The 252,117-nt window shown below is 38.1% G+C and overlaps 2 protein-coding genes across 8 annotated transcripts; both read left to right on the plus strand.

The window, feature by feature from the left end:
* The first annotated feature begins 36,777 nt into the window (after positions 1-36,777).
* On the plus strand, positions 36,778-51,623 carry YIPF4 (Yip1 domain family member 4). Its single transcript, XM_082302555.1, has 6 exons — positions 36,778-37,066; positions 40,520-40,673; positions 43,319-43,490; positions 45,620-45,697; positions 47,364-47,477; positions 48,663-51,623. The coding sequence occupies exons 1-6, from the start codon at positions 36,982-36,984 to the stop codon at positions 48,798-48,800; spliced, it is 741 nt and encodes a 246-aa protein (XP_082158681.1). The 5' UTR covers positions 36,778-36,981; the 3' UTR covers positions 48,801-51,623.
* Positions 51,624-52,762: 1,139 nt separating this feature from the next.
* On the plus strand, positions 52,763-226,375 carry BIRC6 (baculoviral IAP repeat containing 6). 7 transcript variants are annotated; one of them, XM_082302472.1, is made up of 74 exons: positions 52,763-53,080; positions 68,373-68,554; positions 70,959-71,096; positions 71,474-71,667; positions 73,323-73,434; positions 74,691-74,773; positions 75,941-76,163; positions 76,264-76,424; positions 78,295-78,353; positions 79,051-80,445; positions 88,271-88,420; positions 91,715-91,940; positions 96,262-96,422; positions 99,238-99,369; positions 100,572-100,703; positions 100,955-101,133; positions 101,712-101,842; positions 102,690-102,851; positions 102,959-103,090; positions 103,258-103,355; positions 104,556-104,703; positions 108,920-109,053; positions 110,153-110,299; positions 110,876-111,063; positions 111,691-112,005; positions 112,392-112,491; positions 112,985-113,199; positions 113,369-113,577; positions 113,878-114,224; positions 115,283-115,502; positions 116,428-116,561; positions 119,053-119,190; positions 120,006-120,133; positions 120,554-120,685; positions 122,582-122,797; positions 123,187-123,370; positions 123,754-123,909; positions 124,258-124,391; positions 126,005-126,158; positions 126,939-127,055; positions 127,977-128,131; positions 129,290-129,416; positions 130,254-130,364; positions 132,913-133,046; positions 133,979-134,106; positions 136,217-136,779; positions 137,331-137,506; positions 138,038-138,134; positions 138,312-138,506; positions 140,426-140,626; positions 141,262-141,541; positions 143,645-143,901; positions 145,055-145,163; positions 145,663-145,884; positions 148,870-149,650; positions 150,549-150,692; positions 152,389-152,518; positions 155,931-156,062; positions 158,372-158,539; positions 161,075-161,248; positions 164,670-164,866; positions 167,006-167,306; positions 170,012-170,229; positions 172,541-172,705; positions 174,636-174,804; positions 203,829-204,039; positions 211,920-212,065; positions 212,897-213,007; positions 214,200-214,417; positions 215,081-215,242; positions 216,455-216,532; positions 220,650-220,838; positions 223,794-223,928; positions 224,997-226,375. In XM_082302472.1, exons 1-74 carry the CDS (start codon positions 52,843-52,845, stop codon positions 225,174-225,176), a joined length of 14,568 nt encoding a protein of 4,855 aa, XP_082158598.1. In that variant the 5' UTR covers positions 52,763-52,842; the 3' UTR covers positions 225,177-226,375. The 7 variants fall into 7 exon arrangements, with proteins under 7 accessions (XP_082158598.1, XP_082158601.1, XP_082158602.1 ...); XM_082302475.1 differs by having other exon boundaries at positions 223,794-223,889; XM_082302476.1 differs by having other exon boundaries at positions 145,115-145,163.
* Positions 226,376-252,117: the final 25,742 nt, after the last annotated feature.

Here is a 252,117-nt window from a genome sequence, read left to right on the forward strand (position 1 = left end):
ATCCTACAGGCACACAAACTTCCCAGCAATTGTCCTTCATAAGGTTCATTGTAAGTCAGAACTGTTGCATGTTATGTGTTCAATAGGTTTAGAAATAAGTACTCTTTTATTATATATTCCATATTTTCTTGTATTTTGCCAGTGCACATGTGATGGACACAGCCTATCAGCATGAGCATTTCAGAGACTGGCAGAAGTTCACTGTAGATGTGCTTAAAATGTCTACGGCTTTTGTGGAAGGAAAGCATCCACTTTGCAAGCAAGTACATGATAAGAGAATTGAAAGCAAGTACCAAGCTTGCTGCTGTGGTCCCAGCTGCATTCACAGGTAAATCAGTATCAGCTTTTGTAGAAAGTGCTCTGCAAACACCGAGGTGGAGCATATTTCGAAAGCAGTGTATAGAGGACCTACAGATCTGTCAAAATGTCCTTTCCAATGCTAGAGATATGTGTGAATGAGGGCTTCTTAATACGAAAGTGGTGAGAGAAGTATCTTATTTTCACATTTTGGGGGGTGGGAAGTATGGTAGTGGCAAATGAAGCAACTTCTTTTGGAATAAAAGTAATTCTGATGACAACAAGAAGCATTCATGTACATGTGGAGGCAAGCGTGGCTGTCAGTAGGTGGAAGTTAGCTGTGCACATCTGGGCAGCATGCACTGACAATCACCAGGGATCGGAGAGGTCATTATAATAGGAATTCCACCTCAGATTAATTTGCTGAGTGTAACTGATGCACAAATATGAGGAAGGAATGGAATTTTAATGCAAAAATTATCCATTAAAATCACAGTGTAAATTTGTGAACATTTGCAGTATGTTATTTGTTATCTTTACTTTTAAGTAAACTTGCACTTCAGCTCAACACATAAACCTCCAAAAGATCTCAGAATTTTTTTAATAATAATCCTGTATTTTAAATGGCAGTAGGAAAGTTAAACAAAACATAAGCAGAGGAGATACTGCATGACTCCTATTATATGAATTCTAACATCAATTAAATCAAGCTCAACTACCACATTTGGGGTTTGCAATAAAGAGGAAAGAAAATATCCATTTGGACAAATCTAGTTATTACCCCATTCTCAAAAAAAAGCAAACCAAAACCAAAGCAAATAGAACCACATCCCACAGCTGCCATGATTTTGTGACAAAAACCTGCTTCAAAGCTACTCTAATAATAGAATGAATTGTCATAAAACACTTTTACTCAGCAAAGAATTCCCACCTTTCTGAAGCATGCAAATGCCAGCTAACTTCAAATGTCCCCAAGTCTCCTAATACAATATTGTATAAAAATCTCCCTTCCCCTGGCACACCGCTGCTCCTCCCTGCCTGGGTTCTGCACATAAGTTGAGAATGGGTCTGATGGAGGCCCTGGTTTAGATTATTTGCATCTTTTCATCAGGCTTCTAGAAAGAGTCTTGTTTCTATGACCATACCCAGGGTTGCAGTAGTAGACAAAAAGAGAAAAAAACCCAGTACACAAGTCAGGAAAAGCTAGGGTCGACAAAAGTCTTTCTTCTTCCTTACTCACCTTTTCCATACTGAGTTTTATTATACCCCAAGATTGGCTTCCTTTCCAAATATAAAAATACAGGACAAACACTAGGATGCCTTGCGTGACTGAGGCTCAAAAAAAACTGTCAAACCAACAGTCTGGGAAATAGCCAAACAAATGTCAGTTCTCCCAGTTTTGTTTCTTATAATTGAACCCAAACTATAAAAAGCTTGTACTAGTAACAAAATTCAATCTGCTAGAATAAAACCCTTCCTTGGAGCAAAAAACCTATCTTTTCTCCATCTCTCAAATTAATCTTTGCCAAGAAAGTATACATAGCCCAAAAGTTAAACAAGATATTTTTGTTCCTAGCTACCCACAAAAGAACATCCTTCAATATTGTTTTGGAAATACTGCAGCACAATTAAGATAGAGTGTAAATCATAGAAAGAATATTTCCTGTAGCCTTTAAAACATTCTAAAGCAGCCTGAGAGAAAGCAAAGCCCTTTACTGTTGCTTAATGCCAAGTGAGTATTCCTGTCCAAGAAACCAATTTATGATAAAGATCTCACAAAAAAAAAAAAAAGTTCTCTTGTGTTTCAAAGACAGAAAATATTACAATGCTTGCATATATTCTGTTTAAAACAAAACACCTAATAACTGCTAACAGGACTTCATGATCCACTGGGAAAGTAACAGCTTTGGGCCATGTTCAGATTCCAATTGCCCAAGTGACTTTAAAGTGGAAAAGAAATTTTGGGGCAAAGGAAGGAGAGACATGAGAGAACAGTGAGCAGGGTACAACGGCTTTTAATAACTAAGGGCCTCAAAAAGAAGATCCTTTATTTTAGTCTACTATGAGAAAAATGTGGGAAATGAAGAGAGCTTGCATTTTCTCCCCTCTTCACCCAGCCAGGTTGTCTGAAGGAGCTCTTGAAGACAGAGGAAATGGTTCAAAAGTCCTTTTGTGGAGGACCTTGATCTCCTGACATGTATCAGATTGCACACTGCCTCAGCTTATTAACACACAAGCAAACCCATGTTTGCGCTGAAGTCAGTAGTCAATTTCCCACTTAATTCCCTGACATTATCAAAGGTACTTCAGGAGTTTATCTCAAGATACTTGGTAGACACAGAAGGTTTCCATTCAGACTCTGTAAATTCTTGCTTCTTGTCTGAGCATTTGTTCTCAGAACTGGCTTAGTAGATACACATATCTCCCCTTTGATAATGAAGACTTATGAAATGCCACTGGCACATTCTCATTTCTGGCCTTTGCTTATGTGGAAGTCTGAATCATCATCAGTCTGAGGCAAGGAAATACCATGTGAGTAAATAGCTGCACTGGATCCATAGAAAGAATGAGGTCAAAGGGTTGACATACCTTTTCATAGTTTAGAAAGTGCATGTACATTATTATGCCATTGTTTTTCAGCTGAGTTAGTTAGAGAGACAAAAGCAAAAAAACCCAAAACACAAACACAGAAGAAAAACCCCAACAACCTCTGGATAAAAGAAGTTATTGCTGGAATTACATTATTTTTTCAATTTATGGAAGCTGATCAAGAGTGGATAGACCTTCATTTGTTACAAGTGGAGAAATAAGAAAATGAAGATAGACAGAGTGTCTCCTTTACTTTATGTAATAGCCACTTGATATTTTTAATAGTGTCATCTAAACAAGCAATAAAGTGATCAAAGTTCCAGTCTTTAAAAGTGATCAGTATAGAAACAACATTAATGACACAGGGATTCTTCAAATAAATGTCCAGAAATTACAAGTTTAGTAAACACAGATGCTCTAAGTTAAGTGCTCTGGTGCTGGTACACTTGGAAGCTGGACAGCTGAGACATCATTTAGAAAAGTATTCATAGCTAGATTCCAGACATTTTGAAATGCTATCTGTCCTGTACTTACATTTGTATCCAAACATTGCTAACAGTGATTTTAAAAAGATGTATAAACTATGTAAGATTAAGTAGATTCAAATGGAAATTGCTCAAAACCCCATAAAGAAATTACCGCGTTAGAGACTCTCTTTCATTGTCTTGTAGTGAACTACATTTTATGTAAAATAGCACATTTCTTTTCCTGATTCTTGAAGTGGGGTGTTAGGAAAGGCACAACTTATGCAGGCAATGCAAATATTGATAATCTTGTATTTTAAAGGAAACAAAAATTTTTCCCTTAGGAGGAGAGAAAGCAGGAAACCGTGACATAAAGTGGAAAGCATTTAACATGGGTTAGATGAACTAATCTGATCAAAATAAAGTTCCCAGAAGCTCTAACTAACATAATTTTCAAGAGTATTATGCTGATTTCTTTGGGTTAGCAATGCTTATTCATTTTGGGCCTGAGATTATCAATTAACTTTGAGGGACTGACTCCTGATTAACTCAGCTGTGAGACTACAATCCATCTCTCTATACTTCTAGTTATGCCTCTGAGTACTGATGGCATTTAAATGTGAAGAGAAATAGGAAGCTACTATTAAATTAGTTTGACAAATGATAGTATAATAGAGTCCATAACTATTCAAAAAACCCTACCGATATTCCTATGAAGAATAATACTTTTTTCAGATGACATATGTGTCGTGACATCTAGTGTCAGGAGACTTTGAAACATAACCACAGCTGAACACATCTGAAATAAGTATCATGTCAGTTATGTCTTCTGAAGAGAAATATACCGGTGAGACAGCTCTGAAATTGTTTCTGCAAAATATCAAACATTGTCAGCCTAATCCAGCAAAATCTTCAGGGATGGAATTAAAAATAAATAATAAATAGTAAATTATTAAGGTCACTGGAATCAACGGGGCTGGTCTAATAATGGGCAGCAAGGTCAGCACCTTGCAGTTTGATGTCCCCAATGAGAACAATAAATGCCAAAGTCAATGTTCACTTTCTAATCCAACCACTCTTTCCTTTGTTTTCTGCTATAGTAGAGCTGAAGGAGGCTATAGGTGTCCATGATACTTGTAAGCAACACAGCTTTTCTTTGTCACTGCTTTCAACTCCAAGAAACCTGAGAAATTACATTTGCTGCCCTAGAAATTCTCTGCAATCACAGCCACTTTCCAATACCAGCCCATTTTTCTGAATGTAATGTATTAAAGTATCCAGTGTGAGTAGCTGCCTGTATACCTTCATGTGCCTTGCAGCATGAAAAATACGGGGAAGCTGTGCAATCTGAGGATGGAAAATAGCTTGCTCGAATAACTCAATGCCACTTTACTTGTTGTATGTGCTATAACTCAGCTTATATATGTTCTTACCTTTTCTTAATCAACACCTTCACCAACTTCAGCTTGAAATTGAGCCCCAATTGGAAAAAAAGAAAAACAAAAGAATAAACAGATCAGTGACCCGAAACCTGCATGGAAGTGTTATTTTTAGCAGTAAGGCATACTCAGTCTTCAACCTCAAGACCCAAAAGCCTCTTTTCCCTTGCTGTTCTTCAGGCTCTTCACTGCTTGGTTTCTTGTCCCATCTTGCTCCCTGGACAGATGCCTGGGGAACTGATGAAGACATCATGATGCTTTTCAGCCAGTCCTTTGAACTTGTGTCATAGCTGAGTCATTAGGCTTACAATATCAAGAGCTTGTTTTCATCCATAGAGAAAAGGGCTGAATTTATCCTAAAAGCCTTCTCATAAACACTGCTTGGTAGATTATTTTTCTATTTATCAGGAAAGCAGCATTACAGGACATGATCCCACCACCCTTGAAACTGTAATTTCTTACTACTGTTTATCATAGTACGGTATTTTCATAACCAGTTAGTTCAACACTAGCCATTTAAAAATAGCTGCTCTTCTATTTTCCAGGGGCACAGCTGTCTCACATCAGAAAGGCTATTTTGTGAGAGGTTTCAGTTGCTCTGGCAACAGCCTTTGACAAGTTCTGTCTGTGAGGCTGCAGAGAAGGGAAATTCCTCAGAGGAGAGGTCCATCCCTTCCCACTGATGCTCTGACTTGGCCATACAAACAGTACCATGTCTCTGAGAGACATGTAAATGGATATTAAAGAGGACATTCCCCTGACTGTTACTGAGTACTTCAGGGAAAGGAACTTATGGAATAAATACACTGCCTAAGAGTTAATTGGTTCTGATTCAACCACATGCAATACATGCAGAAACAGAACTGGGTTGTTATGCATGCTCTTGTCTGAAAATGCCACTTTAGAAATGGTGGTAATACAGCTGCCAGGCTCACTATTGTCTTCGTATGAATACCATCAGAGCTGAAGGGTACACAGAATGTCAATAATAATCAGATTTTGAAGAGGTAATATCATGCCTATTTATTGTTTACAGTTTATGCTATCAGAAAAGTTCATGTTTCTTGACATTTTCTTTCAATTTTTTTTAGGCAAAATGATAATTATGCATATGTATTACAGTGTGTCAGTACAATGTAATTTATTTGCAATTGAGGCAGAAAAATATTTTTTTCTACTAATTACTCTTAGCTTTGGACAGTATCTCTGTAAATTTGCTTCTTCTATCATGATCATGCCACATTAGAGCCCTCCAGACCACTTTTTTTTCTTTGGCTTTTGGGTTATCAAAATTGTTTATTTATGCAGCCTCTTGCTACTGAAGTCCAGGGAGCTTCTGAAAAGAGGGCCTTGAGTTAGCCCCTTCAGGTGTATGGGTGCAGTCCCTATGCTTCTAAAAGTATTGCCCAAAGATTAGGTGTAACAATCCTTAAAGATTATACAAAAGCCAGTTTGGGCTAGGTGACTGTACAAACAAGAGAATTGAGATTCTCTCAATTTTTCATTGTATTTCAGCTGTTGACACAGTCAGGAAGCAGCTATCTTAAGAATATTCGAGCTCTCAGGGCTTAGAACGTATCCACAGGATTTTGGTGTCACCTACTAAAGTAAGTGACGAGATTAAAGAACATGAGGTTATCCTTATGCTCTTGTCTAACAGCACTAAGCTGCAAAATTAGTTCTTGGCTGGATGGCAAATTTGGGATCAGGAAAAAAATCAGATAATTTAGTAAGGAATCTATGGCTGTCTAATATCTGTCAAGGTGACTCTACTTAAACTGTCAATAGCTTTATGACTGAAAGTTAAATGTAGAATGTAAGTAGCTATCATTTATCACTTTGTTTGATGTTGAATAGAATGAAAATATGATAAATTCGACAGCAATGAGCAAAAATCTGCTTGCCATTTTCAAATCTGCTGCCTACCAGACTGTAGCTCCTGTCCTATATAGTTGCACAGAAGAGTTCATTTGGGATTGATAGCAGTGTGAGCCCACACCAGATGTTACAGCAATCCAGATCTTGCTTCTTAAGTAACGTGATAAAAGGGTTTTTTTCGCTGTTCTATGATTGTTTTCTTAACTTGCAGTAACATTTTCAAGTTCTTTTTGCTGCTGTCTTTCAATGAATTTTTCTCTTCTGTTTTACTGTGCTTTATGTTTCACAATAAAAATCATGTATCAAACATTCTTAAAAATGGAGGCAGATCCCCCAAAACTGAGACTGGCTTTCAAATAAAATTACAATCTAACAGTATTAATGGATTTATGGTTCTCTTTAAGTGTTTCTTGCTATCAGCATTTTAACTCTGCATTTTAAAATTTTAATCCTCAAGACTGGAATGCTTGAAATTTTTGTCACATTTTTTCAGTATGAAAACACCTGCAGTCTTTAGGTATCCTTATTGTAGCATTTGAGAATCTCAGGGAACAGCAGCTATTGCAGGTCTGTTGAAAAATTAAGAATTGAAAGCACTGATAATTGTCTTAATTTTATTAGTGCTGAATCCTTACAATTAGATTTCCAACAAGGAGCAAGAGTAGAAGAAGTATAATACGGACATTGTCTCTAAATTTGCATATAAATGAGTGGCACATTTACTTTATGGTACACATGACTATAAAATCCTAATATAAATAATTCTAGCACTGCTGCTGTATAATCAAAGAAGTAAAGTAAGGAGCAGAAAGGAGGCCCTAACCCTGGGAAAAGATTAGTGCTGACAATGTCTTAGAGCACAGAAGCTATAATCAGTGCTGAAAACTGCTATATCCATTCTACCAGTAGATACCAGGGAGTTTGTTTTATTGATGTTCATAGCTCATCACTGCTTTCAACAGTGAATATGTGACAATTAAAAATCTCAAAGAACATAGCATTTATGGCAGGCGAAAAGTGAAGTTTGCTTATTCATTGACTTAATTAGATGTAAATTGTAGGCTCCAACAAAGATTTTGACCCCACCCTGGGCTTCAGAAGCCCAGCTCACAAAGGGTTTTGCAGACTGCTGCTGTGAAAAATCAGGGAAAATGAGCTTCTTTTCAATAGGTTAAGGTCTTGCAAGGCCAGCAAGGATCTAATGAGTTTTTTAGAGAAGTCACTGACAATTGTAATGATACACCATGCTGAATGAAATTGAAGTCCTTCTGAATAAAATCATATGTGAGCTTCTAATTATTGGTACTATATGGATATGAAGGGATGAAATGAAGGATTTATAGAAAACATTGTTATTCCTTTTGTCTAAGGCCATCACAATAAAATCTGAATGTTCTTTTATGTAATTTTCATATATTTCTTACAGATCTGTTTAGTATCTTTAGCCTGATAACTGTTCCAGCAATGTAGAAATGAAACTAGGAGTTACACAATAGCAGAAGGTTTGTCTGTCTTTCATTGTTAGATTGCATATGCTCATAATGATTCTTTAATTATTCTCATCTTATTCTTACATGTGTACAGGCAGATTAAAACTGTAGAAATTATTATAACACCGACTGAAATATGAAAACAAACCTATGTATGTTGTTTGAATAAATCTTAATGATTATTTAAGTATCATAGCACTGGCTTGAAGTTTTAAGATCATTAGTACTAACTCTTTATACATAGTCTTACAGAAATTCATAGTGACCGGATATATACAGAGAATTCAGGTTTGTCAGTAATCCCAGTGAAAAAATAACAAATTCAACTCAAGGCTGTCATTCAGCTCCATTGCTGGTCTCTTTCTCATAGACTACACATTATCGTCTTCCCAAGGTATTCTTTCTGGACTTTTGCAGCCTTGTTCACCCAGTGTAAGTGGGTGCTATATGTCTGCTCTATCATGTTCCCAGAAAACAGAAACTTCCTCCAACATTATGAACAAACAAAGAAGTGAGTGATGCAGGGAAGGTGAGCAGACCACCTAGGCTCCTTTAAAACCCTCTGGGTCTCACATATTTTGCATTACTTCATTTTTTAGGAATGTTTTTTCATCATGACTGGTGGGCCTGATAACCGATAAAGATAAGAAATTCAAGAACACATATGAATTTACTTACTGTCAGCACTTCCAGGGATGCAAGTTTGAATACAGCTGCATCAGGCTTGTTACTTTTCCTACCCACATCTATATCTTTTTCCTACCAAAGAAGTGGACAACGAGAAACCTATTGGCAGTTTATCAAATGAAACATCTGACTACATGCTTTGTACCTCTAGTGTATTAAAGCACACGGACATTTAAGTTGTGAAAACTTTGCAGCTCTCTGTTACAACAGAAGAACACAGTAAGGTCTCCTATTACCCAGCAAGTTGGAACTTGGTAGTCCATATCTTTCCATGACATTGGTTCTTGACAATAATTTTTTGTATCCCTGTGCTGAAGGTAGTAAGAAGTTACGATCAAATCAGCCAAAATATTCTAAATGCAGTTTTTCTGAACAGGAATTCAGTCATGCTGAAAGAATTTTGAGCTTATTTCTCCTCTGATTAAATACTGCAGTTTCCACCATTTTGAAGGAACAGACTACATGAACCTTTGCCACAAACAGATTTGTGGCATAAATTAGCTATTCCATTTTCAGTCTTAAACAAGGAAGCATACTGAGGCATTTTGTGTTCTTTTCCAAAATGCTTTAAGCTTATATTTCAGCTGTATTCTAGTGTGGTTTCAGTCTCCTGCTGCTAATTAGAACAATCTTGGATGCCATCTTAAAAAAAAAAAAAAAAAAAGGAAAAAATGGAAGAAATGGAAGAAAGGGTATTTTATGGTTTCCTTTCTGGGTGTAGAATCAAGAGCGTTAAGAGGGAGTGCATTTTTCCATGTGGCTGATAAGACTTCATGATAAGTTGCAGTGAGAAGTAACTAAGTTCAATTCTTTAAAAATCCTAGGTTTGATCCTAAGTTTCTTCATTTAACATTTCATTCTTCTCTCTTTTCTATTACTGTTGCATCTAGTAATGATTCTAGAAATGTGAAACACATTGGTATCATCTATCCTAACAAATATAAATACCAATTCTGTTGTAGAATTGATCCTAGAGATCCCGTGTAGTGCATGTAGAATCAAAGAATCACAGAATGTGCTGAGTTGGAAGGGACTCACTAGAATCAAGTCCAGCTCCTGGCCCTGCACAGGACACCCCCAAGGATCATACCTTGTGCCTGACTGTATTGTCCAGATGCTTTTTGAACTCTGTCAGGCTGTGCTGTGACCACTTCCCTGGAGAGCCTGTTCAAGGGCCCAACCACCCTCTGGGTGAAGAACCTTTTCCTAATATTCAACCTAAACCTGCCCTGACACAGCTTCAGGCCATTCCCTCACATCCTGTCACTGGTCACCACAGAGAAGAGATCAGTGCCTGCCCCTCCTCTTCCCCTCATGAGGAACTTGTAACTGCAATGAGATCTCACCTCAATGAGATCTCCTCCAGGCTGAACAGACCAAGTGCCCTCAGCCATTCCTCATACAGCTTCCCCTCAAGGCCCTTCACCATCTTCGTTGCCCTCTTTTGGAAACTCTCCAATCACTTTATCTCTTTCTTACTTCTTGGCACCCAACACTGCCCCAGCACTTGAGGTGAGGCTGCCCCAGTGCAGAGCAGAGCAGGACAATCCCCTCCCTTGCCTGGCTGGCGATGCTGTGCCTGAGGCACCCCAGGACAGGGTTGGTCCTCCTGGCTGCCAGGGCACTGCTGGCTCCTGGTCAGCTTTCTGTTGACCAGGACCCCCATGTCCCTTTCCACACACTGCTTTCAAGCCTCTTTTTCCCCAGTCTGCACAAAGGTCTGGATGACATGTTTACACTATTTCAGAGCTGCTGATAAATCATTCTGTTAGTCACATAAAGCTACAAATGTTCAATATAAACATGGCATTGGTAAGATATTAATCTTCTGACAGAATCAATGCTCTCACACATGGGAGAATGTATTTTGGAAAATACCACGTTATCTGTAAATGGATTAACTCCCCAGTTCCCTAAAAGAAAAAGTATTCCATTAACAGAGTTTAAGTGTTTTTCTTTTACTTAATTTTACTGTTTTCTCAAATATTCTAATTTTATCTCTTATTGTTCATTTCCTTCTGCATGTGGAAGTTTTTTCTTCTTTGTAAATATACCATGTCTGCACCACTTCACAAAAAGTTTCCAAACAAGGTTTGTGATTTAGATTTAAGCTACATGAGCCTGCAAATAAGTGTGGATGCATTTAATAGAAAATTTGCTTTCTTTCCTGGAGTATTTAGTGAGTCCTTTGTACTTCACCTTATTCCCTTTAAATGGTTGACTCTGATGTGTTTGCTTTCTCCCAGACAGGCCTACATATGTAGAGAACAGCCAAGCTTCAGTAGCCCTCTTGGGCAGCTGTACATCCTGTTTCTTGTCTCAGGAGCTTGGGGAGAAGCTGGTAGAGGGGCTTACAAAAAGAAGATGTTGCTTGATCTAAAAATATTGCTCATTTTAATTTCCTGAGGCTTCTAGCATCTCATTGAAATGTTAGAGAATCCAAATAAACAGAGACCTAATGGAGTGCTCAGTTCAGCCAAGTAAAACATAACCCTGTAACACTGTTCTTCGGAAGTCTTTTCTGGTGGATAATAGACAAATGACCACCACCAAAACTTCCACTCTGTCTTTCCTCTCTCTTGCCTCTTTCTCCACTTCCAAACACTAGTTAGGACCTTGCTCAAAGCCCCCACCAGTGTCAGTGCCTCTTTTTGTCAGGTTGTTTGGAAATGAGAGCAGATTCCTTCCCAAGCAGACTAATGGCACACACAACACAGAGCTTTTGGCACTGGGTTTTCACTTGTGCCCAATCCCACATCCCAGTTTTGCTTTAGAAGGTATTAAGGAGCTGCTGGGAACACACTAACGTTCAGCACTGTGGCTGGCCAGCAAATCAAACCAAATGGAGTCATTTATTCAATACTGCAGATATGCTGACCAAAAATAGGCTTAGTGGTCACTTGCATTGTCTTCCCCAAATGCCTCTTGTTACCACTGTGTGGTAATTACTCACTAAAGTGAGTAATAAGCCACATTCATTGTTCTTCTTTGTGTTTGGGAATAAAAATTTTTATGTTGTAAGGCATTATATGTAGATGATTAAAACTGTTCACACCAGCCTGCAGGGAGAATTTCAGTCAGGATGAGTAACTAATTAACTCTGCAGTACTCAGAATCTTCAGGAAGTTTCAGGGTATTTTTCCACATTAGAATACACATTTCACATGTGGAAACCTCAGACAGATTGTTGGTTTGCTGATATGAAATACTCTTTCTCAAGTATAATTTTATCTGTATTTGAAGGCAATTTTACACCTCTAAAATGGCACCTCAGGAAGACATGGTGAATGGGGTGGAGAACAGGGTTCTCCCCTCCATCACCAGCAAGCAGTCTACTCTGGCACAGTCTGAATGTGGGACACTGGGTTATCCCTGGTGCTGCATGACCGTGCTGACCAGCTGTAGTCACAAGGCTAACCTCTTCTCCTCTTTTCTTCCATTATTTCTTATCAGCCATTCCTGCTATGGCTGTTCTGATACAACATTTTTCCCTGTCTTCTTTCAGACTTCTCAGAGGTACCACCAATATACTGTTCTGGGAACACAAAAGGTGGGGGAGCTGTGGTAGGAGAACAAAGAATGAAAACTAACAAGAAGACAAAAACCCCTCCATACGTTCTCTCTTGCCCAACAAATTTATGCCTCCTAAGTGTGAGGCAGCCATGGCTTTAATGTAATAAGGTCCACCAGAAACTGCAAGTTTAGTGCAGTTTTAGGGTTTTTTCCAGTTTAGTTAGGTTGTCTATTTTTTCTGTCTCCCCAGTTAACTCTAATTTAAACAAACCTGTGTGTAGTGTTGTCTCTGGAAACAGCATCAGTTCTGGTGAGTTCCACTAGTAGAAAATAAGAAACAGGGGTATATGGAAACTTTGATGGTAGAAATGACAAAGGAGAAGACAAGAATTCATGTTTTTAACAATGTTCCTTTTCCCAAGAACTTGTCAGTAAAGGAGATGTTTGAGAAAAAGTTTCATGCCTTGTTTGTTTTAACAAAGGTATACTGTACCAGTAGAAGTTCATGCAGTGTTTACAGTGGAGAGAAACTGAAAACGGTCTTGCTCTTCAAACCTAAATTCTCTTTAGCATCTTTGCTTATTAAAATTATCCAAGAGTAAGAGCCTATTAGAGTTACGCTCCTGTGGCTCACAGTTTCTGGTACCGATGCTAATTCATTTGCAAGGGAAAAAATGAGGATTAATATCACTGAGGTGAACAGCTCTATTTTGACTAAAAAGGAATATCAGAACCGAAGGCATCGTACAAACTTTCTAAAATTTAGCTAGGCTATATAAAGGCAGGAATTTCAAGAAAGAGGTCCAGAAAACCTACTGCCTCAAAATATTTAATCTTGAAAGTACTTAGAGATCAGAAGTTAGTTTGATACCTAAAAGCAGATACCATGCATGTTCAGAAACAACCTAATCTGGGGGTGTAGGTGTTGTTACCTAGCTCTTCATGCCTCTTTACCTATGACCCCTCACAGACCTGCTCTGAAAAATATGCTCAAAGGATGTCTACTATGGCACATGTTCAGTTTCTAAGGAGAGGGCTGTGCTGCTGGGCCATGACAAGAACTTGGGGAGAAATAGTGCCTTGTCACTTGGAGCAAGAAAGGAAAGGTGTTGTTTCTTCCCCCTTGTTCAAAGCACTCAAATGAAAAAGAGACAAATCCTTTTCTGCACACCAGAAAGGGTGCAATGAACAGTACACTTTTGTTGGATGAGAGAAAAATAATTCAAGAGAACTGGCACTAGAACCCATATCTGTCCACTTTAAGGGCTGAGGATGCCTATTATTAGAGTCTCTGGAGCAAGGCTGGAATTTTCCCACTCTTTTCCAGCCCTGGGACTCTTGCATTCTCAGATACTCAACACAAAATAAAGGCAAGACAAAGCTGCTCAGGAATTTGAATGCTCTGAGCAGAGATACTTTGACTGCATGAGGTTCTAGGAAAAGTATGTGTGAGTGCATGTGAGTGGATGTGCGTGCCTGCATGTGTGATATGGCTCCAGGATACAAGGAGTGAGACCACACACTGGAAGACAGAGAAAAAGCAGCCTCAACAGTCTGAACAGAGATGCTGTGTAGGCTTGTGGAAAGCCTGGAGAACCTTGGATTAAGGTTCTGGCAGAAAGAGCCTTGAAGGGGTAAGTGAAGAAGCTGTCATAGGTTGTTTAATTTTTTTCTGTGGTCAAAGTGGGATTAGTACATTCCTGTAAATCAAGTTGTGTGGAAGATATGTGATTGAATCCATTACTAATTTTTCTTCCCAACTGGCAGATCTAAAGAGATCCTGATCTAGCAGCTGCTTAGATGAAAACATGCTGCTAGTAGCAGTAGCAAGTTTTCTTCTCGTCTCATGGGGAATGGGAAGATACTTTTAAGAATTTTCATATTTTTATGTTTCAGTGCTATGCCTACTATCTCACTACTGCTGGCCCTTTTTCATGGTATTCAAAGATACTATTATTTCACAAAACCAGACTTCAGTTGGAGTCTCCATTTCAACCCTTTTGTTTTGAAATGACTCAGAAAACTCAGAGTTCTCCCAAGAAGGAGATAGGCTGGCTTCCCATGTTAGCTGTACTCCTGTAAAGCTTCATCAGTTGACTCTAAGTTTGAAATCCTGCAACTCATATCATTTAAGTTACTTCAAGTTTATATAAGAAACGGGATCTGAGACTCAGCTGACAAGTATGGATCTTAGTGGTGTATATTACCTGTCTTTTCTCACAGTCAGTGCATAGCATATCACCCACAGAGAGGAAGAGATGCTGACAGGGAGATGCACAACTGAAAGTCCAAAATAGTCTGAGAGGGGCTAAGGCTTGCTTTTGTTAAAGGGAGAAAAGATGCTGGGGAAGTCAGTCAGCTTACTTTTGAAAGGAGCTAGGAGGCTTCTTTCCACCCTCTAAGGAAACCCTCTGACTTTTGGAAGGAATAACCTATCTACAGAAACCAAGATGGCTCAAGCTTAAGAGAAGTGAATAAACTGCAGGCTGGCTGCTCTGCTGAAAGTGATCAGTGCTGGCTTCTGCAGGGACCAGGGAAGTAAGTAAATAAGTACCTTCCCTCTGACCTCAACAACCCAGTAGTGCTGACATCTTTTAAGATGTAAATTTAATTTGTATACAAATGATGCACACACAAATCCTGCTAGAAGTGGGACAGTGCTCATGATTCACATTTCCTACTGCATGAGCATCCTGGTGACATTTCTCCCTGCTCACTTTCAGCAGTGGCCTGGGTCTGGCTTAGGCTTGGGCTCAGGCTGAAGCTCAGATTCCACCACAGTTCTTGGGGCTCATCCCATTAGCTTCCAGCAATGTGAACTGCTCTGCAAGGCTGTAAAAAGCCAACATGGAATTTAGCTGAATAAATAGTTTAGCAATGAATATTACAAAGTAACCTTTTACTTGGTCTTAAAAAAACCCCAAAAAAACCCAACCAAACTAAACCAGGGGATAGATGTTTTGCTGGCAGTTTGTGTGTTTATTTTCCAGTTGCCATAGAAAATAATTGACCTATTTTCTTCCAAGAATAAATATCTTTATTCAAGTTCCCTAAAAAAACAGGCAGCCAAGACTTGCACTGAGGCCCCACCCATGCTGTCTGCTGCTCCAGTCCACAGTGGACAGATTAAGCTTTACCATTTTTAATGAGGCTTTTGAACTGTTGGATGAAAATGTGTTTCTTACAGTACATTTATCCTGCTGACTCCTACTGTTTCAGACCAGTGATTTGGTTCGAATGAGAAGTCTGTGTAAAAAAGACAAGACATTCAACGGTATCATTGCCCTAGGCTCATTCCTGTTCCCTCTCCATTTCTTTAAATCCTCTGAACAGACAACTAAGCCACATTTCAGAATCTTTCTCCTGATCATTCCTTTTTATTTGCCCTGCTCTGGATATGCCAGGGCTTCATCAAAAGGCCACTGAATTTATGGAAAGAGTTAATGGCTCAGGAGTTGAGAATTTCAGTGTTAAGTAGATTATCCTTGGTTTCTGGATCATTTTCTTACTTTTGCTCATGGATATAGAATGGAGTCCCTTTAGAAGTCCTCATGCATCTCAGGCCATTTGCTCTGTTACCTTCTCTTTAACCCCAGAAAATGTACTCAGACACTACTCCAGATGCTTTTTCTCCTTACACTAGTCCCTGAGTATTCATCTCTTTGCATATTGTTCATGTTTGCATACTTCTGTCCACTTCAAATAATTCTAAAATTATTTCTGTCAGATTACAGGCAGTGTTTCTATTTATATACTGTGAATTTGTTTTTTCATTGCTGCTAAGCACTTAACTGAATCTTTGAGAATTTTATCTATGGCTTTGTCCGCAACATTTCTGGTCAATGTTCAGTGGTGTACATGGCAAATGAGGTAGCCTTGTCATGACTGAGAATGTCTGGAGCACTCCTACCTTATTTGCTGAAAATGTGGAAGCGTGTGGTAAAGGCAGCACAATGATACACAAAATAAAAGAACAGGCATGTAATTCTGGTTTGATTTTATGTACCTGAATAAGTAGCTGTTAGGAACAGCAAGTTGTTAGGCTGCTTCTTCTGTTCTTCTTGTGCAGAAGAGTCCTTGTATGAATGCAAGGCCTGATTTGGCAATGGGATTAGGCACATACTAAGGGAAAAAGTCAGGGAATATCCTGCACCTGAGTGCCAGTTCAAGCCCCCTTGCCCACGGGCTCTTTGCTCTGCCTGGCGGGTACTGCTCTTCCATCAGGCCAACAGGGCCAGCCCTCGGCTGCCCTCTGAGCTGCAGGGATGCAGCTGGTGTGCGGCACTGCAGGAGTCCTCTGTCCTCCAAACCTCCATACGGAATGTACCAGGAGGACAGTTGTATCTGCTTCCCAAGCCTATTTATCACATCTGCAAAGGGAAATCATTGTAATCCACAAATCCTGTCTCCCAGCTACCCTTGAAGACCATCATGTATGCTTTAAAATGCAGTTGTTTAAAACAATCCATATTATTTGTAAACTCCTTTTAAAAATAAGCAAATAACTAAAAAATGCTTTCTTAGTACATATTACAAGATTTTATTTCAGATACTAAATTAAAATTGAGAATAGCTGGAATTTCTGAGATAAGTAAGACTGATGACTGCTGGGAAGGGGAAAGGGAAATTATTATTTACTTAGTGTTGACTGTATCATTAAGTTCAAGAAGGGATGGTTTTGATCTTGTGTCTTTCCACGTAGTTTTCATGTATGTAAGTGAAATGATCCCAAAGATGCTCATGAGTATCACCATTCCAGTATGACAAGTTGTTTCATGTTCTCCATGGTATGATAGCCAAATAAATAGAGGCAGTGTTTATTTTGCCACTCAGCAGATCTTTCAAATATTATCACTGTGGCATATTTTCTTTGTTTTATTTTATTTCAAGTCGAATGCTATCTAAGACTTTAGGTCACTGCTTTATGCCCTTGGGCCGGGTACAGGTCTATAACCAAGGCACTGTAAATAAATGGTAGTGATTTCCATGATTGCAGATCATGACAACATTGGCGGGAACATTTTCTTTAAATGTCATGTCACTTTCACCTACTGCCTTCAGGCCAGTGCACAACACGCAGTAAGTGTCAGGCGAAATGTCACAGCTGGGAGGAAGAGCTTGTGTGAATATTGAACTGGAATGTGGAAAAATGGTGTCACATACCCTGTAATCTAATACTGTTCTCTCTTAAAAGGGATGTTTTCTCTATGGAGATACGTGTTTACCAAAAAGACTTCTGCTTGAAGTTCAACAAAAACTAAACTTAGCTACTTATCCCCAGTTTTCTTGGGAAGCTCTTGCTACAGTGGTTCATTTCCAGGTCCTTGTATATTTTGCTGACATGATAAGAGTCTTCAGCAAATAAACTCAGAAAATGGAAAGGAGAGGAATGAAATTAATTTGTGCTATGAATGAAAATAACCTTCTCCTAGGATGTGAGAACAGCATCCTACCCCTAAGACTTCAAGTCTTACAAGAGTCCCTATTCTTATATTTGGAAGGATCCAAGTATAAGAATAGGGAAGGTATCTAATAATGCATCACTGGTCTATACTCAGTTCAGGAATTTTGAGGACTTGGGATGCATTGTGTGAAGTGCCTCTTTCTGTTTGTTTTGAATCTGTCACCTGCTAGGTCTATTTGATATCCATAGATCTTATATTAGAAAAGGCAGTGGACCTATTCCTATTCCTATTCATTTTTTCTTTGCTATTCTGGTTGCAGAACTCTACCACAGCATTTCTCCATTGCTTTCTGGTCTGCGTTCCATTCCCCTCATGGAAGCCATTGTCTGGTTTCGAGAGTCCTTCTTGTCCTTGTCTTTATATTTTCTGGTTTTACTATAAGCTTTCTGAGATGATGGCACTGGAAGTTCAAGTTCTGGGTCCACTGTGGATTCATGCCCTATTCTTTTGCAAAGAATTCCCAGCATTTTAGCAGCTTAATAGTTCATTAGTAAGGATATCTTTCAAAATCTCTCTCCTCAGTGACAAACTATTTCTGAATCTAACATGTATATAGGATTGTTTCTCCCACAGGCATTACTTTACATTTCTGCATTCAGTTTCATTTGTTGTTCTATTACTGTTGTGATTACCTTGAACAATAGAGTAGCACTGGCAAATTTTGCCACTTTGCTGTTAACCTCTTTTCCAGCTCAGTGATTACATTCTCTATCACTGCTTTTACTTGTTTAGGTAGTGTTTTCAATGATTTTGAATTCTTATTTCTGACAAATATAAGAAATTCCTTTCAGCTGGTATTGAGGTAGTTATAAACAAGATGTTATACGTAACAGCTGAAAGTTCAGTTATTTCAGGCTTGAGATCCTTTATAACTCTGCTCTGAACTATATCTGGGTGCAGTGATTTGTCACTATTCACTTTGTTGATAGTTCCACTTCCACTGACAATTCAGTTTGTGACACAGCCTCAGATTCATCCACTAGGAAGAAGGAGTCTGATAGAAAAATATACCCAAAGTCGCCAAAGAAAGCACAACTACAAATTTTTTTTTTACAGTTTCTGCTGTGACCTTATGTTCTCTGAATGTTCTCTTTTATGTTTGGCCATCAATTACCCTGCTAAATTTCTGTCTGGCTTTTTATTCTTCATCTATTTGAAAAAGAACCTATATGACATTTCTTGTCTTTTGTAAGTTGTTCCTCAAACTCTTTTCCAACCTGCCTTCATATGCATTTATATTTAACCTGCCAGTTTTTATATTATTTTCCATTTTCCTCTTCTCAGTGTAGCCTCAGATATTTGAAAGCCCGTCTTCTTATTTCAAATACCTTCCGTTAACCTGATATTAAATCATGTCAATTGACTGCTTTGGGCTCAGGGTGGAATGTGATATATCTGATATATCTGTGTGGTAGAAGTCCTGCCATCCTTCTGAGCCTCTGATGTACTGCTTATAAATAGTCTTCATGTTAACAGCAAACATTTACTCTTTAGTTGCCCCTTTTAGTTGTTTTTTTTTTTTCCAGAGTTCTCATTTTTATATATGTGCTTGCTTTTTTTTATTTGGTTCTTTTTTTCCCCCTGCTTTTATTTTTGCTTTTTTAAAATCAACTACTACCGAAATAAACAGATTTTGGAGACTTGCTGCTCCCCAGAACTACCATTGCCTTTGTTACCTTGCTTCTGCCTTCTCTCTTGTCTGAATACCTAGCTGTAACAGATTGTCTTTATGTGCCCCTTTCAAAAATGATGAGAGATTTTGCCCATGTCCAATTTTCAACTAAGAGGTCATGCACCCAGTAATGCATTGCCTCATTCAAATGGGATCCTCTGCATTGCAACTGCCCTTTCTTCCAGTTAGATATTCCCTTCCTGGAACCATATAACTGGATCAACATTCAACCTGTCCTTTTATTTCTAGGCAGGAGGATAGTTATGTAGTGTCATCACAGACTCTGCAATGAAACTGGCAGTGGTGCAGTGGTGCCATCACACTGCATTTGACAAATCAGTCACAGAACTGTTCGTACATGCCATCATGTCAGCATCACTGCCTCTGCCCTCAGACCGATCATCTTCTTCATGCACCCTCTTCATTTCACCTCAGAAGCAAGTCTCCCAAACTCACATTTTTGGTGGGTTGGTACAGAGCAGGGCATGCTGACCTCACTGAATACTTTATTAGTGAAGAAGTAAATTATTAAAATGCATACAGATGGAAGGAGAAAAAATGGGAACTATGCTATAAATAGAGCAAACTTGCTGCTTGAGAGTTAAGCAGACATTCATACTCATCTTCTAAATTATTTAACTCACTGCTTTAATTCACTAGTTTCTTCCAAAATGAAAACTAGACACTCATGTCTATGGCAATCCTCTGAATTTACATTGAGCTGAAGATCTAGATAGACCCTGATATTTTACAGGGGTTTTTATCTGTTTAACCAAAACTTATAAACTCAAGTTTACCTTTATTTTTCAAAGATATCCTTGAGGTTAGCTCTGGGTCTATACACTGATGACAGCTATAACACAGTAGAAAAATGAATAAGGGAGGCTTAAATTGGTTTCATCAGGATGTTGCAGCCACTGTAACCTTGACATAAACCAGCTGCAAGCTTCTCGGGCTAAAACGGTCCTGAGATGAATCAGTTTTAATAATGCTTCTGGCTTGTGAGCCATTTTAATTGTATCTAAAAGTCCTCCAGGTTTACTGAGTTCAAGAGATATTGTTATTATTCAGTTTTATTTGCATGAGTCACATGAAACTTAAGCAATAAGCTCCCCACATGCTATGTACTTTAGAGGGTCTTAAGTGACCTGTAAAGAAGTTTGTGGTAAATCCTTCTACCATAGAGCTTGGCAGACAGAACCAAGTGTAACCATGAAGCTCAGAAAAAAACTTATGTCTGTGTACAAAAGACCAGAGAAAGAGAAATCTCATTCTTAGCTGCTTTCTTCAGTTATGATTGAGGGGTGGGCCTGGCAGTGCCTGATCCACCAGCAGCCATTTCATTATTGTACCTTACAAATGGTGCAGGGTAACCCCATCTGTCCATAGTTCAGTGAAGTTCACTGTGAAATCAGTAAATGTAAGGATTTTCAAATTGACCCACCCAAAGGCCCAAGTCTAGGTGCTTGCTCCTTGCTTATTTTTTTGTCTCAGTGATGAAAAGTATGCATGTTTTAGCAAGTGTCCTTGGCACATAGTGGACTTATACAGCTGTCACTGTGTTTAGTTGCTTAAAAGTGGACTGAAAGGTTTTGGGACTGCATCTGCATTATGACTAGTTTGCACTGGGTCTCACTGTGAAGACAAATCTAAGCAATAACCAGGTGAAGTTTAATGGTACCAAATTCCTGTTTAATAGTTCCAGAATGCTTTGTCTCTCCCCCTCTGGTCAGCTTCTTATTTTCTCAACAAGGAGGTAAATCAGAAATAGCCTTGAGAAGCAAGTCCCATTACATTTTGCTTTGTCTTGAACTAAGCACTTCTGAGGCCAATTTGGATCATGATCTTTGAATCTGATTTCATCAGTCACTTGAAATGTAAAGGATTGAAATATTATAGATGAATCTTGCTGACTCAACAATATTACCCATAGACCTTTTCAAAACAGGGAACACTTCAGTATAATTCTGACACAGCTTGGTGCAAACCAATGTAATCTGAGAACCTCTGCATGCATGCTCTTGGTGGTGACCTTAACACTAAGGACTGCAGCGTTAAAATCATAGGATCTGTCTGGTACCACAATTCAGAATGGTTACATAAAAAAAATAAAATGGGATGACACTCTAGCATTAATTTATGAAATAACGGATCTAGGGGTAAGAAACTGGATATAGTCTGTGCCACATTGTTAAGAGTTGCAATAGTGGGATAGAAAAGAAACATAGTTGATAAAAGCATGTGTAAGATGGCAAACCAAGTAAGATCTCAGAGGTAAACCTGCACAAAGGGATTCTAAATATTTGAAGAGAGATGCTCCTGGTGAAGATCCCTCTTAGCTCTGTTACAAGTGTCTCTAACTGCTGGGTATTTGGGCATATGTCAGGTTAATCACAGCATGTGAGTTAAATGTCAGCAAATTCCTATAAGATCTGTAATTTTCTGCCTTACAGCCCCTATTTGCCTTCAACCAAGAGACATACATCCACAGAAGTTGCTTCTGTATTTGCAGAATGGAGGAAGTCAATGTGTAAACACCGTGATTTCTTCTTGTTTGGCTTAAAGTAGTCACTTTAACCATCCTTTCCAAAAATGTCATCAACACTTGCAGTTGTTTGCATTTGAATGGATGATCTCATTATAAACATATGCCTTTGGTGTTCCTCTTTCTCAGCATCCTGTGATTTTCACTTCAAGAAAAGGAAACTTGAAATGCAAACTGCACTTCAAAATAGTGACAAGACCCTTCACAAAGTAGAAACTCACAGCTTGAGAAAGGAACTTCAACAAAGCTGGGTTTGCTGTCCAGCAAGACTGGATGATGATCTCAGTGCTGTCACTGAACCAGAACAAAGACCTCATGGGACCTGTTCAGGAATTTGAGAACAAAATGTGATGACACTGGAAAATCCTGACCTGTCAAAACCAACATATTCTTTGGAAATAGTTTGGTTTCAACAAACTTCTTCCAAATCACCGTTGTATTTCCTTTTAAAACTTGCCTAGTTTTCTGAAAATTCATGTAGAGAGGGCAGTTCAGGAGTTTGTGTTTCAAAGGTCTAGAACTCCTGCCAGCTCTGGCAAAGCTTAAAATGAGTTGAGTTGGAAAGAGTTGAAGACACAAAGTTTACCGTTTGTGAACAGAAAGGTGGTTTCAGGAGAGAGCACTTAACAATATTCTGAAGAAATCCCTCTAATTGCTTGCTGTCTTCACAGCCCTGCATCTGGGCTACAGCAGCTGATGACAGCTTCTGCAGAGAACAAGGTCCATTGCTCAGCCCTCCTGACAGAAGAAGACCAGGCAGAAATGATCCAGTATCACAGTTTCCGTCCTGGTTAGCAACAGGACTGCTCCTCTCATTTCCATCTCTGCAAAACCTTTATGGGAAAGGGGAAGGACCAAACAGCACCTGGCTCTGCCTGGTGTCAGGAAAGAGGATGTCTTTGCCGTTACGAACTTGGCAGGAACTGCCTCAGAGAACAGTTCTTCATAAATCTTGCTTCCACAGTTATAGACCTGCTTTGGGTTTTGAGAGATCAAATTAAATTTTGACAGGAGTTGGGCCACTCTCAGACAGGCTGGTGACCCCCACATAGATTTACCCTGTGGTTATAGAACATGCAAGGCACGGTGTACTTGCTCTTCAGACTAGCTGATGGTTAGAGGTCCCCAAATTTCAAGTCACCTGCCCGTGCATCTGGCATATTCCCTTCTTGCTGACCTCCCAGGCTGTAAGACAGAGCACAGCAGCTCTGGGAGCCTCAGCTCCCACTGGGTGTCACAAGACCTCCCCCCTCTTCAGCAGGGGACTGGGGGCCACATGTAGATACTAGAGTTTTTTGGCTCCCTGAGCTGGGGCTAGGAGCTGGGAAGCCAGGATACAGGTGGGGGCTTTTGAGTGTCCTGGGCTCTCTGCCACAGAGCAGAGTGCTGTGCCAGGCTGCAGGGCAGCAGCAGCAAACCTGCTGGGGAGCCCCCCAGGAGGTAAGTCAGCTTCCTCGCCTTTTGAAGACAACAGAAACAGAAACAAAGCAAGAAGACAGAAGAAATCTGGCAAGGGAATGACAATGCCTGTAGTTTTCAATCCAGATCAGAGGGGAAATATTCCACGTTTAGGAGTACAAAAGCCTAAGTTTTAGGCAATTCTAATTGCAACCACAAAGCCCCGGTCCTTGCAACTGCTTAGGCATTAGCAGACTCACAGAGGCAGAGCTAGCCACGTAGTTGCTTCAGCTCTTCACCAGAGAATGTTTCTAGTGCATTTTCAGAATTCAGAAGACAAAGTATGTATGATTTACTCTAAGTCAGTACTTGTCTCTCCTGTTTTCATCAGGACACTGACCTTTCTGCCTCCCTTGCTGAGACTGATGAATCAGAGACAGCTGCCTGTCTCTTGCATGAATACTTCAGATAGCTAAATATATATCACATTAATTTGACCCTAAAGAAAAAAACAAAAAACTACTTCACCAGCATTTTTTGTCCATGCTCTGTGATAACTATAACAGCAAGACCAAAGCAATGTTGGATTTGAGATGCAGTCATCTGCCAGTCTCAATACTTTCTGCTTATGCTGGTGTTAAGTCCACAGATGCCAAGAGAGGATCACCACATATTTCTTCTGAGTTCGCATATGCACTGGTCATGACAATTATTTGTGGCAGTATTTTATGGAAAAGGACTCTAAGAGGCCACTCACATGCTTGGATTTTAAAGTGAGGACTTTAAGGTATCCTGGTGAGTAGCATGCAGGTTCCTTCCTTTGACAGCAGCACCTCTTTCTGTCTCTGCTCTTCCCACTGTCAGTCCTGCAATGACCCACGAGGCCCTGCTGGCAGGAGCTCAGCACAGCTCAGCTCCAGGCTGGGATGCTGCTGGTGAGGTTCTCTCTGCAGTCCCTGCGAGCAGCACACGGTAACCTTCACTGGCAACGATACTCTCTTGTGAAACCTAAATAGCTGGAGAACTATTCAGGGGGAGTAATATGTACAATGGTCTGTCCAAAGCCTGAAAGTCATCCTGGGCTTTGCCTTCTCTGTCAGAATGAAAGCTGTTGGTGAAACAGAGAGTTCGAAAACCAGAGTTTTGAGCTGTTGTGTGCCATAATCAATCTTTTTTAAAATATTCACTGAAGAAAGAGCTTCCTTCTGGAGAAGAGTTGTTTACAGGATGAATTCCATGCTGAGGTTAATATTTATAGCCACTATGAATCTTTTAAAGGAGAACAGCTTCTAACTGCAATAAGGTATGAGGCTTTAATAATACGGTATTTGCAGAGCTTGGGCAAAACGTGTGGTAGGTTTTCTTCGGAGCCAATGCATTGCAGAGAAAGAAATATAAAATGAACTCTGCCCGTGCTGATGCCAGCAGTCACAGTTACAGATTGTAAAAAGAGCAGAGAGAGTATCTTCTTCCTATGGCAATCTCCTAGGTGACTGCTTGTTTTCTTATCGTTACCTGTTCATCACTTTGGTCTTAAGAGTTTCATATACACTGGAGAATAAGCAACCTGACAGTTCCATGAAAAGCCACAATAATGATAGGCATTATATGCAACTGATTTATTTTCTTAATACAGTATCAAGGCCGTTTTTAGCTGTATTTGTAGAGATACAGTGACACCCAGTGGTTGCTAATAAATATAACAGACTGACCTATAATTTATTTGGGGCACTGGATCTGATCATTATCTAAACTAGCTCATATGCCTTCAGAAAAGTTCCAGTGTGTGCTGTTTATTGAAAAAAAACGTGAATCAGTACCTTTTTTTGCTTCATATATTTTATTGAATCTCTAAAACGAAAATAAAATAGAAATATACAAAGCTAGTCATACAAGTAGTGTTTTTTTATAGCCCTTGCTAAATAAAATTGTGTTGGTTCAAGCACAGTTCAAATAATTAGCTGTTTTCATTTGTCACAAAACTTTTGCCAACCAAGTCTGTAGAGGAAATATTCTGTGTTGTCTTTAAGGTAGAAGATAGGATGGTTTACATTCAATTTATTCTTCCATTTTTATTTTAGCATTTTGGGTAGCAGATCTGCTCTTACAGTTGACAGTGTGTGAAGACCATTTTGTATTTTAAAGAACAAATCTGGTTTTCCTCTGTGTACAAAGTGTAGATTGGAATTTTATTGTGATTTTTTTTCAGGAGCCAAATGAGACTTAAAAATGGAAACTCAGTGCAGGGTTTAATGAAAAGAATACATTGCTCTTGCATCAACTTGACATAAATAAGAAGTTTCCTGCTTGAAATTAAGTGAATGGTGAGGAGTGATTGCTGATTTCCAATCTAGCAGCAATAGAGTCATTGATTTTTCACATTATGTAGAGCAGATGCTCAGTAATTCAATTCCCTTCACTCTGCATTTTTTATTGAATCTTTGCTGGAGATTCACAGAGGTTATTCTTACATTCTTGTGGTCAGCAGAAGGAGTACAACAGTTTAAGGGTGGTTCTGTGCCAGGCACAAATGAGCATTAGTATACTGCAAAAGATGAGGCTGTGCGTATTCAAGAGTCAGGGGAGGTGAAGGAGCAGCGAAGCCCAGGCTCCACTGAAGATCCCAGAGAAACTCCCACTGACATCAGCAGAGCACAACTGTGTGTAACTGGCCACGAGTGCTGGCCCAGGTGATTCCTGCTGTTGACAATCTGCCTCAGGGTTGGGGCAGATCTATACCTGTGAATTGGCTGTTGCCACCCTGGCTGTTGGGGGATATTGGCATACTCACTTGTCTTCCAGGCTGTGGCTTTAATGAAATACCGGTTTTGTCCTAGAGCCTGAGGAAGAAATCTCCTAGTCACCCTTGCTTCTTTTCCTGTCATACCGGAAAAGGTTTGCTTCCACCAGTCATGCAATCTCACACTCATCTTCTAATACATAGTTCAGAATAGGCGTTGTTTAGGCCTTTTTTAGGATTATGTGTCAGCTGACATACCCTCTTACCTTCAGTGCATGAGCTTCTAGAATTTCCCAGTAAGGCACTATTGCTACTGGCTGCGGGGAGTCAGGTGTGCTCCACATTCCTACCTTCAAACCTTCAATTGGAAGTGGTCTGGGGTACTATTGAGTAGAGAACTTAAGGGAATGTGAGTAAAGCTTCTGAGACCTCTGTGTGCCTTGAAGAAGGACTAGGAGTAGCTAAGTTTCTGCAAATGTCTCCAGATCACTGCAATTTCTCTCTGGACACTGGGATATTCAGTTCAGAATTGAGTTTTAATACTAACAAACCTATTACTGTTGCTATGTTTTTGCCTTGTGGCAGGTAGTACCAGTTGGTCCAGATCTCAAGCTAATTTTTGAGGCCCCAGTCTTGAAAGAATTTGAGCAGTTGCAGCTCCCACAAAAGCAGTCTGACCATTTCAATATCCTCATGAAAATCTAGTTGAATACATTTTGTTAAAAATCTCTTTGTTTTTAAAAGAAGGATGTCAGGGAAGATTCACAGAAAAAAAAAAAAAAAGGAGAGGGAGGAGAAAGGAGTAAAGTTAAAAAAGAAAAGGAAAATGAGTGCAGACGAACAAATTTAAATGCCAGATGTGAAGGTTAGAAATAGTCCCAACCTTATTTCCCTCCTATTGGTTCCCAGTAGGTTTTCACACAGGAGAACTAACACAGTAAGGACACTAATACACTTCTTGCGTGCTAGCTAGTTCTTAGAGCCTCACAACAAGGAAGGTGATCAGAGAATACTTGTCACATGCCCAAACTACCCTAAGTCAAGGAACCTGCCACCTCAGTGTGTCATATGAGGCAGGTCAAGCCTAGGGTGAAGCAAGCTTTCCGTGTAAGAATTTTAATTAGCAATGAGCACAGTAAACTACATAAGCTGCTGAAAGTTAACAAGTGCTACTGTTTGAGATTTATGTTCAAATCCATGCTGTGCACTTCCCTTTCCTCACTGCTAATGGATTAGCAGTATACTGGATAGTAATCAACAAATATTACAATCATCCTTCTAATCTCATTAACAAACTTGTAAGAAGCATTAAGGACACATTTATACCACTTGTGGGAAAGAGTCCAAATACAACGAACCAAAAGCTGCTTATCTACAAGCAAAACCAGCATTATATGACTGAAGGGGGCCAAGTTAATCAGAGCTATCAAGAGGCTAATTCAGGTCCAGAGGGCTGAGAAGGCAGATTAAATGATCGTTCATAAATCATTGAAAGCATACCGTATTGTAGCACACTATACCATATTGTAGCAACAAACAATGTTCTTTTGTAGGGTGCAGTTTCCTGCTTTCTATATGTCTGTGTTTTGATATTTTAAGTATCTCATCAGCATCTTTTTATCCTTAAGCTGTGAATATGTTATAACTCAGCTTGTTAATCATCAGATCTTTAGGAAGGAAGGGGATAGACTGTAAAAACAAACCTAAAATTGTTCATGTTTGCAGGCAGCACTACTGTGCTTACTACAAGCATATACAAAATAGAAAAGAATGTGGTTGCAAGATACTGTGGAGGAAAACTGGGGACAGCAACTGAAAAAATCTGAAAAATCAGCTGTGTATGTCTCAGGCACCTTTGCTTTATGGAGGATGGAGGGGAGGACACTGATGGTTAATTTTTCACTTTAAAATATTTTAGAGAAGCACTGAAATGTGCTGGTTTATGTAATGTAAGCTTATTCACTGATTCCACCATGGAAAAACTAGGATCTGGTCTTACACTTTTTTTCTTATAGGATTGAGACTATCCACAGGCTACAATTGACTCCTCTTTAGAACTGTCTTCCAAAGGCTCACTTACCCATTTTTGAAAGTGTTTAAAACACTGTTCTTCATCTGCTTTTTTCCCTCCTCTCAACAGTTCTAAGAAAGACTTTTCCACTATTTATCATAAGTAAAGGATTCCTCCAAGGACTGGAGTTAATGGCACTTGTTTCTGATTTTACAAGACGTGGAACACACTCCAGTTCTCTATACAACATAATATTCCACATTTCCAGTGCCTGGTATTCTACTGCTATGCACTATAGTATTTACCTGCATCAGCACAAAGGAAGGGCAAAAGGCTGTCATTGCAATGTGCTCCCTCTGGAAACATGACACTCTGGGAAGAGAGACAACATAACATGTTAGGAAGAAGAGAATAGTCCTTTAATTACAATGATTAAATCATGGTTTTGTCAATTTTTCCATAGAACACAGAAGATCTTCAGACTGGGACAATATGGCTGAACAGCACAAAAGGCTAAAAACAAGTGAAGTCACCAGTTCTATTTGATAACACTGTCAAATCAAAATTGTATAGATTTGTCCCCAGCTATCTGAACAGCATTATTTGCTCATTTTTGTGACTTCAAGGACATGTTTTTCAGTTCTCTTCTTTCCTTTTCTCTACCAAAAAACTGTACATACCCATTTTTAGCTCTAGGATGTAGATTGCCTCAGTGCTCACACAGTTCTTTGGCTTTTGGCATAGCATGAGACATAAGCCCTCATCTGGCTCTTATTTTCTTTCTCCATCTCACCAAAATTTGACTGCTCTGTAGCTCACATTTCCAGCTTGGTCCTATTATGTCTGAGATGCCAACTGGCAACAAACCTGCACAGGTACCTGGATTAAAAGGAAATACTTTTTAATTCTCATTTCTCTGCAGCATGTCAGAGCCACTGGTTTGCTCCTTGACTTTCTCCCCAGGGTCCCTTAATTGCAATCATCCTCAAAAAAAAACAAACCCCAAACCCAACAAAAACAACAAAACAAAAGAAAACAAACAAAAAAGAAAGAAAAGGATAATCCATCTCCATTCAAGCTTCAGGACTGAATTTTACCACTGTCTGTCCAGGATTTTGCTCTTACAAGGCTCCCTGCCTGGATTGTGCACACTTTCTTCTTCAGGTTCACCTATAGTCATTAACTATTCTGTCAGCAGCTTTCTAGATATGAGTTTTTGCCACTGCCTTTAAATGGAAAATGAAGTCCTTTGAAGATATGTTGATTGTTTCAAACATCTGTCCACATCCTTGTGCATTAATTAGGAGGCCTAATAGAGCTTTTTGGTTTTGTATCATATGTCTTAACTGTCAGAGTGGATTTATACATCTCAAGACAAAACCACTCGGTATGCTGCAACTCAATATCCACCAGAAAACACAGAGTGTGCTTTTCTGCTTGTATTTTCTTGCAGAATAAAGCTCTGGAGGGCAAGGGATTTGCATCGATCTGCAGGATCAGGTGACAGTGGTAAAGAGTAAACAAAAGAATACACAGAATAAAGATGGTCTTTCTAACTTTTCATTGTTTCTGCTGTAAACAACATTAACTACAGTCTTGGGTGAAAAGTACAGTCTGCGGAGGAAGTAGGAGGGAAAGAAACCAAATACAGCTGTGAGAAGAGAGATGCAAGGGTTACCAAGAGCTTGGTTACTCTTCACATTTTGACCAATCTGAAAGAGAGCTTTGAAGCACAAAGTTGCTCTGCTAAGCAACTAAGAAATTGAAAAGATTGAAATTCTTAAATGTTGATGAGAATGTCTTCTTTACCATATTATGTTGAAATCTCTGTTCTATGTCAAAATTAAAAGTAAGTATTTACTACAAAAATCCATGTGTCTATTTTCACAAATGCACCCTAGCAATTTTAAATCAATTTTTCTATTTTATTCAGCTTTATTCAGTTTTGGGTTTATATACTTGATACAGGATTTTTCTGCTTGGGGAAAAAAAAAATTATACTATGTCAGATTTTGTCAATACAGATAACTTACACATTTTCACTGAATTCAGCTCTTTGCTGAATTGGGATCATGCCTTTGAAGGAACCTAACTACAGGGAAAGCTAATAAAAATGAGCTCATAAAAAGCACACAGTTAAAGTGAACAGTCTTTGAAATCAATTAAAGACCTTGGGGTTGTTACAGGTTGCCAGATCTGAGGCTAATGCAAGGTCAGCTCTCCCTTAATTTCTTTTGACTTGTTTCTTCCAGAAGAGGACGTGATACTATTTTCACTCCGGTCTTACTTGCCAACAAGGAGATCCAAATAATCCTCAAGCTGCTGAGTCAATTTGTGGTTATGGAGAAAAGCATTTCTCAAATATGAGAGATTCGATGTCCACTGGGAAAGCTCTTTTTCAGACTTCTCTCTCAAGCAAAACAAAACTAAACTATTTTTCTTAGGTCACATTTTATTATCTTCTAGCTCTCCTTGATGCTCTCTCTCAACTTCTCTATACCTTTCTCAATAGTCCTGCTGAGGCTGAACACAGACTTGTTTTTCAGTACTCACCACCACATGTTTTTTGCCATAGTACAGTTTTTTCAGTCTTTCACAGAAGAGCCTCAATTCTTAATCTGTTACACAGGTAAATCTCCATTTATATTAATGAAAATGACGACTCATCCCCAGCTACAGCTCTTTATATCTGTCTGTAATGAATTGCCTATTGCTGTTTTTGAATCACCTCTTAAATACATCCAATTTGATTTGTGGTTTTCTGTTACACAATTATGTATTCATTTTCAAAACACACATATTCCACTTGTGAACTTACTATTATTATTTTTACCTAGAATTTCCACAGCATCTCTGGAGATACAGCAGTTGCCTAGTGGGATTTCTTCAAGGTCGCTTAGTTCATCAGGGATTTATTTCACAATGTAGGTGATGGCATCCTCAATAGCTGTCAAATGGTTCATGTATAATAAGTGTAGCCTTCTCATATTTCTAATACCTTCAACCATCAATGGGATGAGGAAAAAAAGTAACAGGTCACATTGTTAGCTGACCTGTTTTGGTATGTTTCTAATGCCGTGATCACAGGCAACTGCTAGACAATTAGATTTTTACTGACTCACATACAACAACTATCTGTATTTTGATGCCATCAAATGTATGATAAGTTTTGTTTGCATAGAAAGATAAACACAGCCTACTGATCAGGTACTGTATCATGTAATCAATATGAACTACCCCTCAGCCCAGAGAAAGTAACTCATAGAAGATCAAATGGGATCTTCCTGTGGAACAAATACAGGAGAAGCATTTTTTTAGTAAGTCATCAAAAGCAGACATATGAATTGCCATATCCATTTCAGTTACTGGATTGTGTGGCCCTAGCAAACACTCAGACTTTTCAACCTTGGTATCCAGTGACTGACCTCACAGAAAGTCAGCAATAGGTCAGAGATGGGAACTGTGTCACCTTTGCAATCTGAATGGCAGTTCATGCAGATTAGCCAGTTCTGGGGTCAGTCTGTCAGATCGGCTTGACTGTGGTATGCATTACTAACTTGAAAGGAGCACTCTGATACTTTGTGGCATTTAGGATACAGAACATATCACGACTTCAGTGCAAATGTATAATAAAGTACTTTTCTAAATTAGATAGTAGGACTTCCAAGTTGTAGTAGTGTACAAACTTCAGAGGTTGTTAAAGCATTCACATTCTCAGCACAATATACTTTATTATGGTGTAAAATAAGAGTAAGCAGCAAAGTGTAACAGTGCTTGTCTCCATGTTATCTGAAGGTTCTTTCTTTGCAAGTTTCCTTCTTGTAAAATTACTTAATATCTTGCTTGCTTACAGAGTAGGTTGTGCAATGCCCTTCTGTTGCCAGAAAAATAGAGAACTGTTTCTTGATGTAAGGCAAGTTCCAGTTCATAAGTACTTGAAAATTTATGATACAGCAGTTATCAAAAACTTCTCTCTCTGTCCAGAGTTAATGGTCCAGTTAGTAAATATTTCTGCTACCAGTAGAAATGAGTGTATCTGCAATGCATTTAATTAATTCATTCTTCAATGGTTTCATTAAAAGATGGTAACTTTAATTCACAAGCGAGATGTTTATTGTGGGACTTTGATATCTAGACTAAACCAAAGTCATACTGTTCCAAGAAGCCGGGGCTCAGGGTTTTCCTCACTAATTTGAGCAGCACTGACTCAAGCAACTAGATATAGTGAGGCAGGCCCAAAGAGAAGCTCTAACAACCCTAGATGTAAATGCAAAAGCCATTTCAAAGTGGATGATTTGTAAGGATTAACCTAATCTGATATTATTTTGACACATTAGGAATAAAACTCCACAGCAATCTGCCTACTTGCCTTATCATGGCAGTTGGCTCCAAACTTCCCCAAGAAATCAGAAGTTGGCTCTTCACATCAGTGATTCTGACTTCCTTTTTACACAGTAATTATATACATTCTGGTAAATTCACATAATGCATGATTCTTGAATGTCTAAAATTAAAATTAAACAGGAGCCTTTCCTACTGGCAGACAGGTTGCATTTGTGACTACCCAACAATGCATTTTTATGCAGCACAGCTTATCACAGCCTGTTAAAATGCTTCCTTTCCCTTTCCCTTTCCCTTTCCCTTTCCCTTTCCCTTTCCCTTTCCCTTTCCCTTTCCCTTTCCCTTTCCCTTTCCCTTTCCCTTTCCCCTTCCCTTTCCCTTTCCCCTATACAGTAAGCCAGAGGGAAAGCAAATTTGTCCCACTGGTGTAGGCTTTGCCAATAGTTAAGATACATGGAAGGGTGGCTATGTGCAGAGACCTATAAGGCACCTTAAACTTCAGCAGACCATCCAGAACACTTCATGATTGCTCACATATTTACCTGTGGTGTGGGCCTTAATCACTGAAAGCAATTTCTGAAGTGTGCAGAAAGGCAAAATGCAGAAATTGCTGAGAAATCTGGCAGCAGCGTCTGCGTAAAACAGTGTTACTCAGCTGGTTTCAAGCACTTTGTTCCCCCACCCCCCCCAGGAAAAAACCCTGAACTGGAACTTCGGAGAAGGTCTGATCTGGCAAAAGCAGTGCTAGACTGCCCTCCGCTGGCACAGCCCAGGCAGGGGACAGAGGGTTGCTCACCTATGGTCTGAAGGGAAGGAGGCTGAAAGGAGGAGACCAAAATCTTAGTATTTGAGCAAATGCTGAGAAAAATCCAGAGTGTTTGGATCAGGTGGATTTCTTTATCCTTCACTACCCATGTACGATAGAGCATCTGGAGGAGCAACTCTTGAAAACCTACTCACTGTTATTTTAGATAGGCATGGGCAGAACATCTATCCTTTGTCTCCTTCAGTGTCTCTTTGATGTGAAATTCCATCTGCATCTCAGCTGGTCAGAAAATCCCTAGAAAAGGAAATAATTAATGCAAGTTTTCTTGTATTATCAAAATTATTTTTAAAAGTAGATAATGAATGATAATGTCTTTATAAATAGTCTGTTGAAAGCAGAGAAATCTAATTACTTAACTGCTTGTGTTCATACAGAGATCACTGTCAGAATCAGACAATGAGAAAATGCAGAAAATATTTCCAAATAGCAAACAATATCTCATCTTTGCTAGGTACCAGCAGTGTCACAAAATTGTCTTCTGCATCATATCAACCTATGTGTATTTCACTTATACTTAGAAAATGTTACAGCACATGCATAGCACAGGGTCCAGTGCATGAAACCATGAAACAAGGAGAGACAGAACTAGTCACCCAGCCTAATGTGGAGTCTCATTTGTCACTGCTCCTTTTCGGCACACTAATTAAAATCTGCATTTGTGACTCACTCCATAATATTCTGTAATTTATTATCATTGTCCCAAGTTTCCTCCTCAAAGCTGATTCAGTGTAATATTTCATCTCCTCTTTTTTCTCCTCCCATCCTTTTACAGTGCTCTGAGGACTACTCCTTGTGTTTATCAAGAGGTACACTACTTTTGTGCCCCAAATCACCAAGTTTTGTTCTAGCAGTGTATGCTGTTGGTCTTGTTAGGAGACAAGTACAAAACAGCTTAAAATCCTATTTATTTCAATAAATAAGAATTGCAATGAAGCAAGTGAAAGGTTTGCCTTAAGTGCAAGCAATTCCTTGACATGGCATTCTTTGTTGCCATCCCTCTATGTAGTTATATAAAGACAAGAAATAAAATCAAGCAAACAAACAAATAAAACCCACAAACTAAGAAAGGAGTCTAAGCTCCACAGAGGGATCTGGACAGGCTGGATCAATGGGCCAAGGGCAATGGTATGCAGTTCAACAAGGTCAAGTGCTGGGTACTGCACTTGGGTCACTACAACTGCTTGCAGCATTACACATTTGGGGAAGAGTGCTTGGAAAGATGCCTGGGGGAAAAGGACCTGGGGATGCTGGTTGACAGCAGCTAAGCATGATCCAGTGTATGCTCAGGTGGCCAAGAAGGCAGGCCAGTGGCATCCTGGTGTGTATCAGCAGTAGTGTGGCCAGTAGGACTGGGGCAGTGATTGTCCCCCTGTACAGTGGCATCCTGGTGTGTTATCAGCAGTAGTGTGGCCAGCAGGACTGGGGCAGTGATTGTCCCCCTGTACTCAGCACTGGTGAGGCCTCACCTCGAGTGCTGTGTCCAGTTCTGGGCCCCTCACGACAAGAAGTGAGGGGTGGAAAAAGTTGAGGTGCTGGAAAAAGTCCAGAGAAGGGCAGCAGAGGTGGTGAAGGGTCTGGAGCACAAGTCCTGTGAGGAGCAGCTGAGGGAGCTGGGGGTGTTTAGCCTGTAGAAGAGGAGGCTCAGGGGAGACCTTGTCACTCTCTACAGCTGCCTGAAAGGAGGATGTGTAGCAAGGTAGGGGTCTGCCTCTTCTCCCAGGTAACAAGCGACAGGATGAGAGGAAATGGCCTCAAGCACCAGGGGAGATTTAGACTGGATAAAGGAAGAATTCCCTAACTGAAGGAGTGATCAGGCATTGGAACAGGCTGTCCAGGGAAGCAGTGGAGTCACCATCCCTGGAAGCATTCAAAAAAGTGTAATTGTGGTATGTAGGGACATGGTTTATCGGTGGACTTAGTAGAGTTAAGGTAATGGTTAGACTTGATCTGAAGTGTCTTTTTCCAGCTTAAATGGTTCCATGATCCTATGATTTCACGATTTGCAATTTGTCCAATAACAGACCTGTCTGGCATCCTCTGGAGGGCACAGTTTCCAGAAGCATCCGAGACATTTCAACATCAACAGGGAACAGCACACTCACAGCAGTGTAGTTAAATGTAATAGTAGAATCATGGAATGTCTCAAATTGGAAAGGATCCATAAGGATGAACAAGTCCAACTCCCTCCTCCTTGCACCATTACCTAGGAGTAAACCATATGTAAAAGTATCATCCAAAAGCTCCTTGAACTCTGACAAGGCTGGCTGTAACTAAGTAAAGAGAAAGAGACATCAGGAACTGAAGGAAGCCTATTACAAAGGTCTTGTAGCAAAGAAGTTCCACATAACAGTTAAGAAAATGAGCTGCTCTTAACAGATGTCTTGACTGCTCACCTTTTTAAAGGGAAAATCTGATTATACAAGTATCTGTAGGGGCGTTTTGTAGTATCAAGACAATTTTTGATTTAAAAATAGGTTATGTGCAGTTATAGGTGATTTTTTTTCTGGTGCCGCAAGGAAACTGATAATCATTGTAAAATATCTACAGAGAACCTAAATCCAAGTCATATTTGATATAAATGCAAATTTGAGTGATCCTTGGATATGGTAAAGTAGGAACTTCCAGTCATGTTCTCTCCATAAAAAACAGATTGGGTTTTACTTGTTAAAAATTATTTGAAACGGACATCCCAGCGATTTCCTTTAATGGGATATATATGAAAAGAAAAGGTTCCTTCTACAAATCAAACCACTGCTCTAATGCTATTTCTGGACCTGTAACTTTTCCAATTTATATTTCTATTTACAGCCCATGGCACTTAATGAGATCTATGTATGAAATAAATTAAATATATGTGGCACGAATGCCACATTTAAGCCTGTTTCAAGATGTCAGGAAAAAAATGTGTCCTCTCACAATAAATGCTGGTATTCAGTAGGGAGCAAAGGGGTGGATTTACGTGCTAACCCTAAGCGGAGTTATCTGGGAGCTTTTTTGTTAAGTCGTTAAACACAGAAAAAGTGAGATCCCACTTTCTGATTCCTCAAAGCACAGACCGCAACCAGAGCCAGTGTTTGTCTTATTATATATTGTATTATTATAATAGGGATTGGCAGCAACATGTCATTTCTATTATTTTACAACTTCTTTACTGCTACATAGGTCTCTCTGCAGTCAGTCAAAAACATAGTCACAGCATTATTAGCCACTAGGGAGGGAGGGAGGGAGGGAGGGAGGAAGGGAGGAAGGGAGGGAGGAAGGGAGGAAGGGAGGGAGGAAGGAAGAAAGGGAGGAAGGAAGAAAGGAAGGAAGGAAGGGAGGGAGGGACGGAGGGTGGATGGTTCGTCCCATCAGGAGGAGCTTAGCAGCGGAGTGGAAGTGACCTCACTCCCGGGACAGCGCCGGGATCCAGTCAGCGCTGGAGCACCGGCGGCCAGCCTGGGCGCGCCTCGCGAGCAGCCAATGGCAGGGGCGGCGCCGCTTGTTGTCGCCCCGTGAGGCGGCTGCGCCCTGGGCTCGGTGCCGCCGCCGCCGCCGCAGGAGGGACCCGGGAGGCCCCAGGCCCCGGTGCCCGTTCGCCCCTCGCCGCCCTCACCGGCCCCGCAGCCCCCGCGGAGGGCGGGGAGATGCAGCCCCCGGGCGCTCAGCAGCCGCCGCTCTACGCGCCCAGCAGCGGGGACTTCACCTTCGTCTCCTCGGCGGACGCCGAAGGTGAGCGCGGGGCCGCGGGTAAGGCCGCGCTCGCTGTCCCGAGACGAGGGCTGTTCCCGGGCCGCAGAGACAGGAGGGGCCTTCCTTGCCCTCCTTCACGCCGCCCCCGCGGTTGGTGTCGTGGCTGGAGGCGGAGCGGGGTGGCCGAGGTGGCCGCTGCCCGGGGGCCGCTGCCGCGGGTGCGCCCCGCTGCCGTGTCCGCGTCACGGGAGCACCAGCGTGGCAGAGGAGGCCGTGCCGCTCCGCTTCCCGGCTTCTCTGGAAGCCGGAGCCGAGCTTGTCCCGGCGGCGTGACATAACCGTGACCCCTCTGTCACTGCCGCTCCTCTGGCTCCCGCGTTGCTGCAAGCCCACTTTGGTGTCTTACCGAAGATTGTGTCGTGTGTTCACGTGTGCTGTAATGTTGAGCCAAAGCGTCTGCGCCGTGTCTCATTGCAGCACAGTCATGAAGGAGAAAAAGAAGCTGTGTATGTAATTTAGGGGGTGAAGTGGGCCCCCTGCCAAACTGCTGCACAAATAGCGGTGGTGTACCAGCATGCTGTGAAGATGTGCCTTAAAGCTTCAAAACTGAACATACGGGAGTCAACATCGTGCAAACTTATTTCGGTGGAGAATGATCTTTAGGGCTCTACCCATTTAAATAACAAGGATTATACTTTCATGTATGTATTTAGTTACTCTTGTAATTGTGACTAAGGGATCATATAAATCCTTGCTCATGCGTCCCACCCTGGAAAGGAATTGCTGAAGTGGAGAAGTTACTGTAGAATACCTGTTCTTTATTCACAGTCTTTCTGAAAAGAAACACAAGTCAACAGTATAGTCATGGTTCTGGGGTCTTTTGTTGCTGGGGGGTTTTGCTTGTTTTCCTTTGGTTTGTTTTTCTTCTTCACCTTGGCCTGAAAAAGGATCCATGTACCTCTGAGCGGAAGCTCTCTGCTTTTTCCTCTGGAAGTATTTGTTGGGCAATGCTGAACCCAATCCAATACAGCCACCTTTCTGGTAGGTTGTGTTGAATCGCGCTTAGCTCTGTGTTTTTTACGAACACAAGAAGGTGTGATCTGCCTGTTCAAGTGTAGTCCTGTCCTCAAAGTACCCTAGCAAAGAAAAACATAAGCAAAGTTAAACATCTTGATATTTTAAAGTTAAAATTCTACGCATTGCACTCTAATGTTTACATGTTTCCCAAATCTCCATCCATATGAAAAAAAAAAAAAAAAAAGCTGTTCTGTTTCCCCATCTTATTTCTGTGGGAGGTAGGAACTGTATGAAAGAAAGCTGGAGAGATGTTCACAATTAGGTCACCAGACATGGTAGAAAGAGCAGACTGGGGTTTTGCTTCTTGTACTGCTTTTTCAAAATTAAGAGTCAAGACTGTTTTGAAAGCTGGTTTTCTACAATGCTTGGTTGAAATGAGGTATCTGAGAGACCTTGGTTTTGCTTCTTTGGTGTTCAGCCTGAGACAGTAGCAGTGAAGGCACCCAGGCTCTCCCTAGGAACCATCAGTGTCATCAGTTCTTGGCAGATTTTCCAGCACCCTGTTGCCCCGCTGTTAAAAATCTCATTCAAAGCAGCGTGCAGAAGAGGTGGTGACCAGTCCCTTTTCCCCTAGGTTTCTGCAGCTTCGTCTTGCAAAAGAGACTTAAGATCATGTTAACAGGTTTTATAATTCAAAAATGTGGCTGCAGGTATTCATTGACTTGCTTACGAGTTTCCATGCCTTAGGATGGATTGTTAGCAGTCCCTGAGAAAGGAGAAATACTTGGCTGGTTGGACTGCTGTGTTTGCTTCTTTTGTCAGCTGTATTTATGCACAGAGTAGCAAGAACCTCTCCTTGCAAAAAAAGTGTTATGTTGTAGCAGAAACAAATATTTCTTAATGACATAAGGGTCCCAGAGTCAAGAGAAAACTTCTGAGGCTTCAACTTGATGCCCAGGCATTAAGATTTTCCTTTTTTCCTCCCTCTGTAAACAGCAGAGGAAGGCTTTGCTAGAGTCTGGTGAGAACAGTGTATGCATGCTGGGACTGAGAAGAGCAACAAGAAATTCCTGCCTTAGGTTACGATGATCTTTACAAGGGTCCTGTGCAGATGGTGTTCCAAGAATCAAAGGAATGGATCAGTAATTCTCATGATTATGAAATAGTTGAAAGGCATTTATGGAGAAGCTTGAATCTGAGTGGCCTAGCAAGCTGCTCTGGGAAGGAGAATTCTGTTGAACTAATTGCAATACTGAGTGATCAGTGAACGCTTAAGACACGTTGGCTGAAGACATTGAGATTCTGTAACTGTACAAATTTTGTTCCTGTAAAATTATGTAATATTTTCCAAGAGGATGTTGCAAATGTAATCTACAAATATGGCCTGATGTGCCTCTGTGAGTATGTGTTTCAGAAGTATTTGCTGTAGTTAGGTGTTTTGGGAAATTTGTGCTGAGGAGCTTTAATGTGTGAAAAACACACCACAATGAAAAGGCAAAAATATTTTCTTTGGTGAGGTGAAAAGTTGTTGGATGAGAAGAGAGTTTTTATTTCTCAATATATTTATAGTAAGCTTGTACAAAATATTTACACATTTCTGTTTGGATTTTTCCTTCTTAGCAGATAATGGAAATCCGTTATTTCCAAAAGGAATAATTATTCACTTCGTATGTATCTTTTTCTTTCTTCAAGTTGCTTCATTTATTTTCCAATACTATTTTTTATTCTCCATCTGTATATAACTGAATAAAATGAGAAAAAAAAGATGTTTATTGGTGATTTTGACACAACCAACCAGAACATAGAGAAATTACTCTTTTTTTTTTTTTGCTTAGTAATGTGGCAGAGCAAGATCGTAGTATATCAAAGAGAACTTGTATTACTTATTATTGTCCAGAGCCTCAGGATCTCTGGTAGCATTCCTTCTCTAATATTTTCAGCTGTATTAAAGGCAGGCTACAAATTAAAACATCTTCAAATGTTTTCCTTTTATGAAAAATTTGGCATAAAAGCAGAGAGTGGTTTTGGCTGAAACAATGCCTCTATAAAAAAATGAGCTCCAAAAGAGGTAGAGTATGGTCAGAAAAAAATGATGAATAATCCACAATTTATAGCATGTTGAGGCTCTCCTTAGTTCTCTCTTTTTGTGCCTTTAAACACTTAATGATAAGGCACAAATGGAAGCCTTTCTGTCATACCACAACACTGTGTCATAAAACAAGAGTCCCATCTAAAAGCTAAAACCTGGTCATTTGAGACCTAACCCAACATTGTTACTATTGCAATAAAACCACAAGTACACTTTCAAATTATGTATCTGTTAAAGTATAATTTTATTTGATAACTTTGAATGTTTTATGGTGATGACCAACACATGTAGCTTCATATGTTTGTTGTTTATCTTCCAGTACTTTTAATATCAAATGGTTTTAGCAAGACTTAAAAAGGTCTATATTTTTCTCCCTTTTTCTTTAGATCTTAGTGGCTCCATAACAACTCCAGATGTTAAGCTAAATCTTGGAGGAGAATTCATCAAAGAATCTACTGCGACTACATTCCTAAGACAGAGAGGATATGGCTGGCTTCTGGAAGTGGAAGATGATGACCCAGAAGATAACAAGCCACTCCTGTATGTTGCAATTATTTTTGGGTATCTATCTTTATTAGCTGTGTAGGGAAAACAAACAACTTGTAGTCTTGCATTGTCCCCCAGCCTTGTGCTGTGACTAGAATTCTGTTTGACAAATTATTTGACCAATGAGTGTTTTCTGGTGCAAGAATGGAAACATTGTTTCTCATTATGGGTGTTAATCTCTATAAGTATAAAGCTTATATGGTTTTTCTGCTTTTATCTGTTGATCTTGGTTTAAAAAAATGAGACTGTATTCTTTGTATCTTTTGCATTCACGTTTCTTGATATTGTGAAATAATCAAAGGCTAAGACAATCCTGTGGGAAGATTCCTCTTAAGTGAATCTCAGTCATTTCTGTCAGTTATTCTGAAACAAAAGCATTATGAATCATGATTATTACAGTAGGGATGTTAGAACCAAGGTAGCACAAACTTTGTAATCTTTGATGCTGCCTTTTACTATAAAGCTAGATTAAAAGGGTGCTAGTGCTGAAAGACAATGATCTCCTTAAAACTGAAAGTCTTGCGTCCATTGTTCTGTTCATAGAAACATGGTTGGCTGAAGAAAGTTTGTATCTTGAGGTTACTACACTGTGAGTCAGGGAGCCTGGTCCTTGTTCTGCATCTAAGCAATTTCATTTTCAGTGTCTCAGTGTTTTTCTGTGAATTAAACATAATGATGCTTTTAAAAATTGGAGTGAGACAGAGAGTACTCTGGAGAACTCAGATGAGAGTGTTGGGAGACAACAGGTGTCTGGAGAGCTTAATAATGACAGTGCTACTTGAGAAGTGGTTTAAGTTAAAGTGTGCAGAAGTAGCTCCTTCTGTGCCTAAGTCTGTTTTGTAAACCCCTGACTTTTAATTAAGAAACAGACTGGTGTGGTGAGGTGACAACATAGGAATTCTGACTTTCGTGTAATTTTGTTGTTTTGATTATTCCCAGAAACACGTGCCATAATGAATTCTTGCTATCTGAATCCTATTAAGGATTGAAAGAACAGCAGCCTGTTAAGGGCAGTTCACCAATGCAGTGCTACTGTGCGAATGTTTTGTTCAATAAAGTGAGACTATTTTTTTAACTTTCTCATTGGGCAGCCTTACTCCAGACACTTGTTTCCTGATACAGCTGCCATCACTTTCAGGTGAGGTAGCTGTCAGCTTCATACAAAAGATTTATTCCCATGAGGAACTGTCAGAAGCCCTAGACAATGCCAAAGAATTCTTTCTATACAGCCAATATTTGTGTTACACAGTCTTCAGAGTAAGGTATAGGGATGCTACATCCTTTTTAGAGAAGTGGTGAAAGATAGATGCTTCTAGTCTATTCCTTAGATTCAGGGTTGGTTAAAGAACAATTTTTGTTACTTAGTCACCACTTAGTAATACCACTTTTGAAGTAGCTTCAGTAATAGTAATCATTAGCAGTATTTAATTTTTTTTTTTTTAAGAGAAATTGTGGTGAATCATGTCTTTGCATTTATTTCTCACTTCAGCTTTTCTGAAGAAAAAGCCAAAAAACCAAAGCCTTGGATAAAACCTTAATGAATGGACTTAGGATATTAAATATTCTACATTTTTCTTCACTGTGTACTTAAATATACAGCAGTATATCTCCTGGAAGTCTCTTGCAACTCTTCAGAGCTCCTCAGTCATGGCTGAGGTTCTGCACATAAAGAAATGGAATTGCCCATTACTTGGGAAGTCTGATTCCTTCCTATTATGCTAGGACAGTCAGGGCAACATGGACCAGTTGGGAGTCTCCTGGGCAGACGAGTCTTCCTGCCAATTTGTATCTGCTTTCAGAGAGTTTGTAACAGGAAGCGGGAATGCAATGAGAGAAGGGCAATATCTGTTGATACATACTGCTGCTAGTTCAAGTGACCTCTATTTATTTTACCCATATTGGAAACAAGCTAGAAATTAAACAATTGGCATAAGCTGATCTGTTGAAAACTACTGTTGTTGAAGGAAATTAAGCTCCATTTTCTTTAAAAAAAATTGGTTTTATGTGATGTATTTGGAACGGTTTAATATTAGTGAATGTAATGGTATTCTTGCAGAATTTAAAATAAAATGTTTTCATAGTAAGTGTGCTTGTGGCAAACTGCTTGGCATAGGAATACACGGACATTATGTGTGTACATCTTTGAATTTTAAGTAGTTACAGTGATAGAAACATGTCACCTGTCCTCGTGTGTCAGAAAAATAGACCTCCTGTCTTAATGCAGACTCTCAGGGTATCACAGAATCATAGAATTGTTTGGGTTGGAATGGTTGACCTTAAAGATCATCCCGTTCCAACCCTGCTGCCTTGGGCAGGGACACCTTTCACCACTCCAAGTCACTCAGAGCCCCATGCAGCCTGGTCTGGGTATGCTGTATATGTTTTCTGTTCTCAGTCATGTAGTTTGTTTTTGAGTGATTAAATAAATCTAACTGTGTCCCACCAGTTACTGAATGTGCATGAAGGTATGGCCTTGCTTTACTGTGCACAAACTGTTCCTCTGTAGTCATGGCCTCAGAAAGCCTTGTGGGTGACAAGAGACTTGCTCTATAAACTTACTGTTTGCCCCTGTACTTACTTTTTTGGGTCTGTTTCATTACTGTGGTGTATAGTAATGCTCACTTGCTTTACAATTTCAGGGAAGAACTCGACATTGATCTGAAGGATATTTACTACAAAATTCGATGTGTGTTGATGCCTATGCCATCTCTTGGGTTCAATAGGCAGGTAGTGAGAGACAATCCAGACTTTTGGGGTCCTCTGGCAGTTGTCCTCTTCTTCTCAATGATTTCATTATATGGACAATTTAAGGTAGGTATAAATCTTCTGACTAAAATGAAATCTGAACTAAATTTGGGGATGTGATTGCTAAGCAATTTGCATTCTTACGTAGGTAGAAAGTCTTTTTTTCACATACTAATGTGGGGCATTTCAAGTGCTGTTTCTCAAGTTAATATGTAGAAAGACAGCATTTAGGAATGTATTAAATAGCCCACGGATAAGTTAATCATGATGAAATGTCAGGTTTGTTTTTATACAGTAAAACAAAGGAAATACGTGGTTTCTAGAGGAACCAGATTGATACTGATGGGTTTATAGTCATATTAGTGAATCTTTCCATTTTAATTGTAACCTTTTGTTAACTTGCTTTTTATTACTAAAAAATGTTACCAAAAAGCATTTGTTTGGATGCCATGAATTCTAATTTCCTGACAAATAAAGCTGCTTTTTAAATTCATACTATATGACTGCTGTTATCTGGTATATTTAATCTTCATTAGTGACATTTGCTACTTTGTCCTCCCTGCTCAGTTACAATCAAATAACTTTCCTCTGGTCAAAAATTCCATAATTCCTTTTGAACTCCAGGGTGAATAGCTACTCAGAGGCATTGTGCATATTTAATTGATTTCCATAAACTCTGTTAGATTTTTTCTTTATGTTCTGGTTAAAATAAAGTGTTATCATTTATAGTAACAATTTGAATGTAAGCCTAGGTGCTCCTGCACTGGAAGTCTTTATGACTAAATGTGTGGTTGCAGTTGTTTTAAATGTGACCAAGTATGGCAATAAGCCATATGTAAACTAGCAGAATGTGCTTATGCAAGGATTTGTGTGAATGGTGGAATAAAATCATTCCCTTTGGACCTCTGGCTTCAATATGGTGTACCAAATGCTGACTAAGAATTCACTCTCAGTATCCTGTCTCCATGAGGCTTGAAGTGAGTAGACTAAACCACTTTATTGTTCAAGTCTTCTGGTTGAACCGCTCGCCTGCCTCCTTAGCAAAGCAAGGACCATTCCTTGACCTGTGACAGATGAACCACCTCCTGCAGTTTGTGTATCTCCTGTACAGGAACACTGGGTCTAATGTTTCTTAGGAACAGTGGGTTTACCATATGGATGCAAGAGTGCTCTTATATGTATGAGGAGGGAAAGCTAGCAGCTAGCAACAGGATGACTGACAGCAGCTGGACACATGAACCCAAAGGTGGGCTCTAAGCTGGGGAGAGATGAGCACTCCTGCTCTAAGAGTTTAATCTGGTCCTCTTCTTTTAGACAGTGGAGGAAAGCAGGAAGTAAAACGAGGCCGTGTGCTATTTTCACAAATAGCATAAAGCCACTATATTTTTTTTTCGTTTTTATCTGGTTTTCCCTAGTTCATTCTTCTGGAAATTTGGAACTTTTAATTAAGCAAAGTATTGAACTGAGTACTGACTTAATTTTTTAAGTTCAGTCATTGTATGTTCGGAAATACAGAGACTGGACTTAGACTGTTTCCTTCTAAAAAGGCATTTCAAAAAGGAGAGCTTTACTTCTAGTCCTTGCAGTGGCTCAACACCAAAACCAGTTAAGTTAATTTGAAAGTTCTGTTAAGCTAGAGAATGATTTTAGGATTTCTTCTGTAGTTTAAGAGCATAACTATGAAAGAAGCAAGAAAAAATAACAACAGACTTGGTCCCAGGAATCTGAGGCTCTTTAGTAAGTTGTCATCACCATCAGGTTCCACTGAGAATTAAAGTCCTGTGTCTTCTGAGTGTTCTCAGTTTGAGTAAAGAATGAAGTGGCATCTTTATAGGTGAAAGAAGAATTCCAACTCCTTATATTGGTGGGGCTGACTTAAAAACTGTCTGAGTCCATATTTTGTAATAGATGAGACGTGAAGGCATTTAGGGTAGTTTTAACTTCCTATTCCTGCTACAGTAGTTACAAAATACATTGCATGTACACCAAATTTACCATTAATGTGATTCTGTAAATGTAACCTCTGAACTTTATTTGCAAATTGCATTGTGTTACTAAACACTATTCTTGCCACAATTCAGAATTCAGTTTTCATAATAAAATCCTTGACTGCAGTGAAAACGATTATGGAAATGGATTTTCCTATTTCACAATGACAATTACTCATACAAATGAATTGTTTTTTATCTCTTAAGGTTGTTTCTTGGATTATAACTATTTGGATATTTGGATCCTTGACAATTTTTTTACTGGCCAGAGTTCTTGGAGGAGAAGTAAGTACCTGTATGTGAAAAGGATGTAAAGGGAGGTAACGTAAAGTCTCTTGACTATGTTTTTCAGCAGTAGTTGGGTTTTCATAGTGCTTGGCTTTGGATGTTGTAGTCAGCTAAGAATGGATGCAGTTGCTAAGTCAACATTTCGGGTTCTCAGTCTCCAAAATAAAATCTGAAATGCAGATATCATCAGCTAATCTCTCTGTGCAAGGGATTGTGCACTTGGAAGTGATAAACAATCTGGAAATTTGTACTGTGAGTCCCAGAAATTCTACCAGCTTCCTGTGATCCAGAACTGAAGTCAATTTTTGAGGGAGAAATGCTTTCAAGTTTTTGGTCACTGGGCTAAATGGGACCTTTTTTTTTCAAATGGGGAGCTAACAGCAGTTAGATGTCCTTGTGTGTAAGGCACCTGCCAGTGTTTGTTTTCGACCCTGGCCTGATGCAGTTCAAACCCATTAAAGTATGAAATCCAGTGCATGTTTCTCAACTGCAGAGCCAACTGGAGTTGTGGCCTGCATCCCTTCCTCCAGCTGCTTGCACCAGCAGGGTTGGAATAGCTGCTTGAGCTGTTTCCAAATTGAGTCATTAAGTGATTCAGGTGTAAACAACAAAAAATTACTTAGAGCAAGGCCCACAGACAGCTACAGTGGAACAGTCAGGAGGATAGAACTTCTTAAAATGGATCTGCAGCATAAAATGCATTGAACTGTGTCGTGAAGAACTAAATATTCAGTGATGCTTGATTTCTATACTTTTACTATGGATATTGCATTAATGATGCACCAGTGTTGCAGAGGTCCTATGTTATTTACTTTAAACTTTTTAGATTTTCCTTTTAATCATAATTGTTAGTCTTCTTGTGTGAACGCTGCTTTGAAGGAGAAATGTTTTATAAATGTGATTGCATGGCATTTCTGCATATCAACACAATCCAGATGCCCTTAAATCAATCTGGTTTGCAGCTTAAAATGTGGAATTACCAGAATGTATAAACTGGAGAAAAAGTATAGGTTAGCGGAGCTGATTGTGAAGGATTATCATCCACAAGAAAATGCTTAAAAGATGCCACTATTTCTCCTGTTAAATCCAAGAAGCCTAGCTGTGCACAGGAACATTTCAGACCATAGTAGGGGAAAATCAGACATTTCCTTCTGAAGCTAAAAGTAGTTATGGAAGTACTTGGAACAACTCTGTTCGAGGTAGTGACAATAAATTGAGGCTGGAAATCAGAAGAATTCTGTGCCTTACAGGGATCAAGTTTCAGGTGACACCAAAAGCATTCATGTACTTTATGTATTTATTTATGTATAATGGATATGAGTATGTTAATGCAGAAATTATGTCTTTACTGCTTGGGACAACTAGGACTGCAGCTGGTCCTTGAGAGGTCTGTTACAGTTCTATGCTCCTGGGTATCATATGTAAATGTTTCCTTTGAAAGTGATCATTTACAGTGTTTCAGTAAAGAAAAAAAAAAAGACAATGTATTTCTAAGGTTCAGCATACAACACCAGTTTTTATACTACCAAGCCTCCGTTAGCGGAAACTTCATGAGTATAACACATTATAATTGTCATTCATAGTGTTATAACAAGAACTAATTGTATTTGGTGACAGAGATTGAGTACTGCACAGCTTATTTTTGTGTGCTTGAAAATTTCAGGTTGCTTATGGCCAAGTTCTTGGTGTAATAGGATATTCCCTACTTCCCCTCATTGTCATAGCACCTGTACTTTTGGTGGTTGGATCATTTGAAGTTGTTTCTACCCTAATAAAAGTAAGTTCATAGCATCTATTGAGAATTGTTTAGTTATTTTTACGTCACTTTCTTAACACTTCAAGTAATCTGTTCAGGAAAACATAACGATGTGTCAAAATTTTCATAACTACAAAGTGAGCTCTGTGATCCTTTTGGTTAGTGTGGTGGAAAGTGAATGTCGTTTTAAATGCTCCTTTTGAGTGCTTGGGCATATACAGTGCTGTTGCTATAACAACACCTGTTGTTACTAGGCTAGCTTGTATTTAAGTATTTTGCTGTGCTCTAATAGTTGCACTACAAAAAAAATAGGATTCTCATTTTGAGAAGAGAATGCATAATAAAACCTCAGAATGAAGAATCTGAAAATAAGCTGTTCTCTCCCTTCCCCCATCGTCCAGTTTATTTTTAGTCGCTGCAGCATGAATATGACGTTAGTCATTGTTCTGAGACCTCCCTGTAGTGGTAGCAGTACAAAGCTCTTGATACCCTTTGCAGACAAGGTAAAGATTGTTCTGATTTAGAGATGGGGAAGGTATGGCACAAAGAATAACCTGCCTGATACCACCTGCTGCTGGACACCTTCTATGGAACCAGCAACATTCCCTAAAAGATCCCAGAATGACATAACACTCTTCAACACTTCCAGTACTTCTTAAAACCCTTTTAATAGTCTTTGAAGTTACTGCTGAGTCTGGGAAGGTTAACTGACAAAATTCTGTTATGAGATAAGCTGTTCACTTTCTGGGGGTTTTGTTGATTTCATTGTTTCTGTCCTTTTAGCTTGCTGGTAAACAGTATAATTGAAATACAACTAGAGTGTATGATAAATAACAAAATTGCTGTATTTGTGATTTGATAATTTGCAATTACTGATAAACGATAGTCAGAGGGTAAATCATTAACTTGCCAGTTAACTAATATATAACTTCAAAATAAATATATGTTCATGAAACCTCTGTTATTTGACTACTACTAACAGCCTTACGTTAACTTCAGGGTGAATCTCTGCAAGGTTCTTATCTTTGCACCACTAGTATGAAAATGCATTACAAGCCCCAAATGGCCAAAACTACTTGGGCTGTGACAAGTACTACTTCTTAATGGCTGGCTCTGTATTGTATTGAGAGAAGAAGTGATTTTTACTGTGGTATTTGGAGAGACTTTCTTGTGGTGTCAGCTAAGACTCTTCATCTTCTTTTTCAGTTGTTTGGAGTCTTTTGGGCTGCATACAGTGCTGCATCATTACTAGTTGGAGAAGAATTCAAGACCAAGAAACCCCTTCTAATTTATCCAATCTTTTTATTATACATTTATTTTCTGTCCTTGTATACTGGGGTGTGATCTAGTGTAAGATGTGGCCAGAAACCGTATTTCAGTCACTTGCAGACTGATAATGTGTAAGATTAAGAAGGCTGGAGATAATACAAGTGACTGTTTTGAATCCAGTTGTCAAGATGTTTTAAGATCGAAGAGCATATTTGTGTATATTATTTAATGAAGCAATTGTAGCTATATAGATTTGTATCAAAGTTCTAGGTTTGTTTAAGACTCTTCAGATTTTAATGAACAAAATAAAAGGACCTTGTGTTTTATAACAAAGCGTAGCAAAACTGCAACTCAATACCTGTGCCAAAAGCACTGGGACCAGATTACTATATTCAAGAATTAAAAATGAGGAGTTAACTGTTAACAATCTCAAAGTGCAATTTTTCTTTTGAGCTTAAACACAGCTGTCTTTTTCTGGCACAGCAAATTCTGTAGATAATATATATTTATGAAACAGTCCTGATTGTTCACAGAATAGTCTGTATAATCAAGACAAGAAGATACTACTTTTAATTTAGTGCCTCAATTACTGTGATTTGGCTGTTGAGTTTTTATAAATTCCAATTTGTTTTCAAAACATGTATATACTGTGTATTTTGTATCTATGGCTTGTGTGTACCGTAAATACTCCTTGGTTAAGGATGTATATTGGGTTTTTAAAAATAGAAGATACAAGTATTTGAAGTTTTCATTTACTATCTCTGACCAAAGGAGCAAGATATTTACTGCGTGACATAATTAATTAAAATGCATATTTAGAGAATCAAATTATTTTACTTAAAAGTATAAATTTACAGAGAAATGGGTGAACACCTTTCTCAACTCTAGTGCTGGCTTAATGTTGGAGAAAAAAAAGATGATCTATCAAATTTGTGTGATCTTTAAACAATGTTATTTTATGATGACAAAATAAAAATTTTGCTTCCCTAACTATGTTTTACAACATCTTGCTCTGTTTTGCTTTTAATAGCATGGTATTTAACATGCATCCTTTTTTTTTCTTGCACCAATACTATTAATCCTTTGTAAAGAGAAATAAGAAAGATTTGGAAGGCCAGATTCTCCCTCCACTAAATAAGGCAGAGTTAACAGCCTTAGTAACAGTTAGAGTCTTGCTAATTTTGACTCTCCAAGGATTATGTAATAATGTGATGACATGTTAAATATTTCCTGTGTACTGTGTTGATTGCTTATATAATGGTCCTTATGGTAATATTTCTTCACAAGGGAAGTCCACTGAAGTTCACTTTGCATGGTACTAATATAGGCATTTGCAATCTTCAGTATTTGGTATCAACACATAGCTCTGAAGTTTCTTTTTTTTTTCTGGTAACAGAAAAAAAGCATTTCCCATGCTCTGCCCCCTGCCCTTTTTTTATTGCTACAAATTAAAATCAGCCATGACAAGGTAATAGCAAGGGCTGTCTTCGATCCCTGATGGACATATTTCCATAGCAGAACTGGAGCTTTTCAGCTTTTTAGACTGTGTAACTAGCCATCTTGGGGACTTATTTTTACCAGTCATTACTGATGCAAAATACATAATTAAATTCCAACTCTCCCACAAACCTTTAGCTCATTCAGTCAGCTTTCCTGGCTGATGCTTGTGTTGGTTTTAAATGGAACTACTTGAAGTTAGTGCTGGACTAACTGTAGTGTAATACTTGAGCTTGTAATATATAAAAAGAGAAAAATTAGTAGAGTGATTGACATTTCACCTGATTTTTGACTTCTGAAGAAGTTGTGGTGGAATTAATGCAAAGTAGTACTAAATCAATTTATACCAGCAGCAGCTTATTTCTTTCCTACAAGTGTTTTGAGAGCATTCATACCACATTCTCAAAAGAAAAAGGAAGTTACAGTGTATTTAAAAAAAACATATTAGCTTTGGAATCTTGCATGATAATCTGGTTTTACCTCTTCTTTTCATGACTTATATTTCTTTTTTTTAACAGGAATATCCAACTATCGTTATAAGACTCCACCCAGCCCCTGTGAATACGTTTAACTTCCATCACCACAAAGGTGAAGGGCAAGAACACTTTTGGGTTACTAGGCTGTCAGAGAGCTTCAAGCTTAGTTCCTTCTTCCATAGTTGTTTCATGAGGTGTTCTGTGCATCTGAACTATGAATATTGACAGGATGCAAGAATGTTCTATTGAGTCTCCAAATGCCTCCCTTTCCAGTAATGTTCTGTGAAATTTATAGTTGCAATTTTAACTGTTCCTTTCCACAGACTTGGCACATGTGTAATATGCAATGTAGATATGCACTTAACATAGTACATATTTTGTACACAATTGCAGATTTGCACCTTTTAATCTTAGTATCTTTAGGGTCACTTTTTGCATATGTTGTGCGAGAAACATACAAACAGCTCTCAAATAATTCTGATAGTTTGTAATAACTTTGCATTCAACAAACTCATATTTTTAGATGAAGTATGTGTGTAAATACAAGATGTATTTTATAAAAATTTTGAATTAAACTTGTTTACAGAACATATGAAGCTCATTTATATTTACTGACTTAATACTGAATAATTAATATTGATGCATTAAGACATGTCCATGCTCCTGTGCATACCACCAATATATGGATGCTATACATAGCACCAAAAGCTTTGAGGCTATAAACAAGTTTTTGTGATAATCAACACACTACTTCAATCTGTCAAAACGGTAACTTAGAGCACATCCATCTAGCAAAAAAATTGCCTAAGATGCCTTTGGCATACCTCATTTTGGCATGGTGACATGGGTATCACCCCTTGGTGAGACATGCATTTTGGATGATCTCCAGAGAGCAGCTAGATATGTACTTGTCTTGTTTCCTCCTTTACCCATCAGACATACTCTGCTGTTTATCAGAAAAATTATGCTTACTTGAAAAGTTGATTAAATCCATTGTTGAGACAACATACAGCTTGAGATCTGCTGTAATTTTATCATTATCCTTCTCCTTACTGGTGTTTAATGTTTTGCTTGAAGTACTACTTAATAAGAAGCTTAAAAGCGGCTTATTTTGCTCTCAGGACAGTTTTGATTAGCCTGGGTGGCACACATACCCATGTGGGTTTGGTTTGATTTCCTTATTTTTTTCTTCACACATTGTATTTCTTAAAAAATTTCCCTGCTAGAGCAGCCTGTGCTAATTTGGGTCCTTCTAATAAAAGTATTTTGTAGAAAACTTTATACTTGAAAATTAGCTTAAAGACCATCAGTAGCCTAAAAGCTTCGTGAAATATTTAACACGTCATTTGGATAAAATAAAGCCTATGGCACATAATGCGTACAGGTAGGCTGAGCTATACAAATTGAATTGCTATTTTAGTGGGTGAAAAGGGGAAATCTCAACTAAATACAAGATGTTTTATTAAACTCATGTCATTTTTGAGGCACTGCTTCGGAGCAAAATGCTGTCGTGGGTGCAATGGCTCCGTGCTCCCCGCCCGGGACCAGGGACACCCTTTCCAAGGGCAGCGTGCGTTCCGCGAGGGAGCCGCGGCAGAGGCACTGTGGCTTTGTCACTCCGTACCAGCGCTGAGGCCACTTACACTGGGGCTCTCTCGCAGCGCTCGGGTTCAGAAACAGAACCAGTGTCGGAGCCGGGCTATTAAACACAAACACCCGCTCCGGTTTCCCCGAGGCGGGGGGCGGCGAGCTCGCTTGCCCGCTTATGAGCCAGCTTTTGTCCGAAGCGGTAACGACGCGGCAGCGGCGGGGGCCGGGCACGCCGCGCTCGGGGCAGAGCCGGGGCCGTGCGGGCGCGCGGGGGGCGCGGTGAGCAGTGCGCACGCGCGCGCAGCGGGGAGCAGCGCAGCCCCGCCCCCGCCCCGCCCCTCGCGGAGCCGCTGCTCGCCCCCGCCCCCCCGGGCCGCCGCTGCTCGGTTCCGCATCCGGCGCGGTTGTGTCACTTCCCGCTCGCGCGGGCGCTCTCCCTTTCCCCCTCTCCCCGGACCCGGATGGTGACTGGCGGCGGCGGCTCCAGGGACTGTCAGTGAGCGGCTCTCCCCGGGCCTCTTGTCCTGAGGGCGGCGGCGGCGGCGGCCGCGAAGATGGCTGCGGCGGCCTCCTGCTCCTCGGCGGCGGCGGCGGCGGCGGGGCCCGGTCCCGGTCCGGGCTCCTGCGAGTGGCTGCTGCTGCGGGACGGCTGCCTGCGCTGCGACGCCGACGGGCTCTGCAGCCTGTGCTACCACCCTGCGCTCAACGCCATCCTGGCCGTGACCGCGCGCGGCGCCATCAAAGTCATCGACGGCACCTCGGGGGCCACGCTGCAGGCGTCGGCGCTCGGCGGTGAGCGGGGAGCGGGGCCGCCGCGGAACAGGTGTCGTGGCGGGCCAGGGGAGCCTCGGGAAGGAGCGCCCGCGCTCGGCTCGGGCCCTTGGTGCCGGGAGGTCCCCCGGCTCTTTGTCACCCCTTTTTGTTTTTGTGGCCTGAACGGCCTCCCCTGCCCGGGAAGGTGGTGGAGTCGCTGTCCCTGGAGATGCTTATGGAGAGACTGGACGTGGCACTGAGTGCCATGGTCTAGTTGACATGGTGGTGTTTGGTCGTAGGCTGGACTCAGTGAATCTCAGAGGTCTTTTCCAACCTAACTGAGGCTGTGATTCTGTGTTCCTACTCTTTATGGCAGAGATACTCATGTAGACAGAGCCGAGGCGTTTTATTTCTGTAAAACATATTGGCATCGTTACTAAAAGATTAAATGGGGATGGAAGGCTGCGATGTATAGGGTTGTATTTTTTAGTTTGGGTTTTGCAGGTGGTGGTGTGGATCACGTAACGTTGAACCTTCCAAAGATTTAGAAGCAGCATGTTAGGCAGGACAGGCATAGCTCTAGTTCTTACTGATATGTGATACTGTATTAATTTATTTATTGAGCTTTACTCTGTTTTTTTAAGAAGGTTTACTGCTTAAAAGTGTCATTTGTTCTATGGCTTAAAACTATTTAAGATCAGAATCCTTCATGAAGTTACTTGGTGATATGTTTTTGTATGTATTTGGGTAGTTCCTTGGGGTGTTGACTGTCTTGGCTGTCTCAGGCAGTAGTAACCATATCCCTGCTATTATGTTCAGGAGGCATGATTGTGTACTGGCTTTGTGGAGGGTTAGACTGTAGCATCTCCATAACTATGAAGTAACTTCATTTGTTGATCATTAGTGTTTTTGCACTGTTAGTAAACTGGCTGCTCTGTAGAAAAAGATCCATATGCCATTAACGGTTTTTGTTCCTTGTTCATTAATGGCTTTTAAATTGTGGCACTTGTCAGAGTATTGGTGGTGGGTAGGGTTGTCTCCTTGTGAGTCCCGCCCTTGGAATAGAAAGATAGGCTTCTTACCAGTTGTGTACATCCATGTTCAGGTTCTCCTTGCAGTTTTGTCTTGCTAATAAGATGTTGCTTTGCTGAGTGGCGGTGGTGAAAGGTTGTTTGCTGCCTGGACATGGTACAGTAATGCCAAGAACTGCATGGGAATGCCATAGCTTAGGCAGTATGTACACTTTCACCTTGAAAACCAGTAACTGTATTGCAATGTCAAACTGAAGAGTACGGGACAAAAATTGCTGATTTCCTTTCATAACTCAAAGTTGGTACATTGTATGTAAAGGTTAAGCATTTGGGGCAATTGAAAAAAAAAACAGAGGGTTTGGGGAATTATTAAGAAGGTGTCACCTGCTTTTGTTGTCAGTTGCTTGCATGGAGAATTAGGGTCTCGTGTGATGTTTCCTGCATTGTTCAGGATTCAGATCACTCTGCTTCTGTTATTCCCTTCTACCATGTTGTCTCCTAAAGTGCTTCTTTTATTAATAACTTTCTTTTCTTCAAGCTATTGCAGGAATTTTATAATTGCTTTTAAGTTGCAGATGAAGAGGGCATAAATAGAGAACTTAATTTGTAATTGGCTGTCGGTGTAGGAGATGTTTAATTCTCAGATACAGAAAAGGAAGTGAACTGTAAATCAAAGTGATTCTACACTTTGCTGTGATAGAATCCTTGGAGAAGAATTTGACTCAGTATTCAAAATGCTAATGGCAATTCTCCCCTAAATAGTAACTATTTGAAAATAACATATTGCTTTGCTTCTGCTACGTACATTCAGTCATGTATACTTCCTTTAGTGTCAGTCTTCTCTGTGACAGCATGGCTGTAAAAGATGGGTTCTACTCCTCCTCACATAAAACAACAGAATTGCTTGCAATCTACCCAAATTTTATCTGTGCAGTAGAGCTGATGATTATATTACTGGAAAAAAAAAATGGTAACCTTAGTTTAGTTTGAAAAAACTTCAGATGAATTTTCTTACAGATTTAAACTGGCATGCCTGTCAGAAATCTGGTTCATCTCAGTGGTTGGTGTCTGTTGCGGCTATTAGCAGTGCTGTTCACTCTTGTTCTCTTTCTCTTCCTCCCGTCTTTGGGAGGAGAAGGAGAAGGGAATTTAGCTGCTCTGATGTCTGCCTGCACTGTACAGCATGAGCTCTTTTAATGTAAGATAGTAGTAGTTGGACACTCAGACCTGTAGATCAGCTCTGCCCCTGCTCCCTCCCCTGCCATAAATGACAGGTCAAAGGATATTGTTGCTTCAGGGACTTCTGGTGCTATAACTAAAAATAGAGTCTCTAGGAATTAAAACTGCTTCTCCTGGGAGACTGCTTGTCCTCCTTGGTAATTGAGGCTGCAGGTCTTCTGCCTTGCCAAAAGATTTATGTTGGACAGAAATGCTGTTGCTTGTTACCCAAAGAAAAACAAAGTGTAGCTGGCCTCTTTCTAGAAAGCAGAGCCAGGAAAAGAATCGCCTATCAAGGCAGGATAGGGGAGAAAAAGAAACACCACCAAGCCTCAGTGTGTTTTGTATTTGCAGTCACAGTTCACTGCGGAAATATATATTAAGCTTTGAGCTCATTCTCTGTGAAAAGATTGAACCTGTGGAATGCTGAATGTGGTAGAGCAGTGGAGGCTGCCTTCGTTAGAACAGAAATGCAGATTGCTCTTCGGTGTGTAAAAGAGCAAGGCAGAAGAATCACAGCCAAAAGACAGTTCAGTTATAGATCGGGTCCAGACACTAGGATGTGGTCTGTGTGCTTCAGTTCCTCATGTGAACATCATTGATCTAATGTATGTGGTGATCCAGGGATTGTTCTTCTGAGCCCAGTCTGTAGGAATTCAGTGTGGATTATGGTTATTATTATACCATGTCGAATATTCAGCAGCTCTGTCTCTTGAAAGTGTGTAATCATCTTTAATCTGTTTCCAGTATGAGCCCTGTAGGCCTATTCAAAAGGACCAGGTGATCATTTGCAACAGCCCAGAGCGCTGTAGTGCATAAAAGTAGGGGGAAAATCAGGTGACACTAACATTAAGCTCTGTCTTACCCGGTCACAAGGTTGTCCTTTCTATTCTGTCAAGACTGTTGCATGCACACTGTGCATTTCAGAGAACCAGACTGGGAGTGCAAGGAGAATTCATGTAATTTCTGGATGTTCTGCATTTCTGTTTATTTGCTAGTAGTGGTTAGTCAGGACTACTTTTGAATCTGTCATGCAAGTCTATCAAGTACTTTATTTTCCCTCTTAGATATTTAAATATTTCTGTGGTTTTAGTTTCAAGTTGAACACTGGTAGCCAAAAAGCATAAATGAGCAATCTCCAAATACAGCACTAAAGATGAGTCTTTTCCTGGGCTTCAAAAGAAGCAAACCAAAACAGCCAGCCAAAAAAACCCCTGAAGAATCTAAACAAACTTCCCGAATAGTCTTGAGTGGCTCTTTTAGTGTTCATAGAGGTGTTTGATTTATCAGTTCCTTCTATTTACAAATAAGAAAACTGCCTGAACTGGGAGAGTACGGTGATTCCCAGAGAAGCTTGGGCAGGATTAGAATAAGAATCTAAAATGTACTGTCAGATGGACAGTGACCATCTTGAATGTTCCAGCAGGTATTTCTAGATTGGTTTGGTGTAGCAGTAACTTCAGAGCCTCTTTTGCCAAAATGCAGTGTTTTGTAGCTAAGGCCTTCTAAATTACTGTAGAGGCCCTAACAGGAATCAAAATACAGACTTCTGAATCTGTAGGGGAAGGATCTGTTCTTGGTACATATATACCAGTTCCTGCAGGGGAAACAGAGATTCTGCGTTATCATCAGAGTCCCTCAAGGGCTCTTCCTCTGTCAGAAGAATTTAGAAGTAAATAGATCCCAGCCCAGGAGGCTCACCTGTGCCAGCAAGTTCAACACCACTGCATTCCTGTCAGAGTTCCCTTTTGGGAAGTCATGTTTTTCTTTAGCTGTCTAACTTCAAATTATAGTGGCTTGGAAATCTCTCAAGGGGTATCCAGCTCTGTATCTTTCTGATTCTTTTCCATGTGATGCAAAAGGCAAAACAAGAGGGAAAGATTCTTTTTTGCAACTTGGAAGTCATAGAGGGAATTTACGCTTCTTGTAATAATCTTTAAGGAGAAACTGTTGGGATACTATCGTCCAGTTCTACACTTATTTGAAGACACCATCAACAGTTTCAGCTGTTTGAAGCTCAGTTGTAGTACTGCTCAAGTTCTCCTTCGTTCCTCAAAATTGGGGCGAGTTTCTTCCATCTTTTTGTTTCTTACATTCTTCTGTTCCATTATGAAACAAAGATAATAATGAAGCCCCTTGCTTTTAATACAGAATTTCTCATCACGTAGAGAATATTGTCAATTCTAGTGATCTGCTGCAGCCTACCTTGGATTTGAGCATACTTGGGTGACTGCTAATCTGGGTGAAATACTTTTTAAAGAGATAATTTCATTGATTTATGTGATCTTAAGATCATTCATGAGATGCCTTAAGCATTTGAGAAAACAGAATAGGAGAACTCTTAGATTTGAGTTCAGTGTTTTATACTAGCAAAGACTCTAGGCTGCTGTGAGCTCCATTTGTCTGCTACCTCAATCAGAGTATGTCAGATATCTCTTCTTACTTACCAAGCGTCTTGCCAGACTGTCAAGATGCTGTTAATTGGTATTTCCAAGCTCTGTTGAAGCACATCCGGATTATCTTCTGCAGAAGCTACAATAGAGTAAAATTAGAGATCTTTTCTTTTCACATGGTTTTAAAGGGATGTTTGCATGTGTATGTTTCATGCAGGGATTCAGAAGTTATAACAGGCAGCAATGCAGGCAATATGTTATGTTGCCATGCATGATCACGAAACATTTTTTCATTTTATTGACAGATCATTCATATCTGGACCAATGGATTCATGGCTGTCATTGCAACAGCAGTGCAATATTAAAGGCTGCAGAATGCTTTAATGTCAGATAATCAGAAATTTCCTACACCTCTGCATATGAACCTTGAAAAAGGTCTTCTGCAGGAAGATAAATCCTGAAATGCTTTGTAGTGACCTGGAGAGGAAACACTGTGCTGGGATTTGTATCAGCGATTTGAACTTTGACTTCCTGCCCTAATTGTCTCACAGGTAGTTAAGGCATTTCTCATTGATATGGAGGTTTCTCAGGGAAAAAACTGACTTTCACCTCAGTGCTGATTATTATGCAATTTTGGTCAAAACAGTTTTTAATATGTCTATGTGATAAACCCTTCAGCTCAGATCCCAGTTATGTTGTTTACCGTGTTGTGTAAGATGTAGAAGAAACTTGGCAGAAATGTATTCTGACAGGTAACTGATAGTTCAAGTCCAAAACATTATGGAAAAAAAGCAGGTGAATCTCTGTTGGACTTAAAGTAATGAAAGCATGGAGAAGGCTTTTACTGATTGCCCAGCCTTAGTAATCTTTAAAAGCCTGATCTTTTTACTATTCTGAACATCCTGGTGATCAGTGGTTTGGATCTAGCATACTGTCTTGTCCTAAAGTTGGTCCTTTCTGGCAGCCCACCATAATGTTAGCTGGCCCAGTAGAACCACTTTCTGAGACTTCAGTTACACTGTTTATAATTACGTTTTTTATGGTCATTGTTGCACTGGTATCCATAACTTAAGTGAAATAGAACATCTAGAGTTTTATAAGACAGAATATAAGAAAAATCTGTCCTAGATGAAGATTCACTTTAATTCTTTTTTAATAATGATTAGTTCTGATTGTTTTGGTATGGTGTTGATCTGTTATTTCAGTTTTTCTTTCCAAGTTACTTTCAAATCAGGAAACAAAGCTGTCCATCCTTGCTTTTATAAGCATTCTTTAATTTTCCCTGAACAGTGTGACATATTTGAAAAGTGTTTCTTAGGCTATCTTGAAGATGGAGGTGAGGCTTGCAATCATCTGTACTTATGGACAACCTTTGAGTGTATCAGACTGTCCCAGGTCATGTTGCGAGATAGCTTGTTGCATGTTTGTTCCAGTGGGATCAGTAACTTCTCACCATTTTTTAAAAATTTGTAAATAAAAAATGTACACATGGGTCAGTTCACTTTCCCGATGGCTCTTAAGTGATGCCACAGTATTGCTTTCTGCTGTTAGAAAGCTCTCCTTTAAATAGTTAATGCTCTCTTAATTGCACCGACTGCTTGCAGTCACCAGATGAGTGCTTGTCACCAAGTAAAGGTTTCAAAAAAAAGCAGCTATTGCTCTGAGTTCTTTCATTTTTGAAGTACACATGAATACTAACACTTGCAAGTCCTTTGCTGCCTTGTCTTTGGGAAGAGTATCAAGGTTTGGTAAGGACCCAGTGAACGCTGCTAGTGAAAAAGTAGACAGGAAGTCTGCAGAACATTTATTTTGAAGATTCCTGTGCATGTTGGGGAAAGAGCACTCCACAGATGAGGATGATAGACAATAAACATTGTGCATAACAAGTTTAAAAGTGTAAAATTATGGAAATAATAACTTATCTGTCACATCAGTATAAACAGTATTGTGTTTAAAATTTTCTTGAGGTATTTGCTAGGGCCATTCAGTGAGTATTGATAACTTTTTAGTGTGTGATTTAAGAGGGACTTTGCTTAAGGTGTCTTGAAAACTGGTAGCATTAGTGAAAACATCTAATCACAAGTGCTGGTTAATGAAGGCTTGCATAGCGTACGGTCTGTCAGCAGTTCTTCAGTCCCGTGTACAGTTTGGGAAGGGAAAGCTGTTTGAACCACTGCACTTCCCTGATCTGACTGAGCGTGAAGCAATCAGGATCTCATCATTGCATTTGGCAGCTGAAGAACAGTTTGGTAAACTCTGTTTATTGGGCCACAGGCTACAAAGATTTGTGAAAAACTCCGTATTGAAAGGAAGAGCTGGGAGGGTGAAGGGTGGGACTGAGAACTATGACGGAGTGCCTGAATGACAATGGGGAAAGGGTTAGGGAACTAGGAAGCTGGGAAGATGGCAGTGAAGACTGGAAATGAGTGTTTAATTGGACAACAAGAAGGCACTGTGGCTAATGTGGAGAAATGCTGTGGTAGACTTAGCTGACCTGTCTTCTGCAGGATCCTAGATTTATGTTGTGATGTAAATGATATGTAACACTGCTTGATAAACTTTTTTTAATAGTGGATTTTTCCTGTTCAGTTTCCTATAGTGTTTGTGAGTCAGAAGTCATAAGACCAGCATTTTCCAGTAAATAATCTCTACCCGTGCCAAAATGAGAAAGGAAAAGGCCTTATTCTGAAACTGTGGAGGAACCTGCTTCCCAGTACCTACAGAAGGCATCTGGCAAGGCCAGGCTTGAGGTAGCTTTTCTGAATGTCCCTCTTTAGTTACAGAACTCAGGTTTAACTTAAGTGATCACCATGTTGAAATACTCTTATGATGCAAATAAGTGTTTAAAATACACAAGGCCTTTTAATTTTGCCAGCTTCTCTGAAGAATTTGAAAAGACATCCTAAAGAATAGTTTCACTTTTAAATATAAATTAAACGTGCATGAATCTAGTCTGTTCTACTTCAGCTTCCCTGTGTAGAAGTAATTAGTAGGACATTGTGAGAATGCATTTAATAAACTTGAAATACTTGTAAGAATTTAGTGGAGTGTTAGCCTGGGGTACTGGGGTCTGAACTAACTCATAATGCCAGAATGAGATTTTGGAGTTGTGCTAGGAATATGAAATACCATCTTAATGCTCAGTAGTTGCTGTATAAGCAAATGCTAGAGAAGTTGTCAAGAACTCAGCTAATAATATGTCCTTTTCAATGTCTCTATGTGTGCTGTATTTCTGTCTCAAAAAGCATGTAACAGAAGTAGAAACTTAAGGTGTGGACTGTTTTATGTAAGTGAAACAGTATTCAGTCTGAAAAAGATGATGGGGATGATTTGGAATGGGGAGGTAAGAGAGTGAGAGCATGTGAATAATGAAAATTGGGAGTTGGTTATTCAAGTGCAGGAGTGGAGGGCATCCAAGAAGTAACTGTGCGAAATAGTAAAATACGGAGTTCCTGGCTGCAGGGCATTGTGGATGCTATATGCTTGTGGAATTACAACACTGTTGGACAAAGTGATGGAAGAAAAACCTATCAAAGCTCGCTATAATAACTGAAATCCCTTTTGGCACAGAAGGTCCCTAAGCACAGATTGACTGGGGCTGGGAGTGTTACAGGAAAGAACCATTGTGTAGATTACCTTTCTTAAATTCTTCACTAACCACTTGGTTTAGACCACTGTCTTGGACAAAATGTGCTGCTGTGAGCATTGTTCTCTGATCCACTGTGGCTGCTTCTCTGTTCAGTACTTTTTTTTAAAGTAATGTCCAAAAGAGAAAGATAGGTAGTAACTCAGCAGTCTAAAATAGCTTTTGAACTACTGCTGCAGTAATGGAAGACTGCTTTCAGATTTTCTCCTAAACCTTTTTTTCTGCAGGCTAAACAAGCCCAGTCATCTTAGTCTTTCCCCACATGTTGTATGTTCCAGCCCTCTTAACTTTTTAGTACCCCCCTTCATGGGACTCTCACATTATGTCCTGATATCTCAGGCGGAGGAGCAAAGATGGAAGTGGTGTTCTGGATGTGGGCTTATTGCTGATTAGAGGAGACTGATCTTTTCCTGTGGTTCCCTCTATGGTAACTGTTGCTGAGAGGATGCATTGCTGCCTCATGTTCTGCCTGTGCATCAGGATCCCCAAGTTCTTTCCTGTTGGGTTGCCACCCAGACAATTGGTCCCCAGCTTCTCTTGATGTATGGGGTTATATTCCATTCTGGGTTTAACACTTTGCATTTGTCTTCATTGAACAGCAGGAGATCAGTGTCGAGCCATTCCTCTGTCTTTCTGAGATCCTTGTAAAAGGCAGCCCTGCCGTTTAATGCATCAGTTGCCCTCAGTCATCTTCTGTTGGTGTCATCCACAGTCTAAATAAAGGTGCAGCCTGTCCCACCATCCAAGCCATTGATGAAGGTAGTGAACCATATATCAAGCTTTGTTGAATGCCATTCATAACTGGCTGCCAGCTAAGTGTTGTATCCTTAACGACTAACTTTGCACGTGACAATGTTTTTCACTTGTCTTATAACCCACCCATCTGCTTTTGAGAACTAGCTGCTTCTCCCAGCATGATGTCTTGGAATCTCCTTACAATATTGGGGCTTGGAAGGGGGAGAAGCTAAACCATTTCCTGCAGACAGTCTCGGGAGTTCAAAAAGTGCCATATGTGGAGATGTTTTCTCCTGTTGCAGAGACTGCAAGATACATAATGGGTGAACTCAGATGCCACTTTAGGGACCAAAAGAGGAACTGGTAGTAAAATTTCATCTGGCAAAGTTTCTTTGTTGTGAAATGCTGTGATGGGACTAGCACTTGAAGAACGGGAACTTCCTGTTACTGAGCTGTGAAGTGTTCCTTGCCTGCGTCTGATTCTGGGTGGAAGCTGTGGAATCTGTCTGTCTGCACTTTTTGAAAGACAACTTTCCTGAATTTTTTAATCATCTTTCAATTTAAGAAAAATTTTGAGGAAGAATGTGCCCTCTGTAAGGTGTTTGCAGAAGAATTGTAGAGACTTACATTTTCACAGTTTACCGGGGCTTGCAGGAAGGATTCTAGAATGCCTTGTGAAATGTCTCCTAATTTGTTCTTGGGATAACGGCGTAAAGCTCTGTGAGCAGCTGTGTTCTGTACCTACAAGGTGGCAGTGATGTCAGATACATGGAGATCTGAAACCACCCAAAGAGCACAGGCACAAAGAGCTCACCAGTGTCTGCCTGCTGATTCACTCTCATTTTGAATCTGTAGAGTGGAAGAAGACTGTGCCTGCAAAGAGAGTGAGATACGAACTGTCTTGATCTCAGTGGGGTTTTGTTTATGTTCTGAAACCTTTTAAGTGTTAGTGTTAGTTTCTGTTAGTGGTTGCTTGAGCAGACACATCTAGTTAATATTCATGTGGCAGTCTCCAGTGCTTTGGCCCAGATAACACATCTTCCTATTAATAAGGATTATTAAAACCAGCTATCATATAATGAAACTGATACTGAAGCAACTCTGTCCTGCTTGTTGCCAAAGGAAAAGATGAACTTTAGATCACGTGTCTTGTTTTTTATTAACTAAATCCAGTTTTGGCAAATAAGTGAGTTTGAAGGCACTTGTATTTGTCTCCTTCAATATTCTTGCTGTTTGGAGAACATTTTTAGTTTTCTTTCCTGCTTTAGCTCTAGTGTGTTTTTTCTTTACTCAGTCATTTTGGACAGCTCTTCCAGGTGATGTGGCAGATGAAGTTGTGTGTATATAGTGAAATCTAAAAGAGAAAATGTTGCTTGTGTATACCTGGTTTAAGCTATTTATGTAACTTGCCTAAAATAGGAACTTGAACTTGTGTTCATCTTATAGTTTCCTTTCTATCCTTTCCTCAAGTTTGAGTGTGTTTTTGTTTTGTGGAAAGGAGGGGCTCATGGAGTGCTTTTGTGATGGCTGCAGACTGCTTTGGTGAGGTGATATTTAGTGGAAATAAGGGGCTGGGCCTGGACCTGGAAGATAAAACTACACTGTGGAAGTACCCACGGGGGATGTACATGGGGAGGAGAAGAGGAGGAACAAGGGAGAATCTCTAACTGATAAATTCAGTAATTAGGAGCAGTCATGACCTGATTTGGCCATGCCTTGGACAGCTTCTTGTTATGGTGTTCCCAAGTGCTCATAACCACCATGTCTTTGTTTCATTTGGGAGCCACTGATGTGAAATAATTTGGAGACAACTTTATTTTTAGACCAGACTTGCAATGATTTACTCTTTATCCTCTTCTGTGTGACCCCATTGCAATTTGTTCATAGTTGTGATTTTCTGTAGTATTAGTTCAAAATAGACTCCTGCAAATACAGCAAGTTAAGACAGCAAGGTGAACTTTGACAGAGTTTTCTTTTTTTTTTTATTTATACTGCAGAACTTCCTCAAACTGCAAGTGTTCTGATACGCTTGCCTTGGCAGATGTGTTGCTTAGCTAGCTTATAATTAAGTGTTATACTTGCTAACTTTCAGTTGGTTTTGTGATCACATGAAGTGGTAGCAATAGGAAAGGCACCTGCCTTGTAGCAAGTGAGGACAACTGATATCTAAAGTTTTTTTAATCCGAGGTACATGTGAAAAATGTATGAGAAGTAGCTGAGTGAGGTTCTACCTGGAAGTGTTTTTGTCTCAAATGGAAAGGATAGTTTTGCTGTTCACTAACACGGCCTTTTCTTGAGTTTTGGATTCTCTTTAAGTAGCTTGATGCTCAAATCTTATGGTACAAAATAAATGGATTAGATGGAGTTTTTGATCTCCTGAAACTTCATTCATTTGTTTTTCCCATGCTTGCAGTATTTTGAAAGGAGTACTGAGATACTGTTTAGATATTTTAGTTTAAATTGAAAATACGGAAACCAGTATTGGTGCACATAATGTATCAGCTCTGCTGGGCTAATGGGATTTCTGTTTCTCCAAAAATGTTACTTTAATTCTTAGTTTAAAGACCTAGTGGCATCCATAGATCAAAGTTATGAATGTTCCTTTAGATGTTTGATTGGACTTGATCTTTGCATTATGGAATTAGTGCTATAATGCATGTGTTTACCACTCTCACTTTATAGCTGCAGGTAAGTGTTAGTTTACTGTAATTTAGAACCTATTGGAGGGGCTTTCTTGCTCTGTATTGGGAGCTTCTTGTCAAGAAAATTACTGACTTTGATATGTTTTAGTACCATTCCTGGCTAGCAATTTTCTAGGTGAATTAACTTTTTTTCAATACCACAAAAGATAAAGGTGTTACTGCCTGCATTAATCTACATCTCTTCATGATGGTGGCCAAGCATTTTCAGGTGACAGCCACTTCTCTTAAGCTCTATAGCTTTGAGGCTGAATCTGTCTTTAGCAGAGAGATGGAGACAAACTTTTTTGTTGTTCTGCTCCTTGAAACGCAAGGCTAATTCTCTAATTGGTTTGGTTCATCTTAATGCCCACAGGCAAGGGGGCACAACGGATGCTGCTTAGACTGGTATGAATTCCCCAAACAAGTTTGTTTTCTGTAATAGTCTCATAGGTCAGATTTTGATCACAGGAAATTGCTGGTCGCTGTTCTCTTATTGTTTGAAACAAAGAAGGTGGAGGTGATGAAATGTTCCTTTTCTTAGGTTCTTAATTTCTGCAGTCTGATGTTTGTTTGGTTTTAAGTTTTTATGTTGTAATAGATGACATACCATAATGTAATATGCTATTGGATTTGCACTTCTAGCTTGCTAGCAGCCTGCCAGGTTTCCTCGTAGGAACTGACAAAAGGTTTAATGACTTCTTCGTGAGTTGTTTTTTTTTTAATCCTAAGCAGATAGGCTGGAGATACTGGGAGAAGCTATGATTCACTTGTGCCAAGACTGAAAAGCAAAATCATTAGAAACTTTGAATGACTGTTTCTTTTCCTACCACCCAAAATAAATTACAGCCAAAGAAATTGGGGCTAAAATGAGAGTAACAGTTGGGTTTTGATGATCTACCTTAAGTAATTTAGTGATTTTACGTGAAACTTTTGAGCTGTGGTTTGTGAAGATGCAGATCACTATTTATTGCTAGTAAACTTAGTCAAGCTGGACAGGCAGGACATAATGGTAGAGTGGCACCAGTATGTTTTTCAAAGGGTATTGGCAGAGTCCTTTGGCAGATTGTAAAATATTGATCCTGAGTTAGAAAGGACACTTCTAACAATGCTTTGAGGATGTTTTAACTTTTCTAGGCATAACTTCTAGGTTACTACCCCTGTAGTGGTGACTTTTAAATTTTTTGGTTTCCTGGTTCTCAATCTATTATTATAATCATATGGTCAGCCATATGTAGACTGTGTTGTAGTATGTGACTAGTATTAGAATCATCTTGAAATGTGTTTCGTGTACTTGTAAAATTAAACTCCTGTTGGCAAAAAAGCTTCTTGGCAACTCAGAGGCTATTCAGTGTAAACTAGTCAGTTACAGAATGTGTTTCTCTGGGTTTTGGAACAATACTAAATATTGATCAAATAATTTCCTTGAAACTCCATCGACTTAGGCTAAGGGAGCTTGTTTTGTTTTTATGTGCCTCAAATAAAATAAAACCAGCAACTGTAAATAACTTTCTAGAGAGAATTTGGCCAATCTTTCTGTCAATGTAACCAACCATTAGCCAGCACAGGGAAAATCACAGCTGGTAGGCAATATATTTCTTGTTCTGTAGTTACAACTTCTTCTTTTGTTTTGTAATGGAGTAGAAATACTACGTTATCTGCCTCGTTAGTAATATTCATTGGCTTCTGAAGATTTGGACCATTTACTCAAAGGATATTAGCAGTTTGCTGCGTTAGACATGAGATTTCATTAACATCACTACAGAAATGATAAAATAAGAATGGTCTAGCCTGGAAAGCCACACTGACTGGGGCTCCTACACACTGCTGAACTCCTAGTCACAGGGCATGAGCATACTCCTGTGCTTGACAGGAAAAAAGGAAAGTGCAAAAGAAAGTGTTCATGGTGTTGGCACTGACAGAAAGGGTGAGCTGCTTTTCCCATTTTTTCTGGGAGGGAGAAGGAGAGAAGTGATAGGATAAAGAAAGTGTCCTGTAGTGATCCATCCCTTGGATCACATTTGGACAGTCTTGCACCCACCATCATGCCGAGGTTTCTAGTCTAGTGCATCAGATACCATTCAGTTTATTTGCATAATAGTTTCCAGTACATTGTTGAAACTTATAAAGATATTAAAACACGTATTTGAATTTTTGTCAAAACTGTTACGTTCCTGTAGAATTATTTACTTCCTTGCCTGCAGCTGTGTTGGCTGTAGAAAGTCTTGTGTGAAGAACTCCAGCGTATTCGCAAAAACACAGTTTGAAATTAGTTGATTTGCCATTCAGAGAAACCTTTTTTGGTGAGCAGGGACCAAAGACTTCATAACTATCAAGTGATTCCGGACTCTTGAAGTGTTTCTGACTGCTATATCAGTGATTACAGTTGCAGTATACTTAATGCAGGCAAGGGCATACGTCCTTTGTTTTGCGAGTATATGAGTCATTGTTTCCAAAATCTTGGTGGGAAGAGCAGCTGACAACTGTTCTTGACCTGCATTTTCAAAGAGAGGATACCACAAATGTAATGTGGTCAGATTCATGTGCCCTATATTTCCAGAAGTTTTAATTTCTGTTTAACTCTATCAAAGTGTGAAGATGACAGAATTATGTAGGTGTCCTTACCTGGATGTTTTACTGTATGCTAGCTACCAAAATGGTGATTTTTAAATTATTTATAATAAAAACAGTATCCAGTGCCTGAGGAAAGAGGAGAACATGGACAGGACATGACTAATGCAAAATTTAACGAAACTCCTGTTCCTGTGCAACAGGAAGACATCTATGTTGACGATCCAGCATTTTCAGCTGCCATTGGAGAATGTGTCCCTATATTTATAGCACACACAGTCCGTTTCTGGAGTGGCAGCTTACACTGTCAGTGATTGAAAGCAGTTTACCTTCTATGCAGGTAGCATTTTACATGAATTACGTTTAGTTCTGCAGTCAAGCCAGCTTTAGACGTGTAATAGTGTTGAGTAACATTAAACATTTTGGGGGATAATATCCATTGTCACAACCTTTCCTTATTTATCTGCTGACAGTCTTCCTCTACCTTCACCAAACTTTTCAAACCTGTTACTGACATCACATGTGCAGCACTGAGCAGAAATGAGCTGTTGTAGTGTCTCAAGGAACACACACCACATTGGTACATGTTGCGTGCTGTACTTAGTTTTGAGAAGTTTAACTATTGTTTTGCTTGATGAAATGGTGTTTATAAATCTATGGTAATTTAGCAATTTTGTCTCAGTGTTCATGCTGATTTGTACAATTTAGTTCTTATTATTGACTGTCAGCTAGTATCAAGTACACCAGGCATCTGCATTAAGCTTGAAAACACTAGTTTTGGTCTCCTGGTAGGAGGAGGACTTCAAGTAATGACTTCCACTGTAGGAATAAAATGGTTGTAGTTATTGATGGGATGCACAGATTTTGGTAGTTTGTTTTTTAATGTAGGAAATATAAAAGCTTGGTGAAAGTTGTGGTAGCTAAAATGCTAGGTTTTGATCATCTCAAGAAGTAAAGATTTTGCCGAAGTGTTACATTACTTTCCTAAAAAGAAATTAGAGGTCTTTTCTATTAAAGCATTTTTCTAATTAGATCTTGCATTTGTCTTTCCCTTTATAGCTAAACCAGGTGGACGGGTGAAATGCCAGTATATTTCTGCTGTGGATAAAGTTATCTTTGTGGACGATTACGCAGTAGGATGTAGGAAAGATCTGAATGGTATCTTACTGTTAGACACAGCTCTGCAAACGCCTGTTTCAAAACAAGATGACGTGGTTCAGCTTGAATTGCCAGTTACAGAGGTAAGATATGGGGGGGGGGGGGGAACAAAAAGAGGTGTGTAAATACCTGTGTCAGAAGTACTGAAACCAGATATTTGTCTCTGGGTTTCTAGAGTGACATTAACACCATGTAACGGAAAAGTTTCTTAGTTATTACCTGTCATAGGGCCGTAGCTTTTCACAGTTACCTGTATCTCAAACAAATAAGAGCATGCCTCAAGACTACATTATTTCAGATGAAAGAACTTTTTAGTGACCACAGATAAGAACTCAGTTCCCCACCTTTGTCAGTGCTTGTGTATGGAATCTATATACACTTCTAGGAATCAGTCTGGGCTGTTAGGTATCCCTGATTATGTTGTTGTTGTTTCAGGGAAAGAAAGACAAAGTCAGGTAATACGGTGTTTCTTCATGTGAAGAATTAGTGCCGGAATCTTAAGTTTTCTAGCAAGGTCGGCTGGCCTAACAAAAGACTTTTTTCTGTGCAAACCTGGCTTCCCTTTTATGTTTGGATCAGCTGTAACACAGTACTTCGTGGTTTGAGCATTTAGTATCACTTTAAGAGAAGCTAATGTAGACATTTCTGCTTAGAGTGTAATGCTTAAGATTTGTTGCATTTGTTTATCCTCAGAATTGATGTAAATTATTTATGTGTTCCTGAAGTATTGAATAACAGGTGTTTCCTATGAATCAAGAATGTGTGTTATATGTGAGGTTTTTAGCTATGCGACTTGAGTAGGAATAACAGCAGTAAAATGTTTCACAGAGCTCTCTGAAGAGAGCTTCCCGGGTTCCGCAGGCTTGCTGTCCACTGGCATCACTTTTACACCCTTTGTGGGTTACTAAAGAATCTTGGTATGTGTGGCTGAGTGTGAAGAAAGTGTCAGAGGTCAGGATTTCCTTTCATAAGGTCTGCTGTGACAGGCTTGCAGTCTCACATGGTTCAATACAACCTATAAGTTCATGTCAGTTTTTTGGCACAAAGGTTCTTTGGTTCTAAAGAGTTTACAGACCCTTATTTACAGCACTTCTTTGTAAAGATACTTCCTGTAGAAAAAGAAATTTGGAGTTCCGTAGGAATATCTTTGGGAGGTTCATCACCAGATCAGTGAGGTAGAAGACAAAACATTATTCGTCTTAAGTTCTTACTTTTAATTTTAAGGAGGCGGTAACCCAGACCTTGGAAAAATTTAGTGAATATTAAGCAAATGTCATACAAACACATCTGTCCACCTCTTTCATCATAGAAAGGTCAAGAACTTTTATTCAAGGAAGGGTGTTTAGTTTCTGTTTGTCTCTAGAACTTTTCTGCAAATTTTTGCACTTAATTTAAGTAGTCTTTTAATATGTTTGATCTGCTGGTAGTGCAGTGCACCTTTATGCATTTCTAATTGTCAGCATTAACAAGTTATGGAGCAACCTCTATGCTATTTTGAATACCTGTAGAACACTAAAATTTAGGAACTACCACAGTCTGTCTGTTGTTCTTCTGATACAACCTTAGCTAGGAGATTGGTTTGCCTTATTTCAGCCTTTCTTCTCCTGAATTTCCCGAGGACATAACCAAGGGGCCATTTGGTCCATTCTGTTTTGAGCAGTTAGTGGTTGTTTAAATGACTGTCTGACCATTGTCTTTGGGAAATATTTCCCTGTGTTTGTAACTTGAAAGAATTCCTATCATGTTTTACAGATGTTAACCCTTCTAACAGCAGATTTACAATACTCTGTGCCTTGTACATTAAGCATACCTTTTAAATCTTACCTGTCAACATGAAGTTAGCCGACAGCTGGATAAGCTCGAAAGAGATGAGACTTGGAAGAAAAAGTCTATAAATGGATGCTTACAGCATTCTTTTCTTGCTGCATTATTTCTGAGTTTTAAGAACTAATTTCTGAACTAGCCTGGGAGTTTTTTTGCCTCGCTTTTCAGCTTCATTGTATTAGCATTTTAAGTAATTTATTTCTAGTTTTGTTGCAGTGTTGTTGCTCTCATTATTATCTACCTTTTTGAAGATACAAAGCTACTCAGAAAATGTCAAGACTTTTGTTCTTGCTCTCACTTTTGTCCTTAAAGCTGAGTGAATCCTTTTGAAGAGAAAGCATTGGGCAATAGATGGATCCTCACTGCTAGCTTTAATAGATCTTCAGTTTTAACTTATATGACTGACTTGTTAACATTTGGTAATATTGTCCTTGAGGGAATTTGTAGTAATTGCTGTTGCCATTGCTGAAGTTTACCTATTGGTTGGCCTATGAATTTAGAACATCTTACTCAGCTCTGGATCTTTTATGGGAATTATGCTGATATAATGTATGATAAAGTAGGATATGGCAAAGGACATTCCCTGGTGTGATGAAACAGGCATAATTCCTGTGGTAGTTATTCACCATGGATGCTAACTTTGCTTGCAAATCTGCATTTTAGGCTCAGCAGCTGTTATCTGCTTGCATAGAAAAAGTAGATGTTTCTAGCACAGAGGGATATGATTTGTTCATCACTCAACTGAAGGATGGCTTAAAAAATACCTCACATGAAACAGCAGCAAATCATAAAGTTGCAAAGGTAAGACTTTGTACTGTCTAACATGGATTTCCAAGTCTAATTTGTGTGTCTGCCACTGAAACATACAAAATCTGTGACTCCTGGTGGATTTTGGTTGAAGACAGTAGAGTATATTATCTGTTCCTTAGTTTTTTATGTGAAGCTTTACTTGGTAAGAGAATAAACATGGTTAGTTTCTTGCTGACAAAGTCAACTAATAACCCAACTGAGCTTAAAATTTGAAGTTACTGACTTTCCTTGCGTTATGTATGTGGTGCTTTTGTGTGTCTGTTGTTGTATTTCTTGATGTAACGTGTGCTTGGTTTTGACACTTCTGTGATCTGTTTGTTGTTTAGATGTTTAAATTTTAAAATGTAGACGCTTCTTTTCTTATTTAGTGGGCAACGGTTACGTTCCACCTTCCTCATCATGTTTTGAAGTCTGTCGCCAGTGCCATTGTAAATGAACTCAAGAAGATAAATCAAAATATTGCTGCCTTACCTGTAGCATCCTCTGTGATGGATAGGTTATCTTACCTCTTACCCAGCGCACGGCCAGAGCTGGGTGTGGGACCTGGACGATCTGTGGACAGGTACATTAAGACAAAATAAGTGATGAATTTGACTCCTTAATTGTATCAGAATAAGCTCTTAGATGGCTTTAACTTACTTGCCTAAGAATTAATCCTATTTGTGCTTTGTTGCTCTTACACATACAGCTAATTAACTGTTCAATGCACGCTGGGCCATACATATTACTGAACTTAGCAAAGCCTTTATGGATGCCGCAAGACTGTCTGGGTTTCAACTTTAATGCCAGGCAAATTGAATTCACTTTGCTCTTAATCCCAACATATACTTTAGAAAGATAACAATTGCAGCATTAAATACATATTACACTGTATCCTGAAGTCAGTTCATTTTCCTTCATACAAGAAAGAGTCATACCTATGTTTTATGGTTTAGAAGTTTAGGAAGTTACCTTTGCAGACCATTATATATGCTACTTCTGAACTCTCTAGTCACCTGGTATGTATTTGGGGTCAGAGAACATTTTACATCAGATGGTTGCTTCATCTCTTTCTGATCCAAGTGGTCATGTATACACAGGCAAGTAATCCATTCTTTTAACTTTCATAAGCTAAAACTAGTTAGAATACTGGTAAATCTTCTAAGTCTGTAAATTAATTCTTTCTTGAAAGTGTCCATACAAATATAATTTTGCAAATGTATTATCATTTCTTATACCTCAAATAATTTAATCAAGTTGATTACATCTCTTAACTTCCCCTCCCCAAGCCTTCAGGTTCTACCTGTGCATCACCATATTGTATTTCAATTAGAGCTCTCCCAAGATCTGTCTCTTAAACTGGTATAATGTCAAGTTAAGATAGCTCCTATGTGGGTGTTGCTAGAATAGATTACTTCCTTGGCAGGAAATGTTTTAATATTTCCATTCCTTTACAAGACAGCAAAAATCTCCTGAAACTGAGGAGCAGAAACAGGAAATAAGGCACCTTTCCATCTAACAGCCCTAGTTCTTGGGAGAACAAAATCCTGTCAAGGGAAAAGAAAAACTGATACTCATTTCTCATGTACTGTTGCAGATGAGCGACATGCACTGAGTGAAGGTGGAAAGGAGAGGAACTTCTTTGCTCTGTAACTGCTGAGTTGCAGAGGGGTTCATATTTTGGGACTTAGTAGTTTAAACTTTATAAGTATTATAGTATGTAGTGAGTGGTGACTGTGGGGAGGGTTGTACCATGTATTCAGTTAACCTAAAATATTGCTTTACACTATTTTTAAATATGCATATTCATATCTGTTTAATTAAGAACCCCAAATTTTTGCAGTAGTTGTCATGTTAAAAAAAAATCCAACTCTCTTGCAGTTCTTTTGGTCTAGATTCACCACCTTCCTTAGATGCAGAATAGCTTTGGGTATTTGATCCTTTTCTGCTGGTAGATCAAATAGGCTACCTGGAAGCTTATTTTATTAATCCTGCTTTTAAGGCCTGTAGGTTATTGTATGGCTTTTCATTTTTTACTGGGGATGTATTTTAAGCACACAAGTGAGGGAAGTTTGTAACTTTCCTGTGATAGTTAATTATAATTTTATGTATGAGTTATAGGTAACTATTCATGCTATTTCTAATGGTTACTAAAGCACTGAAAGTATCTCATAAACAGGTGAGGTTTTAAATTTTAAGTGGCAGCTTTGGGTAACGTAGAGTTTTTCACCTTTCTAGGTCTTTGATGTATAGTGAGGCTAACAGACGGGAGACGTTCACTTCATGGCCTCACGTGGGTTATCGGTGGGCACAGCCAGATCCTATGGCTCAAGCTGGATTCTATCACCAGGTAAAAGATTTAATTGTACTTAGTATTTGTTCTCTAGGTGGGACGGTGGAGGAAAAAAGGTGGTGATGTTTTTTAGTGGGTTTTTTTTCCTTTTTTTTTAATGGATTCCTTCAATTATGCATAAACCATAAAAACTTTGTCATTTAGCTCTTTTTCTTTTTTTTAAGTTTCAAGGGGTTTTGATGCCTTGAGTTTGCTTCTTTTTTTTTGGGTTGGATCACAGAAAATACTGTTCTGAACTTGAGCATATAAAATTTTTCTACCTATCAGATTTATCAGAGTTAAACAATGGTAATAAAGATGAAATTGGTTGTTATGTAGAATGTCATTCTCCTTGTTAGATTGTTGAGTAAATAATCCTTTTTATAGTACAAGTAAAGCAAAAGAGCAATAAGCTTGGTACTGAAGTTCTCTAACCATATTTTCTAGTAGAACTTAAACGGTATTGTATCAAACAGAGATCCTAGATCACATTAAATTGTTAGGCTTAGTGAACAAAGACCACCTCAACATTTTATTCCACTACTTTTGCTTATTTCCATTTTTCATTTTTGAAATTATTCCTGCTGTAAAAAAAAATTATAATATGGATTTAGATAATGATGGCTGGGCAGTGCCTATCATTTGACAGCAATATTGTCTTCCTCATTATGTCAGCTGCAAAGCCCGACAGGTGCGAGTGGATTAAGTTTTTGGATGATTTCTTAAACTTGCACAGAAGGAGAAATGCAGGAAATCCATATGTGAGAATTGCATCTGCATATTCCAAGCATGTCTGGAAATGAGGTCATGAAAATGCAAAATTTTAAGAGAATGGAAATTTTGATTGTTTTTCCTCAGTTACTTCAGCTAGTAACAACTGTTCTTTTCATAGGAGTGATAGAGAATACTTTATGTCCTAAGAGATTGGTTGGAATATTTTTTAACCTGTGTTTATCCAAGTATTTATTCTTCTGCAGTTCTAGATTTTTTTAACTTTGTGAACTTCTGCCAAAGAAAAAAGTTATTTCTGTTCTATGTCTGTGGTTTGCATTGAATGACTTGCATGAATGTTAGTTCTGGATCTGTTCTATAGTAATGTGAATCCTTTTTTATTGTGAAATACTGCCACTTTGTAGTATATAATTTGTGGCCTTTTATATGTTTGATGTGATGCTTTAGTATGTCACTAGAAGGGAAGGACTTGATCACTTAGTTAAAAGTGTTTCACAGTACATAGCTGAATAAATTTCAAGTGTTTCTTCTTATTTTCATAGCCTGCTTCATCAGGAGATGACAGAGCCATGTGCTTTACCTGTAGTGTGTGCTTGGTGTGCTGGGAGCCTACAGATGAACCTTGGTAAGTTTAATGATGTTTGAAGTAGGCTTAATTTTGTGCTGAAGAGGTTAGAAATCTTCGAAGGACAAAAATCAGCATATCTCAGTGGTATTTCTGGTGAGTTTAGGACAAGTCATTGACAAAAATAGGTTTCTAAAATGATTACATGGAACAAATCACGAAAAGATTTGATGTACTATATCAAATTTCTGTGTAATGCTAAACCAAAAACTTTGTAGTTGGATTTATTTCTTAATTCTGATTTGCTATTTCATTTCAAATTACTCCTTGAGAGTTGTCAGCCAATACTTCTCTGCAGGGATCTAAACTGACCCTTCTCTTTGATTGTGACTAAAACACATCTCTTTCCAAGTTCAAAAACTTCCATGGCTATGGTAGTATGCATTTGCCTTTTATGTGAAGTTGCAGCATCCATTACTAGTTTCCTGAATCATCTAAAATTGTGCATAGTGACAGAAATGTGGGACCTTACACCGATTAAAGAATTCTTAATGTAATTTTTTTCTTGAATAGTTGGTAATTTATAATCTTTTCTTGAACACACTGGATTCCTGACTTGCTGGAAACTTTTCCTTGTAATATTATCTTTGTAGTTTTTGTCTACTCCTTTCACTTACGATTTTCAAGACATTTTGTGGCTGTGTAATTGCTCTTGTCATGTCTCTGCCTTAGTTGTGTATCAAGATTAGGTCTTCCCATGCTTCTGGGTCAATGTGGCGTTTGGGACTGTTTTCAGTTTTGATTTATTTATTTATTTGTGGATATAGAACTAAAAATGAGACAATGGTTCTAAAGCTACTCATAACATTGGAGTTTTAATGTACATTAATTTATGTGCATTAATGTGCTTTTCTTCATGGGGACATGATTAGCTACTGCCTATAGAACAATTATTTTTTAATGGACTAATTGTATTAAGAGCACTGTGTAGATTGATCCATTTGAATATGGAAGTGCATTGAGTGATCAAAGTCTTTAATACAGTCTGCTATTTGAGAATCAGGGAAAGCTGTGTTAGTAACTTCAGAACTCTCTTGTATGGTTGACTGCAATACAGTTCAAACAGTTCTGTTTCAGCTTCACTTCTATGGCTTAGCTTGTATATGCTGTGTGTATTTTTCACAGTAAGAAATCAATATTTTCTGTGTTTGTTTTTAATCTGAAAAGGTCTGAACATGAGAGACATTCCCCAAACTGCCCATTTGTCAAGGGTGAGCACACTCAGAATGTACCTCTTTCAGTCACGCTGGCAACAAGTCCAGCACAATTTCCCTGCACAGATGGCACTGACAGAATAACCTGCTTTGGATCTGGTAGTTGCCCTCATTTTCTAGCTGCTGCAACAAAACGAGGAAAGATCTGTATATGGGATGTTTCCAAACTTATGAAGGTATGCAATATAAACAATCATTTTTCATCTACTCTTTACTGATTAGGCAAATCTTGATTCAAAATCAAATACCTTTTCTGTTTTTGTTGTTATTTCTCAGGTCCACCTAAAATTTGAAATCAATGCGTATGATCCCGCTATTGTGCAGCAACTTATGTTATCAGGAGAACAGAGCTCAGGGGTTGACTCAAGGAGACCAACACTAGCATGGTTAGAAGATTCATCTAGCTGCTCAGACATACCAAAATTAGAAGGAGACAGGTATGCCAGTCTACAAAATTAGAAATATGAAATGCTGCTGTGTAAGTGGTACATGCCATTTAGCAAAGTCATGCTTTGTGAAACCTAAGATTGGTAATTTTCTTTTCATGGAAAAAATATTTTTAGTCACTCTATATTTGTATACAATTGAACACTGGAAAAAGACTAATCTAAATGTCTATTTTTTAAGCCAGTTTCCTGCTGTTCTAGTTTTTATATTCCACTAGCAGAGAGATTGCAGATCTCATTGCTTCCCTATGCTGATATTTCTGAGGCAGAGAAAAAAGAGAAAGGAATATAAGTTTTAGATTAGCTTTTCATTTTAGTTATGGATTATACATTTCAGATTTTGAAAGTAAAGGCTCCTCATGGACTTCTGGAACATGCTTTTCCCTGATTGCTTCTCCGTAATTTCGATTATGTCATTCTGAAAATAAACTGTGTGGATGTGCTAGGAATTTGTACTCCCTTGCATACCTTTAATACATGTGTACAGACTCTAAGCAATTAGATAGTCCTGTTGCAAGGGTTTGGATAAGCTACAGGGTATGCCAGTGCTTAGAAAGTGTGACATGAGAAAAAGGAGTATTTCACTCAGGCTTCATGCAGTCTCTTACTGGGAACTCTTGTCTGGTATTGCCAAAGCTCAAAAGAGTGAATAACTTGGAAAAATTAGAACAAAAGGTGTTTGGGGAGTGTTGCTAGTTTTCTGAATGTTTCTTCTTAAACTTCAGCAGTAAGAAGAAAGTAAGAATACTGCTACATGCACAGGGAGGTAAATCTTTGGTTTTAAGCTTGGTGTGGTATCTGTAGTAGTGCAGAGCGAATATGAATCTTGCTCTTCTGAAGACATGGGCAGTATCTGCATGTGGGGCCTAGCAGCTGCCTAGACTCTTACTGTAGCTTTAGGGCTGTGAACTCCTTTAGAGTCAAAGAATTAAACTGATTTTAAGAGCTGGATAAAGGACAGTGTGATCATACTCCTCAGAACTAAGCATCTTTCATTTCATTTAACCTCCGTGAAATTTACTATCGCTTCTCTGCGTAAGGGGAAGCTGGATGAGAATCAAAGTACTGAATTGTCTCTGTCGCGTTGTGAAGTGAAGGTTGATCAGGTTTGGCCCAAAAAAGATCTGTTTCTTGGATATGAGGAAGAAGCACCCAGTTTGGTGAAGTTTGAGGATCTGACTTGGTATTTTGAGTAGTTATACCTGAAGCTGCAAAGGGATTACTGTTCTTCCTATGCGTAAGGAGCCTGTAATAGGAAATAATTTATTTTATTGGAAAAGTCAGATGTATTAATTATTCATATATTCTTAGAACTACTCAGGGACCTATTTCTCCTGAAAAGGTATCTTGAACAGAATCTGTTTTAATGACAAAATTATGAATCTGGCAGTATTTTTAAAACCAATGCGCTACTCATACCTTGTTTCTTTACTAGCTTCAAAATTGCTCTGGTAGAATTGAAGACCAGTCTGTCTGCCCTACTTTCCAGAGATTATTTTGAGGAATTTGAAGATATCAGTATTAATTTTTAGATGTCCTGATTGTATGATTTTATTTTTCTTGGAATGATTCCTGAGAACTGGCTTTCATTTTAATTCCATTTATGCCTGAATTGTAGGAATACAATAGTAGAATGGGACAAAAAGAAGAAATCTGATCCAATGGTTTGATAATGAAGGAAAAAAGTCTTTATGTTGTTGGTGTCTGTGATGAACTCATCAATGGATGAACAATGCTGGCTAAAAGGAATGGCCAGTTTTAGTACACATCGTAGTTTTTTTCCTAATTTTTACTAATTTAATTAAAAATAAGCATGCAGTTAGAGTGTACATGGTGTCATTTCATGTATTATTTTTTTCAGTGATGACCTACTGGAGGATTCAGACAGTGAAGAGCATTCCAGATCGGAATCTGTGACAGGTAGGTTATAGCTGATCTGTTGTATATGTAATAGTTTAGAGGTGAAAGGGGAAATTCTTCTTTCGGGCTTTTAAAAAAACCGCTGTCAAAACCGATGATATTATATTCATATGATATGTATTAGAAGAAAGGAAAAGGATTTACCTTGAAAGCAATGCCAGTATTTAAGGCACTCTTTGTGTGGGGGAGAGATTGCATACAGGAGAAAAGAAAAACTGCACTTTGTTGGTTAATAAATGTCTTTTTTGACAACAAGCATTGCTTATCTTGCTGTCAATAAAACACACAAACCAAGATAAAAGAACTTTTTTAGAACAGGAACAAATTACAGCTGTACAAAACCCTTTAAATTCAGGGGATTGCCAGAAAGAGTTCCTGTGTCTTGATTGTTTTCCTAAGGGTATGCACTTTGATAAAGTATTTCTCTTCCTGAATAAGGATTTCATATGGAAGCAGAACAGCGCTATGCATGGTGTTGTATTATTTTCTTAGAGTTGGAAATTTTGATGGAGGAAGGATTACATGTTTATTTTCTATAATCCAGTTTACATCTTTGAGTAAGGATCACCAAGTGGGGGAAAAAAGAGCTTGAGATGTAGAAAAAGATACTTTTTCCTAATAAACAGTAATAGATGCAGTATGATTCCTGTTTTGTCTTTTGAGCATTTGTATTATGTTAAACCTTTTTGTTTTAAAGGGCATACATCCCAAAAAGAAACTATGGAAGTCAGCCTTGATATAACAGCTCTCAGTGTTCTTCAGCAACCTGAAAAACTTCAGTGGGAAATTGTTGCAAATGTTCTGGAAGACACAGTCAAAGATCTAGAGGAACTTGGGGCAAATCCCTGTTTGGCCAACTGTAAGAGTGAAAAGATGAAGGAAAAACATCTAGAACAACACAACATTCCCTTTCCTTGTTTATTAGCCGGAGGTCTATTAACATACAAATCACCTGCTACCTCTCCTGTTAGCAGTAACTCTCAGAGATCACTGGATGGCTTAAGTAGGACTCGAGGTGAGAGTGTCTCGGAACAGGGATCAACTGACAATGAATCCTGCACTAATTCAGAACTGAATTCCCCTCTAGTAAGGAGGACTTTGCCTGTATTGCTGCTATACAGCATTAAGGAGTCTGATGAAAAAGCAGGAAAACTCTTTTCACAGATGAACAATATTATGAGTAAAAGTATACATGATGATGGTTTCACAGTTCCACAGATCATTGAAATGGAGCTGGACAGTCAGGAACAGTTGCTGTTACAGGACCCCCCTGTGACTTACATTCAGCAGTTTGCGGACGCTGCAGCCAACCTGACATCTCCGGACTCGGACAAGTGGAGCTCCATGGTTCCCAAGCCTGGGACTTTGGTTCAGTGCCTGCGTCTGCCAAAGTTTGCAGAGGAGGAGAACCTGTGTGTAGATTCAATCACACCTTGTGCAGATGGAGTTCATCTGTTAGTAGGACTGCGGACTTGTCCTGTTGAATCTCTGAGTGCAATAAATCAAGTAGAGGCCTTGAATAATTTAAATAAATTAAACTCGGCACTATGTAATAGAAGGAAGGGGGAACTAGAATCAAGTCTTGCTGTAGTAAATGGCACAAGTATTGATGTGATCCAGCATGAGTCACCAGCAGATGTACCAACTCCTTTAATAATTCAACCTGAACAAAGAAGTGTTAGTGGTGGATACCTAGTGCTTTATAAGATGAATTATGCCACTAGAATAGTTACTCTAGAGGAGGAACCAGTAAAAATCCAGCATATCAAAGACCCCCAAGACACAATTACCTCAATGATTTTGCTCCCACCAGATATACTGGATAATCGAGAGGACGACTGTGAGGAGCCTGTAGAGGAAATACAATTAACTTCTAAAAATGGCAGTGGGAGAGAGAGAAGATCTGAGATCTCTACTCTTGGGCACCTGGTAATAACTACTCAGGGAGGATATGTAAAAATATTAGATCTTTCGAATTTTGAAATTCTGGCCAAAGTGGAGCCGCCTAAAAAAGAGGGCACTGAGGAACCAGATATGTTTGTCTCTGTGATATACTGTTCGGGCACAGACAGATTATGTGCGTGCACCAAAGGTAAGACTTCTCTTTAAATTTTTTTTTAACTTATTGATTTTACTGTATTTGGATTATATTACAGAATTTAGAATCTAAATTTCAAATTCCACTGAATTTACATACAGTTTAGTGATCTAGGAAGCATGGACTCAAGTTAATTCCTCGCCTTAAATGTCTATTTTAATCTCTAGAATGGCAGTAATTCTTGTGTGTCTCTAATTCTTGTAGAGGCACAGATTTCTTAAGTCCAAAACAAATAGAAGTAATTCTTGTATGTAATCATTTCTATGATAGAGAAATCACATTTCAGAAAAATGTCTCCTGCCTGTAATTGATGATATATAAGAGAGCAGAGAAAATAATGCTTTTATAACTTTTTCAAGTGTATCTTCATTCAGGTAGCATGCTGCTGGTTCTGCTTCAGCTTTTTACAATTGGGGTCATATTATCTTAAGTTTTAGAGCCAGACTATCCATGCAGGGTTCTTAAGTCTTTTTTTCCAAATGAGCACAAAGGCATTTTGGGGAAGGGGGCAGGTAGGAGCAAAGTGTAACTCAAGTCCAGGTAACAACTACTTTGTAGAAGTCCCTAAACCACCACACAGCTCCCCGCTTCCTTGTGTCACATTGGAGCCCTGGAAACAGCTCTGGGTGTCATCCAGCTGCATTCCTCCATGCCCCAGTGTTTTATTTAGTTCTCCTGCAGTTGATTGCAGCTCCACTGGAAATGCTTAGGCTCTCAGAAGAGCTAAGCTGATGGGATGGTTCATACATTTCAAATAGATTCCCACCAATATCATGTTGAGCTTCCTCTTTACTGGAAGAATTGAAATTGGTACCTTTTTTTGCTTTTGTGGTGGTGTCACACTAATTATAAACTCCTGCTGTGAGCAGCTGTTAAATCAGATTTACTTGTTATTTCCAACAGATAAAGTCAAGTTTATTGTAAACAGCTCAGCTTTCGTAAAGATTCCATGTTTGTCACTCACCTACCAAGACTTCTAGAAGTGGGCATTTTAGATTTGCTTTTTAAATACAAATGAAAACATTGGAAGTTAGTAACTACTATTTATGTTTGCAGCTTCCCAAGTTTAACATTCCTATTTGCTAAATTGTTCTCTTTTGGTGACTGCTTTTGAAGAAATACCTATTAAACTGTTTCAGCTGTATTTAATAGTGCGCACTTTTTCCCTAGTTAAAATGGAACTCTAACTGAAAGGTTAATTGCCTTTGAAAACTTTTATATCATATCCCTGTCATAATGTTTTTACCTTATACTTAGCTGATCAAACTGCAATCTCATTGAAAAGACCTCCAAACAGAATATTTTTTTTCTACCGATTTCTATTACTATTAATTTCTTTCTTGCATCAAATCTGTTTTGTCTTTCTTGTGTTTTAAGATTCATGGTAAAAGTTAAAGTGCTTATTGTTATTATGCATGGTACTTTTCCATCCAATATTACTGTGTATGGTAATTATATTCTTGTAGCTTTTGGTGTCAATGTAAACTTCTTTGGGGCATGGAGTGTAAGATACGCAGGTCTCTTGAGTTGGAAGCATTTGTTCTCTGTATGTAGGAGTACTTTGCCTAGATAACCACCATCTCTGTTACTGACTGGGAATACTTCCATCCTCTTTGTAATGGATAAGCACATCATTCTGCTTTCCCAGGAAATTTCTCTCAGTATTATAATATACATCTAGTAGTTTATAAATGGCTTTGTTGGATTGCTTTTGTTCCTGCTGCCCTTAAGATGACTGAGATTTTGGGGTATTTTTTCTTCTGTAGCCCAGTATGCTACAGGTATCAAGTCAGCCTGCAAGGTTCCTCTTTTGAATGTAGTACTTTGTTTACTTAAAAAAAAAATCCACTGATTATTCTTATCTTTCATTTATACCCACTACACCTCTATTTGGAACTTCCATTTTCTGCTCGAACATGTACTTTGGAGTTCATTATTTTCATTGCTTAAATGTCTTTAGAGGCTTTCAATTTTTATTCCTTTTTTAACATTTCAGTCACTGTTATATATATATAAATTAAGTCCGCAGCCGTCCTGAATACTTAGGGGCCAATGTCCATTAGAAGTTTTGATTTCTGGATCTGATGCTAGGTATGTCTGAAGCCTCAGAGTCAAAACATTTATGCCAAAATATGACACTTGGTAAAGAATGACTTGAACTGAAATGTTTATAAATAAGGTATAAAAGGCATAAAATTCAGGAACACTGAGAGAAAAAGCAAATCAAGGACCTCAACTATTAATATAACTTTTTAAATCCTTCATCTTATTGTAAGTTTCATTAGCTTAATATATGGAATAGGCTTTGCATAATTTTCCTTGTCTTGAATCATAATCGTCCTTTAAACTTTTGCTTTAAATGGGTAGAATTTCTTTATTGGCGAGGTGGCTGAAGATGAGGGGTTTTGCTGTTATTATTTTTTCTTAAGTGCAGTTTTCTTAGGCTTCTTCACAAATCACTTTGAGGTCTTTGCTCCTCTAGGTTTACTGCCACATGTGGGATGGTGCCTGCAGTCTGACAGCATTAGAAAGATATGCTGAAAGTAGAATAACTGTATTCACTGATATGTTCAACATTATTCCATCTAGAAGGGAGCTTGTAGTTCAAAGACATAAATGAAAATGTTATGTGAAAGTTTTGGAACATACATGCACTGGAAATGCTTGGATGATGTTGGAAAATATTCAGGCATGAGCAGTGTATTCTTTCCTGTTTACTTGTTTGGAATGTCAGAGCAGGAAAAGAGGTATTTTAATGTCTGAAAGTTCTGAATGCAGAATAGCCTTTTCTTCTGTTTCTCCTGCTTGTTGAAGTATTATTTTCATTGGCAGAGCATAAAAAATTTTTCCATAGCTGCCTCTAAGGTATAACTGAAAAAGAAACCTCTGTGTGAATGGGTGCTTCAGATCTGGAGTGGTTTTCTGGAAAGATGTTTTAGGACCTGCGTTTGACGTCATCCATCTTTGTGTGTCACACTTGAGAATGTTACCTCTTGGTGTCAGCTTCAGGTACTTACCTGTTTCTGCAAGGATTACCTGAGCTTGACCTCTGGGGAAAAGTGTGCAAGTATATTCTAGGTTCCAGTTCCATTAGGCAAACATAGGGAACTTCAATGTCTTTGTATTTTGCTTTCTTCTCTTCCCCTTGGCCAAGGTAGACTATATGTAATATCCCTCTTAGCAGTGCTTTGGCTGCTCTCATATGGGGGTTCAGATGTTTTCTCTTGTGTCATTAACATGACAGCCTAAACTCTGCTTTTGTAATATTCTAAATAATAAGTGAGAAAATAAAAAAATTTTTATTCTAGGCAGCAGGTACTGGTTTTGAATAGGTGTATAGCTGTAGGGTGTTCTTTTGCTATTCAAAGTCTATTATCTTTTGTTTAAGAGGGTCAGATATAGTTTCTTATTGCTGGATTGTGCTCACCTGAAATTTTGAGTGTGTTACATTATAACATTTTACAGGTTCTACATTATAACAAGAGGTTTTTAGTCCCTCCCTTTTGTTGGAAAAGGATTTTTTTTACAGCTGGATATTGGTGTGTCCACAGTGAGTTGCCTATGCTGCTATTTCTTACCTACAAGCCTGGCAGAACTGGATGGCACTTGGATACATTTAAGAATTGACTCCCCCAAATCTCGTACCTTTAATTTATAGCAATTTTCTTGCTCTTAAGTTCTAAATACTGTACTAATCACACTCTGTAGCTTTTTTCTCATTTAGTTTAGATATCTTATTTGCTTCTTCCTTGTCATTAGGCTTTGTCTGCCCTGTGTACTGTGTATTTGAAATTCAGGAATCAATTTAGTATTTTCAATTTTCTACCTTTTTCAGCAATGGAGTCTAATAGGATTGGAGAGAGGTCAAGTTTTTTCCACATCAGAATTAGTGTTGGAAGTGATGCAAAGAGCTCATCTTCAAGTCAGGGTGAATTACACTTACCCACTCAGAAACAGAGTACTGTACACCATTTTCAAACACCTTCAACGTGGAGATTTAACAGTCTACTTATGAAATTTCTCTTGCTGCATGCTGTCTTTGATGATGATTTTTTTCACTAGTGTTTAGCCTGTATCATCTTTGTCACTGGGGTGGTATCTGTTGTACTATTCATTATGAATATGGCAAAGAGATTTCTTTAAAAAAGTAGGGAAAGACAGTGTTTATTTAGGTGCTGTCCTTCTCCAACCATTTATTTTCTCAAGCTGAATATCTCAAATCCTTTTAAATTTTATAAAAGTAAAAAAAACCAAAGCAACCTTTACTTTCCCCTTCCAAACGATCTATCAAGTCAGTTGCAGGTTTCTTGATGAGATATGCAAAATGAGGTCCAGTAATCCTACAGATGAATTCCTTAAGCAGCTCTGGAGTCTGTACATACCATGTGTGTGTATATATAGTGGAATGTTTGCACTTTTGAGCAGGAGATTGAATGAGGTTCCTCATCTGACTCACAAGAGCCTCTCCTGCAAAACTGCTGTCTAGCTGATTTTGTTTCATCCTGTAATAGGGCTTTTAATTATTTCTTTCTAGGCATAGTAACTTGAATTTGTCTCTATTCAATTGCATTCTATTGTTTCAAAGTCGAGGCAAAATTTTGTAACTAAAATCTCCAAGAGTGGTGTAAATGGGAGTGTCTCCAAGAGTAGTGTGTTAGTGAGGTTTTGGGATAGCTTTCTTGACATTTTTCAAGTGTTCTGAACTTGCACGTTTAGAGCTAACCAGTGACAAGAGAAGGAGAGGACTATGAATTGGTTAATGCATCGTTCCCTGTGGTATGGCTTTGTTTTCTAATTCTTTTTAACTAATTGGATATTTTCAACTGTGTCACTGTATTGTGATTTGCTAATGACAATGGTGTCACTCTTTCCAAACTCCTTCTATAGTGCAGAAAATCTCACCAGATTGGCTTTGACTGCAGTGACCTTAGTCTCTGGCATGCTGTGTAGCTTGTTCCAGTACTGCTTTCCTGGAACCAGGAACTGTTTTGCCAGAAGGAAGGCTGTGATTTATTTGAATGAATTTATTATTCTTATGTTGTGTTCGTATTGCCCACCAGGTTCTTGAATCCATGCAAATTGCAGGTTTTAAATTAACAATGTTTTGATTGTGTTACCTGTTTTTTGAGGGAAGTATAATGATGCTAGTTTCCAATTTGTCTCTTTTGTGATAACTGAGTAAGTCAGTGTCAGCTTTCATATCTTCTTGGTAGTGCAACAGAAGCATTTATTGCTTCTGTCAAAGTGATGCAAGCGCAGAAACCTTTGGATAAACTGCTACTTGAGATGTTTGCTCCCTGGCTAGAATTAGAAAGCACTGGACGAGTCACTCTTTGAGCCTGGTGCTGCTAACAATAGTAGTAACACCAAAAAGAAATGAAGCATTGACTTTTGCACAGATTTTTTTCACTTGCACTTGACTATTGGAACTATGGTATCATTGAAACAAATAATGAAGCATGCATCCTGAGAAAGTCATCTTTGGATGTTCCATGAGAGGAAATGCCTCCTTTGTGATACAGAGGCAGAACCATCTACAGCATTTTGGAAAAGTGCATAAGGAGAGGCTAATACTGTACAAGTGAAGTTCATGGTAAACTTCTTCACAGAACCTTTTTAAAAATGAGGAAGTGAGATCTCAAGTTTAGCACAGACTTTTTCCTGGCAAAGTGCTGGAATCTTTCAGGGATTCAGGGATTATGACTCTTCTCTTGTATGGAAAAATTGGTAAGGATATTTTTGCTCCTGAGCAGTAAACAAAGTGATAAACAAAGTGAGGTTTGACTTACTACCAAATGAAGCTGTCAAGGTCTGTATTTTCTAATGTGTCTCTAATTCTCTTTGAAGTCTGAGGAAAATTGCTTATTTTTGAGCTGTTTAATTTCAAGGAAACTCATAAGTGTTATTTGCTAGAACTGTTTTTTCCTGCCTCCACTTCTGAGGTCTCCTTGGGATGTACTGTTCTACACCAAGGGTGTGTGGGTTGAGGCTGAGAGAGGGGAGGTACAGGTTTCTTAGTGGATCTCAGTTAGAAAAGACCCACCAAGAAATGGCTTAATGGCTTAATAAAATAGCTGTTTTAAAAAGATAGAATAAAAAGATAAATACAGATAATGAGAAAATCTCCCATCCCTTCAGATCCTGGGAACGCTACTTTTGTACAACATTACCGTGACCTGGGGTGGATTTTCCCACAGCACAATGCATTGATCCTGTCCATAGAGTTGTTCTGACTGTTTTGTTCATTTGAGCTGTTATATTCCTCTTGTTACTCTGTCTTCATTAAAGAGTGAGTTTGTTAAGCCATTTGTTGTCAGGCCTTTCTTAGTAAAATATCAAAAAAACCCCAAACTGTACGAGTTCTCTCTGTTGCTCAGATCTTTTCTCTGTGCCTCACACACTCTGCCTCCCCGTGCCTCTCTATCACTCTCTGTTTCACTCTCTTCACCCCTCACAGTGCCGGACATATATGTTTTATCTTGGAGTTTTATTACATTTTTATTCTCAAGTTTGTTTGTTTTGAATTACCTGGATATTTTGCATAACAGGGTTTGTCATCATGTTAGTCAGATGCTGAAGGTCAGTCTAATAATATTTCAGAAAAATCACATAAGGCCTATGCTTGGATTTGCCTCTGGATTTGAATCCTACTGATTTGACTTTTTGTAACTTCTGAAACTGGTAACAGCTCTTCTCATCCCACCCCCCCCCCAACCTTATGTAAAGTTAAACATTCCTTCTCATTGACTTAGAGCCCAAGTCGAAGGAGAAGCGGCTGAGAGAGCTGGGGTTAATTAGTCTGGAGAAAAGGAGGCTCAGGGATACCCTTATCCTTCTGGACAACCACCTGAGAGAAGAAGATTGTAGTGAGGTGTGGGTTGGCCTCTTCTCTGAAATAACAAGTGGCAGGATGAGAGGAAACGGCCTCAAGTTGCTCCAGGGGAGATTTGATCGTAGGAGAAATGTTTTCACAGAAAGGGTTGCCAAACACTGGAACAGGCTGCTCAGGGCAGTAGTGGAGTCACTATATCTGGAGGTATTTAAAAGATGTGCAGATGTGTCATTCAGAGACCTGGTTTAGTGGTGGACTTGGCAGTGCTGGGTTAATGGCTGGACTTGATGATCTTAGCAGTCTTTGGTTCTATGACGTATCTGTAAATGATACTGATCTATGAGTTGATTTGTGCATATCTGTAGTGGTGAATAATGGGCAACCTCCTTGAATGATTTTAAGCTTCCATCAATACGTTGTGTCCACTGAAAATTTTGGACTTTGCTCTTTTGTCTGTTTACCTGATCAGTGTTTTAATTCTAAGTTTGATGAAATAATGCGGAGAGCTCCTTAGTTAGGAGAATTCAGAGAAATTAGTTTAATTTTCAGTTTTGAGATACTGAATTTAAAAGGGAATTTATGCACTCTGTACAGATGAGGTACTGTAGGCCTTCACTTGACATGATGGAATATTTTCTGTTATAAGCATAATTTGGATTATTGGAAGTGTCATAATGATTATGATTTTTAGTTTCTATTGAGATTTCTTTTGTTAATTGCCTTTTAAAACCCATCTCCCCGAATATTTTTTACCTTTGATACCGTTCGCAACTGCAGTATTTTTGTAGTTCTGTTTTGCATTTGCCCTGAAAAAAAAATAGTAGTAGTAAAGCAAAATAAGTATTCCTGTACAATTTTACTGGTTTCAGGTCCTGCATAAATACTGTCATAATTGCATAGCAGTTCAAGTGCAAGCCTGTCTTGTGAGTTGAATTTAGCTGTATGCCCATCTAAACTTTCTTCTTTTGTTGTCTCTGATGATTTTAGGTGGAGAACTTCATTTCCTTCAGATTGGAGGGACCTGCGATGACATAGATGAAGCTGATATACTTGTAGATGGATCCCTTTCCAAAAGTGTAGAACAGTCATCAGAAGGCACCAAGCCCTTATCTAACCCTTCTAGTCCAGGCATTACAGGTAAATTGCACACATGTACATGTATCATGAGTAAAAATACTTTTGTCATTTTTGAAAGTTGCATATGAACATGATTTTCAGTTATTTAATAGCCTGCTGCTTTATAATTTTTTTGCTGCCTAAAGTTTGAGTTCTGTAATTGCTATATGTCTGTCACTGGGTGTGTACAAGCATAACAGTTCCTGATTTAAAAAAAACCCAAACAAACCACTTTGACTTTCTTCAGTCTCTACGTGTGATTTTAAGTGTGGCAGACTGTATTTGTCTGACCCCGATTTTATTCCACAGGAGTCAGTCAAAAGAAGGAAAAAATGTTTTTTATCTTAAGTTTATTTGTAAGCAACATTACAGCGGTTGCTTTGAGGACTGAATTTCTCCTGCTCCTCCTCTTTTTCACCAGAGAAGCCATTGTTGAAGTTTGAAAATCACGAGAAAATAAACTGTTTTACATATGTGAGGGGAAGAAAGTCTATGGCTTTCTTCACCTTTCTTTTGCTAAATAAAGCAAAAAAGAATATGGATGTCAAGGACATAGATGTGTTTCAATGGATGCATTCCCTGTATAGTAGGTTATCAGCAAATTTAAGTGACTTCCAAGCAAATGGTAACTCTTGACAGTCCTGATGAGTCAAGTAGATGATAATTACTGTTTAAATTCTGCCAGTACTATAAAGGGGAATTATTTTCCTTTTTTCATCTCATTCCCATCCAGCCTTCAGTATAGGCTTGAATATGACTTACTGGAATAAGAAATTGATTTATTTATGTATAGACTTCAAAGTAGCTGTATCTTCAGATTGTCCACAAGCTGCAGGTCCTCCTGTAAGTAGTCATATAATTCAGACGTTGTGGTATTACTTTATGTTGTTCTGTAGCAGTTTCCAGAGAGTTGTTAGATACAAAGTAATGATCAGATAAACTGAGTACTGTTTTTCTGTGGCATCAAGCTGAGCCACTAAAAGCTCTGAGAGAAGCTTAGTGGTCGTAAGGAACCAGTGCTGAAATGAGGGGTCTGAGTGGGAATTGTTGAAACTAAATGGTGGTTACAGAACTCTTCGTCTGAACTATCCAGGTTAAGGATACTAAAGTCAGTAATACGGGACTCTTAGCATATATGAGAATGATTGTTAGGACTGTGCAAACATCTTCAGTAATGGATCGTGATCAGCCTTTGCCCTCAGCATTTATAATATCAGTGTTGCTTCTCTTTTGGTCTTATGTATTAAACAACAGAAAAAACCATTTTCTTCCCCTTCTGTCTTAGCATGTTTTTTAGACAGAGACACAGCTCAAGAGAAAGGTTTCTGTTTGGGGAAATGAACTCCTACAACAAGCAGAACCTTTTGCTCATATATATTATTACTTTATATTGTAGGCTTTACGTGTTTATTTTTCTGCACTGTTTGCATTCTAGAATGCATTTCTTGAATGTAATTTTCTAGCCTCAGTTTGTGACTTGGATGCATTTTAAATTTTATGGCTTTAACAGAAAATAAGTTAATCTTATAGCAATCTTAGATTACTGTTTCCTTTTAAGGAGCAGAGGGGTTTTTGTGGTGAAGTAATCTAAAATAATGCTTCTTTTCAAAGTGAATTAAAAAAGAATATTAGTCTTCCTGACTGGTTTAAAACCTGTTTTCAAGTTTGCTGTTAGAACTTCGTCTTGTTATAACACTCTGTTAGAATAAATTTAAAGTCTTGTAATTTTTAAAAGAAGCCAAGTATACCTGACAGCAGTGGAAAGTTAAATCCTTCATTTTTCAGTTTTAGGGGTTGATTACATGTATGTGGTTGCTCTGAATACTTTGAATTTGGCTTTGTTTCCGTTGGAGGAGGAAGGAGAATGAAGCAGAAAAATCCAGTCTGATCAAAGATAGGCTTGTTGTTCAGTTTGAGCAATGATCTCACTTCTCATTGCAGTGTCATCCAGCTAATGAGGTTCACATTTGGCAGTTAAAAAAGTGGAGGTCTTTGCTGTATTACTGAAATTCAATTTCTAAAGCATTTCTAATTTCTTTGGCATTTTCCTGCCTCCTAGACTGAAAAGTAGAAATTATTACCGTTTCAATGAGAGTGAATTTATTACCTGTCCAAGTATCTCACCTCAAGCTCAACCTGGATTGCTTTTCAAGATGCTCTCTAGGTTCAGGCTTCACAGGGAGGGTGGTATTTGTGTTTGTGTATTATAATCTCCCCACCCTGGGTGGTGACAGTAGTAGTCAGGTAACAAACTTTCTCCTTTTAAAAACCATGATTTCTTTACAAGTAAAGGCTTTTCCTTCAAAATGCATTTTTAAGAGAAAATGCTCAAAATACTAGAAAATATACATTGTGGATATCTTATTTTCCCTCAGGTTTGGTTGGTTGGGGTTTTTTGTTTGGATAGTTGGGTTTTGTTTGGGGTTTTTTGCTTTGGTTTAGGTTTTTTTATTTGGTTGGTTTTGGTTTGGTTTGGGTTTTTTTGATTGGTTTGGGGTTTTGTATGTCTAAGGAAATCTGATTATTTTTGGTTTCTTTGTGGTTCATTTAGGTATTTGGCTTCCTGGGATATTTTAGTTTTCAATACTTCAATTAATATCCTTGTTTCCTTGGTACAAGGCCTAAATATAAAGACAAGAAGACAAAATAATTGTCTCGGCTCAGTGTCTTTTAAGAGCTTTACATAAAGCATGTTTGTTTTTCACTTACCCCTCTTTTAAACTGAGTTGGGAACCTCCACAGCATTGTAGCAATCCATCCTAAAACAGATCTCTATTGATAATCAGGGGCCAAAGTAATGTTTTAAGCAGTGATAAAAATGCATAGTAATTCTGTGTGTCTTGTTTTTGTGACATATAAAACTTCTTTTTATCTGAGTCAATAGGGATATTAAAAAAATGTTTAATCAGCTTTGCATCTTCAAAGTATAATTACTAATTAATATAATTACTAATTACTGGCTAATTACTTATTCCTGATGCCTCTGTTGAATACCAGACAGTATGCTCAGACATCTCAGTACTTAGAAAATTTATTCCAAGTGAACTGCCTTCAAAGGATACTGGCTTCAAGGCTGGGATGTTTGGTTGCTTGTGGTTGGGATTTTTTGTGGTTGGTTTTTGTTGTTGTTTGTTTAGGGTGCTGCTTTTTTGGGGGGAGGGAGTTTTTTATTATTCTTTTCTTAACTAAAAAAACCTCCATATGACTTACAGTTCATTTTGCTTATAGCAGTTCTGATATATTTCAAACTTTTTAAAAGGATGTTGTAGAAAAAATACCTATGTAGTGATGAATGCATGTGCTGTAATTACTCAGGAGTTGATCTTTTGGTGGACCAGCCGTTCTCCCTTGAAACACTGACGTCCCTGGTGGAACTGACCCGTTTTGAAACCTTGACACCACGGTTTTCAGCCACTGTCCCTCCCTGTTGGGTGGAAGTCCAGCAGGAGCAGCAGCAAAGGCGGCACCCTCAGCATCTGCACCAGCAGCACCACGGGGATGCAGCTCAGCACACTCGGACTTGGAAGCTGCAGACGGACAGGTACGTAGGGCAGCAGCGCACAAGGAATCGTGTGCATTGCTTAACTAGTTTGTGTAGCTGTACAACCACAGATCTCATGCAATTTAATTGTTTTCAACTAGTGTGCAAGTTTAAGAGCATGTGTTTTCAAAGATGATAATCCTCATTTGGTAGTTTGCATTATAGGTGTTTGTGAGATTGCCAGAGGCATTTTAGTGGACCTTGAAACAAATTGAAAAGTCAGGTTTTGAATTTTATTTGCCAAATGTGGTTATTACATTACATAATTAGACAAGCACATTTTCCAGAATTAGAGATATTCTTGATAGTTTCTATAAAAGTCTGATTCACCCTTCTTAGGTATACACACATTTTGAGCACATTATTTAATCCAAAAATGCAAACTGTGGGTGCCAGTGTGACTAATTAATTGTCTTAAATGAAATGGTGTTGTAATTTACTTCAAAATATGAAGGTAGAATCTGGATTTATGTCTATTCAAGTTAAATCTTTATATAGGAGACATTTAAGCCACTCCAGAGCCCTAGTAGTACTAAAGTTTAGGCAGTATTTTCATTGAAATGAAGTTCACCAGCATGCTGTGTGTAGCAATACTTAGTTTTTTACACATGACATGAGAACTTGGAATTCCTCTGGGCTCCTAAATACAAGTACAGCAGTGTTGCAGTCTCCTTGAAGAATTGCTTAAAACCTACATGAAGTAGCTTTGTGCAGCTTTTTGTGAAAAATGCTTGGAGAAACAAAATGTAAATAGAAGTTTCTTTGGTTTATTAAGGGATGTGAATAAAGACACTACAGGATCTTTTGGGTCAGACTGCTACACATCTGTTCCACTGATGTGTAACATTTGGATTGTCATGTAGACGCAGAATAGCCATAGATTGAAAACAAGGAAATGGCCAGAGGGTCCTAGGGGAGCTAGAGGTCATGTGTGGGGCAAAAAAAGCATGTCCTATAAACAACTGAAAGATAGCAAGTGATAATGAAGCATTCCAGGTGGGAAAACACATAATAGATGCGGGCATCTCCTGGACTGACACATAACAGGAGCTGAACTAAATAAATGTTCATAAGCTATGGTTAAAAACTTGCAATGTATTATAGGCTTTAAAACCTTTATTTATCTTGTGGTTTTGCTTTGTGTAAGTCAAATATTCTGTATGTAGCAAGGGGAAGGGAGGTGGTTCCTTGCAAAATAACTTCCAGTTGATTATCCAGGTGTGTTCAGCAACAGTTGAAAAGTAAAGAGCTATCAATATGAAGTTATAAGGAAACAAGCAGTGAAGGTAATAGCAGTTAATTGTAAGGGGATAAGTGGAAAATTAGCTTATGAATATAGTTTCATTAGAGGAAAAGAAGTATGCCTGCTGCTAAGTAAAACACGGTTGTAAAGGGGAAAAGTTAAAAGTTTTGGTTTAGTACTGGAAATCTTTGACAGCTGCTATGTGACTCATGATGAAAATTATTAAATTGCAGTCCCTTTGTTCTTAGGGTAGAATCTTAAGATTGAAAGCCATGTTAGCTCTTAATTAAAAGTTATCTGGGAAGAAACTTTTTGATTTCTGGATTATTTTTTGGTCGTTACTCTGAGGTTCCTTTTATCTTCTTTTTGAGTGCCTCACACTGATACCTATCACCATGTGGGACTACAGTGTTAGATGGATGAGTAATGCAATTTGATATGGTAATTCTTTTGTTTCTCAAATAGAAAGAGATAATCCTGTAACTGTATTTTAGAAAATGGCATTATATTGCAATCCTAGTTTGTTATTTTAAAAAGACTGTTCAACAAAGAAAACAGAAAAGCAGAGTCTGGTTTCCCTTGTGAATTATCTAAATATCAGTATTGTACCCTCAGCAATAATTTAACTGAAATGTTAAATGAGGTTAATTCTTTTAAAAGAAAGATACATGAATTCCTAATATGCATGGATAAAGCAGTGACATCTGAGTTTCCTGGCTTTTTCTCAAATTTATGTGGCATGTATTCATCTTATGGAGACATATTTTAAAATATATGAAAGAAGGAAGAGCTAGATACTAATGTTCTTTCCAGTGTTTAACCTCTGGAAATGTCTTTGCAGTTCAAAGTTCAGTTGCATTGGAAGATCAGATGGTGAGATGTTCTAGAGAAGGAATGAATAAGTGTGTTGAAAAATATCTTGTTGTTGAGAATGACGCTATATTGGCATTTGGAACACAGTATGGATTGTATGTTCTTCTTTAAAGAGATGCTATAGATTTAGGTGGGTTTCAAAGGTAGAAGAGTTCCTAAAAGACTTTGCATTAGATTATCAGAGAAAAGTGATATTTAGGATAGATATGCTGAGATACTGAGAAAATAATAAGGAAGTAATTTGTTTGCTACTTTGGAACTTTACACATGAATAAAGGATGTACTTAAACAAACCTATGAGATACTAAAAAAAAAAAATCTTGAAAGGGAAGTCTTAACTAATCAGAGAACTAGATTGTGAAGTTTATTGTCAGAGGTATAAGAAAATCTCTTTACTGCTGGGTTAATATGAGACCTTAATGGAGATTGTTTATTCCATCCATACCTATTCAGCATCTGCTGCTCAATTCTGTCAAAAATAGATTTCTGGGGTAGACAAGTAACAATTGTAATTCGCTATGGCTGTGTGCATTGTGTGCAACACACAGACTGTAAAAGACTGCTGCAGACAAAGTGGTTTATTATTCATTTCTGGGTTTGTACCAGATCTTTAACTAAAACTGGATGAGCAGAATATTACTTTGTCTTTCAGAAGTCTGGCTCCTTTGAGTGTCTTATTTAGTCCATGCTTTGCATGACATGAAATACCACCCCCAGACTTTTCTCTGTTTGGCACTGGATTATGTGTACTCCAAGCTAGAGGAAAGGCATGAGTGATTCTAAGTATTTAGTATTACAGTTGCTAACAGAGGTTTAGGGGTTTTTTTTCCCCAGAGCAATGGGATACATTTTCATTATATTTTATTTGTTTGTGTTCTTTGTGCAGTTAGCTGAAAATTCTTCACTGTTACTTCTTGAATCATAACCACAAATTCTCTTCTGTCCATCTTTCACTTCTGTCCATCGTTCCTCCCCAAATCTCTGCTTTTCTGTGTTGCTTGCTCTGGAAAGCTGGCATGCCATTTCATTACTTGTACCTGAAATCTCTTTTAAGTCTATTACATGTGCCTGAAGGAGATCTGGCCTTCAGGGATATTACTGTAAAGAAATAAATACATTTGCACCATTCCTTAATCTATTTTAAAATGGTTTTCTGCACAATACTCAGTGTGTAGCATGCTATTGGAGTTAAAATATTTATTTGTGAATTAGGTGTTAGAAAGATGTTTCAAAAATATTTATAGCAGCATACTCAGTTTCTTAGTGTTCTCAGTTATACAACTAAATAAGTATATCAAAGTAACATTTAAAAAAATATTTACTGCCAAATGAAGGAGATCAAGAAGTTCAATTACTTAAAAAAATGTGTACAAGCAGAACAGTTGACACATTATTAGTTTTATTTTCATTGCTCTTTGGTTTGAATAATTTTTTGCAAACCCTAGTGTATCAAACTATGGAATGGATCATTGAGGGGTACTTGTCTCAAGTTTACACTTTCAGTGTAAAACCAAACTTGTCTTCAAAACTAAAATGTGGCTTACTAAAAGGAAGCTGCACCCTTTTGCCCAGCACAGGCTTCTGAACGTGCATCTGGTAAGAAGCATGTTTCATCCTGTATGAATTATCAAACGTGCTTTAAAAGTAATTTCAAAATAGTATTTTGAGTCTCCTGTATGTTGATTTTGTACCACTTTCTCAAACACTTATGCAACACATTGTTAAGTGTTAAACAATGGATAAGGGCAACTTAAGGGAGATTACAAGGTAGGTACTTCCAATCATGCTTTTGTACACTTCACTAATCGATCCTCTTTTAGTGTTGTGTTTGCTTTTTTATTCTCATACCTTTTTTTAATGGAAACAAGTAGCTGGTATTTATAGTAATAAAAAAACCATACTGTGATGAAGGTAATAGGGAATCTTTCCACTGCTGCTTTTATCTGAACACTGTTTCTCCCTGCCATATCAGTTGGCTTTTTAACGTCTTCACAAAATTAATATGGTTATCTTGAAAGCTTGAAAGCTTTAAAGTTTGAAAGACTTCTACTTCAGAAATCCATGCAGATGTCAACTAAGACAAAATAAGTTTTTCTTCTTGTTAAAGACAGTGTGCATAGATGCAGAATGGACTGTGTGATGCTGCCTGCATGATCTGAATTTTCTCCTGACACTGGGTCATTGTCTTATTTTATTTCCTGACAGCAACAGCTGGGATGAGCATGTCTTTGAACTGGTTTTACCAAAAGCTTGTATGGTTGGACATGTGGACTTCAAATTTGTTTTGAATTCAAACATCACAAACATCCCTCAGATTCAAGTGACTTTACTGAAAAATAAAGCTCCAGGCTTAGGAAAAGTCAATGGTAAGAAAAAAACTTAAGATATCTTTCAGAACATTATTTCTTTTCTCAAACTCTGTGATATATATCAGAAAAATTGCTTGTAATTGTGTAAGAATTTCACTTTTACTGCTTTATTCTGTTTCTTAGTATCATGGGCTCTTTTCACTTATCATGCTTGAGTGTAAATTGTGGAGGCAAACTGGGTAAACAGTTCCAAAATCTTGACATTTACACAAGTGAAAGTACATAGCTCAGAAAGACTGAACTCAATTATAATTCTGTACTGCATGAATCCTACAGTCATTAAAAATAAGTTGTCAATTGTAAATCATCTTAGAGATTGATTAAACAAATGGTGCTCTTTTAGTTCTTGACATAGTAAAAAAAAATTATAATAAATTATTCTAAGTCACAGAAGGAAATTATTTGCCAGTGAGAAAATAGCAAGGCTTTTCTTGATGGCAGTAAGAAAATCCCTGGCTTCCTTGGGAATTCTCTCATCATTTGGCTCATTAACTAAACTATGTGAAAGCTGCAGTATAATTTCACCTTTTGTTCCTTGCCGCTTTGACTGAGTAGACCAAAGTTAGGAATGCTCTTGCCTTGCAAGACTCCTAACTGGACTCTGCATCTTACTAGCTCTCAGGGAACCTGTGAGGGGGTAGCATAAATTGAAAAGTCATTTCTTTGATATGGAAGTGCCTCTATTGGGATTTTCCTGTGGTGAGAGTGTTCGTTTCATATCCTGCTGCCTTGTCTGCTGGGAGTGGAAGGTATTACATGCAGCACCTCCTTTTATTGAGGCATTAATTGGTTATCTTTAACTGGCCACTTCTATTTCAAAAGCTTCTGGGAATCGACTATTTCAGAGAAATCTTGCTGTCAGATATTAAATTGGTTGCTGGATATAAAATGTGTTGAGGAGAACAGCAAGCATGATCATAAAAGCCCTTTTCCCTCCTGCTTTTCCTATTTTTTCTTAATTGCTAAGTAAGACCATCCCACTTACACAGGAGTAACAGCTGTAAATTTCAAAAAAGAATATAGGCATTTTAAACATCATTGCCATGCTTTCATAAAACTTCACTCTGTAGCATCCCCCAGTGTTTAACAGCAAAAGTCATGTGCTGGAGATGCTCCTTTAAATAATGTAAACTGGTTGTTACCCAAGAACAAAATATGCTAGCATATTAATATTCTTTGAGAAAAGCCTGGTTTTTTAGGAATCAAGATGGTTTAGATTTAACAGAAGTGCTAGCTGTGACTGCAGGACAGCAGTCAACAGGTGTTCTTTCAGTTTCTTCATTTTTTTTAATACTTGATGTAAAACCTTAATTTTAACATGTAGGAGAAATATGTTCTATCAAAAAAAAGAAAAAAACAAAAAACCAGAACAGATTGTCCATGTTTCTCTCCTGAATGGAACCTGCTTTGTTTTCAGCATCATTTCAGTCCATTTGCAGATCTGGATGTCAGAATTAATCTGAAAATCTTCACCTATTGAACAAAACAATAGAAGAAAAGTTAAACTCTTTTCCTTAATGCTTCAATTTCAAACACTTCTGAGCAAACAGTTCCATGAGTTGGTAATTCCTTGGAGACATTTGATTTAGGTATGAGCTAGATTGCCAGAGCTCTCAGTGAAAGCTTTTCAGCACAGCATACTGAGCAGAAGACATGACAGAGCTCTTCCTGAAAATGACATTTCACTTCCTTACATGCAATATACTGGAATTTGCTTTTTTCTGTTACAGACAGGGTAGAGTAAGCATCGAATAGGGGATCAGGCAGTATGGAAGGACTGGGGAATGGGAGAGCACCTGCAAGGCAGCCTCGACAAAGTTTTTTCTTTTTTACTCAGTAGGATTGGAGATCCACAACTAACCATCTTTTCCAAGTGTAGCTGCATTGCAGTTATTTCCTTCTCTTTTTCAATTTCTTGAGTTTTGGAAAAGGACTTTAGTGACATTTGCCTTTTCTTTATGCACTATTGAATAAAATAATAGGACACTAATGATTTCATTATAAGGGAAGACAAAGCTAGATAATTTATATCTGTGATAGATCTTAACCAAAATGTCCCAATCCTAGGGAGATGTAGTATTCAAGATAGTTTGATGGCTCTTGGAAATGTATAAAAACCTCAGACTGGAATTCAATTAACTTCCCTCCCTCCTTTCTCTCCTTCCATGGGGTGAGAAAGGAACTGAAATTTTAAGATAATGAGATGTAAGGAAGATGTGTAGGGCAGAGTTTATTCAGTCATTATTTTGTATGACAGGAGCCCTGGAAACAGTTAAATATGTAGTGTGTAGTAATGGGAAGGCCAGAGGCATAATTCTTCCGGTTGGGAACTAATGGTTTTTTGGTCTGGCAGTTAATTCACTGTATATGCTTCTTGTTAATTTGCTGGCATGTCCTCTTCATCTATAATTCATGTGATCCATTTAATTGGAAAAAGAACTGTATTTAAGTATTACCAAAATAATGTTTGATGTTCAGCAGGAGCAATCCAGTTATTTTAACTTCAAATTATCAAACTTTAAGTACTGGAATTTAATTGCTTAGAAGTAATCTGTAGTTGATTATTAGGGGAAAAGAATTTGGGCAGTGTTAAAGCAAAACAGGCTCATTACAGGTCATGCGGAAATACTATTTTTTAACTATTTGCTGCAGCTTCAATCCATATGAAAAATATGTCTTTGTGTATTTGTGGGTTTATATTAGAAATATTGCTGTGGGCAGAAAGCTGATAATTTTGCTATGCAAACTACCACTTTTGTTTTTACTGAGCCTTGAACAGTGTTTGAAATCATGCTAATATTTTTATTTCCAGAAGCAGCAGTAGATAGACAGATCACATTTCCTTTATCTCCAGCTCATAACATTGAAGTGGAGAGAAATGGAAAACCAGGACTGGTAGAATTCAATGAGGAAATGCAGTATATGGATGTAGAGGAACCACAATGTAAGTTTTATTGATCTTGTTATACTTAAATTAAAATAGGAGCTTGCTTTTTTCTTCTTTCAATGATAAATTTGAATTCCCCTGCAAAAATTTCTCAGACATTAAGATAGACTGATTTTTCATCTGTATTTGAAGTTATTTCTCTCACTGCACTGTTTGCTGTATGAGTTGAAAGTTTAACAGAAACACAACAAAAATGTGCAAAACTACTAGAGAGGTTTGGTGCTTACAAGCAGATTAATATTTATTTGAATTTAGAAATCAAGTAGATTGATAGGACGCCTTTCTAAGTGAAGTTGCTAGCCTGTTTCAGCAGTATTTTACTTTGTTTCTTTGACTAGTTTTAATATAATTTTTCTTTGCATACCTGGGTTTTGTAGAGATTGCTGCAGTTAACCAAGAAAGCAAGGAGCAGAACATAAAGAATTCATAACTAGGCCACATCACATGGACTGTGCCTGTCTTTATAACTTCTCTTGTTAACTAGCACTCTTCCACAAAATGTCTTAGACTGTGAAAGGCAGTGAGTGGGTCTGAGTGAGGAGAGCTGCAGACTAAAATTTGACAGTTGGAGTGATTCAGTTCTAGAGCTATGGTTCTTTTGCTTGGTCCTTTCAACAGTCTTACTTCACAGCTTATCTAGAGCATGACTGTAAAGGTCCTTTCCAACCCAAACCATTCTATGACTCCAAGACAGGAGGGGTTACAAAGGATCAGGGGAAGGATCAAATGGGTGATAAAGGAGGTGTTTCATGCTGAGAAAGGAGCTGCAGATGAGTAAATGATAATTTCAGTAATTTGTATATCCCATAGAAGAAACAAAACTGTCTTTGTTTTAAATTTATTTTTAATTTTGTTCTGTTTTAAACAGTATTATCCTGCTTCAGTAATGACCCAGTAAGGGTGTGACTCATATATATTGGTTCTTTATTTCATCAGCTGTGTATTTTGTGGCTTTTGTAAGCCAGTCAACATATATGTTATCCATATAATGCAACTGAAAATGGTTTTAAAAATGCTGTTTACCTCAATTGATTTCACTGGAAAATATCTAAAAGTGAACTTCAAGCCATTTTTTATGTTGAGTTACATGTATTTAGTGGTCAGAGTTTGACATGGTGTATTTTTAATCCATGCAAATGATCAGATTTTGTGACTTACTTACGGCTAATTCAGATCCATATTGCTCATGTTTTTGTAAGGTCTTAGATTGTGTCCATTTCTGGAGGAACACAAGGAAGATATACTTTGTGGTCCAGTATGGCTGGCTACTGGACTTGATCTATCAGGACATGCTGGAATGTTGACACTAACAAGTCCAAAGCTTGTTAAAGGTAAACCCGTTTATTATGCTATTTGCATGAAGTGTGTGTGACTGAAGTGCATCTCATACTTCTGTAGCTAGACATAGGTTTGTTATTTATTTTTACATTGACAAATTTTGCTGTGTAACACCATAGTGAGTTGCTCTTCAAACTGATGATCAAGTACTGTAATTTATGTGGTTGATCTGTTCTGTTTACAACTTGCAGTCTGTTTAAACTGTGCAAATTCTTCCCCCTCCCTTGTTGTTCTCCACTTTTAGGCATGGCTGGTGGCAAGTATCGTTCATTTTTAATTCATGTTAAAGCAGTGAATGACAGAGGAACAGAAGAAATCTGCAACGGTGGCATTAGACCAGTGGTTAGAATACCTCCTCTAAAACCTCAAACGAACAAGGGCCATTCTCTTGCTTCATTGTTGGCAAAAGTTGCAGCAGGCAAGGTAATAAATAGCCAAGGAAGATTCATGTGTTAGTTGTAGACTTGGTATGATTCCTGTCATCTGAAAACGAAACAGCTGTTAGCAGAATTAAGTTCCATTAAAAGACTACCTTCTAAAGAGGTGACACTGTGTTGACACCTTCAAGAATTAGAGTTCAACATTTCTAAATTGTTTCTTTTGTGCAAATTTAATGGAAAAAGTCTGTTCTGCCACTTTCACATTCTGAACACTTGTTTTTGAAACTTTTGTTTCCTTGAGTATTTTCAGTAGTTGATAGGCCTTATCCTTCTATGAAGATGTGTGTGTGTGTATTTTACTCTTGATCATTGTAGTTGTAAGATGGGATGATATGATGTACATCTTGTGGATATTATTAGAATAGTTAGAGCATAATAGATTACAGAACATGAATAATTTATTGTTCTATATTATAGAATTTAGTGAATAAAAATAGTTAATTTTAGTACAATGCTCAAACTGAGAGATTTTAGTGAACTGCTTGCATTTCACTGAACAATGTATAAGAATAAATCAGAACCAATGTGATTTATGAATGTTATTTTTTCTGAAAACATAAGGAAAAGCCGTCTAGCAAAATTGAAGCCACTACTACTTCAAGAAAATCAGATAATCTGCGAGGCTGCGACTTACTTCAAGAAGTCTCTGTAACAATTCGAAGATTTAAAAAAACTTCAATTTCAAAGGAAAGGTTTGTAGTTGTTTTTTAAATCTGAAGGAATATTAGCTTTAGTTACACTTCTTATAAAAAGCTTAGTTCTCAAAATAGCTCAGGTCAAGATACTGTTTCAAGTTGTCATTTCATAAGCTTATTTTATATGGAAAATCATGTAAATTGCAAGTTAGAGGGCACTATGCTGTGAAAGTTGTGGTAGAATAACACCATGCATGAAATTATATGTCGAGTGGGGTTTTTTGCCTGACTTCAAAAGGCAAATGTAAATAAGTTTTCTTGGTAAAACAGATACATTTTTTAAAGGAAGTATCTTCCCTTTCTTTCCTCATTGCCTTGTTTCTTACAGCGGAAATTAGATTATTTGTCAAAAAAGTTTAGAATCAAATTTAGCTAACAAAGAAGTGGTTGAAGTCTCTAGTTTGGTGCTGCAGACCTAGACGCAAGTAATAGAGTATTTAAAGTGTATTATCATCTGCCACCCTGCAGTGATGGCACTGACTGTAATAGACATAAAAGAGGTTATCGAGGCTGCAAAGAGGTATGTGCAAAGTTGATAAGAGTGATGTAGATGGTGAAAGTTTGTTTAGGTTTAGAAGTTGCTAGACAAGTTAATAGGGGTGAAAAAACTTCATAGAAGCTTACAAGATATATCATAATGTAGGAAGTTCTGTGAGCAGAAAATAGGACACTTGGGAATGTGTGCACTGGAAGTACTGTATATGCTTGTGTAGTGCTTTTCCTTTCATCTAGGATTCTCTTTTATGCTGCTCCTAGGACAGGATACAAAGCTGGAGAGACACTTTATTGGGAGAACGGCCATGTTGGATAATTGTGGTTTTTCTTTCCTTCCCCTCCTCCCTAGAGTTCAACGGTGTGCCATGTTACAGTTTTCAGAGTTCCATGAGAAGCTTCTCACCACTCTTTGCAAGAAGACAGAGGATGGACCAACTACAGAACATGCTCAGAGTCTTGTACTCGACACGCTTTGTTGGTTGGCCGGAGTCTATTCAAATGGCCCTGGCAGGTAAGGGAGGAATTGTGTTCAAATTATCATGGCTATTTCTCAGTATCAGTTTGGTTAAAAAAAAAAGTTTTATATAATTCTCTAAAGTATGCAACTTGTTTCCACAGCTCGAAGGAGGGAAATGACAGTTTGCTTACTAAAACACGTAAATGTGTCTCTGATATTATACGTGTTTGCTTCTTTGAAGCTGGGCGGAGCATAGCTCACAAATGTGCACGATTTCTTGCCCTATGCATCAGGTTAGTGCTAATTATTTGCATATATTTATTTTTGTTTATTTCTGTTTTACATGTATTTGGGGGATTTGCATGCATTCTAAATTGAACATATGTGTTTGTAACTGTTTCATCTTGTGTAAGAGATTTCATCCTTCTTTCTTACTTCATTGTGTCTGTTTTTTTTGTAGCAATGGAAGGTGTGACCCAAGTCAGCAAGGGTTTGGATCAGTTCTTCTAAAAGCTTTACTCGACAATATGCCTCTTTTGCCTGCTGCTGCCACAGGTGGTATGTATGCAGTGTTGTTGTCATAAAAATACATGGTACATTTGTCGTGTTGGACTCTCTTGTGAAATTAGAATGAGGTAATTGTTCGGTTAGTTCAAAACGCTCCTTGGAGTGGTCTGGTCATGAAGTAGACATTTGTAGTTGGTGGATTTTTAAGCAAATAAGCTTGATTAAACCAGAGCATGAAGTCTGACATTTTTGGAAGAGCTTAAGTAAGTTTTGTAAGAATTCTGAAAGGTGTTTAGCAGCAACAGATTCTGTTGACATCAGTTATGGTCAGGGTTGTCTGTTATTTTTTAAAATTAGGAGAGAGCCAGGAAACTTGACTATCCCAATGATGTCCAACTAGCAATCCACTTCTGATTCTTCTACACTAAAAGGAAATTTTAACTAAATTAAATTCCTTCCTTATCTATAGTGCAGTGTAACGGTCTCTTAGCACCTCTTTGAAGCATCTGGAGTGCCAGATGGAATGGGAAGATGACTTTACGCTCGTATTTTGGGTGGCAAGGCCTGCTTTTCACACTAGGACATTGTTGAATTGTTTTTAGCTTGGCATCACTGAGAGATCTTGCAGAAAAATCAGTTTGCATTCCAAAAGGCTTGTTGTACTACCACCTAGGTCAAAACACTTAACACACTGCTACAGAGGGTATGGAATGCACAGGGAGGGAAGGAGGAGGAGGCTGAAATTTGTGTTTCTGTACAGTTACCACCGTGCTGTGCTCCCAGAATTGATTTGTACAGAAGCAGTGCCTCCAGCAAATACAGAGTAAGGAGACAGCAACCAGAACCAGAGGATGAAAGGAGAAAAAGAGCTGGATCTGGAGTATGGCTTGGCTCTGATGGGATTGGAACCCCTAGCCAAGCACCTTAATATATCAAGAGCATTTTGACTGCTGTGGGTAAAAGCAATGAAAGAAGTTTACAAAGCTGTCTCTTGGGAACCTTTCTTTCCTTCAATTATGTGTTAGTTGATAAGAGAATTAGAAGTACTTGTGGAAACTTACAATTTCAGAATGATTCTTAATTGAAGTCTCTCAAGAAAGGGAAAGGGGTAGAATACCTCCTAGTCTGTATTTGGTAACCATTAGATAATTATTTATCACTTCCATTGATTATCCTTCAAAGTATGCTTTCTCAGTGAAAAGTTTATATCATGTTTCACCTGAAATATATATATATTTTTTTTTAATGCAGGATCTGTGTATTGGTATTTTGTATTGCTGAACTATGTAAAGGATGAAGATTTGGCAGGATGCAGTACAGCTTGTGCATCACTGCTGACTGCGGTGTCCCGGCAGCTGCAGGATCGCCTAACACCAATGGAGGCGTTACTTCAAACAAGGTACTAAGAATTGTGGTTGTTGTAAACTTAGTAAAAACAAACCTAAGAACTGTCTAATGCCATCCTTTGGTGTTCTGAAAAAGGTTGTGTGCTGTATTTGTTTGAGAAAGGATTAATTTGCTAAAGTTCTGGAAAAAAGTTTTAACATGTACAAAGTTAAAGTTGAATTTAATTGCTATCTCACATTTTAAATCAGCAAATGTGTATGTGGCGTTTGAAGTCTGTGCAATCCTTAAATTAGTATTTATGATTTTTAGTGTAAGGACTAACAAAGCATGTCCTATTTTGACTCTTGGAGGGAATTAAGTATACTGAATAGTTTCAGTTTGGCATAGTGCTTCACAAAATTATAGTCTTTCAGTAGGCTGACCATACATTTAATGTATTTCTTCTAAAGGTCAGATTCTAAGTGTAGAGACCTGGAGTAATTTACTGGGAATGCAGGTTCTTCTTTTAAATTACATATCAATGTAATTTAGGACCGTGTTGTTGCATCTTTTGCGTATTGAACTGATTGGCATTTTAACTTTGGATTTACATGACACAGAAAGGAACTTTCTGATGGTTCAGTTTTGTAGCAGTTTCCAAAGCTGCATTATGGTGGTGGAAAAGTGCTGCTGTTTGACAGCTCTTTCAGCTGTGGTTCAGGTGCGAGAGTTTTCCTCAAAGTCAAGCAAGATCAAGGTAGAAGAGGTTTGGTGGAGGTTGGTTCAGAATTTTCAGATAAAATTGAAAAGGTAATAGAAAATATAGTAAGGAAAGGTGTGGATGAGGGAGGATATCTGTTTATTTTTGGTTTTGCTTTTAAAGAACTATAATTCCAAAATACTTCATAAAAACTTAGTCTCACGTATTACGCTTGGATCCTTATCCTGCTGTCTGCTGCATTCCTCTACTTAGTTGTTAATATATTTCACCATCTGTAGTCCTTGCAGTTGCTTAGAAGACATCCCAGCAATAGAAATGGTATCTGGCATAATTGAGAATTTTGAAAAATAGACAAAGTGAATCGAACCAAAGGGAGGAGAAAAATGTGAAAATTACACTTGATATGAGAATGACACCTTTCTGTGGGAATCAAGTTGTTCCTTCATATAAATTGCTTCCAAGTACTTTCTTTAAACAGCATATCTGAAATAGAAGGTTTTCCTCCTTCCCAGTTGACCACTTTTGAATTTGGTACGTGTGACATTTCAGATCACCTTCTGGTGAACACAGCTGTCTGCATGGCAAGGGAAGATTTCTGAAGTGAGCTCATTCTTGGTGTCCTTCGAGCTTAGATTTTCTGAATGATTCTAAATGGTGTTTTACTGATTTTCTTCTTGGAACTAAATTCCTCTTTTAACTCCGTAACCCCATAGGTAGTTTAAGAGTAGCAGCAAATGAATTGTTTGATTACAATAGCTCTCTAGCAAGGACTGACTATTCCTTCATTTAATTTACTAGTCTAAACAAAATTTGTGAGCCTTTTCTTCATATGTCTACAGATCAAGAAAATACTGTCATTTTTGAGATTTGGTTTTTGGTTTTGGTTTTTTTGTTAAGGAGAAATTAGTAGGCAGCCATAGCTTTACCCTTTTCCCCTTTCCTCTTCCCAAATTGTATTCTGTCTTTTTTGTGTGCATTTGTATTGCAGAGTTTATACTATTGTGTTTTTCCTCTTTGTCAGTGGTCCCAGCTGCAATAGCCTAACATCTGGTAATCAGCTAAAAGCAGATGTCTAATTAATGGATCTGCACATTCGTGGGAGAGTAATACTCATTTTGCTGTCATGTGCTGCAATAAATCAAGTAAAACTTGCAAGGATAAGGCCAGTAGGGTGTGTTACATGATTTGCAGGTCAGAAAACAACAAAGAAAGAGATTTCAGATAGGATTTTAGGCTGTCTTAAAAAAAGCAGGTTGGTTTTGTCTCTAGCAAATCTGAGAAAATTTTTCCAGCCTGTTCTTCAAAGTACCAGATTCATGTACTCATGGAATTAAATTATTCTATATATTGTAAGGTGTTACATGGTTTAATTACTGTTATCATTAGTACTTGAACTGTCTCCTGCTCACATCTGATCTGAAAACTGTCTTGCTGCAATTAAAGCCTTTTAGTGCTTGTGTCCTGCCCACGTTGGCACTGGAGAGCAGATTCATTCTAAACAAATTCTGGATATCTGGAGTATATTTTTATCTTCATTGTATTCTCCAGGTCTGTAATCATTCTTAAAGCATTTCCTTGAGCTGTTTTCTTTGGTCCTTACCTTCCTCGTGTTGTGATACACAAAATTTGAGACATTATTCCAATTGAGGGCTCTGATGAATGAAGCAGAAGAGGTATTTCGCATAGTTTATATTCATTACTGCACAGATGAGTAAGGTGATTGATGAGTTTTTACATGACATTCTTGATTTAGTCTTTGTTGTTTTTTTGATGTACCTTCTATATCCTTTTGTGAAAAGGATTGTTAATGAAGCTTAAAACTGTGAACCTGATCATTCCTGCTGAAAAATGGGTAAGAGGCACTCTGCTTGTTGAAATAAATCTGGGTTGGACAGAATAAGTTAAACCCCTCTGCAGTATGTTCAAATTCTGATTCTACTCTACAGTGCTCTTGTAGAATTTTTACATTTTATGACCTGCTTACTTAATAAATCAAACTCCTCATTTAAAACATGTAAGTAATCAGTATTAGTGTTGAGCTGACCTGATTTATTAAATTTTTAAATCTGATGTCTAAAGCAGGCTGTGAAGGTACCCCACTGAATTTTGTCTGAGCAGTTTCGTGTGTTTTAGTAGCCACTTTACAGTAGCATGTTGTCTTGGCTGGCGTTTGAAAAAAGGTCAGGCAGCAAACACATCAGTCCTGTCAGATGTGCAGGATGCACTGATCCTGTCTAATGCATGCTTGTAAAGAGCAACCAAGTCTATCCTGTGTTGTTCTGAGCATAAAGTTATTTTGAATTTGCTGCCTTGTAAGTTATTTTGAATTTGCTTCCCTTGTAAGGGAAATGCAATGTTAAATGGGTTGATCTGTAATTCTCAGATGATCTGTAGCAATTATTGCCCTTTTGTAAGATTGTTCATCATTTTCTGATTATTCCAGTCATAGTATTTTGTGGCCAAAAGCACTGAGCCCAGCTAATGTGGAAGCATTTTAACATTCATAGAAATCTAGAATCTGTTTTTACCTTGTTGCTTTCATGTAGACATTTACACTTTCGTGATTACTGGATCAAAAAAGGTGTTTAAATATTTCAGCCTTCTCAACATTACCTGTTGGGGGTTTTTACCTCATCTGGTAAAGAAAAGACAAACTGCTCAGAGGCAGAGGGAAAAGGGGGTGGAAGAACTTGCTGTCCCTGCTGGTGTTTGTGGAAATATTTCAGATTTCTTCTGTCTCTTGCCAAAGTGCAGAGTGTTATGTTTCTCACTTTTATACCTACACAGATGCATTCTTCCTTTCTACTCTGGCTTAGTAATTTGGCCTGATTTCCATTTTTTTCCTCTTTTCATTTGCTGGTAATAGGTATTGGTAAATACAAAAAAAACCCCAACTAAAACAAACACAAACAAAACCACAAACGAACAAAAAACCCCACTGATCTTGATACTACTTTGGAGTTTCCTTCTTCTTGGCTTAGAAAAACCCTAATTGGTTTGGGACCACTTTGAGTGATGGTGCTATTTTTTCCCCTCCAGCACTGCCAGAGTAAATGTTACGAGTTTTCTTCTGTTGAGGTATTTATCGCGAGCGTTGATTGGTATGCCTAGCAGCATTTCCTTTTTTAATTCTTACTTCAGCTGGAAGAACAAGCTGAGGTGGAATTTATTCCGCTGTTTTGGAAAAGTACTGTGTTTTTGTTGACTTCAGACAAAAGTCTGATTTACCATGTGCAGGTGTGTGTATTGCTGTGGCTCATTGTCTAAGGCTTGTAGTTCTAGTTTCCATGTCTAGTGTGATTGTGTGTCATGTTTCCAGGACAGTATTACATCTTCAAAACTATTTAGTAATGAAGAGTTACTTATTTAGCATTATAAGCTGTTTAAAAGTGCCATCTAATAAATTATTTTAATGAAGTGTAAGTAAGTGATAATTTCAAAGATGTGTCGAATGAATGAACAGAATAATTTGGAATATAATAAATCCTGATGGTGAAACACTTGACCTTTTCCTGTAATTTTATATGAATTCTTATTGTGTGAACGGTGCTGTTTGTCCTATTTGCAGATACGGATTATACAGTTCACCTTTTGATCCAGTTCTGTTTGATTTGGAAATATGTGGCTCTTCTTGCAAAAATGTGTACAACAGCAGCATTGGAGTACAGTCAGATGAAATTGATTTGTCTGATGTTCTCTCAGGTATGTGTGTTTGGCAGTGATTGATTGTGGTAGAACTGGTAGATCTCTATTATACTGTTTTCTTTTCATGATTTTATACTTTCCAGCCAAGCTGAAGTCCATGGTATTCTCTGGCTTATGGTATCTTTTGCATTTCCTGTGGCCTTAGGACAAGGAGTAAAAGCCTCTTTCTGGAATCTGACATTTTCTTATCCTGTAGAATATCTCAGGGTAGAGATTAGACAGAAAGGCTGCTCGTATTCCCTGGGTCAGTCATCAAGGAATCATCTGTCACCTCTTTCAGGTAGCTTCCTTGAGGGGTGTGTTACTATTCATTCAGGCTAGCAACACTCACATAGGCAGAGAAACCTAAATGGATTTTTCTGAAGTTGGGAAACTGCGATATGTCGTTCCTCAAATATAAAGGTTTAATGAGGTATTTTTTCTGGTTTAGAGGAGCTAAAATACCTTAAAAGCATTTTTGTGTCTGTCTTCTCAGGTTAATTCATAAGTGAATCTTTAGGCCCTGCAATGTCCTAAAGAACTAGATAATTTTTACCTGTCAGGAAATTCTTTTCATAGCAAACGTATTCATGAGTCATAGTGATTCCTTTCCTTCTCTTGTATGCTGTTGTCTTTCTCCTTCCTATCCCTTCCTCCATACAACTCTGTCAGTTTGTTTGGATATTGATTAATAGTCTGGGTTTTATACTAAATTCGTTCATGATTGTAGTTGGTCTGACAGTTTCTTCCTCTTCCTTTGCAGTAGATATATCCAGTATCAATGTATTTTTGCAAGCTAATTTGCTTTCAGTGTAGAAAGAGTAGAGCATCCATCATATATAATTTATTTCTGGAATTAAGAAGATTATACTACGCTTCTGTCACAGTTGACAGTTTGACTTATTAATATATTCTGTTCAGATTTGACAGCATTATCATTTTAAAAATACACTTCCATTTATATTGAGGATATGATAGTGTTAAGATGTTTCTTTTGCAACATGAACTAATAAAATATGTGCATTATATTTAGTTGTCCCTTTTGACACTTCATGACTTGAAATTTCACTATCAAGAAAACATTGGCTGACTGTGCAGATACATGTTTCTCTTTCAGGAAATGGGAAAATAAGTAGCTGTGCAGCTGCTGAAGGTAGTTTTACTTCCCTTACTGGACTTCTGGAAGTTGAACCTCTGCACTTCACCTGTGTTTCAACAAGTGATGGAACTAGAATAGAAAGGGACGATGCAAGTACGTTTACTGGTATATACAATTTTTCATTTTTTCTACTTGTCATAGTTCCACAATACATTTTTAATTGAACATAATGGCACTGTTTGACAAACGGATTGCTTGTAGTTTTGCAAGTGTTGAAATGTTTTGTCTGTGGTTTGTTTTTTCTTAAATAATTTCTATATGCTATATAACTATGAAATATATTCTATATAGTTCTTCTATAAATTTCTATAATTTCTGTATTTCTTGGATCTTAGCAAACAAATTGGATTAAAAATTATTAATTTGAATCAGTTTGTTTCTACTGGAGAGTATAGCGCACAAGCTTGCATCTTTATATTACAGCCTTTTGTGGTGGAAGAATTCCAGAGCTAATAGGTGGCTTTTCTGTAATCCAAGTGTTGCATGCATGACCAGTGTGCATAGTCTATAAACCATATGCTTTGTAGTTCAAGATGATGTTAATTTGTAGCAAGAACTGGATAAAAAGAGATACTTCTCTTGTTTTTACGTCACTCTGAACAATTAATAAAGAATTAAAGGTGTGTTTTATAATTTCTACATACATGTTTTGTTTTGGTTTGTTTGTTTGTTTCATGCCAGTGAGTACCTTTGGGGTTACCCCAGCAGTTGGTGGCCTCTCTTCTGGAACGGTTGGGGAAGCCTCGACAGCACTGAGTTCAGCAGCCCAGGTAGCTTTGCAGTCTCTCTCTCATGCAATGGCCTCAGCCGAGCAACAGCTCCAGGTGCTGCAAGAGAAACAGCAGCAGCTTTTGAAGCTTCAGCAACAGGTTGGAGGCTATTTGGCTCTTTTTAGTGCTGTATCTAAACTTCGAAAGCTGAGAAAGTAGTTGCAGAGCTAGTTGCCTTTTTTTTCTCCATAGTGTGTCTGAGGAAGGAACTGCTCAGCACTCTGGTTCAGTCTTCTTCAGCAAAGTGCTGGGTGTGTCTCCCATGCTGCTTTGGTCTTTCAGACTTGTTTTTTGTGTATTTTAAGGGTGGGTTGGGAGTTTGTAATAAAATCTAAGTCTTCATACATAAATATATCAGTCTGAAATTGAAAAAGCCCACTGAAATGAAAAGCACAGTTGCTGACCCAGGGAAGTACCAGTCATAAAGCCATTGTTATTATGGGCCTTGGCTTCATTGACTCTTACTTTGCTGTTCAGTGGTAGGGTTTTGGTTTGTTTTGATTACTCCATCTAACTACTCATGTTCCTCAGCAAGTAAGTCAAATTAAATAGTTTAATAGTTTAATTTTTCAGCTTATAGTTGGTCATTTAACTTGGCAATGTTGAAAGTAGCTTAGGTTTATTAAATCCAGTTATATAATCAAAGCTGAACTTGTGGTTCAATATTACTCCTGTGTTCACAAACGGTATTATCTGCTACATACACTGCTTTCATCTTCTCCACAGAAAGCTAAGCTGGAAGCAAAACTGCATCAGACAACAGCAGCAGCGGCAGCAGCAGCATCAGCAGTTGGTCCTGTTCACAACTCTGTGCCTTCTAATACAGTAGCAGCTCCAGGGTTCTTCATTCATCCTTCAGATGTCATTCCACCCACACCAAAAACAACTCCTCTCTTCATGACTCCACCTTTGACTCCACCTAATGAAGCAGTTTCTGCTGTTATTAATGCAGAGCTTGCTCAGCTTTTTCCTGGTTCAGTCATTGACCCCCCAACAGTTAACCTTGCAGCACATAACAAAAATACAAGCAAGTCTAGAACGGTAATTATTTTCTTTTTTTTTTTTCCTTAGTGAAACAAGATGCTTGTAAGCATTACCAGGGTCTTAATTTGTCCTTCAATGCTAGTAAATATATGTTTATTTGGGTGAAATGTGATAACTATATCACAAAATTTACACCATCTGAAAAGAACTTAAGAAAGCAAGGTAGTATTGTTATAGTACCTCATAAGGTTTCTCTTCATTGGAGCTAGCTTAACTGTGTAAGGAGTTATTAATCCTTTGAACTTAGTGGTTAATACATTTTGATGGTTCATGCTCACATCTAAGTGTAGTGAGGTGTTGTCAAAATGGTATATCTTTAACAGCTCACAGTAAATGCATAGATTTTAATCACTTAATTTTGCTGATGTTTTTCCACTCTTCAGAATCCACTTGGATCTGGCCTTGCTCTTGCAATATCTCATGCTTCACATTTTCTTCAACCTCCACCTCATCAGTCAATTATTATAGAGCGAATGCACTCAGGTAAAACCACAATTCCTGATAATAACTTTGACACATGTTCTAATGAGAAGTGGAATATTTTCTGGGGCTTTAAGTAAGTTGCTTAGCTACAGTCTCTCTTAGCTTTCCAGAGTAAAGATATTTCTCAGTGTGCATTGTGTCATATCTGGGAGTTTAAGACCCAGCATTTGGTGATAGTTGAAAAATCCTGGGGACTTGGGAAATATCTTGGGTCTCTGAACCTGTTCAGAAATAATTCATAAAAAGCAAAACAGCTTCATTTAAGTTGATGCCAAAATTTTCTTCTTGAAGTGCTCAAGCTGTAGTAAGAGTTTCTGGGATTGTGCAGCTATTTTTAACTTCAGGTATACAAATACACTTTTTAAACAATGCATAAACCCTTATATACCTTTTAAACAATACATAAACAGTGGCTTTATTGTTTGAGAAGTAATATGTCTTGCTGCTTAGCACACTCTGGTCTTTTAGGCAATCCTGTGTTTTTCTCCCCTAGGAGCAAGAAGATTTGTGACACTGGATTTTGGAAGACCTATTTTACTGACAGATGTATTGATTCCCACCTGTGGAGATTTGGCTTCTTTGTCCATTGACATCTGGACTTTAGGAGAAGAAGTGGATGGAAGGCGACTGGTAGTGGCTACTGACATTAGCACACATTCACTTATTTTACATGACTTGCTGCCACCCCCAGTTTGCAGGTTTATGAAGGTAAAAGGATCTTTTAAGTTCTTGATGTTTGTTAGTATGTGAATTTTCACTTAAGTTCTCCTTAGACCAAACTTTTGTTGGCTATAAATTTTTAATGTATTTTTGACTTTATGGATTTTTTGCCTGTTTTGATACAATTGTGTTACAATATAGTTGCGCTTTTTTTCAGATCACTGTTATTGGTCGATATGGTAGCACAAATGCCAGAGCGAAAATCCCATTAGGATTTTATTATGGCCATACCTATATCCTACCCTTTGAAAATGAGCTGAAACTAATGCACGATCCCCTCAGAGGAGAAGGTGAAGCAGCAAATCAGCCAGAAATTGATCAACATTTGGCAATGATGGTTGCATTGCAGGAAGACATACAGTGCAGGTTAGCAGGAAAAAAAAGTATATTTGCTAGTTATTTTAATGTAAAACACTGGGATATCATAATGTTACAGATTTTTTTTCTTCCCACTGTATTCTTCAGACCAGAAAATACTCTGCTGTTGTAGAGTGCTTGTGAATGCCTTTATAGCAGTAACAAAGACTACACTGTGGTTTTTTTCAGTATCTGTTTTTACAGTGCATTCACAATGGACCAGAAGTTGTCTTCTGGTAGGGTGACTGTCAAATGTATTGCTGTTTGCTAATGTGTATTGAATTGTGGTTTTTTAATATTTCCCTTTAGGTACAATTTGGCCTGTCATCGGTTAGAAATCCTTCTGCAGAGTATTGACCTGCCACCACTCAACAGTGCTAACAATGCCCAGTACTTTTTGAGGAAGCCAGACAAGGCAGTAGAAGAAGACAGCAGAGTATTTTCTGCTTACCAGGACTGCATTCAGCTACAGCTTCAACTCAACTTGGCTCACCATGCTGTTCAGAGACTCAAAGTAGCTTTAGGTGCAAGCAGGAAAACACTGAAGGAACAATCGGATCCAAAAGAGTTGATTCAGATGTCATCCACAGAACAGTTACGCACCATCATTAGATACTTACTGGATACTTTGCTCAGTTTGCTACATTCGTCCAATGGTTAGTACTTTCTGAGGTTTTGATTTTTTTGTCATGTTAATAGAAACAATTTCCAAGTTTTTGTATTTCCTGACCTGCACTTTCCTACTATAAGGCCTTTAAACTATGTTTAGATATAAAATCATAGAAATGTAGAATGGTGTTTGAGTTTGAAGGGATCTTAAAAATCTTCTAGTTCCAGCACCCTGCCATGGAGAGTGACACCTTCCACTAGACCAGGCTGCTCCAAGCCACATTTACTGTCATTTTAGTAGCTGATAACAAACATTGTCAAGTTTTACCAGTGGCACCAAGCTGGCCTAACCACTTACTGAAAAGGATAGAAGGTGTCAAGGTCCTTCTTGCTTTTCTGTAGTCCTCGCTGCGTATTCCTTTGTTCAGATAGTCATCTGATCCTTCTGTGGTATGAACCGGTTTGCTGAAGTAACAAAAAACTGCCCAGGCAGAATCACCTTGTGGAAGTATCTGGGAGCATTGAAGCCTGTGCAATGCTGGGGATTGATTAAGTAGTTAGAAGTGGACTGAGGAAGCAGAAATTGCTTTGAGAGTGGTGATGGTAGTGAACTCATAAAACCAGTATTTCTGCTCAGCTCACAATTTTCTAATATCCAGTAAAGATTTTTATTTCCTAAGCTTGCCATTGAAAGAAGTCTTGGAGAATTGAAATTGAAAAATCTGAGTAGGAATGGTGGTTTGTGTTTTTTGTTGTTTTTTTGTTTGTTTGTTTTTTGGGTTTTTTTAAACAACAAAAAAAGGCAGAACGTTGTTCTATTGATAGACTGTCTGTCTTGTGGTTTTCTGTGCCAGTTGTACTAAAGCATGATGATGGTTTGCTTTTTGCGTTGTGTAGGCTCTGGGGGGGGGGTATTTGTATTGATTTGGTTTTGACCAAATGGCCTGGTGGTTGACTTACGTGCAAATTACCATCTCCCCATATGTTCCCTCCTCCTTTACTCCTGTGCCAATTAGTTTAACTGTAGTAGTTTCAAAAACTTGCTGCAAACTTCTTCCTATGTTTTCAAGTCTCTTTAAGCAGAGGTGTTCTCTTTCCTTAAAAGGGCACTCAGTTCCTGTGGTTCTGCAGAGTACTTTTCATGCTCAAGCTTGTGAAGAATTATTTAAACACCTGTGTATCAGTGGAACCCCCAAGATACGGTTGCATACTGGCCTTCTGCTTGTTCAGCTCTGTGGAGGTGAAAGGTGGTGGGGTCAGTTTCTCTCCAACGTACTGCAGGAATTATACAATTCAGAACAACTTCTCATATTTCCACAAGACAGGTAAGATATAGATTTATATTGATACGTTACCTGTGGATCAGTGAAGTAATTCCATTGTTCATAATTTAGCATTGGAATTGACGAAATCGGACTGAAGGGTACTTATCCATGGTTTTCACTGGTTTAAGAAATAGACCATGAAAAGTGCTGCAGATGATAGATGTCCAATTGCAGTTATTTATTGCACCTGTTTGGTTCTTACACCACAAAAATTTGCTATTTTTTCTTACTTGGAGAACTTCATATACCTAGCAGGATTGCTCCCCAGTGTCAAAAGTGGCCTTCTCCTTTATCAGGCTTAAGTGTACCCTCACCATAGAGCTGCTCTCCTCTGGCATTTGAAAGTGGGATTGAGACTGGAAGGTACACTATTAGCATTTAATACAAAAGATTGCACTGATATAAGAGCAGGAATGTCAAGTTGAGGACTGAATGTTAAATGTATTGATTATTTCAGATTATTGATTGAGGTCTTTAATATTCCAAATCTTCGCATTTTATTTTAATCAAACGTATTTGCTGTTTAGTGGCTTTCTGCCTTCTTTGAACAGCAACATGTGTAGTTTCATATCTTTTTAAAATTAATTCAAAGATATAAGAATACATGGATTTAATTCTCTTTCCCTGCTGTTCAGTAATATATAATAGGAAATAAAATATATGAGAGTTTATTTCAGATGTGGAAGGCTCTGCTGACCTCTTGAGGGTGAAAAAGATGATGTTCACCCTAAAATGCTGCATTAACCTTAAAAACAATAGAATGTGAAATCCAGTCTGCTTGCTGGGCCACAGTACTGCTTTCTGTACCAACCTGTCTGTGTCTCAGATGAAAGCCTGGGACAATATTGTTATATAAGGGGTGTTGCAGGATATTACTGAATCTGAAAAAGAGATAAAATCTTAAATATGTAAATTTTATTTTTAGGGTCTTCATGTTGCTTTCTTGCATTGGCCAAAGATCGCTTAGCAACAGTGGTGTTTTAGAAAGTTTACTTAATCTCCTGGATAACCTGCTGTCACCACTGCAACCTCATTTACCTGTGCACAGAAGAACTGAAGGTAGCCCTCTAATTTGGGAAATTATTTTCATATACATTATAAACTAGAAAATGGAGAGATTAACTCACAAATTTTGGTGTATTAAAAGAAGAAACTGCTTGTTTACTATATTTCTGAAACACAGTTGTCTTTTAAAATGTGATGAGTCTTCTTGTTCTTCAGGTGCTAAAAGAGATTCCTCCTCCAACCCCATTAAAACCTGAGAAAAATGTATTTGACTGCTTTTAATTCAGCTAGGAAGCTTTGGCAGAGTGTCTGACATTCAGTGTACAGACAGCTCTAGTGAATGACTTTGGAATTTAATGCTTTGGAAAGAAATGCACCTTTTTGCTTATGAGATCCTTTCTAAGTTTCAAGCTTTTGAGGTGAAACACAGATACAAAGACAAGTTTGTTAGGTGTATCTGCACGGTTTCTGCAAACTACATGGAGTTTGTTTTTTTGTTCTTGTGGGGCTTTTTGTAATTACAAGGAATTTACATTTTTTTGATCCTAAGAATTTACTGAAATTATATTCTGCGAACTTGATTTTCTTTGAGTGTTCTTTTAACTACCACAAGGTTGAGCAAATTCTTACTTTTGAAAACATCACACCCTAGGCTACTTCATTTGTTATGTTCAGATACCAAAGCATCATAGAGGATACATTGTTTAAAATTCTTAGCCTTGTGAGGTCTTTAGGTGCCAGCTGAGACTCTGTCCTTTGTTTTCCCTCATCTCCTGATGTTAACAGACCTACAGCTGGTGTCAGAAGCTGTCCTATTGCTTCCCACTGATCTACCATGTACTTTCTCTATTGGGGCCATATCCTGCTATAGTCTCTACCTAGTTTGAGGCAAACCCAAGCTTACATCTCCTCTACCTCTGTTTGCACTCTCCCCACAGCTTCCAATTCCTTTCATAGCTCTTGCCTTACTAGTTGTCCTCATGGAGGACTTTAGGAAGCAGAAGTAACTGATACTTCAGAGCTTTATTTGCTGGTCTTCCAGCTTCCTTCTTCCTGGACAGTACAGGTGAGTACTAGGGCAATATTATGTGTGGTGGAAGCATCAGGTATGGCAGAAGAAATTCCTATTTGAGAACTATCACACATAACTAAAGGGTCAAAGGGGTGAAAACTTACTGGGGAAAAAGTGAAAAAACAAAGGAAAACCAGAACAAGAGGTGAGTGTTATGGGTGAAGTAGTAGACTTTGAGGCTGAAAGAGGAAAAAAGGAATAAGCAAAACACACATGGAGGGAGGGAGGGAGGGAGAGAAGTTGAGAATTTTGATTTTTTTTTTTTTTTGAGAGATAAAAGGAAAAGAAATGGTCTTGTATGAAAAGGTATGTACTCACTCTGCAGCAGGCTCCTTTCTCTTTATTCTGCCAACCAAAAAGGTGTGTAGTGGTCACCAGTGCTGCTCATTTCTGTTCTTGCAATTTAGTCTGTGGTTCCAGTCCAGGTCCTGTTATGGACCTGTTGGGGTCCTTCCTCTGCCTGCTTGGGCTGCTTTCTGTCAGAGTGTGCTCAGGAAACTGGGGTTAACAAGTCAGGCTGCATCCTACTGCTTGGATGTCAGCAACATGTGATTTTGGATGGATTGTTTCTGTGCCTTAGTTTTCTCGTTTGATCTGCATTTAATAATAGTTTGAGTTAATTCTAGCGTTTTTGAGGCCAGTGCATGAAAAGCACAGTGCAGTTAAATGTGGCTCAGCACAGTGCACTGATATGAAAACGTGTGTGTAACCTCTAGTGCTGATGTCTTGCTGGATTGACAGTTGTGTAGAAGTATGCCATTTGCATAATGACTGTAATTAAGTGGTCGTTATTTGTTGGTTTCTGGTCTTTGTTGAGCTTACTTTGTATGAGTTTGCTTCAGAACTGTTCATTTAGATTTGTCCATGTGCGCAAAGATTTTTCTGGCATGATGCGCAAGATATGTTTCTTTCCTTTCTGCCTGTACAAAAATATGGCATTTAAAATGTGACACTGAAATAGACAATAGCCAGTCATTAGTGCCACCAGCATGGTTCATCTAGTCTGAAGTCACTCTTGGCTTTCCTGCATCTTATTCAGATAGCTACATGAAAATAAACTAATGAACAAGTGAAAATGGAGGTATTTGTCTGCATGGTTATAACTATCTTATTGAAGCCCTGCTTGATGGAGGAATTTCACACAATAGAATTTGAGACATCTACTTTGTGCTTTAATGCAAGCAGCTGTCATTATGCATCTGGTATTCAGGAAATTTAGGCATACAATTTTTGACTCTTCACAGTTGAGGTGTAGCTTTTGACTTCGGACTTCATCAGACTAAGAGAACTGACATTTTCCTTTGCACCTAAGTTTTATACAGATTTCTTCTCTCATTTATGAGTGCTCAGACTCCAACTCTCCTTTTAAAAAACAAAAAGAGGGGAGTGGAATCTTTGTGGCCTAGTGAAATGTGTGACATTTGTTACCTGTTCAGAACTTAATTAAGACACTCAAATCTGTTTATTTTGAAGGAGTTTTAGATATTCCCATGATCAGTTGGGTTGTAATGCTGGTGTCCAGACTGCTGGATTATGTAGCTACTGTTGAAGATGAAGCAGCCACAGCCAAGAAACCCCTGAATGGAAAAGAAAGGGAACGATTTTTGACAGGTACATCACATTTACTATCAAAACTCGGTTCTATGGGTATTGCTCTGGGAGCTGTTCAAATACCTAAAATGTATTTTCTATTCACTTGAAAAAAGAGATTTTTAAAATGGATTTTGTGGTCTTTTTATTTGCATTCTTGTCTGCTTATTTACATCCCCTTCTCCTTATAAATATGATCTCTTTCATTTTTTCAAATGAAAAATGCAGGATTGATTCTAGTTTGTAAAATGTCTGTGTATTACCCTGTGACTTTGGGACTTTACAATTGAGAGTGCACCATGTTGAGACACTTTGTATTGTGAGAAGGGGCCGACCGTGTGACTTCATAAATGTTTTGGTATTTGTATCCACTGTTTTTAAATGTGATTTTTTTGCCTGGTTTTCATTTATTTTATAATGGTAGTAGTAATAATAATAATATGTAGCATACACTGTTGTTATTATTATCATCATCATTATTATCATTATTGTTATTTTGATTAGCTATGGTTTTCTTTTAATATCTTTCCTAAAAATGAAAATAAAGCTTTTATGTTATGAAGCTATTCATTCATCTATTTTTACTTAGGACAGAGTTGCTTGCCTGCTTATATGTTCTAAGAATAATGAAAAAAGATGGTACCACTGCATTTTAAAATCTCACAGAAATATTACTGTGAATGGGGATAGTTGAATAATGCCAAGAGTTAGCTTTTGCTTGTTTCTTTAGTACTTAGTATATGGAGATGCCAACTATTGAAACATAAAGGCTTTTCTCTAGAGTTAAATGAGTTTAATAAGATGGATTAATTTTTTTTTTTTTAAATTTCCATTAGGAAACCAGTGGAGTTTTATAAATAATAGCCTTCACACTCAGAGTCTGAGCAGATCTACTAAAGGCAACAGTAGCCTCGATAGACTGTATTCCCGAAAGATCAGAAAGCAGCTTGTGCATCATAAACAGGTGACTTCCTGCGCAGTAGTGGCTATTTTCACAGAAGTATGTCTCATTTATAGGACATCCCATTTCTTGAAACAACAGCTTTGGCCTTGGGACTCATTCAGCCTTGCTTTTGCATAGGTCTGGTTCTGTAGCTGAAGGCTGCCTAACTTCTTTGACATTCATCTAAAACCATGGGGCAAGGGATCTGCTGGAAAAACAAATGTTGGAGTGTACTGTTGTACTCTACTGGACAATAAATATAATGTGCTTTCTAGATACATCTGAGTACACCTGAGTGCAAGCACCTAAGCTGTGATTTAAAAGTATTTTAAAAGCTCAAGTTACAGTTTGAACTGAAGATTGCTATCATGTGAACATACTGATCCTTTTAACATCTTATTGCTTAAATTTTCATTTATTCCTATTAACATTTTCTTTTAGCAACTTAACTTATTAAAAGCAAAGCAGAAGGCTTTGGTGGAACAGATGGAAAAAGAGAAAATACAAAGCAACAAAGGATCATCATACAAACTTTTAGTAGAACAGGCAAAACTAAAGCAGGCTACTTCAAAGGTATGATGCTCTGAAACTGTAACTGACTTCTTGTCCTTTGTGTGAAAAGACCTGTTCCTGCAAAGTCATTTTTGTCCTACTTTGGCCTTACTATAAAAAGTTGTTTCATCATGGCTGCAATCAAGTATATTCTAATATTTAAAAAAAGCAGCTATCTGGAAATTTATTGCTCTGTGAGAAATAGTTTATCCTTCTACAGGGTTCTTTTAGGTAGGCATAGCCAAAATTACTAATACTCTTGTAGCTTTGGGTATGCCAGTCGTGTCATTAAACTTCGGATAACATACAGCAGTAGAAAGACAAAATAGTACTTTATATGCTAGCTTTTATGCATGATGCTCTTCTAGATGCTTTTCTGGTTGAGTAATTAGAAAATAATCATGCCAGTGTCTGTCTCCCTGAACTAATAAATATGACTTCTAAGAATTATTTTTGGAGTTTGTCATAAGCTCCTTAGCTTCCTGAAAGTACCCACCACTTCAGTTGTGGCATCTTGCAATAAGCCCCAGATACTGAGAGTTGATGTAGTAGTTGAAGAATTGGTTTGGTTATGAGAGAAGGTGCTGAAATTTATGGATTTCAGGAGATGACAACATGGACTTTGCAGGGAACACAGAAAATGTGTAACTCTTTCTAGCTACCAAACTTAGGTATCTCTTGAAATATATACTCCCTAGTTCAAGTAGTACTCATGTCTGTTAGGATGCCTGAAAATAGGTCTGTGGAAGGAGATTACATAATGTTGGACCTTACAGACAATCTAAAGGGAAATCTTAAAACTTCCAGTAATTACGGAAAAAAAAAATCACTAGCATAGAAATGAAACCCTAAGTTTTCACTAACTGTGCTTATCATGAGCTGTTCTTTCCTGCACTATCTTCTGCTTTATTCCAGCAGGTTATACCAAGGGGTCTGCTTACTGGTGGCCCCTTGAGATGTCTTTAAATGAGTTAATGGCTGAACTGTGCTGTCCAGCTGTTTTAAGTTTCACTCTATAGTAGCCATGTTGCATAAAAAAACCATGTTGATCTAAAGATCTTTCCTCTTGTAGTTTCTTAACTTGTAGTTAAGGTGTTAGTGTGCACTTGATAGTTGCATTTTATGCAGGTTTTGCTATTTTGCCTACTAATCACTGACTGACTTAAAACATGTCCTGCATTTAGGAGAAGGTGAAACCTTTGCATTAGTAAATAGCTTTTTCTTTGGTCTACTTCAGTAGCTACTGCTTAAGGGAGATTATAAGAGGCATTTGTATTATCTAATGACTGCTAGTGTAGCTGATACAATGAGCTGAGCTGCTAAATGAATGCCCTTGTTGGGTGAGAGGATTAATGAAGGCACCTTCTTTTCTCCCATCACATGTAGGCCCTCTGTCAAAAAGATTGTAGTTCAGAGCGATGAGCAAATACCAAACTAGCTCAATTTAATGGTATGGCTAATGCATACTTTGTATCATGGTAGTATTAAGAAATTTAGAAATTATTGATGATTTATCTAATGTGAAGAACTGAGAAGTGAGTGTTCTTCTAAGAGTAAATTTCCATATTGGCTGTTTGCTTTATGGTAACTGTAGCTTTATGTACAGGTGTGGAAAGATGAAAGAAACTTTGAAAATATGTGGTTTTAATATGTGTTATGGCATACAGAAGGCTTAATTGGCACTTCTGCGGAACTGAATTTGATAATGTGTTTGTCATCTGAGATAACATGTTGCCAAAACAAATTCCTGCCAATAAAGCCTTAATTCCATTCCAGTTTCTCATATATTTTTAGACTTCCTTTTATTTTTTAAAGAAGTTTTACAGTCTCTGTTATTGCTGCCATACTGATTCGTTGGGAAAAGATTTAGAGGTTAGTTTTAAACTGTAACTGTTGTTTCAAATTTAATTTCTGCAGCACTTCAAGGACTTAATACGCTTGCGTCGGACCGCAGAATGGCCTCGTTCTTCTTTAGATACAGAAGTATCAACAGCAAAGGAAACTCCAGAAATTGAACCGCTTCCCTTTACGCTGGCACATGAACGTTGTATTTCTGTAGTGCAAAAGCTGGCACTCTTTCTCTTGTCCATGGACTTTACTTGTCATGCAGATTTACTTCTTTTTGTTTGTAAGGTAAACAGGATATGGAACATCACTAGGTGACTGCAGTAGCAACCACATTAAATTAGCTTTCTATTACTACTTTTTTGCATGTTTGATGGTAAAAATTAGATGCAGCACTAGAATTCCTAATAATTTCTGGTGGGGTTGTTTTTCTGATCTGTCACTTTTTGTGTAACTTACAATATGATGGCTTCAAAATTGCATGGAAAAATTAACTTTAAAAAAAAATATTAATATAATTACACTCACAAAATTCTAAAGTGTGAGCTGGTGAAAATATCTAATTTACTTGTAAGCCAAATCTAATAATCATAGAAAATAAAACTATTATATACTTTCATAGGTTTAACTATGAATAGGCATATATTTGGTTTATTTCTTTTTTTTTTTTTTAATAGGTTCTTGCTAGAATTGCAAATGCTACAAGACCAACAATTCATTTATGTGAGATTGTAAATGAGACTCAGTTAGAACGATTATTGCTGCTTCTTGTTGGAACTGACTTTAACAGAGGAGACATCTCTTGGGGAGGAGCATGGGCTCAGTATTCTCTGACCTGTATGCTACAGGATATTCTAGCAGGTTTGTTTTAAGTTTGTATTCTTCAGAAAGTATCTCATGCTGGAATCTTTCTTCCTTTAATATTTTGGGGGGGTGGTTATCACTATGTTAGAATCTGCTGACACAATCCAAATTGTAAAAAAAACCAAACAAATCATAACATTTAGGGTAGTGCATAAAAATGCAATGTAAAATTACAATTACAGTGACTTGTGCTTTGAAAAGTTAATATTTATATGACCCTGATTATTTGAAAATTATTCAAAACACTTTCCCTTGGAGAAATAGTTCCCAGAGAATTTAGAGTTAGGTACAAAAAATGGCAGTTGGCCTAGACACTGGGATGTTAATTTGTAACGGGAATAAAGCTTGAAATGAAGTTGTCTGCTTAATTTAATACGTAGGAGAGTTGTTGGCACCTATAGCAGCTGAAGCTATGGAAGAGAGTGCTTTGGGAGAAGATGCTGGAGCTTCGGCTGGAGATTCTGATGACTCTCTCCAGCAGTCCACAGTTCAGTTAGTGGAAACCATAGATGAGCCTTTGACACATGACATCACAGGTAAATAATTCCATAATTTTGTATATGTGTATTTATTGAAAAGAGTAAAAAAAATTTTACTCATCTATCAAGGTATCAGTAGAAGACTTTTTGGTGATAAATAGTATAAATAGTTTCTGATAATGAAAGAACGCAGATTATGAGTAATTCTTCCAGTTAGTTTTACATCTGACAAGTAAGAAATGGTTGTTTTTCCTATTCTTTTTAAAAAGGCAACTTGATTGCATGTTTTAACGTTTTCCACAAAATTGTAATACTAAAAAGCTTAAAATTATCTATTAAGTGTATTATACATCCTTGTTTTATAATTTTTACTTGCTAGTGTTAATACTCTTTCAATGATTTAAGGTGCTCCACCCTTGTCATCATTGGAAAAAGACAAGGACATTGATCTTGAATTACTGCAAGACCTGATGGAAGTTGATATTGATCCTTTGGATATTGATTTGGAAAAAGATCCCCTTGCAGCCAAAGTCTTCAAGGTATGTCACACCTAAGTTTTCAGGATAACCTTTACATGAGAGATAGTGAAATCCTTACTCTCTTACACTTCTTCAGTAGTGGTATTTGATGTCTTAGACCTGCTTCTAGTTTTTTAGAATGTTTTATGTGGAATGACAGGAAAGAATGTAAATATTCACATCTCGGTTGACCACAAAATATTTTGCTTTTGCATGAAGATACTTGTGTAAACAAGAGGTTCTGAGTTTACTCACACTTCAGCACGTGTTAAAGGCAACAAAAGCATAATAGAAAAATAAGATCTAGTCTTGCCTTTTTTATTTAGATTAGAACATCATTTCTGTAACTGACCTTAAGATGAGTTTATACTGTTAGCATTGTGCTTAAAAAAAGAAGCCAGCAGTAGGTAGTGCTCAAATTGGCTTCAGACTATGAAGAGAAGCAACTCACTTCAAAATTTGTTTCACTGGGGAACAAGGAAATTACTAAGTACTTTTATACTTAAAATGAAGTATATACTTAAGAATATACTTAAAATAAACATATCAGGGGTAGTACAATTACATTTAGGTATAATAGTATATATATTGTCAATGTGTATGAAAAACCAAAAATATTTGGGCTTTAAAGAAACCCACTGTTCATAATGAAATATTGAGTCTCTTGTTGTTCATAAGGACGACATTTGGAGTTTTTCCATGCCTGTCTCTGTTGACTTAAATCTCTCATTTGAATTAACCTAAATTATCTGTTTCACCTCTTGCTCAGAAAACACTAATTTTTTCTGTATTCCCTCATATGTCCTTCCACCAATTACCTATCATGTAAAGATTTTTTCTTTAAATCTCAGTCTACCGCCAAAAATTACACATATTGCTGAATTTCTGTGTTACTGATGTTTCCTGCCTTCTTTATTCTCCTATCATGCCATGTGGCTGTACTCTTTAGTCAACTTTATCCAAGATACCTTGATCATCTTCTTACCTGCTTTGATGTCCACTAACAAACAGCCATAAAACCACTTCTTCATTCTTAATCCTTCTTAATACTTGCTTCCATATCTGTAAAATGACAGTTGGTATTGGATCTCGCCATTAAAAAGACCAGCATATGTAAATGGCCTTCATACAGTGTAACATTATTTTTTTTCCTTGTGATCCATGTGCTTTCTTAGCATCTAAAATTATGACAGAAGTAGAGATTATTTAACTGTTTCTTTTTCAGAGCCCAGTACAAATAGTCACTGAGCCTCACTGAGGCTTCAAGGTACATTAATAATATAGTTGTACAGTATTCTGTCTTGATAAATAACTCCTCAAAATATCTGTGTAATATTCTACTTCCAAATGTACAATATGGTACAAATGTGTGAAGAAAAACTGATAATAACATTTTAAAATTGGCTTCTTGAATCTGAGGCAGCTGACAACATAGCTGGATTGTGACAGTCACTAAAGATTCAGTAGCTTACACTGCAATAAGAACTGAAACAATTTTCTAAAGCTATTGGAACCAATCTTCTGGTTTTAATTTTTTTTTAACTTCAGAGTTTGTTGTTAGTCATTAAAGGCTTTTGGCAATCTAAAGACTTGATGTTTATTGTTTTCCCTTGGTTTTTTGTTTGTTTTTTAAGCCTATAAGCAGCACCTGGTATGATTACTGGGGTGCTGAATATGGCACCTACAATTACAATCCTTACATTGGTGGTGTTGGAATTCCAGTTGCAAAACCACCCGTAACTACAGAGAAAAATGGATCACAAACTGTCAGCATATCAGTCTCTCAAGGTAAGCAATGAATTAAAGTTCTGTTTGGGGCCTCATTTCTGTAATACTGTATTTGACACCTTAGCACAATAAACTATTTCAGCAATATCTATGTATTTTAAGGGGAAAGAATTACATTTTATGTATGCCACAATTTTTTTCCTGTGGTAACCGAGAGAATATAATGTGAAACTTTCATTTTAAAAAGCCCAGCATAGCAGAAAGTCTTATTTTCTAACATTTTGGAATGCACTTATAGGCAGTTTTAAATCTTTCCTATTTTCTCAGGAAATTTTGGAAGCTCTTTTCTAGTTGGCTGTACCCCAAAGCAGTGAAGTGGCACACTTGTTTCATTTGTAGGAGTACTACTGAACTGGGTGATAGATTTTTCTTCTGCCACACTGGGAAAAAACAACTTTTTGGTTCCTGTTTGAGAGCTGTTGCCTTAGGAAGAAATTACTTGAACGTATGCAGATTGTCATGTGTGACAGTAAAGAGACTGTGAGAAGAAATATTGGTGTGTTTCACAAAAATACAGTATTTTAATAGTTATATATTTCAGGTCTGTAAGAATGTTACAGAAAGTTAGAGGAACAAATTAAAGGTGAGATTAGCTCAGTTGTTCAGAGCGCGATGCTGATAACACCAGGGTTGTGGGTCCAATCCCCGTATGGGCTATTCTCTTAGGAGCTGGACTTGATGATCCTTGTGGGTCCCCTCCAACTCAGAATATTCTGTGATTCTGTAATTATGTGTGTCCTTGATATAACTCAGTTTTACCTTGTTTGTTGCCTTCTACAGCTTTAGATGCACGTTTAGAAGTTGGACTTGAGCAGCAGGCTGAGCTGATGCTGAAAATGATGTCCACCCTGGAGGCTGATTCCATTCTACAAGCGTTAACAAACACATCTCCTACATGTAACTACATGTTGTCAAATCATTCTCTTCACATAATGATCAGGATGCTTTGAAATTTGTAGTAATGTTTTCTGCAGTCACTTAGTAGCTTAGAAAAAGTTACATTTTGCTTGAATTTTCTTCTTAGGCTGAACTTTAGAGAGTTCTTTATTCAGATTTTTGAATAACTTATATGCCTGTATTTAAGACACTTTTTGAAACTGTCAAGTATGCATGTGGATTATGCTACAGTGGAGGGAAGGTTTTCATTTTTTGGCCTAGGTGCAAGTGAACATTAAGCTTCCTATGTGAAGCTGCATTCTTGGTGTTTGAAAGCTGCTTTGCATTTGACAGTTACACCTACTGAGTGATGAAATACAATTTCGAACTCAGCTGTTCAGTGAGCTTTATGTTATAAAAATGCTCATAGAGTGGTTTACTTTTGAACCTTTTTTCAGTGAGTTGTGCTGCCCATCTTGTTAAAATGTGTTTCTTTGTAGCCCTCTGGGTACCTTAATATGGATGCAGTCATTGGTTGTATATCTAGTGATGGAGTAGGTTTAGTGACATCTTCAGACTTTACTCTCTGGAAGTTCATTGTTATCTGCAACAGTTGTACCATAACGAGTGAAAGAGATGTTCCAATTGTTTGTCTTACTATTGTGTTACCAGGACACTGCTGTAATAGCTGTGAAAATGTATTTGTGTGGACTCAGTTCCAAATAGTTTTTGTGAAGATGGAAATGTCTGATATTTCAAGTATGCCACTACTATGGTAGTCAGTAGTCCAATTCAGCTGAGCGCTACATTGAAGATGTTCTTGTAAATTATAAAAAAGTGTCTTTTGCTTAAGTATAAAATGCAAGGAAATAATTATGAAATTACTTCTGACAACTTTTCAAAGTAATGCATGGGGGGATGGTACCCTGTTTTGTTTTCTAGTGACGCAGTCTCCCAGTGGCACAGATGATTCATTGCTGAGGGGATTACATGCTGCTAACCAAAATGCCCAGCTGATTGTGCAGTTGTCATCTATACCTATGCTGAGTGCATGCTTCAACAAACTCTTTTCCATGCTACAAGTCCACCATGTTCAGGTATAATTTTGAACCTTAAAATGTTCTGATAGTACTTGTCTCTAAATTTAAGAGTTGTTTTCCTATGCTTCTTGCTACTTAGGATTCAGGTAATCTGTTATGTTATGTGCTTTATTGCTTATGAATCTGTCAAGGTCGATACCAATAATAATCAAGCTGCTGAAAGCTTTTGTCAGAGAAGACATTGTTTGTTACAGTGGAAAACTGGTATACATTTTCATATTTAAAAACAAGTTTGTATGTTCACTTAGTGATAATTGTTAGCTTATTAACGAAAAATGTCACTAAGTAACACTTAATGACAAATGGAGATTTGTGGAGGTTTTCAAAACCCAGCGGAATAAACCCCCACATGACCAAGTCTGATGTCTTCTTTGGTCTTTCTTTGAGCAGATTGTGTTGGATAACCTGCAAAGGTCCCTTCCAATCTGAATTATCTAATGATCCTGTATGTTAAATTTAAAAGTTTGCTTTTTGAAAAGTCATTGGTTTAGCAATGCTTTTCTAGATTCATACAAAGGAATGTCGTGTGTGCAGTATATATAGGTCATTAGATGCCTGCCTGCCTCTTGGTATTTTGATAGAGTGGCTGGCTCAATCCCTCAGTTGTTCTTTAAATATCTCATCTAAAATACGGTTTGTCATGTAAACATCCTTGATGCTTCCCCAGAATATCTAAAGAGTTATTCTCCTCAGAGGAATTATTCAATTTAAGCATCAGTGTTTCTGAGATTTCCCATTAGATAAATGGGCCTTTTGAATAATTTTGGTTGACTGGGAAACATCACTTTAATAACATTCCAAAAGCTTACAGGTAAACCTACGTGTACATGTTATAGGTATAAGGTTATGATAAAGATATTTCTGAACAGTGTGTAAAGCTGCATTTTCTCAACACAAGTTTGAAGAAACTTCTTAAGAGAAACTATTTGGAAGAAATCAATTGCAAAAACATAGGAGAAGCATTTGCTAGTTAGGCTGAATTTGCCTTGGTTTAGCAGAATTTTCAAATCCAGTAAAGGAGAGGGAGTGTGTGTGTGTGTGTGTGTTATCAGTGAAACAGCAGCAGCTGAGAATGTAGATCAGGCTTTTGAATTTAAAACTTTGATGCTCTGGGGTTCTGAGTTTGGATTCATAGTGGTTTTTTTTCCCTTTCAGCTTGAATCCCTATTGCAGCTATGGCTCACATTAAGCCTGAATTCCAGCTCCTCTGGAAGTAAAGATAGTGGTGCTGATATTTTCCTTTATAATGCTAACCGAATACCTGTTGTTTCCCTGAACCAAGGTAAAATACATTAATTATAGGAAATAAGTTTGGGTTTGGTTTTTTTTTTAAATACTCAATTTTTGCTAATAAGCAAAAAGTATTGAAGTAAATATTTTTGATAAGATCAGTATTGAGATAATTTCTGTGTTCTTGTTAGAGAACTCTTGGTGTCATTTTCCTCTTAAAGTGGAAAATGCTTTGCTAGTGTGTAACCGAGAGTTGACTCATTCAATTTTTATGAACTTATTGGAAATGAAATGGTAAAATTTGTAGTTCTTAACTCATAATTATTTCCAAGAGATTCATTAAAATACACTTCTTAGTCTGAGAAGAGCTGTGCAACTGTATGCACTTTTCTGACAAATTTCATCTCCTTTATACCATCCTATGATCCCTCCCTTACCAAAGGGGTCAGCAGAATGGGAAAGCTCTGTTACTGTTGAACATCAGACTACTAATCTAGTACAAAGACATGCTGAATTGTTTTTCTTGCACTATATTATATAATTAAGAAAGTCTGTGGTATCTTGTGGTGGTAATCCAAAATGTTAATGCCCGATATAATGAACCTGTTATGCTGACTTCCATGAGAACATTTGAAATCAGTTTCTTTGCATCGTTTTCTTTGAGATGTCATTGTCTGGGCACTGTAGAAAGTTCTGTGGGCCACTTTCTGGGAAGTGTTGTTGGTGTTTCTTTTCCTAATTTACTGCAACAATGGTTGTCAAAGCAAAATAAATACAAGGAACAATAATACTAATAACAATAATCAATATAGCACCTTACAGTAAAAATTAGAAATTTATAGTAATACCCTGAAGATTAAAGCTTGGAAAAACCTTTTCTTCTTGACAGCCTCTGTAACTAGCTTCCTGTCAGTTCTGGCATGGTATCCTAATACTTTACTCCGAACGTGGTGCCTTGTGCTTCACAGCCTAACGCTCATGACAAATATGCAGCTTAACGGTAAGTTTGTTTGGTTGGTTTTCTTATGCTGACAGTTTTAGTGATGTACAAATGAGTGTTAATTCCATCAAAAGACTTCCAGAACATTCCTTTTGTCATACAAGTACTTTTTTTCTCCATTAACTTCAGGCGTTTCAAGGGTGATCTCCTTGAATTGCTTGTACCATGGGAAACAGAAATCCTTATGGTAAAAAAAATGTCATTATAAGTAGTTGTCAATGTCTTCCAAAAAACGTTTTAGAACTAGCTAATGATCCCTGAAAATTAGGTTTGCACTATGAGAAGGAGTAGCAGAGAGGAATGATTAAGTTGCTATGAGTAAGATAGTAGTTTTTCTGATGGAGTAGGAATACTTTGTAAATATGCAGGCACCAGTCACTGCTTATATTAAGCTATCTGAAAATAAGCCCCCAGAAGTTGAATCTATTAAAATAGAAAATCCAGCCATTTCATTTCCCTATGCATACCAGTATATCTCACATTCTCTATATTGCTCAATAACACACTAGAAATAATCTCACTTTGTGAATGAGATTTTGCCACAAGACTGGTAGAAATTAAAGGAAGTGTTTTTTAAATATTGCCTATGAATCTCTTTTTCATATTGGCCATTTTAAATCACTGACTTTAAGATGCACTTTTTTCTTAAAATTTGTACTCTCTGTCCCCTTTCTGTGATGTTATATAGAAATCAGTCTCACAAAAATCTGCTGAAATTTTTGCCATCAGGTGAAGAAATAGAACTGCCAAAAACTAATGGAAGAGACTTATTATGCACAAACTGAAACTTCGCTCTTATTCTTAGTATTTGAAAATAGAACATGGCCTGATTTCTGGTACAACTGCTTTCAGTTAGCAAGCACACGTACTGTCAACTTTCCAGTTTGTGTCTGTAGATTGGAAAAATTTCCAAATTTATGCAGTGTGTATCACTGGGATGATATGTGAATATCTTGCAAGTGTTATGAGGCTCAGTGTTCTTCTCTGACACTGACAGGCAGCTGTGTGTTTGCAAGTTTTTTTAATCGTTACCTGAGATCAGTAGGTGAATAAAAAGCTGCTCAGAAGCAACCCCTGTGGTTCATGGCAGGCACACTTGAGCGTATGAATGTGGTTGTGGATTTTTTGTATATAGGATTGTGAGTTGGAGTTGAGTTGGAAAGGGTTGGAGATGCAAGTGTCATGACCTGTCACTAAAGGCTGGGTTACAGGTTCTTGTTAATAGATCTCGTGGGGTGGATTAGAGTGAAACAACACCAAATAATCACTGGTCATATATATATATATATATACACACACACACACACAAAGAGAGAGAAGGATATAGATATATACCTCTATGGCAGGTTTATTTTAGAACAATTTGGTTGCAATGGAAAGGAGCTATGTAGCTGTTTTGGTTATTTTCTGTAGAAGTGAAACAATACATAAGTATAAAGATATCACTTAGAAAAACATATAAGGGAAAAAAAAGGAAGAAAGAAAGGATAAGATTAGATAGTGGAGAGGAAAGGTATCACCACCTGTGGATTCAGAGACAAGATTTGATTGTTGCAATTTAGATATCCATTGGTGGAATTGATGGTCACAATTTTGATCCATCAGGGATGGGGGAAACCTAGGAAACACAGAGTTCAATGGTTTAATATACATTCAAGTTCCGGTGGGAATGCCCACCTGATGCAACACTGGATCATGCACAATCCTCTGGTGGAAGGCCCCTGAGATGAGTCTGGGGCATTTTGGGGGTCTTTGATGGTTTGACACAACCTAAGACATGACAGGTGCCTCTTAAAGACAGCATAGTTGAGTCAGTTATGCCTTATGAGAAGGGATGAACACCTTTAGGCCTACTTGTCGATGTCCCTATGCCTCCCCCAGGGGGGAGTTGTACACCTGAGCCAGTTGTGCAGGGGAGAACGCTGGCATGATGACATTTATCAAAAAGAGGGACATTATCCCACTTCCATGGCATCTGTTTCATAAAGTGTTTTGAACTGATTCAGTATACTACTGCTGCAAGAGTAAGACTTCACATGTAGTAAAGCTCATTCATTTGATCACTGAAGGGTGGTTTTTAATTCAAATTCTGGTGTTGAGAGTTCTTTTCTGTTAAGCTCCCTACAGTTTTATTCTGAGAAGTCTTTGCATGTGCCAAGAACAAAAATACTGTGATTGTTTACAGCATAACAGAACACTTGGTCTGTCTGACAAACTAACAAATGCACTTAAGCCTTATTAAAGTCTTGGACTAACAAAAAGAGACAAATCAAAATGTCTGTATGTATTGCACCTACAAAATTAATCTCTATTTTCAGGAATACTGCCTTAGCAACCTTGGAGCACTGATTGGACAGTTTTGGGGCTTTATATCTGTACTTACTGGAAAACTCAAAATTGTAGTCCTGAGTAAGGAGGTTTTGGTAGCTGATTTAGCTGAGAATATTTCTGCATCATGAAATAAATATAAGGGATTTGCACTATAAATATTTGATTTACGCTTAATGTTTAAGATTACACACTTAATTTTTATGTCTTTATTTTTAAGCTGGTCCAACCAGTGCCATTGGAGCTCAGGAAAGTACTGCCCAATTGTTGGTGTCAGACCCCAACCTCATTCATGTGTTAGTGAAATTTCTTTCTGGCACTAACCCTCATGGAACGAATCAACACAGTCCACAGGTAACAAGCAATTAAAATAAGAGAAAAACACTAATAGGATTTCAAGAGAGTTGACAGAAATATATGTTCATTCATAATGTATTATATCCTTGTCTTGTTTCTTCTTCTAGTCATAGTCTTAGTTGGTTCTGATGAGCAGCTGTAGGGAAGTTTGTGTTGTTGATACACTCAGTAGTGCTGGTATGTTTTTACAACTCTGGAGACTTGCCACAGGGAGAGGATGCCGTATGTTAATGAAGTGTTCCATTCAGTTACTTTCCCAAAATCTTGTTGAGCTGGGATAAAAATGCCAATGAATGTTAAGTTTTAATATCTAAGAATTCTTGAATTTAAAATCACACTTTTCTGCGTGTTTCTGAATTGATGTGGTATCTGCTGCCTCTCCTAATTTCAAGTAGTGTTTTCTTGGTTTTTGCAGTCTTTGAAATATCTGCGAATAGTGTTTAAAAAAAAGCCCAAGTGAACTTAATTGTATGTAGTATTTGACAGGAGTCTCAGTTTAGGAGACAGAAAACACCTGGTAGTTCCAGGGGGTTTTTTTCCAGCAAATTTTTCAGAAAATACATAGTCATTTCCAGAACTTTAACAGTGCACAGTGTCATTAAAGTACTTACATAAGTATGTAGTTTGTTAAAAACATTCAGATTAGCACAGAAATATATTCTGTATGGAGTATGGTTTGCATTACTGAAAAGAGAGTCTCAAGCTGAAAAACACTTTGTAGACAAAGAACTGAATTTCTTGCTTTTGACTCATGATTGGTAATAGAAAAACATGTAATATAAATGGATAGATTAGCTCTGTAAAAATGCTGTAAAAATTTTCAGAAAGCAAGGTAAGCTGTGCAATGATTTCCTATTCTTAGAAGATGTTGATGTTTTTGAGGATATTTCATTTATATCTAATACTTCCTAAAATGCCTTTTCTTCTAGGTTGGGCCAACAGCAACGCAAGCTATGCAAGAATTTCTTACTCGATTGCAAGTGCACCTTTCTTCAACTTGTCCTCAGATGTTCAGTGAATTTTTACTGAAATTAATACATATACTTTCAACAGAAAGGTAAATCTTACATGTTTTTTTTATTTCATACCCTCCTTTTCTTTAAAATCTGTGTGATTGTGAATCACAACTAAGATGTGTGTATGCCTTGTCATACTGTCAAGTTACGTGTCAGTGGAAATCGTCACTGTGGCTGCAGCAGTAGCAGCAGGATCTGAGCTGCTCCTGGCACATGGAAAATGCATCTGGAATTCACACACAGCTGTCTGTATGAGGGACTGTCAACAGAAGCACTAAAATTTTGTACTGATTTTATTTAAACCTAGGATGTAGACTTGTTGAAGTAATTCCCTAAAGTAAAGACACTGTTGATGAGCTTACCTATTAAAAAAGTATACTGAGAAGTCTGAGTTAATGGAAGATTCCAGAAATTATTCATAGATTGTGAAAATAGTAGGGATAGTTTTTCTCCATGGTAGGATGAAATATGAGATTGTATAATTCTATTTATGCAATATATATTTTTATTGCTTTATCTTTGGTGGTTTTTTTTCTCTCCACACGACAGTGGAAAACATCCTCTGCCCCACTCTCCTGGGGCCTCTTGATGTCCACTAGTGTAGAGAAGTGTCTCTGGCCAGGAGAGAGATAAGAGCTTATGTCTTGTCTTTCACAGTTCTGCTTCCTCAAGGCAAAGCCAATGGGCACAAGGCTCTGTATCCAGTGGTACACTGGAAATAAGACAGTTGTTCAGTCTGAAGTACACTAGGACGCATTTCTTTATGGTATTGACATTCTGCTCATCTCCAGACAAAGGCTTCATATAACTGGGGATGAGCTTCCTCAGTTCTGGGTTCCCAGTAGGTGGCACTTTGGTGTTATCTATTCTGTAATCTTACAGAAAATGGTTCCTGCCTTCTCTAAGAGATTTTACCTTTGTAACTTAAATTATAGCAGTGGTGTTTACCAGGTTATATTGATGATCAGTGATTTCAACGAGACATGTCATAACACAATAAAACCATTGATTCACAGTGAACCTTGGAGTGTGTGTCTGCATGCCAGCATTTGTTTGAAATAAGCTAATTAGACCACTGAAAGGGTAGTTTTTGAAATGTGTTAGGGTGAGACTGAAATGCCATTAAATGGAAGCGAAGTACCAGAAAGGGATTTAGATAGTTATTTGTAAGAACACAGGTAATTACTGAATTGTACCATGTCTGATGATAAGATTCATTGTGAAGAAAAGCAGTATTTTACTGTTAGAATTAATTAAATTTCAAATATTTTCTTCAGGGCTGTTTCTATAAACTGTTTTGTTCTGTATTTAATTTAGAAAGTTAGGATAAGATTAATCAAGGTGAAAAGATACAGAGAAGTATATGAAAATTCAGTAACCAGTACAAGTTTTATTTTAGATACTGATTCAAAAGGTTATTTTTGTAGTCCAGCACTATATGTGTAAAAACAATTGATAAAATAAACTTATCCTTAAGAGAAATCCTTCAAGCAGTCAACCTACAAGCACCAGCCTGTGATATTTTGAGTACCTTCTCATGGTCTTATGTATAAGTACTATTTAGATAGGTGAAACCTGACCATTCTTCTTTTTATCTCTGGGTGGGGAGTGGTATAGGCTAAACAAAAGGCCTATGGGAAGAAAAAATCCATCACGATTTCCTGTTACCAACTAAATAATCCTCGTGATATTAAAGTATTGTGTGACTGCTTCCCATGAGGTTTTCTTGCAAATGTAGGAAACTTTTCACCAAGAACTGAGCAGGACTATTCAGTCTATATATAGACTCTTCCAAGTTTTTACCTACAAAATTAACTGAATTTAAAAAAAAAGAAAGATTAATCCTAGCCTTTTTCAAAGCTAACCTCTTAATCCTTAGTGGTATCAGGAAGGTGGTGGCATGAGCAGGTTCTACAGGCTGTTTAATGACCAGTGTATTAAAAAATTACAAAAGCTTGATGCAGGTGAAAGATTAGATTTTGCTGCAACATGCATTTCTGAAAATAGCTAGATTTTTATTTATTGGAAATCTGGTGTGCTTTTTGATTCTTAAAAATTAAGGAAAAAGCCATACTCAAACAGCCAAACCTGTTTAACTTGCAATCTCTTTCTTTTTTCTTTTCTTTTTTTCTTTTTTTTTTTTTCTTTCAGGGGTGCTTTCCAGACAGGCCAGGGACCATTGGATGCTCAAGTGAAACTCCTGGAATTCACCCTGGAACAGAATTTTGAAGTTGTATCAGTTAGCACTATTTCTGCAGTAATCGAGTCTATAACCTTTCTTGTGCATCATTACATTACGTGTTCGGACAAAGTAATGTCTCGCAGTGGCTCAGACAGCTCTGTGGGTGCTCGAGCATGTTTTGGAGGGCTTTTTGCCAATATTATCCGTCCAGGTGATGCCAAAGCAGTTTGTGGAGAAATGACAAGGGATCAACTCATGTTTGATTTATTAAAGCTGATAAACATTTTAGTTCAGCTGCCACTTTCCAGTAACCGAGAATACAGTGCCCGTGTTCCAGTAGCAAGCAGTACTACAGACAGTGTGTCTGATGAGGAAAAGGTTTCAGGAGGCAAAGATGGCAATGGAAGCAACCCTAATACTCAAGGATCAACTGCATACGTGGCAGACTTGGTGTTAGCCAACCAACAAATTATGAGCCAGATTTTGTCTGCACTTGGCCAGTGTAACAGCAGTGCTATGGCAATGATTATTGGTAGGTATTTTTTGAGTAAGATGGAAGGTCTTTTGGGTGGTAAAACATCTAAAACTTCTGCAAACTCATAAGCCGGGTGTAGATGGGAAAGAATGTGTCACAGAGATGGCAGGAAAGAAGAGAAAAGAAGGTAAAGGGGAACAGATGCTTGAAAAAAAATCCTAACGTGACGTGGAAGACAGTAATTGAAACCAAACAGCAATGTGTTTGGCATTTGAATTTGCTGAATCTCAGAATGCTTAATGTTAAAGGAACTATGGAGATTGTCTAGCTAGGAGTGATTCCAATCCTTGTAGTTACCCTATTTCCTTCACTAATTGCACTCTTTTTTATGGTCTAATTTGATTTAAATTTCCTGACTTCCTGGGTCAAGTCTTCGTATTTATACATATCTGGGAACACTAATTGTAATTCATGTGATCCTGAAAACTGGTCCATTTGTACTTTGTAAAAGTCATGTGAACATTTGAATATTCTTGAAATCTCTTATGTGCTGTTAATGGTTTGTTAGGTCTCAGTTTGTTACCTTTGAACTGTCTGTTTTCATTAAGGTGCAAGTGGCTTACATCTCACTAAACATGAGAACTTTCATGGTGGCTTAGATGCAATATCAGTTGGAGATGGGTTGTTCACTATCCTGACAACACTTAGTAAGAAAGCAACGACAGTTCAAGTAATGCTTCAGCCTATTCTTACCTACATGGCCTGTGGGTACATGGGAAGGCAGGTAAGTTCCCTTAGGCTTGCTGTCTTTCAAGGTAGTTGATTCTGTAATCAGTAATTAGGTCAGAAAACTCAACTAGTTTTATGTAAAAGAAATGTTAACATCTTTATGACCTTACTTCATTTGGGTACTGAGGTTAGGAAGCTGTTCTGTTGCCCATGGTAGAGGGAGAGTTTCTGTATGGACATTTTCACATTCGTGTAAGCATTCCTGGCTAAAGGCTTGAAGAGGGATGAGATAATTTATTATATGCAAGTGAGAAGCACATTTATTGCGGCTATTTTAATGCTCAGTACTCTTATTTCCCTTAAGCTGCTCACCCTGTGGGTTTGAGCTTGTCCATACCCCAAACACTTCTCTTATGTAAAGAACTGAACCATGTGGAACACGGTATTGCTGTATGGTGGCAACTGTGGTGGCATTTCCTCTCTGGTAGTTTTTCCTACTAAATGGGCAGGCTGCGAGCTGTTATGTGAATTTCTACTGTACTGATTTTGTATGAAATTGCGTATTTCTTAATTGTTTTTCTGCTAGGGTTCTCTTGCCACGTGTCAGTTATCTGAGCCACTGCTCTGGTTCATTTTACGCGTGTTGGATACAAGTGAGGCTCTGAAGGCTTTCCACGATATGGGTAAGAATGTATTTTCTTTAGCCACATAAATAAAGGGTTTGGTTTAGATTTTTTTGGCACTTCGGGAATGCATATGTGTGTCTACAGGGGCCAATTTACTAAATAGGCCTTTGCTTGTGAGGAATCTCTTGTGTGCTTCTGAGGAGTATTTTTTCTCTCTGCCCACATTATACACAGGGGGTGTTCAACTTATCTGTAACAACATGGTAACAAGCACAAGAGCTATTGTTAACACAGCAAGAAGCATGGTTTCAACTATTATGAAATTCCTGGATTCTGGTCCCACCAAAGCGACAGATAGCAGTTTGAAAGCCCGAGTGCTTGCTTCTGAGCCTGATAATGCAGAAGGAATTCACAATTTTGCACCTTTGGGTGAGTAATGCTTCTTTCTCTTAGATAAATGTCTGCTGGTCATTTGAATGTGTATCAAGTTCTTAGCAAAAAGTATTACAATAGTGTTGAATGTTCCAATACTACTAAGTCTTCTAATGAGAGGGATTGATGGTGTTTCAAGGTAATGTTGAGGGATGAGGTTAGTCCCCTCCACCACAGGTAATAAGATATCATGTGGACAGAGCAGAGAAGGAAGGGAAGTGATCTGGTAGTCATGCATCAAGGTGAGCCCCTTTCTCCTCCCCTAGGTCAGGGGATGCATGGTTCCAGCCCACCATCTGCCTTACACACGCTAAGACTCACTAACTTCTCTTAAGTCACATCAATTTTGATGGAGCTAATACAGAAGCATAGTGTGGTGGAATGATGGAGAATGAGCCTGAACTACGTGAAGCAGAGCTGAAGAAGCTGGAGCATAAGGCTGATATTAGTGATGGTGCACTCATATCTACTTCTGGCTGCTCTCATGTCGCTTGCATGAGCATTTGTTAGAATTCCAGTGCTGTTTTGATATCAATACAATGGCTGCCAGTTAACTAAAATGTGTTTTAAGAGGTAGTGGTACTGTAATGCCTTACAAAGGCTTTCCTTTGCAATTCTAGTGTCTTTGTTTTCTTTTGCTGCCCACTAGCCTACTGTAGCCCTTGAATGTATTCATACAGTTTGTCTCAGTGATGAGCGGGGAAAAAGAAAGGATTAATTTTAAAATTTCTGGAGAGATTTTTGGATGAGAGAGGAATCCATTCAGCCCTGCAATTCAAATTTAAGAGTGTCAAAAATAATGGCATTACAAAAGACAGTATGAAGAGGTTTATTTGGTAGAGTAGGGGCAGAATAGGAGCCACTGGAATCTACTTTGCTCTTCACAAATTTCTAAAAGGTAAATTTAGGAATCCTGCAAATGTTGGCTCTTTTATTACTTTAAATAGTAAAAATCCTAAGCATGTGTGGTGGTAGGTTCCTTCCTACCTTATCTCCCAGCTTACAAAGTGCTGCAATTCTTGATGTTCTGCCATGAGTGCATCTCTCTTAGTATTTAACTTTCAGTCAGAAGTGTGCTTTTGAAATTAACCTTCTGTTTACCCTCACTTAGTACATTCAGATTCCCATCATTTAGTAGTCTCTGTAGTACATTCTGATTCTCATCATGTGGTTACTATCTGAGATGAGCTTAATTCATTTGGGAGGAAAGTTTATTAAAATGTGTTCAGGAATTAATGTCCAGCTGCTGCTAGGCATTTAGTTGTGGGGTCAGGCTATAGCTGCTTTAAAGTAAAACACCACAAGTACCTGTAGTTTGGACCAGCTCAAATCTTCTCTTGTTATACCCTATAACTTGCTAAAGAAGACAGCCTACATCTTCCTTCTTCATTATTACCTTATGCTAGGAGTGGAAAAAGAAGCAACTGCTGTGGTCAGGTTTTTTCTGATTCTGGTGTCTTTTTTAGAAAACGGTTTTCATGTGAAACCTTGTTAAAGAAAAAGGGTTGCAGGAGTTGCTTATAAAGTCATTTATGTTGTTTTAGTATTTAAACCTTTAAAGTATGTAAACTGAATTAACTGAGTTCAAGTTCTAAGCATACTGTTCAAGCTGCACCTTTCTGTTTGGTTTGTTTTTTCATGTGCTCTTGAGAGTAAGCTTAGAGTTTTGGTAGCAAGTGTCCCCTAGCAAATTTCAAGAGCATACATATGCATGTGGATGTGTAAACTGCCTATTCAAAACAGTCTCAAGTAAAAGAAAAATAACTCAGCAGGGGGCATTACACATGGGATATTATCGATAAAGCAAAAGAGAGGAGACAGAAAAAAAAAGGTGTTTTCCACAGTTCAGGTTGTAAATTAATCCAGGTTTTATTAATAAACATTAATAATCAATGTTAATGGTGCTGTTTCTGAAGGTTCAATCACCTCAAGCAGTCCCACTGCCCAGCCTGCTGAAGTGCTGTTGCAGGCTACTCCTCCCCACAGACGGGCTCGGTCTGCTGCATGGTCATACATATTTTTACCTGAGGAAGCTTGGTGTGACCTCACGATTCACCTTCCCGCAGCTGTGCTGCTCAAGGAGATCCACATCCAGCCTCACCTGGCCTCTCTGGCAAGTAAGTAGATTCGCTGATGTTGATGCCAGTTCAAAAATTTGAAGGTTGGGATTTGGAAACAATGCAAAGAGTATAATCAGATGAACTAAAGCTGAGAGGTTGTTTGAGTAATGCCTGTAAAATAAGTTTGAAAAGCTTGCAAATTCTGCTTTCCTTGAGAATGGAAGGCCCTGCCTCTGCTTGGTTTCTAGTGTAGTAGGTGTTATGTGGCGTTCATATTAAGCATGTCAAAAAACTTTGCCCAGTGAGAAAGTGATATTGGTCAAGCGTCTTCAGGCAAAATGCTTTTCTACGGTGGTTGGGAAAAAGCATGATATTTGCAGCTCTTATTGTTGTAGCCCTGATAAGGAAACTGTTTGCAGTGACAGGACTTTCTTTGAATCTTTGGATTTTATCTCAATTTATTTGAAATATTTGAGATAAACTGTATATACCATGTATCAAAATGCTTGTGCATTTTAACATGTACCATCACCCAGGTCAAGTCCTTCAGCTGCAGTTCTGTAGTAGTGTCTGCCTGAGATCATTTCAGTCATTTTGTTCTCTGAATTTTAAGTGTTGAACATGTATTGCTGTTGAAGACAAACTAATACAGATTTTAAAATAGTGTTAAACCTTCTTATATTGCTCTGTAGCTTGCCCTTCATCAGTATCTGTTGAAATAAGCGCAGATGGTGTCAATATGTTACCTCTGTCAACTCCTGTTATCACGAGTGGTCTCACCTATATAAAAATCCAGCTGGTAAAAGCTGAAGTTGCCTCAGCTGTCTGCCTTCGTCTCCATCGTCCCCGGGATGCCAGTACCCTGGGCCTCTCTCAGATCAAACTGTTAGGCCTCACGGCCTTTGGAAACACCTCCTCTGCCACCGTCAATAATCCCTTCCTTCCCTCTGAGGATCAGGTCTCTAAAACGAGGTAAGGCTCTGGTGTCAGGGGACAGTTTGTGCCAGTTCCTGGTTTAGGGTTTGGGGGTTTTTTTATGGTGTTTTCTTCTATGAGTCGTATCTTTCAGTAGCAAACTCTTCCTTTTTTTTTTTTTTTTCCCCCCAATATGAAGGGAAATATAAGCAGTACTTCTCACTTCTTTAGTAGCATGCTTAGTCTGCATATCTAAAGGGAATGCTTCATATCTGCAATGGTGAGAGAATACAAAGCACAGGAAAGCATTTAGAGTTGCATTTTGTGTTTTTAATGGGTAGGCAGTTGTCAAGAAAAATGGAGTGCCAAAATACTTCTTATCCTCATAGAAGTCAACAGAATTACATAAGTATTGGAGCAGGAGTAGAAATAGAACAATGGAATGTTTTTGGAAGTCATATCTAATATTGCTGTTTGCAGACATTTCAAAAATAGGAGCTGAATGTTGTTATGATTCTGGCATATCAGCAAGATTTCTTTTCAAACACTTTTATTTGGTTAGGTGACATGTTGAGTTTCTCACTCTTTTTAAAAATAAAAATAAATGAACGCGTAAGGATTTTTTAAAAAGTGTCAAAGTTTTCCAACTTCGAATTTAATTTACCAGATGGATTTTTGAGATTTTCTGTTCTTAAATTTAGCTTACTAAACTGTAAAAACTCATTAATTTTAAATATTTTATCTTTGAACCTTGATGTTTATAAATTTGAAGAGAGCATGGGAAAGTTTTAAGAACTTTTCTTGTGCAGGGAAAAATTTTGAGAGCATAAGTAAATTTAGAGAACATTAATATTTGCAGCGTATATTTAATAAAAACTGTAAAACTAAAGTTGGTTTTTGCTCCTGAATAGCAGTGAAGAAAATTATTATAGCCAACTTATGCTGTAATTTTACTTCAGAAAAGGTTATAATAAAGTGACACAAGAATAATCAGTATCTAAAGAAAGGAGGTGAGTGTATGTTCCTCATTTCCTGAAATGTTTTATTGTAGATTTCGGCTTAATTTTTTAAGTATCTCAATGAAATAGTGATAGTAATGCAATAGATATATTCAATAAACTTGCATAAATTTTTTTTAGACATAACAGAGAACTTGCTCTCTTGTAGTTGATGAATCCAATTGATTTAGGAGCAAATGATTCCTAAAATAAAATTGTAAGCTCAGTTTAAGATCTATATGCAACTTTGCATTTTTTTAAACTGTGGTAAAGGTTAGCTATGGAAACAAGTTAACCTGCTAGTGTAGAACTTGTCAGTGAAAGATGCGATTTATTTCACATACAGCTTAGATTGCCATCTTGTTCATGATGCTAGTTTAAATAGTATTGTGGTGTATTTTATAAGTAAAGTCTAACTGATTTGTTTCCAGATTGATTCAATTACGATCGGTTTGCTTCTCAGGATTTTTTATTAGAAGGACTTCTGAATGATTTTGTCAAAGGATGAGAGACATGAGGGAAATGTAGTAGCTAACGTGTTTTTAATTTCTGTGCTTTTTCTGTATGCAATTTAAATGAGGCTCCCTAAAGTTCACTGTAGTTTATTGTAAACGTGTATGATCCTGAAAGTTTGTAATGTCAGGGAAGCTGTGCAGGTGTATAATTTTAATGCCAGCTACTGTTGCACCTTCACTCCTTTTGACGTAGAAAACACAACACACAAGCAAACAAAACCCAACAAAGAAAACCAAAAAAACCCAACAACCAATAAAACCCAAGCCCACCCTACACCCATTCCCCTGCATAAACACCTTCCCTTTCATCCCTCCCTCAGCAGGTTGGCCCTAGTGGAAGAAAACGCATGTGAACCGAGAAATCTTGAGAAACTTTAGTAATAAAAGTTGTAGGCTCTTAACTCTTCCTGCCCACACACCCTGCCTTCCTTGCAATCTTAATACAATGATTGCAGCAGCATTACTGCTGTATATTACATTGCGGTCTGAAATTCAGTCATTTGCTTCGCTCAGATGATGTTTGATCATGTCACAGAAGTTTTCTGCAGTACTTGCCCTATAATCTAATACAGATAGTTGTGCTACAGATGAAAAATAATGTAATAAGAAAATAATACATCAGCTCATTTTTCTGTTTTCCTTTTCAGTATTGGATGGTTAAGATTATTGCACCACTGCCTCACTCACATAAGTGATTTGGAAGGAATGATGGCTAGTGCTGCAGCACCCACTGCTAATCTGTTGCAGACATGTGCTGCTTTACTAATGTCCCCTTACTGTGGGATGCATTCTCCAAACATTGAGGCTGTGCTTGTGAAAATTGGGCTTCAGTCCACCAGAATTGGCCTAAAATTGATTGACATTCTTCTAAGAAACTGCTCGGCATCAGGGAGTGATCCTGCAGGTGAGTGCAGTGTTTTTCTTTTCAGTTGTTGCTTAAAAGCATTGCTTGTATAAAAGTACAAATACAGTTTATTTGCATGTTGCTTTCTGATTCTGAATCTGGATTGACAGGACGTGCCATTGTGCTTTGATTGGCTTCTAAGTATCACAGTCTTTGTATGTGGGTAGTCCTACAACAGTAAAGCAGTGCAACCAGGGTTGTTTGGTTTTTCATAATTAGGTGAGTGTTTTGAAGAAACAGAGTAGGATGTACAGTGTATCCTAAACGTCTCTTGCTTTAGATATTGTGTCCAGATGTTTTAAAATAAAGAGTACTGCCACAAGTACTGTCAAGGAAAACCAATGCAGTATTTGGGCAGCAGTAGTCTGTAGGACAGTATGAATTCTGAGTAACACTAAGCACTGAAAATATTTTTGTCTGGAGGTATATAATGAAGATACAGCTATGTTATATGTCCCACAGTGAAATTTTGCAGAAGCCGTTCCGTTAATGCACTGGGGAATTTGTATTTATGGTTTCATACCACTTTGCTGTTTTGTAGCTTTTAAATGAAAGAAAACAAATTAATTTTTTTCCTGTTTTGAGGCTGCTGACAGAAAACACTTTTTAAAATTGGCTTCCATGTCTTCTTTTGCCATGAGTTGGTGTTTCAGTGTAGACTGCTCTGGTTTGCTGGATTGTTGTTAGATAGGGGAGTCCTTTCTGTCGGGGCAGAGGATGAAGTTGAATAGGAAATAACCTGTGAAAATCTTCAGATCTAATCCCATTTATGGAAATTGGAGTTAAATAAGCTTTAATTTTGAAATAAGTGTTTGCTTCTGTGAAGCAAGAGATTTGACAGCTCTGTTGGAATCAGTCATGTCTTTTTGGAATATGTTGAAGAAAACCCTGCTATGTAAACCTCTTAAGTCCTCCATTCATCTGATGAACGTTGTAATGGCTTTTCCTTTCATAGTAAGGCTGAACACTGAACATACAAAATGCACAGTTTTGAGACAGTGGTGTGAATAAGAATTTCATCCTTACGTTAATGGCAAAACTTAATTCAATGTTAATATTGCAATTCTGTAATAATGTCATTAGTACACTTAAAAAATACATATGTAAGTACTTCTATTATTTCCCCTCCCCTTTTTTTTTTGAATGCGGCAAGATCTGAATAGCCCTTTACTGTTTGGAAGATTAAATGGTCTCTCTTCTGACTCCACAATAGACATTCTTTATCAGCTTGGAACAACTCAAGACCCTGGAACAAAAGATAGGTAATGTTATTTGGGTTGTCATGTGGAAGCATATACAAATAGTAATCTGCTAAACAGTGGCTTGATATTAGTTCATAAAACCAAACATTTTTGAAATCTGTTTGTTATGAGACAGCATGAAAGTGCAGAAATCTGAAAAAGCTTTCTGTCCTAGCTCTTTGCATCCTTTCCAGGGAATGCTGTCCCTCTTTTTCTGCTCTTATAAATGTGATAAAACTTTGGTTTTTAGCTGACTTTCCTCTCAAATACTCAGAACTCAGATACCTGCTATATTTTCTTTTTCTGTAGAAGGTTCACATATGGCTGTCCAAGATGAATTTTTTTAATTAATTTTTGCCCTGATCTAAGTCTTGAGAAAACAGGGATTGAGCTCACTCTTGAACTTTTCTTCCAAGGAAGAGATAAACGTGTAAATTAGATTACAATAAACCAGCAAGTTAATTGGGTTCTGAGTGTTTCTTTGATCCTTTATAATGTGCAACATCATCTTGTCTTACAGAATTCAAGCATTGCTGAAATGGGTCAGTGATTCTGCAAGAGTTGCAGCTATGAAAAAAAGTGGCCGGGTCAGCTACATTAGTCCCAATAGCTCAACCAGAGAGTATGGGCTTCTGATGCCGTCTCCTTCCCACTTGCATTGCGTGGCAGCGATTCTGTGGCACAGTTACGAGCTGCTCGTTGAATACGATCTGCCAGCGTTGCTGGACAGGGAGCTCTTTGAGTAAGTAAAGCAAAGTTTTGCACCTCATGATTTTTGTCGCTAAACTGTTCACTGCCGAAATACAACTTGAAGGGCATTGATTTTAAAATAGTAGTGGAAGGTCACATCCCTGGAGCTAACTGATAGAGTGGATACCTAATGATATCCAAACAGGTAGTTCTGTAGTTCTAAACTTAAAGCTGCCTTTCACATATTCCATGTATAGTTGTGTTTAAAGACCCAAAAATCTGAAATGAAACAGGAAATCCGTATATATACTTGCATATATGTGAAAGGTTAGCTGGTTCATGGTTTCGTTTGTGAGGTCTTTTAGTGGACTATTCTTGCTGAAATTGTTTGCAATAATTTTCACATTACTTCTAAGTGATCTTCATTAGGATGCTGTTATAGAAGCATTGTCTTATTTGTCACAGTATCCAATATCTGTAACTGATAGCTGAGAGGTGAGAAGTGGGACATGTTTTCTTGGAGTTTCCACTTCTGTTCTGGCCAGTCTGATCTGAAAGAAATGAAGGCACAAAATCTGGAGTGAATCTTAAGCTATGAATTTGCTTCATTTTGGTGCATTCTAAAGAGAAGTTTACCCTAAACACCAAATGTATACTCTTAGTGACTCATAAAATGGAAATACATGATCTAATATTTGCAATTTATGTTGCTTAACTATGTCTTCTGTTTAAACAAAACAAAAGAGAAGCCATATAACTTTGTTTCTCGAGTTTTATAGAAATATGGCTGTTAAATTACTGTATCTAGTATTAGTCAAGCATCTTTTATTTTTACTGTTGAATGCAAATGCAGTTAATGAAGGGATCTTTGCATATGGTTTTGTTGTTGCTTTTAGAAAACCTTCATGTTTTTCCACGACCAGTCTCCTTTAGGTGTAGTCAAACATTCAGACTCCAGCAAGTGTATAAGTTATGGTTACAGGTACAAGCATGTGGAGCTCTTATATATGTGCAACACTATGGTCTTTAGATGCATGACTACAAGCAAGACAATTTCCAAAGACTCTTCAGTGATACTGTGATAAGGATAATTTTTAATTCAAAATGAGCTTGTTCATCTTGGGAATTGGTTTAAGGATTTTAAGTTGCAGGTCAATTAGTCCTTTTAGCAGTACACTTTTAACAGAAACACATTTTCAGGATACATTTTAACATTTGAAAAGGAAAAGCTCTAATAAAAATGGACTTTCAAATATCCACAGCCCAATTAGATTTATATAAAAGTGGGTTTCACAACTGAGTTCGTGTCTTTTGGAGGACAGTGAGTTGTTTTCATCACAGGGAGAAATGACAGAAATACTAATAAAACTTAAGTACCTAGTTTGAGTATTCATGTTGCAATACAGCCCTGTTCCCCTACCTCCTGCCAGATATAAAGCTATAGCTCATACCAGCTACCACCTGGAGCAAATTATAAAATATATTTTTTAATAAATATAAAAGCATTTATGCTAGAGTTATATGGGTAAATAATTTTTCTATTAAAAATAACTTTCCATGTGTATCCGTAATCTTCTTTGATATTGTAACTTTTGAAATATTAATGGATTCTAGCTATAACTCCAAGTTTCTCCTTCATGTGATAAATCACTTTTTTCTTGGAAATATTTTCCCATCATCCCCATTTTCCATTTCAGTATTTTTGCTTTGGCCAATGGATGCTAATCCTGAGTTATTTTTAAATATGTATTTAGAAAAAAACCTTATTTTTCCTAGAGCATGAACTCATCCAGAAGATTTTTGGCAGTTGGATTGTGTTAATATACAGTTGGAGAAGAGTTTTAGTGTAGCTTTATTGTATGTGGACTTTTGGAAATTGTGACTGTCTTTCCAGAAGTTATAGATCATTTAGTCATTGAGATGAGTTTTCTGTTGGGGAGGGGTTTTATCAAACATTCTCTTGACTGGTGATAAATCCAACTTTTGGTTAGACCCAAAGAGGTTCTTGAGTTCCTAGAGTGCCCTTAGACTAAACATAGGGTCCATCCAAAAGAGGGAAAAACAATCCTTATCTTCAAATGGAAATGTAATATATGGTGATACGTCCAAACTTAATTTAAAAACCTAGTGTTGAATGGCATGAAGTGAATGTTCACCTCTGTATGTAAATTTTAAGATAATGTAACATCTGTGGTGTCAAGGTACTGTGAATGCAATTTGGAAAACCAGCTTTTTTTTAAAAATACTTCACATACTCTGAACAAGTCTCTGTGAAGAAATGATCATTTTACTTTAAAAGCACCCCTACTGAAATTCAAGCTGAGTAACAGGAGCTAAATTAGCTTCTGCACTCATATGCCTTGGATTAGCATTCAGACAGATAGTACTTGGATGTGAGGCCAAAGGTAGGTGGGATTTTAGAATCACTGAGGAATAATTCTGTTCTTAACTTGTGTCCTAAGTTTAGGTCAAGTAAGGACAGCAAGGGTAGTGTTGTTCAACCAACAAAATCATTGCTGCTTTCATTTATTTTGCAGCATCTTCAGGAAGATGCCTAATAAGGGAGATTTTAAAAAATTTTGAAACATGTTAAAATACTTTCAGTTCTTACAAAGAATTGAGACCTTCATGTAAAGGAGCCTATGTACGCACGTGTGTGACCCTAATAGCTGCAGCTTGGAGAATTGACAGCACAAAGAGGTTGCAGTTGGTTAAAAACGGATAAGATGTATGACAACTGTCAAAAGAGTGAAATCTGGTTTTTGTCTGCAGCATGCCAGAAAAGTTGGTTTATATCTCTTTAAAATACAGTATGGCGAAAGAAATTTAAGCATACAATTGAGAAATGCCTTTTGGGTAATCAGCATCCTGCTGATACTCTGATCCAAAAGAAGCTTCTGAGTTCAGCACGGAGTGTTTTACAGCAGCTTCTACAATAGTAAATCATAAATGTGCAAAAATGTTGTATGAACCAATAATAAAAAAGGGGAAAATGAGTGGCAAACTATGTGTTGATATGATTTCCTGTCTTCTACAGGTCACTGTTTAACTGGTCCATGTCTCTTCCCTGCAACATGGTTTTGAAGAAAGCTGTCGATAGTTTGCTTTGTTCCATGTGCCACATCCACCCAAATTATTTTTCCTTACTCATGGGATGGATGGGTATCACTCCTCCTCCAATGCAGTGTCAACACAGACTGTCTATGACCGATGACAGCAAAAAGCAGGACCTTAGTTCATCTTTGACAGATGACTCTAAAAACGCACAAGCCCCTCTTGCACTAACAGAGTCTCACCTGGCTACTCTTGCTGCCTCATCTCAGTCTCCTGAAGCTATCAAGCAGTTACTGGACTCAGGTTTGCCTTCACTGCTTGTAAGAAGTCTTGCTAGTTTTTGCTTTAACCATACTTCTAGCTCCGACTGCACTGCACAATCAATGGATGTCACCCAGGACAGGCTCAGGAGGCATCATCTTCCACAGCACTTTAATAAAATGCCCATCACGGCAGACCTGGTTGCTCCTGTTCTCAGGTTTCTGACAGAAGTTGGCAACAGCCACATGATGAAGGATTGGTTAGGTGGCTCTGAAGTCAATCCATTGTGGACAGCACTTTTATTCCTGTTGTGCCATTCTGGTGCTACCTCTGGAGGACACAATATGACAGCACAACAGGCCAGTGCAAGATCCAGCTTGCTTTCTTCAACTGTAACCACAGGACTGACCACTCAGCAGCGGACAGCAATTGAAAATGCAACCGTTGCTTTCTTCCTACAGTGCATCTCTTGCCATCCTAATAACCAGAGACTTATGGCACAGGTGAGAGAGAAAAATAATAATGTTTTAATTTATTAATAGCTGCAACTAACTTTGAAAATTTTCTGGTTTTTACCTTTCTTTGTAATAACTTGGGTTTTTGTAAGCTGTCACTGAATGGAAAAATTTTATATTAAAATGGTTAGCTTGTTGGTCTGAGTCTGAAATGTATAAAAATGTTTTGGCATGGCTGTCCAGTCCTGTGTATAGATTTGTATTCTTCTTGGTTTAGAGGAATAAACTTTAGACCAAACTCCAAAAGGCTGTTTAATTGGTTTGGGCTAAATGTTTGTGAAATGAAATTTGAACATCAAGCTTCATACACATATTTACCCTTAGTAACCTAAGGAGATTTCCTGGGAAGTTTGCTTGTGCAACCTGTGTCCGAGGAAATACAGGGTATTGCAGAATATGGCTCTGCATTTGGCATTCTAGAGCAGATTCCACTATCTTCCTCACATTTATTAACCTTGCAGACCTAGCTGAATACAAGTATAATGAAAAAAAGGCTTTTCAGCATTAAGAATGATGATACCCTAGGAAGAAGTAGAGTAAAAAATTGAGTCAGTTCTCTATTAATGGCTGGGAGTAATACTGCATTATGCTGTGGGAATTGTTTGTTTTAGGGATTCAGAAGGTGTTTTTATAACTACTTTATTTTCAGTTTTTTATCTTTCAGAGAAATCCACATCTTTACAATTACTTTGATGCGGTTGTCAGTGTTTTAAATTAAGGGCCTTATTTGCTGCAGGTATTTTCTGCAGTGCTGCTCATTTCTGAGCTGGTTTGTGTGATAGCTGGAAGTGGATCTCAGGCACTGCCTCCTATGGCTGTGTAGAGCTATATTTTAGAGACCTAAATATAGAAATATTTTAAATCTGATATCATTTTGCATTCTCAGGTTCTCTGTGAATTGTTCCAGTCCTCTCCTCAGCGTGGCAACCTGCCAACGTCTGGAAATATTTCAGGATTTATTAGGCGGCTTTTTTTGCAGCTGATGCTAGAGGATGAGAAAGTGACATTGTTTCTTCAGTCGCCTTGTCCAGTAAGAATTTTTGATACCGTACAGCAAACATGGAATAAATTTAGCCTCTAAATCTTAAGTCTGAGTATATTCAACTTTGAAATGTTAGACAGCAGCTTTTTTCTGCTGTACATATTATGGAATTTTGGAAAGGAAAGTGCTGTTGAATTGTAACAGCATTTTAGAAGAAAATTCAAGGCACTGTGTTAAGATAACACACAATATTTGTAGGAATTGCACTGCTTCTGAAAGATCTGACAGCTGAAATTTTTCTTACAGAAGGCTTTCTAGTAGCAGCCTTACACACCAGCAGCAAATATAGATACAATATCTCTCCAGTAGTCCTTAGCAGTTTCATGAAGGATCAGTCATAGTCAAAATTGGCAGAGATCCTTCAGCAATTAGCCAAAATTCCATGAATAAACTGAGTGACAAATACGTGAATTAATTTATAAAGCAGATGTATGCTTTATGCTTCCACATGCTTCACTGGAACAGAATTACAATTGATGTCTGAAGTGCTCTCCATTGAAGGCTGTGACTAAAAAAATAGGGTGAAACCACAAGTTTTTTTAAAAGATCTGATCCTGCCATCCAGAAAAAAATATTTACTGCTTTGGTTTCTGCATCTCTGAAGTAAAGTCCTCCAGGAGATATATGAGGGAAACTGGATCGGATAATATAAAATGGAAAAGGAGGCACAAATACAGTTTTAGCACAAACATAAAAAAGTTTTGTTTTAACTTGGCTGAGTAGTTGTTAACAGATCCATTGATAATGTGAAGGTAACATCAATTTTCTGTTAATTGTTTTACATACAACAGATTTTTACAGAAAGCTGTTAGTAGATATGTCAAAGCAGAAAAAATGTCTTGAAGTTGTCATAATTCAGTTTCTTCTATTAAAAACACTGTGAAAGTCTGTTCTTACTGAGATGATTCCTCCTATAGCATCCAAAGACAATCCTTAAAAATAATGTGGATGTACAGTATATACTTCTAGAATATCCAACAACAAAACTTTTCAAAGATTGGTTCCTCATTTTTATCTTGAAAGTTCTTACCAAAACTGTATTTCAGAAGCTCAGTTCTGACTGTCGGCAAATACTGATTTTTTTATTGCATTCACTACAGTAAACTGGTTGTGTAAGTGCACATTAATAAACAGGTCTTCAGGGCTGCCTAAAATACATTACAGTAAAATATTTGAAATGTTTTAACTAATAGTAACTTAGTTACCTGTCATAATAACAAAAAGTAGATATTAAGTCTAGAATAAACTTCCTCCTCAAGTCAGAGTAATAGAGAAACATCATCTTTCTCTACTCAAAGTATATTGTTATTTTTCTATATTTAGTTTCAGAGTTAAGTTTTCTTTTCCTGAATAATTGCAACTCTCAGGCACTCAATTTTTCCTCTCATATTACAGCTATCTAAAATAATTGGGTTTTTTAAAGTGAAGATGGTATCATACTGTTTCCGATCCTAAAAATATTGTAGGCTTTCAAAACAAATTATTTTGAGTTAAAAAATTAAACTTGTCCTAATTTAAGACATTTTTACTGTATGCCTCCAAAGGTGAAGGATATGTCCGTTTTCTTTATTAGCACACTAAGAATTTAGCTTTATTAGCTGACGTGGCTTTTTAAGAACTTAGTGGTTTAATTTATTTCTCAGTGTTGAAGTCATGTTAAATGTTGACTGTTTTTCCCTTTCAGCTGTACAAAGGTAGAATTAATGCAACTAGTCATGTAATTCAACATCCAATGTACGGAGCTGGACACAAATTTCGTACTCTTCACTTGCCTGTCTCAACAACTCTAGCAGAGGTTCTTGATCGTGTGTCAGGCAAGTTTGGAATGGTTCATGGTTTTGCTTTGCTTTTTTTTAAATGCAGTTTAAAAAAAAAATCGTATACTGTTTGTTTGACCATACAAATGATGCTGCAAATACCAGCCTTTAAATACACTGTCTTTCATCCATTCATTAAATTTCTCCAAATTTTGTCAGTTAAATATCCTGGAACTCAGTGATATATCTCAAGGTGCAGATGTATGTCCTGTGAAAAGGACCTTGATGAAGGCACCATCTAATCTCTGTGGATATACATTTGACTGCTATATAAATATTCGCATTTGCTTACTAAATGGAAATTGAAAAAGCATCTTTTACTTTTAGATATTAATTTTAAAGTTAGCACAGTGAGAGGATAATGTTAAGGCATTAATTTATTTGGGTTTTTTTTAAATTTCAGTACTTTCAGTTATACTACTTGAATATACACTGAGAGATGAACCTCTCCTTAGGGAATTGTGTTGATCAGGCCTTCACAGACCGTAATGTGGATTTTGACACCTGAATGGTAGACATCTTAATCACAAAATGAATTGCACCTTTAATTTTAGTGTTTATTTAATACTTTCGGAAACAGAAATATATGTTAAAGATTAGGGTTAATAATTTTTTTTAATTTAGTTAAGTAGTAGAATTCATACCAAAGATGTCGTGTCCATGCCAGAGCTCTGTAGGTAAAACCAGGCAAGATGCAAGTTGATTCTCCCTTAGTAATAAATAGAGCAAGAATTATTTGGACATGTTAGATGAAAAATCAGTTTTATACATCTAGTTAAAAAAAATTAACAAATACAGGACTTCCTCTTTATTCCTAAGATGTGGTTCTTAGTAATATCAAAGAAAAGTCAAAGATCATTAGAGCAATTATGTTTTTGCCGTATGGGAGATGTGCACTGAAGGGTGTGCACTTAGTTGCACATTCATCTGACTAGGAATGTATGTTCTTATAAGTGGGTTTACTTGAATGTGTACTTTCTTGGAACTCAGTGTAGATCAACTTTTAGTTTATGAGGCAGATCTTTGTAGAGTTAAAAGGAACTATTGCTTTTTTATATCTACGGAAGATTTTTACACTGAAATTGCTAACAAATTTGCTAGGGCAATAAATGATACCTAACAAGCTGACAGGAGTACCAAAATGGTATTTGACAGAATACTTGATAGGACAAGATGTGTTTTAGGATTTTAATAGAAAAATAATCTATTCCTAGCAAAATGCATGTATCTTACTTATCAAGGAATAGTTTACTCTTTCTGATAGAATTCTATATTTATTTACTGTCCAGAGAGTCATGTGTGAAATGTGACTAAGGTCTTTCTGACCACAAACTGCACCAAGATCTCATTACTCTAATGGGTGGGATGGTCACTGCATACGAGGTAGGGATCAGTTGTTGAGTAGTGACATAAACTGTACTGAGTAGCTGCCTTAGTGGTGTATTGTGGTCAGCTTGATAGCCAGTGCTAATAAGGACTGGAAAGGAGAAGGTGGTGATGTGGTAAACGGTAATGTCTGTAATTGAAAATGGTCAAATGCTGACTTTGAGGGCACCATAACTTTGGGGTTTGCTACAGCATTGTTACGCCTTGGCTTTGTGGCTCATATGGCATTCCATGAAGTCCATGGTTAGGACAGAGTAAAGAAGGCTTGGATATAAGAGGACCAAGCGGTGTGTTTGGGGTGAGAGAGAGAAGGGATGGGACTGGGGGAGAAAAGAAAGAAACTGCTGTCAGCACTACAGCAATAGGAAGTCATGAAGATCCTGTGTCAGAATCTGTCCCTTGGGTTAACTTCTTTTTTCTTAACTACTGTTAATGTCTCAAAATAATCACTCATACTTTCTGCGTAAATAAATCACAAGAAGCATATTCACTTGGTACTTTTTTCCCAGCTTTTAAAAAAAAGGGGGAGAAAAGGTTCCTAAAATCAGTGATAAATCTGCTGCTTGTATCCTTTCAACATAGGAAGAAAATATGCAGTACACTGTAGATAGGATTGCTTAGGATGAGTACCAGCTGGTTTGTATTCCATGCACCTTAGTCTTGAGTTACTGCTTTTGGTCAGAAAAACTGAACAACAAATCTGGGTATCACCTGAGTAGTTAAAATACCATTGCTTAACCTTCTTTAATAATTTTATTAATAATCTTTAAATTCCCCAGCAGTAAATGGACATTGAGTCCATGGGACAAAACTAGAGCAACTCAGAAGTTTAATAATAATAATAGTAGTAGTAATAATAATAATAGTACTGATGAAAATTTTTAGAAAAGTTTCATAGACAGATGTGTGTGTGTGTATATGTACACGTGTATATGTACACGTGTTTGTATACATACACATCTATACATAGAGAGAGTGTATGTGTGTGAATATTGAGTCCAAAGTGGCAGTAGTTTCATACTCTATCTTTTTTTAGTCTCCACTGCTGTCTGACACAGAAATAACCAATGTCTTTAGGCACAAATCATAATATATTTCCAAGCAGCCAAACCACATTCCTTTCAGCACTTCACCCACAGGTGACACACAGTTAAAGGTAGCTGCATGGTACTTCTAGGCTTGAGTCTGGTTATGACTTAAAGCTGCTGTGGCTATGTGGAAGCATGTTACTACTCAGCAGCAATTAGAGAATTACTTGGCCATTTTGGTGCCAGTGTTGTACCGTACAGGGTGTGAAATCATCCATTGTCACCAATCATCAGTGATTTAATAAATTAGATTAGGTTTAATAACTTACTTACAGTTGTGATCTACACTAATGATTGAACCAAAATGATTGAACTGCAGTAATCTAATGTTCTCTTAAGCAAACAGCTCAAGTTTTGGTTGTGTAATGTACTTTAGGCATCTTCCAATTTCAGAGGAAGAGAATTTGCCTGAAATTGGATCAGTATGTAACATGAGATACCCAGGCCCAAATACAAGAGCCTATTTTAAAAAGTCTGCAGCTATCATTAAAAAACAAAAAAGTATTGGAATTTCTTTTTTTTTTGGATTTTTTTTGCTGTTGTTGTTTTGTCAAGATTTTTTGTGGTGTTTTGGTTCATTGGGTTTGGATGGGGATTTTTTGCTTAATCTCAGTTTTGGTTGATTGCAGTGGTTTAGTGGGTTTTTTATTGTGAAAACACTTGACTCATCAAGTAATGGTTTTAAACTGTTACAAATTTAAATTGTCAGAGAACAGAGTTTTGCAAGAAGAAGGGGACAGAATTACTGTAATATCTTAATTCATAGGTATTGACAAGATTATTGCTGCCTGTATTGGAACTCAGACACTAAAGTAGTTCGGAATAGCCTTGTAAACAGCTTAGAAACTAATAAAAACAACTTAGTATCTTGAAATGCTTTTCTTTCCTCTCTTTTTTTGTTTGTCCTTGTCCTCCCCTGACCCGTCCCCATATAGATACACCCAGTATTACAGCTAAGCTAATTAATGAACAGAAGGAAGATAAAGAAAAAAAGAACTATGAAGAGAAAGAGAAAGTTAAAGCAGAAAATGGATTTCAGGACAATTACAGTGTTGTTGTTGCTTCTGGTATGTCTTTCTCTTCTGTCTTTTATAAAATGGATCTTTCGGGTGTTAAAAGTGTGTGTGTGTGGAAGAAAATACCTACCAATAATTAATTTTACTACTAGTGATGGTTAGAAAAATTGTAGTACCCAGTACTACAATTTTAATGTAACTGACTGTTAGGTAGCAAGGATTGATTCCTGGTGGAACAACTGCCTCTAGCAGATTATAGTGTGACAAATTTGTACCTACATGTATGTGTCAGTGGTATCTTCATGAAAGCTGTTGCTAGGGTATTTTACAGCATTTTTTAAAGACACACCTGGAGCTTGGTGGGTATTATTACTTCTACCTTTTTGCAGGAGCTGGTGCATCAGAGTTTAACCACCTCTATACCCAAAATATGCTTTGGAAATAAAATGTATCCACATACTTTGCATAATAACTAGTGCTATTCTGCTAAAAACTGTCAGATGGAGATGTCAGCATAAAACCATGTTATTCCACTTGGAAACAACTAATACTGGAGTTTCTTTAAAAACATTCAGTTTATAAAAAGTAATGTGTCAAACCTTCAGAAGTCTTTTATGTAAACCATTTTCCTGCCGACCTATTGTTAGAGGATATAGATTGAACACAGTAATTTTGCAGTGGTACACAAATGTTACTGTTCAGATGAAGGCTGTAGAAATCATTAGTCTTTCAGTTTGAAGTTGATTAATGAACTTCAAACTACTTCCTTTCTATCTAGATTTCTGCCATTGTTGAGGTACCTCAAGCTCGTTCATACTTCATGAAGCATAAAGCAGAGATGCTGATTTCCTTTGACTTTTGACACCAATATTTCTTAAGCTTTTTATTTCAGGTTTTTTGATGTAGATGTAACTTTAAAGCAATTGTTGAATAGGCCAGCAGCTTCACTGAACTTGGTATACATTTAAAACCCCATAGCTGTGTTAATTACAGCATCTTTATTTGACAAGACATTTACAGTAGGTGCCACTTAAACAAGTTAAACATGTTTTTGTCATACCTAAAGTATTAACAGGTTCAGTCAAAGGTTTAATAATAAATAAATGAATAAAAAAATCTGGAAAGAAACAAAAATATTATGCCAAGCTTGAAGATAGGGCATAGCATAGTCAGCCATGTCATTCCAGTTGTATTGCTCATACTACTGCCTGATATAGCCCATTCTCTATTATAAAGAAGCAGATTTCAGTTTTTTCTGATGTTGTTTCCAGTTTTCTCCAATTTAGCAAGAGAGTTTAAAGTAAGCTTATTTCGTTTGCATTTGTTTTTACTACCTCTTTGTCAAATATTTTTGTCTTTTGTCATTATTTTTTCATATATTCTGAGGGTTTTTTAGTGTCCTCAGAATCTCAAGAAGTTAAAAGTCTTTAACTTTTTACCTATTGGTAAAATTAATAAAGGGAGAAGATGGTATTTGCAGCCTGGTCTTCCTGAGGCAAACTAGTTTAGTGTACTGAGATTATTGGACAATGTCTTGCATATTAGAGCTGCTCCTAATGGTCAGCTGAACCCAGAGTGTATTACAGCATTTGAAGTGTGGATGTTGTTAGTTTTGTGTTGGCTCTTGGACAATGATAATAATTGTCCAAGTTAGTAATTGTCTTTGTATCTTGACCTGCTGGCTTTTTACCTTGGTCTCTCACCTGCACAGAAGGGTACATGATTGCAGTATAATTTTGCTGTACCTCAAGTCAGCTTAAGCTGTCGTAAGATAAGGCAGTCTTGCTGTGTAATAACAGTAAGCTTTCATGCAGCTATTCTGCCTCCTAATTTTCATGTAGTGATTACTTCAAGTGTTTTGGGGCTAGGGAACTTGAAAAGCACATTTAAAGACACTTTTCATCACATGTGGTACTGTCAGTACTGAAACTAAAGTCGCCTTTGTAGGCCAGACAAGCAGTTGTTATCTGTAGTCTGTGCTGAAATGTCTGTCAATTTGGAAAATTTTGCCTTTCTTGCTTTCAGGTGAAAAGACAACGTAAAAAAGTTTTGCTGTGAGACATTCTCTTTAATGAGAGCATAATTGGAATAGCTTTTGCTTTTTTCACGCATGGTATGGTCTATTTATGGTTTGGTTTATGTTTGGGGCTTTGGAGAATGCACAGCCTTTTAACTAAAAATACTGGGATTATATTCAAATTATATTCATTATGTTTTATACATGGATGTTATTCTGGTATTTAATTAGCCAGTGAGGTTAAGTTCTTACTTTTTTTCTATTTGAAGGTTTTGAGTACGTTGTATCTTGGCTGAAGGTATTAAATACTAGAACAAGTTGAAATTTTTTACTTCTGTACTAGGTTTGAAATCTCAGTCAAAAAGAGCTGTTTCATCCACCCCGCCACGTCCACCATCAAGGCGAGGAAGAGTGATGGCAGATAAAGTTGGTACTTCTTCCTCAGGAGGAGAATCTTCCAGCAAGACCATTAGTGTTCCAGTCTTTCATCTATACCATAAACTACTACCAGGTAACTTTAATAATACAGTTTAAACATCAAAAATTTTTCAGTGGCTGATATGTGATCAGGAAGCAGTTACAATGGTAATGGGCATTAGCATCTTGGAAGTGTGGAACCTTTCTGGGCTGGTAACAGCTTTCAACTAGAAATAATTTTAGGATCAGCAACTGCAGTGTTGTAGCATCATAGCAGCTTGAAAAAAGTAGCAATTATGTTGATCTCCCTTGAAGTTTAGTACCTCGTTCCTAAAAAAACCTCTGAAAACACTTCCATTTTCACTCACAAATGAAAGCGGGGTGGGTTTGTAAGGTGGCTTAGGTTTTCTTCCATGTGCAAGGCAGAACTGAACTGGTACCAGTGCCCTATTACTTGAGGTTCTGAGTGGGCAACCATCTTGCATTGCTCTCTGAAAGGTTGATTTGCCAGTTCAGGAATATTCTTGAATTCCCTAACATTTGTGTTTTAAAGCAACACCATGTTAAGCAGTTAGTCATGTTCCATGTGTATCAGATACGGTATGGCAAGGTTGCCAAGTTGGTGGCAAGGTAGGCAGGCTCTCTTGTGTAGAAAGAAATTGGTGTGACTTAGATCAGGAATAAAGGACAGAAACATGGGTGAAACACTTCAATATTATGCCAAACAGCTTCTTGTCTTGATCCAGCTAATGGAATTCGGTGGTTAACTTCTGATCAAAAGTAATTTTCACCCAAAAAACCCCTAAATTTGAAACTTACTATCAAATTACCAGCTTTGGGCTATCCTCTGGCAATTATTGGCAGGATCACAAACTTGAATTAAAATATCTAAAATTGGTAAGCAAAACCTTGTGGGATGAGTCCTGTGATCGGTGTGCCATGATGGATGGTTACAGGCTTTTCCAGAGGGTAGGCAGGTCAGGCGAGCATCAGGCACAACATCGCCAGCCGGGCAAGGGAGGGGATTGTCCTGCTCTGCTCTGCACTGGGGCAGCCTCACCTCGAGTGCTGGGGGCAGCTTTGGGTGGCACCATATAGAAAGGACATAAAGCTGTTAAAGCGAATCTAGAAGAGAGCAATGAAGAGGGTGAAGGGCCTTGAGGGGAAGCCGTATAAGGAATGGCTGAGGTCTCTTCGTTGGTTCAGCCTGGAGGAGAGGAGACTGAGGGCAGACCTCATTGCAGTCACAACTTCCTCATGAGGGGAAGAGAAGGGGCAGGCACCAATCTCTTCTCTGTGGTGACCAGTGACAGGACTCGAGGGAATGGCCTGAAGCTGTGTCAGGGAGATTTAGGGTGGATATTAGGAAAAGGTTCTTCACTGAGAGGATGGCTGGGCATTGGAACAGGCTCTCCAGGGAAGTGGTCACAGCGCCAGCATGACAGAGTTCAAGAAGTGTTTGGACAATGCTCTCAGGCACATGGTGTGACTCTTGGGGCTATCCTGTGTAGGGCCAAGAATTGGACTTTGATCCTTGTGAGTCCCTTCCAACTCAGGATAATCTGTGACGGTCCTATTCTGGAGATGAGATCAAAACCCAGTGCCCGTTTTCAGTATTTAGCTGTCTTGTGATGGTCGTGTAGACCATTCTGTATTTGTTATCTGGTCGTGTCTTGCACAGCAGGCAGTTGTTACAAAAAAATATGCCATGCAAAGAAAATCAGTAATGGGGAAAAAAGGGCAGAAAACTTACTCACTTGTACAATGGCAAGGTATTTCTAATTTTTGTTTTTCTTAAGACATAATCTTCAATTGAAGAAACAGGTTGTTATTGAAGAACTCTTGGGTGTTGTTCTACTTGGTTAAATACAGTCAAGATGAAATGGACATGCTATTTATTATATGATCCAACTCTAAAATGTTTCATGTGTAAATCTACTTGTTGTCAGGCAAAATTTTTCTGCATTGAGAGTAGCTTGTAATTTCAGGGAAGAACATATTTGTAACCAACAAAGTGGCCAAAATCTGAGTTTTGAGTAATCAGTTTGGACTGTATTGCATGTGCATTTCAAGTCGACATTGCTGTGGAGAAAAGTAGTCCTGGGCAGTGCTCTTCTTCTTTTATTTTTTCTGCTGAGTTCTGCTGTCTTGACACAGAAGTAGTGAGCTATGCTTGAGATTAGTAAGACTGAAAAAGAATTGCAGGTTTCTTTGTTTTCCACTTCTTTCAGTACCATTCATTTTACCTTATGGTCACACATACCTCTATGCCCCCACAATGCAAGGGTGATGCATAGGTGGTGTTTAATAGAAGGGGACAGCCAGTACCAACTTAAAATGCACATCAATTTACAGCCTTAGCCATTTACTAAATACGCCAAGTGCTTGTGCTCTCAGCACAGAGCTGCCTTAGGGAATGTTGACATAGATCTTTTTGATGATTGGTTCCAAACTGATGGGGCCCCTTTTCCCAAGAGGACAAATGGTGAAATTAAGGCCTTAGTTTGGAGCCAGATAATATTTAGTCTATTTGGCATCTGCGGTGCAAGTAATGAACAGGACCTGGATATGTATGTTAAAATAACCCAATCAGAATTTTCCTCTCTGACTTGATGCCATTGTTGTCTAGGTCAGCCATTACCAGCTGAAATGACACTTGCCCAGCTTCTGACTCTGCTGTATGACCGTAAACTCCCTCAAGGATACCGATCAATAGATTTGACAGTTAAACTTGGTTCCAAAGTAATCTCAGATCCAAGCTTATCAAAAACAGACTCATTTAAACGTCTTCACACAGAAAAAGGTGAGTGTTCTTACTTTTTCGCTATATTCCTTTTTAAAATGTTTTTATTTGGGAAAAAAATTGCTTTGATTTTCTTGATGAGAAAGAGGAGTTTTCTGTATGTTCTTGGATGATTTTCCTGAGCTATTCTTTTCTAGACAAGAGCTAAACTTCACAATAAAGTACAAATTCATTGCCTGTCTAAATTGTATCTATAAGATGCTCCAATATGGTTGTTCTGGTTTCACTTTTCTTTCTTCATTGTAATGTTGCATGTGATACAATTATGATTGTATAGTTACAGTATATTTTATTTCTTGACATGTATATCAGTTCTCTCTAGTAAGTGTTTGTGCTGATAACCAGGGCAGATTAAGTAATACAGGAGCCATTAGAAAAGCCTGGGAAATTCTTTATTGTGGCAGCTTTAGGTACCAAATGCTGCTTTGAAAATGGGGATTTCTCTCAAGCCCATCTAAGCAGGTCTTATAACTCCAGCTATAAAAACATGTATCAGTTTTTAACATTTTATAATATGATGTATTTCTTGGTAATACTTTTGCCAATTGCTTACTATCTACTTGCTGGAGAAGGGAAGAGGTCTATCCCAGGAATTCTAAAATGTTTTTGTATCATTTCTTTAGGCAAGATTTATAGAAACGGGACTTTGAAATTAAGATAATTGTGATCTGCTGATCATCAGCCTGCTGACACAGCATGGAACTCCAAAGTTAATAATTCAGTTATTTTAAGACAGGGACTTCTTTTAATGACTGTTCACTTTATAGTCTGTTTCTAGAAAAGATAAGAAACAGAAGTGTTGAAAAAAAAAATTTGTGATGTCTCGTTTGAAATAAGCATTTCATGACTCCATGTAGTATCTGGATATACATATCTGTCACACTATTGAGAGACCTATCTCTTTCAAATAATACTTTTGTTTAGTTATGCTCTTTATTTAAATTCTAAACCTACAATAAATATTTTACTATTTGAATAAAACTCAAATTTTTAGAGAAGGTTCAGTAGTAGTAGAGCTGCATGTGAAGACATAAAGGCCCTCTGAACTTTTGTTAAGTTACTGGGCACTTTATTTTTTAAACTTGAGACAAATACTTTTGAAAATTTGAGTTTTTTATTACAGATCCATTGATCTGTGGTGCTATACAGCAAAAATTAGTTACATTCACAGTCACCACTCAGCAATAATGAAGGTCAGAGCTGCTGCGTTTTCATGACTACTCATGATTTCTAGAGAAATCATTCTTACATATCAGTATTCCTTTACTTGCTACTTAAAGTAGACTGGGGGTTTTTTTACACCATCCATGCTGTATAGATTTTATAGCTTCACAGGTGTCTCTAGTGCTGCATTTACTACTACCTGAGGAAAAGTGCCATTTATTAACATTTTTTTCTTTGTGCTTCGCTGCCATTGAGATCAGCAGTTTTCCACAGCCGAAGTGCATGACTTCACTGAAAACTTGGAAAATATTTACGGAGGCGAAATGGCTTAAATTGGGTTATAAGAAGGTTAACCTAAGCAAGGACTTGAGAAGCATGTTTAAGTGTAACTCCTTGTGTGAATTTGAAGATGATATTGTATTTGCACTCACAATGAAAGGATGTGCCTATAGCCGTACTCACTGAGAACTTAATTGTCAAGTGCTTTTCCAGAGAAGCAGCTTTCTGTGCATTGTCAGTATCTCTGTGTTCCTAATTTCTTGGTTTTTTCCTTTGGGAAGGTTTACAGCTTTTTACACTGCAAAACTGAGAGTTGAGGGGTTTTTGTCAAAATCTTTATTTTAAAACCATCATTATGAAGGATGTTTAACATTTCTTGTGGTCTGATCAATTCATGCCATTGCAAGCAATTGAATTGCAAATCACGTTCAGCCCAGTGAGGTGGAATCCTCCATATGTCTGCTGGAAGGCAGTTCCTTGCTGATAGCAGCATGTTTGTGACACCCTCAGCCACTATCTGTGGGGAAAAAGAGCACTTCCACAGAGGAGATTTCTGCCTGTGTCCTTAAGAGCAGTAGACATCAAAGCTGTATGTACTGAAAGTGTTAGGCTTGAATGTTTTCTTACAAGGATTATCCTGCTTTGAAAGTATCTGTCACCTTTCCTTTGTCCTTCAGACAGACAGACTTCTCATAGTCTGTGTGTTTGAATTAGCATGAATTGATGTACATATTCCTACATATCCCTGATCTAAGCTTATTCAATCTTACACTTTGATCGTATAGTTCCAAAGCACTGTGATCCTCCCACAGCATATCCATGATGTCCTTGTAAAATGGTGTTTCTTGCATGTTTAAAAGTTGAGAATTAGCATGGGGAAAGACCTGCTGTTTCCTGTTCTCTTTCAAATTAGAGAAGAAACAGTTTTAAAAGATGAAATATCTGTTAAAAGATACAGTGTCTGCTGTTTAAAAATTTTTTCATAAGAAATTTGTTTTGGTAGCTGCATGAGTTATTCTTTAATGTGCTTCTGTGTTTTTACAAGTATATAATAAATAATAGCCTGTGTGCTGTGTATTTGGAGTATAACCATGCATTATTGTGGGTGTCAGACTGCTCACAGCGAAGAGATACTAAGACCACTTTCTCTCTCCTGCCTTTTGACATGGCTATACTGTGAAGACTTGGAGGACCCCTGCATTATATTGTTTAATAATATAATCTGCAAATCAGATTTTTAGATTAAATATATAAAATATATAAAATGAAGTTTGCCTGTGGCAATTATCAAAGAGGGTTTATTTTTGGCAATAAGGAATTGTGGTAAGGTTCAGTATATTCTGTATATACCTGTGTGCATCAGTGCATAGAATGTTGATTTTTTTTGTCTGTTGTACAAAATATTAGGGTGCTTAGTCATAAACTGGGAGGATGGAGGCAAGTAGAAAGTTAGAAATCCAGATCATGATCTTTTTTCATGAGGAAGAGTAGAATTAAATTTCACAGCTTTCGCAGAGGGACATTTTGACACCTCACAGAGAGGAGATGTGAGAAGCAAAACTAATTTAAGGTTAAGATTATCTTTCCTTTCTTCAGCTATAAACTCTTTATTGGAGAGTAACAAACCTACACTTAACTTCTAGATGAAAGGCATTGTTAAAAGGTGTCATTACTGCAAAATTAGCAAAGTCTTGAAGGCATAGATCAAATTCTAATAATACATAGAATTCTAATAATTAACATGTAGCCCTGTTCAAATAATGATAAGTTTGACATGGATCTGCTGTCACTGGCAAAAGGTACCACTAACACTTTTATTTTCTTCTGATATTCTTGCATTCATTCATTTCAGGTTCTTGGCTCAGTCTTTGCTTCAGGAGAAGCCACTACTTTTGAGGTCCACTTTGAAGTGAAGACAAAGAGATAAACATAGTACTAATGATATGTATTCATTTCTTTTACGTTTGTGTTTTTGTAGAGCATGCAGATTTACTGGGACCTTGCCCTGAAGATGAAGCCATCAGTCCTGGGGATGAGTGTATGGATGCAGTTCTAGATGAATCACTTCTTGAAACCTGTCCCATTCAGTCTCCACTGCAAGTTTTTGCAGGCATGGGTGGATTGGCTCTTATTGCAGAGAGACTCCCTATGCTTTATCCTGACGTAATTCAGCAAGTGAGTGGAAAAAAATAAATGTTGGAAAACACGTTGAGAGTATTTTGTTTGTTTAAGGACAGTATTTTCCTTATATTTCTCTATGGTTCAGTTTAACTTCTCAGTTACGTGGGGAAGCTACTTTAAAATAGGCAAGTGCCTAACTCCACAGCCCTGTCCAGTTATACACGTGCTTCCCTGTCCGTGTCATAGACTGCCTGAGTAGCCAGGCCCTTGTGGGACTAAAGCATGAATTGAGGGTTGCTGTTTGCCTTGCTTCTGTTAACGTGAAATACCTTGGAGGGTGCAGTAAAATAAAGTTGCTGATGTACGTAAAGGCATACTTGCTTATCAGTCAATTGCTCATGTAAGTGTACCCTCACAGATATTTTTATGGTTAAGTGAAGTTCAGTTCTCAAAGCCGATGATGTAATTTTATTATTATAAATAACGGTATCGTCTTAATTATATTAATAAATAATAGTTACTCTTTATATACTTATATATAGATAATTCCTCTGGATGCACTGATAGGCATTTCGAAAGTGTCAGTAGTGGCATTAGTGTGGAATTACTCCTTTGGCTGCTGTTCTAGGTACACAATGCTAAAAAGGGAAAAAATAACCTGCGAATTATTCATATCGTATTTGACTATATTTTTAAAGTTTTTGGCTGATAGTCCTAACAGGAAAGAATATTTATTGCCTTTGAACCTGAATTAATCATGACTTAAGGGTGCTGAACAGCACCCTGACTGTCAAATTATGGCAACCATAAGAACCCTGTAGTGAGACTGGGTAATTAGCATGCATCCTTTGTAAATAGTTCTACAAAGGCCTTAGGGCTGTAGTACCAACACAGTTCAAAAATTACAAGTTAAGGAAAAGTATTTACATAAACAGTTAGTGTATTATGGATTCCAAGAGGGATAATGTGTACTCTGTATTGAAGAAAACTGAAGTGTGGAACTCTGCAACATGTGAAAGGTAACATATGACCATGAGAAATTTCATTCCTTTTTTTCCTTATTTTTCTATGGTGCTGGGAACTTAATGTCTTTTCACAATTTCTTAGCTTGAGATATATGTTTAGATTCAAATACTGAATAAGAATTCTGTGATCCATAAAAAAAATTAAATACAACAATACCACATAGACTGTTCAGAGTTAAGACTGATGACTTCTCCAGACCCTTAATTCTTTAATTTTACTTTTATATTCCTCCAAGTCACTGGTACTTCTGATTCTCCTAATGTGAAGATAATTGGAATAAATGCTGCAAAACATGGCTTTGACTTGAAATTAGGAATTTGGTATTCTGGATAAATTCTGTAAAGGCTTTTTATATTAATTTTTTCCAGTTTAGATCAGTCTGGTAATAAGTACTAAAATTCTAAATATGATGGAATCAGTTTATCTGAATAGCATGAAAGCCTGAAACCTCTGTGATGTTTAATTACGAGAGGCACCTCGGTGTTATAATTTCATTTAAATTGTTTGATCGTGTCTTGGGGCACTGTACAGCTACTACCCTCTTAAGCTCTGATTCCCATCATAGTGCTTGACTGCACGGTCCTCTGGTCATAAAACAGACTGTTCTGTTAGAGTATAATAGTAATAAAGCCTGCCAAATCAATCAAAAGCTCAAAAGGATCACAAGTTGCTACAAGACTGCTAAGATACCTGAAGTTATTCCTAGTTTTTAAAGGCATTATGATTAATTTTTCTTCTTTTTGCAATATGTAATTAAAAATTAAATACTTATGTTCGCATTGTTTAATGTTAAAAATAAAAGGGTCATTTCTTATTTAACAGTCTGCTATATAAACTAATCTTGTATTTACTTCAGAGTAATTTGTGTCTCTTATGCCTCTGTATTTAAGCAACACACTTTAACTGAGGATTTTAGATAGGCAAAATAAGTTTACTTGCTTGTGTAGGTACAACTTCCTAGCAGTGTATTGAAAATGCAACAAGTACGCCCTTTTCAGCCATTTAGCGTGGTCCCTGTATGTGCAAATGGTAGAGTATTTCATGTGACTTCTTTATTGTGTCCTACATTAAGATTGCATGTCTTTTAGATCCTAACTATAATAAAATTTTTGTCTAAGGGTTTAACTGAATGACTGCCAAATTTCTTTGTTGTTTCTGTTGGTTAAGGTGAGCACTCCAGTGGTTACGTCAGCCACGCAGGAAAAACAGAAGGACAGCGATCAGTTTGAATGGGTTACCATTGAACAATCTGGGGAATTGGTGTATGAAGCACCAGAAACAATCGCTGCAGAACCTCCACCGATCAAGTCAACAGTCCAGACTATGTCTCCCATACCTGCACATTCTTTGGCTGCCTTTGGTTTATTTCTCCGTCTCCCGGGCTATGCTGAGGTGCTGCTAAAAGAACGGAAACATGCTCAGTGTCTGTTGAGATTGGTGTTGGGAGTTACAGATGATGGTGAAGGAAGTATGTGCTGTAATTATTACCTTTCTTTATAGACAACAGCTAGATCATTTTACTTAAATTTATTTGCACTGTATTGTTTTTAGCAGGAAGTTAGAATTGGTTTGTGCAGAACTGCGTTGCGGGCATCTTTGATAAACTCTTGTCTCTATTAAATTCTGTCTGGCAAAGTTTTATCACAATCGTCAGTATTCAAGGGTTCTCATCTCATGTCAGAGTAATTGTAAAATAAGCTCTGATAAAACATACAGTGACGCTGTCAAGATGACTACTTTCAGACAGAATGGTCTGAGTAGCTGGATATGCTTAGCTAATTGAGCAAACATCCAATAATTCTGCAACCAAATGCAGAATAATATGGGTAAGAGAAAAGCTACAACAGATGGAGAGTAAACCACTGAATAATACTGTTCTAGAAAAGGAGAGTAAGATCTAAAGATTGTGGTGATGAAATTGCCTAAGCAGAAGCCCTACCTTAAATGGTAGGAGTTCAGAGGATCAAATGGGATATTCTTCAGTGAATAAACAGACAAGCCAAGACAAAATTAGTGTCTTTGCAAATGAACCTGGAATTCTGCATATGGTTCTAATATTTGTGTTTCTTATTATTTTGAAAAACTGGAAGAGTGTGTATGAAATGTGTTTTGGTATGTTTAAGGCATTTCCTTTCATTGGGTATTGTGCACTGATGCACTTCAGCAGCGTCAGGTTTACAGTTGAACTTCGTGATCTCAAAGGTCTTTTTCAACCTACATGATTCTGCGATTATGACTTTGAAGAGAGTGCTGGTTTTTCTAGGCTGCGATCATCAGAAGCTGGTCTCTATTTAGCACTCTCTAGAGTGGTGTGCAACATGGACCTCATAAGACCAGCTGGAAAACCAAGAGTCATGTTTGCCCTCCCTTCTGTTTATCTTTTTATTTCTCTGGTATTTAGGTGCAGGACAGTATAAGGTGCAGGACAGACGAGAATAAACTGGGAAATAAAAATTCAGTCTAGCTGCTTACACCCACCTAATTTGAGTGCTAAATAACTGAAGAACTATATGCAGTTTCTGGAGTAGTCCCACTCCCTTAGTGCTGCAGGCAATTTTGATATCCTTTTTTTCTTTTTATTATAAAGAGACCTTCAGAATCTGGGTTGCTTTCCTTTTATGTGTGTGCATGCAGCCACTACTGCTATTGGAATACAGTTCCAGAACATAATTTTCTTGATGGGTAGGGGCTGCTTTAATTTTCAGCCTGTAATCTTATGCAGTCTGTGGCCAATAGCTCTTCTTTCTCCAATGCATTTGTTGATGGGAATAACATTCCCTCATAGCCTTTGTTTTAGCTGGACTAAACAGTCAATTTCTCTATTCCCTAAGCCAAATGTCTGAATTCAACTCTACAAAATCTGGGTTCAGTTGTACACAGTAATCTACATTAGTTCTGTGTATAAACTATTAGTATCTTCCTTTTTAGTTTGAAATGCAGCTTTTCACACATGTGGACTCTCATTACTTTCTTGCATAATATGAAGAGCTGCAGTTATAAATCCATGGCTTATAGATTAAACATGGATTCAGTTGTCTGCAAAGATAAATAATGGGCGAATGTTTAGATTTTCTCTTTTTTGATTTGGCTATACCTGCAGTTATGGAATTCTATCAGATGGACTTATTTTCCAGAAGGTTTTGATTTTATTTATGACGATCCCAGTCAGAGGACTTTGATTCTTTCTTGTTATTGTCTTTACAAAGAGTATCAGATAGATATGAATTAAAACATGTGTATGTATGTGTGTGTGTAGATACATATACACACAAATTCAGGCATATGTATTTGTAATGTGTTTCAGTTTAGATCTCTGGTTGATGATATAGCTGATAAACTCTTACGAGTGAGGGAGAAAATAAAATATTTAAAATAGGAAGCAAACTTCTGGACAGAGTTGGCTATTTTAAAGTATTTTCACTGTTTGAAGCATCTCCAGTTGTCAGTTGTCTCTATTTATGTATGCACTGGGGAAGGAATGTGAAATGTATTGTTAGATATAGGAAAAAAATGAGACAGTTTCCCATATCTGAGTATCATGCATTGATAGGTCACTCCATTATTTGAATGTGGCTTTTAAAAGAAAATTTTTCCTCATAATGCAAAGGGATTAAAAATTTTAAGTAATTGTAGCACAAAATTAATACATGCAACTCATCTAATTAAAATTATGTTAGTATTTCACCATGTATTCAGCTATAGAAACTTGGTTTGTGTCAGTGACTTAATGCACAGTTCGGGTACATGAATACCAAAAAAGAATCCTACATATGATAAACTACTACTGCTGCTTGTCAGCTGAGCTGCTATAAGCTAATCACATGCATTCTTTACCTTGCTGTATTTGGAATGATTAAAAATATATATGTATTTAAAAAAAAATTAGTCAAAACCACCTTCGAAACCAGTTTTCTCCCTGGAAATGGCAAATCAGATTTTCAAAATTTGGTTCTTAACCAAATCCATGAATAAAATGAAGAAACATTCTTTATTCTACACGTTCCTCATGATGAAATTTTTGAAGAGAAACATAGTATTAGCTAGCTTTACTGTATGTGAATGCTTAAGTCCTTAGTCGATTTCTGTATGTTCATAAACTATTGCAGAGATTAATAGGCTGTATTGAACTATTGAAAGAAAATGTGGGTTTGATATTTTTCTTCTTCAACCTAGGTCATATCCTGCAGTCTCCTTCAGCAAATGTGCTTCCCACTCTGCCCTTCCATGTGTTGCGCAGTTTGTTCAGCACGACGCCGCTGACTACTGATGATGGAGTACTGCTGAGGAGGATGGCGCTGGAGATCGGGGCTATCCATCTCATCCTGGCTTGTCTGTCTGCTCTCAGCCACCACGCACCAAGAGTGCCCAACTCTAGTCCCAACCAGGCAGAGGTAGGCTTATCAGCACCCTATGTACCACCCAGAAGGACTAAGAGTTTTAACTATAAAAAAGAAAATAATCTCATTGCTTTCATTGTTGCCTAATTTTTGCAGACGTTAAAAATAATTATTAAGTACTTGATTAGGTAATTGTCCCCGCATGTTGCAAATAAACATAGTAATCGTGAAAGTAGGCTTTTCATGAAAGTAGAGAAAGAAGGCTTGTCTTGAAGCATTGAGGTGTAGTTTCTTTCACAAGGCATTCTTATTCAGGACAGGCATAATGCTCAATGAATGGTGGTTCTTTAGTACCCATTAGATAGCACAACCTCATGACCTTATTTAACATTCCCATCATCTAAACTCTTGGTTACAAACTCTCTCCTTTCAAATGCTTCACAAATATAAATGAGTTGTGAAAATTAATGAATTAATGAAATGATTTTTGTTAACTGTCTTTGTACTGATATTTAAATGAGATCTCAAGACAAAAATTTTCCAAAAAGATCCCAAATTAATCTCAAAAATCCAACTTACTTCATGGTATTTCCCATATTATACCACCCTCTATTCAGAATATGTGTACTCCGATTTTGTTTTTAGGTTTGTAAGTTACCATTTCTGCATAATGTACTAATTGTCTATAAAAGTGTTTAGAAAAACCATTAATGACTTTCCCTCTTTAGCATTGTTTTGGTAGAGTCTTGCATGAAACAGTTCCTGGTGACTGAATATGGATTAGTAGCTGCAAAATGTAGGTCTGTCTGTATTTTAGCAGCTCTGATACTGATGAAGGTTGAGCAAGCCAAGAGATGCAGCTGTGCCTGAGAATAATTCACTTTAATGGCTAATCAAATCCAAGGGGTAGCTGAGAGATTCTACTTCTAATGGGGTATCAGGCTGCTGACACATTAACACCTTAGCATTTTTGCATGTTTGGAGGGAAAGGGCAACCATTAATTCTTATTTCTGCTTCAGTAATACCATGACCCCTTAAATAGCTTGCTTTCTCATAATTCATGCCTATCAAGTGATAGATGGTAACTTGAAACTAGAGATCCATCAGGCCTGCACTGAGGCTTATATTTCTGGGGCCAGACTCTCCCTTAAGTGCTTTAATTCAGTGCTTATGACAGTCCTCTTGAGTGTTAAAGGCACTACGTGTTCATGAGTGATGTAATGAGTAATGTCTGCATGAAAATAACCACACAGCTGTTTCATCACCAAGACACGTTACATTCCCAGTGTAAAAGTTAAAAGATGATTCCAGACTACTGTCAGTATGATACTTCACAGGTGATAACTTCTTTTACCATTGCAGTTTGTTCATACATAATTTCTTTCCTTTAAAATGCAATCTTTAACAATGTCACTGAAGAAGATCTGAACAGAAAATGAAACCTTTTGGAGCCATAAAAAAAATATTGCATGGTGTGGTTTCCAGCTAATTGTCACCAAGTAATGAAAGTAACAAGTTGCTTGTTTAGGGTGCTAAATATGTAAATAGGAAAGCATCAGTTAAAAAATGCTTATAAGAATTTTTTCTACATCCTTTTCACCAATGACCTGCTAAGTTTCAAAAATTAGTGTAAGTGCTTCCACAGTTTCATGAGGGCTAAGCAGAGTAATAGTGGAGTTGTTAATAAAATCACTGAGGCAGACCATTGGTAAAAGCTGTGCAAGCACTGCTGGAAAAATGCTCTCTCAGAAAATTTTAAGGATGCGTCCCTTCCTCCCTCTTAAGGAGGTAGTGTGTATTTTAGTGACGCAGAGATCACGTGTCAGAGCTATACACGTAACTTACTCCTCTTGCTGTTTTGGAGCATTTATTCAAAATCAGCAAATACTTGAGCATCTCAGTGTTTTAGTTCTGTTCTCTTGATAACATTTCCACTCACATCCCTTTCATCTCATTCTGTTATTAAACTTGACTAGGTGTTAAACAGCAATAATTACAGAGCTGCGATATTTAGAATTATATTGATTAAGTAGCATTTTAATACCTTTCATCATTTAAGCAGTAATAGTATCTTAAAAGAGAACAACAAAGGGCTTACAGTACTGGTCAAATTGAAGAACCACTTTCAACAGTTTACTGCTGACCTTTACCAGAGCTCCATATATGTGGCAGTCTTTCCTATGGAAAGGTTTGAATTTCACTGGATCCTGATGATATCTTTATAAATTTAATAAACTTTATTAATATTATTAATAACAAAAGATTACATTCTTTTGCATAACAAAGGCTTTTTAAAGATAACGCTACTAAGATGAAATCATGAAATAATTGTGATTTTCTTTTTTTTTTTTTTTTTAACCTTAGCCACAGGTGTCAAGTACACACAATACTGCATCAACAGAGGAACAGCAGTTGTACTGGGCTAAGGGTACAGGCTTTGGAACAGGCTCTACAGCTTCAGGATGGGATGTTGAACAAGCTTTGACTAAGCAAAGACTAGAAGAAGAGCACGTGACCTGCCTTCTACAGGTGTGTAATTATGAAATTTTGATTAATGAGAAGCACTTAAAGCATTAGGACTGGATAGGAAAACCGGAGTTTTGTCAGTCACATAGCAGAGTAATTATAATATTTTGGGCAAAAATTATTTGTGAACAGCTATATTAATGGAAAATTATATAGGTCATATTTTGAGCGAGGCTGTTTTCAGATGTCAGTAGGCTGCTGCACAAAATACCTCAGTGTGAATTCTGAAGATAAAGTGAACCAGGCATTTCCCTTGAGCTGTCACACACCTCTGTCAAAAGCACTGCACTGAGTCAAAAGTAAAGACTGTCCATTAAAGGAGAGGGGTAGGGGAATAGGCATTTTGTTTTGTGTGCCAAACAGTGTTACCTATTCATTTCTTGCATATTTTTGCTCTGCTTTAAGGAAGTGCCCATAGTTGACACTAGTGTCCATCAATGTGTTATGCCAATATAACAAAATCTCACTCATACATACTAGAAAATCTTGAGTATGTCAGTTACATGACAATAGTAGTTTGCCAATAAACATCTAGATCTTAGTAAAATTCTGATGTCTTCCAAATACCTAAGGAGAAAAAAAATCCTGCATAATCAGGCTTTTTAGTCCATTATGAAATCCAACCAATCCCTGTTACCTTGGATCAGTGTAGGGAATATGGGATTGTATCTAGCCATCAAAAGTTTAATTCACAGAACCTGCAGTTCAAAAGCATTAGCTAGCCTGCTGGGGTTAGAGCACAAAGGAGATGAAATTCTGAAAATACCCACACCCTGACTGATGAAGGTACCATTCTGATGTCAGTTATTTAAGTCACAGATGGCATAATCATCATATCTCTTGCAAAAGTACAACAAATAAAATTCGAAAGCATTTTTCTATTCAAGAAAGAGAAAAATCACCTAAATTAATCTCAGTGTAGCTTCCAGGCAGTATTCTGTATTCTGCCAGGCAGAAGTTTAGCTGTGAATGTGGTAAGTCATGAAGTAAGGAGGCATTTGCTTAGGGCACTCAGCAGCTGAAGGAAGTAGTATTTTGCTGAACATGTCAGTCAGTTGTACAGCAGGCTTTCCTTGGTCCCTGCTCTAGAAAGGTTTAGAGAAATTCTATTCTACAGAGTGCTGATAAGATGCTGCAGCAAAATACCACGGGTAATGAGGTTAGAAGAAAAAGGGAGAATGAAAGAAAAGAGAAGGGGGTGAAAAGGTGAATAGAGTCCCTGGGACTTCAAGCAATACAGCCCGTCAAGCCTCCAAGTTACTTAGTTTGAGAGTACAGCTGCAGAAATCAGACCCATGGAAATGCTTATGACTACAACACATGGTAAGGGCCTGTGAACTCAGCCACAGCTGCCCTTGAGACAGGTGGGTGTGCAGTCAGGAGGTGCCTTCCCACCATCAGCAAGGGGAAGGCTGCTCTTTGTTTACTCAGATAAGAGCCGTACTCATGAGTAGTTGTTCCTCCAGGTGACTATTGTGTTCACCATAACTTACTGTTTCATCTTGAAACCCTGAAGTCTCATCCCAAAGAAGTTACAAAAATATTTGAAACATTTGCAGTTGAAGAAAAGTCTTACTGCTAGTTGGTCTACTTGGTGTTCTAAAGTGAAAGGGACTGGTCAGTTGCAGTCTCTGTGGTCTGAGCTGGCAAACTTGCTTTGAGTAACTCCAGCAGGTTTGTCAAAATTCATATTAATTGATCTCCTAAAATCATTCAGAATTGTAATAGTTATTTAATTTTATCATTAGCCAAAGTTGGAATAATGTAGTAACTGTATAGAAATTCTTCTGAAACATCTTTGGGACTGCTGAAATTAATACCAGTACTGAATTTGCAAAATTCTGTGAAGTGTTAGAGCACATATCTTAAGGAAAGTCAAAGTTCTTTTGACTGAAATAAATCAGTTTTGATTAAATATTTTGGTGTATTTCAGGTTCTTGCCAGTTACATAAATCCTGCAGGGAGTACATCAAATGAAGAGACTCAAACCAGCCATGAGGGGAGAGGCCAAAACAGCAGTGCTCTTCCATCCGTTCTCCTAGAGCTGCTCAGTCAGTCTTGTCTCATCCCAGCAATGTCATCGTACCTCCGCAACGACTCAGGTAATGTGCCCTTGTCTCCTTCAAAATCAAAGCTGGCTTACTTCTGTCAAATGAGTTTTTGTAGAAGCAATAGGTAGTTCTTGCTAGTTTCAGTACACTTGCCAGTAGTATTTTTACTAATGGAACATTCACATGAACCTTAGAAAACAAAATAAAATAGAATCATCTGGCAGGATCTTGTTGAAATGCTCACGTTTGTTGCAATATCTTTAAATTTGAAGTTCACTTCTTTGACTGTTGAAACCAACAGGAAAATGGTGTTTTCTTCTGAAAAGTTTACGTGTTAGTTCTTCTACAGAAAATACACAGAGAGGGAGTACTTTATACAAGACCATGAAACCTACTGTGAAGAAAAATGTTAATTTTTAAGAAATTTGAGGAAATGTATGCCTGAATTTGGTAAATGTTGCATATAGTAGGGCAATTCTACTTCAATCAAAGCTTTTTTTCCTTTATTTAGGAAATACAGAAATAAGCCTCTTACCAGAACTGCAGAATATTTCAAATATATAGGAACAAAATAAATTGTTGGGTATTTTAAAGCAAAAACAAGTGAGTTCTATGAATTCATCAAATTTCTGCTCATAATTTTAAAACAAAGATGCTTTGATAGTTTTCATTTGGTATGTTGTACCTTGCTGGGGAAACCATTTCAGTTCTATGAGGTGGTGTGAAGCAGTATGAATTAAGCAAATGCCTGTGCAGAACTAATGACAAAATCAGCAGACTGGGTTTGTGATTGATGTTCAGTCTCACTAGATGACAGGCTTTAGTATGGAGATGAGCCTTCGGTTGGATTTTTATTAAGTTACTTTGTTTTTAAAGATGGATTTAATCCTTAAGTATCTGGAGGAGTTGTTCCAAATCTGAGTAATTTGGTTTTGGAGCTTCTTTTGCCTGCCCTATTTTCAAAGCAACTGATAAATGTCTTTGTCCCATTACTGCAGTTCTCTGGGATGCCAGTTGGAGGGTGTGATGATGTGAATTCAGGGAACAATGTTATAGCTTCTTGACTTGCAGCATATATTTTATGTTAGAGGTTAAAAGGAAATGATTCCTGTGTTAAGTATTTGCAAAGCAACTTAGGACTAGAACAAGAATGTGGCTCTTTTAATTTGTACTAACTAGGGTATTACATAACCTTGTGTGATGGAATGGAACTAGTTCAGAAAGTCTGCTGGGGTCTTACAGTAAAAGTAAAAATACAAAGATGTTTCACTTGCTAGTCTGCAGTTTGACACCTCACCCTAATTTTGCAATGAATTTGTTGGTTCTGTTTTGCACATACTGCAGTGAGGAAAATGAACTAATGATAGACTGAGCTCATTATTGCAATAGAAAATACAATGTAAAACAATAAAGGAAATGGTAAAGTAAAAGAATAAAGTAATCTTTCTAACAGATACTCAAATTCTTCTTTGTTGAGGAGAAGGAAGTCATTGAAAAGCCTGGCAAAAATGCCATGTTATCTAAAGGATGAAGCAGTTGATCCTGAGTTACAGATGAATTGCAGCTGCTGAAATTGCTTTTTGCTGTTTTCAACAGAAGAATGTATCTGTCTCTGTAAGTCACCTTTAACTGGGAAAGAACAGTCAGATACTGATAGAAGAGATGAGATATGTAGCTGGTGGCAAGAAGTTCAGACTAGTTTGGCTTTCAGGGACCATTTGTTTTCCCAAAGTACAAAGAAAAGGCAAAGTTCTGGTGAGACATGTTCATTTTAGGTATGTTTTCCACTGCTGAACTACTGTTGTTTGTGGTTGGCAGGAGGTGTTGAAACGTTGTGCCTGTGCATTAGCAATTAGGAAAGGGCAAGCAAATGTAGCAGTTAAACTGTATTAAAGCAAAGCAATACCTCGCTTTTCAGACAAAAAAATGAAAACTACTCTATTACAAGTTCACAAAGAGTGGGGTTATTTCTACTGAAATTTAGAACTGTAAATTCTGATGGTGGTTATCCTTTGATTGATCCAAGCAATGTAAATGTTTCCTGCTGTATTTGTTCATAAGTATATAACACTATAATTAACAATGTTCTCCTGGATTTAAAAAATAACAACTTTGCAGGCTTGCATCAGTCAAGCTCATCTTTGGAAGCACAATAGGATAGCAGTATGAAAGGGAAGTGTGCAAGAAGGATGACTTCTGGAAAGAATGTCTTCTCTTTGTTAATATTTGAGCCAGATGCATTTAGTTGGGAAGGAATCCCTGGAAACAGTTTGTCTTAGTGATAAGAGGGCATAATTCCAGTGCAGTAAGTACTGTTGAGTTGAAAGGCAGACAGATGATTTTCACGAGTGCAAGTTACACGTGATGTGAGGGCTCTCAGTGTCACTGACTTTGAGTGTCAGGAGGCATAGCTAACACAAGAGAGGCAGGTTGAGAAGCTCTGAAGCTATGTTAGGCTCTGGTACAGTGCTTGTGGGACTGAAAAATTCACCTAATGTGTTTATAGTTCAGACATTTCAAATACGGAGATTATTTTTTCATTGTTACTACTATTTTTATTTTAGTTTTTAAAACCTTGAAGACCAGTGCAATGTAGTTGAACAGATTTGAGTCTTTCCTGATAAAGCTTTGTCTAATTTCAGACTTAACTATCTTGAGTACTGGTGTCTTCTCTAGTAGGGCTGAACGGGAGCCTATGGAGAGTAGAAGAGAGAGCAGCATCAGTAGTAATCCACTCATATATGGTATTCTAATTTTCAGACTGGTGCAACTTCTGCTGTCAAAATGTACTTTTATGTGGAAGAAGCAGGTAACTGTATTCTTCCTGTAACATGCTGGACTGAGAAATTAGGATATTGCATCTAGAATGCTAACAGAATGTTCTCAGGTTCTGGCACCTGAGCAGGAACAAGCTGTGCCCAGCACAATGGTGACAAAAATTAGCAATTTTCAGCAACTCTATAACTTTCTCAGATTTAAATGAGTACTGATGGGACCAGCTGAAGGTTACCTTTATGCTGAAGGTATTCTGCTAGATTTTAGGTATCATTGTAATTGTTGGGATAACAGTGATCTTCACATATCTGTGTGTATCTACCATACACATAAAACTAAGGGGGGGAAAAAGTTTTGATAAGTTTTGATGTGCAATGAAGCTGCAGGCATGGTCTTTCCTTTCATTGCACAGCAGGCTGGTAACTCTGTGGTAGTATAAGACAGTAAGTATTCTGGTATTGATGTGAATTTTGTATTTTGTTTACACATGTTCAATTAGCTACAGGTCTGGCACATCCAGCTTGCAAAGCTCTTTCGGCAGATTGGCTCATGTCACAGTTGTAAATCTATCTGGGTTTTTTGTTGCTTAAGTTTATTTTGGCATTCTGCTTAATTTGCCCAAAACATACGCGGACAAGATTGTTATCTATATAGTTCGAGATAAAAGGAATATTGATCAGACAAGCAGTGCTCACATAACATTTAATCTTTTAGAAACCTCACCTTGAACCAGATCAGTACAAACCAGATTGCTCTGATACGTTCTGCAGCTTCGTCTGCATCAAAGTGAGGTGACTGTGAAGTCCTTGAAAATTGTGAACTGACCACTTGAATTAATTTCTGTAATTGCTTATTTCTTGAAGAGAAGGAAGGTTTATCTGTCTTTGAAGAACTTTCCTCAGTATGCAAGATAGCTCTCATCACCAGGGGCAATAGCTGCTGTAATCCTCACCATTTCTTGATCACTTTTTTGGCATTTGTTTTATGTCTTGTTATGGCATTACTGTGGCTTTTATTATCTTTCATTCTGTAAATGAAAAAAGTTTATTTTTGCAACACAGTGAGATTTTTTTATTATACCTGTGCTTATTCCTAAGACTTAACTCATTTACATTTGTAAAATTGATGTGGTTTTTAACTTTCGTATCATGGAACATCTAGCACGTATTCATTACCACGCATATATGCACATTTCCCACCAAGAGCTGTCATGTAAAACCTTTTCGCTATTGTCTTGTATACAGCACATTTCATTTGAAATAATTGCTGCTGTAGGGACTCTTCCAAATATGTGAACACTTCTCTTCTTGAACAAAATGCACAGCAGTAAAATTAGCACTGTACAAGTGGCTCCCAGCAAATGTGTGACCATACATGACTGTCTTGAAGGTCTTGCTTTTGCTGATACTCGTAGGAGTTATTTGACTGGTAAGTTTATGGAAACGAATACAAGCTAGTATTTGCAAGTGGGACATGAGAAAGCAGTATTTATAATAGTCTTTGTAGCTAACAAGATTTACAGAGACAAGGCAGTGGAAAGGCATCATGAAACAGAAGGACAATCAAGTCACTTTTAGGACAAGGACTATTTTTTAATAGGCTTGAACAGTAACAAGCCGAGTGAAGTTGGGATTTGTCAGTACCGCAATATTAGGTAGTCTCTTCATGATAAAAAACACAGTTTTGTACTGCTTTGTCCTTGAACTAGTATATGGAGAGGGGTTTGTTACCACCTTTTCTTTGGAAAACAGACCTCATAGCAAGTTGCAGAATTCTGCTTGAATTCTCCTTGCTTGAATTTCCAGGCTTACAGGAAGCAGATGATACTGTAACTTTAGCTGGGGTTTTCTTGCATACTCCTTTCTTAGCCCACCTTTCCTTCTTTGGTGGACAAAGATGCCGTGTGATGTGGTCAGCATAGCTTGTAGTGTTATGTGAGCTTAGTCTTCCCTGGGTTTGTCTGCTGAGAAGAGATGAAGCATTTCTGTGGGATGGCTTTGCCAAAAGGATTGTCTTTACTGACCAGTGTGTTCCACTTGATAAGAGTCCAATATTTGCTTCCAGTGCACCTTTCGTAGTTTACCGAGTACTGCCACATCATGGACTTGTGGATTCATTAATGTTGTGCTGCTTTATCTTTCTGCCAAATACCTCATTGTGAACTTTGTTAGTAAGTACTGTGCCCAAATCTGTTGAATGTGAATGTGCTGCATTCTTCTTTCTGCCTCTTTTGATGTACCTGTGTTAGTTGAGTCCATTAAAGTCATACTGTTCAGGCCTCAGACCATGAACTACACTAGCTGGTCTGCTGAAGATAGAGTATTTCTTTTCTAGCAATCGTACTTATTCTCAAGGCATTATAGGGTGGTGTTTTACTTTCTGCCAAGTAGTCCAGTCCCGCTGAACTGAGTATGTTGAGTACTCTGAGGCAAATACACTGAGCTCTTTATTCATCCATCGCTGAAGGTACTGCTGCAGTGTAAATGTTGAATCATCGTGCAACTCTGCTTTTCCCTAGACTATTGACTTTGCTGTGTATATTGAGAGGTAGCTGCTATTAAAATACTTTTTGTTGGTGAAATTCTTAAGCATATATTGGATTAAACATGTAAGTCCCAAAGCTGTTTATTAGAGCTCATTTAACTAAAGTTAGACTTGGGTCCACAGGAGTATAGCCCACAGGTATTACCTGTTAAGAGAGAACATTAGACTGCTGTTTTAAAACAAAATGTAACTCATATGCTGAGGCAATCTAATGATAATGTTACCCTGTGACTTCCCTCTAAGGGTCCAAGCCCTTGCTATAAATGAAATTAGAAGTACAGTGGCAGTTTAGATAGACAGCATATAATTACTGAAATTAAAAATTCTCCTAGCCTTCATTAATGTTCATGAGCTCATACATTGGTAAAAGAATCATGCTGACCCTTTGCCACATTGGGTTATAATTTTTGGGATTGGTTTTTGTCTGTTTTGCTGTTGAAAAGCTTACAAAGAAAGGTGCAGTATTTCACTGTAATGCTGATGTACTAGTTGAATCACGATTTCGAGAAGAGAGCTATGCACTGAAATGATACGAAATAAAACTGTTTATTTATTTCACAGAATTGACAAATTTTAAATAACTTCAGGATCAAAATAGACAGCAGTAATTTCTACCTGAATTTCACTTTTCAGGTTCTTGTAATCTTTCATTTTAGAGACCCATCTCAAATAGCCTTGTATTATGAGATTTAATGCAATAATATCCGTAAGTATGTAGATATAAGAAGTACATGGAAAAACTAATTATGGTAATATCTGTTCTGTAGTCTTAAATAAACACTAGTAACCTGCCTAACTCCTCTAGAATGTAGCTTAGTTTTATAGAATGCTTTGGTGCTTCATATACTGAAAATAAGTATACATTTAATAGAGACTTGCTGAAGAGTGTTGCTCATAACTAAATTTTCTTGCCTGCATGTGCTTCCTTCCAGTGCAGTCTCAGCTCTGTTTATCATTTCTTCTAGTTGAGCCAGTATTGACTCAGAGTTGCAAAACCAGAATATACCATCTTCCACCTCATATGTCCATAAATCAGTGTTACAGTGTGTTTCTGCAACTCACTGAAATATCGTTGCCAAATTCATTCTGGTCTAGATTTCTGACCTTATTCTATGCATGTACTGGTTTCAAAGGGACTTCCAAAGGCTCAGTTGGTTTAGCAGTCACCAAATTCTATACAGTAATCAGCTATCACCTATGTAAGGGATGCATTTTTTCGCATGTCATTTTATGGAGGAACTGGATGTAGTTTTGTAGCCTAGAAGAAATAGAGCTGATTTTCAGAAATGCAGCTGCTCTGTTGTTCCTCTGTGGCACATGTAATAGTAAGAAAAGTATTTATTAAAATCAGTTTATTTTTACTTTTTTCATGTTTATTTAATGAGTTTTTGATCCTAAGATCTCAAAAGTAATTTTTGTTATAGGTACATGTGAGATACATTCATGTATACAAAAACTTGTATGGTCTCAGACTGTCTGCGGCTTTGGATCTAGTTTAAAGGCATATGTAGATTTAATTTAAAATGTGTATATTGTTTCACTAATTTCTGTAGCTAAATTGTGTGTTCCATGAAGTATGCTTAACAATTGCGATTCTGGGCCTCAATCATAGTGCAAAAAGGGAAAATGTCTTCAGGACCTGGTCCAGAAGGGAAGACTACAGTCTTCTAGACAAAGTTTAAACCTGTTTTCCATGCAACACTGTGAATCCTTGCATGATATGTTTTACTTGAAAATAAGCATCAGGGTGAAAACATGAGAATTGTATTTGGCTTCTGGTAAACACCTTCTAAAAATGATGATATAGAAAACGTAATTTAAGATTTTTTTCATTTAGAGAATATGTATTAGTGTGTCATTGAATTATTAATGTCTTAAAAGAAGTACTGAAATTATTCTTTATTTTTTCACACCACTTTAAAGTATTTTTAATTAGGAAAGCACATTGTCATTATAGCATGATGATTTCAAATACAGGTTTAGTAAAGGCAAGAAAATCTAACCTTTTTCAGCTTTCCACAAGACTAACAAAAATGCTGTAGAATATAGTAAATAGTTAAAATTTCGTTAATAATATTACAACTTCTAGTATAACAGTGTTCCTGTTTCCACACTTATTATACATTAGTGTAAGTTATAAGCCTAAATTATGGTGGCCTAAAAATAAAAACCCCTTTTGCCTGTTTTCTGGTCTCAGCTATGAAGAGACATACTGCACAAAACCATAGAAAGCATGGGACTTGCTTATAATTATTTATATATTTACTTTATCTCCTTCTATGTTCTGATTATTTTCATTGTTTGCCTACATTTCTGTCTTGCTTGTTTGCTGGCAGTAAAACGGTGCCATCTCTGATCCTTCCGTTCGGATTTCATCTGTTACCAATGAGAAGTTGTATATTGTCTGCCTTCGTTTACGTAATTTAGCACCCTAGCTGGGCTCATAGGTACGCTTTGCAGTCATTGATGCAGCATCCTTAGCCAGACAACTTCACTCTGGAATGTTTCTGATACTCTTTTCAGAGTGGTGGGTTTTTTGCTTTAAATTTAGAAATCAATTCTTACCATTGCAGGTCTTTGCATTTTGTTCTGTGCAATTGATACTCAAAAATGTCATCAAAGTGTAGTGTAGATGTACACAAAAACGATAACAAATAAATTGAGCACAGTTCCAATAATCCCAAGCAGTGCTAAAATAGATTCTTCTTTTTCCTCTTTCTCCTCTCGCTTTTTTACATCTTCCAGTGTTGTGATGGCAGAGGTCCCCATTTTTCCTGCAAATACCTTCACCAGTATTCTGGCAGCTAGCTAGAAAAAAGAAAGCAAATGGTAAATCTGGTCTGACAAACATGCAAGCTTTGATCTTTTTAAAAACAATTCTGTAGCTCTTCATACAACATTTCTTGATGCTGTTTATTGAGTTGTATATGTCTTTTGTTTTCTTTTTGTGTGAACATGTCCATGTTAAAAATAAACGTTCTGTAGGTACAGATTGATAGGAGTGAAAAACAGCTTGCTGCTTCAAGCCAGTTAATATGCTTTATTACAAAAGACATTTAAAATTTGTCTTCAGTGAGCTAATTTGTTTCCTTATAAAAGATGAAACTGGTGAAAGCAGGTATGTGAGCATTGTCAAATACTCTGAAATGCCTGGGGAGGTTATATGCATTTTCAGCTTTTCTTAAATATTTAACTGCCACACTACAAAACCAGTTAAAAATATTGGTGCTTGCTGCTTTCAAACATGGGAAATATGCCTCCCTAATACAGTATCACAGTTGTTTTTCACCAGTGAGCCCCAAGTAGGCAATTGCAAGTGAGATCTTATCCTTTTTCATGTTTAATAGATCAGCTTTTGGACATCCATGCAACAGTAAACATTTAACAGAAAATGTCTGTCTCTTCAAATATAAAGGTGGTTGTTCTGTATGTTGATTACTGCAGTATGCCACAGGATGATAGTACTTTTTTAGTAGCAACATTCTATGCAATATAAGAATTCGAGTAGACATTTACAGATGCATATATGACTTGTTACCTTTTTTTTGGTTGCAAAAGTGAGGTTGACAGGTCGTTTTCTATTACTTAGCTGCTCTTGTACTCTTAATTTACAGTCTAATATCCTCTAGAAACATATTCCCTATAAAATTATGTTCATTGGTGACTGAGATGTTGATCTTGTATGTTGATCTTGTGTGATCTGCTATGCTGTTTTACCTTCATTGATCAGAAATTTGATGGGGATTTCTACTAGTTCAGATCACTCCAATTTACTGAAGATACACAATCACATTTTATAGTGCAGTAGCATCTTTCTGTCCTGGCGCACGGCTTTAATCATTAAAGATTAACGTATTTCTGCTGTGAGTCTAATTAATGTCATCAGCTCAGAGCATATCTTACAGAAAGGTTTAAAAAAAAAAGGTATTTCTTACCCTACATTGCATCAGGAATAAAATGTCATCAGACATGCTTCTTGCTCGTCGATTCAGTGGCAAGCCAGGCTTTTATCTTCATGAAGGGGCTGCTCTGCTCTCTCAGACAGACCAGATAGGAGCACAAACAGTTTCTTGATGAAGAAGTTTATCGGTGAGGATAATAATGTTGCAGAATCTTCCAAATGAGTGGTGTTCTTTCTCAGTAATCCACTAAAGCGAGTATAGTTGAAAAAACAGTAAAGCTCTTTCTCAATAATGATCCTCACTGTTGACTAATTGTCATTAAAATTGAGGATTCTTTTCCTTAGATGATGCAGAGCAACGAAATGCATGCTGTTCTGTTCTGTCTTAAAAAATACAAACAGCTCCTGGTTTTGTTCAGTTATACTTACTTATTTATTAAGACTTCAGAAACACCCAGCCTTTGATTTACTCTTTGTGGCAGCCGTCTGAAGAGGCTTTCTTACGTTGACATGCTGTAATTCCAAATGCAGCGAACTACGTGCAGTCACACTATGTAATTTTAGTCCAGCCTGAAAAAGGAAGAAAAGAGGTCTGCTTTGCTGGCAGTAGTGTGAACGCTGTCACACACCTGCATTCAGACCCTCTGGAAAGAATTCCAAGGTATTCTTCGGAGCATTGCATAACTCAGCCAGGCAAATCTGAAGAGAGGAATGACAGTGGCTTTAGTTGCACACTGTGGTGAGCTGTGACATTGATTAAACATGCACTTGGCACTTGCTGAATAAAGAAGGAGCTACGAGCCACCCTTGCAGACAGTGAGTTGCATAACAATGTGCGATGGCTCTGCTGTTTCATCGTCAGGCCCGGCACATTTTAATCCTGTACCAACGGAGAAAGTGTGTAAAGAGGAGCAGAGTTAACTGTACTTCGGGGTTTTCTGAGGAAGTGCTGCATGACAAATGGTGGCATTAAGGCATTCAAGCTGAAACAGTGTTTCTGCCTTTTGTCTTTTTATGCTTTGTTTGACAGGCAATTGTTTCTATGGGAAATAAATGCTTTTCCTCTTTTATTCACCACCCAAAGAATGCAGGTTACCATATAATTAATGAAAACACTTAAAAATAATCCTGTTCTGATTTCATAGGAAGCATCAACACAATTTTTTTCCTTTTTAAATCAGAGGGAATTTTTTCCTGCCCAATTGGAAAGGGGGGAGAACTCTGCAAAGTCTTCTCCTCCAGGTCTCTTCAGATTAAAAAAAAGCACGCAATTTTAATAACCTCTGGAAGAAACTGTATTTCAAATAATTTTATTCAGTCACTTTGATCTATGAAGGCTACCAATGCAGTGTGTTTTCATTGGTGTAGCATAGCTTCTTGCTATGAATGCAGCTGTATTTTAAATATATATCGGAAAACTTGTTTTGTAAAAAATACTTGCAATGTCAAGCGATTCAGAATCCAAATGTACAAAAATGTATTTCTGTATATGTGTACAAAAAATCAAAATACAATTACTTAGATCGAGTTCAAACAATGGGAAACCTTAATCATTTTTCAGAACAGCATATTTTAGGAATTACGAGGCAATATTTGAAATTCAGTGTTGAATCATCTTTTATAGAGAAAGCAGAAGACAGTAAAATCATTGTTTTGAATTCTGCCACTTTCAACTTAATTTACATTGCATTTTTTCCTCATTATTTTTCCAAAGTGTCTAAGTACATTTGTTAGTTTCTTAGTAATAGACAAAACTGCATATTTTGCATGTGCATTATTTTAATGGCAAATACCATGTTTGAAGTACTGTGAGTTGTATGGTACTTGTACATGATTTCCCCTTTATCCCAAAAGTTATGTTGCCTCAATGAAATCGCTTGACTCTAGAAGATTTAACTAATTAGGTTAAATCTCTCCAGCATAGCTTCCTTAAATATATATTCTAATATGTATATATGATCTTTCCTTTCAAGCTCTTCCCTTGTTCTGAAAAGGCTGCTGCATCTTCTGTTGTTCTTGGAATTGTTTTGTCTCTGTATCTTGAATGTATTTCTGTATTCATTTAGATCCATTCAGAGATACAAAGGGGGAATTTTCACCTGTGTATTCTGATCATTCACCTTGCTGAGAGCACCTAGCAATAATAGAATTTTCAAGCCACTGTACTGTTTTAACCCTCACATGTTCAAAATCAAACCCTTTCCTTTGTGAAAGGGGGAAATAGTGCAATGTGCGTATTTTATTTAAAGATTAATGATATATTTGCAGCTCCACTGCAAATAACCAGCTAATTACGATGTACCCACAGAGAGCAGCAAAAAAATCCCGAAACATTTCTTGGCTTGGTTATTGCTGTGGTTGAGGTCTCATAGTGATCTGCTGTTTTTATAATTGTGATGCAACTGGCACGTCAGTGGCTATGGTGAACCCCGGGAAACAAATGTGTCTGTGCTCCCTTTGCACGCAGGTGAGGGGCAGAGATGCCTCCTGCACACCGCAGTTCAGATGCAGTGTTTGTCATGGTCTGACGGCGTTTCTCCCTGATGTCCTGCCACTGCATCGATATGCGTGTCTGTGTGGACGTGTCATGAATGGGTTTGGGAAACAGACCCAGCCAAAAATACATCTCTAGCACAACACAGTAAGAAGGATGGGGAAGTAGCTGCTTAAGCTGTCAGTGGTGGCAAAGAGTTGCTGTTTGGAAGAAACAAATAAAGGTTGTCAGACTTAACATTTGTCAGTTATAGGAAACTCAAGGAATTCATCCATGTTGGGTGGAAGCTGGCATTTACAAATAACTTCCTTATAGCTACAGTGCATCTCCAGTGTGAAGAGAAAATTTCATGCAAGATTTCTCACGTGAGTGAAGTGAGTAATATATGTTGATTTTAAAATGCCTTGATTTATCCATAATACTTGATGATATTTGGAAAGATGGGGAGATACTTTACATTTTGTGTAAAATAACATTAAGAGCCTGGGAGTACATTTTATAGATGCCAGTAATAAACCCACCCGTTTTGGGGTGACCATTACATGGTTATATAGTATTTGGAGTTTGGACACTGGTATCCAAAAACAGCCTAAATTTAATTCTGTTACTTCCATCTAGGAAGAGCTTTCAAGCACTTAGTAAGACTTTGGCAACTCCTCAGTAACTGATTTATGTGGTATTCTGAGAGCAGGACAAATTTGGTTGATTAGAGGTCACTCTGTTCATTGCAACTGAAGTCTTCTATTGCATGGGAATAGACCTTAGGCAATACAAATGTATGTCATGTTTTAAAGATGCTCACACTTCAGGGGAAGTTGCCAAGCTATCTTGTAAAAACTCAGTGGTATAAATTCAACAGTCTACAGTCCTGATGCTGCGATGATCGTTATCCTGCTATACGCTACCACTACGAGTAATGTGGTACACCCAGAGCATCAAAATTGCAAAAAGAGCAAGTTCTCTTAAGTGTATGTTTTATTTTTCTTCATGTATTTTTATGAATTAATATAATTTTTTATTTTTGTGTACACTGAAATTATTCTATATGCTGTATTTTTTCATTAAAATAGATGTTTTGAGTCAGATAGTGTCTAGACTTAAAAGTCTGTTTATGTTTAAATGCTGTAATGAAATCCAAAAGATCAGTTGTCCATGAAGACTGTTTCCCTTGTAGTTGTTCTGAATTTTCCCCAAGATGCAGAAAATTATGTGAAGTGAGGTAGCACATGTATCCTGTAGGTGATGCACTCTAGTTTTCTTCTTGAACAACCTCCAAAAACTTCCCTTTATGAGGTCTGATAGATTTTAAGTTAAATTGCAGAACAATAGAACAAACTGTGTCTCTTGGGAGATGCAATAATATGCACAAATTAGGATGAACTGGCTGGTTTAGCATAAGCAGTAAGTGGATAGCCACGTTCCTTCTTCTTTAGTTTTTTCTTTATTTCTTTTTTTTTGTCTCTTCTGATACTGTTTTCTTTGTGGGTGCTGTTAGCCTGTTTTTTATGATACAGATTGATGTGTGATGCCCTTGAGTCAGCAGTGATAGGCATGGCCAGGTTTCAAAGGATTTTTGTACTCTTCTGGTGAAAAAAGAGGAAGGACTCAGGTCCTTCATCTGAAGCAACATAAAGTTATTTTTAGCTTTCTTACTATTCTCTTTCATGGCTCTTCTATGTATTTCAGCTCAGCACTTACTTGATGATTTTGACATTTCAGCTATATGCTACATCTTGTTTTCCTTCTGACTGAGAAACTTCCTTGTCTTTTGGCTGCTGTCTGGGGGTTTTCCTGATTTTGTAACTTAACTGCTGACCCAAAATATCCTTGGAAAAATTCAGAATTCTCTCATAAGTAACTACAGAAGTTTCTCTAGTCAGTTCCCACCTGACAGCTTTCGCTTAGCAAAAATTTTCTTGTGCCAATGTCTGCCACTTGCTCTGAAGTAGTTCCGTGTTAAGAAGTCAGTTAAATGGATGTGAAATAGTACCAATTCTTCTGCCACACCCCTTTCAACACCAGCTTCTCTTCATACTGGTCAAGCTCAATTCCTGTGATCATGGTCAGAATTGACACTGCTATTTTGTCAAGAAAAGTGGTAAGTTTGACAATTGAGTAAAAGTTTAGAAAAAGCCTTTGGAAGATGTCCCGTGACACGTCACATATTTGTTTGGAGAGAAGTATTTAAATCACTATCTTCATGTACTGAAGCAATTTAGAAGTTGGTGACTGATTAATGCTCCTGAGTTAGAGGTGAGGATTTCAGCCCCAGCTGTGTGTGGTGACCTCCTGACACTGGGCAATCTTCATTTTTCATATTGTACCTTTATATAAAGTGGTTAGTAACTTTTAGAATGCTTCAGTTCAGATTCAGTGCTTTTCTCTGCAGCTCAAGAGGGGTTTTTTTAATCAAAGACAGCAGGTTTTGGGGACTATTCTTTCACACTGGTTTGAGTGTAGGCTTCACGTTTCTCTAGGAGTATTAGAGTTTTCAAGTATCAGTTTTTTGAGTTCTCATCTTCATAAATTTTGTTGTGTTAGAGGAGTCCGGTACATGAATATTGAGTCCTTACTGGACAAGCACAGGGGAAGCAGAGTAGGGATTGTAGTCCAGGAGGGTGGCTCTCAGGGAACTGCAGTACTACACCAACTTCTTCTTTCTCCAAAGTCCTTAAAGCATCTTACCATCTGAGAAAAAGCTCATCTTATCTGTCTTGAGTTTTCAGATGACCAATCTTGAAAAACAAAACAAACCTAGAGGTTACTGCGATCTCAGCATCTTTTGCTATGTTTCTTTCCTCTGTTTTGTCATCTTTATTTGGAAATAGTTTTGGAATAAGAGGATGAAAGTATTTGCCTATGAAATCTCTTATTTCCTATTGCAAAAGAATATGAATATATACTTGTATTTTCAAAGCATTTAAAGTAGCTGACTGTTTTCTAGTAGATACTGCTTTTGGATTAGAACTATAACAGAATTTTTTTAAATGTCAAAACTGATTATCCATTTGACTGGTTAATAATATAAAAGATTTATGAAAGAACAAATTATAAATTTGTACTTTCAGCTCTACTGTATTGCAGAAATTTGTTGTAATTTATAAGGAGTAATTATGTGTTGAAACATCATGGCATTGAAACCTTTGAAAATTAAAAACCTAGTTGTTACAAGCAATGAAGCAGCTTAGATTTGGTTTGTAATTGGGTACTGGATTGCATGACAGATAAAGCACTTAGTCAAGACTGAAGCTTGCTACGAGGAGCTAATTGGAAGTATTTTTTTCAGCAAATTGATATTTAGCTAAGTTCAGTGAGAGACTGGATTTTTGCTTCAATCTTTATCTGTTTCTGTACTGCACATTGTTTTATATGGCTTTTAAACATAAATTCATGAACTGGTGGATCTTCATTGATTTATACAGCTGGTGGTGTATTTTGCAACTGCATGTACAGAGCATACCTCAGACTAGCTTGTGACCTGTGGCCCCACTCACTTGATCATAGTGAATGAAAGTGCCTTTTAAATTTTCCAGAAGGAAAGGATTTTCGTGGTTAAGATACTCAAGAAATATCAGGTGAGAAATAGGAAGGTGTCTTGGTTTGAAAGACAGGTGTCCGCTAAGGAAGGCAGAAGCCTCCCTTGGAATGGCAGATGCAACCCCCTTCCCTCTGAGTTATTATAATTTTGAAATCAAGGGGCTTCTAGGCAAAGATGTGGGAAATAGGAATAACAGTTCTTTACTATTATATATCTGTATAACAAGTCAAACAAAACAACAACAACTATGGCAGTAACAGCACACACAAACCCAGTGCCAGCCTTCTCGGCTGTCGGGCCCTTTCCCCTCGGGTGCAGTTCCGCTCGCAGCCGGCAGGGGCGCTGGCGGCTCCCGGTGAGCAGGGCAGGTGCGATGGTTCCCCCGCGGCTGCAGGGGGCGCTCCGGAGCGAGCTCGGGAAACACGCGGGCAATGGCGGCCTGGGATCCCGGGAAGGGATGGGACAAAGGCTTCACAAACCCCTGGGCAGCCGATCCCGGTGTCCGGCCGGACCCTCGGGAACAGCAGGCTGGAGCGGCAGGCTGGAAGAGCAGGGAGGAGCACAAATCCCGGATGGCAGACGAGGTGTATCCAAACGGGGCACCACCCCCGGAGGTTTGGGCAGGCAGGGCGAGCAGGGCTACAATGTAGCGAAGGCTCGAAGCAGCCGCGGGGCAGGGCGGCCACGGCCCGGCTCCCAGCGGGGCAGGGAAAGCGGCTTTGGGATCCCGGGGCTTCTCCAGCACAAGGAAAAGCAGCCCAAGCAAGCAAGCTCCTCTCTGTCCAAACGCCGGAGACCCAACTGCCCACACACCCAGGTGAAACAAAAGGAGCAGCCAGGTCTTTTGTTTCTCTTAAGCACCCAGCGATTTGTCGTCTCAGTTACAGTATGGGGGGAAATTCCTTCAACAGAAAAAAACCTAGACCTCTTACAACCCCAACAGAAGGGTAAAGATGAGCTTTCAGTGGGGGTTCTCACATCCCACGTTATTCTTCCTTCTGCTTCTCACCCACATGTTCTTTGTCCTGCTGCCTAAATGATAGAGTATTTTACTCTGGGATCAGAAGTCGGGTATTTGTTTTTATGAGCCTTAAATAACAGTTTTTTCCAATCAATGACTAAGCTTCTGAGGGTGCTTTACAGGACAGTCCTGAAAACCTAAGTAAACAAGATTTCTTCCTCATCTGAGACCACTATGAATTTCTGGACCTTTGTGGTTTACAGGATAATATGACTGTCTTGAAAGCTTGAGCGACAGACTGCTCATGTATCTGTATCTGCCTGCCAAAGACCTGTTATTTTTAAAAATTCCCCTTTGGATCCACTCAGACGTAACTCTTCGGGTACTAAGCAGAGATATACTTTTTTGACAGACCTTTATGCCTTGCACTCCGCTGCGTAATATGTCTTATGTAAAAGGAAACTAAACTATGGTGTTTGCCTTCCTGCCTCCCACAGATGAGTTACCTTTCTTAATAAGTTTTCTGGAGAAATACAGTTAGATGCTTATCCTTGATACAAGGATGTATAGAAGCTAACAAATCATACATGAGATGCAGCTGGTGCTCATTTCATTCCTGAAATTAGTTTCTGTATGCTTACTTTTAATTGTTCACTTGAGAAATAAAAGGTCTGGGTGATTGTCTTCAAAATTGTTCAGGTTTGGCCATGAGTGTTCAGTGAAATTCCCTCTGCCAGTAGACTGTCACCATCTTGTGATGGCTGTTTAATTTTGAGAAAACAGTGCAGGCCACTGCCCTGACTGTTCAAGGCATGAGACAGTAAAGTTTAGCGTTGAGGGAACATATCCTTAGGCTTTCCTGGACCATTTATCTCATTGCTAAGGCCCACGAGCATTTCACCCAGGAGTTCCCTTTTTTTCCTTCATCAGAAACCGACATTGGTAGCTGTATCCCTGCTCCCAGGACAAGACTGGGAGTCTGTAAGTACTAGATTGGCTTCCCCTCTGAGGATAAACAGTAAAGGCAGTCAACCAGCCCTTTAAACCTGGAGGTACCACACTGCATTTTTCAAAATTTCCAGTATAACTATTACCGGTCCTGTCATTTTTTCTTATTTTACTTTAGTGAGACAGTACATCTCAAGCAGTTTCATTTTGGCTTGGTAATTATGGTTGAGAATATGCATGCTGGATGTCTGAAATAGAATGCTCTGCGGTGCCACATGCTATAAACATTCACAGATTTTACTAGAGGCATTAAGAATTAATTGTAAAAATGATGCCTCATTACCAACAGACTCAGTCTTTTTTGAAAAGAGAATATGACTTCAGAGGAGAATGTGACACCACACTACATGTCCTACAGTTCCATATTATACAGCAGTGTCCAGTGTGCTTTCTTCCTTTTTATTTTAACTCTGGTGCCTTCCTGGTAAGATACAGTAACCACTAACAGGACACAAATGTTTTACAGTACACAAAAGACCTCTGAAAGAACTGTAAGTAATACATACTCAGTTTTTTGTTTCTCCATATTAGTGGCTTTCTCATGTAGTGGCAGCACAATTAGATAAGCTGCTAAAAATTTCCCGACTAAAGAAACGAACAATCCCTTTCTGTTCACGTGCAGAGCAGATTGCCAGGGTTTGTTGTAGACATTTTTGCTTTGCTTTTCCTAAGAGCAAGCTCACTGTACTTTCAGGGAAGAGTTTTGGGGTGTGTAGCTTGATGTGCATTTGAAGAACTTTACTGAGGTGAGGGCTGGCTTTCATCTTCAGCAGCTGAGAGTCTTATTTATTTAGTCAAGTGATAGGCTTTCATTTTCTGGGCATTTGTCATTTATTTCTTTTGTGTTCTTTTTTCCTCTCCTGTTTTTGAAAATAAAATACTGTAAATATATCTGGCACTTCCCATATTGTTATGCAGGCACTTCCCATTCATAGTATTTCCTTTCTTACTATCCTCTGAGGGTATTCTTAGTCATGACTACAAATCCAAGGAAATGGATCTCTGTGGTTGAAGGAAGTAGTCTGTGGTAAATTACTCCAATACAAAGTATAGTTTTTTATGATGGGATTTCTATCTTCTTGTTCTCTCTAGAGGACATTGAGATAATGCAGCTCATTAAAAAAAGAGTATTGTATTTTATTTTGAGTTATTTTTTTGTTGTTCTGCTGTAACATAATGGGGGATGATCTGTTCTAGTAAGTGGTGCAGGAACTTGCATGAGGTTGTATGGAAGGTGCAAATTCTCCTATTCCACAAGTCTTAGAGATGATTCTTCCAATCATATTATTAATATGGTTGATATATTTACCAGATAAGAGCTATTTGCACTCTAAGGCACTTTGAATATGCAGTGAATACAAAGGGTTACCCTTCATTTAACTCAGACTCAAGGAGGCTGTTCAGCTTTAATTTTTCTTTTCAGCCTCCACTTCGTGTGTTTACTAAAAGCCCATCTTGGTATTTAAACAACCAACTATTCTCTGAAAAATATGCTGGAGTGATAAAAGTTCTGGTTTGCGTATGCACAGAGGCTCTGCCATCTTGGCCAAGCGAAATAATGAGATATTTAATGCAGAATGAGATGCTTAAATAGTCTCCTTTCTGGCCCCTGAGGGCATGATCTTGTAGGTGTGCTCACGCATACAGAAAAAAATAAAGCACAGGAATCGCACATCCTTTCATTCCAGTAACAGTGTTGGTATCCTCTGCTGACAGAGCAGAAGACCCAAGTCTTGGCCTGTTTCCATCTGCTGAAGTAATGGTTTAAAAACACTCCACAACTTCATTATCTAATTTTGAATTGCTGCATCTATTTCTGCAGCATGTGCAATGAAATGGCAGGTTTCCATCTTATTTTCGATTCCCATCTTACTCTAAAATACTAGTGACTGTTTTATGGCCTGGAAGAGGTAACGCTCAGACTGAGGACCATTTCAAGGTGGCTGCTTGCCCACTCTTCTGCCAAAAATAGTGAAATCACTGTTCCCTCCTCCATTGCAGGGATGGTGAAAGTCAGATTAACTTTTATAAAAACCCTGATCCACGTTCTGAGGGTAGTGATACCTTTCCTTTCATCTCGGTGTAGTGTTGCACGCTTAATAAGACACTTAACATGAGATGATAGGAAAGCTTCCACCTTCTTATTTATTTTGAATTTATTTTTACTTCTTTGAGAAAGGGTTGTTGTGCAGGATATTTAAACCTTGTATTATTCTCTGCAGAAAATATTTTCTTATTTTCCTAAGTGGAAGGTAATTTGACACTTCTACCTTACCTTTACTATTAGATTTATTTCAGTACATCGACCTGAAATAGAAATCATTGGTCCTTTCTATCTTACTAAATGCCATACTAAAGGGTTGTATTAGTAGTAAGTTTTTTTTTTATCCCTTGACCAGGCAAACAGCTTGTCTTCATGCAGTCTCTGAATTCCTTTCTTTATATGTGTCTTTCTTCACATTTTTAATATATTTTTTTAAATTATTTTGTATTTTATTTATACCTTTCTATATATTATTCTTTATTTATTTGGCAATATAGAACATTCCTAGAGCATTGATGCTTCCTTACACTTGTTTTCGTTTTTGATGCAAGCGTGATTTGGTTAAAGCTTTATGCTTTAATTGAGTTCCTTCATATTTTGATGGTTTTAAGAGCTGGTAATGGGTAAATCCAGCTTTCTTTCAGAGGAGAGATTATAAAAAGTTGCAGTGAGGTTGGATCCCATGGCAGTATGTACTTACTCTTCAGTACTTTGCTCACAGCCTTTCTACACTGGGCCATTTTTTCAATCAAACAAAACCAATGAATACACAATTCTGCGTTTTTAGATTTCATTAATTATTCTTTGTTGATGATGTATTCCCAACCCCCCATATGAGATTGCTCTGTAGTCTCCAAGAATAATCTGTCCATTACCTGACCACCTTTTCAGGTTTCTTTGGAGCTCTGTTTCATGGCAGAGAGTGATCCCTAGTGGATTCCATTATGAGGGACTACAGTGTGGCATTAAATAGTAATATCTCCAAAACTGGGGATTATGTGTGGTTTTAGTAGCCACTTATGCTTTAAAGGCTCAGTTTGGTTTTCATGTCTTTCGTACTGTTTGGGTTTCTTTTTCCCATCCTTTCAAATGCAGGAAATTGTGTCTTGTTTATTCAACTGTACACATTGGCCTAATGAAATGCCTTCCACTTTTTCTGGCAAAGGGTTTTTTCTGGGTTCATGGATACATGTGTGAAAAGTCTTGTTTGACTTGACTTGTAAACAGAACTTTCCTGAAAATACTCAATTTCTCCAAAATCAAATATTCTTTAAAAAATAAGCAAAGCAGAAATGGTTAAGAGCAGTACTTTTGAGCCACTACAGATGACTGACCAACTTCCCTGAGCAATGCATTTTGCCTGTATAATTGAGCACAGTTTTCATCTCCTGTTGCAGTTAAATTTTTTTTTTCCAGGTTTCCTAGAACACACCGTAATAGTAATGCCAAGACAGACCAAGGTTGTTAGCCTGCTACTTTATCACCAATAGTGGACAATAACGGGCAGACATGCAGATGCTACTTTGGTATTGCTAGTATGTTGCCAAGGGTGGTGTCCCCTCATTTATTAGCCCTTGATGGCCTGTTCTTGCATCAATTTACCCAATTACTTTTGAACCTGTGATAATACTTACTGCCCTGACATTTAGTGCTAAGCTTTTCCAAACCTTAAAAGTGATGTATTGTGTAGTGTATGTTCTTGTACAAATGGCACTATTTCTTCTAATGGTGTGCCCATTCCTTTGAATATATTGATAAGTCCAATTCTTCTCACTTTTCTTGCCACTGATAATTTAAAAGCAATGTCTTTATGGTACCCTTCATTAGTCACTGAGGCTGCAATGTCTTTATTTCATTTTAGATAGTGCAGCAGCTCATTCTGCATCTTGCATTGTTTAGTCACCCTTCTCTCTCTTTTCCAGGTCTGTCCCATCTCTCTGATAAAAGGGGGAAATGCACATGGTGTTGAAGTGATACTAATTACTGAATGCAGCCTCAATAATTAATTTCTAATTTGTTTTCAGCTTTTCTTACATTTGATCTGATTTTTTTGACTGCTAACAGGCTCAGTGCTGACATCACAAGAACAAAATGTTCAAGCTGTATCTGAACAATAATAGTAATAATTTGGAGCATGACACTGTACCCATTAAATTCAGAGGCCCACCCTTCTTGTATTGTTTTACTGCTCTGACATGGGCTTTGTTACTCATGACCTGCAAGAGTGCTTAACTGCTTTCTCCTGCTTCATTATTCAGGGGACTAGTCCCTCCTGATGTCATTTTCCCTAACACTGAAAACAGTACTGTGAAAATGCTGGTGTTACTCCTATTTTTAAAAGTGAAGAAAAAGTCCAGCTAATTAAATTATTACAATATGACAATATTTGGAAAGCTTTTGTTTCATTTTTACCTAAAGGCTAATGTTTTCTTAGAGATCTGATTTTGAACTGCTCTGTGGGCAATCCCTTTTTCTATAAAAGCAGAGCGGAACACAGCGTGTTAATTAGGCCTATTATAAAAGAGGCTTGCCCTGGGTTGATTCTGAAACAGAAAATCAAGAGGCAGCAGAGCATGACGTATTTGGAACTGACACTATTGCCTGCAGCAGGGACTGCATTCATAGATCATATGTTTGCAAAGATGCAGCGAAGGGGGGCTGAAGAACGGCTCCAGTTTTAAAATACTTTGTAAAAGGATGTGTGGCCCTGTTGGAAAGACAGAGTGCCTCACTCATGCTTGGCCGTCTATGTGGCCACAAGACTGTGTCTTCTGAAGGTTTTAATTAAAAATACAAAATGAGTGTTTCCTTTGTGTGTTTTTTTTGAACAGTGGTGTTCATAGCAGCTGAGAATCTTTAATATGATAATGAGATCCTGAAGTCTTTAATTTGATCATAGCTATGGGTTTTATGTTTGTGAATAACATACTGAGGCATTAAAAAAAATGTCCTCAGTAATTACTAAGCATGTTTTAGGAATGGTGTAAAATTGGCAGAACTTTAGGATCTTACTTTTAGTTTATTTGGAGGTTAAAAAGAGTGAAATAAAAGAAAAAAGAAAAATGTAGAGCCAGGTGAATGTGGTACTGTAGTCGTGATCTTAACGTTGGTCTTAAACTTCAGTGAGTAGCAGGGTAATGAGGATGTCTTATTTTACTTTTTACCTGAGCTGATGATCCCATATCTTTAAAACTTAATTACTATGAAAGAAAAAATAGGTCACTTGTAATACATAGGTACTTTCTTGGGGGTTTTGCAGGGGAGATTTGGATACCCTGTAGTAAATTTTGAGCATTTGTGCATGATACTAATAGAACAGTTTTATAACGTAGTTACTCTACATAACTGTCAGTGGTTTTCTTTCACATTGCTTAAAACAGAAGCAGGATTACATGGCTATTTCAGAATTAATATTTAACAAAACACAATCATTCCTCTTTCCAGGAAGATAAAACATCGTACTGAACAGTTCCAAAACAAAACAAGAAATGAGATTTGGCAGCATCTCTTGGGTTACTGGAAACTTTACCCCATGCAAGAAGGAAGCCTTCCTTACATTTCCTGGGTTTACCATATGGGTTCTCTCCAGAACACGTTTTTGTTTTCAGCTACTTCCTTTTAATTGATCATTCATGATCATCTCTCCCATATTTGCAGTGGCAGATCTCTTTGGGAAAAGAAATAAAAGGACTGTAGTTTTGGAATAGTTTTCAGTGGTGCCTTCTGCTGTGGCTGCCAGCACAACCTTCTTTCCTTCAACAAAGGCAGAACATCAGTCATGTGTATCAGTCAGAAGTAAAACAAGATAGTACAGAAGAAAAATACTTCTGTGGGCCTCTAAAACAACTGAAATTCACTAGATCCTTAAATAATGAGTGCAGAAAATGAGAAGTTACATACAGGAGAAAGATTGAGAGCATATATAGACAGCTTTTCTCAGAGCACAGAAGCAAGGAGGATCTGCATTTGGCAGTGTCATAGTTGTAAAACTGGTAAAGGTGTTGATTTTTTATTTTTCCTCAAGTGGCTGTTTTGGGGTTTTTTTGCATCAAGTTTGCAGGCTCCTTTGGGGTAGGAATTCCTAGTACAGTCACAGCGAGAATCACAGTGGGGAAGGCCTTGACATTAGATGCAAGTAAAACAGAACTTTTCATCATTTTCTTACTAATCACTGTTCTGTATTTGTTTCTTTAATTTGCTGTAAAGTGTGAAGATTTTTTGATATAATGGACATACTATATTAATAGTTTGCTTAATTTTAGAATAAATGTGCATATTCTGTGTGAAGTTTTAAATATCCTTGGCAATGGAAATAATCTTATTCATAGCCAGTTAAGCTGAACTGAGGATGTTAAATCAATTGCAAAAAAAATTTATTGCTGTTCAGTACTGTCTATTTAATGGGCCATTAGGCCTGGCTATTCTTTGTTTGAGCATTGTATAATATTAAAAGAAAGCAAAGGAATATTAGACTCAGTTGAGTCATTATCTTGCTACAGATATATGAGAAATTTAAGGTGATACCTTGATCTTGTGAAACTACCCGCCCTCATGTGCTTTTTCATTATATTGAGGTTGTAATTGCATATGGCTAGTCTTAGATACTTGTAAGAAATAGATCTATATTAGTGATGAACAAATAGATTTGTGGAAAGCAATTGAAACATTCTGAAATCAACACAATCTTTAAATGTTAATCGACTGCTTCCCAGGAATAAGTAGGCATAGATTAAAAGTTCTCAAAAATGCCTTAATATCCCATGATATTTAGGCACATGAAAGACTGCAGTTTTTGAAAGACAGGATGCTCAGCAACTCAAGACTTCTTAATACAACTTCAGTCATACTCCTTTTCCTTCCACCCAAATCAGACTGATTGTTACTAGCATATAAGGGAGATTTAGTTTTATGAAATCTCTATTTTTTTACCTATTTAGCCTTCATTCAGCATCTTTCTAAATTGCAAGTATTGTGGCAAGAGACTGGTTGAATTGTAGTGATTCCAGTAACACTTGACCTTTATTACCAAAAGGATTGGGAAAAGGAGGGTGAGACCTTATCCCCAGATAAGGTTTTCCAGATGTTTGCCATCCCTACCCTACCTATCTTAGCAAATGGCAGTGACCTTAATGAGATTTCTGCTTTCCATAAGCGCAACAGAATAAATCTAGACCTGAGATACTTTTTTGATGTGAACTGTGAGCAAATATGTATGCTGCCTGTTGCCTCTGCTAATCATCAGGGACAGTAGGATGTGGATGTGGTTTTTGGACATGTCCACTCACAATTGCTTAATTAATAAAACAAAGGTGGTAATAAAGATGCTACTGTCAACAGTTGTGTGTGGTAGCACTGGTATTCCAGCCTTTAAGAGAACTGCTGCTATCATCTGGCCACCCCCCCCATGGTGCTGTTGCCCTGCTGTTCCCTGTCACCTCCTGCCCTGCCCTGTCACCCTGGGCTGTCACAGCTGCCTCTGGGCCCCCGTGAGAGGCTGTGGTGGTTGTCCTGCAGCTGCCTGCTCACACTCCAGGTTCAGCTGCAGTTTTTAGCCTGTGCTCTGCTTCATGCTCTGCTGTTTGAACTAGCTAACTGCTGGTATAGCCAAAAGGTGAGACCTTGATGTGTATTTATGCAGTGCAAGTGGAGAATCACATGGCAGGCTGTGGGGGAAGCAGCTTTGGTCAGGTGGTGCAGAAGCCAGTTCCCACCTCTGGTTTTGGAGCCTTCTCTGAAACACCACGGTTGTCCCCAGCCAGACGTATCCTGACAGCCCTGGTTAAGGCAGACAAGGAAGCAGGATAAAACCTGAATGCAAATCCCTGCCTTGAGTATAGAAATGAAATAATTTAATCTTTACTTTTAAAGTATGTGTCATACAGTAATCATTTGAAGAAGTGCTCAAGAAACCTGGCAGAAGTTCAGGTGGGCTCTCTGGGGCAGCAGTTCTGTTTGAGAGTCAACAAGGGGGAGCTTCTGAACTGGTCTGTGGGGCTGGAAGCTGAACATTCCTCAGCACTTCACTGAGCCACAGAATCAGGGAGCACCAACAGCACAAAAATGAACAGATGTGACAGACACTACAGCTGGTGGGAGCCTGACAGCCAGGACGGTCTGAGTGTACTCGGTGCAGGAGCCTGAGAGCCCCAAACTGAGCTCTTTGTGAAAGGTATCTGTCATTAGCTAGTAACTGTTTTGTCTTTGGGATAACAGAGAATCCTGGATAATACACCCATCTGTCATTTTTACAAAGCCAAGGATTTTAATCTCCCATTTTCATTTTCTTAGGAGTGCTGTGTATTTGCAGTTTGGTGTGCTTACGTGCGTGTCCGTAGAAATCAAAGGTTGTTGGCACCTTCTTACACAACCAAAGTACCAAATAAAAAGATTCTGGCTTATTACATATGTGCTAATGGTATTCAAATTATAGGTCTGGTATAAGCAAAAGTATTTGTTTCTGTCTCATGGTGTGTTGGATTTTTTTTCTTACAAGAGAAGCTATCATATTTAATTCAGGTAAAGTGTTATGATACACCTTCATTGCTCAATTGAGTCAGACAAAAAAAGTTAGATATGTTCCCAAGGGAGAGCATACTTTGAAGAATACAGTGGTTTACTTTTAACATTTGTTCTTCACTGAAGTTTATATTTGCTTGAAATCGAAATTGTTGGTGTCTTAGTTGTCCAGATACCTTTATGTGACGATAGTTGTCCAAAAGTTCTATTGCTTCTATTTGGTGGAAATAGGCTTTTTTAATTTGCAGTTTTGTATTTTATGTTTTAATTCATGTTTGTAGTATTTCAATTCAATTCCCTTAAAGGACTTTGTTACAGGATCAAATTCATTTTTTTTATTACAAACCTGTGTCTTTTATATTTATATATCTGAAATACTGTCCCCAAATAAATGCATAATGATATCTAAAGAAAAGACATGTTTCCTAAATCCCAACTAAATATGCTGCAAACACTAAAAGCAGTAAGGATGGTGATGGAGTGTGAGTGGCACAGCCTGAACATTGAGGTTCTACTTGGAATGCTGCTGGACTTGTTAAGCCTCTCTCAGTGCAGAAAATTGCTGTTAGGACATCTGTAGGTGCAGCTGGTCATGCCAGGGGGAGGTGGACAGGTTAGCAAAGAGTGGATCTGGGCCAGGGGTGTAATTTACAAAAGATTGTCTTCTTGTGCTAGTGGCTTAAACACAGTGTCTGAAAAATTGCATAGAGCTCAACATTTGCTCAAGTCTTCTTCACCTCTTTCAGAAAGCAGAGCTGTATCTGCAGGAAGCATGCACTGTAAATCAGCTTGGCATTCTTTCAGTTGAAAGCAAAGTAGGCACAAGGAGTATGTGAACTGCCAGATGAAGATAATAAACAGTAATTTGCCAATTTTGAGTCATTTACAGCAAGTTTTTCTGATATTTATCTAGGTATTCAGTCTCGATGAACATTTTGAGGATTTAGATTGGGGATGGAAGGGAGTTCAGGCATTTTGGACAGAAAAATACACTTGCACAAGTCACAATTCTTAGTAGGTATAATAAAGGAGAAAAATAGCATAAGACACATGATAGTACCAAAAATTGAGTTTCATGGAGTCTGGCATTAAGGTAAAAGAAATTAGTAGTTGTTCCCTAAAAGATTGTTTAAAATGAATCCAGGTGGATGCATTTCATTTTTTTCACATGGGAACTATTGCAAAGCAGTGCAAGTGAGTTGAATCTGCTAAAACCAGAAATCTCTCCCATCTCTCTGGAAAAGATTCCCACTTTAAAGTTATGTCAGTTCAGTTCCCGTCACGATGGTAATTTTGAACTTAACTATCCATGTAGCAAAGGAGAGGGCAAACCAGCATTGAAGGATTTGAAATTATATATTCTGGTCTCATGAAAATTTCATAGTTTAAATAAATAAATAAAAGCCTTCCAGAGTGAAATGCCATGGTTATCTAAGAGGTCATATCTCTCCCTCACTCACTATCCTCATAATAAACAGCTGTTGATTAAATTGAGGAGCCACTTGGTCTTCAGCACTACAGTTGGGAGGTGGTTTCTGGCCAGGGCTACACTATGGTATGATACATTTTATGGTTGCCCTTTCTTTCACCACCCCCCTTTTCTATTCTTCTTCTTTTCTTCTCTTTCCCCTCCCACCTCCCCCCCCCCCCCCCATTTTTTGTGTGTGTGTGGTTTTTTTAAAATCCACACATTATCAGATCTATTTTTACACATTGTGGGGATTTTTGGGGGGGGCAACCATTGTTTATATATATATATATTATATATATATAAATGTAAGAATCAGCAGATAATCGAAACTGATTTGTTAATGCCAGGGTTTAAATTTGGTTTGCTTTAGATATATGGAGTATTGTGACAAGGGTTGTTTTTAGAGCCATGATAGCAGGCCTGGCAGATTAATACTTTGTTTTGGTAAATTTTCTTCCTGTTCAACAGCACTTCACCCAGTTAAGAGTTTGTGCCATTGTAATGGACTCAAAAGACAAATAGCAAGCTGTTGATCAAAGAACTCCTGGCAGAGATAAATCCAGCCTTAAACCTGCATAAACTGGCTTGTTGAATTTAGCTTGGCTGTTTATACTGTCCCATCATGCTGTATTTAGAGCTAAGGGTTTGGTGACAGGATTTGAAAGTTTGTGATCTGCTTTAGCTTGGAGGATGAGATGTGCTAAATGAAACATTAAAGAGTTCTTCTGTGCTTTGTTCTGTCCTAATGTGAGTTGTCAGAGGCTTTTTATTGTCTGGGTTTTTTTGCTGGAAAAAGAATAAATTTATTTTACCACAAACTCAGTCATTTGTGAATACTTTAAAGCAAATATTTTCTGCAGTTATGTTAAAAATAGCATGTCCTAGGGACAGAGGAAGCAGCTGTGTTAAACTATCTGCCTATTGCTACATTTTCAGGATTTCTATTAATGATACAAAGTCAGTTGAAATGACATCCATTACATATTTGTCCAAACAAGTGGAGGAGAAAAATAAACATTGTGGTGCTAGAGAATCCGTTAGAATTGTGTATCTCTGCCTGTCTTTCCTAATGAGAGGAGCTGACACCTATACTCTACCCACAGTTACTTCTATAACACGTATATATCACACTGAAAAGCACTAAGATAGTGAGGTTTGCCTGCCTAATGTATGTTCTTACTCATCTTTACTGTTTTGTGGTTCATATGTATGCAGATAAAATTTGCGTGCTCTGAAGGATGCATAATGGTTTTTTAAATGATACTTCCTTCATGAAAAGAAGTAAAACTAGTCTTCTACTGAGTAGATGACTTCATTCATTTAAGGACCATAAATATTCTTGCAATAATGCAGACAAATTTTCCCAAAGGAGAAGATGACTGTAAATAAAGTGGGTGATGTGAAAGTCTTTATTAATGCTTATGCAGTTAGATTCAGCAAATGCTACTCTGCTACGCCATAGGTTACGATTTTTCCGCCATAGATTTTTGTTTGCGATTACTGTCAGCATACAATTTGAGCCAGGACTGTGTATTAAGTACTGGAAATGAATATAGCATGTGGTAATCCTGTTCCATACCTTGTTAGTGCTTTTGTCCTCATGTCTTTTGTTAACCTTTGTTTCCCAGATATCTTGTGAATTTCTTTCTATACAGGTCCATTACAACACAAATTAAAAATGGCTATTACAAAATACTGTATTTTATAATTTCATTAGTATTTTAATAATTACCAAAATCAGGCTTTTCTATTTAAAACATCTGTACTAAGAGTGAAATGGCCTTCAGTTTTAGTAATTTTTGTAAACTGTTTGTCTCTCTTAGTTTTGGATATGGCTCGACACGTTCCCCTGTACCGAGCTCTGCTGGAATTGCTCCGTGCTATTGCATCCTGCACATCGATGGTGCCGTTACTTCTTCCTCTGTCCGGAGAAAGCAGCGAAGAGGAGGAAGAACAGTTGGAGTCACAGGCTTCTGTTGGGACCTTGTTGGCTAAAATGAAGACCTGTGTAGATACCTATACCAACCGGCTGAGGTAAGCACTTTCATCAGCCCTATCCTTCATTTAAACTGTATCGTTGTGGTTTAGGACTGGTACTCCCCAAAGTAGTGTTCCCACCGAGATGCTCCAAACCACGCTGCCCCTTGCTAGCTCCCACCTTCCCCTCCCCTTGTGGTGGGCTGGAGAGGAGATTCGGAGGCACAGAAGCTAAAAATTATGGGTTGAGATAAGAGCAATTTACTGGAAGCAGCAATGAGATAAGAAAACAGTATTATAAACAACAACAATATTATATTGAATATTATAAACAGCAACAGTATTATAAACAAAAGTGTATAAAAGAGAGATTGATTCATATGCAGAAATGCTCAGCACAGAGCTCAACCCAGCTGCAGTTACACCACCCTGACCCCTCCCTCCAGCTCAGAATGGGCATTATCCAGCTGCTCCTGCCAGTGTGGAACTGGCACCACCCATCTGCTCCCTCCACGATGCTTACTTGACCAGAAGGAACCCCTTCTTGCCAAAGGAGAGTCCCTTTCCCCTGCCCCAGCACTGGTCTGAGTGCTGTAGAATAACCTCTGGGTCCTGGCCATGCCCCCTCCTGGATACTGCAAAAATTAACCCTGTTCTGGCTGGAACAGGACATGTGAATATATGAATATAGAAGTGAAAAAAGATTGAGTTCTGTGTATTTCTCTGGATGGATGCTGCCATCCAGAGTGAGAATATACCATCTGTTTGATCTAGATTTGTATCTGTCTGGTTTACTGTACTATTTAGAGGGAATGGTTTTGGTATGACAGATAGGAGCTGGTAGATTTGCATACTCTTGTCATTTCATTGGTAATTATAAATGTTGCAATGCAGATTTTCATTTCTTTATTTTAATAATTTTCTGCTTCCAGTAATTAATTGGTTTCTTGATTCTGTTTACTTGCTTCCAATTTAAAGACAGCTTGTTAAGAAATAATAACCTGTCCTTCTCTGCAAAATTTAGCACTGTCCCTAAGTATATGATGAAACATCGTGAAAAGAAGGTAAATACAATGTCAGGAAAAGCTGTGTAGAGAATGTTCTTTCTCCCACTATTAACTCGGAATATTTACCAACCACTACCCAAGAGACTTTCTGAGTAGGAATCTCATTGTTGGGCAACTCTTTCTAGTAACTCCTGATGGACTGGACTTTACCCATAAATTTCTCTAATCCTTTCTGACTGAGATTACAAGTCTTGCTTATCAAGCATGAACAGTACCTTTAGTGGGACTTTTTTTTTTTTTGCTAGCTTAGTGCAGAAGAAACAGAACTGGGAAGGACAAAAAACAGTTCTTTATGTTGGATGCCCGCCTAAAAGAGTTAGCTTGTGCTTGCTGGCAATATTATATATATCATGGTATATGTAATCTTCTTAAAACAGGAAAGATATTTGGCTTCTGTGTAATCCATTTCCAATATCTGTGTATATAATTCTCCACCAGAATAGCTGACTGTTTTTTCTTTGCTAATCTGGTCACACATTAGCCTCGGATTTAGTGGCCATGGAAACCTGTATCTTCTCATGTCACTTCCCCAGGCTGAAGTCTAAAAAGTTTCTCTGTGAGAATGGTGTGTGACTACTGTTCATAAGCTCCTCAATTTTGTAAAGTAAATACAGTATGAGTAGTTCTTCAGTGCCAGCCTAGGATCTGGAAACAAAGAAGAATTCTAGAGTCTCAATTGGTAGTATTTTAATAGTAGATGGATTTGATAAGAATTCTGTGGTCAGTTCTTTGTACATTATCTGCACAATTTTCTTGTTTTACTTTGATATACCAACACAAAAGGACAGCTTGTCTTTTACTCGTTGGTTTAAGCATAGTGCTGTTTGTCTTTAAAGCAGTGTATAGACAAGGATGAAAACAACAACAGCCTGGAATCACTGGAGTGGAAGGTTTGAATTCTCAGCCTTTTAGTTGAAGGTGTGCCAGAAATATAAGCAAGTGTTGGCATGAATTTCTTAAATGGGACAATCTGCTGTTCCTTTTAGGTCAAATTGCCAGAACAACAGCCCATAATTATAGGTCCTAGTTTCAAAGGCAAAACATCACATCCTCTGAGCAGCAGACTTGCATGTCTACCAAATGTCATCCCCATGTTGGAGTGGGAGTGTCCACTTTGATCCAGAATTTAAGGGGAACGGTTTTGGACTCCAGTTAGCATTGACTTTGCTTTCAAAGGCCATAGTATTCTGTTAGAAAATTGGGAAATTTCTGGATAATGGAGAAGACTACGTTTAGTTATGGGATGATTTCTCATGACTGTTTTGACTGCTAGGGAGTCAAAAGCCATCAGTAATTGGAGAGCAGGCAGGCTGGTGTAGTGAGTTGCCACGAGGGCTGAGTTTGAGACATCAGCTTCCTAGGATGGCTGAGGCCTTTGCTGCAGAAAGCTGCTGATGTGTGGCAAAGCAGGAACCACATCTGCTGGGTGAGCCTCATGCCAAATGGTTGATTCTGGCAAAATGAGATGGTGACTTATTTATGTGATGTACTATATAGCAAGCTTTCCTCTAAAATTCGTAACTATGCTTCATGGGGATGCTGGAATACAACCAGGCAGGCCTCAGGCATTTTCTCTGCTATGGTTTTTCATTGTCTTCACTGCTGTTTTGGAGAACTTCTATGTGAAAGAGTGCAAACAAAAAATATTTTCTTTAGAACTGGGCCCCAAGAGTCAAGGCCTAATTTGTTTTAATTTACTTTTCTTCACAAGACAGCTATCAGTTCCTATTGCTGCATGCTGAAGTTCAAGTTTGGAGCTGATCGTTGTCTGCAGGAAGCAGTCCTGCAGCCTCTGCTTTGGAATGCTGCAGCTTCGTGTCTGTAAATAGTGCTTCAAGCCCCAGGGTGGGGCAGGTGGAGCCATCTGGGAGGAGGTTACCAGCTTTCACCAGTGGTCATTTGCAATGGCACAGTCCCTTGCTTGTTTTGCCTGATTTCAGGAGATTTGTTTAAGAATCTGTGAATTACTGAAACCTAGGCTAGTTTTATCCCAAGACAGTGAACCCCCAGTCTAAGACTGAGCAACATTGGGCTATAAGCACTCTGGTGCACAGGGGCTGAATGGTTCATTGGCTTTAGTTTGCGAATGCTTTGATAAGGGTATCATTCTGTACCATCACATTTACCTCCAAGTATCAGGCATGGGTGAGGAAGTGTTAGTATTGACTTTGAAAATCAAAGTTGCCTTGGGAGCGTATAATTCATTATTCATTTAGCACAGCGTAAAGAGAAGGCTGTCATCTTCTAGCACAAGCTAAATTAATGGTTTAAATTATTAGCATGTACACTGCTGTCTCTTCTAGCAAATATATTAGTGACTGTCATCCCTTTAAATATGAGTTGACATTTCTCTGCTTTTTCTTCAGTGGCTGAAAAACTGTATGGGGAAGTTTCTGTGTCTAAATTAAATATCTGGCTCCTCCTCCACTCAGAAAATCGTAACATTTAGATAAAGGTTTTTCCTGCACTAAAGCTCAGGAGTTTGATAAAACTGTTAGCTATCTGCATACACAGATTTCTGTGCAGGCTGATAGAGTGCAAGGAAACAGCTCAAGTATCTTACTGGCTTTATGACTTCACTTCCGATATTTCATCTCTTCCTTCATATGGTGTTGAGAGAGCTGTGTAGTTCCCAGCAGCTCCTTCTCTCAAGCTGGGGCCCTACTGGTGCCTCTGGATCACTCATGTATGATACACAGCTTGGAGAGAATGAGTCCAGGCAGGACTGCAGCAGTGCAGATGACACCAAGAAGGGAGAATGATATTTTCTCAGCTAATAGTATGTTTTGCCCATGTTATACATGCTCATAAATGGCAGAGTAGTCATCAGGTTGCTTTTCTCATGTGCACACAAAGCAATGTCATGTGTTTCAGGTCACACTGAGAAATAGTTTATGGACAAAAAAAAATAATCATCTTCAGTAAAGCTGTAACTTTGACCTTGGAGGACTCCAAGATTGAATCTGATCAAGGAGTTATTTTGTAGGGTCCATACAGCAGCCACAAGGCTGCAGCAGGCTCATGGAGGCTGCTGACCTTTCTGAGTGACTGGGACCCTCACAGTGACTCTGAGCTTTGTTTCCTTTGTGTGTTCTAAGATTCCCCAGTGCATCGGTGATATGTGTTACCCTTTGAACATTTTCATGGGCTTTGAATTACATTTTTGTCTCAGCTCTTTTATAACCATACAGTTTAGGGTATAAAATAGACTTTTAGGTTTTCCAGACCAGGATGTTTTGTTACATAAGGGAGATGGGTACATAGGCCAGATTCACACCTCCATCTTCAGTTCCAGAGCTGTGTGAGATTTTAAGCTTACAGTGCACCTGTTCTCTTTAAATTGCGTTATTTAATAGCCATGATAAACATGTTTTAAGGATATGTTTTTGGAAAGAACTGCTGTCTTCTAATGTAAAAGAAATATAAAATGAAGTCTAATAGTTCATGTGTGCAATGATTTTCAGTTCTGTCTCAGATGGCAAAACTCTATGAGCTTTAAAAATTATCATCGGTGTGAGAGTACATATGGCTGGGGAACCTTTGACAGATTTTCCCATCTAGAGTCTAGGGAATTACTTGGTTTTCCATATGTTGATTGTAAATAAACTGAGCAACTGTAATGTACTGGTAAATTTCTCCAAACATTTTTGAATAATGCTGAAGTAGCGAATAAAATAGTGAGGCAGATGCCTACAAGAGAGCTGGAGAGGGACTTTCTACAAGGGCATGCAGTGACAGGACAAGGGGGAATGGCTTCAAATGAAAGAGTAGGCTTAGATTAGATATTAGGAAAAAATTCTTTACTGTAAGGGTGGTGAGGCACTGGCACAGGCTGCCCAGAGAAGATGTGAATGCCCCATCCCTGGAAGTGTTCAAGGCCGGGCTGGATGGGGCTTTGAGCAACCTGGTCCAGTGGAAGGTGTCCCTGCCCATGCCTGGGGGTTGGAATGAGATGCTCTTTAAGGTCCCTTCCAACCCAAACCATTCTGTGATCTCACAAACCGTGCAGGACTGATCGCACTAAGTTGATATTCTTTTGAATCAAATGAGGGTAGGAAGACAAAAGAAAAAAAATGGATGTCATCATTCATAGGAGTCTTGCATGCTCTGGCAATATCAGTTAGTTTGTTCCCCAAAAGTGGGGAAAAAGGTTACCTTTAGCCTAACTAACCATTGGAATATACGAGCAAGACTTGTGTGAGGAAGCTAAATGTTGATAAGGCAGTATGTCTAATTTGGGGAATTTGTGTACCAGCTATCTTACCCTCCCTAAGAAACTGACTGAAATCCATGATTAGGCAGAATCAAGGTCAAAAATGAGACTTGGATGGGACAGAGGTGTGGCTGAGTTAGATTTATTCCTGCATTTCGCTTCCTAAACTGCTCTTCCACAGGTATGGCCTGACTCAGAAGTTAGGCAGCTTCATTATGTAGACCCTCACACAAGCCCCAGATACCTACAGTTGTCAGGGCAGAGCTGTTTTGCAAACACGTGATTTCAAAAGTCTGTTCTGAGGAGAGGCAGGGCAGGGCTTTTCTGTTGTGCTCATGATTGCAGTGGACAGAATCTCCTTTCCTTGGTGGCACAGGAGATGTTTGGAGAATACATTCTCCTTTGACAGGTCAAAAGTGCTGAAGTGTAACTGTTGTGGACTGCAGGGAGAACAAGAGGAAATTGTTATTGGTACTGAATGTTTGCATTTGAGTAGAAGTATCCTTTCCCTACTGCTTCAACTAGATATATATTCCTTGTCTGCTGAGGTAGTTGCTGTCAGTCACTCTGTAGGAGTTTTTAAGCATGTGGTGAAGCATTTTGCTTAATGAGGTCAACATCTTGATTTTTTTGATTCTAAGACCAAATAGAAGGAGGGAAACCAAACGAGTAGTCTAAATTGTAAAAGCAAGTGGAAGATAAAAGACTCACAGGAACACTGTTTTGAAAATGAATTTGTAAGAATTAATTTTGTTTTCAGTACCTTCACCAAGCAGATTTTTATTGCTTTTCACACATCTTTCTCTTGCATAATGCCCACTGACATTTACTTCAGCCAGAATTTCTCCAAGGCTTTTGTAGCAAATAGCTTAAGGCTTCTGCATCAATAGCAGGCAGATCTAAATCTTGTACCTTTCTAGGGACTGGTAGCTGCTGGCACATGCATGATGTTAAAACCAGTTATCACTGAGGGTCTGGTAGGTTTAAATATATATTTCTGAAGGTGCTTAGTAGGTTATTCAAAAAATATTGGCCTAGCTTTCCACAAGGAAAAATGCAATAAGGATTGGAAAGTATAAACAAGAGATGCAGTTGCTGCTTTTTTGTCATACAGTGTTCCTCAAATGCGACCTGGGCCTGGTTCTAATGCCTCTTGATTCCTCCTGACTTTGAGGATCTGAAAGCTCAGAATAGCTTGAAGTCTGCAATGGGCTAACATCCTTTTGGATTAAATCTGGAGCAGGGAAAATGGACCGTGCTACAGTAATGTATTTTGTTATTAATGCTCTCTAGAGATATTCTTATTTGATTAGGTACAGTTCAGAGACCATATTCAGTAATCACCTCTAGTGAATAGTTTAGAGAGTCATTCATTATGCACTATTTCAGTCTAGATTAAAACACAGAAAGGTTATAGTTGGTAAAATATGTTTGCTATATCAAAACATTAAATTGCTGTTTTACTCGTGCACATAGTTTCTTGGTTTGCTTCTAGGTAGGCTAGTGAGAAAGAGAAAACCACTTCAAGTTGGCTGTTGAACTTGTTTGGGTCTCAAAAGAATCAAGTGCTGTTGAAACAAAAATGTATAGAAATTTTTGTATAATAATTTGGGTGCTGTTAGCATTAAAATCGCCTAAGATTTGCAGAATGACTGTAAATTTATGCAAGCTCTTGAAACACAGAAGCTTTTAAATACTCACATGTAGGTTACATTAGTATCAAATACCCTTGTCCTCATTTCAGCAGTTGACTATCTATGCTAGTAAGGACTGGATTGTCACAATCTAAAGATTTAAATATATCTTAAATTACTAGCCAACTAGCTTCTGTCAAACAGCAGTGTTAGTATGCACTGCATTTTCAAAAAATGTCATTAGAAAAATTTGAAGTGGTTAAATTGACGTTTTGATTTGCAGTACTTCGATTATAAACATCCAGTGTAACCTAGGTCCTTTTTATGTTTCAAGACTTTTAACGTTATGTTACATTAAACTGTTTATTGAAATAAAAGGTCTACGTTTGTATAGCCCAGAAAAGAACTGCAGCGAGAGGCAAACTTCATGTTTGACCCACGGTCCTGTGGTGCCTGGGTTGATGTTCATCTGTGTGCTCTGAATTTTTACTGGAGGTTTCCTAGAGTTTTACCATTAGTGTATATTCAGTAATTGCTAGTGTATTGTATAGCAGGAAGGAACACTTTATCACCTGTTTACGACTTAGTTTTGCACAATGGTCTGCAAGAATGAAATGCATATTCATGACATGATTAGCTTGATTTTGCAAGGTTCCCTAATACTATGTGAAGGTGTGCAGACATCAGGTCAGCCTGCAGGGCAACAATCAGGAGGCCTGAAAGGTTGAAGCAGAAGCTACTCTACTGGAATCGCTGGCTTTGTGTTCCTACTTTCACTCCTCATACCAGCTGTACATTTGTCTGTCAAACCAAGGCAGCATAGCCTGTTCAGTGTTGGAACTGCTGATAGCTGCATTCAGTGATGAACCTGAAGGTACAGAGAGAGATTCTGTTTCAGAAGGCTTGGTTTAGTCTTGATCCTCTATCTTTGGTATTCTCCTCTGTTGACAAATGCACTGGATACTGTATGTCTGGTTGAAAAATATTCCCTCATGTTATATCCTATTTCTTTGCCCCACGCAGGTCTAAAAAAGACAAAGCTAAAGCAGGAGTTAAACCGGATGCTTCTGATCAAGAACCAGAGGGACTGACCCTCCTGGTGCCAGACATCCAAAAGACTGCAGAGATCGTTTATGCTGCAACCACCAGTCTGCGCCAAGCAAACCAAGGTGAAACAGAAACACTTCATAAGTACTGTATGCTGTTTATCTGTAATACAGTCATTTACAGATAACTTATAAATTAGCTTAAAAGCAAGACAAAACACTTCCCTCCTGTCCCCAGCCACTGACTGCATTTTCAAAGGTGGTAGGAACATTGTAGTAGTTTTAAATGTTTTGATCAGGAAACAGAATAATTCAAGTTAGAGTACACCTCACAGCTTCCACCACAACTGTGTAGCACTTTTTTTTATTATTATTTTTCTTGGCAGAAAACGACATACAGGACCTTTAGTAGTAAGACTTTTTCTGTTAAAACTAAATCTTATTAAGTGGATTAACTATTAAGTAGATGAATGCAGAACAAAAATCTGAGACATGGGTTGAACTCACAGATGTTCAAAAGACCATCTGGTTGTCTAGTAAAGAAGACTAAAGATTAAGTAGCTGAATGAGGGGAGTGCATTTTATAAAGGCATGTATAATCAGCCCCTGATTTTGGAGAGTCCAGGAATGCATGTGGGAATAGCCATCCACACAAGCATATGTCATACTTCCTGTTTTAAATTAAAAAAAGATAAAAGAAGCAATAAAAGAATATTCAAAGAAGCAGCAGCTGTCATGAATTATTTCTGAGCTGAGAATATGGTCTTTATTTACTCCAAGCTGTTCAGATAATGAAATATACAGTAGTGAGAAAAAGAGATTCGTATATCCTGAGTGACACCCAGTTTTGAGATGTCTCTGCAAAAGAATGTAACCATAAAATGTCAACACTTGCTGTGCTTTTCTTGGAATTACATAGTTAACTACAAATAATCATCACATTTTATACAACAGAAAAGAAGATGGCTGAATACTCCAAAAAGGCTGCAGTGAAGCCCAAGCCTTTGTCTGTTTTACGGTCCCTTGAAGAGAAGTATGTGGCTGTCATGAAAAAACTCCAGTTTGGTAGGTTGAGAAGTGTGAATGTTTGTGTTTTAGAAAGCAGATGCTGGAGAAATGTGTGTTCTGTTGAACAGAATCTCTTATTGTTTCAAAAGTTAACAACTCTCTTGCATATGTGACCACTGATAATTTGCACATAAGGAAAATTATACATCTGTGTTTTCAGGTGACCAACTCCTGTGCTCTTTGAACTAATAAGAAATGTTTTAAGCATGCACTAGAGTAATTCAAGGGACCAGATGAATTCAATGAAGTGATGGTGTTTCTGTTTTCATTACAATAATGCTTTTTGTGAGTCTTTCAGTTCTCAAGTTACATTGAAATATTTGATTTTTTTTTTAAAGCTCATATATGTTAATGTAGCTTTTATTTTTTAAATAGAAAAGAATTCAAATCAAAATGCATTTTTTAAATGAAACTTCAATGAATTTGATTGTGTCCTTTCATGAAGTGCAATATATTGCATTTGGAAAATGTGACAGGAATTGGTTCTTACTTTGACCATAAAAGGAACGTGTTACAAAAAAAAATTCATGAAGAACTAATAGTATCTTATCCAAAAAAGAGTTATAAAATTACTGCTTAAACATGTTCACTGAGTATTATTTGAGTTGCAGTGACAGCATTTGCAGTCATATTTCTTTGCTGTTGTATTTGTAAGAGATTTTCCTCACAAATGTTTGTGGAGTGTATGCCAAGAGTAGGAGTTAGGTTTGTAGGAAGTGGGAGCTTTTCCCTCTGGCAGCTGTGCTGCAGATTTTGTGTAGCAAGTGATTAAAGAAAATCAGCTCCACTGGAGTTTTTCATGGTTCTTCAATAACATGGCAACCAGTACACGAGTAAATACTGCTCGCACTTGGCTTCACACAGGTTCCACTACTAGCATTGTGATGCATTCGTAAGTATCCTCGTATTCCTGGTCTGGAATAGCTGGTAGATTTCCAAGTTGGGAGTGGTGTATATTTGACAAGTTGCATATGAAAGCTTGTAAATTAGCTGCAGAAATTATTTCAGCCCAGCACAGATAATGCTTTGGTTTCTGTGATCGCTGTTAACTCACAAAACACGTTTTTTTTTGCATTAGTGTGATGCAAATTAAACTTTCCTGGTTTTAACACTCATAATCTTTATCCAAGACTAATCCATTATAAATGTCACTCCTTTCCTGACACATTAAAATCTTTTTGTCTTCTAGATACATTTGAAATGGTTTCCGAAGATGATGACGGCAAATTGGTTTTTAAAGTAAATTACCACTACATGTCTCAGGTAAAAAACGCGAGTGACGCCAACAGCGCCGCCAGGGCCCGACGCCTGGCTCAGGAAGCCGTGACTCTTTCAACCTCACTGCCTCTCTCATCCTCATCCAGCGTGTTCGTACGTTGTGATGAGGAGCGCCTCGACATCATGAAGGTAAAGAAGCAAAGCCGGTTTAGTTCTCTCTTAGCTTGGCACAGAAGTGTTTAGGGAGGTGCCTGAAATCCTAGGAAAAAACAGAAATATTTCATGTCTACTCTAACCGCTGTCCAGGCATTAATGTAAGTGGCAGTATTTGAGTCTGATTTCTCAGTAATTTGGCAGGAGCAGGGAGAATCCATCTGCCCAGGAGTGCTCTCTTGGCCAAGGAGTCTTCACAGAACAAGGTTCATTCTTCTTCAGCTATTCCAAAGGGAGAAGTTTAGTTTAATGGACTCCATTATGGTCCAAACATCTTTGCATGTGACCGTTGAAGCTGTAGGCAGTAGGTGTGGAGAAGTACACACTGAGTGCCTCTGGACCTGGATTTTGAAAAAACCAATCTATTAATAGCTTTCAGTAGGAAAAAGTTTCATCTCCTTCTGTCTTCCTTTCAATTTGTAATCTGGAGAAATGAATGCTCACAGAGGGCCTCGCTTACCCACAGTATCAGAATGAACAGACTGACAGCCTGCGTATGATTATGATGTCTGATAATAATTCCTGCTACCTAGCATGTGGAAATAAAATGCTTCATACAACTGACAAAATTTCAACTGTGTGATAGATATAAGGTGGGGATTTTTAATTTTTTTTTTCCCCTCTTTTTAACACTGGTAGGTTCTCATTACTGGTCCTGCAGACACCCCATACGCAAATGGTTGCTTTGAATTTGATGTCTATTTCCCACAAGACTATCCTAATTCCCCTCCACTTGTGAATCTGGAAACAACTGGAGGCCACAGCGTGAGGTTTAATCCAAACCTCTACAATGATGGCAAGGTAGGTCAGCTGGGATCCTGTGTAAGATGTAACAAGGAAGTGAAACAGATGAAAGTTTTTTCCTCTTGTGATTGAATTATGGATCAGCCACTCCCTCATGTACAGGAGGAAGCTCTTTGGTTAATACTGGTCTTCAGATTGAAATGAAGAGGGATTTGCCAGTTTCAAGTGGGAATTACCCTCTTTCTAAATAGTCTTGGAGATTTTTGAAGATCCAGCCTTTATGAGCTGGATTGGACCAAAAAAGCAAGTACTTTTGACTGAGAAAAGTGTTCTTTTCCACCACTTTTTGCTAAATGAACCAGTCAGAAGTCTGTTTTGGCTAGCTGAAATACCCTTTCCATGAACAAAGTATGTTTTTCCTATCAGCTGCAGCTGAAGGTTTGCTGAGTGCTTTATCTCCATTTTTCTTTGTCTAGTTTTAAGTCTTGGAAAATACTTGCCTCTAAGTTTCTTCTGTTTATTTTGTCTCTTTGTTTTCCCTGTCTTGGATTGTTCCATTTCACAATAAGATTCAAGAACACCATAAACTTCCCTAAAGTTTGGATCAGTCACAAAAGTTAAGGAATAATTCCAATTTCTTGATAGTCTGTGTGACAGAAATCACCTTTTACATGCTTAAGCAGAATGACTGCCTTTAAAACCCACAACTACAAATTTTATAACGGTATTTAAAGCAGAAAGTAGAGAATCAGACAGTTTTTTTTTTTTTTTTTTTTTTGGAGCCACTAGAATCCATAGGTTTCCCGTGAGGAAAAGTAATCTGCCTTGTCTTCTTTGTTTATTAACATGCTGTTCTTGCTTATCCAGATCATTTTTATCTGTTTTCCTTTCGAAGTAGTTTCATAGTCTTAAGCTGTGCCAGGGGAGTTTTAGGTTGCACATTAGGAAGAATTTTTCCACAGAAAGGATGATTAGACATGGGAATGGGCTGCTCAGGGAGTTGGTGGAGGTGTTTAAAGGAGAGACTGGACCTGGCACTCAGTGCCATGGTCTGGTTGCCATGGTGGTGTTCGGTCACAGGTTGGACTCGATCTCTGAGGTCTTTTCCAACCTCATTGGTTCTGTGATAGGAAACAACTTCATCTTTTAGAATGCTGCTGTAAAAAAGTTGGTCAAAAAATTGAATGTAATGTCAACATTCTGTTCTATCCAAACAGAACAATTTTGTCATAATAGTTGCCTGTGGTATTAATAATGTCACCTTTTCAGGTGTGCTTAAGCATACTTAACACATGGCATGGGAGGCCAGAAGAGAAATGGAATCCCCAAACATCAAGTTTTTTGCAGGTGAGCAATTTCTTCTTTCTCTTCATATGTCATTTAGGAGTAGTGAGTTGTCTCTTGCTCCTAAGGATTCCTTTTCTAGAACATTTAAACCAGAATTATCTTCTTCAAATAAGGATAAATAAGACAAAAGTCCAGAAAACGTCCTTGGAGCTCTAGAAAAGGAACACTGCTGAGGAGACAGGTTCTTCAAAGTGCTCTCTCCAATGAGTATTTCCGTTGGACTGGTCTTGAAGAGTGGCTGTTCATGTGTGCAGCTCATTCCTGCACCAACTCTGCTCAGATGATTTCAAATAGTTTCTTCGATTTCTAAAAAGAAAAAAAAAAAGGGGGGGACTGGGAGATGACATCATCTCATAGAATTATCACAAGTTTTTTATGGTGAAGACAAAAGAGGCTCCACATTGTGAGAGATGAGTAAGTGAAGTATATTAGTGCAGACTGTAACCTTCCTCCTCCTAAGTGTACGGGTGAGCTGAATAGAGGAATAAAGATGAAGGGAAGGAAAGTGTAGGTATGCTGTGTTCAATAACAATTAGTGTTACATTAGAGCAGAATTTATTAGGGCATACAGTCCTTACAATTTTCAGCTTTATTTTGCAGACATGCACTGACTCATAAGCAAAGACATTAAGTAAAAGTAAAGCCTGCAATGGCTTCTTTCCTATGGCAGTTACTGAATTTATTCCGAGTTTGGAGTAATTATTATGTAGCACAAGGTGCAATTTCTATTCCAAATCCTAGAAGACTGCACTGCTTCAGCATAATACAATTACTGCCTTCAGCTGAACCAATTTCAGCTTGTTCAGGATTTGGCCTTGGAGAGCAGATTTATCAAGTCTCCTAGACGTTCAAGAATGGTCTATTCCAGTGTGTGGAAGTCAGGCAAGAGAGGCAGAGGGCCAGCATAGGTGAACAAGAACTCTTGCCTCAGCTCAGCTGCAAAAAGAAGCAAGGTGGAAAGAGGGGATGGGCTATTAGTGTGAAATAAAAGGACATTGACCAAACATTAAGGAGAGAAATTAGGGAAGCTAAAGCTCAGATGGCATTGAAGACATTGAGGGTTATAAAGACGAACATGAAAAGCTTTTCCTAACTCTGCTGGCAGCAAGAGAGCACATTTTCCTTAGGCTTTCCAGCTGCTCAGTGGGGCAGGAAACCTATTGACAAGGGCATGGAAAAGGCAGAGGTCATCTCTGCCTCACTCTTAGGGGTAAGATTTGCCTGAGCCATCATTAGGGAGGTCTGTGGGAATGAGGAATCACCCACAGTAGAGGAAACAGTGTTGAAGCTTCTTGGACCCACATGTTGATGGCTCCCTCAGACCCCATGAATCCAGGGGAGCTGAGGGAGCCAACTGATATCACTGCAAAGCCATTAGCTCTCATCTTTGAAAGGCAGAACAATCAAGGGAGCTTCCTGGCAAATCTCACACTCAGCTTCAAGATCAGCAAGAGAGAGGATCACGTTGGGATAGGTATCCAAGACTTCTTCACTGAGTGCAACTCTCCCAGGATCCAACTTCTTAATCAAGAGATGAACTGCAGTTTTGGACTTCAGCTGTAAAACCAGTGTAGCAAGTTGCAAGTATTTAGGAAGTCTTATTTTCACTAAAATCCTTTTTCTTACATTAAAACGTTCGATTTGATTGTTAGAAATCACATGCAGTGTAGAAGTTTATAATTTAAAACTTTTTTTTAGTGTTTCATTTTAAGAATAGTAAGAAAACCATTGGAAAAAGTCCCATCCCCATCATATTGGGAGAAAAATACAACTATTAAATGGAAAACAGCTGTATGACTAAATAGATTGCTTGGAAAGAATTAAGCACTACATGTTTTTTCTGGCTCAGAGATTGAACTATTGTCAGACCACCCAAAATACTTCAGAAATTAATTTTTATTGCCCAGCGAAACTGGAAGATCAGTTTACAGTTTCTCATTCATTACAATTGTAATTCAAAGTATCAACTGCTTATTCAGGCCCAGAAAGTACGATGCTGCAGTGTCAAATTTCTCTACCATAGCTACTTAAAAAAAAAGATAGATATGTAAAATAAAAAATTTTTAAAAAGCAAAAGCCTGTTCTTCCAGACACATGTAAAAGGCACAGAGATCGCCAAAACACCTTTCACACTCAAAGCCTTGGCCCTGAAGTCACTCTACTGTGACTTAGCACATCTGCATTAATATTCTGCCTTTTTTGGTATCTAAGTGTCTGTTTGCTCGATGGAACCTCATTTGTGAGGCACATTCCATATATTTTAATGCGTTTACCTACATTTTAAGGTTTAACACTAAATAACCGTGGCTGCTTCTAGTTGAGTGCAGGGCAGGTACAGGAGCCTGTGATGGTGCACACAGTACCAGCAGCTGCCTGGAGCACTGCCTGAGAAACAGAAAACCTTGTTTAATTTTCCTTCTCAGCCCAACAAGGGATGCTGGTTCACATCTCCCACTGCACAGCTACGTGTCCAATCCATCAGGATAAAGACTTGGCTGCCCTAGACTGCAGCTGTAATGAAAGCACAGCTACTACATGAGGACAAAGTGCCATGGCACCTAAAGGAGTGAGGGTGTGTTCCTGTGAGGTGCTGCTGGGACTGAGGGTAACCTGTGTCATTCAGCTGGCTCTTGGACTGCTGCTTTGATACAAGTTACTGATCGGCGTTGTGTCTGTCTGGACACATCACAAAGAATATGGGAAGCTGAAACACTCCTGTGCTGGCTTTGCTGCAGGAGAAACTCCAGGAGAATGTCACTCTTGAGCACAGAGCACAGCTGTGGTTGTCAGGGCAGTGCCTGTGGAAGAGTCAGAGTTTGAATTGCTGCTGACGTGGCATCTGTCGGATGTAAGTTGTACATTCTCCATCCACCAAGAGAAAGGAAGTGTCTTCCATGTCCAAATTCACAAACTGGGTTGCTAAATTAGGGAATGTTTTAAAGCTCTACGTTGTACCTAGACTGGGAGGAGAGTCAGTTCCAGAAACAGCTGCCCTGACGTGTGGGTATCTTACACCTAAGTATGCCCAGTGCTGGAAATGCCATTCCTATGTCTGTAACGAATCATCAGCTTTTCACTAATTGAGGAAATATAAGTGTTCAAATAACCTTTGTTGAATTCTTTACAGTTCTGGAAGTTCGTGTCACAGAACTGTAATCCCTAAAATTTTTGCTGGTGCATTTGGTCCTAAGTACATATGAAAAACTTCTTACATAAAGAAGAAACTGGTTTCTTCACTTAGTAAAAAAAAACCAAGTTGACAGGGACAAACATTTTAATACTGGAAAAACTAGCAAGCCATCAAATCATGAATATGCTTTACATCTACATTTGGATACCTAAGAGCCCTATGTATCTATTTAATTCTTTGGGTTTTATTAGGAATAGCTGAGTATATAGTTAAATGCCTTGAATTTATGTAAGCATCTATTCCCACGTGTGCTGGATAGTAAAATTGAAAGGAGGAAAATTGTTATTTCCTAATTACTGAATAGTTGGTGCTTTGTTGGTACAGTACTGAAAACACTTTTTCCCTTATCTGAAGAGAAATACTGAGGTTTTGTTTTATTGGCATATGACACAGTATTGTTTGCAAAATCTGAAATGAAAGGGCTAAGAACATTCATTTGAAAGAAAAAATGAGAGACAATGTAGATCAGGATTAATTTCAGTGGTTCACCTGGCTTTTCACCTCCTTTGTTTGTTTTCCATCTAGTTCAGAACTAGAAGAATTAGTAAGCTCTTCCACAGGGAAAAGATCAGAATTGTTGACTAAGAACTTGACACTTTCTTTCACAAAAGGGTGCAATCAGACATTTCTTCCTTTAAATACTTCCTTTTACTTACATCTGTATGTTTGTTTTGCAGGGTTTTAATTTACATTTGTCATTTTCTCAGTGTTTGAGCTAAATCCGCAGTCACAGGAGTCGGTGGTTTTTATGTGTAGTGACAGTTTAGGTTGGAAAGCATGGACGTTCCCTGCTTGCACGTAGCCTGTGTCACAAATGAGAGTACTTTGCTATGGAAGTGGTTTTGCTTGTAAGGTGAGCAGAGCTATGTAAATTTGTAAGAATACTTCAGTAGCACAATTTTAATACTTGGTTTCTTCTCTTAACAGGTGTTAGTGTCTGTCCAGTCCCTAATACTGGTGGCAGAACCATACTTCAATGAACCAGGTTACGAACGATCACGAGGTACTCCGAGCGGTACCCAGAGCTCCAGAGAATATGATGGAAATATCCGACAGGCAACAGTCAAGTGGGCAATGCTTGAACAAATGCGAAATCCATCACCATGTTTTAAGGAGGTAGGTTTTGTGAAAGGCAATTATTTCTCTTTTTGAGCTTTAAGAATAATGCAAATATTTGGTACGATCATGCATGAGATGTCTGTTTTAACCTGGGGCAACTGACTCAAGAGACTGCAGTGAATAAGGACGCACCAAACTTCACAGATTCTTTTCTGGGAAACAGGAATGCGTGCAAAATGGGACTGACCTGAATGGGATCTTGGTGCACAGTTGGATAAAACATGGTTCCATCAGCTCAGCTCACTCTTACTACTGAGCAGTACCTTCTACATTGCCTGTAACACCTGCTGATCAGCCCTACAAAGGGGCACTCTGTGCTCTGTACTCTGCATAAATAACAGGCAGTATTTTTCCAAGGATCATGAATTTGAAGCAAATACTAAGAAACACTTCAGATACACCAAGACAATGCAAATTGGAAAAATACCTTAAAAGAAATTTCACAAAGCATCTGCACTAGAAACCTGTGCCTTTGGAAACAACTGTCTTGATGCTGCTAAAGCAATGCTAACCTTCATGCATTCGTGCTGTCTTAAAAAAAAATTACTGTAATAAATCAAATTGCTTAATTTGTTTACATTCCTGGAAATAGACTAAAACTCACCTGGAGCATCATAGAAGAATTTAGTTATTAGGGACTTCTCTCAGTGTCTGTAGTCCAATTCCTTTCCCAAAGCAGATGAGTTAGATCTCAGGGACTTGGACATACACAGCAAAGAGTTCAAGGAAAAAAGAGCTGAAAAAACACTAAGAGAATCTGTATGAATATTAATGCAAAATGTTTGGTCAAACCTGAGTCATCTCACAGTATTACAGTGAGTATTTCCAGAAAAACACATTTTGCTCTGAACTACTACAGATGTTGCCAGTGTTGAAGTGTGGAACCATCTGGCAGTATCACCTATGCTTTCCATTGTCTGCATAATAAAATGTTGAAAAAGCCTAATTATTTTAGGATTATGCACATTGCTAGGTGTGGCATCTGAGATGTTGGTCTCCCATCCCTTCCTTGATGCCATAAAAAACACCCTTTGGAATACAAAACCTTTTTTCATTAAAATTACTGTGTCTTGTGGAATAGGAAGATACTGACACTTCATCTGCACTACAAGTGTTAGATATTTTTATCCACATGCAGGTGAAAAAGGATGTGCAGTGTAAGTAGGGGTGTTGAATTAATGAAATAAAACCTGGTGGTGGTTCAGAATTACCTCTTAAATGTTCTACTCAATGAGTTAGAAGACCATGATAATGATAATATCCGGACACATAATCCAATAACCTCTGCTAATAGGTCTTTTTCTTCTAGCTAATGTAATGGTTTCACTTTGGCAAAAGGCATTCTCAAATTGCAGTAAGATTAAATTAATTGAATATATAAGAAGCAGTGGGCTCCCTGACAGTAATGCTCCATGTTTCTTCTCACATGTACAGAAATGAAGGATATGCAATATTACTCCATTTGGTAACTGAACCCCAGGTTATTGTTACTGCACTTTCCTTCCAGAGTCTCAGCAATCATGTGCTTACTCTGCAGCTCAGCTTTCACACTGCTGGTATGAAGAAGGCAGCTTTGGAACAATGATTCCATCTGCTGCCCCATCCTAATGGAAATGCATCTCTCAGATTATTTGAGCACTTCTTTGGGAGATTCACTTTTTGTTAAGACCTCTGGGTTTTTTGTAGGGTCATCTTAGAAACCTTAACAGTGATGACCAATTCAGTAACATAAATGCAAAGTCATCCTGAAGACTGAGGTCTAAGAATGGAGATGCTGAGATCTGTTGTCTTCAAAAATCTGAGCTGTCTTGTCTTTTTGTCTTAAATGACGGGTAGGCTCAGGAGACCTAACTGCCAGTCTTTGGGAGTTTTTCCAAGCTCCATTATGGATTTAAGGAATGTATCCGGAATTGAAGTCAATTACACTTTCAATATGCAGTTTCTCTTTAGACAGATAGCTATTTTCTCTAACCTCCAGAGGGAAAAATTATTTTTCCTATTATGTTGCAATATGGCCAAGAACTCTCAGTGCTCAATAAAATTTCTTTGGTTTTATTGTTTCTTTCACCATTCAGAGTTCTAGAAAACTGTTTAAGACAAAGCCAGTACCAAGTAGAGTTTCACAACTTCGTATGAGTGTTGATTGGTTGGATTTTTTAAACTCAAATATGTACTTCAATACCAAAATTACTCCCATCCAAACAGTGGGCAGTTCAGCTACTATGGCCTCAGAATTCCAGTGTTCCCAAAGGTGCTGCCTCTGCTTAGAGCAAAGTGGTTGCATCCCTTCTGAAGCAGCTGCTATGATCCTTCTCTCTGCAGAGGCGCGTAACGTTTCTGTGCTCATGCTGCTGACAGTGTTTCTGCTCATCTGTTTTCTGTTCAGGCAGCCCATGGTCAGTGGCAGGGGAGGATGTGGTGCTTCTGCTTACACTGTGCTTCTCTAGCAAAACAGGGAGGTGACAGAAACAATGAAAGCCTCAGCACTGCATCTGTGCAGCTCTGCTCCTGTGTGAACGTCCGCATGTTGTGCCTGCGTAGGACGTTCAGCTTTGAACTGCAGAATGTGAGCAGCATTCTGCTCTCCCTTTTGCTTTTGCTCTCTGTGTTTCTGGCACTCGCTTACCCTGCAACCAGGTAACACAAGTGACTGCTGAAATGGCAAACAGTGGATTCCTGCAGATTGGAACAGATATCCAGACCAACAAACTGCCCAAAAGAGCATCAGCTGAATTCAGAACAGGTTCCTCAGGGCTTTTTCCACTTGGATTTTGGAAACCTCTGAGGACAGAAATTCCAGTTTTATCTACAACCTGGTTCAATTCTGAAATTACCTTCATAATGATTATTTTTTCTTTATCTTCAGTTAGACCCACAGAGATTTTGAAAATTTGGTATTGTTAAAGTATATGGTTCTTCCATCCCTGTTACATTGGGAATGTTTTCTTTCAGGTCATCCACAAACACTTCTACTTGAAAAGAGTGGAGATCATGGCTCAGTGTGAGGAGTGGATAGCAGACATACAGCAGTACAGCAGTGACAAACGGGTAGGCAGGACTATGTCCCATCATGCAGCAGCTCTGAAGGTGAGACGTTTATAACAAATCTAAGTTTCCCAGTTGTCAAGGGATGAAATGTATGTGCACTCCACTTCCTCAGTATTTGTACTACAAGTTGGATTTTCCTTTAGCACCTGTCCTGCTTATTTTTTCTATGAATATTTGTATAGGATACAGTGACCCCGAGATGAGTTCAGTTGGTTGGAGCATGCTGCTGGTAACACCAGGGCTGTGGGTTTGATCCCCTATGGGCCATTCACTTCAGAGCTGGATTTGATGATCCTTGTGGGTCCCTTCCAACTGAGAATATTCTGTGATAACAGAGAGGTTTTTTTGTTCACTCTAAGATGGGTGGGGGTTAATGATAAAGTCATATTATAGCTAATTCCTTGCCAGAAAACAAGCTCTTAGAGCAGACCAGCAGTTAATAAACTGTGGTCCATTACAATCAGTTTTACCCTGTGTTAACTTTAATCAAGTTCTAACTATTATAAATGTTTTCTGCCTTCCTAACCAAGTATTATCATTTGTGTATTTTGTGAACACACAGACAACAGGTCTATATTGTTCTTAATATTTTTTTCTTCCCCTGAGGTGTAACCCCCGAATTTTTAAAGGCTTTTTTTTTCTATTGCCAGACTTCCCTTCTTTCAGTGTGACTGGTCTTCAAAAAGAAGTTACTGTGATCAGTATACAATCTCTTCATATCTGTCTCTGTGACAGGTCTCATCCTGAATTCTTTATAAACTTGGTTTGACTGTATGACCTACCAAGTCCAAGCCAGTTTCTGCTGTGATCCCCAAACACAGAAATGACTCAACTGCAAGACCAATGGTGTAGCGTTTATAGCGATGCACTTGTTGGCTGCAGTTCTGTTGACCGCCTTTAATTTGTCCCCAGCAGCACTTGCTAATTATTCTGTCACTAAAAGGAAAGTACCAGTCCTTAAATACAGGGGAGAAGTTGATCCAGACATTGAAATAGTACATTTAAGCCTTTTCTACCTACTCCTCTTTTTGCCTTGTAGTGTCTAACCTTGTGAAAAGTATGGTTTTAACTGTGGCCTTCCATGCTGACTTGTTTTTGTATGTCCAGCGTCATACAGCTCAGTTGCGGGAAGAACTTCTAAAACTTCCCTGTCCTGAAGGATTGGATCCAGACACTGATGACGCCACAGAAAAATGCAGTGCCACAACAAGCTCAGAAGAGACCATGTTGCACGACCAGGTTAAACCCAGCAGCAGTAAAGATGTCCCCACTGATTTCAAGTCATGAGTTGCATTGACATGGACTTTGTAGACACAACGGCTTTGAAGCACAAGCCAAATATGTCAATATTTGTATGTAAGAAGTTAATTATGTAATAGGTAATGAAATTGAAACTATACTATGCCCTTAAGGATATACAGTTTAATTAAAAATGATCTTTTATTTACCTGTACAAGAGTGTAAACTTTTTTGTGCTTTTATTTTTCAATTGTGAGAACCACTGATTGGTATGTTTAAAAAGTTATGTATACAAAAAATGGATAAATCACTGATATATAAGGGAAACTACCTTAGGAAAGAATGTTTACTGAATGTTTATTATTTTTTTTTTACTTGTAGAGTGAGGGCGGTTGTAACAAAGAATATATATTGGTCATTCTTACAGCTACTATTTAAAGTCAGAAAATTTTCACTGAATTTGATAGATTTTACGTTTGGCCATATATTCATGCTCATATTTGATTCTAAAGAAAACCTCCTGTATACTTCAATAAACGTTAAATGGACATGATCCCTCTTTTATGATTTACTGGTACATTTTTTAAATAAACTGCCATAAAATACGTTCTAGCTGAAGACTTGCACTTGTATGACTGAATTCATTACAGTCAACATATTTAATTTTATGCTTGCTAAATCTAACATGCAGATGAAATAAATGCACATGGTTTTTACCTCATGCCAAAATTTGGACTTCTGAATTAGTTGAGTTTTTTTGGCTATTTTATGTAAACTTACAGTATTCTAAATTTCTTAAGGGCTATTCTGGAACAAAGTCTTCACTGTATTGAAATGTCTGATTTTTACGTACTCAGCTGTACTCTCACGTACTGACACACCACACAGGACTCTGATGTTCTGTATAGAACTGTGTAGACTTATTTCCAGTTTTATACTTGCAGCCACAGATCCCTAACTAAAAGGGTAAGGAGTTCACTTGATTTAATAATCAAGTCTCACTTTTAACATAACATGCATTGCTATCATTGTTATTCATTTTTGAGCAGTCCTTGAAGGACTAAACAGTTAATACTGGTATTACCTCAGACTAATGATCTGTTGTATGATAAATACTATAAATCAGGCAAAACCGAAAGGTTTTTTTGTTTTCTATTTGTTCTTTGTTTATAAGTATCACTCTGGAATTTTTTCACTTTTTGTTTTACAATGTATTATTTCTAATCATTAAAAATGGCACCAACTGAGGTTGTGTTCTTATGCTGATGGTTAACAGTTAGTTCTGGTAGTCCTGAGCGAAGAACAGTTTTTGTGTTCTACTGATCTGTTGTGTTAATCCAAGGCCTGTTCTGATTGTACATGCCTCTCAAAATACCAACTTGGCTACATCTGTGTAACTTCAGGGGTCCTTAGTCAAAGAGCAAAACAAGCAGCCCTGTGCCAGAACTGCTGGTAAATACATGAAACAAAGAGCTTATGCCACATAGTCCAAGTGTTAGAACTTCATCAGTGTTGAAACAGAACTGCTTTTTTCCAGATGGGTATTTACTTACCTTCTGTTACTGTACAAAATGACTGTGATACTCCTGTAAAGGTTCCAAAAGCAAAATTACCCACTGACTTCCAATTTATATTTGTTAGGAGTTTCCATTAGAGCTCTTCATTTATTGCTTGAACTGTCTACCTACAGGAGCACAGTCTTTTTATAAAATCCTGGCACGTGTACCAAAACCAAATGTATTGACTCTGAAGACCCTCATTAAGCGTGAAGACTTTTTTCTTTACCATTAAAACACAAGACTGAAACAAAAAGTACCCATCTTGCATTGATTTGACATTGATTTGACATGAGGAAGGTGGTTAACATGATTGTACCTTTATCTCTGGTGTGTATTTACGGTTTCATAGCAATGCTAATGTGAAGTCACTGCTGCTTAATTAAGCAGATGTAAACAGCTGCATGGGATATTAAACTTTAATTTGCATCTACATACCAATTATCCTTTTTTTGCTCTAACATGAGCTAGAATGGTATTGTACCAAATTAATGCAGAGATTCAATCCTTAATTTGCAACTGTGTTACAGTCTAGTAAGTAAACTGTGAACTTGGCAACAAATACAAAATACACATTTTCAGGTTTTTAAATACACAAGGTAGCTATGCTACTTGGCAGTAACATCACAGTAAATCCTATGAGGTAGTAGACTCATTTTTACCATTTCATGAAAGTGAATAGAAACCTGTGCAGATGGCAGTTTCTAACCATCCATTTAAGTCCTGTGTTTTTAACTGTTAAGCTGATTTTGTAGAAAATGTTTTAAAAATCAACAGAAGTTATTTTCAAAAGTGCAAAGGGCAGCAAGGTGCTAGTTAGATCATTATGGAATTTTACTCCATGTTTTTTGGTGCTGCCTTTGGCCCAGGATTGACTGTTGACACTACAGTTGTGCAGTGTAGTGTGGGATGTTACCAGCCATTGGAATTGCTGTAGCCACTCTGCCAGAGTAGGAGTGCACCACAGAGTAATAAGGCAGGAGTGTTTCCTGGTGCTTCACAGACAACACTGCCAAGCTTTTCTGACTGGTGCAACTGCAGTGTCTACAGAAGAGGAAACAGCCTGGCAATCGAGGAGACCTTGTGCTCCATGAGAGCAAAGCCCTTGTTCCACTGATTGCTGCACATGAACAACTGTTCTGTTCTGCAGCACTCTCCATGTACAGACAGGAATGATGGTACCGCTGAAGGATTTGATGGTTTCCTCCGGAATTTCCTCCCAGTAAAAGATGTGTATAAATGTACAGATTAATGGTCCTCTGTAATTCTACCACTCCCATACAGGAAAAAAACAAATATGACAATCTAGAAAAAAAAGAAAAAATAAAACAAGAAAATCTGAAACATGAGAAAGCTGTAAACATCTTCCAAGTTTCACTCCAGTAGTTACATGTTGAATGTTTAGGTAAAAGCAGAATAAAATATGTGTGACTATAGACCGACTGGATCTGCAGTGACCTGTGTGGATGTGTTGGTTGGGCTTTATTACTGTTTTTCTTCTGTAAATCTTTATATAAGCTCAAGGTAGATACTGTGCACCTCTGCCAGCCAGGTGAGGAGCCTCTACTGCAGCCACAGGTAAAATCATGCTGACACAGGTAAGGCACTGGGCTGCTGATCGCTGCTAGAGAGCTTCAGTGTGCATGTGCTGTGCTTGGATGGTTTGTTTAGCAGCAGTGGAGTGCCTGTTCTTTGCTTGGAAAACAAAAAAAAAAAAAAGGAGAAAGCTCCCATGTAATACAGGAAATGTATTATACTGCTTTTGATGGCTCTATCAAATAGGGCATTCAGTTTCTGGCAGGATCATGTTGCTAAGAAAACATTACTACAAAGTGGTCTTTTTTTTCCAGCCATGTCATCCATTACTTTTCTTCTCCAAAATGTTTCTGGTGGCACTTTAAGAAATGTTCTGTTTTACATCTTGAGGAAAACAACTTGATAAGCAAACAGCCATATTACTGATTTATTTAGTATACCCATAAGTACCTGAACACAAACCCAGCTGACCTACATTTAAGCCAAGAATACATTATGTTATTCTGATCCCTGTGAAGGAGAATTATTTAGGCTTAGACTTAGTTGGAGTTCCTCAGGCATGTCTTCATTTTATAACTCCATGCTGCCTTTTTATTCGTGTGATTTAAAAGGGTTTCCTTTTTTATTTCTTCAGAAACCAGTCACCACCACCAAGTGGACTCACCTCTTTGGAATGTCAGCTCTCTGTACAGAAAACAGAAATTAAAAGCATTTTTCAAAGTAAAGGAGACAGATTTTTATCTGTCTTGCCATACAAGTACAAGGTGCAGAAGGTATTTCAGATCTGTTTCTCAGGTTTTTTTACCACCACACATACATATCTATCTATGTATAAATGCATCTGGTCTGGCAGTTACTTGTCTTGAAAAAGTTTCCTGAGCTTTATTTTCCCTCTCCTTTTCCAAAGATAGTGACAGCATCAGTAGGAACAACTGAGCATTTATATCACAGCAATGAGCATTCTGAAATACACTGGGCTGAGTGGAGGTAAAAGTAAGCTCCACAATTACTAAAATGAATCACAGGTAAAAACATTTTAATTCTCCAGAAATTTGGTTGTTGCCATTGTTTTATTCTCCTAAACCATGAATGCAGAAAATACATTATCTAGCCATTGAGTTACTCTAGCAGAGCTCCCAAATAATCTCACCACTGCCTCTGATTAATAAAGGCTCAGAGAACAAATCCCAAACCACAATTCTCTGTCTTGATTGAGAGAGTTCTGCATATTGTGACCTGTCATCTCTGCAGGCTGCAGTCTCTTCTGTGGTCTTCTTGACTCAGACCTGAAGTTTTGGCTCTTAAAAAATAACCTGGTCCACTCGGTTCTCCAGGTGTATTAATACAACTTTGCATTAAGAGTGCCTATATTATCTGTATTATTTAATAATACAATATCATCTTCAAATGCTAGAGCTGGGAACATTTCTGTAATCCACACAGCAAAATTTTGTATTTAAGATTGTTTAGTCGAAAATCCAGAAAGAAGTGGGTTCCTTGTCAGAGACCATGCAGGGCATCTAACAGCCCTGCTTCTGATGGGAACCAGTGCAAGCAGAGCCCTAAGAAAATCTGGGAATAAGAAAAGGCATGTTATTGCCACCCTCAAAGACATTTAGGAATGAGGCAACTATGGTCAGGCTTGCACAGGAACAGAATTTGTTAAACCACAAGAGTAATGTCCAAAATTATACTTAAACCAAGTAGGGATGTGTATTTGCAAAAATAACAAGCAGGCTGATCTACTGAGGTATTAGAGCAATGAGTCAGATGTGGTTTTCACGAGGAACATGCTTCTCAAACATACCATGTCTCACATTTAAAAACCTGCAGACACTTTCCTGTTGCCACTGTTGGGCTCCAGGCTCAACTTAACCACTTACTGCATTCTTCACCAGATTTTTTTGTCCTGCACCTCCATTCATTTTCCTCTTCCTCACCTATCAGCCCACATCTACAGGCATGCACAAAGCCTTCAGTAGTTCATAAACTCTTTGCATAAACTCTGTGAGTAGAAAATGGCCACGTTCTGGTCACTGATAACAAACATAGGAACACATATTAAAAAAATAGTAAGACCCACAAACTGGAAAATGAAAGCAAACTAAAAATCTCATTATAAAAAAATTCAGATTGCCATCTGGAAAGACTCTGTGTTGCTTCATTAAGGATTTTCTTATTTACCAGGAGAGCAAATGGGAAAAGAAAAACTTGGGGGGGAGTTTCCATCTTTTCTGTTTTCATTAAGATACACAATCATTAAGATCACAAGCATGTGATTCAGAAACAGAATACCAACAGAAAATGTCTTGCAGTCTACTCCTAAGCAGTGGCTTGGGTGTGTCCAGAAGTCCTGTTCTTTCACCTTGAAATTCTACGTTTTCAGCCACAGAAAACCTTTGCCCATACCTAAATTAGGAATAAGCACATCAGTGCAAACTTCCAGAACTTTTCCAGTCAAAATGTCTTCGTTTATTCCAGAGTTTTCAATAATAAACTTCTTTCTACAAGTCTTTTAAGCAGCTCGTAAGAAGGTGACCTAACTGGATTCTGGTGCAGCACAATTCTAAGCCTGCACTACGACAGCAACTCTTTAACACTGCAGGAGGGGTACCAGTGGGTAATTCAGGGTTAATTCAGGCTGGAACAAGGCCACCATTATCACATATGTATAACCAGCCCAGGCAAGCACCAGCATTCTCACATTAGGGAATCCAGGGTGCCGGATCCCTGTGCACAATGGCTGGGAATGGTCTGCAGGATGCGAGTCCCTGCCTCCATCCTGGCTATAGCTACAGTTCAGGCTGTCCTGAAAACCTTGCAGCTGTTTGCTGGCAATGTACTGTGGCAGTGATTCAAGAGGCAACGGAGGTGACATCAAAACCTAACAGCCAGCAGCAGGATTGTGGGAAAGGAAATTACATGCTTGCCAACAGGACCCATTTTCTCAGCTACCAAATAGTCACTCTGCGAATCTCAACTGTATTTTGAGGCAGTTTCAACCAGAGAAACTTGATGTGATAGATAAAATTCACAGGGGCTGGCCTCCAGCAAAGCAGCAGTCACAAGAGAAATTATGCGACCATCTGGCTGGCTGAATTTTACCATAGCATGTGGGATTCTGGATATGTCCCAGAGCATTGCAGAAACCTTAGACTAGGGAAAAAAAATCAGATTCAATTCAACACATCTCCCAGTTGCCTTATGGTCACTAAAGGCAACAGTGTGCAGGCTTGTCACACAGACACTGAAACACTGCTCCAGTACAGGTCCCTGGGAGATTTCAGCAACATGAAGGGTCTAGTAGAGACCACCTGAGCCATCTGACAGAACAGGGAAAACAAGGTGGAAATTACATCCAACTATTGATTTAGCTCCATACAAATTTCACTTAGTTAAGAAAAACAAGCAACACTACAAATGTACACTACGTACACTCAGACTCAAACAATTGCTGTTGATGAGAGTAAACGGTGACTGAAGCAAAGGTACACCAAAGAACAAAATATCCTTTTGTATCTGCACTGCCTACTGATGTGTTAAACCTCCTTTCACTCATTTCTAGCTCTCCCTCCAAGGAAATCATTCATGTTAGAAAACAAATAGCCAGATGCACAAACAACACACAGCAGGGAACTGAACATCAATAACTTGTATCGGAGGGAAAGCCAAGCCATTTGAACAAAGAACAGGAGAACAACAGTTCATGGCTCCTGACAAACAACTGTGTAAGTCAGGAAAGACAGTTCTGTCTTGAAGAGCTCTCAAGGGCCTGCATTGGTAGCAGAAATCGATGAGGGACAGTGCTGCAACATCTAGATTGCATATAGAGAACTGCAGTAGAATGCTAAATTCAGTGTATGCCTAATGGAAGATTTGGATTAATCATCTGAATAAAAATAACACAGTTAAAATGCCTGTTGTGATACTGCTGTCTTCCTGACAGTGTTAGTATGACTTGTGTACTTTTAATCACTACCTTAAATCCATTTTTGCTTTACTTGCAAATGCATTTTCATCCCAGAACCCAACAGCACATTGTTTTCCATTGCCAAGTGTGCCCTCAAAGACAGTTGTCCAGTCAACGTCACTAAGGACAAGCCATGAATGTAAATTAATCCAGTTTTCATTTTTCCCTGATAGTTCATTTTACACATTTCAACACACTGAAAGGCACCAAGACTCCACTGAGGCAGCAGAACAGTGCTCAGTGCCCAGCATCCATCACAGCCTGGGATTAAGTGTCCAAAAGCAAAGTGTAGTTGATCTATCATACAGAAATTATTCTCTATTCATTCTCAAATATTACATCTTGTGGCTGATGCAAAGTCTCCATGCAGATTAAATTGCCAGCAGGGTTCACCTCAACCTTTGCCTTCTTTTTAGCAGAGTGATTTTGTTCCATATGGCCCCTGGAAAAAAAAAAAGCCACTATTTACGTTTTTCCTGAATTTAAGTCTTTCCATAGTTGAACAGCTTTTGCCTTAATGGCCTTTGGGTTTTAGTTCAGTTAACATAGACAAAGAAAATATTTCAGAGCTCTTATTCAGCATCATCTTCTCATCTTAGTTTAGGCCTTGGTGTATTATTGGTTATTTATATGACATTTAAGGAAAAATACAGCTCTGTATGAAGCTAAAGGAAATGTTTCAAGTGTCATTTTAAGACATGCATCAGAAAAGAGGATTTGCTCTGTGCTTTCCTGCTAAAATAATATTTCGCCATTCATGTGACCATTCTGTACTCTCTCTGCCCAAAGTCAAAGTCAACTGTTATATAGTCACAGGAATGGTGAGCAGGAGGAACAGCTGGGGGTGATCATCCTTTAGCCTGCTCTTCCCCAAACTAAACATGTGCCTTCCCAGAAGACTTTGACTTCTCATGGAGTATGTGATCCAAGTCCCCGGCCATCACAGTAGCTTAGACACTGCGCTTCAAGCTGATTGCTTTCTCCCTTTTGTCTCTAGTTCTGTAGTGATGTTACCATGGATACCCCAGCATTTATAGCTTACTTCAGTTACAAGAGATAATTTCTACATTTTAATTTACTCACAACCACCACCATTTTACAATAACTGAAGAAAATAAGGAGGAAAATTGAGCATAGGTCATGTTTCACTTTTAAAAGGTCGGCCATTTCCACATAGTTGCACTAAAACCATTAATCATCATAAACTCATTTTGTCTAAAAGCAGAGGTAATACATTTTTCCATGTAAATCACTTCATTGCCATGACGGAATGATGTCAGAGAATTGAAATAGGTGATACAATAAATTTTCCTTTTGGAACATGGTTTAGCATTAAAGGTCATGGGGGGACAGGGGGAGGGGAGAGAGGGGACATGATTGATGTCAGCTGCTAACGAGTAAAATTTGATTTTAATTTTCATTAAATAGACCTAAATACTGTATTGACACAGACACACTTTTACAGACTACAAAAATATACACACAGTTTAAAAATGGTGCAGTAAGAACCCAAAACCCTTCTAGAATAAAAATCAAGCTCCAGCTAATAGTTTGTAAAAGATGATTAAAATAATAATTAACATTGCAAGTTTTCATTTCTTCCCCTTTTTAAAGCACAATTTTTGAAACTCAGGGCTTCATGTTCACCATTTGTACAGGCACATAGAGTTGAACACATAAATTCTTTAAACTGAAATTAGCTTTGCATCTCATTTGGCTGTGTGCATAAGAATCTTCAAACAACGAAGCAGTAGTACAAGAGAGAAATAGAATTTTACTTCTTCCCCTCCAAAAGCAAGCAACCTTGTCTGAATTACAGCCTATACCTTAACCAAAATGCAACCATTTTCTGATATCCTGCAGCAGCCTGGTAGAACAAATATATATATATATGGCATCATGGAAAAGGGAAGGATTGGGACCAAAACTAGAAGTCAAAGCTCTCACTCCCCATTTCTCTCTGTAAGACTTCAAGTCAAGCTCTGGAAGAAATTACCAATTTTGGTTTGACTCAAACTTTTTTTTTTTTTTTCTATTTGCTCTTTTTTATTTCTTTGGTGAAAACATGAACAACAAACTGGGGAAACAGCTGAAAATCTGTTTCACTGAGCTTTAATACCTCCTCCTTGCTGTAGCCACGTAGCCATGTATAACCACAGCCCTGCTGGGTGAGGCAGAGCAGTTCTCTTTCCACACAGCTGATCTAATCCAAGGTGTGCAACAGCCCACACAGAACAGCTGCAATGAAAAAGCAAGTCCCCTGTAACACATCTATTTCCTATACAGATAAAATGGAAGGTTGGATATCCCCTCAGCATTTATCCTGTTCTTAAAATGGGTCCCACAGGGCTGTGGCTCTTTCAGCTTCCCAGTCAGCAACTTTAAAGCCAGGTTTTTGTATGCAAGACTTTTATATCTTAACTCAGAAATCAGACACCCTGAAGAAACAAATACCATCATGCAGAACACCTACTTTGGGCAAAAGAGAATTAACACTCAAAAGTATGGATTTGTTCATTATTTGTTTCTTTTCATGTTCAAATTATGCTTCAATGCCTGACTCTAAAGCAGAAGCAATTTTTTGGGGCGGTTTATTTCTGTAAAATGTAAAATTTCTGTACAATGTTAAGCACAATGGTTAACACAAATGTTTTAATTACCCATTTCATCCTGAAGCAGAGCACACAGCCATGTGGCGTGGCCTGACTTGACCTAGCTTCCACTGGGGTGGTCTCCAGCACTCCAGAGCTGAGCTGCCAGCTGAGCTCTGGCGCTCATCTGACACTGCCATCGCTGCGACAGTGTCGTCCTCAACCTGACAGGAAGCTGCCTGAACAAAGAGACACCTGTCAGGAACTGCAGCCTCCAAGGAATGCACAGGGCAGTGTGGATGGAAGCAAGGCAGGAGGGCAGGGTGTTGAGACCTCTCATTTTCAGAGGCAGTGACCTGTTCGGCCAGCTCAGCTGCTCATGTAAGTGAAGCCTCAGCTCTTCTGCCTGGCCAGTTTTCAAACTTACCTCATAACTTTCAGTTTCCTTCTCTGTTTAAAAAAAAAAGAATTAAAAATCTGTGTATATATTTTAATAGATCCTTAAACTAATTTGATTTATTACAGAAAGACAGTTTCTTGGTGAATTCAACCTAATTCTTTTACCAGTCATGTTTATTGATTTTTATTCAGCTTGATTAGCTCACCAATTTTAAATTCCTCTAGATGGGCTCTGAAATACATTTTTGGGGTAAGGCATATCATTAGCATGGCCCTGCACCAGGAAAACCTCAGTACACAGTATAGGAAAAAAAAACCCCAAACCAAAACCAAACCAAAACCAACCAACCAACCAACCAAAAACAAAACCCCAAAACCAAACAAATATCACCAGTAAAGCCTCCTGAATACACACAGAAAATAAACAAAAATCTTTTTCCATACTTCTGCATGCTGTCCAGGAATCCTACTGCCTCCCACATCACGCATCAAAATAAAAACCAACCACCTTGGGGACAATAAATCTTATTTTCCCCTTTTCCTTCTGTTCTCACCCTCATAAAGGGAGACTGTATTTCCATAGTAGTACTTGCATGCCAGCTCACTGATCATGACAGGAAAGCAAAATCAAATGAAATAACCCTGCCTTGTTCTGATAAGTATGACACAGTCTCTGTGCTTCTGATGAGCTTCATTAATTTGTCAATACTGATACAGGGGAAAGAAAATAGATTCCTGTGCAGTGTCAAGGGGTTCATCTATAGCTGCATACTGGTTCCCTGCCTTCTTGGAGGATGCCACCTTAAATGAGAACAATCCTTGGCAGCAATCAGTCAGGATCTGGGTGGTATAATCTATACCTCTGACTCTCAAGAGATTCAAAATAGAATCAGATATAAAAAAAAAATTGACTCAATTATGAATTCCTCCCACTAAAACATTTTAAACTCAAACACTGTATTCTCAAGTGCTGTTTCCCTGCATGACTCCTTTTATCAACTCATAGACTTATCCCATTCACTTATCTTGCTCTCACTGCAAAAACTACTATCATCTTTTCCAAAGTTTGCATTGTTCTTTCCCTTCTATATTCTCCCTGCTCATGCAATGCTTGACTTCTGTCTTTTAAAAAATGCTCTCTTCTGGTAATGTGAGGCCCTTCATTCCAGGCTATTTAATTAGTGTTTAGGACCAAACTTATATTTGGATGCCCAATTCTCTTAACTCATACAGGATTTCCTAGGTTAACAGTAAAATCTTCACCATTTTTTCCTAAAATGGCACCCTAAATGTGTTCCATCTGCATTATTATTCAAGATCTTCACCTTTCTGCCCCTTTTAAGAAGAAAATATAAAATGGAGTTCAGTAACTGAAACAATTATTTGATTCAGCAATATGTTAATGTCACATTTAAATGTTAATGACAGCAGTAACATAAATGAAGAAAAATGTATGCACACATTCTCCATATTGCATTGAGCGTAGGAACGGACTGTAGCTGTCAACTTTGTGTTTAGTTTAAGAAAACTGAGTCGTCAAACTTTTGTACTCCTTGACGTTGATAAAGATGGTATGGGTTTTAAAGTAATACTGAGGCCTCTTACCCTCTAAAGTCATGCTAAAAGCTGACAAATTAAACCTGCCAGCTATGGATATATTAAATTCCCTCTAATTCCCTCAACCTACTACATGCAGAAATCAATTAGGTTTATTTTTTTAAATCTTTGTATATATGTCTCTCTCTAATAATTTCTGCCAGGTGCACTGCCATAAGCCAAAGAGTAACATTAAGCAATTTGCAAAACTGTTCTATGCAGCATTTGCTGAAGTAAAATTTCTCTTTTCTCTGTTTTTGACATCCCAGTGACTGCACTGCAGAATTGCTCTAACCACTGCACTTGGAGGTGACAACATGCCGAGATCTTATTTAAGTTCTGCAAGGGCACCATCTGCCCTGGTTTTGAGCTATGAGGCTGAAATGCTCTTTATTCCAAGACAAATAGGAGGTGTTTTAGAGAAAAGGATGTAAATTTTTTGAGGGAAGAAGGAACATAGACTAGGTTTCATTTGCTTGAAAAATTCTATTGCACTCCAAAGAAATAAAGCAGACTTCAAAGGAGTCTTGGTCAACCACTGAACCTGTTGTCCCAGTACTTAACCTCTACCAGCAGAGCTGCCACAATTTACATGGAGGTTCTTCCCAAACATGATTCTCAGCATAAAATGCTACCTTTAATATTTGTTTTCCTTGTCCATAACAGCAGTGTATCAGACCTTTTATATGTCCACCTTTTCCCCTTATTCATCACCTCCGGAACAAGGCACTAGACTTTTTAATACACATGTAGGTAAACTGGTACTGCAACATTCATTTCCATTGCCTGTTTACCCTTTCATCCACAAACACATTCATCTATCTTTCACACTGCATTATGGACAAACTAAAACAAAAGCCTTCCAGGCTTGTCTGCAATGCCACTTCTCAGCACTCTTCTTTTCATCCTTTTCCAGGATCTACCATGACAGCTCCTGCAATGTCCTGATTGTAAATACATGGAGGGTTTGCAGCAATTTCCGATATTTATGTAGCACTCAGATCTTTTCATTAAAAAGATAAAATCTGACAAGATGCAGCTGTTTACACAGCTGACTTATGAAAAGATTGTTTTCTCTGCCTTTTACTACATCAGCTCTCCACAGCATCTCCAAGTGTATCTTGTAACAACTCTTGCCACCTTAAACACTTAAAGAGTTCCCATCAGGACCCCCAGTGCACTGATAGGCCTTGGCCTGAACAAGCCTGACAGCCCCACCTGGGGCTTCCATACACCCCTCTTCCTGCGGGCTCAGAAGCAGTACTTAAACCCAGCCAACACAGCCTGGGACTATTACTTTTAAGCTGAGTTGAGTTAGTGTTGGTTTCTGGCTGTGCTGCAGCCATGGGTTCTGTTGAACTGACCCCCTAGGCTGGCTTGACCTTGGACCTGGTGAGTTTTTGTAATGATCTTGACTTGGTTGGACTTGTCTGTGGGTCTGCCTTGCTCAGCCACTGTGGGCAGTGGGCCCTGGCTGTGGGGGACATGGCCCAGCCCTGCCAGCTCTGTCCCCAGCATCTCCTTTCCCACCTCACCAGCCTTAAGGAACAGCCAGCACTTACTGCTGCCTGCCAGCCCCATAGCAAGGACTGCTACCCAAGTCTTCTGTTGTGGTTAAGATTTCTGGTCCTTATTTTAATATGGGTCATTAAAAATTATGAAATTACTTCCCAAGCAATGAGTTAGCAAAGCAGTTTGATTGCAGAGCTGAAATCAGACTTTCCCTGGAACTGACAAACCTCTATGCTGTGTTTGCACACTGAGTGGAATAGCAGGATCTATCAGAGGCACAACCCTAATATGAACAAATAACAACACAGCTTTGGAAATTCAAAAAGAAAGGACCCCATCCTTCATTCATACGGGCTTAAAAATTGAGCTCACGCTGGTGGCACTGAACTGCACTGTCAACATCAGAGAAAAAACTGTCACTGTCTTCTTACATGGACTGAATGCAGATGAATCACATTTAAGATAAATCATTCTTGGTTTTATTTCATCCTGTGGCTTCATCCAAGCTGCTCACAGCTTGAAGATTATCCTGTGCTGAACTTGCCAAATTTCTCACATTTGAATCTACTGGCTGCCACAATTATACGTAAAACCAGTGTCCTGCACCATGAGCAGTATTTGTCAGACACGTCTTTTGCCTCTTTACTAGTCCTTTCAATAATAAGGATGAGGTTCATTTGTAAAAACCGTAAGAGAATTCAAAGGCAGATATTCTACCTGAGAAATCTGTAAAATGTTCCAAGAGCAGGTATCTGACTACAATAGAACTGGAGCATGAAGTGCTCCAGTTCTCCGTGAAGTGCACTGGAGTGCTGAAAAAAAGCCCTGCAGGCTGTTGCTGCATTAGCCTTAACATTGGCTTTATTTAAATTGCAATTATATTTTACTCCATCTTCTTGAAAAAGTTACAAATTATAGAAGCGGTGAATTCACTCATGTCTAGGGAAACTATGAAGACTGCAGAAGTACTGGGAGGTCATTATTTCCAAGAGCTGATCCTTTCTCTGTATCTCAGACTATTCTTCTCTCTTGAATTAGATTCCCTGCTCATATATGTATTTGAATGTATCTTGCTTTTATTTTTAGTGTCTAGATAAACTCATTAGGATGACCAAAAAAACCAAAAGAGGGATATCTGGGTTTGGGTTTTTTTGAAAAAAGAAAAACAAGTCACCTAACTCACATTTTAGTCATATTTTGCAAATGGCTTTTCTATGAAGCCTCAAGAGACTGTGGAGTTTTCCACAGTATATCTTTTTTTGCAGTTATTTTTGGCCATAGTTGATGCTTTTTACTGTACAAAGGACAAGGAAAAGAAAAGCCTGGCTGGCCCCAAGTTCTTGGTGGGCTCTTTCAGAAGTAGTCAGTGTCACCTAGAATCATTCTTGCCAGCTACAAACTGATTTAGAAGTTGTGCAAGTTTTGCAGCTGAAGAGTGGTAACATCTTATGCTTTATAATTTGCTTTAGGGGGTTTTTTACAGAAAAGCAACAACACAAAATATTTTATACTTGAATTCCACTATCACCATAGCTCTGATGCCTGGGAGAAAGCTTTGTAAATAAATGTTCGAAGGAAAATCCTTTAAACGTGGTTATTTCTGATTGGCTTTAATCTGTTACCATTGCTTCAAAAAAGAAAATTCTAACCGGAGTCATTCAGAGACTGAAACCTTGCTCTCTCCATCAGCATTTTAAAAACTGTGACTTGTTACATAGTGAGAAACAGGAATGCCTTTCTTAAAGAAGCTCTGTTCCAGGATTTCACAGCTGTGTTTCTGGGTCCAAACGAAGCATTAAATGTGAGAGGGAAGCAGCCAGTGCTGTTGCAGCTGGGAACTGCCATGAAGGTGCCCCTGTGGTAGCACTAAATTTTGATTTCATTGAAATATACAGAACTTAATGGCAACATCCAGCTGTCCTTTGCAGAGGCAGGTGTGGTGAGGGTGTTTTATGGGACTATTTCATTTTTTCCCCATTTTTTTAAATTTAAATGATAAACTGCAAGATCACAGATAATGCTACATGTCTTACTCATACACCCCTATTAAATCCTGTTGTCAATCAATAGTATTTCAGTAAGAATATATTGCATCCCCAGTGAAATTAAAAGATGCCAAAAGAAAATCATTGTCAACTTTGCAATCCAAGGATTTTGGCAAATCTGACTCAACAGATAAAATGTCAAGCCTTTCTCTTTCATCTCTCCCTCTCACATTTTCACTTTAGCTAGTATTTTTTTAGAATTTTTTTTTTTTAGGACTGTGATAGTAACCTGTAGCAAAGCATTCCCCATGTTAGAATGCTTGGAGTGTATTGACAGTGATTAACACCACAGCCACAAAGACAGGAGAACTTTACAAAGAAAATCACTGTACACCAGAATCATCTTCCTCTTCTTCCCCAGAAAACATCAGCATGAGTTATAGAAACAAATTCTGGTTTAGAACTGGAATGTGGAGACTTTAAGCTGCACATTTTTATTGATGAAAAGAAGACTTACATGTAAGCTGGTTGTGAAATAAAGTCATATACTAACTGCAATGCAGGACAATGAATGATGACAGTGGCTTGCGTTGCCACTGGCAGCACAATTTAGCTGAGATGTAACATGGATGCCGTGACACAGGAAAAACAGTGATAGGTCTAAGGATAAAAAGCCCCTGTGTTATGCAAAGAGAATTTAAGAGACAGAAAAGTTTACTGGGAAAAGTAAACAGTTTCCAAGTTTGTGTGCTGTAAGCAGTAATGTAAAGGATAATGGTGACACAACTAAAACAGGAGTTTTGCATACTGAAGGGTTGGTGAGGCGTGGCCTCCAACTGATTTGTGCCTCAGCTGACTGCAGACTACAACTGAAGCTTTTTCTGCTCTTAGGGCATTTAATGTTCCCCTCTCCCACACCCCTTATACCCTCCCAAGGCTGAGTTCTCTATTACATAATAATACAAAAGTTTTCATGCAGGATCAAAACTATGACTGTTATCTTTCTCTTCTCCTTATGTATCCACCTTTTTCACAAACCTAGAAAAAACTTAATAATCTCAGAGACAAGTTATACCTCTGTTTGTGTTTGGCTGAACGATGCCAGTGCCTTCTGAGTGTATTAACGGAGGGCAGTCACTGAGATAAGGCTGCATAGACTGGTTTTCCCTAGGAAATCAGGCTAATAAGGACAGTACTAAAGGGGTTGGAGAACTTCTTTTGCCCCCTTATGTAAAGTGTTCTGTTTATTTTCAGTCACGTGTAGGAGTAAGATGTTGGTATCCCATTATTAGGGTTGGTTAATATATTTTTATGTGTCACCATCATCCAATATACTCTGAAGTCTACTGCCTATTTATTTAGGCAGTGAGTCTGAACACTCTTAGTACAAGCTTCTGGCAGAACTTTTTCCTGGAGGCTAAATGGCATCTTTCCAAATTAGATGCTGGCAGAGATTTTGGCTGTGCTTAGACCTGTGGGATTTACTTCTTTTTGTATTTCTAAGTCATTAAGCAACAATAAAATCTTTATGATATCTAATGTATTGAATTTTACAACCATCGTTCTAGTAGTATGATGATAAAATTAGTTTCTAATGTCTTTTAAATTTTGCTATCATGTGCTGTATTAGCTTCCAATTTATGTATCAACAATCACCTGGCTTTATACAGTGACAACAGGTCCTCTGTACATTCTGGGTGTGGGACCGTCCAAATTCAACAAATAATGCTAGGGAAAAAGAATTACATTTACAGGTGACAAAAAATTACATTTTCAGTCCCAGAGTTCAAAAGCCAGCTAGTGAAATAGCTTGTCATCTTCCTCTCCCCAGTGCCACTTGTGCAAGTCTGGAGCAGTTTAAAAGATTCTGCATTTGGAATTTGTCTGAAGTTACTTAAAAATGTTTTAAAATTAACTATTTGAATTAACTATTTTACATATCTAAATCAGATATGTACTATATAATAAACATGAAGCTTCCCTGTGCTTAGGCCTATGCACTTCAGTGCAGAGACAGAACGCAGAGTTTGGAATCTCTGAACACTCAGCCATTAAAGAAAACAGGGGACACATTCAGAACTCGGTTCATTTGTCAACCTGACAGCAGATGGAAGATTTCGGCACACGAAATATAGGAGCATCTGGCTATGAAGGATATTTAAGACCTTACCTACTGATCTCTTTCATCTGTTTAAATTAATTCAAGATGCCAAAAAATGGTGATTAAAGATCCCATGCGTATAAAGCTCAAATCCCAATAAGCAGTAAGAAGATAATATAAATACTACAAAACAAAACCAGCAGCAGAGCTCCCAGCTAAGTGATTATAAACCTGGAAACACCAGAAACTTGACTGCCAGAAATGGAGGACAGTATGGCTTATTAACTGAGAGAGACACACACACAGAAAATGCATTTTGTTACTTTGCCAAGAAGGTCTTTAAGGAAAAAAATCATTGCAAGGAAAGGTAAGGAACTAGAAGAAGGGGGAAAACACAATTAAAACCAAAAAGAGACAATATTGCTTACAAATACAGGCCAGGTGTAACTTCTCTAACAAGGACCAGTAGGCTCTGCAAAACTCAAGCTGCACGTAATAAATACCTGTAACAGATTCCTTTAAGTTCAGAAATTTAGCAAGTAATTCATTTAAATAAGAAATGTTCAAGACCAGATTGGATGGGGTCCTGAGCAACCTGGTCTAGTGCAAGATGTCCCTGCCTGTGGTCATGGGGTTTAAACTCAATGATCTTTAAGGTCCTTTCCAACACAAACCATTCTAAGTTAGAAATTGGAGGGCTTCACAACATAACAAACACATATTGCTACACTAACTAGGTGACTTAGAGATAAAACCCTTATCTTACCGTTATTTATTTTTAAGAGAGTGGGACAAAAGTCAAGTCTCCAACACCACCTCTGTTCTTCCAGAAACAACTGAACTATAGCAAGGGCACTATCTTTATCCTGTGCCTTTGTTACCTTTTTGGTACTAGCAGGAGTTTTGTGGCTTGAAAATGAGATGTAAATAGAACTAGCTATTATTCTATGTCAGGAGCAGAGAGATGACATTAGAGGAGAATCCATCCACACTAGAAGCCAGACTAAGTTAAGTATATTTATCTACAGAAAAGAAGGAAAGCAACACACAATGGTTGCTTACATTGCTAAGTTTATAGAAAAGTGATAAAGCATTATTTCAGTGGATGAAACACCATTAAGATTGAATAATACATAACTGTAAAAAAAAAACACCGAGAAAAAGCAGCAGCCATTTCCAATCAAAGCTTTAATTCTGCCTGGTCTTTCTAAGGTCATGCAGGTGTCATTCCCACAATGAGACTTACTACTCATTTTAGGGCTCTGCCTGGTTGCAGAGAGGGTACTGAGATAACAAGCTAAAACAGCAGAGGAAGATGAGCAGGAAAGGTTCATTTTTGTTGTTGGGGTCTTTTTGTGAAGCATTTGACTAAATGCTTTGAATAATTTTTCTAAAAACATTAAAAAGGCTTACAGTATGATTGAGCAGCACTGCAAATGGGACACATAGTATTAAGTCTATTTATCAGATCACAACCATCCATGACAGATCTTGTTCCCCTTTTCGTGACTACAACTTCAATGGAGCAGACCAGGAAAGGTCTGTACTGATGGAAGTTATGCCAGCAGATTCTGTACAACATGTATTTCGTCATCATCAAATGTGAATGCAGCCATCTCATATCATGGGGATTCATGGCTCAAAGAAAAACTTCAGAGGAGACAAAATCACAAGGAAAAACCTTCATTCGGAGATCACTTAGGCAAAGCTTGCAGCTTCAGAAGACCACAAAAGTCCAAGTGTGTGCTGAACATTGCATGTCTTTTTTATAGCAACTTTTACAAATGGGAAGATTATTATGAATTCCTCTAAGACTTCTCTTTATTGACTCAACACCATCATAACTCTTTTTTTTCACAGGCTAGTTCATAAAGAAAATATCAGAATTTGACAAAGAAAAGAGAGAGAACCTGAGAGTTACTGATTAACAGGAAAGAAATAAGCTAAGAAATATAAGAGAACCTTCTGTTTCCCTAACTCTTTATCCATTGTCAGAAAAACACGAAAACAAATACACCTGTTCCTAAGGGTCAAGAAATCGAAATCTATTTGTTTCTGAGCACAGATCCTGTGATGACACATTAACTGGAAATTTCCTCAATGAAATTATCATACTTCATTTCAGCAATTAAAAAAATTAATCATTAAAATGTAATGCATAAATGAAAAATATATTTCATCACTTCAACAAAGCTCTGTGTGAAAGAGAATTTACAAATAGATTCTAAAAAGGATTATTTGACAATAAAGGAAAAATTATCTGCATTGAAGGTTGAAAAGACATGTGAGCATCCAGCATGGGAATGATGAATCTATAGCTCAGCCTTAGAATTACTGCCAACTCCAAAGGAAAATTTGAATAAAATAACCTAAGCTTCAATTTCCTGGGTAAGAAGAGTCAAGGCATGGCTTCATTAAGTTAAAAAGAAAAGGTCTGGACAGGAAGGTCTAAGAACACTGTCAAGACATAGGTAGCTGCAGAGACCCAACACATATTTCTAAGAAAGGATGCTTTTATTCAGGAGGGCACTTGATTATACCTCTCTGCCCTGACCTCTCCTCAACTTGTGAGGGCTTATCAATTTTCAGAAGCAAATCCTGTAGGACTTGTGCCAGACATTAAGTCATATGCTCTTAGCCCAAGTGTGCTGACAAGAATTTGGCGGTAATACTAACATTCACCTGAAAAGTCCTTCTGAAAAATGCAGCGAGTGACAATTCTAGTGACTTTGTGGAAGGACAGATTACCCACTATGTCACCAAGGTTATAGAGGATGACAAGCATATGAAGAGGGGGAAAAAATCATCACAATTTCTGGAAAAAGGATGTATTGAGTTCCCTTCCCCCTGCCCTCAGCATAAATTTGGAGATCTGCCCTGCAAACACAGTGCCTCATCCACATCCAGAGAGATTAGAAGGACATACAGTCAGTGAAGGATCTACTCTTTGTGTGCCACTCCTGGTTCACTTAATCTAGGACTGATGCATGGTGGCAAAAATCACAGAATATGTATCAGTTCATCCCAGGCTGGCTAGTTCTGATCTGAGTGGAACTCAATAAAAAGAATTCATAGCACTGACTGATCATCTTATTTTAGAAAGGCTTTTCTTTTGGTGGCTGTATGCAAGATTGTTTTATAAGGATTAGCATCTTTATTCTAAAGGGTTTAGATGTTACATCTGTAAAGGGCAGGCACATACAAACAGTTCAAATTGCCATTCTGCTTGTGTTATCCTCCTGTGTGCATAACACACTTATCCTCTTGTGTGTTGACATTGGAAGGAATTCAGCTATAGCAAAGACCCCAGAAGTAGTAGGTAGGATTTTATATTCCTTTTCCATTTGGAGGAGCGAATACTTGCTTCTAATAGAGCAATAAATGACCTACTGCACCTGCAAAACAGCGCCTGTCTTCTTGAAGAAGGGAAGCTCCGCTGTAGATGTCTGTTAGGACAAAAACTTCATTGGGAGGAGAAAACAAAAATGTGCCAACCGAAATTGCAACAAGGGAGAGACAGCAGTTCTTTCCCAGCTGGGATGTCAGGATGCAATGAGAATGAGTCATTATGATGCAGTTCTGTGATTCAGACAATTCAAAGCCACTCTGGGATGTCAGACCACCAACATATTTGTGCTGTGTGTGAATCCATACAAAGATAAAAGTATCCTCCAGCTCTTAATAGACTCCTACATCTCTAGTAACTTTCTCTTAAGTTTTTTTTACATTTTCTTTTCTAAATTTGTTACCGCAAATCTGGACTTACACAAATTTTGCTCCTTAGTAAAATATCTGTATTTGTTTTACATCACTCTTTATCAGGAAACCTAGAGGTACTATACAGTGTAAAAGAGCCTTAGGCAATTCAGACAAATATCCTAAGACTCAGAGTAGATAAGGACTAAAAACCAGAACTGTCTTGTTAATAATTTTTTTTACTCATAAAGCTGAACAAGAAGAGCTCTTCCTCTGAGATACAACATAAATCTAAAACAAGTGCTTTTCTTTCAGGTGAACAGGTTGAATATTTTCCTTACCCTCCTGCTCTAGCATGATCATAACATCCTGCAGCTTATTTTGTGGCAGAACAAAATTAACCTGTAGACATGGGCTAATCCCTTACTATTATCTATTTTCATTAATGATTGCTACAGTCAGTCTTTGAACAGAATGGATGTATAAATAGATCAGCAGAGTTCGGGCACACAGTAGGTATAAAAAGTGCTTTCTCATCATACGCATTTCTAGTTCTGCTCTCTTGTCATAAGCCTTCCAGAATATTCCTAAACCCACAATATCAGAAAGAAGAAAGAATTTCCTGAAGCCACAAAAATAAGGCATAATTCTGCTGCTCAAAACAGTTGGAAAACCTACAGGAATTTATTTTCATCCTACTAGCCACAAGAAACCTGGAAGAGGATTGGAATATGATACCACTCACTTTACCATAGGATCTGAAAGATTGTACAGCAGTTACCAGTGAAAGTCAAAGCCTGATTTTATTGATACCAAGAGTTTTGCCAGTGGAAAGTAAGAGATTGTGAATGACACAGATTTCCTAATGTTTGTGGAGTCTAATGATTAACAACTGCAAGATGAATGAAAAATAACTTGAGTGCTGGTAGTACACAGAAAATTTGTTAGACTTGAAGAATCCTTTGGACAACTTCAAGGACTGTAAAAGAATGGATTGATTTCTTCCAGCTCTCTGGAAGCCTGCTCAGAACACGTCAGAGTTTCTCCTTCGGGCAGTCAGGAGAAGTAAAGAGCTCAGCAGAAGCAGTCATGAAGGACAGGGAAATGAGTCATCCTAATCCATTGTAATGATCTCATCAATCCTTCACTGTGTCAAGTTATAAATATATAGTAAATATTGACAAGCGTGTTGAGGCAGGTTTTGAAAGAGACCATTTATCTTATTGTTGTTCTTGCCAGGACAGATAATCCTCAAAGAAGCTAGTAATTTCAAAGATTTAGGGAGAAACTCATTATGGAGAATATGAGAAATCATTTCAGGGAAGACTTTTAGTTGCTGAAGGACATTGAGATCTACTGTAGTTTTAAGTGTGAATACTCTTTTTCCATCTACTTCCCCTCCACCATAATCTAGTTATTTATTTTACTAGAACCTTTTTCTTTGCAACTTCTAACATTTGCAGTCAGTTTTGCCTACCTCAAACTTTGGAGGACCAACAGCATCCACAGTGATGTCCTGTATTGTCCAATTTTATATTTGAAATTACCATAAAACATTAACTTCTCATAAATATTGCACAAGTGATTATCTAGATTAAATTCACTACAACAAGTGGATTTCTGTCTTTTCCAGGCAATTCCAGAATTTGAGGCCTCCTGCCTTAACACTTGGTTCTCAGAAGTTCTATTCCTCTATTATTATAATTCTATCACACTGCAGAGCTATGATGAATTTTTACTTATACAAATTCAAGCTGTGATGGCAAAAAGTACTTCTCTGACATACAGGGCACCACACTCCCAATCACTAAACACCTCCTCATCCAAAATACACATTTCAGAAAAGTGCAGAAAATACAGGAACAAACATTTTTGTGCCTGTGTTCACAAAAAGAGAAATTGTACCTCGTTTGCTTAGAAGTCCAAGCTAAGGGACATTTTCCAAATAGAAAACATCAAACTTGGTACTTGTGCTCTTTGGCAAAGCTGTAAGTAAAGGGAAGTTTTTAGGGCAATACTCTTCTCATCAAGCAGAATGTTCCTTGTTATGTTACTCTCATTACAAATTACCACAGAGTATTTAAGCTAATACCACTGTTAAAGTTAAATCCTTCATGCTAATTCCTTAGAAGAATTGTACTGGAAGGTACATTGTAACATCTAAGTTTGGTGACTATTCTGTAGATCTAAAAGAATCCTGGAATCCAATTTGCATAAAATGCATTAGTGTCTAATCATGTAACAACTGAGCTCATGTTTTTAAGACAGAAAGATGAAGAGAACTGCTTGCTATATTCTTATAAAAATAGTTACAAACCCATAGCTGGTATTTTCTGCTGAAACACATGGAATATTCTGTAATTAACATGACATCCCATATTTCATCCACAGAACTCACCAAATCTTACATATAAACTAGGAATGACCAACGGCCCTTATTCCCTAAGTCATGCACCAAATGTTACTGAAGTCAAAAGTCACAGAGATGCCCCAAATTTTGGAGGTCCAACATAAAAAGCATCACTGTGAGTGATTTTCAAGCACAATTGGAGCTGACTACCCAAGAGCTTCACTGTTCCCTGGTGAAAGACAATACATTAAGGATTCAGCTGGGATCTCCAGATACGGAACTCATCACCCCTCCACTGTTTGCTGCCTGTCACCATCAGTGTTTCTGATGAACCCACCACTCTCATGCCAACACGGTCCCACAGGGATGTCCCAGCAGGAGCCACCATGACCGGTTGTGACACAAATGCATTCCAAGAGCCAGAACTATCCACTCTTTTATTCAATGCGAGATAATCTCAAAAACATATTTCTGCTTACAGCTAACCATGCACACTCTATGTTCAAAAATATAACCATGTTTGTGAGTGCACTGAAGAGATTAAAATTATCATGGAGCTTCAATAAAATGTTCTATCTGTTTCAGCTAAAATTTCTGTTCAGTGTAGGGTGGCTGGAAGCAATTTTGTTTGGCTTTCTTTCTCCGGACTAACAAAGAGAATCCAATTAATGAGAGCCATTTAATATTTTTTTAAATCTCATTTTAAATCCTTCTTTCCTTTTGAAGCTAGCAAAGACAGAAAATGTTGCTTTACAAAAAAATAAGACATCATAAGATAATGATTCTGTATGAGCTCATATAAGAAGGCATTAAATACTTTGCAAACTTGGGCAGATATTACATGCTTATTTAATGAAAGAGTAATTTCCGAATTCTTTTGTTGAACAGTAAATTGAATTATTTCCACATAAGCTTTGGTTTCTTCATCTGCAAACTCACAGATGTTATGTAGTTGAGGCAGAGCAAATTTCTGCTAACCAAGTAATAATCAGTTTTTAAAAGCTCAGATGAGATATGTTCTGATGTGACAAAAAAGGAGAAAAAAGCAGGAACAGAACAACATTTGCAAAATGGTCAGCAGATATTTATTCATGGACATCAGGAATGACAATAGATTTTCTACTAAATGGCTAAATTTTAGAAAAACTAACCTATTAAGAGTGGGAAGACTGCACCTCAAATATTATAGCTGTATTTTACAGACACTATATATTTACTGGAGATGTACTTCCTCTTTGTCTAGTCATTTACTGATCCTGGATACCATACAAAAAGAGATACAGTAATATTAATAGACAGTATTTTCCAAATCATTAATGAAGATTAATGTCAGCTTCTAGAAGAGTTGCCACAATACTAGAGAAGAGCTGTCCTGGGTTATTTACAACTGGCCATGTTCTTTGTTGTACATTCCCAAAGAGTGGTTTGAATCACTCTTTCTTTTCTTGTTGTGCAGTGGCCTATACTAACTCTCCCTGTTACTGCTTTATAAAGTTGTAAGTAAGAGAAGAATTTCCTGGCCTCTATTATTTTAGCACATTTGAAGAGCAGCTTTTCTACCTCCACTTCACTGACTGCCCAGTGACCGCATTCTTTGGGGTTTGGTGAAGAAAGAGCATAACTTGGCCAAGTGGTCAGAGAGACTCAAGGGATGCAGAGCTGCTTGATGAGTGCAGTGAAGCAACAACAGTCCATGTCAAGCATCACATCCGTCCCTGTGCCTGAGATATCCTGCTAGGAGGTTGTAACAGCTGTGTAAAAATTGCCATTCTTCTGCCTTTGTCACCCTGAGACTACAAGTCTAAGTTTATTTTTAAATTGCAAATGTAACTGGAAAAGCAGTAGATATGCTGGGAGCCTTCTGAGGGACCCCATCCTCCTTACAGTGAGGGCCTGGTATTAACTCTCAGCAAAAGTCAAGAACATAGTTTGAACATTTAGCTGATGTCTGTTGGGAGCCACCAAGCTTCCAAGGAACTTGAAGTTTCTGATACTGTAACTAAGATGATGTAACCTTAAATATGATGAATCACAAAGAGGTTAGTGGGATATAGCTTGACTGAACTTACAGACCCCAAGCAAGAAAAACTGATAGAATTCCCTAATACGAGCCCTGCATCTCCCCTCTTCTCACCAGATGCATCAAATATGCTCCTTAGAATTGCAGAAGTTTGGTTGCACAATCCTGCAAATTTTCATCCTGGTATACCAATGAGCCGGATTTTCCTCGACAATTCCTCCCCTTTCCCCACTCCTCAAAAAGCAAATCAACTATTGCTCAAAAATGGCACACAACACAATTGATTCTTTCCTCAGCAGTACCAGAGACTTGGCAAACAGAATTGAGGTTCTGTTTAAAAATCAGGTAACAGCAGCTTTTACAAACAGCAGCTCACAAATCTATGTTATTATTAATTATTTGAAGCTTACAAAATCTTTTTTTTTACAGGTGGCAGGGTTTTTTGGTAGTCCACAAGGAGATCATCTGTTTCAAAATGCTTTAGGAAAAAAAACCCTGCAACAGAAGACAAATACTGCATCAATACAGCAGCACAGGTATCTTGCAAGGTGATATTAAATATGCTAGTTCAGATACCACGGTAGCACGCTTCATATAGACAGTTTTCTTACACTCTCAGAAAAAAGTTAATGCTGAAGCTTATTCTCTGAAAACTCTTGTAACAGAAATTTTGATTATCTACTTCCTGCTTTGAAATAACAAGCAGCATTATGCTAAAATCTTGAATATGCACTACACAGCCCTGCAAAGACTTTTTTCCCCTTGAGCCATCTGGCAGAAGATATCCTTAGATGCAAACAAAACATGTTGGGTTTTTTGAGAAATAAATGTATCTTCAAATAATTTAGGGAAGCAAACTTAAGCAGCAGATTTCAGCAAGTCTGTGGCAATGGACAAACATCCCAAACCATCTTTTACATCAGCAGTAACAATCAGTCCAGTGCCAGGGAGGAGTGCACTAATTCCTGCCAGGGGTACTCCTGCCACATACCTTCTGCAGCTTCTAGATGCTCCTAGAACTGAACTGCAAGGGTAAAACCCCACACATTGGGGGAACCAGCAGAGGTGAGAAAGACAGCAAAATATTCCTTCCTTTTAATAAGGAATTGTATTTAGCAACTATTTATTCACAGAAAATGTTACTTTACTGGTTTTCCTGAAAATAAAAAGCACAAAATCTCATAATAGGAATTTTGATTTTAATATTATCAACATTGTGTTCGGATAAGTGCTGAAATTGATGCGGGATAGACCAAAGCATAGTCCTGACCTGCCTGCCCTGAGGGCTGGGCACCTCAGCCTGCACCTCCCCGGGATCCCAGAGGGTTCTCCACAGAGGACATACAGATATCTGAAGAGTGGCACCGGAAAGTGCCAAGAGGATGGAGCCAGGCTGTGCTCGGAGGTGCTGAGCCGCAATAGGACAGGAGGCAATGGGCAGAAACTGATGCACAGGAAGCTCCACCTGAACATGAGGAAGAACTTCTTTACTGTGTGGGCACTGGAACAAATTCCCCAGAGAGGCTGTGGAGTCTCCCTGACTGGAGCTATTCCGGAACCGTCCGGATGCAATCCTGTGCCACGTGCTTTGGGATGATCCTGCTCGAGCAAGGAGGTCGGACGATGGAGGTTGGACCAGCTGATACACTGTGGTCCCTTCTAACCTGACCCCTTCGA

The sequence above is a fragment of the Coloeus monedula genome, assembly GCF_965178545.1.
Source record: "Coloeus monedula genome assembly, chromosome: 2".
Lineage (NCBI taxonomy): Eukaryota > Metazoa > Chordata > Aves > Passeriformes > Corvidae > Coloeus > Coloeus monedula.

What these genes read in the sequence shown, in the direction of transcription:
- YIPF4 (XM_082302555.1), top strand. Translation starts at nt 36,982, where the DNA reads ATGCAGCCCCCGGGCGCTCAGCAGCCGCCGCTCTACGCGCCCAGCAGC. An exon ending in CATTATATGGACAATTTAAG is followed by an intron (nt 43,491 to 45,619) that starts GTAGGTATAAAT and finishes TTATCTCTTAAG; the next exon opens with GTTGTTTCTTGGATTATAAC. An exon ending in CCAGAGTTCTTGGAGGAGAA is followed by an intron (nt 45,698 to 47,363) that starts GTAAGTACCTGT and finishes TGAAAATTTCAG; the next exon opens with GTTGCTTATGGCCAAGTTCT.
- BIRC6 (XM_082302472.1), top strand. Translation starts at nt 52,843, where the DNA reads ATGGCTGCGGCGGCCTCCTGCTCCTCGGCGGCGGCGGCGGCGGCGGGG. An exon ending in GGATGTAGAGGAACCACAAT is followed by an intron (nt 99,370 to 100,571) that starts GTAAGTTTTATT and finishes TGTTTTTGTAAG; the next exon opens with GTCTTAGATTGTGTCCATTT. An exon ending in TTTTGAAGCTTCAGCAACAG is followed by an intron (nt 111,064 to 111,690) that starts GTTGGAGGCTAT and finishes TCTTCTCCACAG; the next exon opens with AAAGCTAAGCTGGAAGCAAA.